Source organism: Cololabis saira, chromosome 9 (assembly GCF_033807715.1).
Source record: "Cololabis saira isolate AMF1-May2022 chromosome 9, fColSai1.1, whole genome shotgun sequence".
Classification (NCBI taxonomy): Eukaryota; Metazoa; Chordata; class Actinopteri; order Beloniformes; family Belonidae; genus Cololabis; species Cololabis saira.
The window spans coordinates 15994228-16282585 of NC_084595.1; the positions used below are offsets into that span (position 1 = coordinate 15994228).

General features: G+C 42.7%; 4 protein-coding genes across 4 annotated transcripts; 2 read left to right on the top strand and 2 right to left on the bottom strand.

Moving 5' to 3' along the window:
- The first annotated feature begins 81914 nt into the window (after positions 1-81914).
- Positions 81915-179884, top strand: srrm4 (serine/arginine repetitive matrix 4). Its single transcript, XM_061730553.1, has 13 exons — positions 81915-82470; positions 145499-145642; positions 157178-157261; positions 157358-157438; positions 157525-157551; positions 157801-157851; positions 161553-161636; positions 164784-164949; positions 168623-168942; positions 170283-170471; positions 170581-170682; positions 170782-170937; positions 173439-179884. Exons 1-13 carry the CDS (start codon positions 82268-82270, stop codon positions 173755-173757), a joined length of 1926 nt encoding a protein of 641 aa, XP_061586537.1. The 5' UTR covers positions 81915-82267; the 3' UTR covers positions 173758-179884.
- A 6024-nt stretch (positions 179885-185908) lies between these two features.
- hspb8 (heat shock protein b8) lies at positions 185909-199638 on the top strand. The gene is made up of 3 exons (XM_061730554.1): positions 185909-186692; positions 191371-191434; positions 198801-199638. The coding sequence occupies exons 1-3, from the start codon at positions 186254-186256 to the stop codon at positions 198973-198975; spliced, it is 678 nt and encodes a 225-aa protein (XP_061586538.1). The 5' UTR covers positions 185909-186253; the 3' UTR covers positions 198976-199638.
- A 4012-nt stretch (positions 199639-203650) lies between these two features.
- Positions 203651-207662, bottom strand: si:dkey-1k23.3 (heat shock protein beta-1). Its single transcript, XM_061729876.1, has 4 exons — positions 207164-207662; positions 206789-206852; positions 206499-206619; positions 203651-204190 (listed from the first exon to the last, which is right to left on the bottom strand). The coding sequence occupies exons 1-4, from the start codon at positions 207510-207512 to the stop codon at positions 203765-203767; spliced, it is 960 nt and encodes a 319-aa protein (XP_061585860.1). The 5' UTR covers positions 207513-207662; the 3' UTR covers positions 203651-203764.
- Positions 207663-275300: 67638 nt separating this feature from the next.
- xbp1 (X-box binding protein 1) lies at positions 275301-279434 on the bottom strand. The gene is given in 6 exon segments (XM_061730555.1): positions 275301-276297; positions 276781-276864; positions 276867-276944; positions 277040-277156; positions 278241-278337; positions 279117-279434. Coding segments are annotated over 6 exon segments (1119 nt in total). The 5' UTR covers positions 279305-279434; the 3' UTR covers positions 275301-275742.
- Positions 279435-288358: the final 8924 nt, after the last annotated feature.

Below are 288358 nucleotides of genomic sequence, written 5' to 3' on the forward strand. Positions count from 1 at the left end.
GTGAAGCCTGGTGAGAAAGATGTCTTCATGGTATTTATTGGTACGAAATGCTGCAAACAGGATGTCATATTTTGGTGAAGGAGTCTACATGTCTTCATAATAGAACAAGATATTAGCCCCCCCCCCCATCAAAATGACAATAAATATCCCAAAAATAAACACATAAATAGACATAAAGGGCACCTCCAAGTTTCTGAATGAAAAGATATACAAGTAAACAGTATATAGGTTAAAACCTGAAATTATTGCACATTATGAGTATCATAAACTTAATACTAAACCAATAACTTAATCTGTGACTTGTGCAGAAAGGGGACCAGAGTCGGGGTTGGACTCTTGCTCACAGATTCTGACCTGGGTTAGATTAAGGTTGCCGTTTACACGCCAGTTTCTTCATCAGAGTGTTGTGAAAGTAGGCAGCAACAGTATAAGGGAGTTTACGTTCACGTTTATTATGCTATGTGCTTGCTGACGTTGCTCTGCAGTGGGTCAACTTAGGCTCTAGAAATGCTTTGAACATTAGGTGATCTCATAGCCTCTAGATACGTTAATTTCCTGCAGTAGCAGAGCCAACAACAACAAGACAGACTCAAAACAACCTATTTTCAGTCTTAATATTTACCTTTTTCACTTAGTTTTTCTGTCCCACATAAAAAAATAAAATCTTCTGTCGGTCATCAAATCTATTTCTCCGCTGTTTTAGGTCTCATTGATATGATATAGTTGTGCTTTAACACTACTTAACCCTTTACACCCAGCAACATGTTCTTAAATGACATGTCCCCCGTCCCCTCGGTGGCTCCGGTGCATTAAATAAGGGCTTTGCCTCTGAATAAGCGCCTGAACGATCATCTGCTGCCTTCATCACCTGGCTATTTTCCCGACAGTGGGAGCAGCACACGCAATAATTTATCAAAAACTAAAGAGAGATTTTGAGAAAGGTTTTGAAGAGTTACGAGCGCTACACCTGTTTGAAAAAACAGCATTCAATGGAAACACCAGCCCTGCACAGCTACCTTTATCACAAATTCAGAGTTTTCCATTTTCTTCTCAGAAAAGGTGTGATGGAAACGCGACTCAAAAGCCTTAGCCTGTATTTTCTGCAGAAATTAAGCTGCTTTCAAGCTGATTCTTGACCCTGTTTTGGCTGTGGTATATTTAAGCACCCCAAGTTTTGTCTCCACCTGCTTTGCTCTTCTCTGACAACCCTTTGCTGGGATGGAAAGATAAGGAGAGAGAGGAAGTTGTGGGTGTAAAACCAGTCAAAAAACTCAATTTTGGTATCTGCTGAAAGCAGGCTCTCCTCACTGGTCCGTGATGATGCTGTGTGCTCTTTACTGATATCTTTAAGGGGTGTAGGTGGTGTGTTCCTCATCACCAGTCATTCATCGTTCAGGAGAGTTTCACTGAAGAAAAAAGGAAAAATTCAAGGTATTTCTCGATAGGGAAAAACCTGCTGCAGCGAGTTTTGAGCACGAGGGAAGGCCAGTAACCTTCTCAGCATTTGTCTAAATTCATGTTCCGCAATGGCAAAGTAAGAAAAACATGTGGGAATGGATTTATAACGGTAAATGAAATCAAGTTGAAAAGTCTAAATATTAATTATCTTGTGTTCATGCTTGGCAATGACATAATTCGAGGTTATTGTAAGGGTGCATTTTCCATTGTGTCCTAATTTCTTTTTTTAAATTTCAAGCTGTGGCCAACGGAGGTCTGTTAAAAGGGAGACTGCTCGTCTCAGGACCTCTCAGGGCCTGAAGGTTGCTCCCGAGATACGAAATTAATTTGAGTCAAAGTGGCAGTACCCCTGTAAACAAAACTTGCACAAGGGGTAGATTATATAATTATCATGGCTGTCCTTGAGAAAATCTCCTTCCATCAAGGTTGGAAATCTGTAGTAAATGTTGATGCAGCGTTCATGAGCCCAGTGCTCTCTATCCATCAGAGTCCCTTCAGAACCACAACATATGAACCCTGAACCGTCTTCTCTTCTGTCGTAGCGTGCATCACTATTTTATTTGTTAGAGCTCAAATGATATCTGGGCCTCTTTCTTTTTTTTGCCTACTGTATATCCAGGTCTAAAAAATAGTTTTGACGGTTCAGCAGTGGTTCCAAAGAGGGGGCCAAACCAGCAAAAGTTTGAGCTGCTAGAAGATCCTTTTAAGTGACATCATCAGGCAGCACCTGTCGCTTTTTCGCTCACCTTTTTACTCTCACTTCAGGGTTGTCTGATACTTACATATATGCAGTACTCGAGTTGTAAAAAAAAATCAGGGGGGATGGTGGATTTTATCATATGGGGACAGATAATTTGTGCTGATTACAAATAATATAATATATTACAAATAATAGCACTGACCAAAACAGTGCAGGAATGACATAGCAGCAGTTAAATGCAGCCTTCTGTAAGTTTTAAATATCCACTGGGCTTACATCAAATACATCAAAACACAAAAATAAAAAACAGTTTTCTGAACTTATCAATATGACTGTCCTTCATAGTAAAATGGTTCACTGCAAAAACTCAAAATAAGAATATTTGTCCTATTTCTAGTTAAAATGTCTCATTTTAGTAAAAAAATCTTATTACACTTAAAACAAGACTCATCACTGGAAAAAACAACAATTTTCACCTGTTTCAAGTAGATTTTCTCTTGAAATAAGTAGAAAAATCTGCCAGGGGAACAATATTTTTTTTGCTTGTAATGAGAAGATAAATCTTGTCCCACTGGCAGATTTTTCTACTTATTTCAAGTGAAAATTTACTTGAAACAGGTGAAAATTGTCAAATAAGTTATTTTTATGGTGTTATTTTTCTGGTGATGACTTTAAATGTTGAAATAGCAGTGACACCACATTCATTGATGAAATGACATAAGGGATGGAAAGGGGGGATAGCAGTTTTACAGGGGGGGATGATTTTGACTGTTTTTATTTCAGGGGGGATGCCATCCCCCCTCATCCCCCCTCAACTCGAGTACTGCATATATGACACAGAAGCTGGAGGATGTAAGAGATATTTTCTCGTTAATTTGCATGCTTATGAAATACAGCATTGAGATTCCCACGTCGCACATAAACGCTTCATATTTTTCCTCACTGAAATTACTAGAAAGGTGTAACAGTGTACATCGTTTCAGAATTTAAATAAATTGTGGAAAGTCGCTGAATTGTGGCTCTATTCTACCATTTTTACCAGGAAATACTTAATTATGCAGATCAACACTGTTGTAAACGAGAGGGAAAGCAGGGATGGTCTCAACTGTCTTTTAGCCCAATTAAACCTCCGAAAGAGTCGGCGCCGATATGCTCGTCAAATGTCGAATTGGGAGAACAATCTACAGGAAATGAAATCCAACTTGAGAGTTTTGTCTGCGGGTTGCCAGAGAAGCAGGTAACTCAAGGAAGAGTGATTATGGATGTAACCTGAAACAATCAGCTGGTGCAGAATGAAATGAAGCAAAGAAGTGGCTGGTTGGGATGACAGATAACAGAAATGAGCATCTACTGGGGATTTGCTTTTGGGAGATGTTATCCTCTCTTACATCTGGGGGGGTGGGGGCGATGGTGGTGCAGGGCTCCTGGGGAGTTTTAAATCTCAATGCCGGAATTTCTTGGTTTCCAGAGCTTTGACTCGCAAATTTGCGAAGGAGCCCTTTGAATGACAACACAGTTGATTCATATCTATCTGTATGTGAATGAGATTCCTAATACTCCACCCAGTCCTGCAACGTTGGTTTATTTTTCTTCCTAAATGGTCCCAGTATACCATCACTGAATCTCCGCTGAAGGAAAAAGGCATTGTTGGAAACTCCTAAATATCACAAAGTCCTAGTTTTTATCTTTCTTAATTGCACTTTTCAGCTCACATGTATTATATTTAATTGCAAAACAACTATATCTTGTAAACATGAGTAAAAAAAGAGATGAAATGATAAGTATGATAAACCTCTTTCTAAGCAGCATCTAGTTGAATTAATGCATACATTTGTATGTAAGGTCTTTAGACAGCAATTTTTGGAGCTAAGAATAACAAAAATATTAAGAGGGTGTTTTGTTGGGCAGGAGTGATGCATATTTTGTTAAGTGAAGAACTAGTTTTAGATACTGAATCAGAATCAGAATCAGAATCAGCTTTATTGGCCAGGTTCGAACATTGTCGGAATTTGACTCCGGTAGTTTCGCTCTCTATGGTATAAGGTGAACAATAAACAAATGAACAATAGACAAATGTGGAATTTCTATGTACAAAAATTATAAACATTTTAAGGTGCAATGTAGACTATTAACCCCTGGGTCCAACCAGACCTGGGTCGCACCAGCCACTGTGAATCACAGCCAGTCCCGTCACTGAGCGTAGTCCTACCAGGTCTCACCAGGTCTCACCAGGTCCTACCAGGTCTATAACAGGTCCTATTAGGCCCTACCAGGTCCTGCCAGATCTTACCAGGTCCTGCAAGGTCCTACCAGGTCCTGCCAGGTCCTACCAGGTCCTACCAGGTCCTACCAGGTCCTACCAGATGCACGTTTCAGAACCATCTCAGACCGTCCGCTCTGCTCCAGTAAAGATACATGTCATTCTGTGTTGATGCTCGACCGCAGCCAAGCCGTGTCAAGTTATACACTTCAGACTGAGCTGGCAGCAAGTCAGACTTGACAATCGTGTCAAAAAGCTGGTGAATTTTCAAAATAAAACACCATGAAAGGGCTCTGACTCAGACGTTGACATCATGTCAACCTTTGGAGGCTGTGGGGGAACAATTCATATTAAAGCTGCAAGCAGCGATAAATGGCAAGGCAAGGCAAGGCAAGGCAAATTTATTTATATAGCACAATTAAACACAAGGTAATTCAAAGTGCTTTACATTGACATTAAAAGCGACAGGACATAATAACAAATAGGTAAGAATAAGAAAAGAAGTTAAATAATAAAAAGCACAAGCTGTTAAAAATAAGGGCAGTAGAATACAGCAGGTAAGTTTAATTTAAGAGTACGCTTGAGTAAACAGTAATGTTTTTAACCCTGATTTAAAGGAGCTGACAGTTGGAGCATGGGCCCATGAGCATGAATGGGCCCTCGCACCCTTGTGCACGTTCAGGCGTGCTGCAGTGGAAGCGCTTGTATGACTTGCATGTAGATTCTTCAGGCCTGGACATTTAGCGGATGACACCAGCCACGACTCTCTATACCAAACCATTCAAAAGTTATTGCAGAAAATCGGAACTATCACATATCGACCAATCAGAAGAAGGGGCAGGGCTAATTTGGACCAATTATGTTCAAGGACTCAAAACCGAGTCCGATGACACCGCCCTCGAGTCTTTATGTGAAACCATTCAAAAGTTATGGCAGAAAGTAGAAACTATCAAATACGGACCAATCAGATGAAGGGTGGGTGCGCTTTTTGGCGTCTGTCGTTGCCACGGTAACGCTTTTGAACGAGAAAAGTAATGCGTGCCGTCGCAGGATGGAGACGCACATTTTGATGTACAGTATAACACACCTGGGTGCACGTTACGGTTCGGGGCCGTAACGACCGAAGACATGGCATAAATTGCGGCAAAATTACACGATTAATTCAAACTGGCCGACTTCCTGTTCGGTTTCGGCCATGGCACCAAGAGACTTTTCTTTAAGTTGCGACATGATACAGGTGTGTACCGAGTTTCGTGCATGTACGTCAAACTGTATTGTGGGGCTTAAGGCAAAAAGTTTTCTAGGGGGCGCTGTTGAGCCATTAGGCCACGCCCAATAATGCAAACCATTAAATATCAAATTTATCGCCAGGCCTGGCTTACGTGCAAAATTTGGTGACTTTTGGGTCACGTTTAGGGGGGCAAAAAGGCCCTCCTTTCGTCGAAAAAAAAAAAAAAATTCCTACAGATACAATAGGCCAGGGCCTTCGCACTGTAAGTGCTCGGGCCCTAATTAGTACAACTGGAGGAACAGTTTTGAAGTCAAATAGTGAATTTTATTCGACATCATTCGTCATTTTCAAATATACAAAGAAAAAAGTATTTAAACGAACAGAAGTGTCTATCATGTGATCCCGGAACCGTTGGATAAAATGATGGAGATGTTTGCATGCATTTACAAATGGTAATTTCACTTGTGCAAATGGCTTGGAGATCAGAAGATGCGTACCGGGGGTGACACTGCTGGCTGATGCTTATCAAGAGTTTTACATTTTACAAGAAGTATAAACATGCAGAACTGCGGGAGGCCCTCCTCTTCTTTACATCTAGTGCTTGCATGTTACCAATCCACTTAAAGTACGAATAATGCAAAGGCTTTCCATTTCTAGCTGTTTCTGTGACTCTCAACCCTCTCATCTTGTTTGTTTTGATCATTTCTGCATTGATTTTAACATTCAGGACAAGCTTTTTGCTCGTCTCTCTCCCAGATGGAGAATCTCATCACCACATCAAGCATGAATGGGCATCCGACATCATGTGAGGGATCGGAGAGGAGGGGCGGAGAGCGGTAATGGAACATTCATCTCGATATGCCAGTGGTGCAATTGCTTCATAAAACGCATAATTTTTCTTCAGTGTCACAAGAAAATGACAGACTGAAGTGTGCAGTCACAGCAGCTGGTGTCAGAAGAGCTTTCTCTATAGAGGTAATTAGGGCCCGAGCACTGACAGTGCAAAGGCCCTATTGTATCTGTAGGAATTTATTTTTTCTTTCTTTCTTCTTGTTTTTCTGACGAAAGGAGGGCCTTTTTGCCCCCCTAAACGTGCCCCAAAAGTCACCAAATTTTGCACACAAGCAAGGCCTGGCGATAAATTTGATATTTCATGGTTTGCATTAATGGGCGTGGCCTAATGGCTCAACAGCGCCCCCTAGAAAACTTCGTGCCTCAAGCCCCACAAAACGGTTTGACGTACATGCACGAAAATCAGTACACACCTGTATCATGTCATCAGCCCCGCCCCTTCTTCTGATATTTCATAGTTCCTATTTTCTGCCATAACTTTTTTGACATAGAAAGTCGTGGGTGGTGTTATTTCTGATATGCTTATGGTCATACCATACCTGAAAAGGGAGGGGGTAATTGATAGAGTGATAAGGTTGTGCTCTCTGAACTGGAGTTTTTTCCAGAATTAAGAAAATACTGTGTTTCCCCACAAGTGAGTAAACAAACGAAAGCCAGTCCCCAACTACTGGATAAAAATGAGAAATGTGTCATGTGATGTCATGCCAAAAAGTTAATTCATGCCCCACACTCCAACCAAAATGTGGTCTAATATAACTGCACAAAGTGAATTGGTCTACCTTCGTGGAAGAAACGAGAAATAGCCAAGTCGCTCCTTATCAATTTTATGTGGTCAATTCAACAACAAATATGTTGCAAATCAAAACCTGAAGTCAAGAAATCAAAGTCTCTGACTGGCATTGAAACCATTTCCTTTCATTTGCACTTTCGTTTTGTTGCGATAATATCCAAAACCATCTCTGTTTCTGAGCTGTGTTTCCCATTTGAGTTTTTAGGGTCCGAGCACTTACAGTGCGAAGGCCCTGGCCTATTGTATCTGTAGGAATTTTCCTTCTTTCTTCTTCTTTTTCTTCTTTCTTTATTTTTCCGACGAAAGGAGGGCCTTTTTGCCCCCCTAAACGTGCCCCAAAAGTCACCATTTAATGGTTTGCATTAATGGGCGTGGCCTAATGGCTCAACAGCGCCCCCTAGAAAACTTCGTGCCTCAAGCCCCACAAAACGGTTTGACGTACATGCACGAAAATCAGTACACACCTGTATCATGTCATCAGCCCCGCCCCTTCTTCTGATTGGTCGATATTTCATAGTTCCTATTTTCTGCCATAACTTTTGAATGGTTTGACATAGAAAGTCGTGGGTGGTGTTATTTCTGATATGCTTATGGGGGGCGGTGGCCATGAGTGACAGGGCCCGTTCATCGCTGCTTGCAGCTTTAATTAAAGTCGTTCCTGCATTCACCGAGGACAAACATGCAGCTCAAACAAACGAACACAAAGGAAAATTATACAAAATTTCCAGAGTTTCTGTCCAATAATTGTGTTTTTGTTTGTTTGTTTTGATGTGTGCATGTTTTTTTCCCCACCAGTTTGCCTGTTGTGCTGCTTTACTGGCTGCTGTGCACAGGATGTCAAATAATGAGAGCGCTTCTAACACAAACCCTGGTGACAGTATTTCTGCTCCAAACTGCACTCCGACTGACTGTACGTGTGTTTGCTGTATAAATGTGTGCAGTCATCCAGGCCCGAGTGGCCATGTGGGGGTTGGGGGGGGTGGGGCTCTGGTCAGCCGTTGATAAGGAATCCCAGCGACGACAACCACATGCCAACTGTAGATAACATTAGAGAACAAAGAGGGGAGGGAGAAAACAGAGGGCTAAGAAAAAAAACGACCCACAGATATTTGTTGCCATGGAGACTCTGTCTCAACAAAAATCAAGGTTACAGCTCACAAGAGGTGACACATTTCCCGTCACTATAACGAGATTAGTTTCAGCAGAGCTTCGTGCATGTTGGACTTGGAGCGTTTCCTCCAACGGAGGACACAAACACTCCCCAAAAGCTCAAAGCATCACACTTGATGCAGAACCAGAGAAAATTCTGTAGACTTCAAATTCCAGATGATTCAAACGTTTATCCTCCTTCTAATGAGCGGCTCTGGTACCAGGGGCAGATGATACGATCCTCTTTCAAGACCAGTTTCATCAAAACAAAAACGTTAAGTGAACCCAATGCAAACAAAAAAAATGAAGCGTGCTGCAGAAAACGGTCACAAACAAAAGCCTGCTATCCCATAAAAGCCTTTCAATCAAGAACCACAACTTTGCAACAACTCACTGAACCAGCAATCAAAAACAAGAGAATTTTTTATTTCTACAAATCAACTCTGAATTCCATCTCATCTTTGATGTTTCACCATCCTTAATCCTATTCCAGCAAAAGTCCCCCTGATTTGTTTGATTACAAGTCTCCATGAGAAATCAAAACAAATGTGTAATCACTAAAACCTTTTTTTTATTCGTTTGAACGTGCAAACGCAGGAGCCATCATTCTGCATAATTCTGATTTGATACGGGCTGAAGTGACGTGGACTTGTTTCTCCTTAGAAGCGTCGATCACCGTAATCTGCCAAGACGTTCCTGAGATGTGGCCGAACTCTTACACGTGGGTGGCCGATAAAAATAAACACAAAACAGCTTCATTTGAATGGAATTAATATAGTTTAGTCAAATAAGTTTTATCTATCTATCTATAAATGTCTACAGTCTAACTAAATATTCCATATAAATAAAAAAAGATTTAGCAGGTAGGGCCATCTATCAAAACTGTTACACAATAAAAAGATAAATCTCAACAAATGTTGAGACATGGAATCCAAAGAGATAAGCCCCCTAAAAGTTGTATTTTCAGTACAACAAAGCAGATTTTAAGACAAACCGTTATTTTGGTTATTTCATCGTCCTTCACGCCGGCGGGTCACACTTCTGCTGTGACATCGCATGTCACTTTTTTAAATTTTGGTACCAGATTTATTAAAATATACCTTGTAGTTGCTGAGAGATACTTATTTTATATCAGGTCTGTAATTTTAGAGCAGGTGGGAACGGGTTTCTACATGTTGGTGCTCAAATGTCTGAGGATTTGAAAGGGCCAACTCAAGGTAGAGTAAATGCCCACATTATATCAATACTAATACTCGCTGCTCCTCACTTCCTTTGGCTCAGTAAGAAACGATCCTGACCAACGGCAAAGAGCTAAACTCACCTGCAGCTTCAGAGCAGATTAAAATAGTCTGGAAATGAATCATTGAGCCCCCGGAGGAGAAAAACACGGGGCATTAATAGCAGTCGAACAATTCTGAGCTGCAAAAAACTCACTTTTTATTATTTTTTAGCAAAGGAATGATTTCAGCTTCAGGTGTAAAAAATAGTGGAACTGATTGTCAAAACATGGGCTTTCGTTTTCTGTATAAAATCCCCAAGACTCTCCCTCTTTATGTATATAATATAATATATATATATATATATATATATATATATATATATATATATATATATATATATATATATATATATATATATATATATATATATATATATATATATATATTATATTATATACATAAAGATGTGTACTTGTTCGCCCTGCTGTTGCATTGAACAAAGCAACTTGTTTTCACAGCCGGGTGACACTTTTGGAGCATCTTCAGTTTTATTTTGAGTGATGAATTTCATCTCTCAGCATCATCTGTAATGCTGATGCTGTATTTGTGAAGCAAAGCTGTTGGCTGTGCCACGTTTCAGTCCGGCACTTGGCAGCAGGACCAGCAGCAGGTAGTAGGGCCATCTATCAAAACTTTTCTGGAACAGTTGGCATTCGCAAGACCACTGACAAAGCACTGAGATACTGAAGCTGCACATGTGGAGAAATGTCCCAGCTCATCGGGAGCTCATCAGATCCGCCTTCATTTCGGTCAGACTTTGCACAAATGACAGGAGAAGGCATCCCATCAAAATTGAGCTGCTGCAGCATACTCTGAAGTTACTAAGAAAAATAGATATCAGCCTCTGAAAGGTGTAGGAAACGACTCCTGGCAGTGATTTCCTTTCTCCCCCGGGTTATTCCCGGCAGCCAGGACATATTAAGATTTGACTTTGGTGATATGGAAGTCCTGTTGGAGGAGTGCAGGAGCCGTATCTCCAGCAGAAGTCACGCTGAAGATATGAATAACTTTCTGTTAAGAAGTGTAAAGATGCTATTCAAAACCCCTGGCAGGCTTTTCCAGTAGTGGAGTGCTGCTTTTCTTGGAATAAGTTGCCAAAAACAAAGGAAATCTCCTTTGTTGCTTGTTTTCTGAAGCAGAGCACACAGTGTAAATCCCTGTTTGGCTTCCAGCAACTGGCAGAAGATCTTTTGTATTTACAGGCTCGAGCTTGTTTTCAGATTTCTTCAACCTCGTCGCAGTGATGCAGAATCAGTTTGTGTCTGGGCTGCAGACCGGAGGACAGAGGGCAGCAGACACAAGTAGGTACAGATGCCTGCCTTGTTTTACTGTGCATATGAGAAATGAAACTCTTTGAACTAGAACTTTGAGATGCTCGGTTTTAACACTCCTTTCAGATGGATAACATAAAAACAAACAAAACTCTCCTTGAAGAACTCACTCTGCACAGCCTTATGTATCTTATTCAACCCAACCTCTGCCATATTTGAAGTAAGTAGCAACTCCTGAAAAAGGAAGCTCACCAGGTAAACACTGAATCTCCAATCATTTATCCTTGATCTTGTAAAAGGTCAGACAAAATCCTTGAAAATAAATGTTAACTATTTTATTTTGAAAGTTAAGTGACATTTTCAACAGCTGGTATTAAATGTGTCATTGATAGCAAATCAATAAAACTAAAGCATGTCACCTTTCCACTTTTGTATTCCCAGGAATATTTATGCGACAGGCTGTGTGGGAAAATGAAATGTGAATAATTTAAAAAAAGGCAAATATCAGCAAATGACTTGGAGGACAAACTGAAATATGAATGCATACAGCATAATCAGAATATGTTCAGGAAGGCAGTTGATCATTTATCAAAAGTTAATGAAGAAGTGGGATTCATTTCTTTACAAAGTCGTTTTAGGAGCTTTATCAGTCACAAATTCAGCTGCAACCTGAAGTTCCCACCAGGCTTCAACTGCAAAAGGGACGTTGCAAGATATTCTCATTTCACTAACGGCGGTATAGCATGAAAAAACCCAACAACACAGCTGATCTATAGTCTTGTATGAGTTACTGAGTCTCCGGAGTCGAGCGGAGGAGCTTCATCGATCCCTTTGTGCCCTCTGACTGATTTTAATGTTGCCACCATTGTCAACTTTGCCCTTCGCGCGGACAAATTGAGCATGGAGGGACTCGACTCTCGTGTTCTCCTCACGATTCAGCAGAGCGATTAGTCTTTAGCGCTTCAGTGATGAAAACACACCCTAACACACACCATCGGCCCGGGACGTGTCACGCCAAAGGAGACGAATCAAGAGGGGATTTTTTCATGCGTGAGGATATAAACATCAACAAATCAGCTCTCGTGATGAATGTCACGTTAATACCTATATATCCTATTTTACCCAGTTACCCCGTTGGCAACCAGGGTGGCCTCCAGACATATGAGGCCCTCTTTGCTGTTTCGCCCCCCTGGTTGTCTATATCTTTGACTGGAGCTGTCAATACAAAATAAAAAAAACACGTGTGGCCAAATTAACATTATTAGAAATAAAGAACAATCTTTTGAGTGAGAAAACTAAAGTGAAGAATAACAGAATCCTTCCCTCGGTGAAGGAAAACCCCTTCATAACATCAACAGCATCAAGAATATGCTCTTTAAAACCAGGGTCTTCAATTCTGGTCCTCTGTTTAAGATGATCATCAGCTCTATGAGACTAACTCACATCTGGTTCAACTGAACGGGTCATTAACACACTGGTGCAGCTGAAACAAGGAAGACCGTGGAGTTCACAGACTTGAAGACCCCTGCTTTAAAGGTTTGGCATATCATTGTGAAAATCAGCAATGAAGAGACACCTTAGTTTGTCGGGCTGTCAGCTACACTAACGGACCGCCATGCCTGGCTGTGGACTGATGACAGAGCTTGGCTAAGCAGCAGGTTGTCGTGCTAACCATGTGTCTGCTAATATTTCTTGGATCGGCTGAAGAGCCGGGGTTGATGTTCTATTTGGAAATGGGGTGATAGGATCAAGAATGAGTACATCAGAGGGACAGCACGTGTTTTGGAGGTAAAGTCAGGCTGAGATGATTTGGACATGTACAATTCAATTCAATTCAATTTTATTTATATAGCGTCTAATACAACAAAAGTTGTCTCTAGACGCTTTCCAGAGACCCATACCCAGAACATGACCCCCGAGCAGTTATTACATAAACAATGGCAAGGAAAGAAAAAACCTTAAGCCAAACAGTGGCAGGGAAGAAACCTTGAGCAGGACCAGTCTCATAAGGGGGGACCCTCCTGCCGAGGGCCAGACTGGGGGGTCAGGGACGGCAACAGCACAGCAGGCAGGCAGGCAGGAAGCAGCAACGGGATGACCGGGGGTGGGGACCGCAGGCCAGCACGCAGCTCCCGAAGCTCCGGCCCAATCAGCAAGTCCCAGGTTGGGGTGCAGGGTTGGGGAAAGGTTGAGAAGGGGCAGGGCCAGGGAGAGGAGTCTTGACAGACAAACCTCTCCCCCGCCTGCCCGGGCCGTTACCCTGCCCCTCTCACTCCCACGCTGCAGGATCCGGTGTTGTGCATTCAGAGATGCTCTTCGCCACCGGCAGAGGATGCTGCAACATGGACAAAAGAGAAAAAAGGGAGGAGAAGGGGGGGCCAGCACAAGAAACTACAGGAGCGACTCTAACACACTAGAGTTTACACTACCTAGAGATTTACCAACACCAGCTAGAGGTCTACTAAAGAGAGGAGGGATGGTGAATTTGTTGAGAAAAGGATGCTGAGGTGGGAACTGTCCTAGAGGAAGACCAAAGAGGAGCTTTATGGATGGAGGACAGGAGCTTGGTTGGTGTGGATAGAGGAGACGGATGACGTGCTGTGGCCACCCCTGAAGGGAGCAGCTGGAAGGAAAAGAAGAAGAAGGTGAAGAGCCAGGGTAGATTATTCACGCTGCCTCGTGGGCGATTGAGCGACCGCGGGTCCCATGAAGCTTCTCCGGTGCTCGTTTCACGCCCCGGCAGCACAAGTTCAAGATGATTTCAGTAGCAACACTTAAAAATTAGGACATTTGGATATGATAGAAATGATGGTAAAGTAAAATCAATTATCATCACATAGGTTAGCATAAGCTTAACCGGAGCCAAAGACCCCAATACAAGCAGCAAATGAGGATGAATGCAGTCATCATCGACAGACTGCAAAATATATCAATCAAAGTAATTAAAATAATTTAAAACCTTTTATAATTACAATTATGTTACTTCGTCCAAAACCTTTTAAAGCCCCTGGAAATGGAAGTGGTCAATAGTGACAATTCTTGAATGCCAAAGTCCATATTTTTGTGAAACTTTAAAAACTGTGTCACCATCCAAATACCTCTGGACGTTATTATCGATCAGTAAATGCTTGAGTGAAATAAATACTGATGAAATAATAAATCGTGCTAAAAGCAAATTCCAAAATTGTCTTTGCTTTTTTAAGCAGCATTCTTTTTGTATGCACTTTTCCATTTGAATTAAACTCTACCACAACTTTGTGAAATTAAATTCAGAATAAAAGAGCCGCTGCCGTCGTCAAAAATAAAGGTCAACTTTAACTAACAGTGCGAGCAGAGAGCTGTGCATATTCACCAGGGTTAAAGCTCTGAAGTATTTGGAATTAGATTCATCATCGTGTTATTTTGATTAAGGGCAAAGAAGCATCTTATCTCTGTTTTTAATTAACTGGAAAGAACATAGAGACTGCACAGCAAAATGAAATGTCTGTGTGTGCGTAACCAAGTGTGATATGTGCTTGTAATAAAATAATGAAGAAGACAATTCATCCTTTCAGTCCACTTATCTTCCACTTTCCCTCATACCCCGTGGCTGTTTACAGTGAACATCCCCTTACTCTTAATGAAGAGGACTATGTTAGGAAATGTGTTTCTCATAATCTGAAGAACCATATCTACAGAATATAACATATAACTGTGGGAATGCTGTGGACATGAATAAAACCTCAGATTAAACATATGTTGCCACAATCTCTAACCATGGATTACGGTTCTGCTGTGTTTGGAAGATGTGAACAAATATTCCCATGAGACCTGGCTCTTTCTCGAGTTCACTGATACTCATTTAAATTTCAATCATTTATTCAGCCCCTATGCATGCTTCAGTCCCATTCGGGATCACTGGAGCATGTGCCGGATAGCACCAGGTGAGAGTTGCGGTACAACCTAGACAGGTCCCAACTGAATCTATTTATTGTAATTCAAATACCACACATTGTCTATACAAATAAATAATACTAATAATGGTGTTTTGTTTTTTAAATCACCCTGATTAGTTTCAGGGGGATTTTATTGTGGCACGTAGCACACAGCATGTGCCTCTTTGGGCTGAGGATTTGCATTTCCATTTAAAAAGGACATGTATACAGTATACTGTATGTATTCAGTGTCTTCGGGTGTCTGAATTGAGGACCAACTTAAATACGCCACCTTGTTTCTGCCCACATATGTTTCTCAGTGTTTCAGGTTCAGACGATAATAAAATTCACGATATTAGCGGAGAGTATCTCAAAAGGAACAAAATACATATTTGTAATGCATTATTTTTCCACCAGGATCATTACACAGTGAGGAAACTGGCACACACCCACAAATGCATGTTATTATATAACCTTTGCTGATGTTAATTTTAGCTTAGTAAGTTTTATTTTAATTGTTTTCATGCTGTCAAAGTAAAATAAACCAAAGTAACGCTGTGGTGGTGGTTTGAGGCTGCTGAGCAGGAAATCCAGTGTAAAGGCTTCTGCAGATTTATATACTGCAGTTTTATATGATCATTACATCTCACACTGTATGACTTGAATCTGCTTAATCTTTGGTAAGAAGTCAAGAGTGATACAGACAGTCTCTACGACGATGAGCCCCCTCATGTCGTTGGCTACCATCTGAGGTGGCAGCATGAAGGTTGCCATCTGCATATGGAGCGGTAAATAAACAAAAAGTGAAAAGGCACCGCTGTTGTCCCCTTTATATGCTCCTAAAATACTTGGAAAGATAGTTGACAAATGAGAAAGTGTGCTTGGTCATGATCCAGGGAAAGTCACTGACTTCCCCAGTCACTTTTGACATCAACATAATGGGTGACTTTAATATTCATATGGATGTTGAAAGCGATAATCTTAAATTAGCTTTTAATTCTCTTCTAGAATTGATGGGTATCTCACAAAAAGTCGACAAACAGATGCACTGTTTTAATCATACCCTGGATCTCGTTCTCACCTACAGTGTTGAAACTGATGATCTGTTGGTGTCACCTGTAAACTCCCTTTTATCCGACCACTATTTAATAACGTCTGAATTCAATATTGTCGAAGTTGAAGCACAAAATAGGAGGTATTATTTTAGCAGATGTTTGTCCGATGAAGCTATTGCTAAATTTAGGGAGGCCATTGCTCATCTTACGATAGTGGAAAATAATGAAGTAGTCGAAGCCAGTGACCTGGGTTCTACGTCTGCAGATGTTGATTTCCTTGCTAGTAAAACTGCTGATTTGTTTCATTCAGCTTTAGATGAAGTTGCTCCTTTTGAAAAGGAGGGTTTCCAACCATAGGAGCTTGACTCCCTGGTATAAGTCAGATATCCGCATGTTGAAACAAAACGTGCGTAAAATGGAAAGGAAGTGGCCCTTATGAGCCTGGTCCCGCTCAAGGTTTCTTCCCTCCTAAAGAGGAGTTCTATTTCGTCCCTTAATGACCGCCAGGCGGTGCTGTAAGCACTGGATTTCTCCGCTTCGCGCATGTCGAGTACAAATAACAACAATGTCACGTCACCCGTGACCCCTGCATGACCCCCGGAAGGGTATATCTTCCGGCGTCAGCAGGTGATCGGTTCCTTGTCTCTTCTCGTGGTCGCGCGTCTGGATTACGGGACGGAAATAGGAGCTTGATCAAGCTTCTTCCTTTCCTCCCTACACCGCCGGCCCTGTGCAGCCTCGTGCCATCAAGGTAGGATTAACGATTTTTTGTCCTCCGAGAGGCTGTGGCCGGCGTGTTGTTTGATTGTGTTGATTTGGTTGTCTTGCTGGCGGCAGTGGCATCTCCGCCCTGCCCCCCAGCATTGCTGTGTTTTTCTTGTTAAGAAAGTTACATTATCGGTGAAGGCAGCATTTTGCTCGCTCTCCCATCTGTTACATTTAATTTTTCCTTGTAGGAATATAACATTATCGGTGAAGGCAGCGTTTCGCTCCCTCTCCCATCTGTTACATTTAAATTTCCCTTGTAGGAATATTACATTATCGGTGAAGGCAGCGTTTCGCTTCCCTCTCCCATCTGTTACATTTAATTTCCTTGTAGGAACGTTACATTATCTGTGAAGGCAGCGTTCGCTTCCCTCTCCCATCTGTTACATTTAATTTCCTTGTAGGAACGTTACATTATCGGTGAAGGCAGCGTTTCGCTTTCCTCTCCCCCTTGTTACGTTCCAGTTGAAGCAATACGAAAACCACAACAACGCAAATCACCTTTGTTGGTGAAGGCAGCGTGTCCGCTCCCCTCTTCCACCTGTTGCATTGTGTTTCTTGTTAAGAAAGCTACATTGTTGGTGAAGGGAGCGTGTCCGCTCCCCTCTCCGACCTGTCTCATTTGTGTTTCCTTGTTAAGGAAGTTACTTTTTTGGTGAAGGCAGCGTGTCCACTCCCCTCTCCCATCGGCATATTTGTGGTGAAGGCAGCATGTCTGCTCCCCTCTCCCACCTGTCTCATTTGTGTTTCCTTGTTAAGGAAGTTACTTTTTTGGTGAAGGCAGCGTGTCCACTCCCCTCTCTTACCTGTCTCATTTGTGTTTCCTTGTTAAGGAAGTTTCCCTTTTGATGAAGGCAGCGTGTCCGCTTCCCTCTCCCACCGGCATATTTGTGGTGAAAGCAGCGTGTCCGCTCCCCTCTCCCACTGGTATATTTGTGGTGAAGGCAGCTTGTCCGCTCCCCTCTCCGACCGGCATATTTGTGGTGAAGGCAGCATGTCCGCTCCCCTCTCCCACCTGTACGTTTGGTTACATTGTTGGTGAAGGCAGCGTGTCCGCTCCCCTCTCCCAGCTTGGTTGCTTGGTCTCTACCGAACCAGTCGCTGTATGGAGCGGTCTTGCACGGGTTGTATGGCCGCCCTGGATCTGGCGGATGGCCATGACCTCTGCGTCTCTTGCCTTGGCCCAGAGCAGCTGGAGCCATCTGCCAGCCTCCCCTCATCCCAGCCAGCGGGGACTTCGCTCTCGGAGGGGGACAGCTTGTTCCCCCGTGGGGAGCGTTATCCGCACTGCCCTGGCGCACTTGGCCTCTAGCGCCTTCCACAGGCACAACCCTTCTCCGGTGGAGTTCAACATTCCACCTTCGTCGGATTTCCTGGGGGAGCTGCACTCATGCTGGAGAGCTGTCACAGCCCTCTCCAGGCCGAAATCAGATAACCGCGCTCTGACAGCGATGGAGGATGCAGAAGTGGCCGGTCTCAGCCACATGCCAGCCGGATCCCAAGTGTCACTGATGGTTATATCTGCAAGGCCTATGACACGGCGGCGTGCATTGGCCGGCTGGGGAACACCCTTTCCCATCTTCTGCTGGCTCTCTCAACCTCCCTGCAGGATGCACAGGTGGATGATTCCACATGTGACATGTGTGAACTATCCCTACAGGCTATCCCTACAGGGAGCTGGGGCGGCTGATGTCCACTCTGGTGCACAAACGCCGTCATGTCTGACTAGCGCAGTCACCTTTGACGGAGACTGCTCGTAGGGTTCTTCGTCAGGCACCAGCGGAACCGGGGGAGCTGTTTGGGGCAACTGCCCTGGAAGCTCTGAACCGCACCGCCCTGACCGATGAGACCAGGCAGCGGATGGCGCACCTTCACAGGAGAGCGCCTGCTTCCAGTACGCCGAGAGGCCCTTCGTCTTCTATGGGGTTCTACTCAAGCTACTGTCTCGTCAGCAAGAAGGACGGGTTGACATCATCCCATCTCGGACCTGAGAGGCCTTGACAGGTACATGAAGGCCCTGCCCGCCCGGATGCTAACCACAGCAGATACTCTGCGTGTGGTCGGTCAGGGGGAGTGGTTTACAACTGTGGACCTACAGGACGCTTGTTTTCACATGCCGATCGCGGCACATTGCCAGCGATTCCTGAGGTTCGCCTACCAGGGACGCCGTTATCAGTTCAGGGTGCTCCCGTTCGGGCTCTTGCTGTCCCCGAAGGTTTTCACCAGGTGCATGGTGGCAACCCTTGCTCCTTTTGTACCTTTGGGCCTGCTGTTGCTATGACCCCTGCGAATGTGGCTGGACAGCCTTCGCCTGGATGCCGAGAGGCACAGGTGCAGGCTGGTCAGGGTGTCGCGGATGGGTGTCCATGCCCTGGCACCCTGGAAAGACAGGGCATTCCTCCTGGGGGGTGTGCCCTTAGGTGCTGTTCCCTCCTGTCGGGAGACTGCCGTCACGGATGCCTCCCTCTCCGGGTGGGGTGCTGTTTGGCGCGGCAGGCCTGCCCAAGGGCAGTGGTCTGCACACGATGTGCACCTCGCACTCGAGTAGTTTTGCCACACCTGTGGGGGAGGCACGTGCTGGTTCGGTCGGACAGTGTGTCCACTGTCTCTCGGATCAACCACCAGGGGGGCACCAGCTCTGCACAGCTGCTGCGGGTGTCCCGGGGCCTTCTAACGTGGGCCGCTCCTCGCCTGCCCGGCTTTCGTGCGATGTACCTGCCAGGGGACAGGAATCAGATGGCGGACTTTCTCTCCCGGCGTAAGACGATTTTGCAGAGGGTCCTCCAGAGGGGTCACAGGCTCCTCTTGGTGGCCCCCTTCTGACCAGGGAAACCATGGTTTCTACTGCTGCGGAGGCTCTGCTGCAGCGCACCATGGCGCCTCCCCAACCGGAGGGACCTTCTGTCCCATCTGGGGGGTCAGGTTTGGCACCCCGACCTCGTCGCCGTCAACTCGGAGTCTGGCCACTGCAGGGCCCGACCCGTTAGTGTCAAGCTGTACTGAACTGTGGACTACCATGGTGCTGTTGTGCACCGCCCATATGCTCATGTGAACTCTGACTTATAAAATGTTTGAACATTTTGTGAATGTGTATATTCAACTTTGAAACTGCTCAGCTGAAAATCGGCTGTAATGTGCCTCCAAAAATGGCCGCCTGGCCATGAACTACAACCCCCAGCATGCCTTGCGTGGGGGGGTGGCGCCTACTAGCGGCGAGCATCCAATCGCAATGAGGCACCGATGACGTCACCGCAGCGCGCGTAGGATCAAAACGCCGTGCTGCTCCTCCATTCTTCCTCTTTTTCCTTCATCAACCAGGGGGTCAACACGTCCTTTTGGCTCCAGGCCAAAGGTCCCATCTCCTTTTCTACCCCCGGCTGGGGGGAGGTGTAAGGCCCGCATCGGACCGGGCCCGCTCCGTTGGACCTGCGGTCGGAGCCGCGGTCCCCGGGGAGGCTCCGGCTTCCACTAAACTCTGTCCTCTTAAGTTTCACAGATCCGAGCTCCCGACGCCCACGCGCTCCTGGCAACCAGATCGGGACACAGCTGCGACTGAACGCTCCTACTGAAGCCCCCCTCCCCGCTCCGAGCCCCTGTCTGCTAACCGCGCAGTGATCGGGACGGACGGCCGGCGTCTCGCCCGGCGTGAGCTCTCCCGGGGCCCGGACGGCCGCGCATCTCGCCCGGCGTGAGCTCTCCCGGGGCCCGGACGGCCGCGCGTCGGCGACCGGCGAGCTGGGAAGCACGGCAGGAGAGACCGGTCCCCCGCCGCGCCTAGGAATGCGTGTGAGCCTCCGTTTGGTCCGGAACCACGGCCCGGCACGAGGCGGCCCTGCCGCTGTCTAATCTGTTTCAGGGGAAGGGACGGCCCAGTCGACAAAACCCGCAGGCACCCGATACGGATCCCAGAGGAGACGTGAGCCCGTGAGCAGCAGATCAGTAGGACTAAGAACGGTTCAGAACTGTGTGAAGTCGTGATCACTGTTTATCAGTAACTTAAGAGCGTTTTCAGAGCTAAATCTGTGTTCAGAGCTGAGATTACATCAGCATCATTATCAAGACTGTTGTCATTAATTTGAAGTCACCACTTTCTGCTAGTCATTCATGTTTTAAAGCGCTGTTTTCTGCCGTAGTCACGTTTAAAACACCGGGAGTAACATCCGGTCTAGATCTGCACGTGGCTTAAAGAGGGTCCGCCATCTCTAAAATACCACAGGAGCCCCCGGCTTCTTTAAACACTGCAGCCACGTTTTAAACCGTACATGTTCGTGATATCATTTTTTTATTGCTTTGATTTCCTTTTTCCATTCCATGCATTTAACTTTCATTTCATTTTTATTGATTGTTGTTTTTCTTAATTAATGGTTTTATAATACTTAAGTTCTGCCATCAGGTTTATTTGGGGTGTTGCGTTTATCATCTTTTGACACCTGTATGTAAATAAATCCTGATTGATTTTTAATGAGTGGTTGTTGTTATTTCATGCAAGATTTGGTCACAAATTGATTTGTTTAAGCAGAACCAGTGCTCGGATCCCACGCCTTCAATTGTTATTCTGTACGTGATAGTAAGATTTGCTGTTCTGCAGGATAATTCAAATCATATGTGACTGATTTTCTGCTGTTTAGTTATCATTTGTCCCCGGAGTAAGGCCCTGGGGTGGTGCCCCTACGAGAATTATTATCATTTTGATAATTCAAATTGATAAATAGTCGACTTTATTAATTATTAATAATTCTTTAATAGAATTATCATTAGCCTTCGATAACTGATCAGCTCAGCTACCTGTGTGGCACAACAGTGCCCATCTCGAATGCCCGTGCGCCTTCCACCCGCCTCTGGTATGAGTGCGAGTGGAGGATATTCTCTGCCTGGTGTGCAGATAGGGCAGAGGACCCTGTGCCTTGCCCCGTGGCCACGATCCTGGAGTTCCTTCAGTTCCTCCTGGATGGTGGTCGTGCTCAGCCCACTTTAAGGGTGTATGCAGCGGCCATTTCGCCGCAACATGCCCGGGTTGAGAATGCCACCGTGGGGTGTAACCGGTTGGTTTCTCTTTCTCTGGGGGGCTCTGAGGCTGTGCCCCCCGAGGGCCCCAGTGTGGGACCTACCCATGGTGCTAGGTACCCTCTCTTCTCCACCTTTTGAGCCCTTGGCCCGGGCGGACCTAAAGTGGCTGTCAATGAAGACAGCTCTTTTCCTCCTTTTAGGGGTTACGTTGTGGCTGAACGTGGCATTCCTGCCCAAGGTCCTGCCACGCACTCATGTTAATTGGCTTATCCAGCTGGCCCGGTTCAACCCCCAGCCAGCGGAGGGTGGGCCCAGCTCTTTGTGCCCCGTACGGGCCCTTGCTGCTTACATTGATGCTATCGCGCCTGTGCGACGATCGGAGCAGCTTTTTATCTGCCATGGTGGCCCTAACCGGGGTCTTGCTGTTTCTACACAGCGCCTGTCCCACTGGGTGGTGGACACCATCGAGCATGCCTACAGGGTCAGTGGCTATCCCTGGCCAATGGGAGTGAGGTGCCACTCGACCAAAAGCGTCTCAGCTTCTTGGGCTACCCTGAAGGGGGAGCCTCTGGAGGACATCTGCACTGCGGCTTCGTGGACATCGCCTGACACGTTCTCCAGATTCTACCGGACCAACGTCGCCACTCCCCAACCATTGGGGCGTGGTTCTGTTCCCAGGTTCTTCAGCCTCTGGTCAGTGAGGTAGGTGACCGGGATTCTTCGTGATGTGGTTAGTATTTGTCATCCAGTACTTACAGCACCGCCTGGCGGTCAGTAGGGACGAAATAGAACGAAAGTTACGACTGTAATTACGGTTCTATGAGTCCTGGATGACCGCCAGGCCTGCCGGTCACTCAGAATCCTTGTGTTCTCGCGAGAAGATTCTAGGAACTGATCACCTGCTGACGCTGGAAGATGTACTCTTCCGTGGGTCATGCAGGGGTCACGGGTGACGTGACATTGTTATTTGTACTCGACATGCGCGAAGCTGAGATATCCAGTGCTCACAGCACTGCCTGGCAGTCATCCGGGACTCATAGAACCGTAGTTACAGTCGTAACTTTTGTTTTTCCTTGCCACTGTTTGGCTTAAGGCTTTTCTCCCACTAGGGGAGTTTTTACCTGCCATTGTTTATGTAATAATTGCTCGGGGGTCATGTTCTGGGTCTCTGGAAAGCGCCTAGAGACAACTTTTGTTGTATTAGACGCTATATAAATAAAATTGAATTGAATTGAACTTTTGCAAAGACGGCACACAGTACACCATGATGCATCTCGCAACTCCACCAATTCTGATTCTTTCTCCCAGTGTCATGAAGCTTAGTTTATTTTATGGTGAAGTTTTATTTTTCTTAATTGGCTGGTCAGTTGTAGGATTTCAGGCAGAAAATCAAATCAAGCAGTCTTGGTCCCAATACCTGTGTGACGATGGCATTGCTCACATGATGTGAGACAGTCAAATTGGACCTGCGATGACGGATATCCACAAATCTTTCACGGTGACATCTTTCCTCTGAGACAACCAAAAGTCGTGCGGTGGGTGCCAACCTTAAAGCAGCACAACGTAACTTTCAGCTTTTCTGAGTTTGGCAGCATCTTTTGGACAAAAGCGGTAGTGCTTTACCAGAAAGAACACTACGTTTACCATGAGCACCAGCACGTACTGCCGGAAAACTCCTGTCCCGTCGCGTGCATTTGTTTTGAGAGAAGACGGGACGCTTTTCTGTTTCACCAAGTGAACAGACGGAACGCAAAAAAAAAGATATTAAACTGCTGGAAAGGAACTGGAATTTACCGGGATACCTTAAACAAGGAAGCCAGGGAGCGGTATATGGAGAAAATAATGATTATTAACGGTCTGGATCCATATGAAATCCCTACTAAAGAATGGAGTGTGGAGTGCAGCGATGCTCTCGTTCAGAAAAATAAATAACAAAAGGCATGAAAAAAATAGAACTAAATAAGATAAGAATAAAGATATAGTAAATTGTAAGGCATATGTATCAGGTATAGATATGGTAAATGGCTTACACTTATATAGTGCTTTCTGGCTGTACTCCTACAGCCCCAAAGCGCTTTACACTGTAGACATTCACCCACACACGTACACATTCACACACCGGTTGTTGGCGGAGCTGCCACACAACAGTGCTGGTCTGACAACCGGGAGCAACTGGGGGGTTCAGTGTCTTGCCCAAGGACACTTTGGTGGACACAGCAGGAACCACGGCTTGAACCACTGACCTTCAGGTTCATGGGCGAACGCTCTACCAACTGAGCCACCTTCCCCCATATATGTAAATATAGATACAAACATATGTACAGGTTGCAAAGAATGTTAATATTGCACTGGAACGGTTAAGAAGTAATTTTTTCTACTTATATTGGAGTATGAAGGGACCCTACACGCCAAACATCCCACTAAATTACTCTTGAACAGCCTCAAAAATAAACCAACTGTTATTTTATCTGCCTGTGTTTGTGCACGGAACCTGTTTCGGAAAGGAGGTTAACGCATTTTGTATGGGCGTGGTTTGGATGATATGTGTGATGTGTGAACGGATAAGTTCGTATTGGCTGGGGCAAAAAGAAAAAAGAAAATCACAGAAAAGAAAAAAAAAACACCTAACACTCACACCTTTCCCCTCACACAATCATCAGGGTGTCACGATCACAAGTCGTGGCTGGTTTGACTGCTTTAACTCTCTACTCAGATCCTATATGTACTCTCCTGATGCTAATGCGACGCCATCAGTCAGACGTCTTCAAAATGTGCGTTATATGATCCACTGTCTGATGAAGGGGAGGAAACATAAAGTAACTCGGGATATGCTGAAGTACACCTACTCTTGACCAGAATTATTTCACAGAGCCAGTCACCACGGAAACAGATAGTATGAGTTGTGAACTATTGTGGTTTCTGCACCCTCTTGTTCGAGGTTAAATAGCCTGGCTTTGTGAAATGGAAAACTGAGTTTCCCTGAGGACAGGTTCAATATGTTTACTTGACATGCATGTTTTATTTTCCAGAAAACATGCCTCCTGAAATGGACCCAAGCAGTTAAACTCAAAATGTTGTCCGTGTTAAAATGTAGCTATGTTAAGTAGTCCAGTCATTATAGGCCAGAATTAGGCTAAACCTAGGACAAATTGCAACAGTAGCAAACTCAACTGATTTTGTATCCTCAATATGTCTTTAGTGAGAGAAAAAAAGTCCCAAGGAATCCCATCATGGGAAATGTGTTTTTTTTCAATGTTTTGTTACCCCTATGACACCTACTTGATTGCTGGCAGGATCACTGACGACACTGTCTTTCAGAGATTGTGACGCGTTCAAATTTTGAGGTAGCTCAAAAGTAAAGATACCATTTGATTCTAGACAACCTCGGGTTTCCAATGAGACCAACCATGTCATGTTACCTCATTGGAAAGGGGGCTACATACCTAATTATTCAAAGTTAAGACGATTTTTTGGGGAGGGAAATATGGCCATCACCATTTTTCAAATGGTCCCTTGGCCTTCTACCTCAATATATGTTAATGGAAATGGGTTACATGGGTACCTACAAGCCTCCCCTATACAGACATACCAAATTTATGTTAAGGCCATGTAGTTTTGTGCAAGAATCATGTAGTGTTTTGCATGCTGTACAAATATGTAATTTCCGCCTATTATAAAAACTGTGTATTTGCCCATTTCTGCACACTGGGAGTCAGGAATGTCATTGCATAAATTGGTATTTCTTGACAGCTGAGACTCTTGTGCATCCAATGAGCCCAGATGTAAGCTATTCATTTGTGCAGCTTTACTGGAAATTTTATGAACCCAAAAATGGTCATCAATATAAACTAATGATAGGAATGTTAATTATTACATTCACTCTCACCACCATCGGAAAAGCTGCAGAGGTATAGATGTGAGGTAACATTAACTCTCAAAAATAAAGATAATAATCAGATGTAGATTTTCCTTTCATTTTAAATGTACTATACACAGGAATTATATACTTTGTTTCACACAGTACTGTATTGCTTTATGGCTGTGGCTGCTTTCCATGCCTGCCTGTGCAGAAGTCAACCAGGCAATGAAAGCACTCACAGGGGTCAACTTTAATACTGGAGAGCAGAACCGAGACATGACCGAAGCAAGGCAAGCCCGTGACTGGAAGGATACACTGAGCGTTCTCGGCATTGCAACTGCAACATCACAAGATCAAGATGGCTGACATGTAAACCATCCCAACAGCTTTGAAATATTTATCCATTTCCTCTAAAGTCAGAGACCCTTGCAGGTAAAAAAATATATATATATATACATCAAGTAACATATAATAAGCATTATAGATGTGAACATTTCAAAGTATTGTTTAATATAAGATTTAGTCAGTTAGCTATTAACCATGCTAGCTAACATTACTGTGATAGTTATTGCAATGTACAGAATAGCTTAAATAATGTTGATGACTGTGTGTACTGAACTGTGTCAGCATCACTCTTGACTCTTGACTCTCTTGACTTGTAGTAAATGTTACATTAACCACTTAAACCCTATATGGGTAACCGGACTCAGGGCTGAATGCTAGTGTTGTTTCTGTTTTCTGTAATTGTGGGGAAAGCTTCCACTGACAATAGCTGATCGACAAGCTCACAATGCATTGTCGCATTGTGCTTGATGGTCTGCTATTGTCAGTGGAAGCTTTCACAATATCAATTAATATCAATCAATTTATTAAACAAATCAATCATGCTAGTAGCCTAATACAATTGTTAAATGTTGCTTTATTGTAATGTTAAAGTTTATTGTTGTTTTTAAATTGTCATTACATTGGTAATTAGCTATTAAATAGCGATAATCACCTTTGATCAGCCACTCCAGTGGAAGGCCCTTGGGATTGTCAACTCCCAACCCAAGGACAGTGAACAGAGACAAATAGTCTTACGTTTGGGTGGCTTCCATGCAGAGATGAGCTTCCTCGGTTGCATCGGACACCTGATGGCCTCATCTGGCCTCCAAGAAGTGCTGGAGTTGATCTACGCTCCAAACGCTGTGATCCACATGATGTCTGGCAAGGCTGTTGCACGAGCGGTTCGTGGACACTCAATCGTTGATGCAGCCTTGAAGGGACTGATGCTGGACGATATGTTCAATGTCCATCTACCAACGAAAACTGGAGTTCCAGACAACAGAGTGGAGGGAGACTCTGCCACATAGATGGATACAAATCCTCAGGTGACTGATGTGAGCAGTGTTACTGACCTAGACAAAGCTATGGAGATCTATGAGCAAGTAATGGATGGGACTATATCTTCTGAAGAGGCCTCTCAGTCTGATGTTCTAGTCAGGATCAAAGACTGCCTTAAGAAGCACATCACGTCCACCAAGATGACCTCCAGAACTTCAGCCCTCTGGTGTCAATACATGGATATGCAAGACATCCTGTGAAAGTACATCTGTGCAGAACGCACCGGAAACTGGTCTTTACATTTGCAGGCTATACAGGACATGCTCCCTTATCTGGCAGCATCAGGACATAACTTGTACACCAAATCTGCCAGACTTTATCTTCAGCAGATGCTCAACCTCAGGACTGAACATCCAGATGTACATCAACACTTCGAAGAAGGGTTCCATGTCATCCGGCGGAGTGATCGCTTGTGGGCAGGTCTCTCAGCTGACCTTGTCATCGAGCAGGTTCTGATGAGAAGTATGAAAACCAGTGGTGGGCTTACCCGGGGGCGAGGGATGACTGAGCAACAACGTCTGCTGTGGCTGCTTTCCATGCCTGCCTGTGCAGAAGTCAACCAGGCAATGGAAGCACTCACAGGGGTCAACTTTAATACTGGAGAGCAGAACCGAGACATGACCGAAGCAAGGCAAGCCTGTGACTGGAAGGATACACTGAGCGTTCTCGCATATCTACGGGAGCGAAATCCCTTTGACAAGGACCCAAGTCTTCGCAATATAGCCACTGGAGAGCATGCCCTTTCCATTGTCAATGTAGATACTGCACAGGCTGTCGGCACATCAATCCTGAGCTCTATGGATGGTCACACACCTGCAGAGTACACTTTCAAGAGGAAAGATCAAGCTGTCACTCTCGGCATGAAGTCATCTGTAAAAATAGATGGAGATCAAATCCAAGTTGATCCGCAGCTCCTCTTCCAGAGACTGGTGATAGTGGCACAGAAGTGTGATGAACTGGAGTCAGCCCTGAAGTATGAGCTCTGTAGCTATCCGCCAGCTCTTTTTGATTCCTCTCTGCTCCTTCGAGAAGCAAAAAAGCCTGCCCTTGCTGATGCCATCAGGAAACACGTTGGGCCAGATGTTCCAGCAGACAATGTGGTTGATGGCAGCCAGTACGTCCTGGATGGGGGAGCACTCCTACAACGTATCCCGTGGTCCATTGGATCCACTTACACATACATATTCCACCAATACACACAGTATGTGGTAAAGAAGTATGGAAAGGCCGTAGTGGTGTTTGATGGATATCGATCTAACAACACAAAGGATATGACACACCAGAGACATTCTAAAGGAAGGATCGGAGCCACAGTGACGTTTACAGCTGATATGACACTTACCATGAAGAAAGACGAGTTCTTGACCAACAGAGAGAACAAGCAGAATTTCATTTTCATGCTAAGTGCAGAGCTACAGAAGGCAAACTGTGAAACCTACCATGCCTCAGGAGATGCTGACCTGCTGATTGTGCAGAAAGCTGTGCAGTGTGCTACCACCAACAAGACCGTGCTCATAGGAGATGACACAGACCTGTTGGTGCTTCTATGCCACCATGCCAGTCTGAAGTCTTGTGATCTATTCTTCTGTTCTGAAACAAGACAGAACACAAAAAAGACCCACATGTGGAACATCAAGGCCACAAAACGACTGCCCGGCCCAGATATATGTAAGCACATCTTGTTCTTACATGCAGTTCTCGGATGTGACACAACATCTCGTCTTCATGGGGTCGGGAAGGGAACCTCCTTAAAAAAATTCAAAGAGAGTGCCCTGTTTCGAGAGCAAGCCAACGTCTTCTTTGACAGTTCATCTTCTAAAGATGATGTAGCAAGGGCAGGAGAGAAAGCCTTGGTGATACTGTACAATGGCAAGCCAGCAGACACCTTGGACTCCCTCCGATACCATCGGTTCTGTGAGAAAGTGACATCAAGCTCCACTCATATTGACCCACAGGCCTTACCACCTACATCAGGGGCAGCAAAATACCACAGCCTGAGAGTGTACCTACAAGTACAGGAATGGAAGGCATCAGCCTCCGGTACATTTGCATTTTTACTGTTCTTGCACTGATCATACCTACATTTAAGTGTGTCAATATAACAATAATCTTGTGTCTCATTCCTGCTCGGACAGTACCAAATACTCATGATGAATGACAAAGTGCATCTTTTCTTACAGACGAACGTAGTCCGACGGACTGGGGTTGGCTCAAGTCTGGCGAGGGATTTGTGCCAGTCAAGACCACCCTACCCCCTGCACCTGAGAAGCTCTTGAGGGTCATAAGATGCAACTGCCAGTCTGACTGCAGCACCCTAAGATGCAGTTGCAAAAGAAACACCATGGAGTGCAGTCCGGCCTGTGGACACTGCAGAGGATCCAGCTGCATGAACTCAAAACAGATGGCCTGTGATGAGGATGAAGATTAGATTGTGTAGTGTTGTATTGTGTAAGTGATTTAATTATTTGACCAGTCTAGCCATTTTTGTACTTTACCTTATTTTTTTCTCTGTCCTTACTAACCGTCTCCTGTTCATCCCTCAGCCTTATCTCCTGCCCTGCCAAGACACCAGAGCCCCCATCTCCATGGACCTATCCCCACGGACATAAACCCTTGAGCCCCATCCTCGTGGACTGAGCTCCACAGAGCCTATCTACTAATATTCCAAGAAGAAAAAAATGTCTTTATCAAATGTTTTGATTAGTTCTGGCGTGTATGCTAATTGGTGCATATCAAATAAGATAATGTGTGATTTGCATGAGTAAACAGAATAATTCAATGAAGTTGTAATTGACTTTTTTCCTTGTCTTTGTGTGTGTAATCAGCCTGTGAGTTTTTATAGTGATATCTAAAAGTAAAATTTTGAACCCCATTCACAACTATGTTATAACAGGCATTTTTCAATATGAATATATATAGGTCGTTTTCAAAACTTTCCCATGATGGGATTCCTTGGGACTTTTTTTCCCTCACTAAGGACATAATGAGGATACAAAATCAGTTGAGTTTGCTACTGTTGCAATTTGTCCTAGGTTTTTTCATATAATGACTGGACTAAAGTGGGAGTGCAGTTGGCTCCCAACAAAGAGCTGGATTACAGTTTATTCACAATACGCCACGGCAGTGACAGAACAAGCAGAGAAATGGCTTCTTCCTGTGCTGGAGCTGTTCGTCAAAATGTTTGCTGAAAAAACTGACATCAACTTTTAAACACAGCATTTTCTTCAATATCTTATTGGAAAGGCCTGTTCTGTTCACCTGTAGAGCATTATGTTGATTTATTACTTTGTGGTGGCAGATGAAAAACTGATTTGTGTCTGATTTTGATAAATAAAGCTTAAAGTATAAAAAAAAAAAAGAAAATCCAAATCCCACTTCAATATGAGATTAGACATCAGAAAATGCACATAGTAGTGAGTCTGATGCTATGTCCAGAAAGTTGGACGTAGCTTAGTGCCCCTTCTCTAATGAGGAATCAACCAGATCTCATCCGGTGGGAATGGAGCAAGTGATCTATTAGTTGTAGCAGATGACTCAGATGTAGGCAGGTAAGGAGAAAATACATTGACGGGAGATGTTGTTGTACAGTTAAAACTTGCTCATAAATATGTGCCCCACAAATTGCTGCAGTCGTGTCTCCAATACATAATAATGAGGGAAAAACCACCTGACCTTTGAGGCTCAATCTCCCACCAGAAATTTTAATGGGACTGTAGCCTTCTTTCCTCCACCCATATCTGCATGGTCATGTGTATAAAGTAAATACTGCACCTATTACACAGGATCCCTCATGGCCCTGCATATCAGCCAATCTTCTCATTTTGGAGAAATACTTTACTCCTGCCAGGAAATAATAGGGATGGCCCCTGTGTTAATTGCATTTCGAGATTCAGAATTTTACAGCAGTTGGAGTCTGAATTAACTTATTTCCAAGAAGCTACTGCGAAGGACTCCTTGTGAATATTAAAAGGAACAGAGTTGTATAATGTGGTACAGAAATGGAATATCATCAGCAATTATAAGACTGGAGGAGGTGATTTTTTTTTTTTTTAGTGGAGGTTTCAGATGAAGGACATAAAGTTTGGTGATAGTACAACAAGGTTAAAACTTAGTTTACAAGTAAAGGTCAAGAAAGTCAATTTACTGTAGATACAAGAAGCCAAAGGAAATATATGCATAATTGAGATAACCAGAGGGAAAGGGAAGACAGAGAACTCATAAAAATAAAAAATCTCAAAATAGTCGATACTAGGAGGCCATGAAGTTTAACTTGAATGTAGAAAGATGAGCAAAAATGATACAAAACAAGAGAGGATGTAGAAAACTAAAAGCAGGAATCCAGATTGACAGGAAAGTCCAGTGGACTCCATTAAACATCAAAGAGGAAATCACAAACTCAATTTCAACATTTGAGTTGTCGTGGTGACACAAAGTGTCGCCTTATCTCTGCCTGTTTTTAAAAAGTGATGCGTTTGTGTAACTGTACCAGCTGAAATGTAGTTGACAAGAATTCCCCATGTAAGCGACGACTGGGCTTCAAAACTATCAGAAAATACTTTTTTTAAACGGCCTTAGTTGATATGCTAACTTTGTTAATCTTCTATCTCATTTTAGAACTATATTTAAAAAGGCCCACCTGGATGTAACACCTTTTTTTTGTTACACCACATACTGTAGGTGCACATGAAACCATCAAAAGTCATTAGGAAGTAAATAGCACTTCAGTAATCCCTGCGTTGCTGTTGAGGTGCTACATCCATCCTGCTCAGCCAACACCAGCGTGGTACAAAATAGGGTGTGTGAGAGTGTTTGTTCTTTTTGTAAGTGGTGTTTAACATATAGGCTTAATAACTTTAGTTGCTTAGCACTCAGCATTTTCAGTGAACTTCCTATGTAAGCTACTATTTAAAGCAGCACAACGTAACTTTCGGCTTTTCTGACTTTTCGGCTTTACCAGAAAGAACACTATGTTTCCCATGAGCACCAGCGCGTACTGCCGGAAAACTCCTGTCCCGTCGCGTGCATTTGTTTTGAGAGAAGACGGGACGCAAAAAAAAAGATGTTAAACTGCTGGAAAGGAACTGGAATTTACCGGGATACCTTAAACAAGGAAGCCAGGGAGCGGTATATGGAGAAAATAATGATTATTAACGGTCTGGATCCATATGAAATCCCTACTAAAGAGGGATTTACTGCCGCAGTTCTGCACAACCCACGTCTTACTACCTTGTTTAGGAGTGTTTGGCAGCTGCTTTGGACTCGCCATATGTTTCAATAAATTAGTATAATAGTACAACATACAGTACATGTTTTGTATTACTCTTACTTTTCTTTTTTTTTGACTGCTTTGAAGAGGCTCCGAGGTGTGAGCAATATTTTTTTTTCCTCGTGAGATTATTTTTTTCCTCTGCAGCTACAAATCAAATAGTAAATATTTTTTCCTCAACAAACTTAATCGCACCGCAGAGAGCTGGCCAACAACTGCGTTTAGCTGGAGAAGTGGGGAATAAAACATGTTTGAATGATCCGACCCCGGTCTGTGAGTGTTTGTTTGTGGTTTAATAAACCCGTGTTTTGATCCGACGCCTGTCTGTGTGCGTGTTTGTTTGTTTACTGAGGAACGTTATGTTTGGTCGGACTCGTTACAGCCGCGATCCAACCGAGCCGACGACTCTTTTAATTTGTTATCTCAGATAATTGGCCGGCCTCCGTGGTTCTGCCTCCAAGCAGGAAAGCGGTGAAAAGTTAAACCATTAGGATCTTTTCCCCACGTCTGTTGTGTGGAGCTGCTGCAGCTACAACGCAGCAATGGGTTACCAGCTTCTGCGGAGCTCTGCGCTCCAAGCCCCGCCCATTTTCGTCTCGACTACGAATGGGGAAGGAGGGGGAAGTGACGTATGCTGTAAAGCAGTCAAAGCCGTAAAAATGTGTAGTTTTTTAGTGTGGCAGGGTTCCTACCATGCTCCTCAAAGTTACATAGTGCCAGTGAAGGTGATACAGACCCCCCCAGACCATGACAGAGGTGTCATTAAACCTGTTGGAAGTTGATGTACCATCACAATGACTCTGGAAATATGATATTAAGGTGGAAAAGTTACATAGTGCCGCTTTAAGAGCTAAAGATAATAATGACTTATGGATGATGTCCACTGTTGGGCTCAACTGTATGAACAGACTGCCACACCCGGCTCTGGGTTGGAATGATCCGGGGCTGAAGGTGGTCCAGCCGGAGTAGCTGCCGGCGGACGTTTTGCTCCTGGGAGCCAAGCCGGGTGGCGACGGGGACGAGGGCCACCAACCCACAGTCCTGCGGGTGCCGGCTGCTACAGATGAGCTACGTAGCCATACTGCGGCTCGTGGTGGATGGCCACGGCTTGCCGGAGCTCAGGGAGTGTTCGTTTTATCTATAAAAAAAGAATAAAGACTGTGAATGAAAGGGGGAATCAAAACAAGCCACGGTAATCAAATACAACTCAACAGGACGGAACTGTTTCATTTATTGTAATAACAAAACCTGACAAAAAGTCGATTGTGGTGAAAGCTTCTTAAGATCAAAGAGAGGTCACCATCATATTTTGATCATGTTCAATACTCGGGTCAATGAATCACATGAACAGGGGTCATGCAAGGCAAACAAGGAAGCGGATCTCATTGGGACAATTGTGAAGAGCATCCACCAAATCAGCAGATGGGATGCTGAAGAATGCTAGAAGGAGGTCAGAGGTGGAATCAAATGAATTTTCAAACTAAACCATCATTTCTACAACGTCTGATAAATCCTTTCAGACCAGTCCTTTCATCTTAAAGACTTTTAATTTCAGTGTGCAGAGTCTCTTCTGAATGCTGGAAGATTAGGTGCAGAGAGTACAAAATAGGTTAAATAAATGATGCTGGTGAGGCAGCTCCTTCAAGAATACATTTAAAAAACCTGGAAATTGATTTTTTTCCCCCCCCACAAGTTTTAAGGGAAAGTTCGTTTTTTTACAAGCTGGACCTTATTTCTGGCATTTTTTATGGTTGTATACTCACCCAGAGGTGTTTGGTGTCATTTGGAGTCCTTCGGAAGATTTTAGGAGTTTTTTGCGAGCCGCTTCTCCATATAACGGTAGCGCATAGGGCACTCGCGGGACACAGACGATGCAGCGTCTAAATAACACATGATTGCCGCGAAACTCTTCATTTCTTTTATGAATCACTAGATCTGCTTCCAGGACCTGTTGTAACATTCTGGCGCTGTCTGTGTAATAAATAAAATAAATAAATCAGTTTGTAAACAAGACCTCTGAACTCATGACGTCATCTCTGTGCGCGCACTCTGTCCTCCGTTCAGTGAGCTCTTCAGCCGTATACTCTGGCTCAAAACGGTAAGGACGTCCATCATATTCAAAGTCGTCGTCCACAACCTCAGAATTTGACAAATATTCAGACATGTTTCAAATAACTATCAGTAAACTAACAGTAGCGAACTCCAGCTGTACACAGAGCTGTGTCTGCGATGCGCGCACAGAGATGACGTCATGCAGTTCAGAGGTCTTGTTTACAAACGTATTTATTTATTTTATTTATTACACAGACAGCGCCACAATGTTACAACAGGTCCTGGAAGCAGATCTAGTGATTCATAAAAGAAATGAAGAGTTTCGCGGCAATCATGTGTTATTTAGACGCTGCATCGTCTGTGTCCCGCGAGTGCCCTATGCGCTACCGTTATATGGAGAAGCGGCTCGCAAAAAAACCCTAATATCTTCCGAAGGACTCCAAATGACACCAAACACCTCTGGGTGAGTATACAACCATAAAAAATGCCAGAAATAAGGTCCAGGTTGTAAAAAAACGAACTTTCCCTTTAAGTAAAACTTTGCCATAGGTTAGCGTTATGTATTAATCACAGCTCCTATCAGTAACTGTTCACAGAGTTTGTTTACAATTTTGTGGGTGGCTTGTAATCTCAGTGAATAATTAGAATCTGCTCTAAATACTAATTCATATTCATGAAAAGTGCAATTTTTTTTGTAACCGATGGTGGGATTATTTTTCAGACTACTTATTTAGGGTTCCTTAACTTAAATATTTATGCAGAATCCTATCAACTCTTACTTTAAGGCCATCCTTACTTTCGTAAGCGTATTTTAGACGTAAAACCATATCAGGCATCAGGTAGGTAAACAGGTGAACCGAAGAATTGAGCTGTGAACATAGCCGGGCTGTTCCAACCCGCAAAGTTGGTCAAACCACCACAATCAGCTATTGTGACAAGGTCCGCCATACGATGCATTTCATACACAAAAACCCCTCAAGCAGACATAAAGAAACCAGCATCTTATTAACCATTTAAACGTGTTTTTAGAGATCAGTGCAGCAAACGATGCATTGATAGTTAGACCTGTAAGAAGTTAGTCAGCGTTCACATGCCAATTTACAGAGCAGCGCTGATGTCAAATTATCTGAGAAAAGAAAATGTTTTTGATTTTAGGGACACACTCTCAAGAAAGCCCTTGTTGCTCTGTTGTAAGTCAGAGAGAACAAACCTGAGTAGTTTCTGCAGCAACATTTTCCCCTCTCTCTTGTTTTTGGATCACAGATAGAATAATGAAGGTTTAGAGCTTGGCTGAGGTATAAAACTCGTCTAACTCTTCAGTATCTAATAGGCGCGTGTGAGTTTGATGTGTCTGCTGTACAGTTGATGTCATAGGCAACGCCAGTCAGCTAATGTCGCCCGTCAGCTGTTTCCTGTAATTGTTGGTGATTACAGAAACGGTTGCTGGTGAGCACAGATCGGGTACCAACATCGTTCACCCTCTGCAGACACACCTGGCTGCTGTCTCCACGAGCCATCAGACCATGACTGGATGAACCCCCCCGGCTCACACATAGTTGGAAGTGTCAGCAAGGATGCCGTCAATTGATTCTGAATGAGGTGATGTCAAGCATTTCCAAATGTGGGTCGGTTCACTGCTTCATTGATTATGGTAGAAATTGAGAAACGTTCAAATTTTGAGCCGTCAACACACCGCAGGATGTGTCAAAGCAGCCGGCTTACTTGTGTAGCTTGCAGGAATAATTTGTATTGGTTATTTATTGGTATGAGGAAAGCATGTCAGGAACACTGCCCATCAGACGTTGCCACAATGCTCCTGTTAGGTTAGTCTGGGGCAGATGATGTTTGGTTTATAGGCCCCCTTAAATCTCCAAAGTCTTTAAAACAAATATATGACATTCAGGCTATCCGTTAATGAGTTACAGATGAAGTGAGGCTTGGTTGTCCTTCATAACCCTAATGGTTGCATTTGATGTGCTTTTGGCGTCTTGTTACTCACAAACGAATGCAGCATCTGAAGCAAATTCACCAGCAGGTTAATGACTTATTTTGTACAGGAGAGCTTGTTCTTACTTATGTATACTTGACACTGTGGCACCATACAGGCCAGAACAATTATTGTAACAAAAATATCTGTTATACCTTCAGTGCACTATGACTATTCTGCTGGATAAACTCCATAATGTCACAGATTTCAGCCAAAATTGATCAAAATATCAGTTTCCCATAAGACTCGGGCAGAAAAATGTGCATGAGAACTTGAAGCTGTAAGAAATAAAATATGATAATTGAGTGGACACACTCCTTTAGGCTAAAATACATCATGTTCCCTTAAAGGAGGTCTTCTGGGGGACCGGGCTGAACAAGATAGAGAAATCCATCTGTGCAAATGTGAAAAGAAAATGACTGAATTATTGAGCCAAAGTAATTTCATAACCCTTATGTATCGGCCAGAAAGAATTGGATCATGTTCTTATTTATTTGTCATTGGGTGGTTTCTTTTCTTTTTTTTTTTTTTGCCAAGAATAAAAAGTGTATTTACTTTGTCTGGCTGAGTTGGAGCCCTGCAGGGAATGTGCTTTCTGCTGTGATCAACATTCGTCTGGATGCTTCAGCTCAAGCACTCAAATGTTGATGCTGTCATCAACCTTTGTGATTCAAAAATGACACACAACTTTGTCTGTAAAAGGCAGCTCACTTGCATCTTTAGATTTCATCCCAATATATTCTCAAATAGCACGACATGCTATCAAACAGCTCTTCGGTCCTCTTGATGATTGCCGTCACTTCAGTCGACTCTGACGCTGCTTTCATCGTGGCTGATCCGCGATGGAGGACAAACAACCTGTTTCTTTTTGTGATCAAGTTTTTTATTGAGCTTTTTACCAACCCCCCCTTCAACAGCATACCAACGATAAATCATATATACATAGTGCAAAAATTATATTCATACGCAATCGTACACTTCTTTACATTGTTGCAGGCATTGTAACTTAGATAACTTGGCTGTTTCCCCACCCCTCTGGCTTGCTGGCTTAGAGAATCTGTGGTATCTAAACATAGGAGAAAAGAGAAAAGAAAAAGAAGGAAAAATAAATCATATCTGTAATATAGGATAAAAAAAACAAACTTTTCTTTCTCATTCAATACAGGGCAGCGGAATGAGGAAGAATTTAAGAGGTCACTACCTCCTTTCATTCCTTAGAATTGAATGTGCATTTAAAAAAGGTTTATTTTATGTACATAGTTCTAACTTTCTCAATTGCCTTAGACAGACCCTCAACATTTTCTGCTTTGGCCCCATTGGAATGTGCAATAGAAAGTTTTAATGTCAAGATGTCATACAGCATGGCAATCCCTGGGAGATATGGAGTAAGTGTGGGGGTTTCCACCTCATTATCAACATTTTCTTTGCGGCTGTCAAGCCTAAAAACAAAAGTCTTCTCTGAGAGAAATTAAGTGATAGATGGGAGTCATTATTTTACAACAAAATCATTGGATTACAAGGTTCCGATTATATCACCCATCCGGGATGCTACTTGAGACCAAAAAAACTCCACATCTGAGCATTGCCACATTGTATGCAAGTAAGTTCCTATTTCTCTAATATTACACAAGGGACAGATGGGAGTAAACAACCTGTTTTTTTTTATTTCTTATATTGGTTTGACTTCAGCTCGAGCTTCAGAGTTGCACGCTAGAACTCCATGTTTGCATCTGGATGACTTTCTCAGAGTTGAAGTGTTTTGGTTAATGTTAGGTGTTTTGCAATAATCAAACTGTGACCCTTCTGTTGTATTGCTTTTTTAAGTGTTTTTGTAACACTTTGTTCAAGCACATGTAATATTTCTTCACTAGTACTTTATTAATCCCCAAATGGAAACTTTACATTGCAGTACATCTGTCAGTCAGTGATACAGTCTAGAACCGCTCACTTAGATGCAAAGTTAAGCGTGCTTGAAACTGGACCAGCTAATTTAAGTGGACTCCTTTTATGTTCCAAAATATATCCATCCACATCTAACAAAAAATCCCGCCCCATTGTTAAGAGAACAGTTCTGGCTTGTTAGCTTTGGACCTTTATGATTGACCACTCCAAAACACCACAACAGCAGTTAACTCTTTGGATCAGTTCAGATCACAATGGCGAGTTGGTGAAAGAGACAGACTCACCCTTTGGTTGGTTTAGTTGTTTCTTCTGGTTATGTTTTTTTTTTTATCTTCTCCTCTTCATTGCTCTGTATTAACTCACTTCAGTATTTACAGGTCAAGGTCTGAGGTGGGAACTGTATTGGATCTGCAGGCCAGTTTCAGTACATTTGAACGTTTACATAAGGGATTAGCTTAACTTCAGCAGCATTATCTGGGTGTCTCAGTCTCAGAGTATGATAAGTTTGGTGTAGTTTGATTTCATTCGAACTAAGATGTTTACATGCCTGTAAAACTCTAATTACAGTCTCACTGATGGAAATTAAAAAAAAAAAAAAGTCCCAGGTAAAAATGGGGAAAGATGGTATGGGTCGATGAAAGTGGTCTTAAAAGCATCCCAAAAGTCCAAAACTGGACCATGGCAATTAAGAGTCCTGTGGGACCCAAGATTAAGATGACAACACTGCAAAACTCTACTTTAATCTTGGTCTACTGAATGATGTCACAATATCCTACATCTCTGAACTGCTCACCAAAAGGCGTATTTTCAGATTCAGGTGGCCTCAAAATTACATAGTTCTTTTATCTCAAAGATCCTGAGTCGCCTGTCACTTTAAATGTCCAAATATATGTCACAATCCATTCCTCTGCTGCCCTGCCAGTAATTTTCCTGTCTCCTCCCCTCTGCTCCACTCTCCCTGCCGGCCGCACCCACAGCAGCAGCCAATTCTGATCGCCTGTGCACTGAGGTGCTCCTCATCTGTATCAAGCCTGGATTTAAGCCTGTCCAGTTCACAGACTCACTGCCAGATTGTTGTCGCTCCCATGCCTGGTTCTCCAGCACTCGTTCCCGGATTGCTTACCTGGTATTGACCCGACTTGCCCCCGGCCATCGCTTCTGTCTCAGCCCCGATAACTCCTCCAGCTTTGTGTCCCCGACCATGAGTTTGCCTGCCTGCTTTCCCTTCCTTGTCTGCCTGTGGCTGGCTGGCACTTGGCTGGTTCCTGCTCCACCAAGAAACCCACCTGATCAGCTTCTCCTCTCCAGCTAACATCCTCCAGGGAACTTATTCAAGCTCTGGATCCAGTTCTCTGCTGCCGTCCTCTGACCTGCTATAAACCTGCCAAATAAAGACTGTTTAACTACAAGAACATGGTTCATTTGTGCTGCGATTGGGTCCAGTCCATACCCGTTACAATTAAAACATCATATAGATGAAATAAAAAGTATTATTTAGAAGCACCTTTTTTTTCCAAGCACTTTAAAGAAAAAAGGATTTAAATTTAATAGATAATGAAGAAAAAATGTTGATAAAACCAGAAACTAAAACCACAACATAGTATTACCAGTTCCAAATGTGACATAAATCAAAAAGAAAAAAATAGTAACTATTTTCTTAGCTACAGTATATAGTTGGAAGATTTATGAAGAAGAAGTACATGAGGCAAAGATTACTGAAGGACCATAAAAATATTAGCTGACCGGATTTAATTTGTGTTGGTTGCTTCAAGTCACATGAAAAAACTGTCCCTCGTGTGGGTTATTGTCAGCCCGTTGTTGAAATAGTCATCCTGTTACGTGAGATGTTTTGGTTAGATGAATCAAAGTGTAAATGATGAGGGAACCGCCTGTGGAGGGTTAGGGTCAGAGTCGAGGTCGAGTTGTTAGTGTCGGGTAGGTGAAGCCCAAGGCTGCTGGTTGTTCCAGCTCAACATAGATGACTTTGATTAGAGTGACCTGGCTGACCGAGAATCTATACCAGCATTACTGAATTAAACTATATATATATGATTTATGACTATGGTTAGCAATTCAACTTGTAAATCCTTCTGTTTAGAACCACACATTGTCCAAATACTATGGAGAAACTACACACTGCAGTATACCGTAAACAGAAAAAGACGTCTCAGAGGGTTTCTTTTCTCTATAAAACACAATATTTGTTAGTTTGCAATTCCATTGTTGCAGAGTTGGGATTTATTCCAGGATATCTCTGAGAAAATAAGTACCACAAAGCAAAAGGGCTGACTCATTAATTTCTATCATGCTGTGCAAGGACAAATGGGTCCAGAGACTGGTACCATAAACTAGGTGTTTGATGAAGAGCAGACTATCCATCATGAGCTCCTGTAATACTGCACTTTCCAGGGTTGACTCATTATTGCTGACTTTAAAGACAAGGTCTCTGGATCCATCAAGTAGTTATATTCAGCATCTTAAGAGAGTCAGGTTACATAAAGGAGGATGGAGTGTCAATGACTTTCAGTGGACACATCCATCCTTCCATCCACCCGGTATCTAAAGAACCTAGCACACTGAGGTAACGATCCAGAAATGCCCCCACTCATGTGTTTATGCAATAAAATGTAAAATTTACACAAATTTACAGCTCTGCTGCAAAACTATCAACATGAAGACGGTGTCTTTTATCTCTCCATGTGGATATTATCATTGAAAACATACAATCAAGGTTGGAACAAACATTCCTGCACGACAGCTAAACTGTAATAGGATATAAATCCTACTCACAACGCAAATTATGTGATATGCAAAGTAACACTCTTAATACACATAATCTATTGGCTATGACTGCTATAACAGCCCTACAGACATACCATACCTGAAAGGGGAGGGGGTAATTGATAGAGTGATAAGGTTGTGCTCTCTGAACTGGAGTTTCCCCACAAGTGAGTAAACAAACGAAAGCCAGTCCCCAACTACTGGATAAAAATGAGAAATGTGTCAAGTGATGTCATGCCAAAAAGTTAATTCATGCCCCACACTCCAACCAAAATGTGGTCTAGTATAACTCCGCGAAGTGAATTGGTCTACCTTCGTGGAAGAAACGAGAAATAGCCAAGTCGCTCCTTGTCAATTTTATGTGGTCAATTCAACAACAAATATGTTGCAAATCAAAACCTGAAGTCAAGAAATCAAAGTCTCTGACTGGCATTGCAACCATTTCCTTTCAGTTGCACTTTCGTTTTGTTGCGATAATATCCAAAACCATCTCTGTTTCTGAGCCGTGTTTCCCATTTGAGTTTTTAGGGCCCGAGCACTTACAGTGCGAAGGCCCTGGCCTATTGTATCTGTAGGAATTTTCCTTCTTTCTTCTTCTTTTTCTTCTTTCTTTATTTTTCCGATGAAAGGAGGGCCTTTTTGCCCCCCTAAACGTGCCCCAAAAGTCACCAAATTTGCACGCAAGCCAGGTCTGGCAAAAAATTTGCTATTTAATGGTTTGCATTAATGGGCGTGGCCTAATGGCTCAACAGCGCCCCCTAGAAAACTTTTTGCCTCAAGCCCGACAATACGGTTTGACGTACATGCACGAAAATCGCTACACAACTGTATCATGTCGCAACTTAAAGAAAAGTCTCTTGGTGCCATGGCCGAAACCGAACAGGAAGTCGGCCATTTTGAACATTTTGAATTAATCGTGTAATTTTGGCGCAATTTATGCCATTCCTTCGGCAGTTATTACTGCCTGAACCGTAACGTGATAAGCGTATCCGTGGCAACGATAGACGCCAAAAAGCGCACCCCCCCTTCATCTGATTGGTCCATATTTGATAGTTCCCCAAAAGTCACCAAATTTTGCACGCAAGCCAGGCCTAGTGATAAATTCATGGATATTTCATGGTTTATATTAATGGGCGTGGCCTAATGGCTCAACAGCGCCCACTAGAAAACATACAAGCGCAAGTCATACAAGCGCTTCCACTGCAGCACGCCTGAACGTGCACAAGGGTGCGAGGGCCCGTTCATCGCTGCTCGCAGTTTAATTTTCTTTTTGCGTTTGCAATGCTGAAATGAGTCAAATCAGCGTTGTGTCAATCTCTTGTGGGCAGGGAGAACAACGTCGAGATCGACAGATAACTTCACTTACTCTACCACCAAAATGTTCATTGAAACAAAAATCACCAGTGGTTTTCTTACCAATCTAAAAGAAATGGAAAAATTCTCTGTCAAAAATGTAATTTCTTTTTTTGTCCATGCGCAGTCTTCAATGAGGAAAAGCACTGCCGATATTTACTCTGGTTTCAATCCTGTTTTATTTACTCTTCTCTTCCAAACACGTTTTTTTCCCTGTACTGGGTGGTTGTGGCAAAGTTCTCTTCCAGAGAGCTTCAGCCATCCTTACTGCTTCTTTTTGCCTATGCAAAACTGGTAAAATGAGGGTGGTACGTACATGACTGACAACATGTCCAAGTACGCCCTCAAACCGTGCGACTTCTCTGTGTCATCATGTATGATTGTTTGTATTAAGGCTGCTATGTTGCTCACTACTGCCACATGTGGCAGAAACTGGTATTACGGGTCTGGGTGGCCCGACTCTTGATGTTCAGCACGCTAACTTGGCAGATATCGCAGCATAATTTTTGTGACATGGCTTCATTTATTACTTCTCATTCTGTTGCTGTTTTTAGATTATTATGGGATGTTTTATCCTATGATCTTACATATTGGTTCTCTAAGGCTTTTCCCAGAACAAATGATTAACATCATCCGTTCAAGCGATTCATACATTTTCACAGATAAAATCTTGTGAGTTTATTTTTTACCTTAACCCTCTGATGCACAACATAAGGACACCCCTTTTAATGCACAACATGGGTCAAAAATGACCCGCATTCATATCCCATGTTATCTCATGCAGGCTGAGTTTTTCTTTCCTGTATCTTTTTAGATCAATGTATTTTAGTATCCAATACTCCACATATTCTTTAGATATCTTGTTTTTGAGTACCATGCATCATTATTTATATGTTTCCAGCCTTATTTTTTTGAATATACTTCATTTTTGTATTACTATATCAAGTTTACACAGATGGATGACCCGTTTATCCAAGTGTGATTTAAAGATAAATGAAGGCATATAATAACAATATTTTTCTTCAAATAACAATTTTAGTTGTGATTTGATCCAAACATTCATAAAAGTAACTTTTGTGTAACTTTTGAAACATGTTTCTCACGTTGGAACACACAAACACATCTGACAATAGATAACTAAAAATAAAATGATGCGTTGACCAAAGTTAAATAAAATAGAACTGATAGTGGTCTGTTCCCTGACGCAATGCCCTGGTCCTTTTGTCATCAAAATGTATGAAGTGATAAGATATCTTCATATCTCCTGAGCCCCATAGTGGGCTTTTACATTGGATTTTGTTGCAGATCTAGAAACAGCTCCCGCAAGGCCACAAAATTCAGACTCAAAATCACTTCCAATAGCATCCTCATCTGGTTCTTCATCCAACATTCTCAGAACCATTTCAGCTGTAAATCTGCAAGCAGTACTCTGGATAAAGTAAATCAAAAGCACAATACTTTCAGTAATGTATATAAACTCAATTCAGTTATCTTTCTGTGTCATCAAGTCATCAAATATTTTCTTAGGTAAAGCAACTTAGTTACTAGAGGCAGTTGTGCTGAGCAGGTGGTGATTAGCAGATGTCCGCAGTCATTATATTCCTAATTTCAAACATGGTCAAAGGTTCCTACCAGGTGCACATGCAGGGGCATCTGCAGGTGCACATGTAGGTGCACATGCAGGTGCAGGTGCATGTGTGCGAAGTTGATGTAGGAATACAAAAGTTGTGAATGTTCACAAAGTAAGAAAAGAAACATAAAAATGATAACTAGTGCTGAATAGAAACCTGTTATTTACTGTATACATGGGATAGTGGATGATAAAATACATGTATTTCAAAGGCAGAGCAAAGCAACACTCAGCCATACATGAAATAACACAGAAAATGAATGTGGGTCATTTTTGACCCATGTTGTGCATTAGAAGTGTAGTGATACAAAAAACGTTTTTATTCAAAAAGTAAGACAACAAATAATAAAATAAGGATGTTATCTGATAAAAAACAAGTTAATTGAGGAATACCTGGAAGACCAAAAGATAAAACTAATCAATTACAAAGATAAAGAACATAAAATCTCTGTCGGGTCACTTTTGACCCATGTTGTGCATCAGAGGGTTAACAGATTTAAATGATGGTAATCGGACATTTACATCATTTTAGCTTAAATATCTCTTGCTTAATTTTTAACGTAGATCACTCCCCATTAACTGTATAATCTTTTTCCATTGCAGAATTTAAGTCTGATTATAGACGATGAACTGAATATGTTATTATTTTCGAACATATTATGAATACATATCCTCAATCCATCACGTCTACATGGCAAACAGATGATGTGGACAAGTTAGACAGTTGTTTTGGAAAACACAACATCACAACATCAGTTTTGTTATTGAACCTTGTGTCTTCTACACCCTCTTACTCCCACTCACGATCCCACTGGTCTGTGATCACTTGTCTTAGAAATGTTTGCTTATTTCCTCCACATGAAACAGGAACAGCGACTGAGAAGAACAAAACATTTCAAAGCTGTTTTGTTCATCACAGCTGGCGGTTTGCTGTGGGGAATCCACAGACTTCTTCTTCTACTACAGGTAATAGAAGCAATTTCCAATGAAGAAACTATACAATCTTGCCCATCACTGATTCAGTATCAAGCTGGAATAGAGAAAGAGAGAGAAAACAACAACAAAAAGAAGGTGCTTTCACTCCTTTAGTCTGTTTTGCTGGAGCTCTTGTGCGAGGTAGCACAATAGCAACCTGTTTTTCTAATCACTTCAACTTGAAATAACGGGCTTTGAATTAAAACGTGTGACTGAAGATCCTTCCTCTCTTCTCTTCTACTACAGCTGGTCCATGTGATGACTTTTAACCTGTCTGGCTGCCTAGCTTTTGGTGATGTTGATTCTAAAGCAGCATTTAGGACCTTTTAGAACAGGGATATTCAATTGGCGGCCCGCGGGCCACATGCGGCCCGCCAGGAGCTTTTATGTGGCCCCTGGTCATATTTCAAAAAAGGGGGTGTTTGTTGAAAAAAGAAAAATTATATGTATTTTTTTTTTTTTTATAATATTTTTATAACTGGCTACTATGGACTAAAATGGTTGTGCTCAATGCTTAATATAATATTCAAATAAGGAAATCTTGGTGGAAAGTGATGCTTTGTCATTATGGCGTGTTTTATTAAAAGTAGGTCAATATCAATTTCATTAAGTTTGCATAATGCATGGTTTCAAAATGAACTTGCATTCAAAATAATATTTCTTTATCTGAATATTATATTTAACATTCACAATTACTAAATCTGGAGACAATTAATACATAATTCATATGTAAACTAGATATATTCAAATGTATAATACAAATGTATTATATTTACATAGTCTTCGTCTTTGAGTGCAAAATACATTTTGAAAACCCCCACATTTTCAAATTGTGCGGCCCTCTCCATACAGTCCTTTTGCAGATGTGGCCCCCGGCCGAATCTAGTTGAATACCCCTGTTTTAGAAGCATCACTGAGTTCACTTGGCTTCCCGTCCCCACTCGGAAAGGCAGGATGAATAGCACATTTCATGTACGTAGCCTTTCAAAGGGCTTAATAAGCTATAATAACTTCATTGTGACCCAGTCATCTTGTACAACAACTACTTATTGATTACGGCATGATGTCCCACATCAATAACGATGAAAATAGCTCCCAAAGCAGAGGTGACTAAGAGAAGACTCAACCCAAAGAGCTCAAAACTGTTTTAATATTTAAACTGTGGTGATCCTGTAAGAACTCTTGGCTTTTGGTTGATTAACATTGTCAAGCAACAGATTTTAGTCACCCATCAAGACTTTTAGGAATTCCTGTATGATTTAAACAGGAGTCAAGTGGCCATGTGTTAATAAAATGAACAGTTTGATGCATATAGTTTGAGCTTAGTCTTGTTCCCTCTGCTGATTCATGTAGTTGCTTATTTTGCCTTTGCTGTCCTAACAGTGTCTGCAGTACCTGACTACATCACAGGCTGCTTCCTTCCCTGCAGGATCCTCACCACTGCGTAATCTTAACATAACACTCCAGTTCTGTGCTGAAACGTCATAAACACAAGTGTTTTAAAAATGTACATTGTGGAGGTGTTTGGAAAGAAAAGTAATCCATACTATATTTCCTTTAGCAGCATTACTTCTCATGTATTGCTTTTTCTTTGAAGAATTGCTTTCACTGACTTTGGTTCAGGAAAATGCTGAAGAAGAAATTAAACTGCAACTGATGGATTAATGTCAGTCCAGTCTCACTCGCAAGTTAAATGACAACTAGAATTTGATGTCTTTTAGACATCAAAAAGAGGATGTAGCAAACCCTTACTTTTTCAATGTGAGGTACATATTCAGCATAGCAATAAAAAGAGACATTGAAATTCTTAAAAATAGACCCCAAAGGGCAACATATATAATGAAAAAGGGGTAGGAACCCAAACAGAACCATGTGGAACACCACATACAAGTGCTGCTGCCCCACAGGAAAAATCCCCCAGGTGGAAGAGAAACTCCTGCCTGACAAATAAGACTGAAACCATTTTAAAGTTGTTTCCTTGATCCCTACATTCCCTATGTGATCCCTTCTTCCGGCAAGCGTATAAAAGGTGCCTGTTAAATCTAACAGAACTAGAACAGCACATTCACCTGAATCAACTATTAAAATCAGATCATTAAAACTGTTCAATGGTGGAGTTTCAGCACTGTGACAAGGTTTAAAAGCAGACTAAAAACTTTTCATATACTGGTTTCTGGTTTCAACAAATCTTGCAGCTGCGTTAAGACTTCTTTCTCAAGGATTATGGATTGGAAAAACAGTTTAGACAGTTTAGTGGCTGAAAATTGGAAAGTAAAGAGGGTTTAAGATTTCTTTTTTTTAAATGAGAAATTGAACAATAGATTGTTTTAAGGGATCAGGGACAGAACCAGAGCTTATCAGTGGTTTTCCAATAGTTTTAAAGACATCTCTTAAGAGACAAGAGGGGATACTATTCCAAAATGATAAGTGGGATGGAGTTGGGAGGAGAGGTGGGAGGATGCCAACGGGAGTGTTGCATTCAGTGCTACATTTTCAATATAGATAGAAGACCAGTTATAGATCACTTGATGTCTCTTTAAACTCAGAATAGAGGCTATAATAGATTTCATTTTATGCCTCCAGAGCTGTAACTGCACAATTTACAACAAAGAACATTATAGCCTTTGTCATCTGCACTTTTGCTTTGTCCTCAGTGGATTCTATTTGGACCATTTGCAAAGTGCCTGAGACAAGAATATGTAAGCACACTGTAATTATCTATCTAGAGAAGAGGCACACTGTTAGCCTTCTATGTCTGTCTTTAGACTTCAACTTGTGTAATTACCCATGCAGATTAACATGAGCAGAACAAGCAGGAGGTCAGACATTGGCACATTGGAACTATTTTGAAAGCTATTGGATATTTGTTTGCCAGCTTGAAGCCTATTTGAACAACTATCCCTCCAATCTGTGACTGGTATAACATGAATCCATCAAGTGCCGGAGTAAAGGAGGATGGAAGGGTTTCAAATACTACAGTATGTGATGAATAGAGCATCACTATCTGAACCTACGTTCCTTCATAAAACAGTCCCGGATGGAAAAGGGTGTTTGGCTTTTACATTGCACACATCTGCAGTTTACGTCAGCTCATATTTGGCAAAAATGCCTGTGAAGTGTCATCAAGAGACGCATGCAAAAAGACACATTTAGCATTTAACTCCAACCAAATTAGGGAATTTTCACATATGTTGGTGTGCAAAAGGTTTCAAAGTATCCTATTTCAGCTTCCTCAGTTCGTGTTCACACGTGTTGTTTTCAACATAGCCCAAACGCCGCACCACCAGTCAGGTGACAACGCTCAGTACTGTGATGAGACAGATTTTGTTGTGCTTAAACCATTATGTTTGGTTTTAAAATGAACCCACGCCTGTTTCATGCATGTGCCAACAAACAGTCAAAAATATGTGATTTAGTGAGATGAATTAACTTTGACGCTCATAACACTATAAAAAATAGACAAAGTTAGATCAAGTTAAAACACCTTTATGAACATTCTGCCGTCACCAACAGAGTTGATCAAAGTACTTCTCATAACCAAAACTCCAAGACTGTTTAAAATATATAGAACATTCGACAACTACAGAGGGTGAAATATGACAGAGTTATTTGGTTTGAAAAGAGGACGCGCAGTAGGTGGAGGCAGATGATTTGCTGTGGCGACCCCTGAAGGGAGCAGCCAGAAGGAAAGATGACTGACAGCAGAGGAATAGAGCTTGGCCTCCATGCAGGTAAAACAATCCCACCTGAAACAAAACCAACAAATATTCATGTTTTTAAACTCTTTTAAGCTGACTGATGTCATTAAAAGAAACATGAACCCGATTATTCCTTGAGGAAGTTTACGTTTCAATCCAGGGCATGAAACAGATGCGTGGTGACCTAGATGACGAATAATCCATCGTTAGTTGTTGGCAGTTAATGTTTCATGGTCAAATGCTCTTAAATGGTCACAATCAAGGTAGTTTAGTATTTGCAAACAGTGAACATTTATGCACTATTCAATAAAGAACTTAAACAGCAGCACAATACTTGCCAGGATGTAACTGCAGTACTGAAGTTGCACATCATTTTGAAATGAAAAAAACCCACCAGATAGGCTGCAGCACTGGTGTGTTTTTTTTTCCATTAAATCAAAGCTACTTCTCTAAAATGTGTGTGGCTCAGTGGTTCATACACTAATAGTGGTTAGAAAAAAGCAGCCTCACTCGTCCTCCATAACATGAAATGCCATTTACTTGTATAACTCCCTTCCAGCGGTGGGTCATCTTGGTCGTGGGTAAAACGGGGCAGGAGAGAGACGGTGCTCCCGTTCCACCCGACGAAACGTTGCTCTGAGCCAAAATAGCACTTCTGTCTGCATGTGTTTGGGGCGACGGCCTCGTCAGCTGACCTGTTTAACTGACATGCTCTGGAGCAGGGATTCTCAACCTGTGGGACAGGACCCAAGAGAAGGTCGCAGACCCGTCTACTGTGGATCGTGACCCTTTGCCGTAATGTAAAGGTAAAAACTCTATGTATTTGTTGGTCTTTTTGGAACAATCTCTTAGTTGTTGCACTTTTTTATTTCATGTATTTGCATGAAAACATCAATTGAGTGTTTTAATGGCTACTACATAAATGTTTTGATCATTAAGTGACTGAATCATCACTAGTCTAGAGCAGTGGTCCCCAACTCTGGTCCTCAGGGACCCCTGGTCTAGAGCAGTGGTTTTCTTTCTTTCTTTCTTTCTTTCTTTCTTTCTTTCTTTCTTTCTTTCTTTCTTTCTTTCTTTCTTTCTTTCTTTCTTTCTTTCTTTCTTTCTTTCTTTCTTTCTTTCTTTCACTGCTGCCTCTCTCCTAAAATAACAATCATTCTAGAAAACCATCATACACACCCACATACACGGCCACATATAAGAAGAACTCTGAGCAGAAACATTGATTTTGTTGTTTTGTTTTTGAACTGCTTTGTTCGTCTGTTTGTAAATGAATAAATAAATAAAACATGCAGGACAGGGGGCGCCGAGGACCAGGGCTGGGGACCGCTGGGTCTGGGAGGGAGAAGTTGATCCATGTTCTGACCAGCTACTGAAAGCGCTTCATGAAGGTAACGTTTTTGATTTCTGTGAAACAGCTGATCCGTACAGGTATCGAGAGTTTGACTGCTGTACGTGCGGTGATCTTTCTGGACCGCACACATCTTTCATGGGTATTAAAAGGCATGCACCGGTTCTTCTAGGTCCTTCAGTTCATCTGGGAGAAACCCAAACGTTCCTCCAGCACTGCCAGTCTAATTTTTTCCGGTTCGTGATGTTTTTGTAGACCAGGGGCCTCATTTAAAATGGACTGCGTAGGATTCATACTAAAAGTGCACGTACGCTCAAAAGCCGAAAATGCCGGGCGCAAAAAAAAATCCGGATCTATAAAACCGCGTGCACGCAGACTTCCACGTAAGGTTCTCTTTATAAATCACAGTCCAGCTGGAAGGCTGCGCACGTGAATCCGCCTGGTGTCCCGCCCTCAACACGCCCACTTTCTACCGAAAATGGAATCATTTTGCATATGAATGAGCCTGCTGAGCATGCGCAGTGGCTTCCTGCAACCTGTTTGGCTTCAGAATGAATGAATGAACGTGTCGAGCCACCGTGCCACTGAATTTCACTGAGATCTGAGATCTAGATGTTGTTGATGAGGAGGAGGACAGGAAAACCACATTATTTTGTGGTCACAGTAAAAGTAGAAAAATAAATAGTATAAAATAAAGCGAGTGAGTGGCAGCACGCCGTTGCTGCGCGGAACGCGTGAGTTCCCCGGTGCAACAGGGGGACACATGTCCCCCGGTCTTTTCAAAATCATGTTTATTTTCCCCTTACTTTTTACAGTTTAAAAACTAACGGTAGGCTCAGCCTTAAATTGCAAATTATCAAGACACTGTATGAAAGCGATACGAGAACGGCCCCGCAGCCCCGCTTAACCCCCCCCCCCCCCCCCCCCCCCGCCCCCTCCCGTCTCCCCTCAGAGCTGCTCAGGGCGGGTTTATGGTTCTGCGTCACCAACGCAGAGCCTACGGCGTAGGTGCGCGTCGCCGCGTACATTACGCCGTAGGCTCTGCGTCGTTTTAACGCGGGGCCATAATTTAGGCACCATACACCCGCACGTAAAGGTTTCACGCGCCCGTAAAACTCATATGAAAACAAATCTGAGTCCCTTTAGGGAAGAAATGAGGGGCTCCGTGGGGCTCCCTAAACGCAGCCCCTCATTTGTTCTGTCCTAAAGCGGTGCAGGAGGTTCCCGGCGTGTCCTGCACCGCGGCTGCAGCTCCAGCAGCACCAGAGTCCTGACTGACAGCTTCACACACAGAGGAACACGATCAGCGCTATATTATTTTATTTTATTATTTTATTATTTTAAGTCTGATATATTTTGTGATATGTGATGACATTATTAAGAGTATGACATGAATCTGGCTTCATTTCACCACCTCAAACCCTGCGTCGCCAGTTCTCCGTGTCTTAAGTAAATTCTTACGGGAGGGTCCTAGTTGCCGTAAAGATAAGCAGATTTTTCGGTTAGTTTTTTCTTTTTAAATCCGAGGATTTGCGTAGAAGGCGGCTTCCGCAACTTTCAGGCGCTTTTTCTGCGCAAGCAAGCTTTATAAATGAGGCCCCAGGCCTTTTGGTATTCCAGCCCAGATAGTACAAGACTTTTCTCTTTGCACTGCTGATAGCACAGATACCTGCAGCCGTCCAGCTAAGCTTTGTCCACAGACACTCTAAGAAAATGAAAAACCACCCTTAATTATGAATAAAATTGCAGCTTTTTTATCATTTAGCTGATGAGGACATAGAAATCTGGCTTTCATAGTGACGAGAGATTACAAAAAAGTGCCTGTTGCCTCGAGTTCATGAATCTATGAAGAGACCTAAATTATAAAAATTACTGCAACAATTAACTCCCCTTTGGGAATTAAAGTATTTTTTAATTTTAATTTAGACTTGGTGCATTTGGGTTTAATATGTTTAATACCTTTATTTTTTTTATTGAGTGCCCCCGCTGCATGACTTCATTCATTACCTTCATTAGTATTTATACTGCTAAGTTTCTTTCGTAATGTGCCAGCTCATCATCTTGTTCTTAATAGCATCCGTCGGTTTTCTTCCGAGTAGCACTGTGACTTTATTTTTTGTGTTTGTAAGTTTATAACAGGGTTTTTGTTTTTACAGTAACTTTCCTCCATCCATGAGCCTGCGTTTTGGTTCCCCCCCACCCAACTGATTTTTTTAAGCACTCAGCTCATCAGCACTCAGCCTTCAAGTTCATATCAATCAAACTTGTCTAGATATAAGTTAGTGAGAAGTGCACCGGCGGCGATGGCGGGCTCTCTCAGAGGGGATGCAAGGCAGTCCAACTCGCACTTTTTCTGTGCATTTATCCAGCATTTCACGCCGCTGCCTGCTGGCCGAACATTATCTCATATCACAGAGTAAAAGTCCAACACAATTTCACGCATTGTAAGTTCTAATTCTGTCATTTCTGCAGAATTATGGACAGAACTCAGAATCTCGTACTAATTATGAGCTGAAATTCAAGTACTACATACATGTTTATAATTATTGAATCTCTACACACGTGTATGTTGTCATAACTTCAAAACGATAGCTGGCTTGTCTTGCTGATATTTCTACGTCTTTTTAAAATGCTCAGCACATTCATATATAGACGGTGTTTGTTTAGGTATTTATGATAGTTGTGTCGTGTACAGATGATTCGCAGAGACGTGCGACCTTTAACCCTGATGTTAACTCTAACACTGGTGACGTTCAGGGGTCTCCAGGGGAATAGCAAGAGTTTAAGTGACTTACTTAAAACCACAACTGTTCTTGTGTTGAGGTGCCATGGCAGCAATCCCATAATAATCTGAAGGATGGTGGACATAGTCACCTGGAAAATAAATGAACATCTTTTTAATTTCAAAGTATCAGGGCATAATATAAATGTAATGTCCAAAATGTAAAGGGAAAAATCCCGACTCACAAGCTTTCAGCTTGTACTTTGACTTCATGCAACATAACCATCTATTCTTAAACTGCCTTCGCTCTTCAAACAGCATGCACTCTCCTTGAAATTGTTTCTTTCAATGCGGCTGTGGTTCGGAAGAATAGCAGTGGCATGCTATTTTTCTATAAAAATAGCACGCCATGACAAGAAATGGTACGTGACTTTCCTGTTGTTGGGTTTACTCACGTTGTGTTACAAATCATTACAGAGAGTGTGAAGTATGTGGGAAGCATCTAGAATAGGCAATTTCTGATATTTAGTCTGCTTCATCTTCAGTCACGTGCGCTATTTGTAACGCCAAGGTCTTAATTAGTGCCAGTCCTTAGTCTACAAGGTACTTAAGACTAAATGCCGTTTTAATGCAAACCATGTGAAAAGTGACTATTAATAAAGCTATCCATCATTGCAAAAAAAACTTAAACCAGCGTAAAAGTACTAAAAGAGAGACGATCTGAACCTGGTCGTTAAAACCTTGCAGCAACTATATTCGTCGTTGCCACTTTTTCAGAGGAGCTGCAGTTCATAATTAATTGCTTAGCAACTGATGGAGTATTAAAGTGGATGTCAGCGGGTCCTCACTTAGTCTGTGTCACCACGCGGCAGAAGAAGAGACGACTTTGCACAACCAGCAGGTAAAGACTTCTTGTCTTTTTGCTCGTAATTCTCTCAACATTTCCCCATGAGCTCTCTGGACTAATCTGTGGCTGCTGTAGCTATAAACCTGCTGATGAATTGACATTATAGAATATTATTTGGGTCACATGGGGATCTTGTGTTCAAGGGCTTGTCGCCTCACACCCAGAATGAAGCAGGGATGAAAAATTAACAAATAAATAAACACCATTATACTGAACTGAATCGGGTTAAATGGAAATATGTTCACCTGGACTGCAGTGAACTTCATTTATATTGATTTTAATGATTTTGCTTCCTGTGTAAAAGCACCTGGATGCAGGTTTGTCTGAGTAATTCCAAACGATTACCCTATCTATGCACTCAGGGGGGAGCGTATTGCATTTTTTTCTGAATACACGTCTTATAAAAAGCTCATTATGAGAAGTTACATTAAAGGAGCATGAGGCAGGATTGAGGCAGGATTTATGAAAAAAATTTGCATACGTTTTAAGTTTTCTAGTAATAATGTCAGATGAAGCGTTCCAAACCAAAACCAATGAGCCCTCTAGCGTATCTTTCCGTTGCTGTGTGCTGCAAAATGAGCTGCAATTCGGGGCCCAAATTTCCCGCGCTGTCCTGCGGATGTGACGTCACATGACGCTGCATGTGCGTTCTCCCCGTTCTCCCGTGCCGGCTTCGCTGTTGGCTGCAGTACCCCCAACGGCCGTCGTGGAGAAGGGTGGCGCTAATGAGTCTCATTTCTTAAAAGGAGCCTCATGGTCCTTTAAATGTAATCAGTATTTTTTAAGCATGGAACCTTGAACGACTAAAACAGACTCTTCATGTAGTTTTCTGGCTGCATTGGTTAATTTTATCAACTGTAAATGTTGCGTACCCAGCGATCCACTCTGCAGAAATTCTGTCCTGGACCACAACCACCAGCCTCGTTAGGAAGGCTAACCCGCACCTCTTCTTCCATCCTCCTGAAGGTTTATGTATGCGCCATCGAAAGCATCCTGACCGGCTGTATTTATAGTTTGGTACAGGGATTGCTCTCTCAGCAGAGGGTGGTCCAAACCCTCACCTGCTTTTCCTGCTCTTGAAGACATCTTGAGGAAGCTCCCCTGCCGGCGTTCATGGCCTGACTTCATCTGGTGGAGGCTCCTCCAAGTATAGCAGGAGGGTTCGCTGAGGAACCAGGACCCCTAGTTAGAGGCAACACTTGTAATACGCTCTGACCAGCCGGTCTCAGACCCCTCGCTACGTAGCGAAGGGTTCTCCAGCATGCCTGAATGTGGATGTCAGACTACCCTGACTGGCCCATCCGTCACTGTCCCTGTGATGGACTGGTTTCATCAGCCCACAGCACTCGGTTCACCTCTGCTGCGACCTCCCAAGGTGCAACGGCGGCATAATCAACCTAAATGCGAAGCACAGCGGAGTGAAGATGTTACAGCGAAGGATCAAACTGGCAGTGTGGCTTCTAGCTAATCCAATCAAAGTAGGAGTTATCCTCACTAACAAGGACTTTATGAACCCCCGGCTACACTGTCAGTCCATTTGTTTGTTTTGTTTAGTATTTCGGTCACATATTGAACTATTGATTATATGCGCAACACTTGTGAGGCAAGCAAGGAGTCGGTCGATCGCAGGATGTGCTGAAACAATTCTACACCTCCGCTATCGGAGCTGTGCTCTGAACTGTCACGGTTTGGTTTTGAGTGGCCACAAAAACGGGACAGAAACAGACTGCAGCGATCAATTAGGTCTGCAGGGAAAATGATCAGGGTCAACTCTCTTCAGGACTCGTGGAGACTGAGAAACAGGACAAAGATCCCACACAACCCAGCACATCCTGCTTCAACACCACAGACATCTGCTCACATAAACAAGGCACAGGAGCAACTTCTCCTCTGTCAGCCTTATCAGTAGCTAATGAATGATCAAATCATCCTCATCATATCTCATTACCACACATGATGCACTTTGGACACACGACGTGTCTACATCATCTGTACATTTCTTATTCAGGCTTTTCCTACTTCAGTATATAAGTGCTTGCTTTTTCATCGTCAGTAAAATGTGCACTTGTTATAACTAAACTGTGTCTTTTAGTGTTTCAGTGCAAAGATTACACCAATAATTAAAAAAAACAAACAATTAAAAGCCAATGAAATTGATTCTGATTTTGTTTTTTAAATGACTTGTTAATAGTGATACTGTATTCATTTAAAATGTCCAACTTGTGTCTAGGAAGTAAAGTAAGCACACACCTTTGAAATAAAAACAAATAATTGAGAGAATCTGCTGCTAAATATTTCTCTTAAAGGGGACCTATTATGAAAAACAGGTTTTTTCTTGTTTTAACATATATAAAGTGGTCTCCCCTCACCCTGCCAGCACAGGGGAGACAAAATACCATGAAATTCTGCAGGGTCTCTGACCCCCGCCTTACAGAGTCCCCCAGTGTCACGTGAGCCATTCTGAATCAGCGCCTATGGTGACGTCACCATAGGCGCTCATTTCCATAGGTTCAGCCTCCGCTGCTGAAACCACGCCCACAACCAGCTCTCTCCGCTGCTGGAGCGGTCCTTCCTTCAGCCAGTCGGACGGCGCCGCGTATCCGGGTTAAATCATCCAGGTTCCCTGGTGGTTTGGGAGCTGGGTCCTTGAGGGTCTGTCCCAGGTCGGACCAGCTTCACCCTCCGAGATTTTCAGCGGGATCTGTCGGTTTGATCACCGGTAACGGCAGATGCGCCGCGGATGCGCCCCGGAGCCGATCTGTGCGCCGGCCGTGGGGTTGCAGCGCCCGTCGCGCAGCATCCGCCGGGCAGATCCGGCTGAAATTCCGCTGGTCGGTCCCCGGGAGTCCCTGCTACCAGTCCAGGCCGGTTCCCGCTGCTCCCGGGCGCCCGGTGTGGCTCCGGGGCCAGCGTTCAGCACCCGCCGGGTAGATCCGGCTTAAATAGTGCATAAATGTTATTTATATACAACTCATATTTTATTTTTTTAACAATAAAGTTTCCATTTGTGAAAATTCAGTGTTGTGATAATTTACAGGCTCGGGCTGCTCTGGCGGAGCGAGGGTTTATTCTCCTCCCCTGCTACACGTCATTCAGGGAGCCAATCAGCACAGAGCCTCATTATCATACCCCCCCCTTCCCTAAAAATGAGGCGCAGAAAAAGAGGTTAGAAGCGGTAAAACTAGTGACAGGGCCCACAGGCTGGATTTTTGATTTATGTAGAAAAAACAAGCTTTAGATTGTTTTTAAGACATTCAAGGCCTGTTTAAAATATACATTAAATGCCATAATAGGTCACCTTTAAAGCAGCAGCTTGGGACTCGGAGGAATCCATAGGCTGTTACCCGTGTGTCTGGATGACCTGAAAGAGAAACCCACGTTCCACTTATGATCAGCTTTGCTTCGTTATAGCAGCCCGGTTTCTTCAAGCATGAGAGAAGACATCATCGTTGAATGTGTCTGTTTGTTCGGCTCCAGGGTGAGAATAAACGGTGCCCAGTGACATCAGAGGAAGATTATTCCACCTAATAGGAATTTCTGCCTGTCATCTTGAAGAAAAATGTAATTTCCTATAATAAGGTACCTTGAGGTTGGTGGAATGAAATGGAGCGTGAAAAAAGGTAAAACTTTGTTTAAACTTTCAGGTGTGAGAGCAGTGTGGTACTGATGATGACGGGAATTGAACCCGTCTACACTTATTTGATGTATTAAAAGGTTTGAATTTTGCCTCTGGATAATGTGGGTGCAAATAATTACACTGGTAATTGTGGTCTGTTTGAGCATAAATAAAACAGATACCGGTGTTCACGGTGCAGAGTACAACAAAGCTGCATCAAGTTGCATTAAAATACATCCTCGATACACAACTGAAGTGTTTCTCCGTGCAGTAAACCACGCTTCGAGAGTGGGGAATTGAAGATCTCTATTTTCAGAATGAATGAATTAATCATGAGAAATACAGCGTTCAAAAGAAAAACAATACATATTCAGTTTCCACTTCTTAATTAATCAGTTTGATCAAAGCAGAATTCCTCACTGGATGACATTTGTTTTCCCCGTTTAACAACGTTTTTGAAGGAACTCTTTGTGGTAATTTTTTAAAAACCCCTCAGCACACTTTATACCTACAAAAAACGACATAGATACAGTATCATAGCATCAAGATCTCATGATTTCAGAGTCAAGTTGTCACTGGTGACCGTTTACACAGTTGTTGACGTGTGTATTCAGGAAACAACAGTTTTTTTTAAGAAGTCAAGAAATATATATTTTAAAAGGATTATAAAAATAGCATTTCTTCACAAACGCATTCCTCATGACTCTGACAATGTCTGTAGCTCCTTATACACTGGGCCATCACGGGTGGGCAGAGTTTCTGTTATGTCTCGGCCAGCTGGGGTTTCCCCTCGGCCCGATCGCACTGCAGAAGCAGAGTCTGCGCAGCGCACAGCCAGAGATCTGCGCGCCCGGCGACGAGCCCGGTGGCGCAGCTGAGCCACAGGAGCGCAGCTGTAGTGCATCAGGTCATTACTGGAAGCTCATATAAGGATCAGAACTGCTGGCAAACCCTTGTGAGTTCGTCTTGTCACTCCTGTATGTGATCAGGGTTTTCTGGATTCTTTGTGGATTTGTGCTGAGGACTTTTCTCTTGGATTACTTTGTGGATTTTTGTTGAGGACTTTTTTCCTGTATTCGTACAGCGAGTTTTCTTTCCCCTGCCATTTAAGGAGGCAGTGTTTATTTGTTTGTGAGAATAAACTACGCCTTTTTTTGGGCTAACCTTGAACCTGTCTGGTGTCGTGCGCTTGGGTCCAAGGACAGTATCCTTAACAGTTTCCAGCATTTTCTTTTCTTTGATGTGTTCATTGTTGCTTTGACTCTGCTTTCATTTGAATGATCATTAATGACATTGTTAATTAAACACTTATCAATCAGGATATTGTGCCTTTGGTTTGCTGCACAAACAGGAGATACTGGTCGTTCTTACAAAGGAGACAAAGGTACTGCGTTATAATACTGACAATAACAAATAACACAATGTTGTATTAAAACAGTTTCTAAATAATTATTTCCTTATTATGAATGCATTAAATAAATGTATGTATTTTTTATGTAGTTCTTTTATTTTTTGTAATTTGTTTTTGTTCGTATGAAACTTTTTTTTTTCCTTTTTTGATTAAGAGAATCTAAAAAAGGTCTCAGAAATGGATGTATCAACTATGGTACATCGGGAATTATAAAGTTAATTTGAAGGAATATTGATTACTGTCACGGTTTTTCGCAGTTTTGGTGTTTAGGTTCCTGTTTTATTTTGAAACTCCGTGTCCTTGTGTTTAAGTTTTGTCTTGACTTCCTTTGTTTCCATCGGCCCTGATTGTGTGCACCTGTGTCTCGTCAAGCCTTCTGTGTACTTGTCTTGTCCTCTCCACCACATCCCTGACAATTACCTTTGGGAATGTCGTATAGCTTTCCTGTTAGAAGTTAAAACCACCCAAAGTAACTTTGGACTCCTGTGCAGTGACATCTTTTTTTTAAAATAAACATTATTTAGAGCAAATTATTTACAATATATGCCACAATAGACAAGTGGACAAATAAAATTAACAAACCTACAAACATCGACTCTAAACATACAATACCAGGGATCATTGTAAACAAAACACCAAATAACTGAGAATGGTGCAAAAAAGTAAAAAATTATATATATAAAATATTATGGAAAGACTTGAAGTTTGGACCACATACTTAATGTCTTAATAGCGTTGTTATTGGGAGAGGTAGATGTGGTTTTCATGTAGAGTTCTATTTCTTTTTTAGAAACACAAAAAGAGGGTCTATTTTTTAACACTTTACATTCATGTATGTAAAACTTAGCCGGCAATATGTTGAGATTAGAAAGAAAAAAGGCATTCTCCGATTCAGTCTGATAGTCCATGAATCCAAATAAAACATTGTACAAAGGCCTCATGAAAATAGTCCAGTATAAGACGACAGATGCCTTGCCATAGTTTCCGAGAGTGTTCACAAGTCCAGATGTGGAAGACAGTCTCTGGATGCACATGACAGAAGGTACAGGAGGAGTGACATCTTTTGTGACACCACTGGATTGCTTCATGACACTATCAGTACGTACACATGCAGCGATTCAACATGGTTGCAGATCTGATCAGATAATGACATGCAGAAGATTGGATCAACTTGTCTGATTACACATGCTGTTCTGAGATCAGACTGAATCAGATTGAATAAGCCACTGTAACCAGAGCATGGCTGACTCCGTGACGCTAGGTGGCGCTGTACCCGAGGTAACCATGGTAACCATTTCAACAAAGAGCCACTTCCGGTTGACCTCCGCTTAACAACAAGGAAAGGAAAAAGTGCATTCTAAGGGCCAATCCCAATTCTCCTTCACTCGCCCTTCTTTTCTCCACTCGCACTCGCCCAGGTGCCTGTCCCATTTCTCCTATTCCCCCTCGTTTTCATCCCTAACCTGATCAGGAAGCTGAGAGCCAAAAGCTGTTTTAATTTCAGCTGTAGCGCTGTTAATATGGCATTTTATTAAGTTTTAATATTTTTTCAGGTATAAAGGTAACCTTAAGATCCGCAACCGGGGCTCAGTTTATCCAAATAACGCCTGTTAAGAAATTTGACCCGATGTTTTCGGAGATGAGAAGAGCCGCCGCCCCCGGGGAGCAGCCTCAGCTCACAGCCCGAGAAAAGACGTGTCCGCCGGGTCAGGCTGCTGCGTCAGCCCCGGGAGAGAAACTCTCTCTGGGACGCTGCTCTGTTGAGAATCACGCCGGCTGAAATAAATCATTTAGGAAGATGTTGGTTTAATAGATGAAATCTAACAGTTGTAGCTACGCCTGTTAAGAAATTTGCTCCGAAATTTAGAGATTTCTGTCTGCCGGCTCCGGAGTTTGGGTCCGCGTTAAATCGACGCAGAGCCTACGGCGTAGGGTACGGCGTATTTTGTTTTTTTTATGCCACAGTTTGCAGATTGATTGTTGATGCGTGGGCTAACGTGTCTGCTGGGATTATTTTGCGAGCTTTTGCAAAAGCGTGCATTTCCGAGGCGCCGCACGGCACGGAACGTGACTCTGACAGCGAGGAATTCGGACTGGCACAGCTGATTTAGCGGAGCTCTTTAATGCAGAAACAGAGGATGAGACTTAATGGGTTTGATTAATGTAAAAACTGAAATAAAGTAGCCTACAATCAAACAAAGTTTTGCTCCCGCTGTATTTTTAAATACGCACACTCCTGTGCTTGTGTGTGTGTGTGTATGTGTGTGTGTGTGTGTGTGTTCTTGTGTGTGTGCCGTTTCGGTCGGTGCGCCGTGTGTGTTTTAAATACAGAAATATGACACAAGACTGAGGCTATGCCTTTTCACACGGCGCCCGTATGGTCGCGAAAAATACAGTATTTATATATGAAATGTCAGAATAGGAAATATTTTGACGACACCCCTGAAGCAGTCACACGACACCCCAGGGAGCTACTACTGAGCAGCGTCGCGTCGTCTCCTTTCACTTCCGGGTGAATCCCCTCCCCCGGCGGAAAACCCCACCCGGGGGAAATTCTCGAGCATGCGCAGACTGTAATATCCATGTCCCCGTACACATGGCATTAACAAGGCGGTTGCGACTGGCTTATCTAGGTGCTGCAAGCGGGTTGATGAATCCGGTTTGATCAGATTGACTTGACTGGCTTAAGGTGTTCACATGCAGTTTAAAAGTCAGTACGATGTGTGCAAATGATCTCCAACCAGCTTGAATCGCTGCATGTGCACGTACTGTATGTCACACATCAACCTTACCGAAACCAGTTCACAGAGCTACCGTGGCTGTTTTGTTGGAGGTGACCAACGCCTAGGTCCCACTGGGAGTGGAAGTGCCACGGTTCCCATCGTCCGTGTCAGATGTTTTGGCCTGTCTAGTCAGTGATAGTGGTCCCACCAGAAGTGCTATGGGAGTGTTTAGAAGAATCCCAGATACGACTGTCATCCCTGCTCAGCTAAAGCATGGAGGCTGTAGCAAAAAGCAGCGCCAATTTACCCAACTTGATGTTAGCAGAGAATCAGACACAAGAACAGCGCTGAGAATATAGTCGATTTTTATATCAAAACTGATTGTTTTCAAATTGTGCCGTGGCCGTGTGAGGCAGCTGCAGATTTAATGTGCACATGGACCAGATTGCTTTGAGCTCTTGACTACTAATTTTTCCGCTTGCTGAGTTAAAGTGCTCCCTTGTTATTGGAGAGTTTCCTACTTGTGGTAATCGTTTTGTGCACTTGTACCAAGCAGGTGCGCCTCGTTGTCACGTTTTGAAAAGTATTCTCATTGTGGTATCAGTGCGTGTGCAATAGCAGTATGGCAGCAGACTGCTTGGATTGCTGTAAAGTTGCAGTTTTATGCATTCGTGGGCTACATTTTAGAAGTAATCAGTCAAGCAGACGGGCCGTCACTGCCCTACATCCCCCACTTAGATGCTAGGAGCTGAGACGCTAAAACATACTTGTCCTGAAAGACGGGAAGGAGAGAAGTGAGCAAAACAAAGAACAACTCATGGCTGCAAGGGACATCAACCCCCACACACACACAGGCTGGTACAAGTGAATAATATAGCCATCCTCCGAGGGAATGAATGCTCTTAAGACCCATTTAAGCATCCTTCAGATAATTATTTTATTGCCTAAATTGTGAAGAACTCAGCCCTGTCCTCATTATATAGGATGCCTTTAGTGTATGGTGTGTGTGTGTGTGTGTGTGTGTGTGTGTGTGTGTGTGTGTGTGTGTGTGTGTGTGTGTGTGTGTGTGTGTGTGTGTGTGTGTGTGTGTGTGTGTGTGTGTGTGTGTGTGTGTGTGTGTGTGTGTGTGTGTGTATAAAGGGAAAATGTCCCAACAAATCATATTTACTAACACACACCTTTCAGAGAGATGGGGGAAACCAACTCATTTAGCACTCAGGTAATCTTTAGTCTCTAAAACTGTCCAACATGCTAAAGTGAGCACAGATTACAGCCCGTTAGCCTAGCTCATCTGATTGGCAGTAAGACTTTTACACATGTTGAGCGTAGTGTTGTTTTTTGGCAGCCTGTTTCAATTTTAGTTTTAGTCTAGTCTTTGGGTCAAGCTATCATTTTAGTTATTATTAGTTTTAGTCAAGTTCATACTCCTTTTAGTCGTGTCAAGTTTCAGTCGACTAAAACTCTGAGCATTTTAGTCTTATTTTAGTCAAAATTGTCCATGACTATTTTAGTCTCGTTTTAGTCAAAGATTGTATTTAGCCAAACCCATTTTACAACTCAAACAAGGTTATCTTATTGTTAGGGCCCGAGCACTTACAGTGCGAAGGCCCTATTGTATCTGTAGGAATTTTTATTCTTTCTTTCTTTCTTTCTTTCTTTCTTTCTTTCTTTCTTTCTTTCTTTCTTTCTTTCTTTCTTTCTTTCTTTCTTTCTTTCTTTCTTTCTTTCTTTCTTTCTTTCTTTCTTTCTTTCTTTCTTTCTTTCTTCTGACGAAAGGAGGGTCTTTTTGCCCCCCTAAACGTGCCCCAAAAAGTCACCAAATTTTGCACGCAAGCCAGGCCCGGCGAAAAATTTGCTATTTAATGGTTTGCATTAATGGGCGTGGCAAAATGGCTCGACAGCCCCTCAAGCCCCACAATACGGTTTGACGTACATGCACGAAAATCGGTACACACCTGTATCATGTCGCAACTTAAAGAAAAGTCTCTTGGTGCCATGGTCGAAACCGAACAGGAAGTCGGCCATTTTGAACATTTTGAATTAATCGTCGTCATTTTGGCGAAATTTATGCCATTTCTTCAGCCGCTTCAGAGCCCGAACCGTAACGTTCGCCCAGGTGTGTTATACATCAAAATGTGCATCTCCATCCTGCAACGACGCACATTACTTTTCTCAGTCAAAAGCGTTACCGTGGCGACGATAGATGCCAAAAAGCGCGCCCCCACTTCATCTGGTTGGTCCATATTTGATAGTTCCTACTTTCTGCCATAACTTTTGAATTGTGTGATATAAAGAGTCATGGGTGGTGTCATCTGACTCGGTATTGAGTACTTGACCTTCATTGGCATGAATTAGCCCCGCCCCTTCTCCTGATTGGTTGATATGTGATAGTTCCTATTTTCTGACATAACTTTTGAATGGTTTGACAAAGAGTCGTGGGTGGGCCCATTCATCGCTGCTTGCAGCTTTAATTAATAAACTTTGTTTTTAATTGATGTGAACCTAGAGCTCTGTGTTAACGGCATCAGCCTCTAACTTGCAGCTGCATCTTCTGGATCTGATTCCCCGCTGCAGCGACTGGGATTGAGGACGTGACGTCACCCAGCAGCAGAACTAAACCAGAGGAAACTACTTAAAAAATTGATATGAAGGATTTTTTTCATCCCGTCTCGTTTTGGTCAACAAAATGAAGACACATTTTAGCAGAGTTTTTATTTTGTAATCTATATTTTAGTCTCGTTTTTATCCATCTACGATATTGCATTATATATTTAATTATAGTTATCGTCACATGACCATTATTTTCATTGCGTCTCGTCTCGTTTTCCTCAGGTGATTAAAGAAATGGGCTCCTTTTTTGCCGCTACACCAGGTGGTGTGGTCACTTACAGATTTAAAGGTTAATAACCTTTATTGTGTGACGTATCACTAGCTATCACCACAAATCATGATGTCAGAGATAAAAGTCACTGAAAAAGGCGGGTGAGAGTTTCAACCACAGCTGTCGGGATGGTCTGCTGTGGGAACAGCTACTGAAGCAGAACTTCACCTTATACTGTTTATACATCACAAGCCTTATTCTCATCACAATTTTCACTCTAATGTTTTTCCCTGATGTCATCCAACCCTAACCCTGACATTAGATTTTAATCTGCATCTCAAACTGATAAAAACAAGTTGTCTTCTTATGCTGCTGGAGTGAGTTATGTTGTCTTTGGTGCTTGAAGTGTAGCGTCATTATTTTAAAAGTTAAAAGTCAAATATATGAAATCAGAAAAGAAACTCATATCTGTAGGAGAGCTGCAGTGGGGCAACATGGTTGACACAAAGATGTAATAAACACACCACTTTACATCAAACAGCTCAGTGATTAGTGATGACTAGCAGCTATTTTTGTACAAAGCAGCAAAACAACTCGTTGCCCGGGCCTATTGCATTCAAATAAGAAACTACTCAGCAAATCTATTTGCCTTTAGATGATTTGTCTTATGGGGCCATCTTTGCTGAGTTTCCTCTCCCATTGAGCTCTTCTGGCATAAGGGCTCGATTAAAATGATTTAGCTTGTGCAGAACAAGGGTGCACTTGAAAGAGAGTGGGTGCACACACACACACACACACACACACACACACACACACATATATATATATGTATATATATATATATATATATATATATATATATATATATATATATATATATATATATATGTATATGTATAACAAAATATATATATGTGTGTGTGTGTGTGTGTGTGTGTGTGTGTGTGTGTGTGTGTGTGTGTGTGTGTGTGTGTGTGTGTGTGTGTGTGTGTGTGTGTGTGTCTGTGTGTCTGTGCACAGACATCCAAGCACATTTGCCCTCCGGTCAAGGGACCCATCAATTAGAATGGGTTCATTCAAGTCACAGTCGTTCTCCTCTTTTGTTTTTCTCCGTCTCTCCATGCACACAAGTGGGATATTACAGACTCTCAGCCCCTCTGAGCACCTCAGATCTGGAACGCTTGCATAAGACCCTATATTGTAGGCATGTTAGTAAAAATAAAAATCCCATCCACATTCAGTCATGGCCTGAGAGTAGATCTTGTTTTATGTCAGGCAACGATGCTACAGAAGTCAGAGGGGTATTTTTGGGAGCGACGCTCGGCAGGATGAAGTCGCATCCATCAGATTGTCTTTGTTTGCTTGTTTCAGTTTTGCTGTACGTATCTGCTGTGTACTTTCCTGGAAACAAAGGCTGCTGTCCTCATCAGCGAGCTACCCTTACCTTGTGCTGTCAGATGTCATCTCTAGAAGATGTTGGGTGCATTACAGCCGTACGCACACCCCACCATTTCATCCACTATTTATAAGATATTTTACCAGTGTGATGTGTCCCAGGAATCTATTATCAGGTTATGTTTATGCGACTTACTCCCTTTTTGCAATGAAGTCCATGTGAAACCTTTCTCAAAAACAATCTAGTTGATCTTTGACTTTAGTTAACGTTAAGTTTGCAGGTCCGGGGAAGTGGACCATTCCCTCCACACACATGAACCCACAATTCAATTTGGCATTGCTTGATACCACCTGATTTAAAGTGAACAGATGGCGACCCCCAGGATGCTTTAAATCGCGGATATGTGCATTTAGAGTCAGACTTTAGTCTAGGTGTGGTCTTGCACACTGTTCCCAGGTCCAAAGATCTTTACCATCAGATCTGCCCGCACCACTGATCATTTGCTTTTCCTCCAAATTGAGCACGAGAGCTTGACTTTAGTTTTATTTTCATTGCGAGCTAATGTCGAATTGTTGTCTTTTCAACTTTAGTAGACTTTGCTTGCTCTGTTTTTATGCTTTTATGTTTGTTTTGTTGGATATAGTTCCTTATTTTATTGTTGATTTGGGGATTTTTTTATTTGCTTTGAACTATACAACACTTCGGTCAACTGAGGTTCTTTATGTACTGTAAAAAAAACCTGATTTGACTCAACATATCAATCCATCCATCCATCCATCCATCCATCCATCCATCCATCCATCTGCTACACCCGTTTAACCCTGTGCAGGGTCATGGGTGTCTGCAGGAGTCTATCCCAGCTCATTACAGGCGAGAGGCGCTGGTACGCTCTTGACAGGTTGCCAGTCTATCACAGGGCCACTATGGCACTCCTTGGCATTGAAAATAAGAGGTCATAATCATTTTCATGAGTGAGAAGGGTGGTGATAAAGCAATGTGTAAAAAAAGCTATTTAAAATGACTAGAAAAGGGGAGAAACAACAAAACGTGCTCTTAATGGCTGAATATGTGCTGGTAATGTTTCTTGCAGACAAAACAATCTTTATCTTACTTTAGTTGAAACTTTCTGTTGCTCGTAAGTCCAGCTGCTTTCACCTTCAAACATTCATAATGGAGCATTGACGCCTGACAATAAGACTACTATATGTGGGTCTCAAGGCTTCAAACTAAAGCCCATCCTTGCAGAAAGCTTTCTTTGTGCTGCATCAAGCGCTGCCCTTCGCAAACAGCCTGTTTTGTAAGTGAGTCCACTGATGGCTTCCTCTTTTCCGCTGTTGGGGTCAGAGCAGCAGCCATATTGATTTTACTTTTTATAAAGACAGCGGCAAAACAGGGCGATCTCTGAATACCAACAGGTCTGACTTGAAAAAAGCATAGCCTCGAGGAATTTCTCTTTTTCCATGTCTTTCATTGCTTTTCTACCTGCCTTGAATTCATTGTTCTCTCTCTGTCTCAGTTTTTTCCACTATCTCAGTCCTCGCTTCTGTTTTTCTTTACCCTTATCTTATGTGCGCGAATAATATCAATTAGGATAAAAAACAAAACAAAACAAAGCAGAATAATGACAATATGATAAATGCACTTCTTGCAAAAGTGAGCTGCATTAAACAGAGTGTTGATCGTGAGAAACTTTCCGCTGTCCAGCTATCGATTTCTCTGACAAGTTGATAAGTAATGCAATTAAATGAGCTACATGCTGAAGAACAGGGATTATTTATTTATGGTTAAAGCTCATTAATTTTTTTAATACAAAACGGTCCTCTGGGCCTTTTTTATGGGATGTGTGCTTCTCTCTATCTCAATTATGTGACTTACTGATGATTTTAGAAACTCTATTAATTATTTTCAAACAGTCCAACTGAGTGTTTGAAGAGAAAATAAGTTAATGTGGATAAAATCCACGCAGTCATATAAGGCCCAGAGTGTGACATAACGGCTGTTGAGTGATTACTGCCCCATCGGCATGGTAAACCGGGCGACTTTCACCAAGACGACCTTTAGGAAACCCAAACATTAAACAAATGCAGACAGTAGTTGTGCATTTGTCCATTATTGAGCTTATCTACTAACTGCACCAAAAGTCATCTCCTTTACATCACTGGATATCAACGCAATAAAATGCTCCTTGCCTCTGAAAAGACTGCATACATATTGTTGCAAGAATATATATGATTATAATTTTAGAATATATTTCTAAATATTTTCTAGGGAGTATATATTTACATATTTAACTTTGATTTTTAGTTTGAATCTTATACGACAGTATTTACTGGTTCACTCCAAATTGTTATTTTATTGGGGTTTGAGTTTGTTATACTTTTGTGATACATGGTTCTTAGGTTTTGCTGTTTTCTGGTCTGGGTTCAGTTTGATGTTGGTGTTCTTGGGTCTGGTCTTATTTTTCTCTCCTCTGACTGTTTCTGTTGCCGTCACTTCCTGTTTTACTTTGAAGGTCTGACTGTCAGCCTGTCTCCCTGATTGTTTGCACCTGTGTCTCGTCAGCCCTCTGAGTAGATCTGGACCAAAGACTGTGGCCGTTTCCGAATTCGCATACTGTACTACAAGTATACACTGATTTGGCCAAAATGTAGTAAGTAGTATGCTGTATGTGAACAGAAGGAAATCTGCAGTGTGCGAAAAATACCCGGATGTTTTACTGATTTGGAAGAAAATCGTCAGCATGCATCAGACCAGTCTACCTCGCCTACTATATCCCAGAATGCAATGCGGCCCGGCCGGGCAGCGCTTTTTTTCTTTTTTTTCTCAAAGCTTTATTGAGAAAACACGGCGACCGGACAGTGATGTGATGTGATGGCAGAAAAGACTAGTTGCACCGTGGAAAGGGAGAAGGAGGAATATAAATGTAAGTAACTTTAATATATAACTTTTTTAATTCAATTTAGTGTAAGCACAACGATTTAAAATTGTGACAAAGCTACGTTGCCCATTTGTAATGAATGTAGAACTTGGCATTTTTGTCCTAATAACGTTAATACAAAGCGATAACGTAACGTTAAGTATGTTAGGTTTCTGTTAGTTATCTTAGCGTGCTTGCTAGGTAAATTAAAGTGATTTAAGTGTTATGACAACGTTATATATCGGTAGTTTGTGGTATTTCCATGAAATAACTACTTGTCATTGCTGTGTTTTGACAGAGAATTTGTTCGGGAGCTGAAATAAATAAGAGATGCAGAGAGAGCGACTCGACAGAGAGCAGAAGAACTTTGTTAATAATAAGATAAAATGAAATTCAATAGACTGATATGTTCACTTTAATACATTTATTAAAATACCTTTCCATCCCAAGTGTCATTTCATCAATGAATGTGGTATTACTGCTATTTCAACATTTAAGTGTTGAGACACTTTGAAATATTTTCAACCAGTTTGAAATACTTTCAACCACTTTGAGATATTTTCAAACACTTTTGCTGGATTTTCAAATACTTTGCTGGATTTTAAGACAGAATGGCCGGTTTTCAGTGCAGCCCCTTCAGAGCTTCCAGCGTGCCTCCAGCCACATGTGTCCGCTCCGGGGGAGCCCCCCTCCCCCGCTCCTTCTGACCGACTGGCAACCGCGGCCTGACATCGGAGGGCCCCCCACGCTCCCCGCTTCACTGCCGGGTCGCGGTGGGGCGGTTCCTCCGGCCTTCGGGCCCGCCGGAGCCCGCTGGTTCAACCAAGCCGCGGCTCCAGCGACCCCCAACCACCCAGAACTGGTGCGTCGGTGAATGGGGGGTCCGGTCGGTCCCCGGTTCCCGGGGGGCCACGTCTCCATCCACGGAGGACGTCTCGCTTCCCCACAATTTTCACCTGTTTCAAATACATTTTCACTTGATTATGTAACCTGGGGAAAAAATGAAACCTAACAGATGTGTAATCTGTTGAAAGAAAAAAAACTATTGTTACAGTGTGAAAAAAACACTTATGGTAAACACTTTTTTTTATTTCATTGAGCATTATTTTAATTTAATTCATAATCACATTCCTTATTTCATTTTGCATTTAAATATTAATTAATTTAATCCCAGAGGTCAGAGTTGATTCAGAGTGGTTCTGTGAAGAAAAGGCAGTGTCATTGGTCCATACCGCGGCAGCTGAATCGCTATTGGTTTAAAGTTGTTATGTCCCGCCCCTAGCGCAGGTTAACGGTACGTGCTGTGAGAGGTGCACAGAGCAGAGACACGGGAGACACGTGTATGGATGAAAAATTGATACTACATTGATATTGTGCTAAACTGTTAAAAGGAGGATGAGTTTGACTCACTAAAAGTCGAGTGAACCTCCGTGAGCGGCCCTGGGAACTTTACCTGTGTTTAAACCTTTTATTTCTCGGTGAGTACTGTGATGCAGCAGCAGAGCTCCGTGAGTTAACATAACCTCGTGGTGGTTTAGCCACTGACCTGGAGCATAAACTCAGTCTTGTGTTACTTTTTTATGTTAAAGGATAAAAAAACGGGAATGTGTGTGTGTCTATAAAGAATATGTGAGCATTTTATTTACATTGTGAGAACAGAGAGTTATCATTTCAGTTATCGTTTCATGGGTTATGAGACTGCTTAATCCTGTATAGTAATGTGCTGAAACATATGAGTGCAAAATGTGAGTATTGTGATAACAAACTCACAAATGATCAACAACAGATTTATTTTGCATTATATTACTTACCTTAATCCAGTGTAAGTGAGGATTTATTGCTGAACTGTGAGTGGTTCCGCAGATCATTTACATATGAGCTTTAAATATCCACTGGGCCTACATCAAGTACATCAAAACACAAAAATAAAAACAGTTTTCTGAACTTATCAATATGCCTCTGTACTTCACAGGATAAGTAAAATGGAGCACTGCAAAAACTCAAAATCTTAACAAGAATATTTGTCTTATTTCTAGTTAAAATGTTTAATTTTATTTAAAAAATCTCATTAGACTTAAAACAAGACTCATCACTGGAAAAAAACAACAATTTTCACCTGTTTCAGGTAGATTTTCACTTAAAATAAGTGGAAAAATCTGCATGTGGAACAAGATTTAGCAGGTTACAATTATAAGCAATACAATCCATTTTACTTATCCTGTGAAGGACAGAGGCATATTGATAAGTTCAGAAAACTGTTTTTTATTGTTGTGTTTTGATGTACTTGATGTAAGCCCAGTGGATATTTAAAGCTTACAGAAGGCTGCATTTAACTGCTGCTATGTCATTCCTGCAGTATTTCTGCAGGTGTTTTGGTCAGTGCTATTATTTGTAATATATTATATTATTTGTAATCAGCACAAATTATCTGTCACCATATGATAAAATCCACCATCTCCCCTGATTTTCTTTTACAACTTGAGTACTGGATATATATATATATATATATATATATATATATATATATATATATATATATATATATATATATATATATATAATGTTCATGTTTTCTTTTTTTAATAGATAGATGAATACAGATCTATCTATCTATCTATCTATCTATCTATCTATCTATCTATCTATCTATCTATCTATCTATCTATCTATCTATCTATCTATCTATCTATCTATCTATCTATCTATCTATCTAGTAAAAACATGAAGCTTCACTTTATATTCAGACAAACTAACGTGACAGATACAACTGTTAGATTTCATCTATTAAACCAACATTTATCTTCCTAAATGGTTTATTTCAGCCAGCGGTAATTCTCCAGAGCTGCAGGTTTCGCATTGCTGCAGGAGCTGCAGCAATGCGCTTCAGCAGGCTGCTCTATCTGAACTCTTGGCTTCAGAACACCTGCAGGGCTCTTAACATTGGTTTTATCGACAATTTTAATCTTTTCTGGAATCGTCCCTCCTTTTACAGACCCGACGGACTTCACCCAAATAGGCTGGGGGGCCGCGTGCTGGCTGCAAACATTCAGCACGCGGTTCTGTCGGCTCCACGGGAGTGACTATTTTCTGGCCACACCCACACTCCCAGCTCTGGCCCGGAGTCTTCCTCTTCATCTGTGGAGCCAGCCGCTCACAGCACTGCCCCCCTCTCCAGCTTCCCCCACAGGTCACAGTCATCATTGCCACCCCCACCAGATAATTCTTCCATAAAACCAGCTACATCTGGCGCCACCCACACACCAGATCCTCAACCAATTCATCCCCTGGTCACCGCCCGTTTTCCCCGTCAGATCCACAGACCCACTGGTTTTAACAGAGACAATCTTGTTTTTATCAACCCGGTACGTTGTGGTCGTGAGCGCACGTCCAACACAGACATTAACTTGGCTGTGTTGAACGTGCGCTCTCTTTTAAACAAAACCTTTATTTTAAATGATCTTATTGTGCATCACAAACTTGATGGTATTCTTTTAACAGAGACATGGCTTGGCACGGACGCTGCATTTTCCCTCATCCAGGCTTCTCCACCAAATTTTATTTTTTTATTTACTACACGGGGTGTTAGAAAGGGAGGCGGCACAGCTTCAATTTTTAAAAACATATTAGCTACAAAGGAGGTCCCTTTTAACAACTACTCCTCATTTGAACACCTTGCCTTTGTTTTTAGCAGTCCTCCTATTCTTTGTTTAACTGTTTATAGACCACCCCATCACTCCACTGTTTTTATCAGTGAATTTTCAGAGCTTTTATCAATCATACATACCACTTACAACAGAATTTTAATAACTGGTGATTTTAATCTACACATTGACAATACCTCCGACCCACTGTCGAGAGAATTTTTAAACCTTTTAAACTGCATGGATTTTACCCAACATGTCACACAGCCGACTCACAACAGAGGACACACCCTGGACCTAGTCATAACCTATGGCCTGTCCACCGGTGTGTCCTCTGTTGTCGATCTGGCTGTGTCTGACCATTACTGCGTGTTTTTTAACGTCACCAGTCTTAATCATCAGGAAGCCTCGATGAGAACGGTGAGGAAACGCTACCTAACTCCTGAAGTGGCTGCAAATTTTATTGAGATTTTACAGAGCACTCCTGCTGATGTTTTACCTGCATCATGTGATTTTATTGTTGATAATTTTAACAGGAAACTAGAATCCACTCTGAACTCAGTTGCTCCACTTTTAACAAAAACCATAAAAACTAAGCCTACACCCCCATGGAGAACTGAGGAAGTCAAAAAATCAAAAAGAAAATGCAGGAGTGCTGAGAGAAGGTGGAGAAAAAGCAAACTTACAATACATTATCAGATATTTCGTGATCAACTCAAATCCTACAATAAAACCGTCAAACAAGCAAGAATTGCCCATTTCTCAAAACTCATTACAGACAATAAAAACAATTCTAAATTTCTTTTCTCCACCTTCGATCTTTTAACAAATGTACATTTTAAGAATTCCTCACAACCACCAACAGACAATCTTTGTGAGGATTTTGCAGACCACTTCAGAAGTAAAATTGACAACATTAGGTCCAGTCTTTTACCACATCAAAATGTCATTTTTAACACATCTGGACAGTTGCTTTTACCCGAGGAAACACTGGAGAGTTTTGCCCTGGTTGATGCGAGGACACTTGGTCGAGTTTTCTCCCAGGTAAACCCAACAACCTGCCTTTTAGATCCCATTCCCACATCACTTTTAAAGACATTTTATGAATTCTTTGAGGAACATATTTTAAATATAGTAAATTACTCTCTTCAGACGGGTGTCTTCCCTGCCGCCTTTAAAATGGCGGTGGTGAAGCCCCTTCTGAAGAAGAGTAATTTAGATCACAGCATTTTTAATAACTACAGACCTGTATCCAACTTACCCTTTTTAAGTAAGATTTTAGAAAAGCTGGTTTTTAACCAAGTAAATTATTTTTTAATAAGAAACAATATTTCAGAGAAATTTCAGTCTGGCTTTAGGATGAACCACAGCACCGAGACAGCCCTTTTAAAGATTTTAAATGACATCAGGTGCAATTTAGATAACCGCAAACTGACAGTCTTGGTTCTACTGGATCTTAGTGCCGCCTTCGATACAGTAGACCATCACATTTTATTAAACAGACTGAAGCACCTGGTGGGCCTCTCTGGTACTGTTTTTAACTGGTTCCGCTCCTATCTCACAGATCGATCTTTCTTTGTAAGTTTGGATACATGTTCCTCCAGAATGCATGAAATTAAGTGTGGGGTCCCCCAAGGGTCAATTTTAGGTCCGCTTCTTTTTAACCTTTACATGCTTCCCTTGGGGGACGTCATCAGGAGACACGGCATCAGCTTCCACAGTTACGCTGACGACACACAGCTGTACATCGCCGTGTCTCCTGATGACACAGGGCCACTTGATGCCCTTTTTAACTGTATTTTAGATATTAAGGTCGCCACGGTAACGCTTTTGACTGAGAAAAGTAATGCGCGTTGTCGCAGGATCGAGATGCACATTTTCATGTATAACACACCTGGGTGCACGTTACAGTTTGGGCCGTATTAACGGCTGAAGACATGGCATAAATTGCGGCAAAATTACACGATTAATTGAAAATGGCCGACTTCCTGTTCGGTTTCGGCCATGGCGCCAAGAGACTTTTCTCTCAGTTGCGACATGATACATGATACAAGTTGCGACATGTATACCGGTTTTCGTGCATGTACGTCAAACCGTATTGTGGGGCTTGAGGCACAAAGTTTTCTAGGGGGCACTGTTGAGCCATTAGGCCACGCCCATTAATGCAAACCATTAAATATCAAATTTTTCGCCAGGCCTGGCTTGCGTGCAAAATCTGGTGACTTTTGGGGCACGTTTAGGGGGGCAAAAAGGCCCTCCTTTCATCGGAAAAATAAAAAAAGAAGAAAAAAAAATTCCTACAGATACAATAGGGCCTTCGCACTGTAAGTGCTCGGGCCCTAATTATTATGCTTTACAGAGGGCTTTGCTTCTGAATAATCATTTGAATCATCATCCGCTGCCTTCATCATCTGACTTCTTTCTCCAACAGTGGTAGCGGTTTTCAATAATTTGTCAATGATTTAAGATTTTCTTGTCCATCTTCTTCAACGTTGGGGATTTTCTTTTTTGTTTTGAAGAGAGGTCTCGCAGGACGAAAAAGAGAGTTACGAAAACTACGATTATTCGAAAAAAAAAAAGTGCAATTGAAAAACAAACCCCCTGGAGCGCTACCTTATTCGCAAATTCCAATTTGATTTTTTGTGCAAAAGTGTGATGGAGACGCGACTCGAGAATGCCATTACAGAATAATTGCTTCTTTTTCATTTAAGATTGCTTTTTTGCTATTTTCTACCTTGGTACCAGAAGTCGACATATTTTGGATGATCCTCGGATAAGAGTTTGTGATTAAAGAATGTTTTTTTGCCCGGCACACAAGACTTGCCACAGCTGAGCATTATTCTGTATTGTCTGTTCTGAAGAGAAGCAGATCTGACGAATCGTCTTCCAGCCCTGGGGTTTGTTTACCTTGGTGGATATTTGTGATTTTATTTGGCAGTTTGTCCTCTTTCTTATGTCCTGTGCAGACAAGCTTCTCCTTCACATAGCCATCCATGACACACTTTTCACTTGCCTTGTTAGGTTACACTGTGCTGAGTCACAGAACGAAAGGTTTCAGTCTCTACGTCTGTTTTAGGGTGGGATGAGACGGGAAGGCCGGACAGGTGGATATATCTGGGATTTTCTACGTACGAAGCGGGAGGAAGTTGCTTTTAGTTACAAAGATAGAACCAGTCTGCTGACATCTGTGATGGGACCAGCTGGCTTGCAGATCTGGGCTTGGACCTGAATTTAACAGCAACATTAAGACAATAGTGAAGTCAGCCTGTTATCATCCCAAGAAAATATCAAGAATTAAAGGACCCGAGTCCTCACTAAGACCAGGAGACCCGAGTCCTCACGAAGACTAAGAGACCCGAGTCCTCACTAAGACCAGGAGAGTGGACCATATAACTCCAGGTCTTAGATCTATGAATGGTCTCAGACCAAAGTACATCTCTGACCTCCTGGTCCATCATGAACCACCCAGAACCCTCAGGTCGTCAGGGTCACGCCCACTTCTGTACCCAGAGTTAGAACCAAACACGGTGAGGTAGTGTTCAGCTTTTATGTTCCTCACCTGTGGAACAAACTCCCAGAATGCATCAGGGCTGCCCAAGTCTTTTTAGTCTCCTCCCTGATGGCGGCAGACTGAAGAGGCTGTGTGATGAAGGGCGGGATAATCTGCAATACAGAGGGCTTTGCAGGTGAGGCGGGTGTTGTAGATGTCCTGGAGGGAGGGTAGAGAGCTACCGGTGATCGTCTCAGCTGCCGTCGCTGCACTGGGGGGTCTTGCTTTTTATTCTGATTCTGATGAAGCTTGTAATAATCTTTCTGCTGCGAGGCTGTTATTCTAAGATCAAATGTGATCTGCTATCCCTGTTTGCTGAGTTTAGAGGACTCAAGAAAAAATGAGCTTTTGAAACTTTGACTTCCTCTACTTTATTGATCATAGATTGGACTGGACACAAACAAAATGTACAAGTTTTATACAGTAATTGAAATTAAAAATGTTTCAGCTATTCAAGATGCTTCTGAAAAAAAAGTAGGGAGTTTTTTCTTAAGTTTGCTGTTCATCAGAATTATCTGCTGATGAGACTATGCATCTGCAAAAATTAGACCTCTAAGTGGAGTCATCTGAAAGTATTTAGTAATCCATCAATCCATGGTTAGATTAACTGCATATAAATAGAGAGCATTTAGTTCTGTAGATACTTTTCCTAGAAATGGACACCCAGCCAAAATGAGTCCAAAGACAACACAATCCCCAGTGACTAAGAATCCAAGTGTAACAGCTAAAGGTTTGAATATGGACTATTCAGCACTAGGTATGGCAGAAAAAGGGCAGAGTTTAGCAACAGTGAAGTGTGGTGGAGGGGGGATCAGGATTTGGGCTTGCTTTGCTGCCTCAGGTCCTGAACCATCACGCTTAAATATCCAACAGGTTCTTGTCAGGGCAGCTGAAGTGATGAAGCAGCCCCAGGAGAACCATGCAGACACAAGAAACGTTAACTGTGGGTTGTCATCTCAAGTACATCGTCCTTGTCTAATATTGTAACGTAGACGGAGATCAAATAACATTTTCCAGCTTGAAGAGCCTGTGAAAAAGAAAAGCGTGAGCTGAGATTTGTGTTGCAATTGCTTCTGAAACACCTCTCAAACTAAAATGTATGTGCAGACTCTGCAATCAGAGCTAAAGAAGCCTTCAGCTAATTGCTCTGTCACAATAAGACTCGCGAGACAGTGCTCATTTGTTTTCTGCTTGATTTTTCCTCCGTCAGTGCTTGTTTGCTTTGCTTCAAAGTTTGCAGCGATGTCCTATTTTTGAAATAATTTACCAACACTATAGTTAAAGAGAGTACACAGAGAGAGAGAGCTCTTCTTATGAATGCTTGGCTGTCACAGAAAGCATCATTTGATTCCACTTGAAGTAATGTTGAGGTGTGTTTGCTGAAAGTAAAAAATGAAGCAAACATGAACAATGCTTTGAAAAGAAGAAGAAAGTGCAGAGTTTTGAAAGAAGGATGGAACTTTGCTTTACAGTTATTGCTAAATAATGCATCAGTAGCACAACTCCACCAAAGAAAATCATTGACTTGCTGGTAAAGAGAAAACGAATGTTACATTTCTGAACAATTTTGCATCTCTTTTTTTTGTTGTTGAAAAGATTAACGACTTGAAGAAGAAAATCCATAGAGATAAATCCGTCTCTTCTAACAACCGCTATTACTGGCAGCTTGAGATCTGAGACTACAAAGCCGTCCAGCCAATAACGTTTTCATGTATTCCCTCAGCTTCTTTGTCAAAGCTCAGCTAATTTTTGGTTACATTTGAATGGAGGCACTTCATGCTTTGTGGCTGTGTATCAGCAGACAAAAAAAAACAAATTGCGTTGAGCTGCTCGGTTGTAAATGGGCTTCAAGTTGTTGATGATGCAGAGCAACTTAATCAATAATGACTGGAGGCTTTGATGGTTTACTGATGAGACGTCTTAAATGCAGAAACACCAGACAACACTTAAAATAAAGATCTAACTGATGTCATTCAGAACTTTAAGGGACTTTTACTATCATTAAGTTTAATTCTGTTTCTTTGCACAAATTAGAGATGTCTTCCTCAACCTTTTAAATCCTTCAGCTGAGTTTTCCAAATAAAACTCAGCTGGAGGAAGTCCAATCAACAGCCCTCCAACGTTTAATTCACCCGCACAAATGAGTGTTTGATATTCCCAACCAAACACGAAACATACTTCGTGTTTGACTGGCCCAGTTTCTCCGTGACCTCGGCTTGATTTGAGAGTACCTCCGCTCCATCTTTATGCAAAGCACACTGATGAGGAAGCCACTTATCACTAAGTGGCTGGCGGTGTTGTACATCAGGGTTTCATGTTATCGGCTAATATATGCATTATTAATCCTGGCCAGGTACAGCGCAGCGTCTTTATGCATACGTATTAGGAGACAGAGATATTCATTCTCACCCTTGCCTGCAACCTCGCATGGCGATGTTCTCAGTGTTCTCCCTGCAGCGTGAGAAAGCTTCTGCTTGTGATATCATGCCCACACTTACAATCAGGGATGAAAGTAGATTTCGTTCTCGCCGGATCAACCATAAACATTTTGTATGTCTTAGCCTAAAGCGTCAAAAGAAATAAATAAAATCATGTATTTTGGAGTGTTGGGGACGATTGGGAACGGTTTCAACAGTTTTAATTTGGATAAAATGATCGTAAAGTGGCAACACTGTTCTCCCAATTGTAATAATCAATAATACTTTGTGGTTGTGGGGGAGTGGCCTAGTGGTTACAGAGGTGGGTTTGGGTCTGGAAGGCCCTGGGATGGCAAGCAAGATGAATCACCTTGGGCCCCAGAGCAAGGCCCTTAACCCTAATTGATCCCCGGGTGCTAGAAAAATGGCAGCCCACTGCTCCTAGTTTAACTAGTGATGTGTTAAAAGCAGAGGACATATTTCGGTGTGTGTTTGTAAAAAAGATGTATACTGACAAATAAGGATTACTACTACTTGTTTGGAGTAACTGAAAGTCATGTGTGCCTGCTAAAGTCCCAAAGGACTGAAAACAAGGGAAGATAACACTAATTTTAAGTCCTGTCATGTAAGATTGTGAAATTGGCTTGGACATTACAGGAACTATTAAAGGTGGAATGGCTTCATGCAAGCGAAACAACTGACATGACCGCTAAATAATTAATAAAAACCTTGGATCAGCTAGTTTCTACTGCAAAACTGTCAACAGTGGTGTTAATGTCATTGGTGTTCCTGGTCCACTGCCAGCTTTTTTCAGAGGTCTTTGGCTGATACTAGTCTGGTTGTTGCTCTGCTTACATCACACGCTTTGTTTCTCTGACTGGTTGCATGCCCATCCAGCAGTTAATAAGGTAGTTTCCTCGGCTTCCCCGTGGTACTGCCTTCCTGTGCAAATTATAGTTGAATCGACAAGAACCAGGCAAATTTTTTAAAAACAGATTATTGACCAGCCAGGTTACCATTGTGCAATTTTACAAGCTGTTTCAAGGTTGTAGGCAAATTTTGCGTGATCCTGTGATGTCAGATGTTTGGGAGGTGGGAGTCGGAACAAGTCTTTATCGCTCCTTACCTTTTATAGCTTTAATATGATCATAAAGTCTTTAGTCTTATCTCATGTGACCTGTACCGTAAACCAGTGGTCCCCAACCCCCCTGGAATGTACGCCTGCAAAACGTTTTACTTCTTCACTTCAACGCCTTGTATGTTTCTCACTGCTGCCACACATGGCAGAAACCGGTATTACGAGACTGAAAGACCAAAGCAAGTAATTTACGACACTAAAGGCTGAATTAAGGTTCTGCGTCACACCAACGCAGAGCACACGCCGCAGCCGTGACGCCGTCGTGAACACTTCGGACTTCTCCGTCACTCCATTTCGTCGCGGTGCAGTACCCCCCGCGGCCACTAGTCAGCGATCTTTTTCTGAATGGTTTATCCGACTTTTTCCGGTCACAGTAAATCAAAGAGATAAGGACAACTATTGTGCAAAAAACAAAAACAAAAAAAAATCACATATAAACGAAGAAAAGAGCCCTGAAAGTTCACTACTGCTTCAAACCGGAAACCGGAAATGCGTTGCTTCCAAGCGAACCAATCACAGCCCTCTCCGTCTGCGTGTGGTCTGCGTCGCCTCGACGCGTAGTTACAATTTTCGGGAGGTGCACGTCAGTGACGGCGCAGGTGACGGCGTTTGGTCTGCGTGGACGAAAACCACACGCCGTAGGCACGGCGTCGTTTTGACGCAGAACCATATTTCAGCCTTAACTCGGTAGATACAGTATGTCAGCAGGCAAATACACAGTCATCATTTTGTGACATGATTGCCCTTATCTCATCTTTTTCTTTTGCTGCTTTTACATTATTTTGGGATATTTCAACCTACAATATTAGACCTTGCTGCTTTTAGGACAGTCTGTCACAGAAACTATGACACAGTAGCAATAACAACCTATTGTACAAATAGTCTGTATATATTACAGCATTTGCAATCTCTCAAGTCTATAAATAGTATAATTTGAGTGTTACAGACTTGGCTTTGATAACTTAATCAAGATGGTTTTATTGTAATAGTAAATAATCCCTTCTATGATTTCCAGAGTTTACCTTTTTACAGAAATCAACATATGATATGTGACATCTCAGACAGGCGGAAGAGAGGCAGGGACGGAGGGTTGGGCAGGAAATCGTTGATCTGCCACTCTGTTGTCTTGAAGCAGACTGGAGAGAAAAAGGGAGGAGGTATCCGATGGCAGGGAAAAGCCCCCAGGGGGGGCGTCTGTGTCAGCCACATGCCCCGGCCGGCCTTAACTGAGCCAGGCTTTTTGTTATGCTGATTTCCTTGGCCTTTTGTCCAAGGGGCTGATGGAGCATGTGTGTGAGAGGAGAGGACAAGAGAGGAAAAAAACAAAAAGAACCACTGACACAACCCACAGTGCAGTCAAGGCTGGATTTCAAATTGTAATATCAATCCTATTTTGGATGTACAGGGAAGTTAATGACAATCACATCCACAAGTTTAGAGATTATGACCTCAACTGAAAATGTTATTCATTTGAAAGAGGGTGAGATTGTGTCGTTATACCACACTGCACACTGGGAAGAGCCACCATATTGGTTGTTTTGTTGAGGATGACCACATGTTGCTCTGTGTGTTTAAACCCCGGTTAGATGCTGCTGTGCAGAACAAAGAGAGGCTCGTAGATGGATAACTTTTCACCATTTCCTGCCTGGTCTGTGTAAACGTAAAAATGTAGAAGTGACGTTACTTCCGCCATGCCTGTTTACCATGTTAAACTTGAGGTGTTCAAATAGTCCCATCGGTAGATTGGCATGGTATGTCATCGCATTAGTGTTCAGTATTGCTCTTTGTTTGCTTCAGTCTCATGTAATTAGGAGAGTTGCAATACGATTGATTTGTTTTGATTTTTGCTGCAATTTCCTTCTTCATACATACAAAGTCAAGCTGACCCAGGCTTTAAAGGCAGAAGCTAAATATGAACACAAATAAAAACATGTTTTTGCCTTTGTACGAGTTACTATGTTGAATGAGTTTGCAGGCACGTAGATATGTAATTCCTCGCCCCCATCCGTAAATGGTACATGTAACGTGGGGACCCGGCAATTTATGTTGTAAGTTTTGTTGACCAGTGGATCTTTGGCCATTAGCATCACAACTGTAGGTGTGCATTTTGTTCAGATTTAATTGTTTTAAGAGGCTGTTATGAGTTTTATCCTGTGTTCTTGAATATTTTGACTGCAGTATGGCAAAAGAAGAGGAAAAACATGTCATGTGTCATGAAAGAAACAGGCAGACACTGATGGGGGGTGCATGTCTGGATGAAAAGGTAACCCAATCAATGGTGAATCAGGATGAAACATGTGTCACGAATACACCCACGGAGAGAGAGAGAGAGTGGGAAAGGATGATAGAGAGGGTGTCCCTCTTCCAGGTGTCCAGCCCCCAGATCTGACGTCACAACCTCCGAGACACAAAACAAGCTGCTCGTAGCTGAGCTCCGTACTTGAATCTCACTCGCACACTGGAGCCAACACACTCTTCATCTCCCGCTCCAACCTGTCCTCAGACACGCCACGACATTTGCTTCGACACCTGCTCAGCCCACAGAGCGTGGGTGCACGACCATCTCCACACCAACACACCAAACTCAACCCGACTGAAAAGTCCTCCATCTGTAGCGAGGGAATGCCCAGTTTTGTGTGAGGCTTGCCTACGGAGAAGCGGAGAGCGCTTTCGGCTCCCATCTCCGACACAGACCCCACAGAGCAGCAGCTGTCACAAAAGAGGAGAGGCGGACAGGGCAACAGAGTCTCCCCCCACCCCTTCTCATTCTCAAGAACAATACTCAGCCTCCAGCTGGAGAGGGTCAGCTTTTGTCCTGCTGCCTATAGCGTTCCCGCTCAAGTGAGGACGGGACAGACAGTGGTGAGAGCAGAGGAGAGCGGAGGTAAAGAAGGAAGGGAAGAGGACGCTGCAGATAAGGTGCTGCGTCCTGCTCTGTTGGATTCAGTACTTGGACAGTTCCCGAGCTGCCGCCCGCACAGGAAGTCCACCTGGTTCATGAGAGCAACAGTCTACTGAGGGAGCTGAGGCGGACCACAAATGCAGCCGCCGTGTGCCCTCCAGCTTGCCCCCTGTGGCCCCTCTCCTCCCCTGGGATCGCAGGACAGCACCGCCAGCCTCCAGCAGCTGGGAGAGAAGCAGCTCTTTGAGAAGTTCTGGAGAGGGACTTTTAAAGCCGTGGCCACCCCGAGACCGGAGAGCGTCATTGTGGCGAGCATCACCTCCGGGAGGAGAGTGCCTGAGTGAGTTCTTCGTGTAATGCCTGTTCGCACAGTGATTTAATTTCTTGTATGAAGGCAGAAGAAAATCAGCAAGTGGTTTTGGGAGGATTTGCTGATGGAGCTACTTCACAATTTTTCTAAATCTACCAAAGCCAGAAGTCACAACATTACTCTTTAAATCACAATAACAACATTATTATGACCTCCTGCTAAAACAATGTGTTGAGGCTTTAATCCCTCTTACTTCTTGTACATAACCTGTATAAAATATCCAAAAAGATATCCAAAAATGCAACATTTGTTCTAACAGATACCCGAACTCTATATTAAACCTGAAAGTGGGGATGTAGATAAGATCTATATCCCTGCCACAGCCCGTTGAATGCTCTTTAAGCATCAGAAAGACCCCTGATGCCTCTTTTCAAAAGTTTGGATCGATCAAAAAGCCTTGACGTGTTTCATCCCACAGAGAAGATCAGTGCACATGCAGGGATCCCTCAAAGAGTCACGAGCCAAACCAACTCTATAATTAATTTATCATCCAGGATACTTCTTTGTTGTGTTTTTTATGCTTTTATGCGTGCATCCACTTGTGACATACATCATGAAAACAGGTGGCCAAGCGAGAACAGCATTCAGATATCTGTCCCCTTTAAAGGTCATGTGACAGCATCTTCCTGCCTCTAATGTCAGACGCGTTGGCTCTGCCTCCTGTGACACGGCTCGGTGCCAGAGTCCCTGTCCAAGGAGCATCATGTTTTCTGTTTCTCCTGACACTTTCATCCCTCAGACCAAAGGTTAGCTGTAGCCCGAGCAGCCTTCAGGGCGGTAAGGATGAATGCTGGATGCCCTTTTCCAGCTTATCCTTTTTCTTTTTTCTTTGTTTTTTGTCACAGCTTCGCTCCAGCCTGCTCTGTCTGCCATCATCTGTTGGCTCTGACAGCTTCATTCATCATTTCAGGAACTTTTCTGGCAGCGTTGGCCATTTGTTAAACGCGACGTCTGTATTCCATAACAGTGCAAAATAAATTGGACAAATGTTCCAAAAATGTAAAAATATCTGATTAACATTACTCACAGAGAGCATACACATATATCGAGTAAATGGTGTATATTGCTTGGATGACCTTTGAATGTTTTAGACACGCACCATCAACTTTCTCTTATGTGAAATTAACTATGTTAATGAGGATTAGAATGGCCCATTTCATCCAACAATCAGGGGACAGACACAGCCAACCAAATAATGTGTCTTTAATAGCTTCTATAGGACCACGATATTCACTCGGCCTGGTTTTATAGAAGTGCATTAGCTTTTTGGATATGGCCATAAAGTAATTTTATTGTACAAATATGAACAAGTATTCCTCTGTGTGCCTTCGCCTTGCAACCAAGCACAGCCTGCCATGGCTGATAGATGAAGGTCTATTTAGGGAAAGTGAACAGAAATGAAATAGATATGAAGTAAACGGACCCAAAGAAAAGGAAATGTAATGCGGCTCGCTGCCATGAAGTGAGCAGCCTTTTGGAAATAGCCGGAGACTCTGGAGCGGGGCCCAGCTGTCTCTTCGGCTTTAGCTTCTCCGGGAGCGAAGCTTTCCTCAAGTGGCTCTGCCCCTCATCGGGCTCCAGTCGGGTGACAGTGACGATGATGGCGGCGTGGCTGGCGAGAGCCAATGTCCCCGGAGAGCATGCATGATGGTGCTAATCCCCCCCGGCCGGGTCTCCCTGCGGTCCAACATTTGTCCCTCACCTCTTCACTGCTCAGGATGGGAAAAAATACAGTGAGAGACTTTTGAGTGATACAGATTGTAAATAACAAGTATAAAAAACAACAAATGAAACAAGGACAAGAGGCGAGATGCTGGAGGAGGCGCAGGCGTCCTGGCTCCTGCCCTGCCTGCTGCATGGCTGATTCTGCCCAGGCAGAGGGCGACCGGGGAATGCTTAGACAATCAGAATGCACGGCCCGAGGCTTGTTCCTCTGCCTCCTTCCATCTAAGAGGAAACATTATTATTCACTGTGGATAACTGAGGGGTGATAAACAATCGCAGTGAGAGCGAGAGGGCATTCTGTATGACAAGCAGAGATGGAACGAGGAGCGGGAACAGAGGGAGCGCCACAGGGAGATGTTTCATGTTCAATCAGTGGAAGTCTTTATTTCTGTTTGCATCATCCTCACCTCTTCTTTGTGTTCTCCTCCTCCCTCTCTGTGTTTTCCTTTTTGGCTCCTGAGATACGATGCTGGAAGGGCCTGATGGTCACTGGGGAGTAATTGGTTGGCTGACTGTCACACAGGGGAAGGGAAGGGGTTCTCTCGAACCCATCACGACTACACAAACTCCTACAAGTTGTAATCTTTCCTTTTTTTTCTTGGTGTTTGTTTTGGATGGGTAGAGGAGGCGGCTGTGTCCTTGCTTAGAGAAAAACAACAGAAACTACTGGCTAGCCGTGTGGCTGTGGACATTTGTGTGCGTTCATGTGCATCTGCATTGGATATGTTTTCCAGTAATTGCAGGGGTTTAAAACGAGGGGTGTTAGCTCGCATGTGTGGCTGCCGCTTTAGTGGGGTCTTGTCCAACTCCGTGGCAGATGGTGAGCGTGAGAGTGTGCAAAATAGGGAGGGAGGGGCTGGAGTCTGTGTATTGGTGTGTGTGCGTAGTGGGGGGTTTCAGGCCTCTTACCTCGGCAGATGCTGGTTTAATGAGGAGGAGGGGGTGGGGGGGTTGAAGGGCCTTGTCCAGTGACAGCACCAGAGGGAATACACAGCAGGCAGGACAAAATAACAGGGACACCTTTGATTTGGAGTATAATGCAGCCCAGGTGCAGCTCAAAACTGCCTGTTATATTTAAATACCGCTGAAACAACTCTTTTATCTGAGTGGCATTCACAGCACACGGCTCCAGCTTCTCAAGTAGGATGATTTCCTCTTTAGTTTGTCGTAAAATAACATGGCCTCTGCATTTTTTTGGACAGACAAGACACTCAAAGATCTGTGCTTTGTCTCACAAGGGTCAAGGCACTGATTTGCCTTGCAGTTAAGAGTCCTAATGCAGTCATGTTCAGAGGTCAGTATTCCTCCTTTTTGTTTTGTGTACAAACATAATAAAAACAATATTATCATAGTTGATCTGATGCCAAGTTCACACTGTGGGATTTCAGACAAAAGATATGCAGTTGTGGGGAGAAAAAAAACCAAAACAAGTATCAGCCATCATAGTGTAGAAAATGGTGATCGTAACCCTAACCCATCTCACATTGAAGCAGGAGCGGAGATGAAAGATGGAACTGTCTTGCAAACAAAGACAGGCCATGACAGATATTAAGCAGCGCCAGAAATCTAACGACTCCGTCTACTGATTTGCTAATTAAAATGAAACTTGAAATGATGTATTGATGCGAGCCATCCTTCAAAGAAAGTGAAACATAAAGGAAACTAAGCTTCACGAGAGACTGAGGAAGAATCAGATGCTGTGGACTTGCCGTAACAGGAGCCACTAGGTGAAGACATTAGAGGTTGTCGCACATGACATTTCTATCTGCAGCCTGGGTCACATCACGGTTTATCACACAATGACGTCCAGCGTTGGTTTCTTCTCCTGAATCATGACCGGAAACACGGTCTACTTCACTGATTTATTTTTAAAGCATTTTGGCTGCTCCTCTGGCTGTTGACGCAAACTACAACTTGCTGATGACGAGCGTACATCATCGTACATGCTACACACCGTTCCTGAAGTCTTAAGCCGCGTTTATACTTGCAGTTCAGAACGCGTACGCGAGACGCAGGATACGCGTGACGTCACGTCTCGCGTATCCTGCGTATCCTGCGTACATTTGACGCGTCGACGTGCACGTTCTCAAAAAGACACTGAACGCGTACGCGACCTGCAGTTCTCGCTCTGGCCGCTAGTATCGCTGTTCCCGGTCTGATCCCAGCTGGCACGACTATGCTGCTCTCCCCTGGAGAAAGTCCCCGTGCATATATTTATGCAATATTTAACTTCCCCCCAGGGTTTCCGTTGTCCGGTAAAATATGCCGAAGTCCGGTATTTTATAATCTCTCCGGTCAAAATACTCACTGGTGCTGCGGGACTAGAGTCCCCGGGAGTACCGCGGATGGCGAGCCCCGGCCGCCGAGCCCCGGACAACCCCCGGCGGCCGAGCCCCGGTGGCCGAGCCCCGGCCGCCGAGCCCCGGTGGCCGAGCCCCGGTGGCCGAGCCCCGGCCGCCTAGCCCCGGCCGCGGAGCCCCGGCGGCCGAGCCCCGGCGGAGGTACGCGCCGAGCCTCGGTGCCTCCCGGAGCCGGGAGGAAGCGGAGCCGGGAGCCGGGAGTCAATTGACGGGACTTATTTTATTTTAAATACTCTGTTTTTCAATAAAAATACTATTGAATGACTTGCAAATGAATGACTTGGAATCATATTAGGAACAATACATTTTTTTACCATGTTAATCTTTCTTATATTGACATCTACTTCTCCATATGAACCTAAAATTAACTGGATTTATTGTTTCGTCATTCTTGTTGAGATGGGTGAGGAGAATGCTGGATAAATTAGTCTGGAAAGACTATCCACTTTTGATAATAAGCAATAATAATAAGATAAGTCCTTTATTACTCCCTCAACGGGGAAACTCACGTAGCAGAAGTACACACACACACACACAGGGAAGGGGGTAAAACAGTAATATAAATAAGTAATACACATTAAAAAAAGAGTAATAATAATAATAATAATGTTATGGTTTTCTTTAGCTTCCTTCTAGGCACCCAGAGCTTAAGAGATCATTATTCATTCACACACATTCTCCCCGGTGGTAGCTCCGTCTGTAGCCGCAGCTGCCCGACAGACTGACGGGAGCGTGGCTGCCATATCGCGCCAAACGGCCCCTCCGACCACCACAAACATTCATACACACTCATACACATTCACACGATGTTATAATCTCCTACATCATCCAATATTGTCCTGTAAAAGTGTTCGTTTTTCTAATCTGCTACCGCTGCTGCTGCTACTACTTCTGCTACTTAATATAAGTAGCTTTTCCAACTGTTGCTCTGCTTACTGCCCCCTATCGGTCACCATCGGTATGACAGGCTCTACTCGGGTGGTACGCGACGTACGCAGTGGAGCATGAACAGACACAAAGCAGGCTACGCAGGCTACGCAGGTTACGTGCGTAGAGTATATCCCGGGCTTTACCCGAGATCTAGCAGATCCAAGTCGTACAGTGCGGCTTGTTTTAATCTTTTAAGACTGAACCAAATAGCAGTGTGAACTTCGTATGAGGCGAATACAACTGCAGTCCAACAGCTTACAACTGGTTTTCACTGTGAAAAAATTTATGTAACAAAAATGAGGGCGAACACTTTACATCATTATGGTAAAAATAGCTTGTAGATCCGCCATTACAGCAATGACTCAAAGTACCAATTTTCTGTTTAACTTTCAGTTTTTCACATCATTGTGCAGAGCTTTTGGCCCGTTTGTCTGAACCTGACTCAATAGGTCCCGCTGTTATCACAGGATGATGATCACGTGTTTAACGCATGTTGGGTATTATAAACCCAAGACGTGTTATTTGTCACCTCGTGCCTGAAGGCGAGTTGGGAGGCGTTATCCGCCTAAAATAACACAAGATGTGTGGACGTGTAGAATGAAATGTGTAACTTTCAAAATGATGATGGATGAACATCCAGATGAGCGTTTTTTGGCCAAATTTAGCTACTTTCAAAGACCCGGTTTGTTATTTTTGTGGCCAGTTGTTCAAACATGGACCATCCTTTGTGGTTCTGCACATACACCGGTTTATCCTTGGCTCACAGATCTCCTCGTCTCCCCAGTTACTCATCTTGCAAATATAGATCCCACCCGTGACCTCATCAACTGTTTCCTTATTTTATTTAGAAAAAAAAATGATGGGTTGTACTCGGGTCACATGATCAACAAATCCCTCCAACGACACGGCACTCAATGTAAAAATGATAGGCGTGTTAAACACAGGGTATCTGCCAATGTAAAAGGGGCTGACGACTGCAAAACAACCTCAAATCATGACCCTTCCACCACCATGCTCAAGAGCGAATATGAGGTGCTTCTGCTGAAATGTTTAGTGTTTTGCGAAACATGATCCGGATCAACACCAAACTCCATTTTGGTGTCGTCTTGTTGCAAAACTCTTTCTCCAGACCAGGAAACATCTGCTTTCATAGAGGTCTGCAGACTTGTGGATGATACCTTCATCTGAAGTTGAATTCGCCTAATACAAAGACCCACTACTGTCTGATGACATTCATTATATTTATACAGACCAAATATAGAGTTATAAAATAAAAGGATGTGCTAACTTTAGCAAACAAGGGTTGATCATTTCTAAGCTCTTAACTTAATAGCATTAAGAAATCCTAACCGCCTAATGAACTGCTGTTGCCAAGAACCTGAAGCTCAGTCTCACTACGGCAAAGTATTGAAGGGCTAGAAAAAGGTTTGATCAGGAGATCAGACGAGTTGGACATTCAAGTTAATCAAAATGCTGGTATTTCAGGGTAAAATTGAAAGCGAGTCCACTTGAAATGTCAGTTATGGGATTTTCAAAGTAGCTTGATGTGGAGAGGATGCTGCTGTGACTAACAGCTTGGACGTACAAGGAAAAAAGAAAACTCTCCTGATTAAATCTGTGAGAGGAGACTGTGTGTTAGAAAGTAGTGAAATTTACTGGATGAATATTCAAAAGTGCAAGCTTGTGGGCAGATGAAAAGTTAAGGAAGAAGCTAATTTAGAAGTATAATAATGTGCATTTCCTGGCAGTTGATAAACATGATAACTTCTAATTTCTTCATTTAGATGGTTTATACAGATAAACTGGAACATGACAGATTGTGTCAGATAAACACTTCAAATAGATCATGCAGCAGTGCTGAGCTCTAAAAATAGAGTGACATCTGAGCCCATTTGTTTTATTTATGAAAGAGATATTGAACTGAGTGTTGGGTAGCACCGTTTTTGACATTACAATTTCTTGGAAGGCTGACATATACACTAATACTGCCACCTGTAATAAGCCAGCGTGAAGCTGACGGACTTATCTGCCTGACAGATTAATTGAATTGCTACTGCAGCTACCTGTAAAGTATGCTGCAACCCACCAATATAAACCTACATGGGGAAAAAAAAAGAGGAAAAAATAATATTGCGAGAGTCAAAAGAAAAGAAACATCAAGCAGCAGCAGCAGTCAGCATACCCCAGAGACGAGGTATCTCAGCCTTTAGCGATAAAGAAAAGATTCCTTCTACGGTGATACATCTGTCTGCTCTTCTGCTTCTTCATCAGTGTACTTTTGCCCCAACTTATCTCACTCTCCTCCCATCGGTATCTCTCTCCGCGCTTCTCTCTGTATCTTTTCAGTATACGCTAACTGGCCTTCGCCTGGTCTCAGAGTGTGTAGGATGTGACAGCCGAGGCATCCTGACAAGAGAGCCAGAGATGATGCCAACTCCCCCAGGCGGGGATTGGACTTATGGCCTAAATGGATTCGTATTTGATATTGATTCCCAAATCCATTTGAGTCCAACCGCTGTCACTGGCTGAACACTTGATGCATGGTTCCTGTGTGATTTTACAGCCCAGTTCATCTTGGATATGAGGAGACAGCGTAGAAAGTTAATTACGGGTGTGGGGTGTCATTAACTTTGATACAAAGAAGCAGTTAGATTTTTACTGGATTCAACTTTGATTGCCAGCGAGGAGTATCGGTGATCACAGGAGAAACTGCCCCTTAGACGCCAGTGGGCCGACATCCAACCAATCAGAAGAACAAAGTGTGAGATGTAGAGCGATTACCAGACTAGTACCCCCAAAGGTCAATGGGAATCGTACTAGACCCATTTCATGGGATAGGATTGCTGCCAACTGAATGGACATGGCTGTCACAGCATTTACCAGTGGATCGGGATCCTTTTGAAGACTTTGTTTCATTCATACAGTTCTATTAATCAAGAAATTACAAGGTGCTCCATAAGGGTAAAAATAGGCATAATGTTCAGAGGCGTATATTAATAGATTACAAAATTAAACCACAAAACTTGCAAGCAGTCTGAGTGTGTAAACGGATAACCGTGTAACGACATTAAAAGTAACCCAGATATTCTGTCATATTGTCAGTAGGAAGCTACGACTTTCGCTGTGATATGCAGTCCACAAATTATTTTGAGTCATGCTTGTTTGGCCGTGATTAGAGTTATGTAACTGTGGACACTTAAACGCAGGCTCAAAATAATGTTGAAGCAGAGTGGCTATTGCTTGAAACCAAATCGTCTTGGCTAATATACAATTAAATGCTTTTCAAGTGAACGCCATATCCCAATATTTATAAGAAAGTTTAATACCATAGACTGACAAGAGAAATGTATGCTAATTTTTTAAACAGGGCCGTTTTGCTTCTAAGAGAGTGTTTATATTGTTTGTATCTTGAATTAATTTATGTACGAATGTGTTGTGTCGTTTGATCAGCCCCAAATGACACTCTCTCTGTATGGATGTTGTGTGATTTCAGCTTCATCCATAATGAAAAGGCAATAAATAGTTCGCTTTTTAGTATGTTAAAACCAAACTCGAGGCCTTATGTAAATATGTGATTCGTGATATGGGAAAAAGGTTCAAATTCTGAAATGGGAAAAATGCAAATCGGAGTTTTAATAGCACAAGAAAAAAAAAGTAAAATTCTTGACATATAGCAACTTACTGTACTGTGACAATTATTCTGAGGACTAATTCTGGAAATTATGTTTCCTGTCTGTTTTCAAATTCAAAAATCCTCTTAAAACGTGCAATGTGATTGTGGTGTCTTTGGGTTTACTGCAGCTGGACCGTTTCTGGGAAATAACAGCCTGCAGTGGCTGTGGCTGTGGCTGTGTTAGAGACTGATCACTGCAGAACAGTTACATGAAGCTGCACATAACTGAGACCACCAGTCTAACAAAACTGTATCCATCCATGGTTTTCTTCGCATTTACCTTTCAAAGCACGACTGTAATAAACCTGAGTCTAACATGTAAACGTTATGCTATGATGCGCTATGATGTGCTATGACTGCACAAGTCACCCAGAGGTTTTTTAAAGAGTCAGTTTAAGTTTTTATTTGGACCCTTGGATGGTGCCATTCTGTCAGGACATAACTTTGTCCAGCCCTGTTTAGTCCAAAAATGGCCAAATGTTCAGAACAGACAGATAATCTTGGACATTGGTTGGAACAAATCTACCTCACCTCAGTCATCGCAAACTAACTATTTTAACTCATGCTAAGCTACTATGCTAACTAGCATCATATTAATGATCAAATCTGTCCATTTATCCTCATTTCTACTGTTGCTACGGAAAAGACACTTGGAATGAATATTGCAGGCGCTGATAAAAGGGCTAGCCGAAGGTCCGATTGAGCTTAACTGAGCCCAAGAATGTGATCAACAAGCTGATGCTTACTGGTTGCTCCCAGAGCTCTTTGGGAGCCATGGGGTCATGCTCACATTCTGTTAATGAGGTAAAGGGGTTCATTTGTTTAGTTTTAGGCAGGAAACAAGATGCTGTGCAGAGCACAGGAATAACAAAAGGAACAACTTCTCTCAACAGACTTCAGCAGCCATGATGAACGCAGGGTTGTAACAATTCTGGAAATAATAATAAACAATATAGTTAAACATCATGATGTTTAAATATATTGAAAATGAAACCACATAGACAAAAGTATGCAAACTGAGCATATACAACAATAATAATCACATAAACAACAACGCTCTATACATTTTGAGAATAAACTGAATCAAATGGTTCACCAGCACCGTCTTCTGGCTTAACAGAATATCCAACAAGCGCTCCCACGTGGCTCACAGTTCTGCTCTCCCCCTGCCCCGCTAACCATTTAACTGCAGTGGTACTCCCTACTGCCAGCCAACGGCACCCACAACCAACACAGAGCGCACTATATTCATGAATCAACATGACAGCACATGTCCGTTACTTATCGATGAGGAAAATATATGAGATGCAATTTAATAAACTGAATACATAACCGAAACAATACTCACTTTCGTCAGCCACAGAACACTCGGAGTGCCACAATAAAGCGCTGCTCTGAATAAACAACTTAGCTTGCATTCTGCTCTGATTTCCAATGTCGCTAACAAAACCAAGTAGTATTGGAGCTGAAACAGGAACTAGTGGAACCCGTGGTTGCTTGGTTGTCTAGCGTCCTAGTGGTCGCCTCAACAGCACTCCAAAGCAGCTGTCACTCAAAAAGCCAATCAAGTTGGTATATATGAGAGGATTAATAATATTTTACCTGATTAGGAGTATTAAACAATTACCTGTTGTACATTCATCATAGTTGTACAATCTAGCTATGGGGAGCAAATCAGTGTTTTGTGCAGGGCAGTAAACGTTTATCTCTTCAGAAACACAGGGATGAATCAGGTTTGACTCAATTTGGAGTCAGCCCCTAGTGGTTTTATCACAGAACTACTGCTACTGCTGTCATTTAGCAGACACTTTTGACTAAAAGCGACTAACATGTTGGTTTGCTATTCCAGGGCTTGAACCTGGGTCCCCCAGACCCAAGCCCACCTCTGTAGCCACTAGACTACCACATCCCAGAACTAACATTTCCTCACTTTCAGAATTACATCAGACCATCAAATCAATCCCAAACCTATAGAGATGATTTAATAGAAGTTTTGTGGAAAAACTTGTTCACATTATCATTAACAGACCTGGAGACCGACAGTGTGCTGAGAGAAAAATGTGAAAGACATTCATTAGCCTGAAGCTCAGAGTGAGAGTAATATATCGACGAGGGTTTAAATGTGTTACTGGTGAATGGCAATGACTTAAAAAAGCTGATTTTTTTTTTCTGGCTTTTACATCTCACTTTGAAAATTCTAAAATGTATTCTCATCACTGTATCTCAAAGTTGCAGACTGTGAGGAATAAGTTAAGCTTTAATGACACACCTATTGATTCTGGCAGATGATTTTCTGCACAGCCTTTGATGGATCTTTAATACACCCTAAGCATGATGGGTACAACAGTCATGCCTGAAGGAAGCTAAACTATGTGAATAGAGAGCTCAAAAGTCCCATTCTATTTAACCATTTATATCCTTTATTTGTTTTCATTCACTCCATGAAATGATATCAAACTTAAATTTTTGTCGTTTGGGTTTATGAGTGAGGGGATGAAACAGCTCTAAGTACATGTGGGTACTGCAGAAATCCAATGAGGCACACGCTTGAAAAGAAGCAACATATGAGCTGTAGATAATTATTGAATTTTTTTTTTCCTTGGATTCTCTTTATCTGCCAGGCAACAGAAGATAAGGGAAATAACATTTTGTTACCACCACCTTGGGACATTACATTGGTAAAAAAAAAGTATGTGAACCTCTTGGAATTTACATTTTTTGCAATCGTTTGCCATTAAATGTGTCTTAAGATGATCTGAGTCACAATTGCAGAGAAACACAACATGCTCCAGCTGATGGCACATAAACAATTACAATTTTTCTGTATTTATTATTAGTATTATCATCATTTTTAATGCACACATTAACTATTCAAAGTGCTGAAACAAGTAAGTGGACCCTCAGGGTTGGTATTTGGCAGCACTGTCTATTTTTACGGGACATTTCACACACAACGGCAGCTCAAAGTGCTTTAAAAAGGCATTAAGATGAGAGAAAGATAAAAGATAAAGGAACGGCAATAAAATCCATATTAAAACTGCAAAAAAAAAATTGAAAATAACAAAAGCAAACGCTTTCAGTCCCTCTGGATCAGACCTCCACAACACTCAGGAGGAATTTTCAACCATTTAAATGGCTCTCAAGGTTTTTCCACTGTATTTCTCTCCTCAGAGGCCTGAATTAACACAACTGGACTTCCTCTTTCTTTGTTCTTGACGATGTTTCGCCGCCCATCTGGTGGATGGCTGTGAGTCTGAACAGAAACTGCTTTCAGGCGCAGGTACCTGCAGACGTACACATGGAGGCAGAGCACAGGGACATGCAGTATGTGGGCACATCATTGCAGTATGTATGGAGCCCAGCACATATTATGGGAGGGTGGGTGGAATTCAGCACGATAATTCCTCCAGAGCTGAACAGCAGCAGCAGCATTTTTGAAGATCAAAGCCGAGAGCTGAGTGTTCACCCTTTCCTTCAAACATCAGCTCAATGCTTCTGTGAAATTTCTCCGCAGGGATCGCAGTTTCCTGACTGCGGTCCACCTCTGCATGTGTGGAAAGTGCTAGTTACCCTTGCCCTCCTCAAGCAAATCCCACATCCTCATTAGTTCAATTCAAAATTGGATATTGTAATTATTGCAGACATTTATTTGCTCAGTTTTTTTTTCACAAAAAAGGCAACAAGCTGATTCTAAGGGCAGGCAATAGACAAATGAAAATCCAATACATAACAAAATGAAGAGTTATTTATCGTTGATTACCCAAAAGGATGGTATTCAGCTGCCCTCTAAAAGACTAAACCGTGATAATGGTGGGTGGTGCACTCCATTTTCGAGGAGCAGTGGCCTCCAGCGATCTATCACTACAGGATCTGAAGCAGTTGCGTGGGACATGCAGTAGCTTAAGGTATTTGGATTGAAGGGAGCATCCTGCAGCTGACTGACTCAGCTCCAGAAGCTGGGGCCTGGCCATGCAGAGATCCTGTGTGAGATAGTTAAGATTTAAACGCGATCCTTAATTCCTTCGGAAGCCAGTATAGTGTTATGAGCACTGGGGTAATGTGTGAGCATATAAGTGACCTTGTTGTTAATCTTACTGCAGCATTCTGGATACCCTGCAAGCATAAATAGTGGATTTGGTGATTAATATGAATAATGCACTGCAGAAGTCAATTTGTGAAGATGGGAAGGCATCAATCAGAATCAGAGAGCTTTATAGCCAGGTACAGTAAAAAAGGCTTTACGCTGCTAGGAATTTGTCATGGTGTCAGGTCCAAACCGAACGAGCTGGGGAGTTGGGCTAGTGTTCAGCAGGCTGACAGCAGTGGCCTGAAGTCCTGGTCCTGGTGGAGTGGAGCTTCTTGCCAGAGGGGAGGGTCTGAAAAAGTCTGCGTCCAGGATGAGAAGGATGAGACGCGTCGACTATGGAGGGATTTTAATTTTTTTATTATGCAAGCAAAGAAAAATTAACTTTCAATCAAAAATCAGATTGAGAACAAAACTATACAAACTGTAATTAATTTCTTTTAAATTGCAAGTAAAACAAAACATATTTAATTGAAATATAAATCCAAAGTTTTGTTTGAAAACTTTAAAGCTTTGTCTGCCATGAACTCTAAACATGTTGCATGTTTCAAGTTTAGATCCCACCCAGGAAATCCAGCACAGAAGCTTGCAAAACTTTTAGATTCGCAAACAATACTTAAACGTTTTTAAACAAAAACTTTGGATTTATATTTCAATTAAATATGTTCTTTTACTTGCAATTTAAAAAAAAAAAAGTATTACAGTTTGTATTGTTTTGTTCTCAATCTGATTCTTGATTGAAAGTTCATTTTTCTTCGCTTGGATAATAAAGAAATAAAAGTCCCTCAACCGCGATCCTGGCAGCACGTCTCCGGGTCTTGGAGATGTCCAGCTCCTGAAGAGATGGGAGGTTGAAGTCGATCCACGTTCTCAGCAGGATTAATGACACGCTGCAGCTTCGCCTGGTCCCTGACCGTGGCAGCACCGGACCAGAATGGGATGGAGGATGTGAGGATGGATTCGATGATGTTCTCCATCATCTTCACAGGGAAATTAAACTTCTTTAGCTGCCGTATGAAGTGCGTCCTCTGCTGAGCTTTCTCTGTGAGGGCGCTGATGTTCTGCTCCCACTTGGGCTCCTGGGTGATGGCGTCGCCCAGGAAGTGGAAAGACCCAACAAAGGTCAGGTTTGTTTCAATGACTGATAATTATCATCATATTTTTAAAGTTGACTAAGTTATAAGGTGTCTCAATTAAATGTTTGTGATATACTGTAGTACAAATACAGTAACACAACTTCCTTTTAGAGTTCATTGCGACAGGTTTGGGGTGTGGATTCCCCGTTTCTGTGGGATGTGGCATTTTCTTCTTTGAAATCGATGTCAACTTTGCACCTTCCCAAGTCTGAGGTAGAGTACTGAGGAAGAGATGTAATGTGTGGAGGAAAATATGGGGAACATGTGCAACAAATGCTGTCAAGCTAAAAAAAATCTTCATATCATGTCTGATTTAAAATACAATTTCTTGTTATTAGTTTGGTGATTCACCAGGTCTGTACAGTTAAGCTGTAAGGTTGCCTATTGCACTTAATGGAGCTGTAAGTGCACACTTAAATATATGCATTCATCTGCGACCCACCGCCGCCTGTGTAATCCTTACTAATCTGAACAAGATCTCCGCATTTTCACACCGCTCGCTTCATTAAATTTCAATCAAGCGCCACTGAGAGACCAAAGTAAAAGTATAATTTGTACCCAATTCATTTTCATCCCCAGGGTGAAATACAGCCTGCTTCCTCAAAGCCCCTGGCATCTGTGAGATATGCAGAACCTCTCCTGACGCAAGACGCTGGGGAAATATAGGGAGCAGACATAAAAAAAAGAAAGCCCATAATTCTGGGACTTCTACTCGTGAACAATGAAGGTCTTCTCAGGGCTGCTGGAGGAGAGGTGAAGCAGAGTCTCCTGTTACTGAACAGACTCTTTCAGAGGACTGGTACTGTATTTATAGTTCTGACATGAAGCACTGAAGGACTGTCGGTCCCCAATTTTAACTGTTAACACACACACATATATTTCAGAAAGTTAAGAGTAGCTTAAGAGATTAATTTGTTTGATGAAAAAGATGCACTAATTATTCTCATAATTGATTGATTCCTAGCCTCGTAAAATCAGTTTTACAAAGCTTTATAGATGTAGATCCTCAGTCTTCCTCAATAAAACTTAAGGGAAGAGACTGATTTTGTTTGCAATGTTGCCGCTCTGATGGCCCGGCTCTGTCCAGTCCATAATTTACAAAATTAGGTCATTTACACAGCTCATATGTTACGTGAGGTACTCATGCAACATATCTTTGGAAAGCAAAGATTCTTGTGATTCCAGCAATATAAACCATTCAAGGATATAATCATAGCAGCTGGTACATATGGACACTACAAACAAACAAACAAAGATTTGCGCAGTTGACGACATAGAAGATGTCCAGTCAAAAATATTCCCACAAAAATGGTCTGGTTATAGTCAGAAAGGTCCAGTAGATCCAATCTGTGGCAGGGTGGAGTAGCTGCAGCCACTCAGGCTGACGGGAGACAGGTGTGTCCCATCAGCCTCTCCACCCTGCCAGCCTTGATAAGGAGGACTGGGAGACTGCAGCTGGGTCGGACTGAGAAGCTGCTGCAGAGAAGCAGAAACTCCTGGTCGTGGTGCTTGTGCGCGTGTGTGCAATAAAAGGGTTCTGCACAAAACTCCGTGTCCTCTCTGTCCTGCCGGTCGGGCCCCCGTAGCACTCGCCGTGCTACACAATCCAGTAAAGTATTTAGTTTGGAAATAAGCCGGATGATCAATGTGTTGCTGGCTGTAACCACGCTGTGCACGTCTCAGCCAAGAGATCTCAAAATGGAGTCTGCACCCCCTCCTTTTGATTGACACCTCATTCGACCATACAGGAGCTTCCCTGTCCCCTCCACCGACTACATAGCGAATCGAGCGCCTGTATGCAAATGAAGCGCATGTCCGGCTTTTGTCATGAAAAAAAATGAGCCAATTGGAGCAATCGTGCTGATGACTGGCACATTGTATAGCCAATGAAATGCTGAAAACAACAATATGCGGCTTGAGGGGGTGGTAATAAAACCCACAGCGGGAAATTCAATTCAGAGTAGTGAAATCACTGCAGCAGATCAAACGTGCGTCTGTGTTTTGACTCTTTGTATGTATTTATATATATTTCACCAATATTGATAGTGGATCTGGATATACAGTATGATAGGATACCTCTAAGTGTCAGCTTTCATTAGAGGCCAAAATTATGACTGTATGTTGAAAGGTTCAAGAGTTATGCCCATGGTTATCCAAGTGTCTTTTTGGCATCTCCAAATGGCCATTTTTGGAAAGGTTTTAAACATAATCTTACAAAAACATGTGTAAAATACAATTTTTTTTGTGGTATTGTTATCAAATTTGAAATTTCACTAGATAAGGCTTCATGCTGTGGTCTCATTGTGTTTTCCAGCTAATAAGTCACAGATTGACTCATCTGCAGACATCTGATTACAAAACAAATTTCAAAACAAAAAAACCTTCTATTTCAGTGTGTTCAAACTTAGATTACTCAATGCTAGTAGCAGTTACAGTGATTCTAACAGTTGGGGGACAAACTTCAGAGGGTTACCTTTCAAAAGAGACTAAAAACATCCATGTACTTCAAACGGTTCAAGAACAGCTTTCAATTTACTTTGGGTATGCCTTGGATAGGCGTTTTAGGCGACTTTTACAGGAGTTGCAACAGGGGCGTGCCTCTTTTTAGTGATATAACAATAAGTTTGAGTTACTCTCTTGTCCACGTGCAAGTGCAGGCGTAACGTCAAACTTAGACGGAGCTGGATTCAGAGATTTATTAATCTGCACCTGCTGCTGCTTTGTTTTGAAACCCCTGACATTTGGAGAAACTCTAGGCGTTTGGCCTCATATTGTAAATTGAATTGCTTGTTTACAGCGTGTGCACGTGGGTATGAATGAGTGTTTAGTCATTTTGTTCAGTTCAGGAAAATCACCAAAACTAAATAAAACAGTTGGAAACGTAAAAGTGGGAATGCTTGTGTTACTGGCGGCGGCCGTCTGAAGGGAGCTGGACGAACCCTCCTGTGATGTCACCCGTGGGTTGGAGGAGCTGGCTCCATCTTAAACATCGAATGAAACCAGTTCACCCTGGACTTTTCCAGGTTGGTCTGGTGGCGCAAGCAGATGCTGCCAAAGCCGCTGAACCCAGAATGAAATGCCATTCGCCAGTGCTCGCCTTCAACCGGCGGCTTTGGGTTTCCCTGGACACCTTCCAGGCCAACTCTGTACGATCAACAGCACAGCCAGAATATTATCCCTGGAATTAGAGAAATTACTTATTAGCTTTTGACTTACAGTTAAAATGTCAGGTTCCCTGAAATGATTAAGCACTAACAAATTGCCTGACAGCTAGTTTTTAAAAACATCGACTACAAAGCAGCCATACTAAACAACCAAATAACTGAACAACTCTAATTATGCATAAAGTTGTGCCCTTCATACAATATTTATCTCATAAGGTAAAAATGCCCTAACCCTGCAATCTTTAAAGACCAAAATTGTACATGTTTTTATTTCTGCAACAATGCTCACTAAAGACTTTCAGTGACTTATTTATCCCTTTATTTCCGATTTAATGAATAAGTCACAAACTGTTAACTGTTAACTGTAACCTCTTTACTGTAGGCAACAGCTAGACAGAAGTTGCTTGAAATACTTCACGAGAAATTCCACTTTGTGCCCTTTTAACTTTTGCACAGCTTTAAAACTTTAATCGAAGCTTTTCGTTGTTTTTTTTTCTCAAGAGCTTGTAAAGAACAAGGTCGAAAGTCATCCAACTGCATGGAAGGCACAGAAACTGCTTCCGACGTTGTTATTTTGCCGTCATGATTTTGCAGCTTTATGTAGATGGCACTTGAATTTTGTGGAGGAGTGCAAGAAGAAGTGTAAAACGAAAAGGAGATTTTCAATAAAGAGAATGGGAATCAATATAACAGCATGGCGAAGCATGAAAGCAATGACTGTGGAAAAAGAGGGGGAGGGAGAGAGGGAGACAAAGATGAGGAGAGGGCACAGGAGGTGATGCTGTGTGAGTGACGCAGCAGCCAAGGTTATTACATTTTACTGAATATTACATTTCTTTCCAAGAATAGAAATCCTCTTGAGTTTTTTGCAAAAGAAATTAAACAATTCTGTATGTAGGCGCATAAAATGCAGCCGTGAATAAACCCATCGTGGACAACGAGAGGGGTGGGGGTCTTTGTCTGCGAGTTGATCCGTTTGAAAAAGTGAGACATGTCACATTCCTTTGATGGATCCATTAACAATGAGCACAGTGAAAGAAAAGGATGACTAATAATGGGATCTTCACAGAGCAGAGATAACCCGGACAAAAAGAGAATCCAACATTTATGAGCCAACTTAAGCGCTCATCTTTTTTGCCGGCAGCAAAAGCGCTGAGAGAAACAAAAGCAGGAGGTGAGTCAAAGATTTGCCTTCTTGCTGTAAACACATGAGAGAGAGAGAGAGAGAGAGAGAGAGAGAGAGAGAGAGAGAGAGAGAGAGAGAGAGAGAGAGAGAGAGAGAGAGAGAGAGAGAGAGAGAGAGAGAGAGAGAGAGAGAGAGAGAGAGAGAGAGAGAGAGAGAGAGAGAGAGAGAGAGAGAGAGAGAGAGAGAGAGAGAGAGAGAGAGAGAGAGAGAGAGAGAGAGAGAGGTGTAAGGAATGACGGATACTGGAAACTTTAGGATGTGCATCCTCTTTTTCTTCTACAATTAAAAAAACTCAAGCCCAATAACGTGATGCTATCAGACCAGCTGGACTTGATGAAGGCTGTTTTACTTTTTCAACAGTTGTTTTTATTATTAAATGAAGTGATTATTCAGATTATTCATGCAGAACTGTAAATCTGGACATTTGATTGAGAAGATATCTGACCATTCTAACTGCTGAATCTCCATATATAAGTCTCCACTATTTATTTGAGACATATTTGCACAGCCAGCATCTGAGCAATGAGAAGCCATGGCTGTTTGGTGGTGCATCTCAAACCTTTACAAAGGCAAGATTGTATAAATAAAAGGACAATTCAACACAACTAAAACTCTTAAACCTGACAAAGTCGTTATTGTTCTCTAACCCAGGTAGTTTGAACGCTATTTTTACTGTCATGACTGTATATGTCTTTAGTTGGCATTTAGTTCATACTCCTGTATATCAAAATGTAATGTGAGAAAATGGGAAATGAAAGTTAAAAGTGTAGTTCAAGGAGCATGACTTTGTTTGAATATTTCTTTAAGTACAGGTGTCACGATCTTGGATTTTGTTTGCGTTTCTTCCTGATCAGCTCTGCTTTGACTGTCAACAGCTGTGTCACACACGCACACACACACACACACACTGTACATACATACATGCAAACCCTTTGGTCTGTTATTCCTTGTTTTACTTTTTTTGTATTTGGTCTCTGGTTTTCCTGCTTCAGCAGCACTTTTTATTTGGCTTTAATCAAAAACCTCCTGCATGGGGGTCAATCCAAATCGCCAAACCTGATGTTTTTTACTTCCTGTTTAGTTTAAATGCTTCCTAGATTTTAGACCATGGTCATTGTAATGATTTTGTGGGTGGCATTTAAAACTGTGTTACTGCTGTCAACATCTTTACATTTTTTTACTTCCAAGCAGCAAAAACAATGTATTTTCTTCATATGTTAATCATTCGGTCCAGGATTTTTATAAACGCCATCCTTTAAAGACAGAATCCTGTCACTGACCAGTTTTTGGGCCATTAAAATTGATGACTAGCTCTGCATAATTCCATTTTTGACATAAAGTTGGGATCCAGTTGGAGCTCTTTAAGCTCCTGATCATAAGAATGGGATTTATTAAGCAAAGCAATTACTTTTAGCCTTTTCTGACTTTTCAGGGGTGGCCACAGCAGATCATTGTGTTTTTGTATTGATTTGCCTTTAGGTCCTGTGTCAGACGCTCTTCCTGACACAGCCCTTCCCATTTATCCGGTCTTGGGACTGGCATGACAAGAAAACTGCCTTGTGGCAGGATTGTAGGAAGGAGTAATGTTAATGTTTCTGCTCCTCTTATTGGCATAAAATACTTATAATCAATGCTATATTATTTCAAAACTGTACAAATTAAGATAAAATGTTAAAAATGGATCCAAAATATATAGATTTGATCATCTTATATCACACTGGAGGGATGATAAACTAAATATAGAGTTTGAAAAGCAAACATGTAGATGTCAACTTTGGTTGGGAAATTATAAGAAAAAAGGAAAAAAAGCCCCCAAATATGTTAATCAGTGATCATCAGCATTTGCAGCCCCACTCCGTGAGCCTCGGTGTAATGATGTAATGTGACAGGTGTTGAATATACAGCGGCCCAAAGAGTCATGCCCATAATAAGATCGGCAGTGCTTTAGGGGTTAGACAAATAGTTATTGCCAGATCTAACTGGAATGTGCCATTAGGTAGCGCAATCATTCATAATGACAGAAGGCTGAAATCTTTCTCACCGTAGAAACGCACGGAGGCAAAGGACTCATTAAATATGCATGTGCTCCCCAGAGCTGGCATATTGGAAAAACTGAAAAATCCTACATTATATGCTGAAACCCATTTATCCTCTTGCAGAAAATTTAACTTGGGGGAAAAAAATGCAGATGCATCTTATTTATCGTTGAAAACACTCAGGCACACAGAGTCAGCGAGCATCAGCTTCAGTATCAGCTTCAGCTCTGCGTTGCAGTTACAGTGAGCCTCGTTGGCTCGTTTTGTTTCCCCAGCTATACTTCTCTTTTTACATGTGGAACCCAGGGGCAGTTATAGTATTCATTATTAAAATGGTAACTTATCAAAGTCAACTCTTCATCGCTTGAATTAAATCATTTTACGGCTGAGTGGCTCCTACCACTCCAGCCTCCTCCTCCATTTTTCATTTTCGCTCCTTGCCCATCCATATTTCAGGAAGATGGTCTGCCATTCATGGGAAATTGCCAGCATTTGCATAACAGATACAAGGGTGAGGGTGCAAACTGCAGCAGTATTGATATCACCGATGCAATCAGAGATGGTGGCTCAGGAATTAATTGGCTCGCTGCATTACTTCCTTCCGTCTACCGTCTCTCACCTCTGCTGTCACTTCTAGACAAGGAATGTCAAATCGTGACAAGCGCTCCCAAAAGTACGACACCTCAAAAAAAGAGAGGTTTATCTTCGGATTTGGTAGTTTATTGAAACTTTCAGGTGGGGTTGAGATAGAAAATAGCGGCTTCTGTGTAGAATCTTTAACGTTTTATTTTGAAATCTGATTTTAGGTCAATTAAAATTAATTCTCCACATCAAGAACTCACTAAATCACTAAATATCCCCCTTTTTCCACCAGAGCACTTGTAATATATTAGTTGAACTGCAGCAATACATAATGTAAATACTTTTGTTTTAAACTATTTAGACATTTACCTGTTCATTTCAGGCGCACGAAAATGAATTTTACAATTTTTTATTTGGGAAAATTACTTTATTATACCTGGAGTTGAAAGGGTTTGCAATTGTACGCAGCCATAGTTTCTCTACAGGAGAGATATGATGAAGATTGGATGTATAATTATGCAAAAGTTAGTAATCACCTCTTTTAATCCTGTGTGTGACTTGAAGTAGTTGTTCCCTAACTTCTTCAGTCTCTGAAATCATTGGGAGGTGTTTTAGTCTCACCTGCAATGAGGTATAGACTATAATAATGTTTCTCACCCATTCTGATGTAGATTTTTCTGGTCAGCATCAGATCAGTGTCTTATTCTATGACTCCATTTGGACCGGGCTTTAGCTGCTCGACAGATGTTCTGGTATGCAGGGGACTTCATGGTAGAATCAATGACTGCAACGCGTCCACCTTCTGGGACTGTCTCCGCTGTCGTCCTTGATGGTGACTATGACATGTCTAAGACATGGTTCTGGACACTTTCATCAAACTTGTCCATGGGACATTGTTCAGGAAGTATTGTGGTTTGTTTAGATTTACTTTTGTGAACATCTCCCAGCAACAACAACAATCCCTACTAGTTTGGCCTTCTTCTAATTGTGGTGACATGAACTGCTCAGCGAGGCCTGAAAGATCTGAAATGCTGCACCTTTCCTCAAATTTCTCGGAGCATAAGATGGTCTCACGTTAGAGTAAATTAGTTGGAAATATCTGTCAGTAGCACGTTCCCCGGATGGCTAACCATTTTCACTCAGGTCCCCCTTTTTGTCGACACACCAGACAAAGGAGCTGAAGTGGTGTATTCCCACAAAATTACATCAAATGTGGTTTTACAAACCACATTTTACAAATCATAACAGTTTTGTAACCCCTAAGCAGTTTTGATGGCAAAGATGACCAAGGAGCCACTGATACTGTATCAAAAGAAACATCATTGTTGCAGAAGAAACGTCTGATCATATGCGTCAATGTCCTTCGAAAAGGATTTCACGGGTCCATGAAAAGTGCTGTGGTGTGCAAAAATAAGGTTTGTATTTTTCTTGAAGTCTTAAATTCCTGTTTGTCAAGTCTTCATGTTTGGGGAGGATGTTCATCGCAGCATATACACCTAATCAGTATGTACAGGCTTGCAGCTATCACTGGATACAGTTAATGACTAATTAGTCATGGGTAAGTGCAAATTTAATGAAAAACGGCTGGAAACGCTCAAGCTTGTGTCATGCTTGAAACCCATTCGGCAATGATTTCGAAGCTTACTGTGGCCTGTGCGAGCAGTTCTTCAAAGAAGAACCAGGGTTGTGCAGTCCCACATGAGAAACACTGAGCCACAATGAAAGCCAAACATCATGTACCTAATATACTGCAGAGCAGCTCATCCCCCACTTCAGCTTAGCTTCCACGGACCACTGCTCCATCATCCATGCCAGCCACAACAGCAATAATCACAGCAACAGAGCTCCAAAGAACATTTGGCTCCACAGCTCCACAGCCAAATGTTGGCTGTGGAGCCACTGAAAGTGGAGGTACTTTGGTGTCTGCATACCTTAGTGAACCACCCTTCATATGGTTCAAACAAAACATGTTCCCTAACTCTGAATTGGTGCCATTGTGGTAATTCATGCTCATGGGCAGCCGGCCTTCTTTCTTTTAACCCTGTGATTAGGGTTGCCACCTTTCAGAAATAGAAATAAGGGACGCCCTGATTTCAGCAGCGCAGGAGCCAAAAAAAGCCCCAAAACTTCTAAACTGAATAAAAATGTGTTTATTTTATATGAAAAAACAAAATGCTTTGATTTAAAGTTTAAAGTGCTTTAATAGCATTGAACTTGCATGACTGTACAGACAGACAACCATACTAGCAACTGAAATATCCTCCTATGCTATGTATGTCCACATCAGCCCAGATGTAATATAGCCTACAGGTGAAGAATATGGTGTAAATGTTAATTTATTTCAATAATTCAACTAGAATATGGTGTAAAAGTTAACGTATTTCAATAATTCAACTAGAATATGGTGTAAAAGTTAATTTATTTCAATAATTCAACAAAATATGGTGTAAAAGTTAATTTATTTCAATAATTCAACTAGAATATGGTGTAAAAGTTAACTTATTTCAATAATTCAACTAGAATATGGTGTAAAAGTTAATGAAAATACGGTACAAATCGTGTCCCGTATTAGTTCAATACGGACGCAACATTTTTTTCTCAAATAAAGGACAATTCCGTATTTTACGGGACGGGTGGCAACCCTACCTGTGATGCCAGACGTATCATGAGACGCGTTTCCACTACTGGGAGTTCCGGGTAGATTTTTCGGGGCTGTTTGCACGTCTTTCCATTACCAGGAACAGCCCTATAATGTGGTTTTCAGGAACCTTTACCGAGCCAAAAAAAATGCCCTGTAGTAGGAGAGGGACGTTTTTCGGCGGGTGGTCTCTGCAGATTAGGTATTCTAAAAGCAGGAAATTGTGACCACAAATCATCTAAGAAATCATTTTGACCTGAGACATTTTGCTACAAATACATTTGATGCAGTACATGAAAAAAACTATGGATAGACTGACGAGTCGGTTCAGGTCTTGCTGTCATATTTCACCAATATAGAGGTCCAGCTGGCCCTGGATAGCTCAGTGGGTTGAGCGGGCGCCATTTGTAGAAGCTATAGTCCTCGTAGCGCACGTTCAAGTCCCTGCAATGTCTTCCACCGCTCTCTCTAACCATTTCCTGTATACCTACTTTCTCAATAAAAGGCCACTAGTGCCACAAAAAATATAGAGGTCTGGCGGGGGGTTTTCTTTTAACCTCAATCGCTACGACCACGGTTTCTGTTTTTGTTTTTTTTAAGTAAATAAAGTAGCATGCATCGTTTACGTGTTTCTTCTTCTCTTCATTCTCCTGCTGGACATTTGTGAATTGCACAAAATGCGAATTACCACCACCTGGTGGTCGGCGGTACTATTTATTCAGTCAAAGGTTCTTGTGTGGCCCTACAATTTCTTGGAAACACATCGGGTGAAGGGGCCGAGGAGACGGTCAGCCCTGTTAAAGGTTCCTGTCCAGCAGATTTACCCTGCTGGTGGAAACACGCCTATATTTGATACAGGAATCTCGGGGACCTCACTACCACTGCATTATAAAAAAGATTTATTTGTAAATTTAAAAAATATATAGTTTTGTACAATACTTGTTAAAAGAAGACAGTTTTCTCAAACATTTCCAGGACCATGCTGACCTTGTTTTATCGTGCTTTTATAGAATCGGTTTTATCTTTCTGTCTTGCTTCATGGTTTGGAAATGCGTCCCTTAAAAACAAAAACTGCTTAAACCAAATTGTGAAATGGTCGAGCAAGCTGATTGGAGAGTCTCAGCTTCAGCCAGAAACCCTGTTTTCTAAACAGTTACAGAGGATAGCTGGCTCCATTTTAAAAGACAACTCCCACCCTCTTAAATGTGAGTTTCAGCTGCTCCCATCAGGTCGGAGGTTCATGGTACCTGCTGGCAAAACGAAACGTTACAGAAATAGCTTTGTACCAGCAGCCATCAGTGCCATGAATAAGTGAGGGAACTGCAACATAACTTTGTATTTATGTTTTGTATTGTTTCCTTTATCTTGTTTTTATGAAAAGGCACATTTTTTATCCTTTTGCTTGGTTTTAATATTTTAGTGGTTTTTTTTTTTCTACTGATGTTTTAACTTATTTTGATTCTTATCTTTGGGCCGTCCTTCTTGTTCTTTGTTCTTTTAGCCAAAGCTGTTGTCACTTTATATTATCCTGTGTTGTTGAGTGTATGGTTTTAGATTGTATGATGAGGCACTCACTGTGAACCAAATTTACCCAAGGGTACAATAATAAATCTATCTATCTATCTATCTATCTATACCAGAAATAAAATAAATAAAATGTATGTAAAAATGACATAATGTCATTTATTCATTTTATTCATTTTTTTTAATAAATGATCAAGAACAAAACTTTTTTTTTCTTAAATTTAAATATATAACGATTCAAATAAAATAATAGTTTCTTCTGTGTATTATTTCATATGTCAGCGTAAATGGGATGATTTTCAAATACAATATTTCTAGCCATGTTAAAGTGTGCTTAACTTCAAAGAAATACAATATTTGTGTTGTACATAAACTCTGTTTACTTTTCTACTTTGAAGAGATAAGTTTTAGAAAATGAGTGAACCTATAAGTGCACCAAGAACCTTAAATATGGATTTTGGACATTTACAAGATTTTGTGATATTTAAATATCAATTTCAACTTTTAATTATATTTATAATTTTCACACTTTGGTGTATCAGTGACAGGATTCTGAGCGGTAGAAAATATTTCCAGGTTAGTCAATATCCGGGTTAAGGAGCGTCAGGGCAGCTTGGTAAGTAGATGTCCGGACCTGCTCACAAACCCATCCTCCGACTGCGCTACTTCCTGGTGTGATGGTTATTCCCAGTGACATTCTAGTAGCCAGCACATCCCACTGAGAACTGATTAAGACAAATAGAGCTGGCAGGTTTGTCGCAGATCACAAACTCAGAGAGACGTGTTACGGAGTACGAATGAAATGTAGAAAGAAATGTCCTGTTCTGCCAGACCAAATAACACTTGTGCAGGGAGAGATTAAATTATTACTTCAACAAACTTGGATGACCCATTTTATACCATGATGGGTTTTTTTTTAAGTAGAGTCTCTTAGCCAGAGCTAAACATATATTGAAAAGAAAAAAAAAAAGAAAAATCACACCAAACACGATTTGTGTGTTTTTACTTTTTCATTTACTTGTCGTCTTCTAATGACTGCAGCCAACGATAATGCCACCGTGCTATCGTATACTTGCAGACTAAAGAAAATTATTTGTGACAGTTATTATCTCTTTACAAGATTGGTGTTCCTGTTGCCTAGATTTCTGGAGATGGCCCATTTCTTTCCATAATTATGTTTGCAGTAATATCCTTGTTAACTGCTCAGTCATTACACATGAATGCCTCCACTGAAAGCTGCTTCTCAGCTCTGGATGTCATGAGTTCAGAAATGCGCTGCAATTACAGTTAAGCAAATGGACTACAGATAAATCCACAAACGTGTTCAGTCTGTTTTTCTCGGGAGTCAATGCCAAATAACAGGACAAAAAGTCTCAGTTTTATTCATTCACCTCAACTAAAAGCCTGCGAAAAACGTCAACAGTTCGTTTGTCAATTCGCCGGTGTAGCGCTGACCTTAACTCAACCCACCACTGCACTTGTATACCTGCGAGCATGACTGAGGTTTGTTTAGGTGCGATAAAATATTTCTTGCTGTGTTAACCATGCAGCTTTTAAAAGTAAGCCGTGCCATGGTGTTCTGATCTCTTATATATTTTCGCGAGCAACAATTCATTAGCCTCGATGAATCACAACCTATTTATGAAGACAAGTGCAAATAAATTCATAACACATCCGTCAGTTTTTACAAAATCATAAGTATGTTTATGTCAAGTCAATGTCTAATTACTGCAGTTTATTTTCAGACTGGTTGATGCCATCCTTAATAGAAGACAGTATTTATGCAGCATAATCTACTAATAATGATAAAACAGCTCGCTTCAGTTGATTATATTACAAGTGCTTTATTCTCCAGTCATGGCCAAACTCTTGATGTGTGGACTAATTCCAGCAGCTGTAATGTTAATGCTGAAAAACCTATAAGTTGCCTTTTGTCAGACACTAATGTGATGACAAGCTTACAAGTACAGTGCTGTATAGATGCATTAGCAGAGCAGCTATGGCGGGGGGGTCCCCTTTAGTGAGGGTCCAGGGCCTCGGGTGCTGGCACATGTCTTCATTCTCAGGAAAAGTCCCATGACAAGAACTTGTGGGAACTACTGCCAAGACTTTAACGCAGCTTTGGACCGGGCACTTCAGCATGCTCCCGGGAAACTGCTGGGTAGGGAGTGGTGTGTGATTGGGTTAGGGTACGAGTAAACTACGGATTGGATTCTGAGTTTTATGGGGAGCCAATGGAGGGAGGCTAAAGGCTGAATTAAGCTTCTGCGTCACACCAACGCAGAGCACACGCCGCAGCCGTGACGCCGTATTGAACCCTTCGGACTTCTCCGTCTCTCCATTTGGTCGCGGTGCAGTACCCCCAGCGGCCGCTAGTTAGCGATCTGTTTCTGAATAGTTTATCCAACTTTTTCCGGTCACAGTAAATCAAAGAGATAAGGACAACTATTGTGCAAAAAAACAAAACAAAAAAAATCACATATAAACGAAGAAAAGAGCCCCGAAAGTTCACTACTGCTTCAAACCGGAAACCGGAAATGCTTCGCTTCCAAGTGAACCAATCACAGCCCTCTCCGTCTGCGTGTGGTCTGCGTCGCCTCGACGCGTAGTTACAATTTTCGGGAGGTGCACGTCAGTGACGGCGCAGGTGACGGCGTGTGGTCTGCGTCGACCCAAACCACACGCCGTAGGCACGGCGCCATTTTGACGCAGAACCATATTTCAGCCTTAACATTGGAGAGACGTGGTCTCTCTTGTTGACTCCTGTCAACACTCACGCTGCTGCATTCTGGATCAGCTGGAGGATATTCTGCAAATTATTTGGACATCCTGCTAATAAAACATTACAGTAATCTAGTCTAGAAGATATACAAACGCCTGAATTAGTTTTTCCGTATCACTCTGGGAGAGGATGTTCCTAATCTTTCGGTATTACGGAGATGTAAAAACGTTGACTTACAAACCTGATTAACATGCTTTTTAAAAGACAAATCCTGATCAAAATAACACCAAGGTTTCCCACAGTAGTATTGAGGATGCGAAATGCACCTGACGGATGTTGTGGCCCGGTGGCCAGGATCGACCCGTGACTTCCACATCCTCAACAACAGCTCGGTGGGGTGCAGGATGGGTGGCTTTAAAGCCTCTTCACAGTTCATAAATGTGTCTATTGACAACAACCCCATCAGGTTACAGTGGTTATCCACTGAAGAGGTGGTTGTTGACCCCCCCATCACCAGCCACCAGACCGCCCGAGAGCGCAGCTGCAACCACACTCATTCCAGCACTTGAGCAGTTCTGAGCCCATCGCATTTACGGCTTCTGCCACAAGCTCCCTCTCACTTTTCCTCCTCTCACCAGTAACTCCAGAGGATGGGGAACCAAATAAGGTGGCTTTCCTGGCCTCCACTTCTGACACGAGTGTCAGTCTTTTCTTTTTTTTTTTAACACTTGCTTCTGTCATTTCTATCACTTGGTTGAGTAGTTTCCCATATTTATCATCATATTTAAATGACTCTACTTGAGGGAGGAGAAGGTGTGGAGTGTTGTGTTCCTGCATGTGCATTAAATTTCACGTTCATTGTGATGTTCAAAGAAAATGTGCGCGGATTCGGGAATATGCAGTTTTGCACATCTGAATTACTTTTTTCTTTTTTAATTTGGAGAGGTTTCTACGATGAAATCCACACTTTTTGTACATGAGGCACTGGTCTGTTCAAAACTGCTAAATACATTTTTGGTCCTGTTAAAATCATTTTAATCCAAAGAACAAGCTATATGAATACAATATATATATATGTGCCACCGTCATAAGGACAGCTGAGTGATGGCACTCTCGATGCTGTGTGTGCATTTTAATTATTACTTTAATTAAATTTATCAGGTAGAGATGGGGGTGATCTGAGGATATTGTAATTACAGGAAACATAATTACCCTGTCTGGTATATGAGCTAGTTTCAGTGGCTTCCTTTCTGTTTCTATAATAGCTGTGAAATTTTTTCTTCTGTCTTTCATTTTTTTGCATCGATGAAAGAATCAGTTATCACACTCTCTCCGATTCGTTTTGCAAATATGAAAGCCTCTCAGATGGCCACGTAATTAAACTGTTATTTTGGGGCATTTAATTTAAACTTGGGCTGGTTGTGCCCTTGCAGGAGAAACCAAATTGCTTTTTCTCAGCTCTCTCTCTGACTGAAGACCGTTTAAGGGAATCTTGTCGCAGCAGCACACCGGATCTGACTCCAACGAGATACTCAGAATTAATGATTTATCTTTTGATCCCACTAGGGAGATATAGGAGTGTCTTTTGTCCTCTTCTAAATGAGTCCCGAGCCTCGTGGAAGACTGCAAAATTATTAAGACCGCGCTAGAAGTTTGGCTGTTTAATTTGACTTTCCTTGCATCCCACTGAAGGGACGTTTCGGCAAAAAATGCTAATATTTCAAATGGAAGAATGGTGAGTATAGCACGGGGGGGTAATGGATGTTCTAGCGGAGCTGGAAGCTTTGGATGTACGGTACAAATGTTTTATAGTCAAAGAGACAGTTGATTTTTCTTACCTGCTCTTGAAGAAAACAGCTTAGAGCTCCAAGTGATTGGCACATTTACTCCTTCTTCAGCAAAGTCCGCTACCATCCCTCTCTTTATCTGCCAACCAGCCCTAACGGCACCTTATCCTGTGGAGAATGGGCCGGGGGTGGGGGGGGGGCAGGAGATTAGGAGCTTATACTGTATTGGAAAGGAAGTATAATCTCACAGACTTCCTATCTTTGCTCCTGAACTTGAGGCAGGAGGACAGTCCTCTATCCTGACTGACAAACTGACTAACTCCTCGACTGACAGCCGCCAAGGTTGGCGTACCTCAAATTGGAAGAATCAAGTTCAAATACCCGTTTAGTAGCTTTCTATTTTATCTCTCTGGTCATCAGCATGGATGACCGCCCGTCCTAGCAGCACTAATCCAGGCCTAAGGCCCCCTCACCCAGTCCCAGATGAATAATATTTCTTGAATATGTGGGATAGCTTTTCAATGATTACATATAATAGAATATAGAATCATTTTTAAAGTTAAAGGGTCATTTGAAGAAACCTGAGATGAAGCTGGAATTTCATTTCAAGTCCATCTCAGGTCCCTTGATAAGAATAATTTAATATCAATTGGGATCTGCTCTTCTTTTACACCTTTTTACAAGTAAAAGAGTAGAGGACCAAACTTTAATCAGTTTTGCAATTTTGTTCTAAGATCTTGTCCTTGTTTTATATTGCAGGCAGGCTTAATTATGCCTTTTTTGTAATAGACCATTTTCAAAGGGCTCTGAATTAGGGCTGTTCGATTAATCGATTTTAAATCGTAATCGCGATTACCGTATGTAATTAGAACGATGAAAATCGTAAAATCGATTTTTCACTTTTTTTTTTTTTTTTACCTTGTCTGCACACATATCAATGATTGATACCATATTAATGATTGATGGAAATACCTCTCAATACCTGCGACAAGTGCCCCATGGGAGAGGCTCTTTAGTGTAGGAGGGGGCGTTGTAAAAGCCACCGGGCATCCCTCAAGCCAGATGCGGTAGACCGGCTCGTGTTCCTTGCAAAAAACTTGCAAATGTGAACAGCAAATGTAATGACTGACATTACACACCTCTACCTCCTTCATGGGTTGCATTATTATTTAGCATGCAAAGACCCAGTTTAGTTTAATTAGAAAATGTCTTGTTTTATTTAATTGGAAATATAACTTAATGTATGTTTGCAAGTGCTGATTTGCTGATTTTTTTTTTTCAGAGATAAAACTTTATATTTTATTATATTTTTTAAAACTTTTTTTCAACTTATTTTACAGAGTTTTGCACTTTATTCATTCATTTTTGGTTTAATAAGAGCAAAGTTTGCACTTAAAGCCCAATAGGGCAAATGTTCAATAAAAAAACTGTGAAAAAAATTGAAATAATTTCTTTGCCTTTTGTCAATTCACAAAATAATCGTAATCGTAATCGAAAATCGGATTTTGAGAGAAAAAAAATCGAGATTTTATTTTTGGGCAAAATCGAACAGCACTACTCTGAATGTTGTTTTGTGACACAAAAGTCAGCTGAGGAACAAAAGAGGAATGTCCCATAGACCAGAAAGTCCCTTCTCTCGGCTTTTCCCTTTAGGGGTCACCACAGCAGGTCATCAAGTCCCTCAGGTTCTTATGTTGGATACGACCCTCCCCATTTATCCAGCCTTGGGACCGTCACTTTGAGGCAACCACTGCAGACCAACCACCACTTAACACCAGCCTCGCTGTTACGAGCCACCACAAATGAATGGAGCCCACAAAATATGGACCGCCACCATGACTTTTACCCTCCCATTTCAAAGCCTCCAGTTTTGCCATCTTGGGGTTTTCACAGCCTGGAGTGAAGTGCAAAAGCAAGCAGGGAGTCTAAGGGGTAAATCCACAAAGAACAGATTGCGCCCCGCAAATAGCGCTGTGAATTGCGCCGCATTTGCGCCCGCAATTTGCCCCGCCTTAAGGTCTTATTCACAAAAGATTTTGCTCTAATGATATACCGGCGCAAACACGCCCATAAAGTTTTGGAGCTGAGTGCAATTGGCCCTTGTCTGAGTCGAGCGGAGCTGTTTCCAGTGTTCTCAATTTCTCCATGATATTTCAGCACACAGATTGGTCCATAATGAAAACTGCAGAAATAAAAAATAAAGCGAGTGAAAATAAAACGCCGTGAGGCGCAAGGGCGCAATTTCCACTGGGAACAGGGGGGACATGGTCCCCCACTTTTCAAACTCAGGCTTTTGTCTCTCTCCCCCCGTTTTTTTTTTTTTACAGTTTAAGAACTAACGGTAGGCTCAGCCTGTAAATCCTCAAGACACTGTGCGAAGAGCCCCGTTCCCTCTCCTCCCTCCTCCCTCAGTGCTGTTCAAGGCTGATTTATGGTTCCGTGTTAAATCGACGCAGAGCATACGGCTAACGTTACGCGGCGACGCGCACCGTACAGTGCGCGTCGCCGCATCTTTCAGGCCCTTTTTGTGCGCAAGCAAGCTTTATAGATGAGGTCCCAGATAAGGATCTGACGGTAATTCATGTTCTGTGTTTTGCTACACACACCTACAGGTCAGCTGTTAAACACACACATTCTAGATTTATATGTTTATATGGTGGAATTGTTTGTAATAAAGCAGCCCCTACTGTATGGATGAATCCTGAGCTCCGTCCTGTTATTTTTATTTTTAAATCTGAGATAAGTCCACAACCCCACTTGATCTGACTGTTTACAGTCATGTCTGACTGTAGATTTCACCCTTAATATCATTCAGTATCACACAGGCTTGAATGATATTGAAGAGAGAGAGAAACAGAGACAGAGCGGGAGTGAGGAGTGAGTTTGCGCGCAGTTAATACACGCTTCGAAAAGACGGTATTTGCTCCACTATTTTTGCGTGTGGCAAATAGCGCTGGCCTTTGTGAATTAGACGGTTTTTGCAATGAGGCTTATTTGCATAGAAAGGGGGCAATTTTGCGCCGAATGTATGAATATTACCTAATTTACATGCATGCAAATGGCACAGGCGCACAATGCCACTATTTGCTTGGCAGCGCAGTTTGTGGTGCAATTCGCCCTTGGCGGGGGCTTTGTGAATTAGACGCTCTCTTTTTGTGTCATTTGCACCGGTTTAGCGGCCGCAAAAGCCGCGCAATCCTTTTGTGGATTTACCCCTAAAGGTTAGATTATACACACACACAAAAATCCTAACCATAATCACTCACTTTTGGAGCCTCAACTGTCCTTTGTTTGGCCCCTCAGCTTGGGCTTTACAGTGAACCCTCCATCACTGTCCATCAAGCAGGGTCGATTTACAGACTGAGCCACAACATGGAAAAGAGTCAAAGTCTCTCCTAAAAGCCCAATCATGACTCTGGTGACTCTTTAATCCATCCATCCATACCGGTTTAATCCTGTGTAGGGTCATGGTGGTCTGCTGGAGTCTATCCCCCCCAGCAGGGGTCCACCAGCTGCACTTGTACAAAACATGGCCGTTGTTGGCGAGGGGCGTTCATGGGCTCGGTTCTGTAACAGAACTTTTCCTGGTGACTTACTGGTTTACATCGGGACCCTGCAACGGAGAGTCAGGCCATCGCCTAAAATGATAAGAGAATTTAAAAATGTTGAGAACAAAGACGAAATGTAATTGGCAAAGTTGAGCTTTCAATATTCAATCCAGGAGTTAAAAGAAAATAACTCTTAAGTCAGTTTTCATGAGTTTTGTATGTTTTTTTTTTTTTTTTTAGTTTGTTTCTATTAAAAACGGCGCAGGATCGCATGTCTTTAAGCCCTGCCTCCTGCAGTTCCCCTGAGAGCTCAGTGTGAGCTCCCTCCTCCGGAGTTACTTTTCCTTCCCCTGTTCCTTCGCTATTATTTCCTCCCTGCAATGTGGTTATATTATTTCTGTGACATTGGGAAGAGATTAAACTTTGGTTTTTCTATAATTCTCATATTTTTATATTTTTATATTCTGGAGGCATCTTAAACAGATGAAGGGCTTTACACTAGATGCCTTTAAGGGATTATTTTTGATCATTTCTTTTTTTAAATGTGCCCTACAAAGTGGAAAACGATATGAAATGTGCATATCTTGACATTATGCTCGTTTCCCTGTGTTATAAAGCTGAGTTCAAACAGTGTTCAGAAAGCTCAGCATGGCGACATGTTTCATATCCTGAAGCGCTCGTAAAAACTGGTTTTCACGCTGAAGCACAAGCCAAACGCAGCACATGTGAGCCGAACGGTAAATTATCAGCTGACCAGCTGCTGAATGATGCCTGTCTGTGACCTTCTCTCTTTTCTGGCATTTCAAAGCTGCTGTTCATTTAAGAACAGATACATCTGAGATACGCCAGTGTTTCCCAGGCAGGGGCAAGGACGACAAAAACGTCAGATTTGAGAAATTCTGTTTATCCTTTTAACACAGTTTAATCACTTCTAATGGCTAGAAAGCTTCACAAACTCCCAACTACGTTTGTTTTGAATGTTGCACTCACATTTGGGTGGCTCATTATAGCTGCATAATACGCACATTTACAGAATATCTTGAGGTATTAATGGAAACTCTGACATGCTTTGATGTAAATACTGCAGGGAGAGAGATACCCGCTCCATTTTCCAATCTGAATTTTTCATAGCAGCTGGTTTTAGGAGTGCGTCGCTCCACTCCACTCCACCCATCATTGTATTTTACATCCATCCTACAGCTTCCAGCCACCATGCAAATATAAATGAGGACACAAGTTAATCTCAATATTTCTCCAAGCAGGCTATTATGATATGAGAGACCATAAAGGATGTACCCTGAAAGCAAAAAGGCAGCGCACGCCAACCCAAACTCATTTTACCTGACACTAAACTAATAGGAAAAATACTTGGGAGCTGTTTTATCATGAAATATTTGCATTTCGCTCGCCTGCAGTTCTGCCACGTGCAGTTTGTACTGAAGCCTTCTTTTTAGCAGTCTAACCTGGCTGAGGTTTTAAAACACTGCAACACAAATAAATGTAGCAGCCAGATGTTAAAGAACATAAACTATTAGTCCGGCTTCATTTAAGTTCAGACACAAAACGTTAAGCAAAGTACGCTTCGCTCAATTCTCTCTTAACTGCTCTGATTTGAATTTGCTCTTAAAGGCATTTATGTTCTTCTGCGCCTCAATTAACTCCCTCTTACTACAAAATAAAACGTCCTCTTTTATTTTGAAGAACCCCTGGTTTCACTTCCCGTTCTTTACCACACCAGATTTATAATCTTCTGGCTTCCTTTTCATTAGTGATGCACATACCTGCCAACATTGGGCTGTGAAAAAGAGGGAGATTTTCTGGGGTAGTGGTTGGAATGCTCCACTCACAACATCCCCACCCTGATATAAACAAGACCACTTTTAAAGAGCTTTAAATCCATAGCTACAATGAAATGTGCTAAAATGTACCTCCCAAAATGATTCTACAGCCTTCTTGGAGCCAAATAAGTTTAGTATTAATAACAATAAAATACAATATTTGTAGAATTTTCCAGGTTCCCTTTGTCACCCAAGGACCTGTTGTAATTGTAGGTGTCAGACTTTGCAGCTTCAATCACTTTCTTGGAGGGAACATACTTGTGGCCAGGGCTGGTATGGTTTATCCTGCAAGAAAGGAGTGCGCAAAGAGTAGAATTATCCATACTCATTGTGTTTCCTGTGAGGATCTTTTCCACCATGCTGAATGAGCTCTCTGAGCTTCATTGCTGTGAGAGATGCAGAGCATCGCCTTCATCAGTGATGCCAGATGTGTAAACCTCTCCTCTTTCCCTAGAAGGCCCCAGAACCTTCAACTCTCTCTTCCTGTGGGAGTTCCTTGCTTGCTATGACTTGATACTCCACCAACTCTTCCCTCAGCTTTTCTTCAAAGCATTTTCTCAAACAAAACAAATTTTCAAATTTTCAAATAACAAAATAACATATTTTAACCATTTTCCAAACAATAAAATAACTGAAAAAAATCTGAAAAATGGTTCAAATATGTTATTTTGTAACTTGAATTTTTTAAAATATGTTTATGTAATGCTTTGCTGATGAGAGAATATATTTCTCTATTTTTATTATTTTTGTGAGGGGGGATATATATTGTTTTTCGGCACTAGCCTACCTTGTTCTCTATAGCTGATATAACATGAATTACTGTGGGATCAATAAAGTTCTTATTTTTGCCATCTGAGAAAATTAAATATATTATATTTGGTGCCTAACTGTTTCCCAAGTATATTAGTGCGTGTGTGAATGAATAAATGAGACGTAAAACGTAAATTTCTTTGTAGAAAGGCGCTTTATGAAAATAAGTCCATTCACTTGTATTAGTTTACAGCGCAGTCTTGCCACATCCAATATGGCGGCGAGTCGGCGACGTTGACGTATTGGCAGCTCCATGGGGCGGAGCTTGGACGTAGCCAGTGCTTTTGGGTTGGGTTGCCAGGTTTGTCAGGAACCCGTTAATATAATACATCCATGCAGGAACCCCGACACGTGAAACACCATTGACTCATTTCACTTTAAAATCGGGAGATAAGCGGGATAAATTACAAATCGGGAGCAGGGCGGGAGAAATGGTTGAAAATCGGGAGACTCCCGCTTAAATCGGGAGTGTTGGCAGGTATGGTGATGCACCGAAATGAAAATTTGTGACCGAAACCGAAACCGAAAATAATAATAAATACTTGGCCGAATACCGAACATGGTTCTTCAGCAGTTTTTCATTTATTTTGCCAATTTTTTCACCATTGCATAAATCAAATACATTTGATTTAGGCTTTTCAACGAAAAAAATCGTTTACAAAATTACAAGGTAGAAAATATTTATTGAACATAAAAAAATGAAAAATTTTTAATTTCCCAGCATTATGTTGTTTTGGTTCCACCTCCTGGTGAATGTTAGGTAAAATTCTTATGGGGTTAGTTTTTGGTTGGCTAACGATTTATTACGGGAGCGGCCAGTCTATTAGGTAAAATCATAGACATAATAAAGAGTCTTACTTAAAATCTTACTTGTGAAAAGTAATCCCCCGATCCCTGTTCTCGATGGTCCGCCAATTGGAACACGAATATGCTGCACAATGTTGTGGCATCTTCAAACTTCTGCTGTTAACTCACTCTGCTGCTACTGTTCTGCTGCTAGGCAACGGAGTAGGATGACCGCCCCAAGATGGCGACCGCATTTCTCGCGCACCAGCAGCCAATGCGGCGTCTACTCTTTATGTCTATGGGTAAAACCAGCCCCCGGGTCTCGCACTCAGAAGGCACGCCGATTTTTTCCAGTGGCCAGCCGCGGTACTGCAACAACAAATCCCATGGGGCCCAGAAAGCTTTTTTCCCATAGACCGCAATAGTAAAAGAGAAGCCTCTAAAACTGTTCACAGGACACCTCCAGCTGTAATCACCGGCAATTACTAATCTTTGTATTCTATATTTTTAAGTCATGGACTTTATATCCGTCAAAAATGTTTTATAACGGCCAGAAAAGTCAAAGAAAAGTCTCTTTCTGGGCGTGACGTCACGGCTGACGTCACAGCCGTGTCCGTGCATTCCACGGATGTATTATATTAATATATTATGTAATTATATTATATTAATACATTAATAATATATGTAATAATATACATTAATTCATATATTATATTAATACATATTATATTACCGGTAATATTCACGTCATTGCCCGGGGCATGATGGGAGGCCCCAGAGCATCATGGGAGGTGACTCAACTGTGCATGCTCTATGGGCCGCACAACGCGGAAGTAAACCTGGAAGTCAGGAACCTTTTCAGCGTATGCGCTGAGTGAGCAAATTGCATTGAAATGAATGGGCGGCCATTTTCGATCTCCCATCCAGATTTTATTAATAGATCCATGGGTAAAATTCTTATGAGGGTTAGTTTTTGGTTGGCCAACGATTTATGTAGTGCGCAACGTTACGGGACGGAGCGGCCACCAGTCTATTTCCTTATTTTACAACGCCGTTATTAATTGTTCGTTTTTTTTCCCCACTTATTCCACCGAACACCGAAAGTGTTTTTTTGCCATTTTCGGCCGAACAATTTCGGTTACCGAACAATCGGTGCATCACTACTTTTCATAGATCATTCCCAAACCTCCCACTTTTGCTTCCACTTCACTTGATCTGTTGAACATTTTATTTTATGTTTGTACTTACTCATTTCTGGTCAGTGCCAAGCGCCAGCCGTCTAACTTCTCGGTTGAGTCTCATGAACTTGAACTAAGATCTGTTGCAGTTCCTCGACTGGCCGCTAGAGGCCGGCTCCAAAAGCCAGTCAATCTCCACTGATCTCAATGGTAAAATGTCTGACTTTATAGCAGAAATAAACATATTTACAGCCTGGTTCAGCAGTCAGTACATTGCACTAAGACAGATGTGACATTAACTTTTGTCCTTGCTATTGAGTCAATGCATGAAACAGCTCTGGAGATATTTTGGCATGGTGATGGGCGTGTTCCCGTCGGCTTCTCGAGCACCACAGCTGCTCCCCGTAAAGAGGTTTCAAAACGGCTCTTCAGAAACCAATGTGACTAAATGCTTCGTCCTTTGATTTTTACAGTGTATGCGCAGTGCTTTGTGTTTGTGTTTTCCATTTATACTCTGAAGTCAGAATTTCCAAGTTCCAAGTTAGCAGTTTCAACTGGAACACTCGCTGAAGTCGGAAATCCAACCTCCTCTATCCTGAGAATCCTACATGGCTGCTACTTGCATCAACATTAATAGTTCTTTCTTGCTCACTTAGTTTACATTAAGCCGAACATGCGCATGCAATGCTGCTTCTTCTTTTTTTAAATCAGTGAGCACTAAACCCTGCACACGGCCGTGTTATGTATGACTTGCCAAAAATGGCTCGTGATGGTTAATTTGAGATTTGGAAAGGTTCATTTTCTGATTTTGTGACTGTAATGAGGTTAAGCCAGTTTGTTGTCATTCCAAGTTCAAGCTTTGAACTTTGGTAACGTAAAATACCTTTTATTTCTGATTCTGTGTGCGTGTTTGATTCTCATCCAATCCTTAGAGTAGCTGACAATTTTCCTGTTTGTCACATCAACCCCAAAACTGAAATTAAAATAATATCAGTACAGCCGCTTAAATCTTTTATACAACCTCATAAGAACACCAAACAAACAACAGCATTATTCTTAATACATCACATATTCATAAATCAATATTTAGCTGCTTTCATAAAGCCAAACCCATACATTATACATCAAATGGAAATAGTTTACAACAATTAAGATAATCCTGGTCACGTAAAGCCTCCTGTTTTGCTCCCAGAGGGACAGAGGTTACAAATGTAAATTAATCCCCTCAGGACCTCGACAGGTTTTGCCTTCCCGCAAATTACAGATAATGGAATAATTCACTTGCCCTTGAGCCCCCCTCGCCGTTCATCCATACAAAACGTCTTATTGGGCTGCCAGTAAATTGAATGAACCTGCTTTCCATAAAAAGGTAATGGACTCCTTTGGCTGGCCCACTAAATAACTGGTATGGAAGCAGGAGGTGAGATGAACTAATTTATTATCAGACTTTGAAGAAGGTGCATACAGAGGGTAAGGTCAGTCTCATTGATCACCATTTCCCCTGTAGGGAAAAATTAATTATGTGTACCAACATGGACTCCGGTCACCTCCAGCCATGTTCAGGAGCAGGGCAGCATCCCTCAAGGGTGCCTGTATCCAGGCCCCGGTTCCTGAAGGATAGATTCAATTTGCAGTTTGTCGCCAAACTGGATTTGCAGATATTTATCTTGATTTAAAGACTTTCTGTAGACTGGTGGAGACATACTGGAGTATTGTTACCGCGCTGGCACATAACATTAAAGGTGGAGACCACATTCCTTCACTCTCTTCATAAAAGTCTGATCCTTCAAACGCAGTGAAAAAGAGGCACGGGGGCTGAAAGGCTTTGAAGGAAACCTCTTATGGTTGAGCTTCTTATTACTTCGGCTTGATGTTTGGTCGTTTTACTCTACAGTAAGCAAGTTTCTGCTAGATTTGTCAAAATGCATGCTATGTGGACGGGGGATTTCATATGTCGTGGAAAACTGCTCTAAACATGTTGGTTAGGCATGCCGAGTCACGATGCCCGAATCAGGATGTCTCGCTGGAACATAAAACCTCCCAATTAACTGAGAGGACAGACGGGTAATAAAGTTTCCATCTGGCGTCTCTCTGTGGCAGCTTTAAGCGAAAAAAAAAAATGCTGTTATTTTACGAAGCAGGATAATTGTGAATGAGCTGATCAAGCTGCAAAGAATGCTCTTCAGAATAGATTCACAGACTGCCATTAATCAAAGAACTGGGATCCATAAATGTTAAGAATGTACAGGTGGCGTCAGCAAATGTCTTGTTTTATCTGAATAAAAGTAGTTGTTTACTTTGTCCTGACTTCTATCTGGATGTTTTTATTTTATTAGCTTATTTTTTCATGATCAAAAGATATTTTGAAACCTTCTTAAGTCCACTGTGCAACATTTCAGGGGTGGTTCATTACAAGAAATGAAATATCAATTTAGCATTTTAATGCTAGAACTCAGCAATAAACTGGACCTCTGAACTTTGTAAATCTTTTTGACTCCTATGATGGAGCTATTTAGATCCGTGGCTGCCTCCGGACGTCCTCCTCGCTGCTTACAAATAACCAGAGCCCAGAAGGCACAAACCAAATATGGGCTCTAAAGGGAGACTTTCATGTTTTCCATAGCTTCTGCAGCCTTTTGAGATGCTTGGAAAGAAAAGGGTGGGGTGGGAGGTCTAAGTTTCAGTGACGGTTTGCAATTTCATCAGGAGGATATCTCTGCATTTGACAAACAGGCCTTTAAGGGCTTAACTACTTTTTAACCCCCTTATCAATTCATACAAACGTGGATCGTGACCCCTGGTGCGTCATTTCCTCTGAAATCCACCACACAATGCTAATTTTTCATGCATGTTTGGTCCAAGTGGCCCACCGGTACAATCGAGAACTTTTAAGACGAGGACATTTCCAAGTAAGCCCAAAAGCAAACACTGAATGTGTTTATGCCAGTGCGAATCTCATCGAAAGGTTTAACATCCTGTTGGGGGGTAATGGTTTAAAAATACCAGGCAAAGTGGCCTACAGTACATGAGGAGAACCCCTGGGAGCTGGTTCAGGCATCTCAAGCAGTGTTTTTGTGCTTGTGTTCCCCCCCACTGCCGGTTTAATCTCGTTTCCAGATCAATTTAAAGCAGCACAAAGGAATGTTTGTGATTTTTATTTTGGTGAGCCCCCCTCACCGGCATGATAGTTAATTCGCTTTTACAATGCTGTTTGGTAATTACTCTTATTTGGTCTCACTTCCTCTTGTGTCTGTACTTTCCTTGGCTCGGCCACTAGCATCGCTGCTGATGCCTGGCACGGTATCCTGCATGGGGACGACCAAGGCAGGATCTTTCAGTTACTTTGGCAGGTTTCTGTTGATAGCAGGAATAGGACGCAGTAAGCAACGGATCATTTAAGATACATGTCTTTTGACTTGTACCTTAAGCTATGATTTTATGTAGCCGGATTAATTTATGTTCATTAGCTCTAACATCTCTGATAAGGCCTGATAAGTGGGATTGATTAGATTAGAGGTCAAAACTCAAGTGTTTTACCATTAAGAAAGAAATTCAGTTTATATACATGATTAAGTGTTAATCATAAATATGTCTAATTTGTCCAAATGGATGTGGAAACCAGTTGTCGAGTTTCTTTGACCAAATGATCGCGATGATGACCGAAGTCACTCACAGCAACTCTTCTGGAAATGTTTGCCGGTTAATCTCAGTCGATGTTCTGTTTGAGGAAACAAACCGAGAGACTATCACTAAAAAAAAAAGACGAATAGCTTCTATTATAGAGGAGCCTTGATACTCCAGTGGAACTTGATTAGCTGTCATCACCATTATGGCTTAATGCGTACACACACACACATACATTAATTATGGCAAAGGTGCTCCTCTTCTTCCTCCTCCTCCTCCTCTCACTCTGACCCTCATCAGTGCTCATCTGCTCTTCTTACTCCACCTGCTCGTCATCTGCTGCCAACGCCGGTGATGTAGGTGACACAGTAGGAGCCCCGAGTTTTTGCACATTTGGTCAAATTTGGTGCCAAATTTAAGTTTTTACTCTCCGCCCCCCGAGTTATTTTGGGTCCATTTAGAAATGAGAGATAAAAAAGAAAAAGTCGATGTGAGAACTCATGGTACACTCAGGGATAACACACACACACACACACACACACACACACACACACACACACACACACACACACACACACACACACACACACACACACACACACACACACACACACACACACACACACACACACACACACACACACACACACACACACACACACACACACACACACACACACACACACACACACACACACACACACACACACACACACACACACACACTATACCAGCCTCCAAACTGTGTCGGCCCACCAGAAAAACATCCTGCTATAACCCGTCTCGTTTTAATTCTCCTAAAAGAAAAACTACAGTTGGAGATAATAATAATATTCCTAAAAGTTAGCTAACAATTATTAAACATTCTCACTTCTGCAGCTCAAGTTTGATGTAACATAAATTAAACAAATTATTTTTCTGTCATCCTAATGCCTCTTCAGTGAACAACTAAACAAATATATATATATATATATATATATATATATATATATATATATATATATTACATACATACATACATACATACATACATACATACATACATACATACACACACACATACACATATATGAATCTAAAATGTTGTATTTCTCTGGTAGAGAATATCAGATGTGAACACCTTAGAGCTGCTCCTCTTTGAAGACAGTTGGGATTATATGCCTGTACCGTATAGATGCCCCCCCACCCCCATGATTGCAGTACATTGTGCACAGACCGCTCTGTTTGTCTTTTACAAGCTAAAACCATTTCTGTCTCAAAATCACGTCTACCTGCTATCTCAAAGGTGGACGGGGGAGGGTCTGCGGGCGATGTGATTGCTGCTCCACGCCGCCTGCACTGCTCGGTTCTTCTATGATTACTTTAGAAGTGAACGGTTGGATGGGTGATGCAAGTCTCCTTCAGAGCTGATATGAGATGTCGCCATCAACACCTCCACCTAAATCTATGTACGAACCCATACATATGATTTTAAGAGTGGGTAGCATGGCGACGAAGGCTCCTAAAACCGCTGTCAGATGTGGAGGCGAGGATATGGTGAGATTAGCGCTACTGACGATGTTTAGCCCTGCTGCTACAACAGCACTGGAGAGACATGAAGGTAAACCACCGATACAGACAGACAATGGAAGAGACAAAAAGAAAAACCTGGTGTTGAGCACATGGAGACGTCACAAGGATTATCCTGAGGAAGTGACACCCCACAATGCAACTGTACTTCCAGCAGCAGCAAAGGTGGGTGGTTGCTTTCGTCAACCAAAATTATGACTAAATATTTACCTTTATCACCTGAAGAAAATGAGACGAGACGCCACGAAAATGCTGGTCATGTGACGATAATGACAATTAAATATATAATGCAATATTGTAGACAAATAAAAACAAGACTAAAATGTAGATTACAAAATAAAAACTCTGGTTTAGTTCTGCTGCTGGGTGACGTCACGTCCTCAATCCCAGTCGTGGCCCGCGGGGAATCAGATCCAGAAGATGCAGCTGCAGGTTAGAGGCTGATGCCGTTAACGCAGAGCTCTAGGTTGATGTCAATTAAAAACAAAGTTAAATAGAGAAAGGGGCCGATGGCCGGCCATGCGGGGATCTTCTCTGGGATTGGAGAAGAAGAAGAACCATCTTTGGATACACTTTGCGACATAGACGTGGAAAAGAAAACCCAATGTGTCGTGGAAAAAGAAAAAGATGGGGAGAAATGTGGAAAAATAAATATGTTGTCAACTCAAATTAGAGCGTCTTCTTTATCTGGAATGAATGTATTCTTGAGTCTATAAGGTAACAATAATATAATAATAAGATAACCTTGTTTGAATTGTAAAATAGGTTTGGCTAATTACAATCTTTGACTAAAACTAGACTAAAATGGTCCTGGACAATTCTGACTAAAATAAGACTAAAATGATCAGACTTTTAGTCGACTGAAACTTGAAACAACTAAAAGGAGTATGAACTTGACTAAAACTAATAAAAACTAAAATGATAGCTGGACCCAAAGACTAGACTAAAACTAAAATTGAAACAGACTGACAAAAACAACACTAGTCCCGGCTCTGATACGCCCCAGAGCGCCGCCATCACAGGACTCAGGGGATTAGTTCACCAAAGCTGGACTCGGCTGCTGGGATGAAACTCAAACACAGAGACTGAAGGTGAAAAGAGGACAGAAACAAAGTCAAACAAGCCTGGGGCTGTGATTCAAGCACGCGAAGAGACGCGGACGGATTCGTTTGGCCAGCGAGCAAATCCACACCGCCGCATTTATAGCATCAAAATTGGAGTGGCATTACTGGCCGCTGGGCCTCCATCTGCCCGCTCGCCGCACCCGGCGGGTGGCGGGCGTGGAGCAGCTGATGAAAACATGCGGACAGATCACGGGGACAGCTCACCTGTTCATGTCTTGCCAAAACCAGTGTGACGAGGTAGAAAACACGCTGACAACTATCTTTAGAACAGGTGAGGCGGACTGGGAAGGTTATTCACGTTGAAAGAGAAGTGTTTGATTTGTATGATCTCTGTCATAGAATGACAAATGGTAGCACCCCTCTTTCAGCCTTGTTTGTTTGTTTGTGTGTGAGTAATGAAGCTCACTTTCAGGCAAGTTCAGCCTCAGACAACAACAAGAGCAAGTTGGAGAAGCAATAGTTTGTGAAACAGGATCCAAAACGGGCCCCATTGAACACCCAAAGAGCCACATCTCAGACCTTTGGAGGACATCCTTGATAGGGATGGGAATCGATAACCGGTCCTTTTTGAGAACCGGTTCCCAGTTGGAATCGTTTGCCTTTTTCGCAAACGATTCCCTTATCGATTCCAGTGGGCGCGAATGACGTCACCAAGCACGTTGCGCAACGTGCGCATTCGCGCCCAGCAGGTAAACACGCGGACAAACCAGCATAAACGCTCGAAAGTTTGGTTACATTTTACCAAAAAGGATGACAACAGGGCGACAATACTTGCAATGTGGACATTTCAACAAAGGGGGGAAACTGTTAGAACTCGGCCGGCTGACTCTGCGCTGGGAGCGCAGAGTCAGCCGGCGTGTGGTAAGGCTGATTTATGGTTCCGCGTTACACCAACGCAGAGCCTATGGCGTAGGTTACGCGGCGGCATGCACCGTACTCCGTAGGCTCTGCGTCAATTTAACGAGGAACCATGATTCATGCTTTAGAAGAGCTGCAGCCACAAAATAATTTTTTGTATTTAGTTAATTTCTACAGAAGAATATTTATTTTAGTATTATTATTTTATTTTAAATACATATTTTATATTACAAATAATTTTGTGGGGACCCCCTGGCACACCCAAGGCTGGCGGCGTCTTAAGATCTCACTTATATTTTTTTGTTCAAAGATATAAAACAAAGTTGATACTAAAATTGTTTGTTCTCCTTTTTTCCAAATGAGAATCGATAAGAGAATCGATAAAGAATCGAATCGTTAAGCAGAATCGAAAATGGAATCGTAATCGGAAAAATCTTATCAATTCCCATCCCTAATCCTTGAGCAGATGAATGCCTCTTCTGTCTGGAAAACTGTGATCCAAACCTGTGCACAGCTGAGATCACAGCAGAGTCAGCTGGACCTGATCTGTGGTGCCATGTTTGGTGGAAACCAGCAGAAACGCTTGATGGCAGGTGTCAGGTACAGGTGGTGAAGTGAGAGGGACACATCTGCAGGACCTGCACATCTGTCACTGATTCAGCTACGAACTCATCCGTATACGTGAGGCCGTCCGTCCGACAGCTAAAGCCCGGTCAGAGCTGGGTCGTGCAGCAAGGCCAGGAGAGGAGAGTTTATTTGTGTAGCACATTTCATCCACAAGATCATTTACAGGTCTCTACACAGAAACGCTGTTAAAGACTGGATTAGAAAGGAAAGAGTTTAAAAGCAGAATAAATAATCAAAGACAGATAGATGAGGACAATGATCAGAGACGCATAATCTACATCCAAGTGGTTGAAAAATCACAGGAAGAAGAATAAGAGGAAGATTTCAAACTAATCAAAATGCTGTGGTGGGAATTTACAGGGATGTGCACAAACCACTGGTCAAAAACACATCAAAACAACAACAAAACCCTTCTGCAAATTCTGCAAATAAGAACACGAGGAAGAGATTACTTCAAGCTGTTGCTGATGAAGGTGGATCTACGCCTCACAGGGGTACTTAGGATTGCCCACTGTTGGATAAAAATTTGTGAAACTAGTTCCATGCTGCTGTTTATCTGTTTTTTAGCCAATACAGAGAAAAACAAAGGACCACCCGAGTCACATGACTGCATTAGCTGCCTCGGATCCAGGACACTATAACATGGGTTTTAAACGGCAGTTTTTGAAACCTCGGCTGTGTCCTGCTTTGTTGAATCCATTCCTAATTAAGGAACAAATCTTGAAAAATGTGATCACAAGTGGGGCTTTTTGAATAATTGACATGGATTTTTCTTATGCATACTTAAATAAACCCACAGCTCCGAATGAGGCCAGAGAAAGACAACAGGAAGCAGGAAGCTGCACACGACGGGAGTGTGCTCTTCAATGCGGAGCCCATTGTCTAATTAACAACATGTATCTAGATCTTGTCAGGCGTCTCCCATTTCCACGCTGGAGGTTTGATTGGCCCACTGAGCTTCACGCTGCCTGCCAGGTCCGGCTGCAAACACGATGTGTTTACTGACTCAAAATAAGGTGAAATCCCCCGTGCTCATTAATGCAGAAATGGGGCCGTGAATGCCGAAGCGCCGGCCCCGGCCTGCGTCGGCCCCTGGCCTGCGTGCCCACGGCGGCCGTTGCGTTCGGGCAGGTATCTGGACAAACACGAGGAATGATTCCCACTGAGCTGCATGGAAACGTGATGGGAGATAATTGGAGGCTGGAATAGGGAAAGGCAGCTCCGACGGTCCTGACCGCAGAGAGACGTGGCTGCTGGTCTGTCAGAGCTGATTTTAAATTAGCCTCAGTGTCGTGCAAAAAAGTTATTTACAGTTTATTTTTTTGCAGCAGCCGAAAAGGGGAAAAGTGCTCGTTTTAATTGGCTGACGCCGTTTCAGCCAGATGGCAGTTTTATTTTCTGTCTGTTCGCTCAATTAATTGGGAGAGGTGTACCACAAACGATGGCACCGTTTGTTTTGTATCTGGAATAAAAAGGAAAAATCTGCTTGGCGTTTAAAACGCAGCGGCTGAAACGCCTCATCCTGATGATATCTGTCAGCTGGGGGGGGGGCAGTGAGGGCCTCTCCGTGGCAATGACCTGCAGACCAATACCCTTGGTCCAAGTCTTTGCCTTCTTCTCTGGTTTAAAGTCTGCAGGAAGACTTTCTACCTTTCTAATTGGTGTTGATGGCTGCGCTCAGTACTGGGGTTGAGGGGGGATGAGGGGGGATGGCATCCCCCCTGAAATAAAAATGGTCAAAATCATCCCCCCTGTAAAACTGCCATCCCCCCTTTCCATCCCTTATGTCATTTCATCAATGAATGTGGTTTTACTGCTATTTCAACATTTAGAGTCATCACCAGAAAAATACCTTATTTGACAATTTTCACCTGTTTCAAGTAAATTTTCAATTGAAATAAGTAGAAAAATCTGCCAGTGGGACAAGATTTATCTTCTCATTACAAGCAATAACATCTTGTTCCACTGGCAGATTTTTCTACTTATTTCAAGTGAAAATCTACTTGAAACAGGTGAAAATTGTTGTTTTTTCCAGTGATGAGTCTTGTTTTAAGTGTAATGAGATTTTTTTTAATTTTTTTTACTAAAATGAGACATTTTAACTAGAAATAAGACAAATATTCTTGTTAAGATTTGGAGTTTTTGCAGTGATCCATTTTACTTATCCTGTGAAGGACAGAATCATATTGATAAGTTCAGAAAACTTTTTTATTGTTGTGTTTGGATGTATTTGATGTAAGCCCAGTGGATATTTAAAGTTTACTGAAGGCTGCATTTAACTGCTGCTATGTCATTCCTGCAGTATTTCTGCAGGTGTTTTGGTCACTGCTATTATTTGTAATATATTATATTATTTGTAATCAGCACAAATTATCTGTCCCCATATGATAAAATCCACCATCCCCCCTGATTTTTTTTTACAACTCGAGTACTGGCTGCGCTAATTAAAGCAGGCTTGTGTGATGATGACTGCTAGCCGTCCTCCACGTACATCAGCCTCCGCGGGAGGCTCCTCAGTGATGCCCTTCACACAGGAAGAAGTGCGATGTGGAAGTGTGTGGTTCACATGCTGCTAATTAAACCCAACTCTGCCTAATGCCTTCTCTCCGCCTCTCTACAAAGAACCCTGTAATCACATCTAACTCAATTTGGGAGCAAGTAATCGATGTACACGTGAGATTTATGATGCGTGACAGGAGGAAAACTCTACGAGTTCAGGTGTTAACGTTCTGTCGTCTGCGGACTGCGTGATGCCACTTATTTCTCTTCTAAATGTTTCTGGAAAAGCGTTAATTTAAACTAGAAATGGCAAAATAATGAGGATGACAGGGACGCTGATGACAGCGTGATAATGAAGGCGCCACCACTGTTGACATTCATGTTTAGTCGCGGTGTATTCAGTTGTCAGGGGGACTTGTTTTTATTGTTTTTTTTCCATGTATCTTATTTGAGGGGATTTTCAAATTCCTATCTGGTGTTTCTGACACCCAGATGCCGCTGATATCTCTCTCGGGTTCGTGGTCATGCATCACACTGGAATAAACTCCATTTAACATTCTGCTTCTCGGGCCAAAGGGGCTTGTGAGAGAAATAAAACATAAGCAGCAGCTGCGGGGAATGTTTCCAGCTCCCACCCGGAGCCTCTAATTCGCATGTGCCGCAGTCGTATTCATACATTTCCCTCGTCAACATCCAATGAGCCTTTTCCAATAACCCCCCCCCCGCTCAGCAGCGGCGTGTCACACAAAGATGACTTTTCCCTCGCCGCTCGGCCTGTAGCTGCTCCCGTAATGAATGCCGGTGAAAGCCTGAGCGCTCTTGGAGGCTGTGATGTGACTCGTGGAGGACGGGCCAACAGGAAGCGCTGCCAACGACATCCAGCAGGTTTCAGAATCAAGTGAAGCCTTCAGGCAGCAGATTGCTGGCTACAACCATGAATCTATTTCCCAGGAGGCCTCATTTTCCAGTTGATGTTTGCAGAACCTATTTATATAATTTTAGACAGAAACATCCAGTTATATTTTAATTCTCCTTCAAAGTGAAGCTAAAGAAATCAGCAGCGGGGAGGATAGTGCGGCCCTGTGTGTACTGATGTCCTTATGTTGCTGCCTTGCCTTGATGCCTTGTTATTGTTCAGTATTTTAAAGACGCTATACTAAATATGGCAGCTTTAAAAAAGAAGAAGAAAAAAAACCCGTCTAAAACCGGGTGTCATAGTTTCCATGGAAACATTAGAGTTTTTTAAAAACTCTACAAATGAATCTTAAAACATCCCAGGAAACATATTTTCTCATCTCAGGGATGAAATACTTTACAATTAATATTACCAATTTTATTCAGACCCGAGAGTCACGGAGGATACCAGCGGTATTAATGAGACGGCTGCTCTCTGTGGACCGACACCCAAAAATAATATTTCTGTTTTGAAAAAACATCCTTTATGGTGTCAGGTAAAGGCATTAAATCCTGAGACAAAAAAAAGTTTGATAAAACGTTTAGCGGCTTATATCTGTCAACATCAACAAATGATTTAACCCTAAGCGATGCTTTTATTCCTCAAACAGTCATGTTAAAACCAAAGGATCTTGCCACCAAGGAGACGCTGTTACTGGATTCAAGGAGGATTATATTGTTAGCAAGCATCGGCCAAACTAAACTACTACAGCCCCCCTTCAAAGAGGCCTAATATTCCTTAAATCTAGTCAAAACTGTTCCCATTTGCCTGAAGGGTAAGAGAAATGTTCTTGGCTAGAATCTTTAGCTACCAAAAAAAGTCTTAAAATAATCCTCTCATTTGATAGAAACAAGGTTTTTGTTAGCTTGTGTCCAGACTGCTATAAAACCATCATCTCTAGAGGAAGAAATGTCGTGAATGATTGTGATCAGATGTCCCTCAAATGTTGGGTGAAGAAAGTAAACCGAAAGACTCCCGGCCAATTGTCCCAGTGGCTGCAGGAACATTTATGCTGCATTAAGAGGAGACGACTCAAAGTACCGGGCCCGCTGTGAAGACGAGACGAGATAGTCCAAACACTTTACACGTAAATGTGTCGGGGAGCAGACTAGTGTTGTTTTTGTCAGCCTGTTTCAATGTTAGTTTTAGTCTAGTCTTTGAGTCAAGCTATCATTTTAGTTTTTATTAGTTTTAGTTGACTAAAAGTCTGAGCATTTTAGTCAAACCCATTTTACAATTCAAACAAGGTTATCTTATTTATTATATTATTGTTACCTTATAGACTCAAGAATACATTCATTCCAGATACAGAAGACGCTCTAATTTGAGTTTACAACATATTTATTTTTCCACATTTCTCCCCATCTTTTTCTTTTTCCACAACACATTCAGTTTTCTTTTCCACGTCTATGCGGGAAAGTGTATCCAAAGATGGTCTCTTCTTCTTCTCCCAGCCCCAGAGAAGATCCCCGCATGGCCGGCCATCGGTGCCTTTCTCTATTTAACTTTGTTTTTAATTGACGTGAACCTAGAGCTCTGCGTTAACGGCATCAGCCTCTAACATGCAGCTGCATCTTCTGGATCTGATTCCACGCGGGCCGCGACTGGGATTGAGGACGTGACGTCACCCAGCAGCAGAACTAAACCAGAGGAAACTACTTAAAAAATGGAGATTAAGGATCTCTGTTAGAACATTTCGTCTCATTTTGGTAAACGAAAATGAAGACACATTTTAGCAGAGTTTTTATTTTGTAATCTACATTTCAGTATCGTTTTTATTGGTCTACGATATTGCATTATATATTTAATTATCTTTATCGTCACATGACCCATTATTTTCGTAGTGTCTCATCTCATTTTCCCCAGGAGATAAAGGTTCGTTGACGACGATATTTAGTCATAATTTTCGTTGACGAAAGCAACTTTAGAGCAGAGAGAGCAGAGGACAAATGCCAGGATTTACCAAGATCCAGAGTCACCGTAACAGAAACATCATTGCGGGAAGAACGACACATTGTTCGGGTCGGTCTACATTTAAAAAGATGAGAATTTCAGGACTTATCGGGCTCAAATTGTGAAAGAGTCAAGAATCTTGAGGCGTCTCGTTCTTGTTTGGGCTTGTCATGAAAATGAAAATGATGTTGAGACCTTAGTCCCAATTATAATCTTCGGGATGTGCTGGACCCCCTTACATGCATCCAAGCAGGGCCGCCGCAAGGGGTGTGCGAACCGTGCGACTGCATGGGCCTCGCGCTATGGGCCGTTTTTGCTTTTTTTTCAAATTTGTTTTAGTTTTTTCCCTTATAAATATCAACAGTCACGTTCCATTACAGACCTAAATGTTTACTAGTCTGTGCATATCAATAAATATATGTGCAATGATGCGCGTGTCTGTTGTTCAACACAACTGCCACAACAGACCAAGCGCATTGACACAAGGTGCTCTGATCCAGATGGGTGGAGTTGGAACAAACTGTCACACAATGTCGAGACGAGACAGAATCAGGAAATTTCCATCAGGGGATGAAAAAAGAAAAAAAAAAATAAAGAAAATGGAAGAGTTTAATGCCTCTCTGAAAGGCTTGTTTGATAAATTTGTTACAAAAATCACCGATCCGACCGGGTCTCAAGCAGCCGTGGGGCCCCGCATCGAAGCAAGAGATGATGATGAGGCAGGGGAAGGTATCCAGTATTTTGCTAATTGGAGAGTTAAAATTGCGCATATAGACACCCGATCCAACCCGAAAAACCCCAAAAATTTTGCAGGCGCTCGCTACGCTCACGCGCGAGGGCCCCCCCCAGCAATTTCGCACAGGGCCTCGCAAATCTCCCAGGCGGCTCTGCATCCAAGCATTGATGGAATTAAACTTTTAAAATGACGCCATGAAGACATGCATCAAGCCTTAATCTCTCTCTGAAATGTTCAGGGTTGGAGACCGAGTCCTGAAATCAGACATTTCCACCTGAATTTATCCCACATCAATCTTACTCTCTCTTTATTCCTTCTTTTTTGTTTACTGTGTGTTCGTGTGTGTGTGTGTGTGTGAGAAACGTGGTCACGTTTGGGATGAGGCCTCATGGAGTTGTCTGTATTATAATGTGTTGACATTTGATTGGAGCCTCGACTTCAAGCAGTTTTCCTGCTGGTCTAAAGCAGCGAGTCGTCTAGACTGTTGTAAGCTGTAATTATCCCCTTAAGCGAAGAAATTAACTTCAGCCCTACGCAGCTTCCCTCACTTCAGCTGTGAATGCACAATTTCTATTAAAAACTGACATAATCGGAGCTTTCTAATCAACGTGAGTAACCTTTCCTTGGACGAGCAGCTCTAAAGCAAACACCGGCCGGAGGCGGAGGTATGAGCCCATCGACTCGTTTGTTCTCTTCCTGCGTGATTGCTGAGTGCAGGCTGCTCTAATTTGATTGATGTGTGCTTCGCCTAACGGTGGACTTGGTCGTAATTACTCTTTGTGCTGACCGCGATAAGGAAATTAATCAAGCCATTATGTTGTTCCCATTTTATCATCAGGACACAATAATTGAATAAACCAACTTCACTTGTCTTCAAAGTCACTGCAGTTGGCGGCTCTCTCTTCCACCGGACGGGGGTGAAGGACTCGCCGTGGCTGGTGGCGAGGCGGGGACGTTCAGCTGATTTTGATCTCGGAGATGATTTAGTCGTTCTGATTGGAGCAGATCAAGGCGTGTGTTTCCACTTCATCCTTGTGGGATGTCCGTCCACAATATTCGTCTTTAATTTGCAGCAGAACGTATTTCATGTACAGACTGTGGTGTTTCCACAGACCGCTGAAGTCAGGGACTCATGCTAGTATTTCTGATGCAGAGATTTCAAAATAAAGGCAAAATCCTTAGCTTCTGGGTTCTCGGTTCATTCGATCGTACTGGAACTTTTATTTTCTTGTAAACAAGGTACAAAGTCAGCTGACGCTGCACAAAAGTGAACGTCCTTTTCCTGCCTCCAGTCAGCTGTGAAAACGCTTATTATGATGACTTATTCATCCAGTAAACCATTCAATTCTTAAAAAAAGAGCATATGTTGCTCATGTTTGTATGGCAGTCTATGGAAAAAACAACTTTGTAATAAAAAGCACAAGTTAGATTTCATCTTTTATTTTGAAAGCACATTTCCTGGCTGTGTGACTTATCCTGTTTGCCTCGGTGTGATTGTCAACAGCTGTGTCTCCTTGAATAGTTGTAAGTGTTTATTGTCCTGTCTCTTGTTCTGTTTGACTTAGTTGTTTCTCCGTCCTGAGTAATTGATCGGCGGGTTGGCAGTTACTGGTTTTGGTTTAGGATTTCTTTTATTGGCAGTACTTTTGTTAATGATTAAAGGACTTATTAATAAAGGCTTATTTTTTGGTTGAATGCTGAACTGAAATTGATCAAAATCAACATCAAAACTGCTCTTGGTTCCATGGTCACAGTCTAAGCTCCTGATCTATACCAACGTATGGAGGATGATGGAGGAAGTAAAGGACATGTTCCAGGAGCCACCGGTGCTTCCTGTCTGGAGTTGAACACATTTATAGCTTTGGTGCTTGGTTCTATCATGTTACCCTCTCGTAAGGACTCTCAATTACACAAATAATTTATTCCAGCAGGCACAATGTCACTGGAAATCGTATTTTTGGAGAGAAGCGTTGCCCGTGGAAAGGGAACTTCTTATTATGGGCATGCCAAGTAGTGGCATGACCATATTGCAATCGTCCAGAATGGCCCAAAGGGCAATGTTGCTAGCATTTTGCTAACAAGCTAAAGTCGCAAAAGTCCCACTGCGCACCAGCGGGTGTACAGCATAACCCTGCTCTGATGTGGGAAAAAAAAATCCCCCAAAAATAAAACACGGCCGGAAAAACCTGAAAAATGAAGGCGATATATTAGTATACAGAAAAGGTTTCCCTTTTCTTACTTATTATTATTATTCCGCCATCGTGCTTTGACGGGCATTACTTTTCTCAGTCAAAAGTGTTACTGTGGCAACGCTAGATGCCAAAAAGCAAAAAAAGGCAACAAATTTGGATGCTTATTGGCCGAACTTTATCACAGAGACATCGTTCAAACTTTCAAACACTCGGCCCGATTGGCAATAAAGGACCCTACAACCTCATTATGCTAATTATTACAGTTTTTGCGATATTTACCTTTCTTTTTTTTTAATTTCCATTTGACTTTGGACACTTGTTTCTAGGCAACAGGTTATCGTAGAGACATCGTAAAAATGTTCCCAGACTCGGCACGCTGTGGACTTCAACATATTCAAATTTCATGAAGCTGTGATTTAAGGAAATTTTATGTCAAAATCCATGCCAAATGGCACCATTCATTCAGATGGGGTTTTTTACCATGGTGAAAAAAAAACCTATCCGTTTAACGTAGCCTGAACCGGAACGTGCACCAATGCATAGCATACATCAACACATGTGGATACATCATGCCTTGAAGAGCAATACTTTTCTCAGTCAAAAGCGTTACCATGGCAACGCTAGATGCCAAGAAGCGGAAAAAAAGGTGAAAATTCAGACGCTTATTGGTTGGCCGAACTTTATCGTAGAGACTTCATTCAAATGTTCTCAGACTCGGTTCGCTTCAGGCCAAAAGATCTTTCAACCTCATTATGACAATTATTATAGTTTTTGAGATATTAAACTTTCAATAAAAAAAAGTCCATTTGACTTTGGACGCTTGTTGCTAGGCAACAGGTTATCGTACGGACATGATTCAAATGTTTCAAAATTCGCCTCGCTGTGGACTACAACATATTCAAATTTCATGCAGCTGTGATTTACATAAATTTTAAGTCAAAATGCCTGCCAAATGGCCCCATCCCAACCCTAAACTACTTCTTGGCCATTATTAATCACCCTAAGCCACATAACCCCGAAGCAGGGGGTGTGGTTTATTGACAACCTTAAACCACACCCCCTGCGGTGAGCATAGGAATTAATGCAATGAATACAACAATAAACACCTCAAACTGACATAGAACCACCCCGAACACAACCACTACAGCCCCAAATCAAAGCAGCAAGAGGGGACGAATGGGCAGTAAGGCATGCCCATATCAAAATTTCCTGAAATGTTCTAGTTTAGGTTATTCTCTTTAGTGTAAGACAAATGTAGCAGTTAAATATGATGGAGGGGACATGCAAACTCCTTACGATGCTTTCAGGGAAGTAGCAACAGAAACAAAGTAGTCATGTGTTGATGTTAACTTGGTGTGCCTGCTGTTTGGACCGGTCCTTCCGCAGCGTCTCCTGTTGAGATTTCTCAAGTTCTGATGGCAGCTCTAATGATCAAGTGGTCGGCTATCTCACGTCCACGCGCTTACTTGAGCATGTGTTTGTGTTCCTGCGGCCGAACGACAGCCTCAGAGTCCCTCGAGGTTTCATGAATATCACTCCCACTGTGTGCTAAAAGTTTTGGAAAGGTCTTGAGCGTCCTGAGACGCAGCCGTGTGAGGGATGCCTTTCATTCACTTTGTGTGGGTCTAATTACCGGCTTGTGTAATTTGAGCGGTGATGAAGTTGTTCTCAACTTCAGTCTGAAATGTCGATAAACACTCGAAGTGTAATTTAAAGCCAAGGGACTCGGGACCGCCCTGTTGGGGTTTTAATTGTGGTGGTTCATCATCCCTCTGCCTGATAATTATCTCAACCATCATCACTCCTTACAGTAACGATGATCAATTGTTCCTGGTCGATCTGACGGAGATAATGAAAAGTGTATTAGCCTCCCTGAACCTTCCTGGGTGGGGGGGGGGGGGCACTGGGGAACTCTTAAATCATCAGTTGTCACTTACGCAACGTTTTCTTGAATTCAGGAGAGGATGAAGCTCCTGCAAGTCCCCCATCAGTCTGCCTCGCGAGCCAGTAACTGAAGCCAGCGGCTAATTTTGGCAGCATGGCAACCCCTAACCTGAATAATCGGGGTGTATAAGCTGTTGGGCTGACTCCCACTCCAGTGAAAATCTTTTTTTTTTTTACATAATTCATGTTTAAGTAAAGCTTACCCGTCTTAATGTTGATATTTACACGGCTACAGGCATCAACGCAGCAAACATGTGCTCGACATTTTAATTCAGGCTAAAATCTGGTACAGAAACCTTTAAAAGCTTTGAGGCTGCAGGATAATCAAGTTACCTTAACCCCCACTGTTTACTTGGAGACCTGAAGTGGGGTCTCATCCATCCAGCGTCAGATGTTCTTTTCTTGTTTTCGCTTCAGCCTCAGCTGTATTGATCCTTCCAGGTACGCTCCCTCGCTTGTTTGCCAGAGTTTATTTCCCCGCTCTCTCGGGCATGGCTCTTCTCGACTCACTAACTCGTCAGGGATGGCATGGCAACCGGTCTGATACAGGTTTCGACCAGAATGGATTTTTGACTCTTGGTTTCTGCAGCGTATCGAGGTTTCATACGCTTCGCTTTGTTTTTACAATTTAGAGAAAAAACAGCCTTAAGATCAATACAACATCTTTTAGGAAGCACAAATGAAAACACTCTGGACCGATTTGTGATAAATTCATTAATAGGCCTTTTTTTTTTTAAACACCATTTCATTTATTTGTATAAAAATCATTTTATGAACCAAAACAATGATATTAATATGGGTAATCCTAATGTGCTGTTCCATCGGACCTAAGAGGGGGAGCTGGCAGATCCTGCTAATCCTCGGATGGTTCGATGGAGGTTGGGAGGAAAATAAAGGGGCATCAGGTTGTTAAAAAAAAACTGGTTAATTAGCAGCGAGAGAGAATGTATGGCTATTATGGCATCTTGACATCACATGGCAGTTGTGAAACATCCGAGGACAAGTGTAAATTAGGAAGATGTACTTGATGCTTTTGCTAAATTAGAAACCCAACAGCAACAGTGAGAGCTGCTATCTCGACCAGCTCCTGCATCGCCACCTGCTGATGCCAATAATTGGCCGGCGTATTTACTCCAAACCGACTGAATGAGGCTGCTGCATGCTTCTAGAAAGCATTTCAGATATTTGGACTTTGAGCTTTGCAACTTAAAGGGGACCTATTATGACATCTAATACTTATTTTAAACAGGCCTTGAATGTCTTAAAAACAAGCTTTTGATTGTTTTTGCTAAATAAATTAGAAATTCAGCCTCTGAGCCATGTCTTTATCATCCCATTCTCTAACCTCATTATCTATGCAGGATTCTGAGTGGGCGGGGCTATGATAATGAGGCACTGTGCTGATTGGCTGCTTGAATGACGCGATACACCGCAACGAAAAAATGGCGGGAACTCCGGCCGGCAGAGTTGGTTGTGCGCGTGGTTTCACGCATCGGAGGCCAACCTATGTAAATCGCATTTTCGTTACGTAACGAAAGGGAGCAGAATCTGAACGGCTCGTAGAAGCCACATCACACTGGATGGCTCATCCGGGCGGCTGTACAGACACTGCAGAATTTGGTTGCTTTCCTCCTTCTCTGAGTTGGCAGGCTGAGGGGAGACCACTTTATATATGTTAAAGCAAGAAAAAACGTGTTTTTCATAATAGGTCCCCAATCTGTGTGACACACTGAGGAAAAGGGTCAAACCCAAAACTGGACAAGGTTAACCATAGTTTCTCATATTCATTAAGGAAAACACTGGTGACAGTTGTGTTCTGGTACATTCATGCAGACGGGGAGAAAACAACAACCCCCCCCCCCCCCTTGCCGTTACAGAAGCATACCCCCTTTCAGATTTAAAAAACAAAACTGTTCATCTCCAAAAACATTTCCGTCAGAGGAAGTGCGCTTGTTGTGAGGTGAAGAAGATCACATCCTCGCTTGGCTGCTGCATGTTTTACACCATCTGCTATTACCAGCGTCATCAGCGTGTGATAGGATGAGGAACCCCCTGCTCGGAGGAGACGCCCTCCTTTCACGACAAAGGCTGGAACAAATGCTCGTGGCAGTATTCTGACAGCGCTGCGCTAAAGCGTTCATGTACAGGGTGACACATCTTATGGGAGAAGAAGAGGTCATAAAGTTGGAGAGTGAGAAGCCTCCGAGCGGGGATTTCAGCGCTCCTGAGCAGTTTGACGTCTCTCTATTACCTGCTTCATGATTAAAAAGTTCCAGACTGGGTTTTGATGGATTAGTCTTTACATAATTCTCGGTCATCAAGCACTGCTTTTAAATCCACTGAAATATTTTTGCATTCTATTAAAGTCTGGTCCTCGACTGACCCTCCAAATGGCTTCGGCATTTCGAGAACAAAAGAGAGTGCAGATGTACCGTGTGTGAAGAGGGAGAAGGTGCAGCTTGACGGGTACAAACGGCCTTCGATGAATCCAGGGGCCGCCAGCCCGGAAATGTTTGACCATAAATTTCAGGGGCCAGATCCAGAGAGCACGCGATTGCAGCAGTGAAATTGATTTTATTTAGAAGTCATCAACAAACGCTCCCGGAGTGAGGGCGAATAACCGCGAAGTAGAAAAGAAGTTAAACTGAGGTGAATAAATGAAGCGTGCTGTGAAGCATTTCTCCGTTATGGATTTCTTCAGGGACACCAAGCGGGGCCTTCTCAGCAAATGTGTTCAGCCTTCTCTTATCCTGCGCGGACTTACCTGTGTGTCTTGTTTAAGTCTTCACAGAAGCTGACGTATCTGTATTTCCCCTGGGGGGGGAACATCAATGTTTTGAGTACCCAAAAACCTCATACAAAATGTAACCTACATAAAATGGGAGTGGGATTATCGTAAGAGAAGGGAATTCAACGGGAAACTTAAGAAGAAATGAAATGGTATAATGAAGTCTGTAACTGTAAAAGATGACCGTAAGTCCACGGAGGCGTTGGAGTTTGTGGTTTTTATTGGCTGATATTGAGTGGAAATGTGCAGGATGATTTGTTCCCGGCCGTCTTCATATTCCACCACTTTCTTCAGGAAAAGCTGTGTTGTCAGATAAAACAGAACTTATCTGAAGTTGGCCTTGTTGAAGATGCTTCACTGGGAGCCGGCTGTGCCGTTGCATAGTGTAATCAAATTTACTGATAATTTTTTTATTTCCAGGCCAGGATGACAGGATGATGTATACTTTTGACTTTTTTGTTTAATTACAAACTGCCAACTTCAAACAACATTTTGCACTTTGCAGTTTCTCCAGAGTTGACTAATAACAGTTATATATATTGTACCTTATTCCCACCCACGAGTGACATAAGGGGGGAAAAGCTATTATTGAGTGAGAATACACAACATATAAATCAAGCTGTTTGTTAGAGAGGTACTGAGTTTCTGTTTGCTCATCAGTGCAGCATCTTAGGCTATGAGGACGCTGCACCCGTCTCTTGTGAAGAGAGAGTTGAGCTGAAAGCTGAGGCTCCCTGTTTACTGATCGATCTACAGCCCTGCCACCGTCAATGGTCACAAATTGTGGGGAGTAAAAGCACGAGATCAGTTACAAATGGCTGAAATAACTGACCTCTGTGGGGTTGCTGGACCTCCCCTCACAGAGAGGGTGAGAGGTGCAGTCGTCTGAGCCGGGCCTGGAGTAGAGTCGCCTCCCCGTCACATCGATCTGACTAGGATAACTGCTGCATTCCTTCCTTAAGGCATGTCCAACTAGCGAGGGAGGGCACCGAAAATGGGGGGTAAAGGAGATGGATTCTAGGAGCCCAATGGTAATGAAATGATAAAACAGAAAAATTAATTACATTAAGTTATTAACCAACATATAATCCCAAATGTTTTATTTTCAATGTCCTGTTAACAATTTATTTGTTTTGGAAACATCAACCCCTGGAGCCCCTCTTTTGGACACATTTCATGAGACAAGGATGCCTAATAAATAGCAAGTGATGTATAAAACAGCATCAAACAATGACCGAGTTAACGACTCAATCCTTCAATAACATCTTACATCACGTAACTTTAAAACATCAAGCGCTGGGATGGCAATGGGCTCGGTTCTTCTCCTGGACTGCATGTGTGGGACCTCAAACCTCATAACATTATAATTCATCTTAATGATAATAATAATAATAATAATATAACCTCATAATATTGTCTTTGTGGTATCGCAGATGCCAAGAGCAAATCTTTTGAATATTTCACAAAATCCACTGACTGTGTTTTACTCTAAGTACTTATCATTATGTCCGTTGGCATGAAAAACACTCAACATTTAAGACAATCTCCTGCAAAGACACAATGCACTGATTGTAACTGTTGTTGTAGAACCATGCGAAAAAACATCTGCTTATATTGTATTGCAGCAAGTAAGTTAAATATTTTTTTAAAACATAGAGAATAACATCACCACCATGACCGGAGGAGAAGAACCAACCGCTGTGCTACGTTCTTGGAACATGAGGATGATGTGGTTGGTTGCAATTTACAATTAAAGCCACTAGATGTCCCCATGTCCTCTCCACGGGAGCTTTTTGTTCTCTGGGCTTAGTTTTCATGACTTTATGAAATATCTATCGACTGGTGACCTGTTCAGGTGTCTTTCACAAAGTCCGCTGGCGATGGTGGATGATGGATCTGTATCATTATTCTGAGAAAGTACTCTGGAATATAAGAGAGAGCAGCACATCTTCACATCTGAGCCCCTAGAGGAAAAAAAACATGTTGTTCGCTTGATAAATGTGTGAAAAAAGGTATCATGCGCTAACTGATTAGATTTATACTGAAGAACTGAATTAATTATTTGAATGAAATTCACAGCATGCGTTCAAATATCCATTTAACCGAAGCAAATTGTCTGATTATCTTACACATCTTTAACAACAGAGAGGAGTCCCGGCAGACATTTATTTAGCCTGGCATTTACACGAGGAGGAATTTGTCCAATCACTACTTTATTTAAAGGTTGCCTTCCCATCAGCCTCCTTGATCAGACTAATCATCCGTCTGGTGGCTGGCTTTGTCTCCCCCCTGAGACCTTTCACACTCGTGGGCATGTCGGCGCACTCAGTCTGCCGTTTTACATTATTAGATCCCTCTCAAGGGGCACTTCCCCCTCCGCCGAGACACCACCAAAACTGAAGCTGAGGAAGATGGAAGGTGACAGCTCCTGCCTGCTCAAAGTGGACAAGACCGTGTTGATGGACTAATCTCTGGCTCTGATTATCGTCTCATTACAATCGGACAGGAGCCACTGGGTGGAGAGCCGGGTGTAATTATGCCCGAGTCTCCCACGACTCAAACAGATAATAAGAGGGGTTAAGGAGGCACGCCCGCATAAAATCGATCGGTTTAATAAGTCATCTGCAGATGGAGAATTTTGGGGAGGTTCAGGTGAAGTGGTTGACTTGCTACAGTAAATGCCTGACTGAAAAGAAAACTTTGCCTCCCTTTTTATAATTACAGATTCTTTCTTTTTTTTTTTCTTAAAAGATTCAGCTCATTAAATGACAGCAGACAAAACTAGAGCAGCGTATCATGAGAAAGTTCATGTGTTAGCCCCTTGTATGAAGACGAAGGGACGGCAGCTGGCTTAATTGTTGTCAAGGAGGACCTGCACATGAAGTCCAGTGAACTTGCAGTTCTTCAAAATGACCACTAGGGGCTAATTTCAAAACTGAGTCGATCTCCGTTGATTGTACAAACATGCTGTCGGACTTTAAAACCAAGATTTACCTGTGAAAAACTGCATGTTTACCTTATCAGGTAAAATTATTATGCCATAAATGTATGCATTATTAGAAGTGTGTGTTTTTCTTTTCTTTTCTTTGACTCCCAGCTAGGGCTGGCCGATATGACCTCAAATCAATATCACGATAAATTGGGCAATTTTACCTCCATAACGATAAATATATATTAATTTTCAGATCAGCTGATTGGACGGTATCTCCAGACAACTGCTCTGAGTTGAGAGCTCAGTGTAGCGAACCCCAGCCAGACAATGGTGAAACGTACTGATGTTTCTCAAAAGAACTTTATTTATGTTCAACCGTCATCCTTATTGTTTGAACACACCGTGAAAGGCCTTGAAACAGCCTCAGAAAACACCTTTGGAAAACACTGTAAAAGCTAGATAAGACAGATAAATAAATGCAATGAGCTCTTACAAACAAATAAAACCTGTATGACTGTTAGCTTTGTGGTCATTTTAAACACGTTACCTTGTTCCCAATTCCAGCTAGGCGCTTAATAAACAGTAGATTAGCCTTTAGCAGCAGAACACAGTCCGTTTTCCGTACCGCACGTGCTCTGCTTCAGCGCTGCGTTCAATTGACCTACTTTTCAGATGCGCGATTGTTACTTCCGGCGAAGAGTACCAAAATAAAAGCATGTAACATAAAATCCGGTAAAACAAATAAAAGCATACAGGAGCGGTTACCTCATTAAGGGAACATATTTAAGAGTTACTTACACTCAGCGCATAGTAGCGTGCCGTGACTCGTTTGTAAGATGGGTTGTTGTACACTCTGCGCTGAAGTTAATTTCTCAGCATAAGAAATGCCATGTGTGGCATGATGAATGACCGCTTAAAATCCTCGTTTCAGATGTCATTTCCGTTGTCGTTACTGAAAAGAAAACAAGTAAAATCACCTCATGACCTGATAAAAAAAGCTTGTGGCAACTGAGTTGATTTTTTTTTTATTCATCTGATTGCTTTTTTCCTTTTTTTGTTAATATTTAAAAATCCAAAGCTTACATATAGCAACATTGACAAATATATGTGTGTTTTTTTTATTTTAATTATTCATGAAAAACTGAGTGAATTCCTGACCTGCATCTGCTCAGCGTCAGATGGTAAACATCATTTACTCAAATGTCAAAACAGCTGAAGCATGTAGATAAAAAACATTTCCATTGGCACGTTGATTTGAATGGTAAATGTCTGACCTCCAGCTTCCCTGGAGAACAGCTGGCGGGACCAAATGGAGGGGAATAAAAGACAGACCCCGCAGACCGGAGGGAATAGGGCTAACCAAGCATGTTAAATCCCTCCCTCATTATTTTACACGATAGAAGCGTCAGCGGTGCAGACGACCAGAAAAACATCAAATCTTGAACTTTTGCTAAAGAGTGCAAACAAACTAAATCATTTGTCCTTCACAGTTCTGAAACAACGACGACGACAACCCCCCAGCTGGTCAAGAATGAAAGGAAAGCTGTGGAAACACAAGTGGACACCACGAACAGAAACGGAAGTGGGCGTAAACACCACCACCACCACCACCATCGCCACCGCAGAAGCAGGAGGTGAGCTGGTCTTTACTCTCTCAGACATTCAAAGCCTTCCAGAGGGTCTCGTGAGCTCACAGTGAAGCAGGAGGAGTGTTGATCTGAGTGACACGTTTCTCATGATGAATGGTGACGGTTTGCTTTTGGAGATGCTTCTGTAGATCTCTGTGCTGATGATAAAGCCTTTCAACGGCACAGCAGCATCCCCTTAGGGGGTGACTCTCAGCGAGAGAAACGGAGCTAATCTCTATATTCTGCCGCATGGAAAGTAAACAGTCTTATCGGGTCGGGCCCGCTGGAGAAACACAACGATGTTGGGAGAATTTCCATACTCTGTCATTCAAAGCTGCACTTTCTGGACCTGAAAGCCTCCTCCTCATACCAAGAACAGTCTTCAACTACTCAGGAATGAGACAAATCACACCACGTATTTATCTTGTGGATAAAACTCAATTAATGTGAAGCCGTCCCAACCTTGTCCGTTGCACGGCAGGGGAGCGTCTGCAGCATCCGCAGTTGCATCTGAATCGTAAGGGAGGATCATAAACGTAAAATCGACTGAAGGTTACCCTGCAGCTGCTTGCTTTTGTTTCAGAACGTTATCCTGAGCACGGAAACATGCAGACACGGACGCTCCTGGTAATCATTTGTCTAGAATAGACAAAGAAACTGAGAGGGATCTTTAAAACTGGGAGTACAACTGTATTATTGCAGATTTATTGCAAATACAGGCCATCAAAGACCACATTGTTTTTATTTCTTGTTTTATCACCTTGTTTTAGTATATTTGTTATATTCTCTAAATGTCACAGCTTCAGCTTTCGTTCACTGCAGCTCTGCAGCATATGCTTTTCAGCTGGAAGTGGCGCGGCTTGCCTCGACGTCTTGAGAGAGCTGTGATACGCTGTGTGAAACCTCCTTTTCAGTGTGATTTGGTTCAATTCTGAAGGATAATGTAGGCACATTTTCATATTGGTGCTTTCCAGGACGAAGCTGCGTTTGGACTCAAAGCAAAGCGAGCGTGTGAGCATGTGTGGGAGTGCTGCTTCTGTGGTTTACAGCCAGCCAACACCTCTGATTGACTGCTCCACTGTGAATTATCTAGACCTCTCAGATGGTCTGGAACATGTCTGCCTATTGCCCACAGAAGAGAAACAACCATTTTTTTAAAGATTATGTTGTGGCTCTAGTGGCCCTTATTGAAGTTGCAGACAGGAAGGGGGTAGAGAGAGAGAATGGGAGTGATATGCGGCAAAGGTGCGCAGGCCGGGATTCAAACCTGCGACCGCTGCAGGAAGACTGTAGCCTTAATATATGAGCCGCTTGTTTAACCCACTGTGCGCCCCGAGTGGCCCGAGAAACAACTTTTCAGGCACTGCGTATTTGGGACCAACTCCCAGCACAAACGGAGGCGAAGAGCTCATTTGAAAATCTGTGCATTGCTGCCGTTTGTCTGGCTGAAACATGACACATCGTTCAGCTTTTTCCTTCAGGGGTCGCCAGATACGATCATCAGTTTCCTTCTCGCCCTGTCTTCTTCATGTCGCCCCGTCACATCAACCTTCTTTGACAAAACTCAAGAAACCTCGGCTTTGGTCCTCCCTTTACCCTCGTTCTACCAGGGTCTTCACCATCCTCGTGTTGATCGTCTCAGTCCAGCCTCTCTCTTTTCCAAGGCATCTAATGGTGGACCCTCTGGTGTCTGTTTCTTAATCCACAGAAAATCTTACCACCTGCAACTGTCCCCTCCAGCTCTGCTTCTTGTCTCCAAGGAGTTCGTAGGACAAACACAGAGTTCAGTTTTCATCTACCTCCTTGTATAAGTGCATGCGCTTGTGAATCACCTGGGGAAAGATGGTCGTTCCTTCTGCTGTCCTATCATCTTGAAAGAGGAATTTGTGATTGACTCACTTAAGACTGAGTTACCAAGTCCCGTTGCTGCCAATGTGGATGTCCCGATCAGGGTTTTTTGACCCGATCCGATTCCGAGTCATTTCATTTTGAGTATCTGACGATACCGAGTCCCAATCCAATACTTTCGTAACACATTGAAAAAATTAACAAAGGCAAAATAAACAGATCAAGGTTGTCCCCTATTTTTATTTTATTCACCTTTTTTTATCATTTAGCACTTGAACAGCAGTTCTCTTCGAGATTGAACAATCAAGTAATAATTGTGCAACTATTAACTAGTAAAAATAATGCAAATTTAAACATAAATTTGCATTAAATAAAAAAAACCCAGCTCAACTTAAAATACCCAGCAGGCATGTAAAAAAATAAGCAAATAAAAGTGCAACAGTATCATAAAGTAAGGCCAGTAATGTGCTTTTTAGCCTCCACTCTTACTTCTTACTGTCCTTTTCTGGCCTAAAGAATAACATTTTTGTGTTTGAAGTGACCTACAATCTTCCTCGCGGTAGCCAGGTTGTTGATATTCACAGTTTTTGACTAAACGTGGTACTATAAATCTGTTCAGACTTCTCCCCCATGAGTACCACAATTGTGCAAGATACAAGATACTGAATTAACTTTTATTTATTTATTTTAATACAAAAGATTCTTTAGGTGATTAAACACTTGAGATGGCTCTTCTTTCCGTTTACTTTCCCTAAGAAGCGCCGGCTGGGAATGACGTTTGTTCTTTGTTTTGTTTTTTATGTCCTGCCGAGCAGAAGTACAAAAATCCAACATAAGCTGTACCACAAAATCAATCTGCTGTTTGTTGGCTTAAATGGATGAGTTCTTAAAAGTAGATCTTGCCAAAGTAAAATAAGTGACTTGCACTTAAATAACATTAATTTACATTGAATCAATTGAAACGTCTTATTACATGCATGCAAGTCCAGACTGCTCCCTGTCTCCTGTGGTGTTCCGCAAGGGTCGGTCCTCGGCCCCATCCTCTTCATTATTTACATGCTCCCCCTTGGTCGTGTCATCAGCAGACATAAGATGTCCTTCCACTGTTATGCTGACGACACGCAGCTTTACATAAAAACTGCCCCAAGCCCCTCTGCAGCCATTTTATGTCTCTCCGCCATGTCTTGGGGAGATATAGATATGGATGAGCAACAACTTTCTCCAGCTAAACAGTAGCAAAACCGAAGCCCTCCTTGTTGGCACTCCACACCAGGTTCAGTCATCCTCCATAACTCACCTCACCTTCGATGGTCAGGTCATACCCCTCTCCTCCACAGTCACTAATCTGGGAGTTAGGTTTGATCCTCACCTGACCTTTAATGACCATATAATATAAAACACCTGTGCAAAATCTCCTTTTATCATCTCAAAAACATCTCCAAACTCTGCCCCACTTTAACCCTGTCAGATGCAGAGAAGCTCGTCCATGCATTCATCTCTTCTAGACTGGACTACTGCAACTCACTCTTCACTGGGATCACTGGCAAGAACATCCGGAAACTGCAATACATTCAGAACAGCGCTGCCAGGATCCTGATGAGAGTCCGGAAATATGAGCACATAACACCCGTTCTCCACTCACTCCACTGGCTTCCTGTCCCAACCCAGATTGAATACAAAGTCCTACTCCTCACCCCTAAATGCATAAATGGACATGCATCTCCGTACCTACAAGAACTCATTACTCCCCAAACCTCTACCCGCACCCTCAGATCTACAAACTGCTCGCTCCTCCAGGTTTCCAACACGCTCCGCAACAATCTCCGCATCATGGGCGACCGGGCCTTTTGCTCAGTAGTGCCCTGCTTATGGAACAGTCTCCCTGACCATCTAAGGGCGGCACAGACACTGGACTCTTTTAAGATTGGCCTAAAAACCTTTTTATTCAGGAAGGTGTTTTTGAGTTGAGATTTTATGACTTATTATTGTTAGTTTTAACTATGTACTGGCTCTGTGGCACTCTGAGATTCTTGGATGAAGAGTGCCTAACAAATAGAATGCATTATTATTATTATTACATGAAAACCTGAACTTAGTCACATCGCAAGGCTGTGAGGAACAGTCCCTGGCACCCTGTGGGTTTTTTGAATAAAGACATCTATGGGATGTAGTCACATCCAAGGACAAAGCGAGGAAGATGCTGGAGCCTGGATTCAGTGTTGCCTCTGTTCTCATCAAATGTCCCCGAATCCTGCTTTCATTCCTCATTGTTTCACTAATCAAAAATCCCACTGTGGCTGGAAATTGATTGCTCTCTCATTTTCCCTTTTAATTCCCTCCACATCATCAAAATAAACCATTTCTGCTGGCAAGAGAAAATGCAAATGCTCTCTCCGAGGCCAGAATGCTGGAGGTACTAATGAGTGACAAAGCATTCTCATTATCAGGAGAGGGTACTTGGGTTGGTCTCTCTAATCAGCCCTAATGGATTTCAGCTCCTAATGCTCCCAAAATGTGCAGAGCGGGGCCGTTTATTATCGCCGGACACCGTCCTGCATCCAGCGAATCAGGGTCTCCAGAGCGTTGCGGCTGCATATATCAAGCGTGTTCCTGTCTGTATCGCAGTCCCCCGTCCACATGACCTCTGGCTTCTGCAACAAGGAAGACCCTTTCTTTGAATTTAACTTATAAATGGCACCAATTATTCTCCAGCGAACATGAAAGGGATTCAAAATCTGTTGTACACAACTTATACTTGAAGGCATGTCGTCTGTTTTGACCACAGCAAAGTCAAGAAGAACGGCATTTTAATGTTATTTCAATGAGAGTCTTTTTTTATTTAAATTTTTTTTCACAGCACTGTTTTTTTTTCATATGACTGAAAGGTATTTGGTTTCAGAGGTGAATGTTGCTTCATGCAAATGCAAATTCTTGCATTTGAATATACAGTACGTACAGCAGTAAACAACCCCCACTACTTCAGTCTCGCTTTCGCTTGAGCGCGACTGCTGTCGGTGTATTTGTCATCACGCCGGCGACTCGGGTGGAGCAACAGAGGAAGTGAAGACAGCTCACCCAGAGCGGCCGTCTGCACGTCTGCGATGGCGTGACCTCAGCAGCCCAGGCGTAGTCCTGACGGTGTAGATTGCTTCGAGCGACTATGTGGTGATGTCAGGGTCCTGCTGAATAAGGATGAATACGTAAGTGCAGGGTAGACTTTCAATCAAAACCATACATTTGGCTTGCTTTTATGTTGCAGCGTGGTTTGATTTGCTCTGAAATTTTACTTGGAAGATGTAAAATAATTGAGCAGTTTAATTTGAATTTGTCTTAATTCAGCACAACTTTTCTTATTCAGGTTTATACAAAGTTTCCTTAAACTTGCATTGACTTTACATTGAATTCCCAAATAAAAGATAATTTTCCACATTGCATTTGGGTAAAAAAAGGACCAGTTTGATGCTTAAAAAATAGAGATGGCAGGACTACATAAAAAGTGCTAGTTTGGGATAAGTATTTTGAAAATAATTGTAAAACACTCATCAGAAATTTTAAAAAAGTGTAATAATTCCTTCAGAAAACATCTTTCCTTGAGCCGCTTGATGCCACACTTCACTTACATGTAGATGTGGAGTACCGACTTCACTGAGTATTTCATATGCACACGCTGCGCCGACAGGAAAAGATGGAAAAAACATTTACCACAGTAACTATTTGTTATCCGTTTAAAAGTATAAATGTGCTATTCATGAAAAACCAAAAGCATTTACAGGTCACAACATAGTCAAAGTCCCAAAATAGTCTCGCTCATAGGGCCCGATTTACTAAGATCCTAAATAAAGAGTACTAAATTGCGTGTGCACTGAAAAGGTTTGCACGTGCTGTTGTTGTGTGTTTTGCGGGTGATCAACTAAGATTGCGTGCGCAATTGATAACAGGTGCAAACCGCAGTATTTAAATGAGGTGTTGCGCGTCTTACGGTTTGCGGCGCAAACTTTGCGCCATGGAGAGTGGATGGAAAGCAGGATATAGTCGCAAGCGCAAAATGAAATTTGACACGTTGGAGTTAGAAATATTAGTGGAAGAGGAAAATAAACACATTCATGAACTACAGCAAAGAAATTTAAACATTACCAAAAGAAACGCAATATCGGAGAAAATCTGCGATAGAATAAATGCAGTTATAAGACAAAAAGAACGGCAGATGAGGTTAAAACAGAGTCGGCGGCAGAACAGATCTAATTGGGGGGCACATAATAACCAGCGATGTAAATGCTTAATATGAGTTTGCCATCAACGATCACAGCAAACCAGTTTCAATTACACAACATACTGCAAAATCTCTTTTTAATACACACACACACAAGTGTATTGTGCACCCAAACTGCAAAAAAACAAAAAACAACGACGTACAGGCCACGTCTCTCCCTCCCTCCCTCGCCCTCTCCATCTCTCTCTCATACAACGCATACACATAAAAATGTGAACGGTGAATCTCCAAATTTAATTTGACGAAATTAGACAGACCCAAACATTCCACATTTGCGTAATAATAAACACCAAGGCTGGCGCCATGAAGTCAATTAAATGCATGTCTCACCTTTAGAAGAGTTGCACATCTTAATTTTCCTATTTCACCATAGATCACACTTTGGGAAGCCTTCTTTATATTTTAGTGTTATTTCCGCGTAGATATGAATGAATGAATGAATGAATGAATTGTTTATTTCGGTTACATTACATTATTTGCAATTCAAACTGTGTGTGTGTGTGTGTGTGTGTAAATGACAAAACACTTTCATACAAGTTTACACTCATCAGTTTCACACAAAAAATAATAATAAACTCTGTAACCGAAAAAGGAATAGGCTGAAGCCAAAGCTTATATTTGCCTACCCTGTACTTTCCAACAGAAAACCCAGATTATCTGCAATATGAAAAGAAACAAAAAGAGAAATTTCCCTTTAAATTGTTCTGCTTAACCAAATTATACTCCAATCATTTAGCATTGTAATCCTTAATTATTTTACTTTTCAATATTTTTTTAAAATTCAACAGAGATTTACACAGTTTCACTTCATCACTAAGTTGATTCCATAATTTGACTCCCAAAAATGAAACACGTCTATATTTAACATTAGTCCTCACACGACATCTTTCAAAGACCCACAGCCTTCTTAAATTATAATTTGTTTCTCTTAATTTAAAGAATAAGAGTGAGTTTGATGCTCCTTAACAAGTTTTGTCCGCGGATCAACATCAACCCAGCTCCCCCAACCCCTTGCTCCCTGATTGGCTGATTTATGGTTCCGCGTCACACCAACGCAGAACCGACGGCGTAGGTTACGCGGCGACGCACACTGCACCGCGACCCCACGCCGTCGGCTACGCCGTCGATTTAACGCGGAACCATAATTCAGGCGAAGCTGCAGTCTGTCTGCGCTGATCACTGACACACCGCAGCAGCAGCAGATTAGCACCTTCCTTTCGAACGTATTAAATACAGACGCAATCACAATACGCGCAATTACTTTCAGGCTTGGTAAATCTCATTGCGTGTGGTAAATTACCCTATTTGCATCTTCCCCTCCCAGTATTTAGGATTTCTGCCGGGTACGCCCCATATTGATTATTCATCAGGGCAAAAGTACTAAATGAATTGCGTGTGCTATTTAGCGCATTTCAGAGACGCAGTCGTCTTTGCACGCTGTTAGTAGATCAGCTGGCACTTTGGTTTGCGGGTGCTGTCAAGTTTGCACACGTTTTTACGCACGCAAACCTTTAGTAAATCAGGCCCATAGAGTTTCAGGCTTGGATGCACCCACCCATCCATCCATTCATCCATCCATTCATCCACCCATCCATCCATCCACCCATCCATCCATCCACCCACCCACCCATCCATCCATCCATTCATCCATCCATTCATCCACCCATCCATCCATCCATCCATCCATCCATCCATCCATCCATCCATCCATCCATCCATCCACCCATCCATCCAGGAGCTCCACCCGCCTAATGCAGTTCAGGGTAACTAGGCAACCAGGTCTACGTTTATAACTTTATAACTTCATTGTGTCTGTTCACAAACCTTTTGCATATCTTAGAATGGTGAATTCCTTTTGTCTGCATACTTTAACTAGTGTAGATTTTAATATATTCTTTTTTTTACACTTAATTAAATCTGCATTGACGTTGTACGTTGAGGTCAAAATACCCGAACCAAACATTTATCCATCCATAGTCTACAGAGGCTTAACCTTACTGAGGGTGCCGGTCCCCGCTCTCTTCGGGTGAAAGCCCCAAATATGTGTAAATAAATAAAACTTCTACAAGCTCTATTGAGCCTATTATAATTATAAACTTTTCCCTTTCTTGCTCAGTGTGCTTGCTCACGCTTTTCTTGTGCTTCTGCACTTGAAAGGCCAACCCTGCGAGCCTCCGGCGCTTTGACAGTCTCCGTCTTCTCCTCCAGATAAGTCATTTTCAGGCAGATGAAGAAGCAGACCTCTGGACTGTCATCAGTCTGCCCGGCAGACGAAATCTGACACTTTCCTTTTCCACACATGATGATGAAGTCCTGCCTAAAGTAAGATGGAGCAGTAAAGATGGATAATGGGAACATTTCCTGCCCGACTGAAGGAGTGCGTCCCTGCACCTGAACGTGTGCGCAGGCTTTTTGTGTGGATGAAATATGAGGGGATGAAAACAGATCAAAATCTCCTGCATCTGCTAGTGGCGTCCTCGCAGAGCAGAGCTTCACGAGGAGTCTGAGCCCAGATAAAACCTGCCTTTTATGGAGGAAGTGTACCTTTTTAATTGAGCACCACCGACTGTTACCTTTCTACCACTGCGCTGCGTGCACCACTGACTGCCTTTGCTCATAAAATCAGCTTTTGATCGTCTGCTGCAAATCCCTGTGGCGCATTATCCCTGTGAAATGAAGGATACAATAATAATCTCCGAGTATAAATATAAGAATCACATGTTTAGCTGATTGAGGCAGCAGGAGCAGCGACATTGTTCGTTCTAACTCTTAAATGTGAGATCTCGTCTGCCCTGAGACCTCTGAGTCAAGCTACGCCGCTGTTGATCTGTTGATTGGACTTGGTCATCCTGCTGATGGATCATCTCAGCACGGACATTTCTGCTGATCATCTTAGTGGTGATTGTTGTTGAGTCCAGATGAGTCATGTGGATTATTGTCTGGAAATATTATGCATTCACTCTCTCTCCGTCTCCCTCCCTCTCACTCTCAAGCAGACATGCTAACATTCATATTTTTATTAATGTTTGACATAATTTCACAATCATCAAACACACAGAAGAAAAAAACTACTTTTTCTACGACTTTCTCGTTGCCTTATCTCCTTTTCGTATAAGTTTTCAGATTTTCATGTATCATACTACAGCAGCTAATTATACAGGGCCTTTATTAATGCATGCTTTATTGTTCTGATTATTAGCAGCAATCACAAGTGTGAATGTGGCTGAATTTGTGGTAATTAGCTCTCTTGTTATAAGAGTTTTGCACACAGAAATTCACGTTCTTGCTCAAAGTTTATGTTTCATTAGTCAACGTCCTAAAATATCCATAAGAATACCCGTAAGAGAAGGTCCAGGGGCAAATAACGATGATTAAGAGACACAGAGAAATAACACCCACTCAGCCTCATTGAGGTTGATTTTGGCGTGTATGGTGGTTGCCTTTATAATAATAACAATAATACTGATGATAATAATAATAATAAAGCTCCAACAGTCCACCAAATGCTTCTTCTAAACGTATTTCAATAGCAGACACAGACAGGAATATTTAGTGGGAACTTACATTAAAATCTGAGCTTTCTGTGCATCCATCCATCCATGCACGCCGGCTCATTCTTGTTCAAGGTCTTGGAGTTTGGGTGGGTGTGTGTGTGGGGGGGAAGGGGTGGGGGGAGGGTGGGGGGGGGTTCATAGTAACCCTCAGAGATTGCGTTGTTGAGGCCTTTTTAATTTTCTCAGTTTGTCAAAGATGAGCACAGGATGGTTTCTGGCCATCGGGCAAAACATCTACAGGAACCATCAAAAAAAGACCACTTGCCCTTGATTCAAGTCTTTAATAAAAGTCTAACCAATAACGAGTAACCAATAACGTGCAATAATAATAATAACAATAGCAACTGCTGAAAATACCAGTTACAACATCAGTTACATGCTGCAACAAGCACCGTTGGCAATAATCATGTCTCCCTCACTCTGCTGCACCTCTCACTTTTTGTATTTTTGTATAATTTTTTGTATAACTTGTTTTGTATAATTGTATATAGGTTATTTTATTCAAAGCTGTCTTTCTTTCTCTACATCAAACTGCTGCACCTTAAATGTTTATTGTATATACGTCAACAAATACCAAATTTGTTTATTTTTTGTTTATTTACTGCCTAAAGAGCGAAATTACCTGAGTCAAATTCCTTGTTGGACAATGTTCGAACCTGGCCAATAAAGATGATTCTGATTCTAATTGTGCCAACAGATCAACTGAAATCGTGTAGACAGTTTCAATCAGCAGTGGGCTGAGTGGACAGCACTGAAGGATACTGGTCCGTCTCATGGCAGACGTGTTGCTGTGGGGGAGTCTACGTGTTCTCCCCGCGCTCGCATTGGTTGTACCCCTCAAAGTGCCTTCACCCATAGTGAGCCGGGACAGACTCCAGCAGACCCTGGACTGTAATAAGTGGGAACAGATAATGATGGCTCAGATGAATAGTGGAGACTGTTTTTTACAAAAACAAGCAGAAAAGACAAAGTACACAAGTAAATATGGAGTAGGATAACTTCCAAAAAGATGTGTCCATGTTATAACTATTCGTATTCGTAATAATAAACATTTGTATGTAAATAAAAAAGTTGTACCCAAAATTCTGCTGTCACACACATGAGTCTGATAAATTATTAGGGTTAGGATTGTTTTTATTGTGTTTTTTTTGCCATCTGAGAAAATTAAATATATTATATTTAGTGCCTAACTATTTCCCAAGTATATTAGTTCATGTGTGAATGAATAAATGAGACGTAAAACGTAAATTTCTTTGTAGAAACATGGACACATCTTTTTGGAAGTTATCTTACTCCATAAGTAAAGGAATGGATTTGCTCATGGGGGGGGTAGCAGAGATCTGGGTTACAGGGAGTTGAAAAAATCTGTTGTCATGAAATTGCAGCTGCGTACTCAGACTGTAGTCGTTGATGTTGCGTGGAATTCCCTCCTTCATGACACCGTCCTGACGCTTTCGCCTGTGGCTGCAGGTATTTCACTTCATCGTCCTCCGACATATCACTAAGTCGCGAGTAACAGACTCGTGAACATAGTTTCCTCAGTCACAGAAATAAAAGAGAGACAATAAAACTTGACATGTGTAAGTCTGCTTTCACAATAAAAGACGTTATTCAGTATTGACCTCAGATGACCTAAAAAATAGTTAAAAAAAAAAAAAACAGTAAAAAGGTAAATAAGGACCTCCAACCAATCACCTGACTCCAAAAGAGACATGTTTTTTTTCGGTTCCCGTCCGTTTTCTCTGAGCAACAGATTTAAAGCGGGTTTAAAGATTCCAAGTAAATCAAATCTCGGAGTTCAAACATTTGGATTGGGTGAGACGACGTGTGGGTTCAGAGCTGATCCTTCTGACCCATCTGTGCTTACAGGACCTCCTATGATGAGGTCATCTCCCCTCGGCCCAAGCGGAAGAAGAAGAAGAGGAAGTCTGAGCGAAAGAGGAAAAGAAAGAGGTGAGAGCATCGTTCCTCCCTTCTCCCGTCGTGCCTGAGCAGAGGTGTACAGGTGATTGTTCAAACTCACATTCATGCTTCATTTCCCTGCGTCAGATCTCCTTCCCGCAGCCTGTCACCACTGAGGAAGAGGAAAAAGAAGAAGAAGAAGAGCTCCAAGAAGAGCAAGCGGCATAGGTATTCCTCATGTATGACCACGCTAACAGAAACATGGCTTTATATTTATTTTTTGCTGATCAAAATCATCTCTTTCCACTTTCCAGGTATACCTCCAGAAAAGCAAAACACAGGTACTGTATATAATAACTTGTGTTCATTTCTAAAGGTTGAAATTTTTCACATGAAAAAAGACATAAAAAAATAAATAAGTCTTACAGCGGGGTTATAAATGCACCGTAACAATTGGTACTTGCTTACTGTAAGATTATTGGATTTCCACCTTAAAAGTCAAGTCTCTCCGTGAGAAGCACCCCGTCTGTGTAGGCTTTGTGGGTATTAACATCCCCGGCTCACGACTCTGCTCTCTTTCATCCCTCCAGCTCCTCCAGTTTGAAACACAAGAGGAAGGATGAACGCAAGCGCAAGAAAAGGTCAGTGTGTGACTGTTGCATCAGAGCGTTTGTCTCTGCGTTTGTCTCTGCAGCTTCCTCCTCCGACCGTGAGACCCTCCAACCTCGTCCCAACGCTCTCTGGCAAGGAAGAGAGCGGACTGATGTAAAAATACCATAATTTCATTCATTTCATTTTATTCTTTATTTCATTCAAAAAAAATAAAACAATTCAATACAAATACAAATGCTCTTAAATTGTGAATGAAAAGGGAGCAGAAAGAAGAAGAATCTTATCTGATCTGCCCCTTTTTCCAAGAAATAACTTCACAAATAACATTAATTAAAAATAAAAAAAAACAACAACGAAGTGAAATAAAAAAACTAAAAAAAATGTAATTACCGCCGTCTATGGGTATTTCAATCAAACTTAAACTAACATATTTCATTATATTTACTTAACATACAGGCTTTAATTGTTCTTTTGAATGTAATGTTTGATTTGGATTCTTTGTTTTCCTTATTCAGATTGTTCCATAAACTGATTCCTTTCACAGAAACACAACGTTCCATCAATTTTGTCCTGCATCTTGTTCTTTTAAAATCTCTGTTTCTTTTAAGTTATACTTGCTTTCTCTTTTTTCAAATCTTTTCTGAATGTTGATTGGTAAAGTTTTTTTATGAGCTTTAAACATAATTTGCAGAATGCTATAGTCTACTAGTTCATGAAATTTCAACAATTTTAACTGAAGGAATAATCACGCATAGCCACAGTGGAAACGTACTTTTTACTTATTAGGTTTTGAGCAAACAATGTTGGAAAACCTTGCAAAGAGAAAATGAGAAGGTGAAAGAGGATAAGAGGAACCAGTTTCCTGTTTATATCTCAACATCGCCTTTTGCAAGCGTGGAGCCAAGTTCAGCAGCTGCTTAATTAACTAAATATGTATAGAGATGTAGATAATTTGATGATTTCAAGGAGCCGCTTGCAGATTACAACAGGGTCTCCACCTCGATGGTGTTTGAAGTTGAAAGAGATTTTTCTGAAGGGATAAAAATGTAAATCCTGTGGAAACTGCTTACTGTATCAGATCATAGATGGAAGCAGCCTCTGAACTGTGTGTGTCGGTGGAGCGACTCAACAGAGGAGAGCCGTAAAGTCACTAGTGATTAGTAACGTCCCATGTGATCTACATTTAAAGATGTCATGTTCTACAGCTGAGACGACAACGTTTCATCACCTCACAATATAAGTAGGAAAGAGAAAAAAATAGGTTGATCGAATTCTGATCCCCATTTCAGTCACTCAGGTTCCTCATTGAAGAGGTTCAAATACTTTCTTTTATTACATAACACTTCAGGATTAAAGGTGTGAGTGTGGAGCAGAGTGGCAGCGAGCTGGGTGGGAAGGAGACGTCAGAGTGAGAGACAAGAACCTCCTGCTCCTTCTACAGATGCAAAAACGCACTCGTCGGAAAGTAAAAAGATCTGTGTTTCAAGAAAATGTGACTATTTTGGTGGTTTTAAGAAAATCTTTCGTACCCCATGGCAAAGATATTTTTGCTTAATAGGATAATTTTGATCACATTTATGGAATATGATTCTATTAGTTACTTTTATCGGCGGCCCTATATTTTTTAAGTTAAAAAGACTTAACAGGACTTTACATTCTTTATAACGTATGTGTGTCTATATATATATATATATATATATATATATATATATATATATATATATATATATATATATATATATATATATATATATATATGCATGGTATATCTGTAAACATAAACATGATTGCCTTCATTTTCATTAACTTACCGTATTCAAATAGAATTCATAATTAATCAATTCTTGTTAACTTGTAGTCAGTCAGTAGTCAAAACTTTATTTTTTATTTTCTCCAAATTTGCCATGAATAAGCAAGTACAGAAGGTTTTATAGATAAATAATATTTTAGCTCATCCCTCATTATTGTTCCGCTGTGAGTGATACAGAGAGCAGAAGAAAGTTAAATATGCTTAGCATGTTTTTTTTCTCAGACTTGGTCTCAAATAGTTCAAAAATGACCCTCTAATACGTGATTAGACTCTCCAGGACTCACTACTCAAAGCTGCAGGTGGTCGGTCGGCGTGCATTTAGCGTAATATCCAGTGTATTGTGCAGTAAACCATCAGAGAGCTCTCTTTTTTCTTTTTTGAGTTTTTTGATTTGCACCAGGCATTTGGGGAGAACAGTAATGAGAAGCTAAACATTACAAATGTGTGACTGTAGTCTGTAGACGTGTGTGAGAGACGCTGGTGAACCTCGGTCGTACTTCAGAGGCGCCACAATGGCTCATAGAAGTGCAAAAACCCGTATTTCTCTGCTTTCTGGTCTCCTTTTCCAGTCAGCTGGTCTCCTTCAGGGGTTTCCAGTGTAATTCTTCCAACTTCATCCAACCCTATCCTCTTTTGCCAAATCCTCCTGGAAACCACTGGATCCAACTTTGTTTACTTTTCATATAGTCTTATGAGCAGCAAAGTTTATCACACGAGTTAAATAAATTACATATTTTTCACTGAAAAAAGCATTTTCAATATGCTCTTCTTAGTTGGCACATGCAGGCAGCAACCTTAGGTTAATTTTAAAACTAGATAGTATTGCAACAAAGGGGGTGCTTGTTAAGTCATTAAAGGGTTATTAATAATTGTCTGATGAAAGTTATTAATATCATGAATAAATCAGAACGGGGCACCACCTAACTTATCAGGAAATAATAACTAAACAGCCCAATCAGTTGTAAATTAACTGTTCTATGCGTGACCAGGGGCGGCGGGGGTTGCTGCCTTTAGGCGGGCCTGGACTGCTGTGCATCAGCGGGAAGCCCTGCTGGGTTTTGGGGTCCATGCCCAATGAGGGTTTTATTCCTTGTCACCTAAATATCATAAATGGAGCAAAGCCTGCTGGGATTTTGAGTTATTATGGAGATTTCTTTGTTTCAAAATATGTGGTCAAGCCGTAAAATTGATCTAAATAAAATGGTTTAAGTTGTTATAATACTCTTTCAAAAATAGATAAATTAATCAACGATTAAAAATAGTTGTTGGTTGCAGCCCTTTAGTCACTTTAAACCAAAAAGCACACGTTAGTAAAACAAAACGATGATTGTTAAGGTTGGTTGGTTGAGCGTCTGTACCTCCTACAACTGTTCCCAGACGTGCACTGATGGTTTATTACTGATGTTTTTAATCGCTTCAGAGAACTCGAGACTGTGTTAACAATATCTTCAATATTTACTTGCTGTGACAGTTTTTGTATCGTGCACTTTTCAGCCAGGTTCTAATAACCTGCAGTTGTCTTTTGCTTTATAAAATGCAGACAAGATTAACAAGTGGTAAGAAATGTTGATCTCAAACGCCCAGTCTTTTTTTCCTACATTTATAGTATTTTTATTGTGTATGTATGTATGTATGTATGTATGTATGTATGTATGTATGTATGTATGTATGTATGTATGTATGTATGTATGTATGTATGTATGTATGTATGTATGTATGTATGTATGTATGTATGTATGTATGTATGTATGTATGTATGTATGTATGTATGTATGTATGTATGTATGTATGTATGTATGTATGTATGTATGTATGTATGTATGTATGTATGTATGTATGTATGTATATATGTATGTAAGTGATCATAAAGTTCTCAGCTCCTTATCCACTTGTGTCGTTTTCTCCCATGCTCCCCTCCAGTTCGCGGACTCACTCGCATCGGCGACGACGCTATCGCTCGTCAGAGTCGGATGCATCCTCTTACCAATCCTCCACAGAGGACAGGTAGGGGCATTTCCTTTCCCCCCCACCCCTCCCCCAATTTATCTTATCGGCCCAAGGCGTCAGTCGACTTCTTGGTCACAGCGCGGCAATGACAGATAACGCAGAGGTGACTTCCTCAACCTCAGGCACAACATCAGCCCTTATCACAGCCTCACAGGAAATGGCCACAAGTGCAGTCCCCACCAATCAATGTACTCAGTTATGATGACAGATAATAAAATATTGCCTGTCAGATAATGTGAAGGATGTTTTGACAGCTCTTCGCTGCTGGTGAAATAACTCTGTACATGTGGTAATCATTTGATCTCATCAGAGTTGAATTTTACAAAAATGCATTAAGAGTCAGGAGAAAACCCTAAAAATAGCATATTTAAACCATGTTTTTACGTCTCTGTTTATAACAGCTGGTTCCAGGTGGTGGAGTGTGTGGAGATGTGTGTTTCTTTGGTAGTCAGTAGCCACTTTCACCCTCTTATCTCCATCTCCACTCTCCAGCTGTGCATTCAAAGTGACCTCATGATGGCTCAGTGAGTGCGCTCCAACTTTCCACCGTCTTAAGACGATCTCCTCGCTTTACACCGCACTCATTAATCAGCAACAGCGTCCCAGTGTCTCTGGTGGCAAAAAAACGCCAATAAAAATAGTCCGTCTCACATTGTTGCCATAGGATACCGACCTCCTTCTCCGCATCGCTGCTGGAGTTCGCAAAGTTAAAGCACTGGGAGGAGAAAGAGACCCGGCCTGCCATCAGCTGGTGGAGGTCTCCAAAGTCAAGTGACAAAATTCATTATAAAATTCATAATAGCCAATTTATTTCCCTCTTCTTTTCTTTTTTTGGCAGTATCTTTCCCTTGCTTACCTTACCAGCCACTCAGACCTGAACGGCTGTACAATCAGATGCCAGTCGAAACATCACTCGCCAACCTAATGACGGACTACTTTAATCCTCTGTGTAGCGTTTGTGTTCATTATCGTGCTTGCGTTAAGCCTTTAACACTGTTTAGCTCTGTTTCTACCTCCCAAGGTGGACCAGAGCAGCAGTGGAACGGATTGGCCCAGCTCAGCAGGGCAGAAGCTGCAGAGGTGGAACTGGGTGTGTGAATGAGGCAGTTCCAGCTATAAGATACAAGTACAGCAGGATGTCATGCTGAATGAAAGAAAAGATAGGATAACTGAGTAATTCTGTAATACCACAGTACCCTGATCTGAAACACTCACTGAATGACATACTTTCAGACTGAGGTGGCGTTACACACAAGTGCTGTTCATGCTTGGTATTGACATCCATCCCAAGTGATCCAATCACAAGTAGACATCCTGAAGTATAAGTCTAAACACAGGATGCATTTGATGACACACTGAGATCTGATCCCTCCAACCACAGTCAGAGGTGGCCCAGGCTACATGTGACCACGTTCCCTTAAGGCCCTGACACACCAAGCCGACTGTCGGCCGTCGGGCCGTCGATGAGCGTCGGTGCGCGTCTGTCGGCCTAGTTTCCCCGGTGTGTCCCGCACGTCGCCACAGGTCGGCCGCCCGTCGGCAGCTTTTCAGCCGATTCGACATGTCGAATCGGCGTCGGCCGTCGGTCAAACAGCTCACTCTGTGATTGGCTGTTCAGGTAGCGAATCAGTGCAGTCCTTGAGCCTGTCGCTGTTGTATCCATGATTTCACCCATGTAGTGCGGTTTCTTCTTATTTTTCGCCTCCGCCTCCTCTTTTCTTCTTCAACAAGCTGAAGGCCGAGGGCTGACAATGTCAGTGCCGATTCTTTATTCTTACGCATCGTGGTAGCGAGAGTGGTGTGGAAATGTGGTGTGAATATGAAGCCTATTTGTTTTGTTTACGGTTTCCCAGAGCTTCCGGTTTTCCCTTGTTTTTGAGTGAATACAGACTACCGCTGCCTGCTGGTATGGAGGGGAATTACCTCTCACGCATGCGCAGAACGTACGTGCTAGTTGGCCGTTGGGTGTCGCCTTTGCGGTGTGTCCAAGTGCTTCTTTTTGAGCCCGACCCAGCCCGACACAGGCGACGGGAGGCGACACAGCAGTCGGCCGACAGCGGGTGACGTCGGGTTGGTGTGTCCTCGGCTTTAGCGGCGTATACGCAACCGGACCCGGGACACACTGAAGGATTGCTGGTCTGATAGATCAGACCAGATCCAGGTCTGAAAACGACCCACAGGACTTCCCGATCCAAGGGGCGGGACCAACAGTTGCCTATCAAACGGCCTTTGCACGACCAGTCAGAGGAATGAACACGGTTACATATTCAGAAAGACAAAAATGAGTCCGTGGGAGAGTGAGTTGTGCAGAAGAGTAATTTAAACTTTTGCTGTAGCTGTCGGCTAAAAAGAAAATACATCTACCTTGGAAAAGAATGATTTGAATGCTGTCCTCTGTTCAATGTTCAAGGACAAAGTCTGGATCTTTAACTGTCGATACCAAAGTTGATTCTCGTTGTAGCTAACCTTCAGCTGCAGCCATCTACACACTTTACCACCTGCATGACCTCGCCACAGAGTCATTATCTCGTTAAGTCTGCCCAGAGACTCTCTTTACAAGGATAGAATGATTTGATTGGCTTTCCCTGACTTTTGGGTGCAGATAACGAGCTCCAGTGGATGATTGCTAGATGTACCTTCAATGCATTTACATTTGCTAGCAGCACATCTAGAGTTTTAGTTTAAAGGGCTGTGTATGTAGTATGATGTACGATGCCTCAACAGGAGTGAGATCTGATCACAAGTTGTCACACATTACTCCCGGTGCACTGGATCCACTTGTGATGGGATCACTCAGACTGGACGTCAACACCATTTTTAAAATAAGAGATGATGACAGTTCACTTCAGTTTAATCGGAAATCAAAAAAGCAATCAGATGAAAATAGTCAAAAATTGAATTACCGTTAATGTGAGTAAATCACATGAAGGCTGAGAAAAATACAGGACAGATGTCCAAGTCCTCCTGAGTGAATCTTTCCCTGTGTTTTACTCTCAAGATGCCATTTCTCTACACTCATTTTCAGAAGAATAAAAAAAACAGCAAGTGAATTCAGACGCTTCGCTAACGTTAACTGTGTCTGAGCTGTCAGGGAACACCAGCTTTTATTTCATGATAAAACGTTAATGGATGATTTCCCTGCAGACATCATCTACAAAAGTCTGTGGTTCATCAGTCTTTTGGAGACCTGGCTGCCGTTGGAGAGGAGACCAGAACGGAGCTGCACCACGCCGGCACCAAGTGGAGACGTACAACCAAATCAATGCGTAAATCGACCCAAAAATATCCCTCCGTCCTCTCAGCAAGCACAGTAAGTGGTGTTTCCTCTCTCGCGATGCTGCCAGTGGTCCGCTGTCTCAGTTATGGCCATGTTAAACAACGTATTGTAAGACGTTGTGTTTGACAAGTTATTATTTTCTTTGATTGTTATCAAAAACCCAAGCTGTTGATTTTGCGAGGACAGCTATCATCTCACTCGTGAATATTCATGCAACAAAAGTACTGAACATGGCCAGAATCTGAGCTCGGTCCACGATTGTTTATGTTGCAGGGGTTTTATCAGTTCATGCTTTTACATTTTAAAAACGACCTTCACGCATGCACATGTTGAGTAAAACTTGCAGAAATTAAACCTTGATGAATTAACATGCTGAAACAAGAAACCAATTGTTTCATTAGCTTTTTTTTTTCTAAAGAAAAGCTATTAAGACTGACATGAAAATAAATTGTTGAGAGGGGATAATCAAATATTTTATGTTTATTAATGTCTGAAATCACAGTCTGCAAGAAGCAAGCAGCTCTTTGTTGTCTTTTTGAATAAAAAACACTTCCGCTGTTCGTGCATCAGGCTTTGAAATGCAGCTCAAATCGCTGCATCGTCTCCTGCATGTTTAGTAAAGAATTAAGAGTCATTGTGGCTCTTGTCTGAACCATTTCCTCGGATAATGTGAATTGGGAGGCTAATAATAATCAAAAGACTAAGGCTGGTGTAAAGTTATCTTTAATGATATCTGTCATGTTATTCATTAAACAAAACAAGAGATTTTAGCCGACCTTCACCACTAACTAACATAACAAAACATTCTCTCAAGCAATGATAATCAAGTTTGTCCCAGTGTGGGTTTTAACGTTTTGAGGACTTTAAAACCTAACTTTCTTCATTGGCAGCCGAGCAGTCTACTCGTGTTTCTTTTTAGCTGCAGTCCTCCGATCTCGCTCAGCCACCCTAGACAGTTTAAACATCCACTTATTTTATTTTCTGTTGAATTGGATAGACCGACTTCAGTGCTTTAAGAATAAACTGCAATTTATTTTCCTTTTTTTTCTTGTCTCTGACTTCCTTGAGGAGTTTGGATGGACATGATACAGAACTGAGTTAAGAAAGAAACTCATGCCGTAGAAGCATTAAAGTCCCTCCCCTGTCTGCTGTGTCTGCTCTATGTTGAAGTGGCCATATTATGCTTTTCTTGGTTTTCTGTGTCCACAGTCATGCGATGATTATCATCTTAAATTTTAGGTCTGACCAGAGGCTCAAAAAAATGAGATAAACATGCAGTATGTTGTAATATTCCTGCGAACAAAATATTTGGTTTTCGGAGTGCTAAAAAGAGATTTTTCATGCCATTTTTAAAAGCAGACGTTTACATCTGCGCAGCAAGGATCCAGTCTGTTTTCCAGCCATGTAGATTTGCTCGTACCTCATCTGCTAGTACCTTTTGGTTGTGAGGGAATGCATGTACAATGACTGAAGTTTTAAAGTTGCAGAATTAAAAAAAGTTCAGCGTTATAGTTGTTGGCTTACTCAGTCAGAACTACGCAACACATCTACGTCTATTAACACGGGGGTAGACAAAAAAAATGTGTGTGTATATATATATATTTGACATGTTTGAAGGCAGTCCGATTTAAAATACAGTATTGAAAAGGTATTGATCTGTTAGCTCCACCCATCAGAAACTCCAGATGTTAGTCCAATCACACACCTGCTGACCCTAATCTGCCTGTTTTTTGTGTTTTTTTGTTTTGTTTTGTTTTGTTTTGTTTTGGACCCTCTCCTTTATGGTTAAAAAATGATGACCATTTTTTATGTTGAGCATTAATGTCTGGAGGTAAGCAGGGATTAACAGTAATGACTGAAAAAGAGCACAATATGGCCACTTTAATCTTCTAGTAGATGGTTTTATACATACAGCGTCAGAATCCACTGCAAGCAGAGATGAGATGCTTTTAAACGGTGCCATTTTCATGGCTTTATTAAAACCCCCCACCCCAACCACCTTTTTTTATTTATTTTTTTTTTTAATTTCTCAAAGCCAATGCAGCTATGTCCATAGACTTATTGTCTCCGGCTTGTTGGGGCATAAAATATATTTAATTTCTCCCAAGCAATCATTAATTTATGCTAATTTCAGAGAGGAATGCTTTTAATTACACACCACAGGGTTTTAATTGAAATTCAATAGATAAATCCATATTTTGAATCATGACAGCCATTCAGTTTCCCAAAGCCTCTCTGAGAGAGAGAGCTCCCAGCCTCACTGTTCCAGAATAACGCAGCTTTTATTTATTACGGTGCTACGTGGTTGGTAAAAGCATACAATGTGAATGTTAATGATGCAGGAATATGTTTAATGTTTCTGTAAAAGGTAAGTGGGGAGAAAAAAATAGTATAAAACTGCATATAATAGACAAAAGTGTGGTGGAGTATAAAATATTTAAGCCCTTTCTGGAAATATACGTGATTTTCTTTGTGGGGATACAAGAACATCTTAGGCAGCAGCCATTACTTCAAAAAGTTAGAGGTTAAAGACCATTTCAGTGATTATTGAGATTTCAGCGGTATCGGATCCATAGAGTGATGGACACCTTCTTCTCCAACTCTGTAATCCACGCAAAATAAGCTTATTCCCAAAATATTGGTGTATCCCTTTTAAAGAACTTCTTTGTCTTAAAATTGTGAAAGTTTTTTTTAACCTTCGTGTGAACAAATGTGACAATTAAAGAGGATGGAAGAGGATTTGTTTGAATGTCCCTCCTGGTTGTTGTTGACTGAACGCTACGTAACAGTAAACCTTCTGCAGGGCAGACTTTAGCTCATTACTCAATATAATTTGTGTTTTTTTCTTTCGTTGAGCCGATGTTTTGCATTAGAAGTAAATCTAAATCATGTAGCTGTAGTGTTTTCGGTCCCAAAGAAAAAAAAAACAAACAAACTCAAAAACCACGGATGGAAAGTATATTTAAAAAGTCTAAAGTCTAACTAGCTCTGGGTTTGAAGAGAGGGTTATTGTCTTTTTCATGCACTTAACGACTCTAATGATGCACTTATGTTGCCCGCTCTTCCCTTTTTTTTACACCTTACCTACTTAAGGAGGAAATCTTGATTGGTAAGTCGCTGCTATCCGCAGATTTAGGGATTTACTTGTAGGTCCACGCAGGGTGGTTTTATATTCTTGCAGGAGACAGAGCACAGTGATCTGTCCTATTCTCAGGGCTTTCTTAGTTAGACTGATGGGATTTCTCTTTGTCTGCAGTCCTTTTCATTTCTAAATAATACCCATTGTGTGATGTTTGTCCAATGTTCTTTAGGTGAGGCTTTTCAGTGGGGGCTATTGTTTACTCTTCTTCTCTTCACTCCAGTTAGAGCTGTTAGAGCTTTAGACACCTAGATTTCTTTTCTTCTTCTACAGTTTTTTTGTTCCTTTCACAGAATTGTTTTAGTTTTAAACCTCACCACTTGATTTACTGTTATTTATTTTTTTCAGTTTAGCTGAATTCAGACTTTCTTTCAAGGTTAATCGCATGCTTCAGATTTGCATGATGTCTATCTTTCAAAGCTTTCTGTCCCAAGAAAAAGAACATACATTTCTTCACAGAGTTTTCAGGGGAATAATGTGCCGTTTGTGTTAGTGCATAAAAGCCAGGAGCTGGGTCTGCTCGACGCTGGCCAGGTTGTAAACTGCAGCCTGCTTGTCTCTTTGCAGGTTTTGCGGTCCAAGTCTGGACGAGAGCTTTCACGTGGAAGTGGATATCAGGATGTATCAGGTCACAGTGAAGGTGCCCGTGATTACGATTCTGGTAATGACACGTCTTCGCCTCCATCCAGCAAAACCGGTGCTTCCCGGGCGAGTGCTGTTGAGTATAAGAGAGGCCGCTCTCGGCGGCCGGCCTCACCAGAGAAGCTGAGGTTCGCCGACAGAGACAGTGCCTCTGATTCAGGGAACTCTGCGACCAGCTACGCCTCCTCGTGCAGACCAGACGGGGACGACAGCCTTTCCACGACGCTTCTTGCTGGAAACAACAGGTACATTCATAAACACATGATCGGAAGGAGGCTTCTTTATTTTGAAAAGTTTTATCTTGTCTTACAAACCCTTCTGAAATATTGGTCTTGGAAGAGGAGAATACAAGAGATCCTTTACACCTCTAAGGAGCACTATAAAATATGAATAATGGAAAATTATGCATTTGTATCAATAGCCCATATTCTATTCACAATAAAACGTATCAGATCTAAAGCGTGAGTGGTGCTCCAAATAAATACTAACTGAGTTAACTGGCGACAGGTCAGTGAGATGATTAATTAGTAAAGTGTTTGAGTTAGTGTTTGAAAGGGCGAAGCAAAGACGAGCAGAAGTTCACCAATCTGTGAAAAAAATGCATCTACAACTTGTGAAATAATTTCAGTCTAATGTAACTTGCGGAAAATTGTGAAGACGTTGACGGTATCATCACCTACGGTACATAAATAACATCTTCAACTGAGTCACAGAATCTAAAGAAATCTCTGTGTGTGGGACATACCAAGATCCGATGGAAGACCAGCTGGATGACTGTGATCTTCAGCCCCTCTTACCCCTTTTCCACCAAACCGGTTCCAGAGCTGGTTCTGGGCCAGTGCTGGTGCTGATTCATAACTCGTTCAACTTTAGAAGCAGCTGAGAACCGGTTTGCTTTTCCATAGCTCGGGTGCAAAGGGTCACGTCATTATGTCGCTGCAAACGTCAGTTGGTTGCGTTTGCATTGGCGCGAAAGTTAAAGCAACAACAACGTTATAGACTTGGTCCGCGTAGCGCCCTCCGTGGAACACATCTCTAAAAGACATTTTGTCTCCTCCTCAGACCACTGCTGCTTTGCTGCATCCATATTCATTTGCTTATTTGAAAATGTTGCCGTCTTGCAATCTTGCTATTGCCGTTGGTCTTAATAACTCCGCCCCCCACCGCTTACGTAAGCAGTTCTTTCCTCTAGCCCAGCAAAGAGTTGGTGCTACCTTGGAACCGCTTTTTCTGGCCCGGAGCTGGTTCTTTGTCAGTGGAAACAGAAAGCTCGGTTCCAAACTCAATCTGCCCAAACTACATTAAAAGAGTATTTGTAGCAGAAGATTCTGGGTGCTGAACCGACCCATCTGCAGTACAGACCTTTCAACAGCTGGAAACGTTTGGTGCATTATACGTTATACATTTCATGTGTATGAGTAAAATACAAGTTTGAGATTTGCTAATTATTTAATTCTGTATTTATGTCCATTTTAAACAGTGAGACAACTTTTAAAAATGATAGAAAATAAGAACAGGCAACCTTGCAACCTCTTCGGCTTTATCTCTCGGAGCGGTGAAACATCTTAATGTGTTTTCCTTGCAGAGAGCAGATAACCAAGGGGTGTCAGTCAGAAGCTGTGAGCTCCCCGAAGACTGCCAGCTGTGAACAGAGGCGGAGCGGGTCAGCGCGAAGGCGGATGAAAGCCCGGTCATCCAGCAGCCGGAGCAGATCCTCAGGGAGTTCCAGATACTCAGGACGCTACTCTCGAAGCTCCTCGCTGTCGTCCTGGAGGTATATGCCCGCGACTAATGCTGCATGCGCTATATGCTCAAAATCCTCTTATGTATCCTCTTATGCATCTTAAACTTTGCATGCTTCCGATGGTTGTGTGTTACTGCAGCTCGTTGTCACGCTCTCCGAGTAATTCATCAGAATTGAGGCGAAGAGGGAGCACGGCCAGTTTCAGCTCCAGAGGAAGCTACTCCAGAAGCAGCGTCGACAGGTGAACATAACAACAGAAACTGTTAACCGTCCCTGATTAGTGATGTCATAAGAACCAACATGTTAATTAAACGTTGGCGGTTTTACGATGATTCCCTAGGCCGCGAGAGAAGAAGAGGCCGGCTGGCTCCAGAAAGGCAGATGCGAAGAACTCACACAAGGCCAGCAGAAAGAGAGGAAGACGTAAATCCTACTCCCCAATGAAGAAGAGGAGGAAGGACTCGCCGAGCCATCTGGAAGCACGCCGCATCACAAGGTGCAGCTCGTTTCTTTGGTCACATACGCCACTTTAACAATGGTGGTCGGTGGGCCCCAGTGTGCGGTCTCGCGGGCCGTGCATCTGGAGAACCATCTGCTGCTTGCTGACAGTAACTGAGACGAAGAACAGATATAAACGCTGCTAGAGGCAGTTTACTGATTTACTATTGGCCGTTGCTCTCAGCCCAGAAGTGAGAGGCATATTAACTGGTTTTCACAGTGTTTTGAGTGATGATAACAGAATACACGCTTTAGATTCTTTAGCTTTAGTAAAACAACATTCAAAGAGAGCTGGGTGACGTTCAGGACAGATCATGACATCATCCTCACAAGCAGGACGGGCTCGATACTTGAGCTGGGTATCGATTAGAATTTCCAACATCAATTTGATTCAATTCACAAGGCCCCGATTGCGATTATATTTGCAATTATATTCGATTCGATTTTCGATTCGGGTAAGGATATTTCAGAGACAGTATCAATTTTAGTTGAATATGGAAGATATTCTCAGAGAACTAATGATGTAAATTGTAGAAACTAACTCTAACTTGGTACTTTATCAAAAATATGAATGTTTACATCAACAATTGAGCCCAAAGCAGTTATGGTTAGAGTTAGGGTTGGGGTTGTCCAGTTAGGGTTAGGGTTGGGGATGTCCAGTTAGGGTTAGGGTTGGGGATGTCCAGTTAGGGTTAGGGTTGGGGATGTCCAGTTAGGGTTAGGGTTATCCAGTTAGGGTTAGGGTTGGGGTTGTCCAGTTAGAGTTAGGGTTGTCCAGTTAGGGTTAGGGTTGTCCAGTTAGGGTTAGGGTTGGGGTTGTCCAGTTAGAGTTAGGGTTGGGGTTGTCCAGTTAGGGTTAGGGTTGTCCAGTTAGGGTTAGGGTTGGGGTTGTCCAGTTAGAGTTAGGGTTGGGGTTGTCCAGTTAGGGTTAGGGTTGTCCAGTTAGGGTTAGGGTTGGGGTTGTCCAGTTAGAGTTAGGGTTGTCCAGTTAGGGTTAGGGTTGGGGTTGTCCAGTTAGGGTTAGGGTTGGGGTTGTCCAGTTAGAGTTAGGGTTGGGGTTGTCCAGTTAGGGTTAGGGTTGTCCAGTTAGGGTTAGGGTTGGGGTTGTCCAGTTAGGGTTAGGGTTGGGGATGTCCAGTTAGGGTTAGGGTTGTCCAGTTAGGGTTAAGGTTGGGGTTGTCCAGTTAGAGTTAGGGTTGGGGTTGTCCAGTTAGGGTTAGGGTTGGGGTTGTCCAGTTAGAGTTAGGGTTGGGGTTGTCCAGTTAGGGTTAGGGTTGTCCATTTAGGGTTAGGGTTGTCCAGTTCGGTGCTGGCTGTTGGGCTGGTGTTTTTTGCATCCAAAATGCATCCAAACATCTGCTTTCAGCTTTCTTGGTGGTGCCTTCAGTGCTCTCACCATGATGTCGAACAACGTTATTTACCTAGTCACGAGATCTTGTGAGATCACTGGTCACGCGAGGCTACCTGGCTTTAAACTGCAGGCTGCATTACACACGGTAGAAAAGACATTAAAGGGGACCTATTATGGCATTTAATGTATATTTTTAACAGGCCTTGTCTTAAAAACAATCAAAAGCTTGTTTTTTTCTACATAAATGAGAAATTCCGCCTCTGGGCCATGTCTTTATTTTTACCGCTTCTAACCTCCTTCTCTATGAGGAATTCTGAGGGGAGGCTATGACAATGAGGCTCTGCGCTGATTGGCTGTCTGAATGACGTGTAGCAGGGGAGGCACAAAGCCTCGCTCTGGGTTAGAAGAGCAGCCGGCTGCGTACACTATTAAACCGTGTCCCATTCGATGCGAGCGGTTCTGCGTTAAATCGATGCGTACCCTACGCCGTAGGCCAGGGGTGTCCAAAGTCAGTCCTCGAGGGCAGGTGTCCTGCATGTTTTAGATGTCTCCTTGCTTCAACACACCTGATTCAAATTAACGGTCGTCACCAGCTTGCCATCAAGGTCTGGACAACTCTGTTGGTGACACAGCTACTTTTATCACGGTGTGCTGAAGCAGGGAAACATCTAAAACCTGCAGGACACCGGCCCTCGAGGACCGACTTTGGACACCCCTGCGTTGGTGTAACGCGGAACCATAAATCAGCCTTTAGTTACCTGAAGGGGGGAACGGGTCACCTCGTCTTCACACTAATTCACACAGGAAGATTTAATTGAATTCTAAACAGGTACACCACAGTTATTTACTCCGATTCCTCATCATTTCATTTCTTATGTTACAAGACAAAAGAATCATGTTAACTGTAAAGAAATCACAACACTGAATGTTCACAAATGGCAACTTTATTGTTAAAAAAAATAAAATAACATAAGTTGTATATAAATAACATTTATGCAGCCTTGTGCATGTCTTCTGAAGGTGTCGTTGAACAGCTTCAGGTGCATTGCTTGGAAGATCTGAAACCAGACAGAAAAAAATGTATTACTAATAGAGCTCCGGTGTTACCTAATCTTTTTTTCTGCTGCTTTTCTCTTGGATCTCCACAGCGCCAGGAAGCGACCCATTCCTTACTTACGACCCAGCCCCGATTCCAGCAGTCGTTCCACCAGCGTGTCCTCCTGGAGCAGCCTCTTCACACGCAGCCGCAGTCGCAGCCCGATCTACAGCTTTAGCCGGAGCAGGACCCGGACCCGGAGCCGGAGCCAGAGCCGCAGCCGGACCCGGAGCCGCAGCCGGACCCGGAGCCACACCTATTCCTCCTACAGGAGTTACAGTCGTAGCTCATCGTGGAACTCGATATTTGGGACCCGTGGTCACAACCGGAGCCCTGGTTCATTGAAAAAACGCAAAAAACACCGGCATTAGTGTCTCTTAAAGGGTCTCGAGGGACCGGCAGAGTCGGCACAGGCTATTGGAGCGTTCAGATGTTTGCGTCTTCATCCGACATGTTGACGTTTGAGCAGAAATGTCCCAACAGGGGTCCACCCAGTCTTTTTTTGCCCACACAGACCCCAGCAAAAGAGACATTTGTTTTTTTGGTTTGTTTTTTTCTGGTATTGCTTCCTTTTTGCTTCACCACTCCCAACAGTCTGCTCATCTCTTCTTGGGGAGTCTGCACATACAAGGAAACCATTCTGTATTTATTCAACTGACATTCCCATATGTGTTAAATTATCCTTGTAAATGTTTTGAAAACTCTTTTACAATCACAATTTGATGATTTATTGAGGTGTATACATGTGGCTGAATAATAAGTCGAGGAAGGATTAGAGAAAACATAATTTGCTTTCTCGTTTTACCTGAAAAAGGCCAGAATCACCCAGATGTTAAAGCAAAGGCCGAGGCACTGAGGCATCGTTTGATCCTGGTGTTTACGGACAGCTTTACCGTGATGGTTATCAGACATATGGAGGAGGTTTACTACTCTAATCTCAGCACTTCACAAGCTGGAGAACAAAGGACGTTCCCTTTGAGAAGGTGCCCCGGTGCCGAGTAAACTGACTGTCAGCTCAAATGCCAAATGAATTTATCGTCTGATCAAGTGGAAACAATTGAAATGTCAGTCCAAGTTTCACAACACTGAGCGATGTGAGCAATACTTTCCGGGTGTACGAGCTGGTGTTTCTGTTAACAGCTCATAAGGTAAAAATATGAGTTTCTGTTTTGGGGAAACAAGATTCGTTGAGATGGGTTTTTCACTTTTTATCTGTAAATTATCCTTGAAATGTTTGTTGTTACGCACTGTATGAATAAGTAATTATTTTTTTTGTTGATGGTTGTTTTGTTTTTTATTTTTTAATATGACCCTAAAATCAGGCCAGAATGAAAAAAATGTGTTTTTATTTTGCTGGAAAATGCTGAAAATGGCTAAAAGGAAACTGGTCATTTCTGGCCACAACACCAGGGGTGACAGTAGGTCCAGACCACAATGCATTGTTTTAAAGAGTCTGTTGGTTTTATTTTGGCTCAGTTCCAGTAATGCCTCATTTCCATTTGCGCTCATCCAGAAGTCCGTTTATCCTCACAAGACCTGCTGTTGTATCTGACGCACTGCAAAACTCCTCATTTGGGTGTTTTTTGTTATTTTTGTTTAACTTCAACTGTGGTGGATTTTGTAGAGAATGTAAACCCCGTGCTTGTTAGCACAATGTAGATAATTAGCAGGCATTTGGATTAAAGAAAACATATTACAGTTGTCGGGAAACTGTGTCAGCTACGAGTGTAGGCTCTTGTAAAAGTAGTTTATCTCTCATTGCAGCAATGAGTTGGCGGGAGAAGCGCCAGCTCGTGTGCGCTTCTCATTAGCAACAGATTAGCATCTGCAAACAACTGTACTTCCATGTGCTGATAACAACGGGCCAGCGGACGGAGAGGAGGCATTGCTAAGAAAAAGAGAGCTTTCCCCCTCCAAAAGCCCTCAAAACCAGTCACTTAAAACACATTAACGCTAACGTTATATCTGCTGCTAAGCTGGTGCAGATGCTACTACCCATGAAGTTGGTTTCCAGCTGGAGATTCGACCGCTATTTATTCACAATGAATCTCAAAAATGACCCCAAAATAATAATACATAATTCAAGAATCTCTAAGATCCAAAAGCGTTTCATATTAATAATAATAATAATGACTTGGATTTATATAGCGCCCTTCAAGGCACCCAGAGCGCTTCACAGAGATCATTATTCATTCATACACATTCTCACTGGTGGTAAGCTACGTTTTGTAGCCACAGCTGCCCTGGGGCAGACTGATGGAAGCGTGGCTGCCATATCGCGCCAAACGGCCCCTCCGACCACCAAACATTCATACACATTCATATTTGCCTCTTTTAGTACTATACCTAATTGGGCTAAAGTTAATAGTCACTGGTTCATGTGGTTTGGAAGCCACTAAAATAACACTTTTTTAAATCTAAAATATTAATATAAAATCAAAGAAGTCCTTGGATGCTATAAAAAGAGGCGAGTCCTGTTCGTACTAAAAATGAATCTTGTGCTTGGAGGAACTGGGTCGAGTGGTTTGGAAGATTTTGAATAAAAACAAAATAAAAACCAAAGATATCACCCTCTACTCGCTCTGTAGCTCAAGTGGTGAGCATGCTCTGCAATGTTGTACGTGTACCAGGTGTACCAGGTGTACCTCCGAACGCGGCAGCGACTGTTTAGTCCACAGTTACGCTGCAGGGGAGTCGACGTAGGGGAACGATGAAGCCAATTCATCAGACTTTCAGACACTACCAGTGTTATTTCTGTCAGTATTTCTGCCGCAGTTATGAAACCTAACGCATCGCTGCAGGCTGATATATTGACCATCACCTGTGCACTATGAGTCATGATGCATCAAGGATACACTGAGGGCACTATATAGGATAGGCTATAACCTTTCTCACTACAGTGCTGGTGATTCTTGAGACAGCCATAGATCCAGGAAAAAAAAGAAGCATGTCAAATATTCAACTGGAAACTCACTTCCTGCTGGTCCTGCTTCTCCAAAACGCTAATTCAAAGCCAGCCACGATAGCACTTTGAACAACGAAGCACATCTGCTAATTTTATACAATCGACAGCACAATATCTCATCATTAACTGCTTCTAAATTGTTCTAAATTACCTCTGAATCGTCCGTGCCGTGACCTTTATATTACAGGAAGTTCAAATGAGCGCTGGTTTCTGTCACTGCAGCCGACCTGACTGATACGCTGTTCTGTGCAGCCGTCACAGAGATCCTCTCCCATTCACAGCCACTTAGCACGGAGGGTACAGAACCGATTGCAACGGATCGAGGGGGGGGCATTGTGATGAGGACTTATACAGGATTGTCAAAGGGTCACTATTCAAAACAAGTGAGCTGGCTGCAGAATCTCTAATCTCTCACCAGCCTTCCTACTCTATTCTTCTGATTGTTTATATGCCTATCCAGCAGTGTCCAGAGCCAGTTTTCTCTGTGTCCATTTGGCAGCTCATTAATGTTGAATCCAGAGGTTTGGCACCCAAATCTCCTGAGTGAGCTCGGATTTTTATTCTCTCATTTGCGTGAAACGGAGGCATACGGCTGCAGGAGGAGACTAAATCTACTCCCCCTCAAGACTGAAACTGAACTCATAGATTCATATCTTTCCATCGTGGAGCACCACCAAAATTCTGACTCACTGAACCAAACCGAATTGAACGAGAACTTTATTATTCCTCAAATATGTATTAATGTTGCAGCATAAATTATTGGAGAAAATCTGCTATGCACAAAAAGATAAAACATCAACAGATAAAGGAGCATATGGTCGTTTTAAAGAATTATATGACATTTATAAATATAGTATGGTATAATTATACAATAAAACACCTATCATGTGTCTCTAATTATAAATGCTAATTATTTTCCTTGTTCCTCTCAGAAGTAGTCAGTCTCTCTATGCAACACTGTAAGTTCACATTTTTTATGAAATTGTAAATACGTTTGTGGTTAAATATTCTTTGACGTCAGCTTCTCTGTGACACGTGAGCAGAAGCTGTGGAGAAGAGCAAACCCCAAACTCTCAGAAAAGATCCCTTCAATGTGGCCTTTCGTTTACCTTCCTTAATAAAGTGCAAACACTGAACCCTTCTGGGAAATGCACCTATTTACCTTCTCATCTATAATTGCCAGTCAGCTGCTCGGGGGGTGTTTGGTCAGTTTCCCAGGAGTGGGGTGGGGGATTATCTGTATCAAAATACCTTTGTTTGGACAGACAGAAAGTAATGAAATGTGGTTTTCACTGAGCGTTTGAAAATGTACCGCCCGGTTCTTTAATACTGATTATCTTTTTTCATATCTGTGGTAATCAGCACAGTGTCCCTCTGTAATCACTACGCTGGACCAGCAGTGGCCGCTGAGCCGGCTGGAGGCTGGACAGATGCATTCTCACCACATTTAACTATTTTCATTAATACAGAATGAAGTGATTTTCAAATCTCATACGTTCATATTCAATTTAGAATACAACATAGAAGACTATGACTGTGTCATAAACTCCACTACATCATTTTGCCAAATATTCAGAGTATCTGAAGAAATCTCTGTGCGCAGATAACAGGTCAAGAATCACTACTGGTTGTCCTGTAATGGAAATCAGTCTGTGGGTCCAGAAATGTCTCTACGAGTGCTGACTAAAGCGATAGTAGGCGAAGAAGAGGCTGAAGCAATGCTTGCATGACTCTCAAAGTGGAAAACTGGCCTACGCAGCGAAATCCCTGCGAAATCCCCGAAATCCCCTCTCTCAGACACTGAGAGAGTTAAAATTCAACAAGAATAGTTTGTTTACATGTGTGTACCCTTTTGAGCTTTATTTTAACAATTTTAAAACAGTGAATTATCTAACACCTTACCACATGTATGATGTTTGTACGACCAAGGGGCTCACAATTCGTCCAGGTAGCTAAGCGCCAGTTCCTTAACGGCTGAAGTACTACTGGTGTTTGCATGTGGATTATTTCCCCACAAATCCAGTTAAACTATATCTTTGCAACCAAATATTTCTCTAAAACTGTTAGCGTGTGGTCAGTTTAAAACAGCGGGCATTGGAAAACAAGTTACAACCAAAATATACTATAACGCTTAATGACATTTACTCTGAAAAGGTTAATAGTTTTAAAGTAATACTGATAACACTTACTCTGGCTCTGATTCGCTGTGTCCACCAGACTAAGAGGAGTCCTGAGCGAGCTTCATGTTTATTATCGGTCCTCGGTTCAAAAGCCAGCATCTCTGACTGGATGGAGGTGCAGAATGGCTCCAGAATATGAAGCCGATGCATCCGGAGAGGAAACATCAATGTTGAGAGGCACATAATGGTTTAAAAGCAAAAGACTAGTATCGTTAAACAACACAGTGCCAAACCACATACTACATCTAATACAAAAGCACAACTGTGTAGCGGAAACCTTAGCTAAGCCGGTCCAGAGCTTTCATGAAATACCATACATTTGCTGCAGACGTGAGAGGGAAAACATTCCTCTTAGATAAATTAATTCTAGCAACTGTTCCCAGATGTAAATGTAACGTTTTTCATATGTGCTGCAACCATCAAGGTCAAAAAACACTGTATTTTCTTCAGATGACAACATATCCTTGGTTTCAGTGTTTGGTATGTTGTCTTCTGTTCTGCTGTGAATAAAAGATGGGTTTCTGAGATTTGCTAATTATTTCAAATCCATTTTACAGCACCACAGTTTACTTTGGATGGTGATAACGTGCATGAATACTCAATACTTAAGAGAATTTATGAATGAGTGTACATGCAGAAAAAAGAGCATGTCTCCGGAGAGGAATATCCGGCTCTGAAACTCGTGCGTGAACACAACCCTGTAGAAGAAAAACAGACTTCAGAAGGGAGCTTAGTTTAACTCTGGAAACCAGAGGTTCTTTGCACGAAGCAAAACCCAACAACCCAAATGTATCTCAAGTACAAACTTTTTAAGCAGTGACTTTTAATGGTTCTGCTTTCGTGACCTTTACATGGGACTGGTTTGTTACGTCAAAACATCCCAGAATCATCTCAGAGAAAATAAGTGCATTTCCCCCCAAAATGTCAGACTCTTCTTTTAAAGTTAATTTGGAGGCTCCAACTCCAAACTGGCTTTTGCGTGTGATTAAGAGTCATATTTCTCCATGATTGCAGATCCATCATCCTGTCTGTGCTACAGCTCCGGGCCTGAAGGACCGCTCTCTATGCACTCAACACTCTCAGCTTATTTCCCTGAATGTCAACTAAATTGGACAAATGAGGGGAATATGTCGCTGGAAGAGGGAAGAACTTGGCACAAAAAGTCGTCTTTAAAGCAGGAACTGGTGGTGACTGGTGTCGTCCGGTGCTGCCTGTTTGCCAGAGGGAGATTTGTGTGGTCGTGTTGATGGACTGTACATGAGCACAACGGGCAATGAAGCCTCTCCCCGTCTGATGCAGCAGAGTTGACATCAGTTCATGTTTAAAAAAAAAGATTGTAATTAAGATATGTAATTACTGTGGTTTAAATATGCATCTGCATTGTATAAATTATACGAATGGTGCAATTATTTGACTGCTAAATGTCTTTGGAGCCCTGTTGGATGTTAATACGTTGTGGAAAAAATGCATCGACCAATGAAAGCTAAAAAAGAAAAAAAAAACAATTTAGAGGTGTCTGATCATGATTTTGGGTATCTTTAAAATCACTATACAAAATACAGTATTAGTTGATAAATTATACATCTTTTTTTATCCACTTTGCACTGTGAACAAACAGTTATGTGCCAAAGTTTTATTTACTTCTTTATTTTGTCTAAGATGCAATAAAATTATCAAATAGTGGGTCTTAGTATTAGGCAAATTCAGGCAAAATATAACTTTGATCACTGTACTATTATGTATTTAACAACATTTAAATCAACATTTTGGGTTGCCGACCCCTGCCCTAGAGCAACTATTATGGCACTTTTCCACTAGTACCTACTCAGCGCGCCTCTAGTCGCCCCGCCCCCGACTTGCGCTTCTCCACTACGGGTCGAGGCCAGTAGAGGCTGGCCGAGTAGATACTTTCTCTGTACCTATTCTGCCGAGGTTCTAATGGCGCTTAGAACAGATCTACCAGGCGCTCGATCACTTCTCAGCCGCTCGCGGCTCTCAGCTGATTTATCATCAGCGCCGACACAAACAAAAATTTTAAAAAAGCGTCACTGCTTGAAGCTTCTTTCACTCTCATTTTTTAACTTGATATCGAACACAAGCCACAGACCCAGCAGCACATCTATCATCTCCTCCAGGTTCTAAATCTTTAGTGTTGTCTTCTTCGTTTAGATCACACAATCAAATACGTCACAGCAGCTTCGCTCCAACCATGGGCGTCAGTTTGATTTCAGAAGTGCTGGGGACATTTACCATAAACCTGAGTAAGGTTTGAAAAGTGCTGGGTACGAGCTAGGCCCATTACTTCCGAATTGAGGTTTCATGATAAATAATAGGCATTGCATTAGATGATGCTTATTGACACAATATTGTCCCCATATTAAAAGCCATCTGCGCGGTATTCAGTGGCAGAGCGTGGGTTTCAGCACAGAGGGGGCGGAGCATTCTCAATGGGCCCTTATGATAATTATTTTACTATTCAACAACTTAAAGATAACGGACACCTCATCATACCCAGCAAACAACACAAATGCTCACGTTTACTGAGCCAAGCAAGCCTAGGTGCCTCAGAAAGCCACAAACCAGTTCACACACACACACACACACGCAGCCTGACAGCCGTCAATCTGAGAGCATCGCTGTCCTTGGTGCTGGTGTGACAGTGACTCACAGAGTCTGAGCCGAACCATCTTTAATATAACTTAAAACATAAAATCTATTCAGATAGAATATAGACACAATTGTCTATAAGGCCATTAATGAGATCTATAAATAGAAAATAGACACGGCGGTCTAAACACAACAAAACGCATAGCCTATTAAAAATGTATTAACTGCACACAATATGCATTCAAATAGAAAATAGACTCGGCGGTATATTACAGTTGACAACAACACAAGATACATTAAGGTGGTCAAGGCAATAACAACATTCTGATCATTATTTATGTGCTCACCGATCGCTGTCTCTGCGCTTGTTGCCGCTGCACCAATTCACAGACTCCATACTCCATACTATTCCAAGTAACGTGGAAAACAATGTAACGGTTCAGAACTATGTACATGCTGTGTGGTCTTCTTAAAGTTTTACCCTCCTCTCCTTCATGGCAGCGAACTTGCCAACAACTTTCTCCTTATCGATGTCAATGTCCCGCTCAACACTCAGCAAAGTGAGGTTCTACAGCCTGGCCTCATTCATGCACGAACGTAAACAGGTTTTTATGAGCTTCAGGCGGCTGAAACTTCTTTCTGCACTACAGCTAACACTAGCCTCCTCATCAGCCACCGGCGCCGTTGCAAAATATGAGGTGAGCGGCGGACAGGAAGCAACTAGCCTCTCCTTTCTCTCTTTTACCTTTCTTTTTAACGATCCAGACTGGTGCTTTTTCTTCTCCATTTTTCCTCTTTCAAAGTTCCGTCCAAAATGCCGCAGTCGCACATACAAGACGAGTTAGTTCCAATGTAAAAAAACGAAACAAGTTAAGTTCCAGCCAATCAGGTTGGCTCACAGCCCTGATGCGTTCAGGACAGTTGTAAAGTAAGAATTAACCTACACTGGCCGCACAATGCACATTTTATCGTTATTATAACCTACAAATTTTACAATTATATATGAACGTATCACACAAAACGGGGCCCTCTCATTGGTGGGGACAAATCTGCTCGTCAGACAAAGTGGTAGGGACGCGTCCCCACCGTCCCCGGCGGAAATGACGCGCCTGGCTCCAACCCTCCTACTTCTCACCTGGGTGTTGAAAAACAAACGAGGACGAGGTGAGTGGAGGCGAGACGAGGCGTGCCGAGTCGGGGCGCGCTGAGTAGGTACTAGTGGATAAGCGCCATTACATAAACAATGGCAAGTAAAAACTCCCGTTTAGGAGGGCAGAAACCTGGACCAGGACCTGGATAGTAAGGGGGGACCCTCCTGCCGGGGCCAGCTGGGCAGAGCAGGAAAAGGGAGATAGGAAAGTGAGAATGACAAACAGAGAGAGGAGATGCACATATATATTGTTAAAGGTAAAAAATACTAAATATATTAGTATTAAGCTGCTATTAGCTGGAGAACTAAGAGTACTAAGTATATATTACTAATACATGGTTAGTTGATGTACTACAGAGACGAGGGGGGGACTACAGGGCAGTATTGGCCCTTTTGCACTAGTCCTTACTCGGCCCGACTCGGCTCGTCACGCCTCTACCCGCCTCTACCCGCCTCTACCCGTTTTGTCCCCGTTTGTTTTTCCACAGCCAGGTGAGAAGTGGGCAGGTTGGGGTGAAGCTGCTGTGACGTACTCGATTGCGCAACCGCTTTTTTCATGTCGGCGCTGATCAGAAATCAGCTGGAGCCGCAAGCGGCTGAGAGTAAAACAGCCCGTCTACATCCCTTTTTTAATTCTCTCGTCTGCCACCAGGTTTATGAACATCTGCACCTCAGAGTTGGATCACCAAACAGACGTTTTGCGCTTTATAATAAAATTGCTGCGAGCCGCGGGTCGCTCTCGCGCTGACTCCCGCTTCCTGATTCAAACGTCTGACGGCCCCGCCCCCCGACCAATCAGTGGCGCGGAGGGTGGTGACGTCAGAAATAGTCCCGGCTCAGCCCGCTATAGAACCTCGCCAGAATGGTTACAGAAAAAGTATCGGCTTGGAGCGGCTCTACCCGTCTCAGCCCCGAGTGCAAAAGCGCAAGACGGGTCCGTGACGGGTAGAAGCGAGCTGAGGCGGGACTAGTGCGAAAGGGCCATATGCAGCTCCTGAAGCTCTCTGGCCTGCAAACGGGGGGGGGGGGGGGGGGCAGACTACAAGAACAATGATAGTTATGAGATACTTCTGATTCTGATAAAACTTTATTGCCAAGTCAGACATAGTCAGACAAGAAAACTTGACTCCGGTTAACACCGCCGGCACCATTTGTTTCTACGGATGCCATTTCTTGGAGGAAGGATGACACTGGGATGGAGGAGGGAAAAAGGGCATCTTCACACTGTGTATTAAATACACAGTGTCAAGGTGCAAAAAACACCTCAGCACAGAAAAGCAACATACAAACAGCAAAACAACATCACAAACTTGCATGGGTATGGGGGGTGGGCAAGGGGGGTAGTGTCAGCCTCCTTAACCCAAACTGGAAGTTGTTTCCATAGTAACGGTTCCTGATAGCCGAAGACCCGTCCTCCAGATCTACAGTTGGATCTTCTAGGAACTACGAGTAAACCTGCCCTCTGAGAACGGAGAGCTCTATTAGGAACATAAGGTACTATCAGGTCTTGCAAATATTGTAGAGCTAGGCAGTTTTGGACTTTATAAGCAGGTAATAGAATTTTGAATTGGATAGTAAATTTTAAAGGGAGCCAATGGAGTGAGGCTAACACGGGATGGACGTGGCCTCTCTTGCTGATTCCTGTCAGCACTTATCCTGCTGCATTTTGGATCAGCTGGAGGATTTTCTGAGAATTACTTGGACATGCTGCTAATAAAATATTACAGTAATCTAGTCTTGAAGATCCAAATGTGACTTAGTTTTTCAGCATCACTCTGGGAGAGGATGTTCCTAGTCTTTGTGATATTATGGAGATGGAAAAACGCTGTTTTAAAAACCGGATTAATATGCTGTTTAAACAAAATTAGTGGACATCCAGTCCTTGGTGTCCCTAAGACATGCCTGAAGTTTGCCTAGTGGTTCTGTTTCATCTGGCTTCATAGACAAATACAGCTGTGTATCATCAGAATAACAAATTAACATTAATGCCGTGGTTCTGGATTATACTTCCCAAGGGCTGCATGTATATACTGAATAAGATTGGCCCCAGCACTGAACCCTGCGGAACACCATAGCAGACCCTCCTCTGTTCTAAAGAAACCTTGTGTACAACCTGGAATCTGTCAGATCGATATGATTTAAACCAACCTAGAGCTGTCCCTTTAATACCAACAACATGCTCTAACCTGTGCAGTAAGATGCTGATCTACAGTGTCAAAAGCAGCACTGAGGTCCAGTAGAACCAGTATGGACACTAATCCCTTATCTGAGGTCCAGTAGAACCAGTATGGACACTAATCCCGTATCTGCGGCCATAAGAAGTTAATTCGAGACCCGAAACATTTCTATACAAATGTTTACATGACTGGCTTGTAATTACCTTTTCCTGAATTTTAGATACAAATGGAAGGTTGGAAATTGGTCTATAATTAGCTAAAATGTCTGGGTGAAGAGAGGGTTTTTTGAGTAAAAGTTTAATTACTGCAACTTTAAAAACCTTCAATACACAATCTGAAATTAGGGCTAAATTGGTCCGGTACAATATTGTCGTACCAATAAGAGAGAAAACATTTTTTACAGTTAGCTGGTTTGAAGCCTTCAAGTAGCCTATGGGTTTACACAATACCAAAAGGGAAAGACACAATCTGGAAAGAGTTTAATGTTTTACAGTGAGAATGATTGTTTACAAGTGGAAATTATACAAGAGAGGCTCCCAAAATCTCAAGAGTGGGCATCCCTGCGCATTCACCCCACAACCAGACCATGCAATGCTAAGAAAATTTAATAAATATTAAAAAAGCAAGAGGTTTTCTCCGAACATACAGGCTTTACTGAGCATGTTAAATGTTAAATGCCCATGGACGCCCAACTAAGAAACACCGAACAACTGGGGTTTGTTTTGAAGGGTTGGCAGGAGAAAGCCTCTTTGGATGAAAACGATAACTGAGGCACGGATGATTTTTGAAGAGTTGAATGCAAACAAACCAACACGTTTTTACTGTTTTTGCACAAAACAAAGGTTATAGAGGGTGTATTAACTTTTGCACATGAATGTAATGTAAAATCACTATTTTCCTCACAGAGCCATGTCTACCAGCATGAACTCTGCTCTGCACAATAATAATAATACATCACCTGGAAACCGATCTCTTCCCCCTGAAAACAACATTCCCTCGCGAACTGCTCTTGCTGAAGTTTCCCTGCATCCCCATCCTCCAGCAGCAGACAGACACGCACTGATACTTCACTGTAAACAGATGCCATCTTCACAAACCTGACTTCTTGACTTGTTAGGCTGTTTGTTTAATCTGTGTTGTGACATCAGCGCTTTAAACGCGAAGCTCTGAGTTATCTTCTATTAAAAAGCCCGTGCGTCATGGGGAGGCGGGTCTGCAGGTCTGCAGGTCATGTGGACTCGTGTGTAACTTAGTTTGGGAAGTGGTGGGCTGGTCCCGGTCAGCTGTTGCGCCCCGCTGCAAAAAATGTCCCGACCACCAACTCTTTTAATCTTAAATAACTGCTGTTTTTGTGTTTTAATTCAAATGCAGAACTCCGGGGAGCTAATTTGGTTCAGCCGAGGATACCGGTTTTCGTCCAATGACAGGTTTTAAGGATTCAGCACTAGTCCTGAAACTGGTATTTTTTGCAGTGTGACGGCTCTCTCGGTCCTCCCAGCACTTTCCCGTCAGTTACAGCTACGAGGTAGTTCAGTATAAAAACAGCTGCCAGGGAAAATAAGTTCAAATCACAGAAGTTTTAGATTCTCGAAGTTTACTTTAGAGTTTTCTTGAAAGGATCAACAGACCTCACTGCGTAACGGTGATGCGCCTCATCCAAAAACTTTACCACACTTAGTGTAGTCTAAGATTCTTTTTTTTCTGTTTGTCTGTTGTTGTTTTTTAATCATAATTTGTATTTTTTGAGGATCAACACATTTTTGCATATCTCGTTTAACATTTGTGGAGATGGCAGAGGGAGACTTTTACACGATGGGGAACCGGCAGCGGTTTCCTCGAGATCCGTTTGGAGAGTCGCCGTTCAGGGACCAGTCTCCCTTCAGGGAGCAGCTGTCGTCCCGGTTTATGGAGGACGACTTCGGGATGCCGCCTTTCCCCGACGATCTGGGGATGGACTGGCCCGGGTGGGCTCGGCCGGGCCGGCTGAGCACGCGTCTCAGCACGTCGCCCTTCGGCGGCGGCGGCGGCTTGCGCCCCGGCTTCGCCCCCACGGGGCGTCAGTCCGCCGGAGGCCCCGCGCTGTACAGCAGCAGGTTCGGGGAGCCCGGCTCCCGCAGCCCGCCCACCAGCACCGGGGGCGAGCCCTGGAAGGTGTGCGTGAACGTCCACAGCTTCAAACCGGAGGAGCTGAACGTAAAGACGAGGGACGGATTTGTGGAGGTGTCGGGTGAGTTTGCAGAAACGAGATCAATGTGACCTCGACGTGACATTAAAGCCTAAATTATGGTTCCGCGTTAAATCGACGCAGAGCCTACGCCGTACCCTACGGCGTAGGCTCTGCGTTGATGTAACGTGGAACCATAAATCAGCCTTAAAAAGGTGTTTTTTGGGAATGCAGGCCTTTTATAGGCAAAAGGTGTATTTTTTTTTATTTAACATTTTCAAACAGTACAATGATAACAAAACTTCACATTATGCAAATTCACGTTGAATTATAACATATAAAGAGTACAACTCAAATAAAAAACAAAACAAAAAGCACAACACATTATAACCAGCCAGGGGGGGATGAAATTATAACATATATACATATAACATATAATAAAGCCAAAACATTTACATACATTTATGGTTTTGATTGCTTTTGAATTAGTAGAAAACTTAATAGAGTCCAGATACTGTTTTAATTCACAATGAAAAGTAAAAAAAGAGGTTTTTTTGCGTAAGAATTTGGATTTGTGCATGTGGAATTTTGCGAGGAAGGCAAACGGTGTATTGTGTATGGTATTTGTGACGGCGGTGACGTCATTGCTTATTGATTGGAGGTCAAAGAGCGATTTGTGTTTATTATTGTGTTTATTAATCATCTTTCAATTTAAGTGGAAAACATTGTAACATTTTATTTAATTTTGTTTATAGAGCCCACCCTCTCCAGAGTGGGGCTTCAAAGTGGATAAAATGGATTAACATATTAAAGTAATAAGTACATTGAATAGAATGTAAATAACCAGAGCCAGAAATAGAATAAGATGATTTATTACTTCTGGAAAAAAAAAAAAAGTGGTGGTATGTTGAAACGCTGAGGTAAAACTTAATTCTGATAACATCAGGCCCAAACTCTCAGGAAGTTTCCAGAACAAAGCTGTGAGCATAATTGTCCTAACGTGGCTCTCAAAGGTCTCAGCCGTGCAACATGGTCTTGACGTTAATGCGTTTCATTATGGGAGTGGGGGACAGGTTCAGGGGACTGGGACCCGCAAGTTGGCAGGCAGATCCTAAAGCTTAGACACCTGTTTCAGATTCTTGGAAAATCGCTTCCCTGGCCACTCATGAGCTCGATTTAGATTTGAGGCTAGAACATGTTTACAGTGGAGCTGCTTGCTGCCGCAGAGAAACCTCTGGAAGTGGCTCCAGGCCCCTCTGCACGTTTCGTGTGTGTTTGTGTCCCTGATAACATGAGGAAGTTGTGGAAACCGCTTCCTCCCCCTGACGTTTTGATGGATTCCAGGGATGCCCGTCGCTGTAGGGGGCAGAGAGGACAGCAGACGAGCCCCCCCATCCCCCTCCGGCCGGCTCTGAGTTTTTTATAAACACATTGTTGGTATGCCAGTTGGGTCACTCAGTCAGCTCCATGTTGGGCCTTTCTGCCCGGCTGCCGCAGTGACTCAACCCGGTCTAAAAGTGTGACGAGGAACGCAATAAAACCTTGTTAACGGCATCTGAGCAAATTTTGAACACAGAAACGTGTTAAAAGCTTATTGAAAGTGGGTAAAAATTATCTGAAGGGCGCTAATTGCGGAGCGCAGATGCACTCTGGTCTTCGATGGGTGTTTTGTGATGCAGGATTGGGCTCTGTCTGAAGTGAAGTGGAACACCTGTTTCTCTGAGGCATGTGTCGCTGCTGCATAACTCCGAGCAAGCGTGCAGTTTATAGCATTAACACAAACCAGCTGAAACACAAGGACCGGCTAAAAGCAGGGTTCGGGATGCTGAAGCATCGGTCCTAGGGACATGCATTTAACTGCTCGCTTGCCGTCACAAACGTGCAATTACAGAATTAATACAAGATTGTTATCAAAGAGGAAGTCTGCAGTGGAAGACTGTATTGATAGTTTCCTTTCTTATCCAAACATTATTATCCATAACAACAGATCTTTTGGCGAGAGACGACAGTTTAGTACCACAAACATTCTGGTTTCCACTTCAGGTACTTTTGGCTATGCGCTATGAGCTTTGGTTGCACACGGGGGAACAACCTGGGAAAGAGCAAAACAGCCGGGGTGCATTGCCAATATATAATCTTTATTATACAGTATTGCTATTCAATTAAACAATCACTGGCCCACAGGTCAGAAACCTATTAGCTACTAGGAATGGGCGATATTTTACCGTTCACGATAAACCGTCAAAAAAATTCCCCACGGTAAGAATTTGTCATCTCACGGTAAAAACGATAAATTCCCGTTGATGACGTTTTTGTGTAAAGTTGATTTATGTTTCTGCGTTAAATCGACGCACAACGTACGTGAAGGAAGGAAGGAAGGAAGGAAGGAAGGAAGGAAGGAAGGAAGGAAGGAAGGAAGGAAGGAAGGAAGGAAGGAAGGAAGGAAGGAAGGAAGGAAGGAAGGAAGGAAGGAAGGAAGGAAGGAAATGAGCCAGAAAGAAAGAAAGAAAGAAAGAAAGAAAGAAAGAAAGAAAGAAAGAAAGAAAGAAAGAAAGAAAGAAAGAAAGAAAGAAAGAAAGAAAGAAAGAAAGAAAGAAAGAAAGAAAGAAAGAAAGAAAGAAAGAAAGAAAGAAAGAAAGAAAGAAATTAGCCAGTAAGAAAGAAAGAAATTAGCCAAAAAAAATGAGAAAGAAAGAAAGAAAGAAAGAAAGAAAGAAAGAAAGAAAGAAAGAAAGAAAGAAAGAAAGAAAGAAATTAGCCAAAAAGAAAGAAAGAAAGAAAGAAAGAAATTAGCCAAAAAGAAAGAAAGAAAGAAAGAAAGAAAGAAAGAAAGAAAGAAAGAAAGAAAGAAAGAAAGAAAGAAAGAAAGAAAGAAAGAAAGAAAGAAAGAAAGAAAGAAAGAAAGAAAGAAAGAAAGAAAGATTTATAGTTAAAAAGATGGAGTTGAATTGGTATTTTTTTATCGTTATCGGGATAAATGCCAGAAATTATCGGGATAAATTTTGTAGTCCATACCGCCCATCCCTATTAGCTACACATCTGCTATCCACCCTGGAAGCCCTAAACCTTTTCCTTTGTCCAATCCTTTCGCTCACATTCAGTCATTTGGCTGAAGCCTTGATCATATTGGAATTATTGAATTTTCAGAAGTAGTTTGACTCGGGTCCCATCCACATCCACACAGGAAGCAAGACCTTCAAGTCATTTTAAGCACCGCTGTTGGGGACACAAGTGCACTAACGGACCAGTAAAGGGACAACTTGTGTAGCTATTATGTGTGCCGCACATTAGACGATGAACCATTTGGGCTGCACCAGCAAACCGGGTAGATCCCACCCATCGTCCGTAGGGGTGAACGCGGGTGGGACCACCATTCTAGCCGAGTTAAAGTGACCCTGTTCCATCTATTTCACTCTAAATGGTGCATGAATCAGAAAGAAATGTCTTATTAGTGTTTTAAATCCATCCATTTTCTATACCATGGAGGTCTGCTGGAGCCTATCCCAGCTGAGAGGCAGGGGTTACACCCTTGACAGGTCGCCAGTCTATCACAGGGCCACATATAAACAAATAACCAGGCACACTCGCACCTACGGGCAATTTAGACTTATCAATTAACCTAACATGCAAACTCCACACAGAAAGACCCCCGCTGGGCCAGGGGGTTGAACCGGGAACTTTATTGCTGTGGCCGCCAAGCCCCCGTGCTGCCCTATTGTTTTAAATACACAATGAAATGATCACATTTAGAAACTTCCACACAGATATATTTTATAAGTCGCAACAGTCGCCCCCTGCTGGTGACCACATGATATAATGGCTTACAGTACTTTAGCTGTGTGTGTGTGTGTGTGTGTGTGTGTGTGTGTGTGTGTGTGTGTGTGTGTGTGTGTGTGTGTGTGTGTGTGTGTGTGTGTGTGTGTGTGTGTGTGTGTGTGTGTGTGTGTGTGTTAGTCAGCATGTTCTGTGGCCCGTGAGAGAGCTGATGTGAACACCGTCACCTCGAACAGAGTGAAAGTCTGGCTCTCATCTCCTCCGCAGCCCTGTGCGTTCGTAGCAGAACGCCTGACAGTTACATTTGGACGCCACCCTTTTTTCCTTTTTTTCCATTACACACAGTAGAAGGAATCTGGAATCTGGAATCTGGTATCAATATGTCAAAGGAGCCTTGAAAACAAGGGGAGACGGCGTCTCCGACCAGCCCTTCGTTGCCCAGGAAACGTGTCCCGGGACCAGTTCTACGTCTGAGGTCACGCTGGTATCTTCACAGTAATGTCATGACCTCACCAGCGATCATAACTCACTGCTCTGCAGAGCGTCAGCCTCGATCTCCGCAGCCCAGCACTTTCGGCGGACGCAGACGTCACCAGGGGGGTGTAAGGTAGCACATAGTCAAACCTGGTGGGCGCAAAGGGGTCAAGGGGCGGGACTGGCCACGCCGCCGTCCGCCGTGATGACATTTAGCGGCCTGGGAGCAGCTGCTGGCTAGCTGGACGGACGAGGCTGGTCATAAAACAGCGAGGGAATAGGTGGATTGTTCAGGACGAGATGTTCTTTTGCATGTTCGGATCTGAGTGTCTCTGCAGAACAATCGTCCCTGGAAACGCTTCACGGTGGTGAAAACATTCCTCAAACATTGCAGGGATTGAGCAACGCAGGCGACGTGTGCAAAGCCGAGTCATATCAACTTGTTCTTGTTGTTCTCCACTTTCTAACTAATCTTTTCTTTTTCAACATGCAGGAAAGCACGAAGAGAAACAGGAGGAAGGAGGCATTGTGACGAAGAATTTCACAAAGAAGATTCAGTGAGTACATCAGTGAGCGCTCATGGGCCAGAGGGGGGGCTGCTCCTAATGGCACTTTTCCACTAGTACCTACTCAGCCCGGCTCGGCTCTACTCCCCTCGGTTTGGTGCTTTCCCACTAGGGGTCTACCCGTGCCAAGTAGATACTTTTCTGTAACTACTCTGCCGAGGTTCTAAGCGGGCTGAATCGTATCTGACATCATCACACTACACACCACCGATTGGTCGGGGGGTTGGAGTCAGACGTCTGAGTCAGGATGTGACATCAGAGAAAGAGCGACTCTGACTTGTTCATTTTATTCGACCAGCAACGGCAGCACAAAAGTCTGTTTCATGATCCAACTCTGAGGTGCAGATGTTCATAAACCTGGTGGCTGAGGAGAGAATTAAAAAGGGATCTAGACGAGGCGATAAGGAACGACCAGATCCACCAGGAGCTCTGTCACTTCATAGCTGCTCGCGGCTCCCAATGGACTTTTCAGCAGCGCCGAGACGAACTAAAAAAAATGACATAGTGTCGCCGCTTGAAGCTTCTCTCACTCTCGTTTTTAACTTGATATCGAACACAAGTCACAGACCCAGCAGCACATCTATCATCTCCTCCAGGTTCTACATCTTTAGTGTTGTTGTCTTTTTCGTTTAGATCACACAATCAAATACGTCACAGCAGCTTCGCTCCAACCTCCTACTTCTGCTCCAGGTGCTGGATTGTTATGGAAAAGAACCGGGCCGAGTTGAGTCAAGCCAAGCTGATATCAGTAGAGCTTAGTAGGTACTACTAAGTAGGTACAGCGGTGCTCGGTTGTTTGTGGTATGACAACGGCGCGTCAGAAGCGCAGCCCGCCGAGCGCCAACACTGTTTTCCCTGATTAGATGCGTTATTTTCATGCCGTATGTTTGTTTTTTAATTTATTCATTAACAAGAATAAAAGCTTTGAGAGAAGGACGATACTGTGCGGATACCTGTCATGAGGCTTTTACCTCGGCAGGAAAGAAACAGATTCATATCAGATTAGACGTAATTCTTTAGTGTCTGTGAGGTGAAATATGACTTTTTGATTGAAACTTTCATCAGCGAGCAGCAGCAAGGAGAGATGTGTTACACGACTCAGAATCAAAGAGAACTTTGATCCAATTTATTATCAGTTACAACATTTCCTTCAGCAAACGCTGTTCTCTCAGTCTGCCTTTTATATCAAATCTATTTCCAGTCATTTTCAGATATGAGATGTGTTGATATTCAATTTGCTGAAGTTACATCGTCCCGACATTTAGAAGACTGTCACGTTCGTAACCCTGACGCTGCTGTGATGAAGAGAGCTGCGGCACACGTGCACGACGTTAGCCATCAAAGAGCCTGTGAAGTGCCAGACGGGTCTGGCACCTTTAGTCAGGATGTTATCTTCGGATTCCCTGCTGAAGCTCTGGTCTCCTGCGTCTTTACTTGTGTTTGTACTTTATGGTGAGTTTCTTCTGTTATTACGCTGCTTCAGATGTTGGCAGATGATTTCTGTTGATATTTGCTAAACTACTCTCTATTGCTCTTTATGAGTAACCATGACAACGGAAAAGTGGCTCACTTTGGTCCTTGAGCTGTATGAAGCCAAACTAAAACTTAAAGTGAGCTTAATGGGAGATGTCAGGGATGCAGCGCAGGAACAAAGCAGAGGTTGTCATGGGGACACCGAGGTCGCCGTCAAATAAAATGGACGAGCTCGAACTAAGGCTGGGCGATATGGACCAAAAGTCATATCTCGATATTTTCTAGCTAAATGGCGATACTCAATATATATCTCGATATTTTTTCTGTGCCTTAATTGGGGTTTCCCCCAAAGCATTATAGCATAGCATCTCTGTTAGCTTCATTTTTTTCTGAGGCAAACCCTTAAAAAAACAGTCAGTTTTAATACAAAGCCTCGTGCCAAATGTCACACAGGTACCTTTATTAACAGAGGTCTGCACAATATCAAAATGTATAAAACAAATGAAATGAAAATAAACTGCCTGCATATATAGAATAAAAATGCTTCTTGAATAAAATAAAACAAATATCCCTTTCCTGCATAACAATTAAATTGCTCTTTTCCACTAGTACCTACTCAGTCCGACTCGCCTCGTGACGGCTCGTCACTCCTCGTCGCGGCTCCACCCATTCTGTCCTCGTTGGTTTTTCCACAGCCAGGGGAGAAGTGGGCAGGTTGGGGTGAAGCTGCTTGACGTACTCGATTGCGCAACCCCTTTGTTTGTGTCGGCGCTGATCAGAAAATCAGCTGAGAGTAAAACAGAGCTCCTGGTAGATCTGATCTTTCCTTATCGCCCGTCTACATCCCTTTTTTAATTCTCTCGTCAGCCACCAGGTTTATGAACATCTGCACCTCAGAGTTGGATCACCAAACAGACGTTTGCGCTGTATAATAAAATCACCGCGAGCCGCGAGTCGCTCTCGCGCTGATTCCCGCTTCCTGATTCAAACGTCTGACGGCCACGCCCCCCGACCAATCAATGGCCTGTAGTGTGATGACGTCACATCCAGGGCCGGCTCAGCCCGGTTAGAACCTCGTTACAGAAAAAGTATCTGCTTGGCACGGCTCTACCCGCCTCGGCCCGTAGTGGAAAAGCGCAAGACGGGGGCGTGGCGGGTAGAAGCGAGCTGAGTAGGTACTAGTGCAGGGGTGGCCAACCCTGGTCCTGGAGAGCCACACTCCTGCATGTTTTAGATGCTACCCTGCTTCAACACACCATGATACAAGTACCTGTGTCATCAACAGAATTGTGCAGACCTTGATGACAAGCTAATTAGGACCATTAATTAGAATCAGGTGTGCTGAAGCAGGGTAACATCTAAAACATGCAGGAGCGTGACTCTAGTGGAAAAAGGCCAATAGAGATGTGAAACTGATTAGAGCAGATCTGCTGGGCTGCATCTTCAGTGTAGCTCTGCTCACCTCCAGTCTGTTCTGGAGACGTACGGGTCGGACTCGCTGGCAGAGCTGGAAGTACTGGTGTCAGGAAGAAAACCCCAGGCTTCAAAATAAAAGCACGAGTTCCAGGAGGATTCCTTCCTGCCAGCAACAGCGTCCTCCTCGACATCTGACCAACGAGACGCTTTTCTGAAGATGGAGGAGGATAGATGTCCGGCGGCAGCCTCGGTTCAGAGGAACAGATGAAGTTTGGGTCTCGAGAAGTTTGCCCCTGATCGTACTTTTACTGAGGACAGAGGTTTGCGTGACATGCTTGTCTCTGCTACTCAGAACATTTAATTGGACAATGGGAAGACTTCAGACGGCGGCTGATCACTGGTGTGAGATGGCCTCTGACAGGCGCACCAGTCCACTTCTGCTGATTTCCTGTTGGCTAATTAGCAAGCCGGCCACCCGTAGTCCCACGCTGCTGATTTACAAAGCAGTCTAATTGGAAAGCTATCAGATGATGTCTCCTGAGGTAATCAACACCTAAAGTCTGAGACAGGCTGGATGTGGGGGGGGGTCCAGCTGTGCAGATTCAGCTGCACACTGACTCTTCCTGTGTGCAGGATCTGCAAATATGATTCAGTTGTCACTTTTTAAAAAGGAAAAAAGGTGATTTTTATAAATAAGACATAGCAATCTCACCTGTGACTTGCGAAAAGGAATGCAATGGATGAAAATTATCAGACCAAATATGTGAAGGATGGGACCAGTTGAGAAATATTGATTTAAAAATGCTCGCTGGTCAAGTTATAACGGTGAGGTGGCAAATGTCAAAATACCCAGCTGCAAATAGAAGTTCAGGACTAAAAACTTTCCTGCCACTTGATACCTCTGTTTATTTAGCCGGGACACGTACGAACCGTTCCACAAAAAGAGTCTGAAGCCTCAAATAGAAAATGTTGTAAGAGTGTACTTTAGGTCACAAAGTGACCAGGGAGCAGCTTTGTCCAGAGGAAGAGCCGTCCGTCCGTCTTCCAGTCTCCAAAAAACAGGAACTTATATCAGCTATTGAGCACAAAATGTTGGGTGCTGAGAGCAAAGATGATGCTCAAACCTGAAGTCACGTGACTCAGCTGCAGCACGGCTACAACACTTATCAGTCAGTCTGTGGAAGAGGGAGATAATGACGCTGGGCCGAGTGTGTGGGAAGAACCGCGGCGGTTGTGCAGTACGTTGTACATGCTTTGCTCTTCTTGCATCCCCGTGCTTCAGAATCTCTGCAGGAGAAACGAGCGTCGGACAGTTTTCTGTGCAGAAATCGATGCCCGAGGTCGACCGAGCGGCTGCCAGAGGTGAATAAACTCCACCAGCGTAGCGGATAAGCTTTCTGCTCGAGGTTCACGTAGCGGCCGGTTCTGACTCACGGACTCTGTCAGAAAACTTTGTTTTGCAGAAAATAGTTGTTGTTTTTTTAAAGACTCTCCTTAAAAAAGATTCAAGATGAATATTCTGACTTTAATTACTCATTTTTTACTTTAATAGTAACTGAGTTGATATTATGTCATTTAAAAAAAAAATCAAACACAGCACAAACGGTTCCCACGCTGAGGTCTTGCATCCTGGCGTTTACGTGGACGTAAGCATACATTTACTGAATAAATATTAGTGGGTCCGTCACATTTATCTCTCAGAAAAAGCTGTGCACACGGCTCAGGCTTCTGGCCAAGCCGCCAATCAGAAGAAATGTTATCTTTAGCTGTTTCAGTCCTATTTTAGCTGTTATGTGGAGGTTAAACTCGCAGCTCCAGCTACTGAGCCTAGTTCTAGGTGGTTCATGCATGTGACGTCTTTCTCCACAAATAAGCCTGACCCGCCACCGGCCTGGCTTCCAGGAGGTTTGTGAGTCCACGCTGTATTTCACAGCGGAGCTCTAATTAAACGGAGGGAAGATCAGCAGCCTCGTACGGCCCGGTGTTTACATCAACTCCCAAAAACACTTGGCTGCTCGCGCGGAGAAACCAACAACGCCCATATTTCAGTGGGATGAAGTCCCGGTGCACTGCAGCCGTTTCCGTTATATCTTCCTGCTATCCCTCTTCTCCGCGTAGGATGCAAATGTCCATAATTGGAGCCAGCCTTAAGTTTTGAAAGGGTTTTATGCAGTGACTCATACAGGATAACACCTTGGGTTGATGAGTTTTTACAGGAAAACCACCAACAACAGCGTTCCTACTCCACTGCGCATCATCTTGGATGTGCTCTGTTGATTCTAGTCTGAAAGTTGCTCTGCATCCTTGGTCCCTTTGATCGGTTGAACTTCTGTCCAGTGATGTCCGGAGGGAGACAGGAACCTCTAACGGCGGCCGGCCGTCTCCTCGTCCCCTTCAGCTGGCGTGTCTCCTTGACACTAACGCGACACAGGAACCTCTGACCAAAACAATGGCACAGCTGACCACCAGGTGGCGGTAATGCACACTTTTTGCTGTTCGCAAGCGTCCAGCAGCATTAAACGAGACAAAGAAGAAGAAAAAAGCTAAGAAGAAACAAGTAAACAACGGATGTTATTTGCATTTTTTTTTTCCAAACATACACTGCGGTTGTAGCTATTGTGATTAAAAGAACCCCCTGTCAGACCTCTATATTGGTGTAATATGGTAACAAGACCTGAACGACTCGTCGGTCTATCCATCGTTTTTTTTTTTTACGTTGATGTTCACGTAAGAGAGCTGTATGTAATTTACACATCCCCGATCAGCAGAGACCCCCCACCAGAAGGTTCCTGCTGGCCAACCTAGGTACCTATCTTACCCCTTTTCCACCAAACTGGTTCCAGTGCTGGTGCTGGTCCACGACTCGTTCAACATGCGAACCAGCTGAGAACGGGTTTGCTTTTCCATAGCTCGGGTGCTAAGGGGAGCCACGTCATTACGTTGGTGCAAACGTCAGTTACGTCGCTGCGTTTGGATTGGCGCGAAAGTTGAAGCAACAACAACATATTTGCTCTTATACGGACTTGGTCCGTGTAGCACCTCTGTGGACCATATCACTAAAAGACAGGTTGTCTCCTCCTCAGACCCATGATGCTTTGCTGCATCCAGATTAATTCATCGCTTATTTGAAAATGTCTTCATTTCGCACTCTTGCTATTGTTGTTGGTCTTAATAACTCTGACCCCTCCGCTTACGTAAGCGGTTCTTTCCTCTAGCCCAGGGGTCGGCAACCCACGGCTCTAGAGCAGTGTTTCTCAATCCTGGTCCTCGAGTACCACTGTCCTGCATGTTTTAGATGTTACCCTGCTTCAGCACACCGTGATACAAGTACCTGTGTCATCAACAGAACTGTGCAGACCTTGGTGACAAGCTAATTAGGACCTTTAATTAGAATCAGGTGTGTTGGTGCAGGGAAACATCTAAAACATGCAGGACAGGGAACACGAGGACCAGGATTGAGAAGCACTGCTCTAGAGCCACATGCAGCTCTTCAGCGACGCCCTAGTGGCTCCTGGAGCTTTTTCAAACATGTTTGACCTTTTTTTTTTCTTTTTTCTCTTTTTTTCTTATTTTTTTCTTTTTTTTTTTCCTTTTCTTCTTCTTTTTCTTCCTTTTTCCTTTCCTTTTTAATCTCGACATTTCTACTTTTTTCTCGAAATTTCAACTTTTTTCTCGACATTTCGACTTTTTTCTCAAAGTGCATAATGAAAAAAAAATCTCCTCCCAGTTATAACTAATATAGAAACATGCAGCATGTGTTGCCTTCATTCTAAGCCTGTACAAGACTTTTCATTTTTTGCGGCTCCAGACATATTTGTTTTTTGTGTTTTTGGTCCAATATGGCTCTTTCAACATTTTGGGTTGCCGACCCCTGCTCTAGCCCAACAAAGAGTTGGTGCTATCTTGGAACTGGTTTTTCAGGCCCGGAGCCAGTTCTTTGTCAGTGGAAACAGAAAGCCCGGTTCCAAACGTAGCACTGGCCCAGAAACAGCCCTGGAACCGGTTTGGTGGAAAAGGGATATGTGTATACCGGGCCGGTTTTCACCCCGTAAAGGTTCCTGAAGGCCACTTTTACCGGGCCGTTCCTAATAATGGAGACACGCACAAACGGCCGGCCCCCAAAAAATCGACCCGGAACTCGCTGGTGGAAAACGCGCCTCTTGTTCCCACCCCTGGAGGTCAAAGTAAAATCCAGAGGAACCATGCTGATTATTGGTGTTGAAGAGTAAAAGAATCAGGGTGGTTTTTGTTTCTGAAAACTAATAGTGACTTTCGCTTCGTCATCCAGATGGAAGATTGTTGTTGTGAGTCGGGGCTAAGTTTGGCATGACCTCAGTGTAGGAGCTGAACCGTTTCTCCAGGCTGCTCCTCCTCCCTGCTCGCCTTATTTCTTGCCTACCACGTGTTTTCAAACATTAAACTGTTCTGTGTTATTCCCTCTCACGTTTCCTCTCCTCCGTTTCATCAGGATCCCCACGGACGTGGATGCCCTGACGGTCTTCGCCTCCTTGTCCCCCGAGGGTGTCCTCATCATCGAGGCCAGACAGACGCCGCCGTACTGCCTCGTTAGCGGCGAAGGCTCTCAGGGAGGCGAAATGCAGGAGCTGGAGCTTCCTAAACCGCAAGAGGCCGCCGCCGTCTAAACCAACATCTCCCGCCGAACGCATCAACCGGAAAAATCAGTTATGAATTTGATGTCGAATGTTGTTTGAGACCTGAGATTAATCTGTAAAATGCACCACGTCACGAGAGGGAAGTTCTGTTGATGTCCATATTTTTTTTTTTTTTATACAGAAAAGCCTCGTCCTCCCACGAACAGATGCACCAGTTCACTAAATTGTATTTCACTATTTCACCTAAATATTCTGAATTATTTGACATTTTTGTCAATAAAACTTGTAAAAGGCATTATCACAGTTTTCCCAGAATCCACGGCGTGGCTTGGTTGGGTTGTTGTATTGGTATGTTTTGCTTCATTGGAATAAAAATGCTAAAATAAAGTCATACGCTTTCAAAAGGGACACGAGAACCTGATGGTTTTAGGTATGAAGTTTCACTATGGTACTAATCACCGTTCTGAATAGTTGCTGTCTTACACTGAGTTCTCTTTTAAGTTATATTGTAATATTCTGTGTGAATCAGCTTAATCAGGACTCTTACTTCACTACTTGTCTATCTTCCCAAAGTGTCTCTTACTATTATAGTCTATTACTAGTTTACTTTAGTTTTTGTAAGTGTAAAATGATATGACTATAATGATGGCACTGACTTTCTTTCATAATAAAGATTTTTTTTTTAAATTTAAATGTGTCGTGAGCTGCTTTTAATGTCTTCTGCTTGGAATTTGAGAGCAACGCTGATGTCTTGGACCGTCATCCATTGAGCTGGGTCCTTGATCCAGACGAATGGATCGCCGCCAGCTCGTCATCAAGGTCCTTCAATGACCCGTGCACGGACTTCTCCCTTGCATCTTCAACATGCCTTCATACTTTCTTAGTCTATACAGATCTTTACAGTTTTTTTTTTCTTTTTTGCTTCTTTTTTTTCCCTTTTTCTTCTCTTTTTTTTCTTCCTTTTTCCTTTCCTTTTTAATCTCGACATTTCGACTTTTTTCTCAAAATTTTGACTTTTTTCTCGACATTTCGACTTTTTTCTCGAGATTGTACTTCAACATTAATCTCGAAATTTTGACTTTTTTCTCGACATTTCAACTTTTTTCTCAACATTTCGACTTTTTTCATGAAATTTTGACTTTTTTCCTTGACATTTTGACTTTTTCTCAACATTTCGACTTTTTTCTTGACATTTCGAGTTTTTTCTCAAGATTGTACTTCAACATTTATCGTGACATTTCGACTTTTTTCTTGAAATTTTGACTTTTTTCTCTGAATTTCGACTTTTTTCTTGATATTTCGACTTTTTTCTCGAAGTGCATAATGAAAATAAAAATCTCCCCCCAGTTCTAACTAATATAGATACATGCAGCATGTGTTGCCTTCATTCAAAGTCTTATACAAGACTTTTCATTTTTTTCGGCTCCAGACATATTAGTTTTTTGTGTTTTTGGTCCAATATGGCTCTTTCAACATTTTGGGTTGCCGACCCCTGGTTTAGGCCGATCCAGAACATTGGTGGCGGTAAAGCATCTCCTTGGTATATTCTGCACTTGATGGCTTAGAGTTGGAATCTAGAGTTGTCTCTGCTTTCGTTGGTCCAGGCAGGTTGGTTTAGATTATTTTGTAGTGTTTGACAACTGTCCTGTGGATCAGTGGTTGGTGCTTGCCCCCTCTGGTCCTTCCAGTTTCCTTGTGGGCGGCGCTCATATGTGGACCATCTCAGCCACCGTGATGCCTGTTAGGAGCTGCCATGTTGGGACGAGGCAGGTTACCAGGGGTTAGTTGGGATGGGATTACCCCATTCTGTTTTGACTTCTTCCAGCAGGTCTGGGTTGAAGTCCAGGACAGAAGCTGCAGAGTATTTGAAGAGCATGTGTTTGATGTGAACCTCGACTTCAGCTGCCTTACCTGGGTTGGTTAATCTGAGGATGAGAAGGTCAGTCTAGTTCAGTTTCAGCCAGTTTAAGATATTAACATGCATGATATAATGACAGATTGAGTCCCACTAATGCAGTGATTATTTTGTATTGAATTTTATCAAACATATTTTGTAAAGTTTGAAAATGGCCCCCACTTATCCATCGCTCTTTGCAAAAACCCAATTTTCACAACCACTCGTAGAAGCGCTCAGTGCTTCTTGATGTTTGTTTTTTTAAGGTACTCTTTGTCGTATGCAGCAGTTTCTACGAGAGTCTCAAGTTGGAGCCTGAATCATTAACAGTTTCTGACTCTGAGGCAATTAGATTCAATTCAATGTTATTCATATAGCGTCTATTACAATACAAGATGCCTCAAGAGACCCAGGACATGACCCTGAGCAATTATTACATTAACAATGGCAGGTAAAAACTCCCCTAGTGGGAGAAAAACCTTAAGCCGAACAGTGGCAAGGAAAACTCCCCGATTTATACTTCTAATTCCTGCAGAAGCATTATTATTAAGAATGATAATAATACATACGTGTTACGGCTGTTGCCATGTTCTCCCCTTGAGAGTGTGAGTGCGCGTGTGTGTGTGTGCGTGTGTGCGTGTGTGCGCGTGTGTGTGTGTGTGTGTGCGTGTGTGTGTGTGTGTGTGTGTGTGTGTGTGTGTGTGTGTGTGTGTGTGTGTGTGTGTGCGTTTGCAGGTTCCGTGCAGCAGGACCTGATTGCTAATGCAGTCCACATGAGCTGGCTGATTGCTGGTGGGTGGAGTCATCAGCAAATCCACCAATCAGGAGGAGGGACTCCTGGATATAAGGAGCCAGCTACACAAGAACTCAGGGGGCTTGTTTTGTTATTGTTTGTTAACTAGCACTTGTTTCGGTTATAGATACTTTACCATTATTAACGCATTACTTTTGCAAATAAATAACTTTCTACTACCCTGAAAACATCAGTTATATATGTTACTTCCCTTTTCCCTGAGCCGGTCAGAACCTGAGTGGAGGCTTGTCCGGGAACCACACAGGGCCTCATATTACTCAAAGGCTATAAACTACCGTTTTCAACCACTTTTCTAGGTACCCAAAGACACATAAGTCATATGATTTTGAGTATGTATTTGTGTATTCTGTCTGTTTGTATTCTAAATCCTCCTGCAAAGATACACATTTTCTACTTTCATAAATGTGTTTATTTATATTTTATTTCAAATGCAAGCATTTATTTATTTAATTTATATATATATATCTCATATAAAATATTCACTGTTCTGTATATTTCCTTACATCCTAATTTTAAAATGTACCTGCTATTTATTTAATTATTAACTCAGGGTTTTTTCTATTTACTTGTTTAGTATTTTAGTTGTTATCTCTGTTCCTGCTCTATTTGTATTATTATAGGTACTTGTCTACATGTGGTTTGTTTATATCAGTGTGATTCTACATTTTAATTGTGTCTGTTGTGTGTATGAGGGTGAGTGGGGTTTGTGTGAGCGGGGGGGCTGGGGGGGGGGGGTTGAATTTTTAAAGCACTTTGTGCTACATATATGTATGAAAAGTGCTTTATAAATACAGTTTGATTGACTGTGATGATGGTTAAAGCTGAGATGGGGTTTTTTTTTAACTGTTTCACAAGCTGTATGAAAAGTGCTGTACCAATAAAGAATGAGTGATTGGTAGGAGAGGCAGATTGTTAAATTGTGTGCTTTTATTTCATGTACATATTATCTGAATGTCCACTGATAAAGGTTTTTTTCTTTTGCCGATGCTGGTTATTAAACACTGATTATATCACTTTCTGTACTTACTGTTTATAACCCACACACATGTTTGTGTATAAAAGCTTATGTGGGTCCTTCCTGAAGTGAATGCAAAAACTCACTCGAGGCTGAATTGTGTGTTTATAAATACTTTTATACGTGCCAACTCATTATGAAATTATTAATCACAATGTTCCAGACTCAACAATATAGTTTTGTATTTTAAGTATTATATTTTCATTTTCTTGCCAAAGACATATATGTCCTGCCTCTTTTCAGTTCATGTCTTTGTACTGACTGATGGAAGAAAAAAAAAAAGAAAGTCCAGCCAGCTTCTCAGTGTGTCTTAACATCTGTGTCTTTCCCCGAGAACGTTGCCACTGACGGGCCCGGTTCCAGGGATCCGGAGGGCCCGTGGTGTTATTGTTGGGAAACAGAGACAATTGGACGGCAGCTTAGTGGAGGGCTTACGTTGGACGAGATTGCTGCTGCCGCTGCTGCGAGCCGGCCGCAGGACTGGCTGAGGCGGGCCTGGCAGAGCTGCTGAAAGTCAGTGTTAAAATTGGGGCAATTCCACTGCATGTTGAGCAAAATTATGTAATCTTCTCTGTGGATTGGAATCGACAGGGATAATCACCGAGAAACAAAAGTGAAAAAGTTTCCAGAACGGAGCTGCAATCTGGAAATGACAACGAGCTGCCATGCTCCGGCTTTGCAAAGACTTTATGTGATTTTTTTTCTTTTTTAGTAAACTTACATGGACTGCTGTATTTAGATATGTGTAAACTCCAGTTATGCTGTTGCCATGGCAACTGCAAAAAAGGTACATTACCCGTTTCATAGCATTCAAAGTAATTTAACACCAACATAGCTTCTGCAACAGCTTGATAATAAAGCACCTGTTTAATTGTGCAGTCACGTCATTTTAAAGCTGAATTGTGGATTTGATTTGATTTTCAATAGGATTTTTCATAACATTGTGAGGGTAGAAAACAATGTAGACACAAAACGCCAACACTTTTGAGACACTAGTGCTTTATTGGAGCTCCAAAGCCAGCATGGTCACGCGTGTTTTAGCCACCGGGTCGGATGCGTTTGGGAAGCCAAGCAATGCAGGGTCACGTGCTTCTGTTCACTGGATGTGCACTTGCTTCACGTCGGCGGCCTCTGGCTCCGGGCTCTGGACGTCGCTCGGCGGACTCTCACCCAGCTCCGGCTGCTCAGGCTGGACGAGCTCCTGGGCCACCTCCACCGTTACAGGGATCTCTACCTCCACGGCTTGTTCTGTCTGTTCCAGCTGCTCGGATGTTTCCATTATTTCGTGGCTTTCCAGAGTTTCTTGCAGCACGGGAGATTGCTGCAGACTCTCTGTGCTTTCCTCATCTGCAGGCGCTGAAGGATCAGCCTCTCCAGCCGGCTGGTCCCGGGCCTCCATGCCCTCGTGTTCCAGCTCGGCGCTGGTGCCGGCAGCTTGGTCCTGATCCTCCCGAACCTCCGACTGGGACTCCTCCTGCTGGTTTTCTTTCACTTCCTGATCTCCAGCAGCCTCAACCTCCACCTGAATTTGAATACAGAAGAGTTTTCTTACCTTTTACGTCTTCACCAAAGATTAGATGAAGATTGAACATAATACAACAAGCAGTTCAGAGTACATCCTAACTGATTAGGTTTCATGCAATAATTTTATGTTTTGGAAAACTTTGTACACGTATCTTTAGATGAAAACATACATTTTGTTAAATCGGTAAGTTGGGCAGAATTAGGAGTCCCATGTTTCCCGTGAATGGGGTGAAAAGGGGCCCAAAATATTAAATGTGGACACGAAGCAGGAACTACATATTTGGGTATGGGACAAAAATGGGCCAAGTTAAAGTCGCACTACTCATACATGACAGGATCAAAGAGTGAATGTCAAAGTACTTCAAAGCCCTAGGCCGGTGTACGCCTGGTAACTGACTACGTTCACACTGCAGGCCTTAATGCTCAATTCCGATTTTTTTCCCATATCCGATTTTTTCGTGTGGCTGTTCACATTATCTTTTAAAATGTGTCCTATATCAGACTCGAGTGTGAACGCATCGCGGCCCTGAACTGACCCGCATGCACAGAGGAACAATAACAAAGACGTCACACGCAGCACGCCGTCATACGGCGGTAAACATGAAGGCAACAGAAGTGAGCGTACATGGGTATATTTTGTATATATCATGTATATGTATTATGTCTTGACCTTTTCCGATCGCTTCCGAGTGACTCCCACCCCTGCCAGCGCAGTATTATGACAACGGCCGCTCCCAAGTCACGTCAAAGTTGCATTAATTCCGACCTGGCTGTTCACACTGAGGTCGCATTGCAAAACATCAGACCTGTATCCGATTTAGAACCACATATGGAAGCGACTTGAATCTGATTTGAAAAGGTCAGATTCCATGTGACTTGTGCTGTTCACACTGTCATAAACAAATCAGATCTGAGTCACATATGAGCAAAAAATCGGATTTGGGTCACTTGAGAACTGCAGTGTGAATGTAGTCTAACAGCCAGCTCTGTTTGTTCCATCCATTTGCTCAAATTACAAAAAAACTGGGGTCCGAGTGGATTCCTCAGAGAGCATCCCATTAGGTCCCATTAGGTCGGGCCGCGCTCTTCCTGTCAGCCTGTCACATGATCTGGCCAGAGGTTGTTCCATTAAACTCAGGTTTACTCCCTTTCCAAGCTGCTCATGTTGTGTTGATTCTTTTTTTTTTTTAAAGCAGCTGCAGATTATTCATCTTTAAATTATTGTGGGTTTGGTGAGATGGTCTTTTGATTATTTATCTTTGTAACCATATTTTATTTATGTTATTGTATCTGCTGAAATGTTTTTGTTTTTATCCTGTTTATATTTTTCTATATTCCTATTTTTTTCTTTCCCCCTGCTGCTGTAATGATGGACATGTCCCCATAGTGGGACTAATAAAGAAATCTTATCTAATCTAATTTCTGTGCTCTCAGATGAACTCCCATCCTATTTATCCACATACTTGACACGGAACCAGTCTGATCATCAGCCTCCGGTCCCTGGATTACATCTCATTTGCCCCTCAGTCCGTACTGAACTTGGCAAAAAGGCGTTTTCCGATGCTGCGCCTGGAACCTGGAACAGGCTCCAACAGAAGCTGAAGCTCTCCACATTTATGTTGCTAGAGGACTTCAAATTACTCCTGGAAGACTGGTGAGACAGTGAGTGGGGGTCTGCACGTGTTCTGTATTGAACTAGTTCCTTTTTTCCTTAATTTTATTACTATTAATTATCTTATGTTTGTCTCTTGTACGTTCAGTTAGTCTGTAACTTTGTGTTTTGCTGCTGCCGACCTGAAACAGGGTCTCAATGAGATTTTACCTGTATAAATAAAGGATGAAATTTTTTTTTTAATTATTATTAAAACCTTGCCTTTCTGTACGGAAGAGCATTAGGGCCAGGCAGGAGAAAAATAAAAATAATATTTTGGAGGAAGATTTTTTTTTCATTGTGCACTTCGAAATGTTGAGAATAAAGTTGAAGTACAATTTTGGGAAAAAAGTCGAAATGTTGAGAAAAAAGTCGAAATGTTGAGAAAAAAGTCGAAATGTCCAGAATAAAGTTGACGTACAATTTCGAGAAAATAGTCGAAATGTTGAGAAAAAAGTTGAAATGTCGAGAATAAAGTTGAAGTACAATTAAACATCTGTTTCCAGTCTTTAGACCCGTCCAGCGACTCGGCTGCTCACGCGTCACATGTTGTGTGTTTATTTATCTTTTCCACTAAGTTTTAGCAAGAAACCAAATAAGCATGTTAGCCAAGTAAAACAGTCCCGATGGAAACGACGCCCCTAGCGGTGATCACCTTCACTGGAATGATGACGGCGGCGGGAAACGCGGCTTCGGGAACTGGGGCCTCCACAGTCAGGATTCCGTCCGCCGACAGCGTGGACACGATTTTGGTGACGTCCACTTCAGCTGGGAGCCTGAGTTAGACACAGCTCGGGTTTACAGTGCAGCTGGATGCAGCACAAACACCACAACACACGTATTTGTCATCTTTTCTGGATCCGGTCCAAATCAAACTCTCAGCCTCCCATCGTTGGCTGTGGACTGATGTTTACCAAGACCTAATCTGGTGTCGTCTTTGCCTACCTGTACTTCTTTGTGAAACATCTGGCGACAGATCCGTGCTCGTCCAGCCTCTCCTCGTGTTTCCCTGCGGGCGGATCGTGGGTTGTGAGTGAATCAAGAAACAGAGAAAACACTCTCAAATATTAGATTCTGCCTCACAGACGTGATTTTCTGTCCCCAAAGCGTGTTTAAACAGCTTCCTAATCGTTTAACGTTCAGCTTTTCATCCAGCAGTGTTCAGTTTAATGGGCTTTACTCTTCTAACTGTAAGAAGTGTGTTTAGTTATCTCTGCTCCTCTGAGATGAAAGTACAACAAGACTGTTAATATTTCATCAAGATCGTGCGTAATCGTATTTAACAAGGCTAATGGGAACTTAAAATGAGCAGAGTTGTACCTCCGACTTCCAGGAATCCATCTCTGACGCTGACTGAGACCTCTGAGGTGGAAAACTGGGCCACGTCCAGGCTGACCCTCCACTTGCTGATCTTCTGGCCCGGCTGAGCCATGGACTCAGAGATGTAGGGCACGAACAGCGGAGTGGGAATGTAGCCCAGCCACGAGCAGAAACTCCTCTGGAGCCGGTCCACATCCATCCAGCGGGGGTCCCCCGCCTCCAGGAAAGGCGGCAGGCCGAGCTCCCGACTCACGGGCCGACCGGGCTGCCACCACTTCCTCAGCGGGTACCAGGCGGTGGCCCTGTCGTAGTCCCCACACGGCATCTCTGCGGCGGCCTGCTCGCTCATATTCCTGGACAGAGTATCTCTCACGGAGTCCTGGGGACCTGGGGGAAGCGCTAGGAGCTGAAATCGTCTGAATAAACAAGTGGATGATTAAAGAAATCCACGTAAAGCTAAGTGTGCTGGGAGGTGAGTCTCCGAGGGGCTTTTATATAGCGCTCCTGTCTGATTCAGCGCTGAGGCAGCACTCCAGCCGAGCCCAGGAGACGTGGGGTGATGGGTGTGGGCCGGAGGCCGTCACCTCTCGCCGGCCCGAAGACATCAGCAGGCTAATTAGAGATATTTATAACTTTTAAAGGCACGATGGGAAATAGCAAGAGGCTGGCCCGGGCTGGTTTGTGTTTGAGCCGTTGCATCTGTTACCAGAGGACCATTCTTCTCACATCCCAGTGAACTCTGTCCTGTCAGCATCGTTCACCGGAGGACGGCGAGGCCGAGGTTTAGCTGGATCACGAAGAGGCTTAACAGGATGCACGACGCAAGGGTCGGCCGATGCCACCCCACTGTCCTTTACCCTTTTCTGCAGAATTATTTCTGTTTTATCAAGAGGGACACGTTTGGAAGTGCTTCATTATGGGATCTCTGAGCCTGTTTAAGCCCCAAAACAGATGAAACCGATGCCTCTGGCACTCTTCGTGACGTCTGACCCCCAGATCCTATCCTCAGGACGATGCTGTATGAGAAACGGGTTGCAGCCTTTATCACACCGCAAAAAAAAGGTTTTGTTCAAACTTTTGCTGGTTTTAACGAAATTTTGCCAAGAAATTACTCTTTATTCCACTGGCAGAGATATTTTTTGCCTGATATAAGACTGTTTGACTGGATTTAGCAACATTAGGCTTATTTCTAGAGGGGCTGTTTTTGCAGTGTAAAGATTATCCGAAGATGTTCCATCGTGCTGATAAAATTAACTGTGCAGGGAAAAGTGTGAATTTAGCAACTGGGACAAAATAAAAGGAAGTTTCTTCTCCATCAATTGTGCTCTAGCAGATTTTTCCTCCTGCAAGTCTGGAGCAAAGGCATCGATACAGTATCTGAATATGATCATTGCTGCTAGTCTATCTTACTTGAAAGTGCACAAATTGGAAATTAAGAATACAAAATATGCCTAATGCCAGTTTTTCAAAAATTATATCTACAGTATGGTTCCAGTATGTACTGTAACCGCAAAAAGCTTTTGTATACAACCATTTGAGGGGGATTTTTTGCATCCACATGTCATATGAACCAAAAGATGAACGTTTCTGTTGGCTCTGCCTCGCATGAGCCGGATTTTTTTTTATTTGATTTTTGCATTTAGGGACAATGTACATTAATGAACATTTTAAAAATGTAAATGCACCCAATTGTAGCCGAAAGGTACTTTTGCACATGTAAATATTATCCGGTTTTTTTTGTGTTTACTATTTTTTTTCTCTTGTACATACTCTTTTTCTACTTTTTATATTGCTCTTTTTTATTATTTAGCTATTTATTGGTTATTCTATTTTAAATTTCTTGTATGAACCGTTGAGCGTGTGTGTGTTTGGCTGCTGCACGACTGAATTTCTCCACTGGGAGATCAATAAAGTCTTCTATTCTATTCTATTCTATTCTATACACACACACACACACACACACACACACACACACACACACACACACACACACACACACACACACACACACACACACACACACACACACACACACACACACACTCTATCCGATCCACTACCAGTGACTTGCTCTCATTACCCCTCAGCAACACAGGGATGTATATACATCCCCCAACCAAACAAGGCCAGTATTCATATCCACAAACAATACATTTCTCACCAACAACAAGCATATAGACCATGCACTACAGGTAAATCAGGGACTAGTGTCGACAAATTTGGCTGTCGATTAGCCATTTCTTTAGATTTTTCTTAAATTAGCTACCGTATTTTCTGGACTATAAGCCGCTACTTTTTTCATAGGTTTTGAATCATGCGGCTTATACAAAGGTGCAGCTATTCTGTGGATTTTTCTTCCACCGCTCGGGCGCTCTAACCGGAATTAGAATAAAAACTAAGACAAAATAAATGCAAATAAGAATACGCTACTTCTTCTTTAGCAGATAGAAGTAGGTAGAAGCAGATTTCAAAAAGATAAATAGATAAATAAATGCTGGTTATTTTCTCTTGGTTCTGTCCAGTTTTAATCAGCAAAGTTGCTGCCGTGTTAAAAGACACTGTTAGGAAAGGATGTATTTAGGTACAAACATGTACATCATTTACAGCTCAAAATGGTTCTGTACATGTAGTAAATGTCTAATCTAACAACATAAATATTTGCGGCTTGCATATCTTTTTTTTTTAATAGAGCGGATGCGGCTTATATACGGGTGCGGCTTGTATATCTTTTTTTATTGTTTTTTTAAAAATAGAGCGGATGCGGCTTATATACTGGTGCGGCTTATAGTCCAGAAAATACGGTATATTAGATGGACTCTCTTATGTTTTGAGGGATTGTATTCCCCTCATTAGCTGCCCTGTAGGTAAAAACTGATTGACCAAATACAGTTTTCTTGAATGGGATCTCACAATCACATCTAGCAGCCCCTCTGGTGACACTTGTTGCGGGTGATCTAAATGTTATAAGGCTACAGAGTGGCGGCGGAGCTAAGCTGTGACGGATTTTGTATATGAGGCAGCAGTTTTTGAAAATTACAAGATTGTTCCAGCTCAGAAGCCTATATTTATTGAGGATTGTGCAATGATGGAAGGATCTTGATTTTTTATCCAGGATTTTGAGAGCTTGTTTGTATAGGGATATGACCGGATTTAGAGTGGTGGAGTTTGCAGTGGCCCAGGTGGGTAAACAATAATTAATATGAGATATTATGAGAGAAAACATGAACATTATTGCAGCTTCTGTAGTCATATGATTTCAGAGGTGCCTGAAATTTGCAAGTGTGAATTTGAGAATGTTGCTCACTTTAACATGATGTTTAAAAGTGAGATTACTGTCTAACATAATGCTGAGATATTTGTATTCATTTACAGTTTGGATTCTCTGTCCAGAAATAAAAGGTTATGTGGTTCTGTTCTGTGTATGATTTGTTTGTTTTAGCAAAAAACATAGCAACAGTTTTAGAGGAGTTCAGTTGTAAATAACAGTTATTCAACCAGTTTGTAATGTTTACCATGACCTTTGTAAACTGAGCAGCAGCCTCAGAATGGTCTTTACCCTTTACAAAAATCCCGGTATCATCAGCATACATAATGACCTCACATCCTTGGCACACTGATGGTAGATCGTTTATGTACAGACTGAAAAGGATTGGACCCAGGATTGAACCTTGGGGAACACCTGTGACAAGATCTTTGAAAGTAGATTTTATATTTTGTATTTGAACCCACTGAGATCGGTTAGTGAGATTTGAACCAGTTGGAAGTACACTGAGAAAAATTAAATTGGCCAAATTTATACTGGAGGATATTATGATTAACAGTGTCAAGGGCTTTTGGAAGATCTAAAAAAATTGCGCCAACGACACCCCCTCTGTCCATTAGAGACTTAATCCCTTCAATAAAATAGACGGTTGCCGTTTCTGTTGAGTGGTGGTCCCTAAAGCCATGTTGCATGGGATGTAGGAGCTGACTAGAGTTGAGATTAGAAATTAGTTGGTTTGCCACAAATTTTTCAATAACCTTGGACATGACAGGAAGTATGCTTATTGGTCTATAATTTGATACTAAGTGAGGGTCAGCACTCTTAAAAATGGGGACAACAGCTGCAGGCTTCCAGTATTCAGGGAAACCCCCCCGAGTAAATGAAATATTCACAATGTGAGTTATAGGTTTAAACAATAAACAGGCCAGATCCTTGATCACAGCAGAGTCCATCTCATACATGTCCTTTGACCATTTGCGAATGAATTACCTTTGCTACTTGAGTTTCAGACACCCTTTCTAGATTGAAGATGGGCACAGCAGGATTTGGTGCCTGACACTATACTGCTGGTGTAAGGGAAAACTGTTGGCAATGATAGCTACAGATTCCACAAAATAATTATTTAAGGCTACACCTGTCGCCTTATTTGTTAGAGTATCATTAATCCTCAGTTCAATCTGTTTTCTAGCATTATTTTGTCCAGTTAATTTCTTTATTTGCTGGCATATACTTTTGGAGTTTCCCTTATTATTTTCAATAATTTCAAGAAAGTAGTTTGCCTTGGCTTTCCTAAGTTCTCTTGTCACTTTGTTTCTTAATTATGTAAATTTGTGCCTATCAGTTGTCAGTTTGGACTTCAATGATATTTTTAGGGTCTGATCTTTCATCATTTGAAAAATAGTTGCATTTATCCATGGAAGAGAGGCCCTTTTATTTTTATTTCTAAACTTCTTGGAAAAATCTTTAATGGGTTTATATAATGTATCAGTAAAGTACTGGCTAGTGTAGTCCAAATTATCTGATTTCATCAGGTTATCCCACTTAATACTCTGCACAGCACACTGCACATTTTTAAAATCTTCCTTTTTATTCTTTGGTATCTTCATCATGGAGTCTTACTCCGAACAGAGATAGAACATTTCTTTCCATTCACTTTTCTAGCCATTAGGATCATATTATGATCAGACAGCCCAGTTACAGTATAAGGTTATAAGATTTGATTATTCTGTCCGGCATGTTGCTTAAAATTAAATCAATCTGTGTGCTAGAGGAATTTGTAATTCTGGTTGGTCCATCAATTATTTGTGTTAAATTAAAGCTGTCAGTTACTTGTTTAAGTTGCTTTCTTGAAGACTTGTCTTCCCAATTCACATTCACATCTCCGAATCACAGTGGTGCTCCTGTTGATGTTTTCGGATACATATCCGCGTTTTAGGTCACCAATCTCTTCACTCGTTTCACATGTGGAAAACGGGCCGGGACACTGGTGTATATCCCCGGACATCAGAAGACAGATGGCAATTATGAAAGCTTCGATGTACATGCAACCAAAGAGGCTTTAACTTCAACAACCATCACTGACGTCTGTATCTTCTCCAAGTAAAATTCATGGTTGATGAACTTCAGGCGGTATTCTTGGAACGACCTTTGTTTTAGCAATTATGATAAACATCACTTAAAGCCGTGATAATGTTTTTTTCATGTTAAAATATCCGTTTCAATATCAATTGAAGGAATATTTTAAGGAAGAGCTGTTTTCCTTACCAACCAGAGTAACTTTATACTCATACTTCATACTGCAGGTCTTAATGCTCACTTTTGATATTTTTGCCATGATCTGAATTTATTTTTGGCAGCTGTTCACATTAGTATTTTAGATGCGTCTTATGTCAGACTTCATTGTTAACAGCCTCCTGATCTGAAGTGACCCGCATGCGCAGTAACAGGAAGTGGCATCAAACCCAACACGTCAGGTGTACGCAAGTAAACAGGGAAGTAGGAGCAGGGAGCCTGGGTGATTTCTCTTTAAAGTTTCCCTGCATGGAAGACCATCAAATTCATACACAAATGATAATGAGAAGAAGAGCAATGGCTTCACCATCAGTCCAGAGATGAGTGTGATGGCGGGTCGGAACCAGGATTGGTGGACATGACAGGACTGCAATTTCATCCAAAAAACATAAATCAAGCCAGCAAAGAATTGTGACCTTAATCCCATAACTGTGATGGACGAGGTGTTAAGGTCAGTTTTTCCTGCAGTCTGAACTAAGAGGCTCGAATAATGAAACGGGGGAGGGCAAGAGAGTAACGGAGCAGGAGAGCAAACAAGAGTAAATGTTGGACAGCTATGTAAGTGACCTAACGTCCACTCCTGCAGGAGGTTTACAGCTGTGCTAATCATCCCACTGCTCAGTTCCCACAACACGCACATGCACACGCACGTGCACAAGGGATTTCGAGGGAAACCTGAAGCCTATTCATGTTTGGACTGAAAGAAGTCAGCTTGTAGAACATTGCGTCTTCTTCTGCTGATAAATAATTGTGTCAAATCTGCAAGTTTTACAAAAAAAGAAAATGTCAGAACATGAAATTACTTATTTACTTGTTAAGACAAGTGCTCCGGTTCAGCCCGGTGGCATCTCTGCTCTGTCTGCACATCACCATATCCCTGATGTGACTGGCTGATCTTCAGACGGGACTAGGACGTCTACAACACAACGGTCTCAACTACAGTGTGACTCTATCAGCATGGCTAACGACGCGTAGCTTGAGATGTGGGGAAAAACTTGTTGTTGTTGTTTTCCTGCAGTGGCTGCAGACTGCTGAGCATGTGGGAGGTGGCGGTGTGATCTGTTTTACTTTAAAGGAGACCTATTATGGCATCTAATACCTTTTTTAAACAGGCCTTCAATGTCTTAAAAACAAGCTTTTGATTTTTTTTCTAAATAAATTAGAAATTCACCCTTTAAACCATGTCTTTATCATCCCATTCTCTAACCTCATTATCTATGCGGGATTCTGAGTGGGCGGGGCTATGATAATGAGGCACTGTGCTGATTGGCTGTCTGAATGACGCGATACACCGCAACGAAAAAATGGCGGAAGCTCCGGCAGGCGGAGTTGTTGTTGTTCCGGCCAGAGTGAGTTGTGGGCGTGGTTTCACGCATCGGAGGCCAACCTATGTAAATCGCTCCTGTCGTTACGTAACGACGGGAGCAGAATCTGAACGGCTCGTAGAAGCCACATCACACTGGATGGCTCATCCGGGCGGCTGTAGACACGGCAGAATTTGGTTATTTCCTCCTTCTCTGAGTTGGCAGGCTGAGGGGAGACCACTTTATATATGTTAAAGCAAGAAAAAACGTAGGTCTCCTTTAACTCAGCTCCTGCTCCTCAGATCGGTGAATATCTCCCCACTGCCGGGCGAAAGGGCGTGTTTCTGCTTGGGTCTGATACATGACAAGCACACGCGTAAGAACAGAACCAGACATGTATGAGTCCAGTATAAAAACAGCTAGATGATGAGGGAGCCGAATGAGGGAGGATGAAGCGAAAGAGAGACAAAGGTTTGCGACAAGAAGAACACAACGAAAGCCAAAACTTGGGAGGGAAAGGGTTTTTTTTTGGTTTGGTTGTTTGTTTGTTTTGTTGTTTTTTTTGGGGGGGGGGCTTTTCTCATCACCTCACTTTCTCTTCTGAGTCAATAACAAGCCCCTCTCCTCACTCCAATCGTTGAGTTAGGATCATAACCACAAATCAAAGTCTGGCCTGACAAGTTTTCTCAGGATGACGACGTGCAGATGGACGACTTGATGGATGAACAACAATGTAGATGTTAGCGCTTACCTGCAGGGTGGTGGGGAGGAGAATGGTGTCACTCAAAACCTTGGGCTCCAACCTGTTGCCAGGCAACAAAAGAGACAGGGTTCGTGGCAGGTGAAGAATTAGTCCAACCAGGATTCTCTCTTACACCTGAACTCCACTTTCTGAATATTTCATGTCAAATTTGTGTTAAAGGGTATCAGCAGGGTGAAATTTGTTGACACGTGATGCTTGTGGCATTCACAGGTTCAAATGCATTTCTTAATCTAATCTCATTTCTATAGTTTCCCAAAGAATATTGTTCCAGAAACATTATTTGTCAGTGACAACGTGACAAAAAAAAACAGGACTCGCAGATGTTTTGAAAAGATGGGATGTCTCATCTCAAGCTCGTTGATGACAAATGGAGCGAGACGACAAGCTACTGCAGTCTCCAGAATCACCTCCATCCTCCTTATCTGGAGCCACTGAGGGTAGATGGGTTCGTAAACCAGTGATATAATCAAGAAAAGAGGAACAATTGGCGTTAGTCTTAATTCTTTTCAACCTGAAATTAGAAATTAGAAAACTTAATTTAAATAAGATGTCATCATCTCGTGTTGGTTATTGGTGTCGGAGTCGAAGAAACAGCTTTTCGCACAGCTTTACAATATCTTTTTTATTTTGCCTTTATTTAACCAGGTCGGTCCCGTTGAGACACAATTGTCAAAGGGGTGGTTCTTAGAGGTTTGGTACAAGAACCAAGTCCCCAATGAAATACTTTTAAGTTTGTTCTTCGAGGGTGAGCAGCGCTTAGTAACCCACAAACAAAACAGGGGTGCAGCAACAAACATTTATTGCGCAAAGACTGTTATAAAATCAGGGGTGGGGAAAATGTCACTAAAAATGGGAGAACTGTTTCTTAAAATGGCCAATCCTTAAAAGGTTCAAAAATGAACAGTCACAGTCATTCCGTTCCGGGCTCACTGTCCTCTAGCGCCCCCTCTGGAAGCATCAGCAGTCAGGCCCACGCCAACAGGGATCCCCGGTCCGAGTCCGCCGGGGGCTCCCCAACCACCTGGGCCCCCGTGGGCTTCTGTCCATCAGTCCATCCTCCTCAGTCCATTATCTGCCCATTCTCCGTCCATCCACTCTGCAGCTCGAATGGATCTCCCTTGAATATCTAGGGGGAATGGAACCCTCCCCTGGTCCACCATTGGTCTAGGGGGGCCAGCCTGCAGTGGTTCATTAGCCACTGCAGCTGTCAGTCAGGATTCAGTTCCTGCCTTGATAGTGTTCAGCTATCAACTCAAAAACACAGAAAAAGTTACGTTTCAAACAATAACTAAACAAAGCAACAAAAACATGCATGTAAATAAAATGTTTAACACAATAACATAATAAACAAACAATTAAACACAGCCTGGCACTGAGCATGACACAATGACCTCTTTTTCAAGGGAAGCCTGGCCAAGACAGCAGCATAAAAGAAATTACAATTGCAGACACACAAGTCACACAACAAAAACAACAATTACAAGGCATAGAAATCACAACACACAGATAAAATACATTTCAAGGAGGAAGCAACAGGGCTAAGGCTCTGGATTCACATTAAAAACAGAAACAAATACGATATGAAGCTGCTCCAATTTCTCTAACACAAGTTTTCAGAGCTCCAAGATTGATGAGCTCCTTTAGCTTTAGAGTTTTTTGCAGTGCATTCCAGGCAACAGGTGCGTGAATGTGAGGCCCCGCTTTCAGGGTCTGTATTCATACTGAAAATCAAGATCAAGCGAGCTTTGGCCCTTTGCTCCATCTTCACCTAGTTTTCTCCACCGATAGCGGCTCTGGCATCCTGGGACTGTAGGTTGCATAAACAGAACTGGACAAACCCTCTGTGATGTCACTTAAACGTTTCTGAAGAGTTGTTTTGAAGCCATTTTCATCTTGAGCCAGTGGTGGATGGCATGTTTACAGGAACCAGCTTCCTCCAACCCAGGTTACACCAGAAATGGGATGTATGTTGTCAGAGTAACCAAATTACCACAAGTTCTTTATTTTAGCCTTAGATAGTGAGCTGATACATGTTTGAATTATTACATAAGATTGGAGAGAAGATGACAGCAATGTGCTGAAGTGATACTGAAGTGTTCAGCCACTGAAAAAACGGTTTCCTCTGGTGATGGAAGCAATGAGAGGCAAATTAAGCCTTAGCTTGTGAGAATGAGCTGCCATTTGTCCCGAAAGCCCTCACAATCTCATATCATCACTGCTGTATTTACCAGCAGCCATAGATGGCTGGATTTCATCCGAGGGCTAGTTCCTCCTGTGAAAATGCCAACCTTTCTTCATCGCACCTACATGAATAATTCAGCACTGTGAGCTCTATCACAGGCTGTCAGAAATGTCAGCCGGTTGGAAGTACCCTTGGCTGGCCCCGGAGGGCGTTGTCTCTGCACCCTGGGGTTAGGGGCTACCACACAAACACACACCAAATGCCACAGCTTTGTCAGTGCCAGGACTCCCCGGCCCGCTGGACACAGAAGTGCTTAAAATTCAGCAAACACACACAGACCGATCTTTTGCAGGTTTTCCTTTTTTTTCTTTTCTTATCACACATGAAGGAGGCCCCAACAAAGACAGAATGTTTATATTACTATCAGACAAAAGGAGAGACATCTAGGTAATTGCAGAAATAGTATCTACACGTTTTACAGGGTAAAGAAAGCAGAATGGGGAAAGTTCCAAGTGCATCATGGGAGGTCCCCCAGCAGTCTAGGGTCTACTGGGAACTGGTTACATAAGAGAATAGCCTGAAAATAAATGGCTCCATCTAGAGACGTGTCATTGCTGCAGCTCCGAAAACACCATCTATCCACATATACAGTACACATCTATAGTAATTAATATAGATATAGATATATAGTGTTTTCGGAGTCGGATCATTGACAAGTGTCTCCATTACCAGTAACGGCCCTGCAAAAATGGCCTCCAGAAACCTTTACAGAGCCATAGACGCCCCTGTAGTCGGACAGATACTCATTACTCAGCTTAGAGGGACTGCCTGGCAGAGGGGGTCTCTGCTGATCCGGATTTATAAATGACGTTCAGCCCGCTCACAAGAACATGAATCATGTGAACCAGTTCAAACAGAAACATTTTGCTGCCTGCAAGTAAATTTGATGAACATGGAGATTAGAAGAAAAATATGATAGATTGGACCAATGAGTCCATTCAGGCCTTGTTGGTTACACCAATGTACAGTAGGTACTGCTGAGGGTTTTCTGGATATCAATAAAAGTTTTTACAAATATAAAAATAACCTTATGGAAACACATGTGGAGCAACAACTACTGGCTCGAGTACAGAAATCTGCGGAACATCATGACCAGGGTGTCAAGAAGACTCCTTGTTCATGTGAGCAAATATTTAGGATAAATAAGACTTAAAGGAGCTTGAGGCTCCTTTTAAGAAATGAGACTCTCTAGCGCCACCCTTCACGACGGCCGTTGGGGGTACTGCAGCCAACAGTGAAGCCGGCACGGGAGAACGGGGAGAACGTGCATGCAGCGTCATGTGACGTCACATCCGCAGCCCAGCGCGGGAAATTCGGGACCGAATTGCAGCACATTTTGCAGCACACAGCCTGTTGAAGGCAAAGGAGAGATACACTAGAGGAAACATTATTTTGGGTTTGGAACGCTTCATCTGACATTATTACTAGAAAACTTAAAATGTATACAGATTTTTTTCATAAATCTTGCCACAATCCGGCCTCAAACTCCTTTAAACCAGACTAATGCAGTTTATTTAATCCAAATAACATGTTCAGGCCTCTGCATCCACCAGACATGACGCAAAGGTGCAAAGAAAATGCCCTGTTGTTACCATTATCCTCATGTCAAAGTAGGAATATGACATGTGGGCAGCATTTGGCCTGTAGAACATGTGCTATTACCCAAGCCTGGCCAAGAGCGTGAGCTTTGGGGCATGTCTAATTCACATACTGTAGCCCCTGTCAGTTCTGTAAATGGGCTATAAATGCTCAACAGGAGCAGCAAGCTGGGCAGCGCAGTGGTCGAGACAGTCCAGAAGAAGGCAGCGGTGATCAGTCCTAACAAATAGCAGCATCAAGGAGAGGGAACACAAGAAAAAATAACAAGGGATGAAGGAGAAGGTAGAGAGTAGGTGGAACATTAAGGCAGCAGAGGTAACTGGGGCACAAAAGGCTATCACACCTTGGGCCACTCGGTGGTGCAGTGGGTTAAGCAAGCGGCTCATATACTGAGGCTACAGTCCTCCTGCAGCGGTCACTGGTTCGAATCCCGGCCTGCCCACCTTTGCTGCATGTCATCCCCATCCTCTCTCTCTACCCCCTTCCTTTCTGCAACTTGAATATAGGGCAACTAGAGCCACAAAAAATCTTTAAAAAAAAAAAGGCTATAGCACCTAAAGGAGATCAATTTAAGCCTTAGGCCAGCAGAATAAAGAGACAATATCTCTGACCAGAAGAGCACAGTCCTAGGAACTATTCCTAGGAACAGCTAAGATGCTCCAGACTGGTAGAAAGCTTCAGCAGGAAGTGGTCCACGTGGCTTATATATGTAATGAGCCCAGCCCGCATGGTTAAGGTGTTGTTGAACCCTTGGTGAAACAACAGCATTAACTGCAAATTGTGTAAAAAAATAAGTCTCAGGTCTCAGTCTCTGTTGTATTTATTTTCAGGGTAAATTAAAAGGCAGCGAGTAATGTATTAATGATTAACAGCCTCACCGTGCCTCACCGTGCCTCCTTCCCTCTGTGGAATCTGAGGGGTCGCTGTGAATGCAGCGGCCAGGTATCTGCACCCGTCTACGAGTCGATGATGATAAAGGAGTCCAAGAGGCGTTATCTTCAACGGGAGTTCAGGGAGAATCCTGCAAATGTGAAAAGACAATGGCTACGTTTACATGCAGTCAAAATTCGGGTTACGGTCAATATTCTGGTTACTGAAACATCTGTTTACATGCGTGAGCAAACAGGGTTATCCCCGTATACATGGTAATTGTAATCATTTGGGATATCTCGATCAAACCAGCGACACACGGAGATGACGCAATTCCCGTCATTTCCGCTTCTTCTTCTTGTATCCAAATCCAAAACAACAACAATTAAAGCTGCAAGCAGCGATAAACGGGCCCTCGCACCCTTGTTCAATTCAGGCATGCTGCAGTGGAAGCGCTTGTATGACTTGCATGTAGATTCTTCAGGCCTGGACATTTAGCGGATGACACCACCCACGACTCTCTGCAGTATATCAAACAGTTTAAAAGTTATGGCAGAAAGTAGAAACTATCAGATATTGACCAATCAGATGAAGGGTTGCTAATTTGCAGCAATTATGTTCAAAGACTCAAAACTGAGTCCGATGACACCACCCACGAGTCTTTATGTCAAACCATTCAAAAGTAAATGCAGATGAAGGGCGGGCACGCTTTTTGGCATCTATCGTCGCCACGGTAACGCTTTTGACTGAGAAAAGTAATGCGCGTCGTTGCAGGATGGAGACGCACGTTTTGATGTATAACACATCTGGGTGCACGTTAGGGCCGCATTAACTGTCGAAGGAATGGCATAAATTGCGCCAAAATTACACGATTAATTCAAAATGGCCGACTTCCTTTTCGGTTTCAGCCATGGCGCCAAGAGACTTTTCTTTAAGTTGCGACATGATCCAGGTGTGTACCGATTTTCGTGCATGTACGTCAAATCGTAGTGTGGGGCTTGAGGCACAAAGTTTTCAAGGGGGCGCTGTTGAGCCATTTTGCCACGCCCATTAATGCAAACAATGAAATAAAAAATTTTTGCCAGGCCTGGGTTGGCTCAAAAGAAAGAAAGAAAGAAAGAAAGAAAGAAAGAAAGAAAGAAAGAAAGAAAGAAAGAAAGAAAGAAAGAAAGAAAGAAAGAAAGAAAGAAAGAAAGAAAGAAAGAAAGAAAGAAAGAAAGAAAGAAAGAGAGAATTCCTACAGATACAATAGGGCCTTCGCACTGTAAGTGCTCGGGCCCTAATAACAGCAGCACGGCGGATAATAAACAGCCCAGTAGAAGTTGCCTTCTTTTGCGCTTTGGTGCTGGTACTGGTTAGAAAAGGGTTATTGACTGCATGTAAACGTAGTCTACGTGTCACTAAAATATGTTAAACGGTCAATACCAGCATAGAGGGTGATCTAAGATTAATTTATACCATCTTAAACCAAACGTATTGTAGTAGCTTGTGGTAATCATGAAATTAAAATTGTCCATATCAACAAAATTCATGACCAACTGTTCAGTAAAGGTCCTCAATAAACAGTCGGTCGGTTTAGCTTGGCACCTCCAATGTGAGGATTGTGTCCACGTACTGAAACTGCACACAATTACCATGATTAAAAGTTGTTATATCGTGCTCACGAACTAAGACTGGTGATCAACTATTACTTTTATTGGAACATATCTTTTGCAAACTACAAATTAAAAGAGGGATGCTGGGTGTTTGGACAGACTGGTGAGGAGGACTGGATCTGTGGTGGGCACAGAGCTGGACCCTGGAGAAGACTCTGTCCATCCTGGACAACACAAGACATCCTCCACACCAGACGCTGATCAGACAGAGGAGCATGTTGCTCCACAAACAGACACAGGAACTCTTTTGTCCCCCCTGGCCATAAGACTGTACAGCTCCTCACTGGGGGGCCAGGGACGGTCATGATCAACCCACACTCAGATCCCCATCAGAACTGTTTCCACATTGCACAACATCATATTTATTTATTTACTTATTTATTTATTTATTTATTTATTTATTTATTTATTTATTTATTTATTTATTTATTTATTTATTTATTATTTTTAATCTACACTTCACAATTTCTTTGAGGCGCTGCACTATTATGTTATTATGTTACTGACCAAGTTTTTCTGTTTGTCGTTGATACTAACCTGCTTTTTTGGGCATCTATGTAGCTGCTGAATACTTTGAATTTCCCTCGGGATGAATAAAGTATCTAATCTATCTAATCTATCTCTATCCATCTAATGTAATCTAATCTAATCTATCTAAATTCAGAATTTATGGCTCAGAATTATTCCTGTAGCCAGTTGCATCGAGGCCCCATCAGACAGATGGAATCTCGTCGCCTGAGAAATGAAGCCACGTTTCTGAAACCAGCGTTCATCTTGAAGGCCAGTGAAAAGCAGATGTGGTTAAATAAAATGTTGTCGTTTGTATTTAATCCAGTTACAAACGCTCCTAAATGTCACAGCTCTTTCTGAACATGGCCAGACTCCAGATGACCCTGACGAGAAAGAATCTGGGCTTAACTCTTTAAAGCCGCAGCATCTCAAAAAGGTCAGGAGCAGATGTTTCAGGGTGTGAAAATGCCACGTCTGTCACATTTCACTGTGAGGCCACTCCACGAGCAGTCCTCCCTCTGTTCAACCCCAGCCACGCACCGGGGCTTCTTTTTCGCCGCGTTCCTCCTCTTTCTCATCCCCTCGTCCCCACACACGTTTACTGATGGATGAGCTCATTAGCTGCAAATCCCTTTTCAGTCAAAGCGAGACCTCATGTCTGGCTTTCTGGCACTCCGGCATCCATTGTTAAAAGCGATGTACATGGACATGTGAAGCTGAAGAACAGTGAAGAAAAGAAAAAAAAAGAACAAGCGCTTTCGGTTCTAAGGTTTACATATCTGAACTTAATGAATCAGCACCTGGTCAAATCTGGGTCTTAAAACCAGGAAACACAACCTCAGGGGACTACACGTCAGATATTAGATTGCGTCTTATGCAACAATAACTATAAATATAATAATAGTGATCAAAAGGATCATTATTATTCATTATTTTTCCGTCTGATGTCATCGGTGTCTCACCTGCTAGCAACGCTACTTTTTTCAAAAGTGCTTTAGTCCATAGATCATTTATTCAAATGCAGCCCCTTATGTTTTGCAACGTAGCCACTAAAGCAGGGTCCTCAGGGGCTGCTGTCCTGCATGTCTGTGGTGTTTCCCTGCTTCAGCACACTCTGATACACACGACTGTGTCGCCACCAGACTTGTGCAGACCCTGATGACATGCTGATGAGGACCGTTCATTTGAATCAGGAGGTCAGATTTAGTTAAACGTTAGTAAACCCAACCTCAGGTGAGCATCAACATGTGACATACTCGACTGTATGATTATTTAGGCCCAGATGAGCTGCTGTAGCTGGGGACCTTGCACCTCTGCCACAGCCCTGAACGTATCTGTAAGCTGAGTTGACGTGGGCCGCAGCAAATGTGATCGGTCTGGTTGATAGCAGTGCATTTCTATCTACACATTTCCTGCTCCGACGACTTCTTGAACTCAAGTGGGATGAAAACATTGTCTGGAAAAAGTAACTGTTAACATTTATCTGGTCCGAGGAGCCATCCTAATTATTTTCATCATGACACTAAATAATTAGTCTGGTTCCTCTGGAATTGACTTTTATTATCCAGGGGACAGAGTTAAAGGAGCATGAGGCAGGATTGGGGCAGGATTTATGAAATAAATTTGTATACGTTTTAAGTTTTCTAGTAATAATGTCAGATGAAGCGTTCCGAATCAAAAAGAATGAGCCCTCTAGCGTATCTCTATGTTGCCTTGAACAGGCTGTGCTGCAAAATGTGCTGCAATTGTGGGGCCGAATTTCCCGGGCTGTCCGGTGGATGTGACGTCACATGACGCTGCATGCGCGTTCTCCCCGTTCTCCCGTGCCGGCTTCGCTGTTGGCTGCAGTACCCCCGACGGCCGTCGTGGAGAAGGGTGCTGGCGAAGGGTGCTGCGACATAATGAGTCTCATTTCTTAAAAGGAGCCTCATGCTCCTTTAACAGATACAGAAGAAACTGCCTGGGTGCTACTGGACAGGCAACCAGAGGAACAAACCATTTGACGTAGGCAGAGTGACAGCCAGACTAAAGACATCCGCAATAGTCTGTTGTGCAGTCAGAACACTTGTTGCTGGACCGAGGCGTCAAGGGCGGTCGTCTTGAATAGTGTCTTTTGGATGCTTGTGCATGATTCATTGCAGAAGGCTCAGCTCTCCACCCGGTTGTTATTGGTTCCGTACATACTGTACCGGTGACAATAGCTGAGAATGGGCGGGATGCTACCAGCTTCATTGCTGTGTTGCCATGGCAACATAAAGGAAGTAAACAAAAAAAAAGCTCAGCACTGCAGAAAAGACTCCACATCTACAGGTGGTGTAGTGTAATATAGTGTATTTGTAGTTAAAAACAAATATAAAAAGCAAGTTTGTGGCCACAGGCACCGTTTTTATGAGGGAGCATAAATGAAGCTTTGCTCTCGTGGAAATTAAGAGAGGAGAAACTGCATCCAGGTGCTGTAGTCAAACCTGTGGTGGTCAGTTAATCAAATCCACCTGATTACCTGATCAGCTGCTCTATAAAAGCCAAATTAATGGCAGCTCGCTCCTCTGTAGTACTCAGGCGTACGCATTAACCCTTTAAAGCCTGAATGGGATATATTACACAGAAAAAATCATATGTTTGCTATTTTAAGTGTTTATTATATATTGAAATTAAAAACACCCCCACTTCTGTTTTCAATAGTGTCTGAACATCTGTTTTGTATCATAATGAATACATTTACACTTCTTTATATTTCTATATCTGGAGGTGGTGCAGATGTGTCAGGTATCCATGTATCAAACACAAATGCTGTTGGGAGGTTTGGCCGTGTCATGTGTGCGTGCAGGAAACTAGCGCCCAGCACAACCGTAACTGAAAGACAACATTGTTTTGTTTGTTTTGTTTTAACAGCACCGTAGAGGCCTGAATGAAAGCCGCAGATAAATTCAATAGCAGATCAGAAGATGAGATGACTTTGTTTTCTTTCCTTGCTGATTACAGTGCGTGAGTGCTATTTCTCCACCCACGGAGACAGTGGACCGGAAAATGGTCAAATCAATTCAGGAAATACATATCTGAGCGGCCAAATCGTTTTCAAGTCATTCTAGATCATTTGACTCGCATCTGGTTGAGATAACAACGTTTCCACAAATATAATTGATAAGCCCTTCCATTCGAATGTGTCACTTTTGATACAGACCACGTCTCTCTCTTCACTGGTGAGACAGCCTGCTCCGGCATCGGAGCCAGCCTCACAATAACAATGATGAATGCAGTATCCACAGGAACAAACCAGCCATTTGACACTTCATCCTCTTTGATGCATTATCAGCTAATATCCAATGGATTCATGGCTGGCTGTTCGGAATCTCGTGATTCAGTGTGACTGGCCTCTACGGGGACCTCCCATGAGCATAGGTGACCGCAATCATTTCACAAATGGTAATGTCTAACTTCAAATGTGCCTTGTTAGGGCGTGGAGGCTTTGGGGAATCAGAGACAGGATCCGTGTTACTGATTAGAAAAATTGACTTCAAAACTATCTCTAAGATCCTCTCCAAATCAAATAACTCTTAAGTTATTTCAGAGTAAACGGGCACCTGTGTGTGCATTTCCCATCGTTTGACTGCAAGTCCGAGACATCTTTTTTCATCTGAGTGAGAAATTGTCATTTTGCGACACACTTGATGTCCTTGAGCTTACTGCATGTTGAAAGGACACGAAGTGATGGGTCTGGGTGAGACTCATCTGTGAAGGCTGTGGAAAGTGTGGAGTAAACTGATGCCGGAGAGATGGAAGCCCTGCCATGAAATGAAAAAGATGACAGACACAGACAGATATAAAAATATCACCACAGAGAAGGGTATTAGCAGTTCAAGGGAGGAAAACGGAGCGACCATTGAGACTCTCTCCTATTAGCTGCCAGATGGGATGGGATACATCAGATATCCGGTCGCAAAAAGAGATCAGCCGAGAGGAAAAAAGACTGTTAGTTCCTTCAGAAGATTTCTTTTTTGGGGAGGGAGGGTGGGGGGATATACTGGTAGAGATCTTTGAAGTTAATCCTGATTCAAAACATCAAAATGACTTGGTGATGTGTTTACAGGGGTTGGGAGAGTCGGCTGACGCAATCCATTCTGGAGTCTCCCCATTTCCTTTATACTCGCAAACTGCTGAAGTCTTGCTGATTCTGGATGATAATAATTGAAATACCGTTGCTATGTGCGTTTGTGCAACATTAATGGTTGCTAGTTTGATTTTTCCACTAATTAAAGTCTTTCACAAGCTTTGCTTTGTCACCATGTTATCTCGTCTCAACTCTCCTCACGGTCCATCTGTTCCCTCGTTCTGCTGCAACCTCCAGATCTGGACTCTGTGACTACATCCAGTCCACAATTTTGAGGACCATTCGGTTCGTTGGGATTTAAAAGGCATTTGTAATATTTCATAGTGTTGAGGTCTAGAGAAGGAGTTTGGACGTGTCCCTCGGGGACTCCTGTGGGGTGGCTTTACCGGACCCCTTTGTACAGACTGTCCGGTCCCAGTACATCCAGAGTTTGGTCCACATTGTCTTCAGTCAGTGAAATTAGTTTCTGGTGAGGGTTGGAGTCCGCGAAAGCTGATGATTCTGTTCAAAAATTTTACGGTCAGAATTTCTAGGTGTAATCAGAGAATGGAGGTGGTCTGGTTTCAATGATGCCAGAATTGTGTCTCTGCTTTTTGCAGATCATGTGGTCTGTATCAAAAGTGGCCTGGAAATGCCAACTGAGGGACCAATGAATTAGCTTACCCTATCCTTAAGCAGCAAACAATGGATGGATGGATAGAGGTTGGGACCTTGGCCATTCAGTGTATATTTCTGGTGTGCTTGGGATCAGTGACTGTTTTGATGAGCTGTTGCCAGGACCAGTCAATTAGTCATGAGGGAAAGGAGTTGAACTGTAACGGATAATGACGGGATTGATCAGATGTTGCTGGGCATGGGCAGGAGCTTTCTACTTCTTCTTTTTCCTCTGTCAAGAGGGCTGGTGAAGGAAACAAACACACACACACACACACACACACACACAAACCCTCTGTTGCAAGATTTAAATGCATAAATATGTGGCTTTTAGGTTTTTCCAAACTTGGTATTAACCATTAATATGCAGACAAAGTAGTAATGGCTACTTCAGCATCAGACGCAGCTGATTGGCGGCCGATGGCTGATTACTGCCCACTGTCCTCACCTGAGTGCAGTGAGGGGAGTTAATTTGGGGTGGCAGTAGCTCAGGTGGTAGAGCGGGTCGTCCAATGATCAGAAGGTCGGAGGTTCGAATCCCGCTCTATCCCAGTTGCTGTCGTAGTGTCCTTGGGCAAGACACCTTACCCACCTTGCCCCGTGTGAATGTGTATGAATGTGTATGAATGTTGGTGGTGGTCGGAGGGGCCGTTTGGCGCGGAATGGCAGCCACGCTTCTGTCAGTCTGCCCCAGGGCAGCTGTGGCTACAAATGTAGCTTACCACCACCAGTGAGAATGTGTATGAATGAATAATGATCTAAGTGTAGCACTTTGAGATTCATTGAATGGAAAGTGCGTTACAAGTTAAATCCATTATTATTATTATTATTATTATTAATTGGCTAGCCGACAGGTTGTGTTGCCACAGGTTATTTTGAAGGATCAGTGTTGCAGAAATTAAGCCAATCAAAGCTTCCCTGCTCGCTACTCTTCACAAATTTAGACATTTTTAGACATCTCTATTCATTGCGCTACATATTGTGGGAACAATTTTATATACTTTCTTTTTTTTGTGGTGATGGTGGGGGGCTGTTTTTTTTTTACTTAGCTATATCATTGTGCATTAAAAGGACATCATTAGGATTTCTGCTAAAGTCTCTGTCCTTGGATCCTGCCTCCTTTCTATAGTGAGTGGCCAGACTCAGATAAATCTAGGTGGCATTGTTGAACACTGTTCAAATATGCTTGGCCACAGTTGCATGATCCAGTTTTGGCCAGGCTTAGCTGTTGGGCAGATGGCCTCACTTATGACTCTTAGGATATTTCTGTATACCCTACAAAGAAGTTCATGGTCAAATTAATAATTTAAAGATGCCAGGACACAATGGCAGCAAAACAAACCCAATTATCCTCCTTCCACCACTGTGCTTGACAGTTTTGTGCTGAAAACCTGGGTTTGGGCTAAATGTGACACTTCGCATGACAGCCAGTAATTTCCACTTTGATGGTCAGTTTAAGACATTGCTTCTAGAGAGAAGGGTATTCTCCTAGCAACACTTCCAAACAAGCCATGATTGTTCAGTCTTTTCCTAATTATATGTTCATGACCCCATTTGACCTTGGCTGAACATTGACTGTCCACTTGCAAATCATTTCTATTACGGATGAGAGAGATGAGGGAAGATGAGTGGCTTCCCAAATAGACGGCAGCAAAGTTGCTTGACCAAGATCATGATGTTTTTCCTCCTCTGCACTCTGTTTACACAATCCTGAAAACTCCAGACCAGCTAAACGAAAAAAAAGGTTTGCTTACATGGAGTTATGATCAGACTGATCACTCACTGTCATATCTTTGCAGATCCTGCCACGCCTTTTCTGCTCTGCAGTGTACTTCCACTCACCTGTTTGGTCTCCGCCCATCTCATCATCTGGTTCCCATGAAGCTCATCAGTCACTCCTGTTATACTGTGTCTGGGCTGAGAACGCTGGATCCTTGCCAGATTGTCTAGTTCCTTCCCCTAACTTTCCAGCGTTTATTCATCCTGTCTGTTTCCCAGTAAACGATCTGCCTTTGCCCCTCTTGTCTGCCTCTGCTGCCTGCTCACGTGGATTACCGACCTCTGCCTGTTTTCATGGACTTGAATAAACCCTTTTGAACTGTTCTCTGTCCAATATGTCCAGGGTTTTTTTTTTTTCAATAATTTTTCCATTTCTATTTAACTGAAAATGTCTAACATCATTCGAGCCCACGCAGCTCTGAGATGATGGCAGAAAAATTAGCCTGCTTGTAACTTGTAAATGAAGACAAATAAACATGCACACCAGCGTTTTTTTCTTGCTGAGCTGAATTCACTTGACCCCCGTACCATTAATTTACAAGCAGAGGAGGAAAAAAAGACAAAGTAAACAGCAAAAACAACTGCTGGTGTTTGGCCACGGCCCACATCTCCATCGCCAGCAGATATTTTAATATCCTTTTCCATTACATTCATGCAAACGCATTAAACCAAGACATTAGGCCAGAAAAATTACTTCCCTAAGCACAAATAAAGGCTGAAATAAGGAAAAAGGAGAAAAGAGTGATAATCAAAGTGTGGAATACAAATCGGTTCATTAACTATTCCGTTTATTTCAGGGGGAAATCAACAAGTGATGGATGGATAGGAAATGAACTTTTATCAAATCAACCATGTCATTATTTGTATTCAGGGTCCCAGGGATCTGCTGCAGGGCAAAAGGAAGGGGTACACCCTGGGCAGGTTACTGGTCCATTGCTGGGCATCAAATCAAGCTGGGAGGCTGGTAACTGTGAGAAGACCAACCTCCTCCTGAGTCCTCTCATGGTGTATCTCCATCATGATGACGGGATGACTCGCTCTCTAACGGGTCATAGACACCAGCTTCTGCTGACACCATACCCAGTAAGCACTAGCAGGCAGCTTTATGGTTTCTGACTGTATAAGTTCCTAACAATTCTCGTCGGGGAACCTTTCTTTTTTCTTTTTTTTTTCCTTTCTTTCTTTTCTCAAGTCCACAGTCCCATACACCACGCACTTTATACCTCTACTCTGCACTTTATAGCTGTGACACCAGCACTTTACATAGACACTTGCACTTTACATTAGTCTGCTGCTATAACTTATAACTATAACTTATAACTATAACTTATGAATGTAAAAATACTATGAAATGTGTTATGTGGTTGGTTGTATTACTGTTGTATTGGTTATATTATTGTACTATTGTATCTTTTTTTTAACTGAACACTGTATTGCTCTTAAATTTGCCTGTTTTTATATCATAGTCAGGGGGGACTGCCAATGGGAATTAGCCAATAGGCTACATTTGGGTGCATCTGCCTTTATTTTGTAAACGCATAATGATGTGCACTGTCCCTCCTTACCAAATAAATAAATTGAAATTGAAATTGAAATTCCTGGTCATGAAGAAAAAGCCCCACATTTGAGGCCCCATAAAACTAATCCACGTTTAGGCTGAAGTGAGCCTCTTGTGTTTCTCGTAGGTTTCATTCTTATTAAGAAATAAAGCAACGAGCAGCATGAAAAAACATATCAAAGCAACCAATAAGATCATTTCATTGACTATTTTTTATTAAATATTTTGGTACTTTAGGGCATGAACTCTCCGTTTTCTGCGTCTATAGCTAATAGATTACGCAACATCGGTAGTTGATCTGCATGGACTTAACATAAGAGGAGGAGACTTAAGGATTTCTTGGTCAATTCCTGCATTGACTAGAGTGGAATGACATTTTTGGAATCTTACCAGAAGCTTAAAACGGCTATGTACTTTTGCTTACATGGATTACCCAAAGGGTAACCATTAATTGTCATTTTGCTCCAAATTCATACTCTGTTCTCACTCAACTGCTAAATTTTTGTCCCTAACTAAAGTTTACACTCCTTACCCTGACCTGGGCTTGTTCCAACTCTTGAATGTCCCTTTGACCTTTCACCTTTCTACTTGGCGTCCACTTCTGTGGAGGTTTAACAACATTTATGTGAGCTGGATCACAGCCTTTGTTGACCTTGAATTTGCTCCGTTTGAATCTCTGATTCCAGTAACTAAGACAAATGTCATGTTTACCCCCCTGACGCTCCACTCCAGCCCAGGATAAGAATCCGCGTCAGCATCCTGTACACCAAACGCCTTTTCTTAACCTCTTTCGTCCACATGAAGGCAGAACCACTCACGGGAAATGATTGAGAGGCATAGAGCCGAGACGGTACCTTGAGCAGACTCCTCGTGAAGTCACCTCAACACCTGTGTCGCTGTGGTGTCTTTTTAATTTCCCACCGCAGCATTAATTCAAAGGTAATTATACGTTCTGTATGTGGGAAAACAAGCTAACAAAATGTGAGGAAAGGTTACGGTTGGGAGCGAAACCAGCGTAATTAAGTCATTAATCCAGGCAGACATGGCACATTTCCCCAATAATGCTCCAGTTAGGTGTGCTAGGGTGTGCTCTGATTCGGGTGATTTACGGTGTGTATGCTCGGGAGGGATTATTTCCGCGACATTCGCCGACTTCTGACTATCAGTCATTGACTTTTGTGGAGATTACAGAGATTTATAGTGATTCAATGTGTCTGCTGGCGTTGGTGTGTGATGTTCTTTATTTATCTGTCAACATATGTCATAATTAAAGCACGGAAATGACAGCCTGTGTTTATGATTCTCCTTTGCATCTCTCTGTTTTTCCAGGCAGCAGCGATTAAGGAGAGCCCAAGCTGCTACCACCTCCTTAAAAATGAGGAAGAGGAGGGGCGGGATGAGGAAGATGAGGGGTTAGAAGACGCTGATCATGCAAGCTATTTTCTTTACTTTATTTTTTTCCCCTCAAAGGGAGCTAAAACCCAGCTGATGTGAAAATCAGCTCAAATATTTGAGAAGTTTAAACCTTTATGTTAAACATCAGTTAAAAAAAGAGTCTGCAAATCCTGCAGATTGAACGAGAGGCATCCTCCTGCTTGTTAAAAGACTCTTGAGTTCAGAGTCGTCTCCCAGCGGGAGACGGTGCTAGAGGTGAAACAGTCTTAATGAGCACACGTTTGTACATCGTTTTAGTGAAACTGGGGGAGAACCTCGTCCAGTCTGAATAGTGATGGTTCAGCGGCGTCCTTGTGCCTTGTCCTCCATCCTGTTACCACCACGCAGAGCCCACGCTACCCTCGGCTATATTTCACCTGAAGGAGTTTGTGCGGGATGTTGTTGTCGTGTGCAGACCGCTGCAATCTGAAGCTTTCTGTTTAAAGGCCTTTGAAAATCGAGGGTCTCCGTTCTTTAAACATTAGACCTACTTAGGCATTTATTTATTGTTAAAATCATTTAAATTGACATGGCATGCTATACCATGGTTTTGGATTTATCTAAAATGGTCACAATGATCAATTCTTACCTTAGACATTCTAAAAACATCGTTATTATTATTAATCCGATCGATATTGAAGTTTTAAAAGCCATGTATACACCTTACACCATACACCATACTGGAAAATAATGTGCAATATCATTCACTGCAACATGCAATTATGTAAATATCCATCTGTAAATATCCGTCTGTTGTTTTTTATATACCAGTATTTCTTATTATTTATTTTTCTTCTTATTCTTATTATTGTATATACCAGTTTACTGTTTATAGTGTGTCATACTCTGATATTATTACTGTGTTATTACTATTTCTATTGATGCCTCTTGTTTTGCACTATCCCTTTTGCTGCTGTAAACTGCAAATTTCCCCTCTGTGGGACTATTAAAGGATTATCTTATTTTATCTTATCTTAGCCAAACTGAAGTTTTTAAAATCCTGATAATTCATCTTAATCAGAGTTATTCATGCATGTATACCAACCCACGCTTAGCCGAGCTACTGACCGCCCCGGGACTCCCCCTTCTGGAAGTGACAACACCACAAAAGTCAGAATATCAACACAGTAGGAGAAGAAGAAGACGAACAACAAAGAAGGAACCAGAAGAACGCAAAGTGCGTGTGGCGCCACCTAGCGTCGCAGAGTCGAATGCACCTCGCTCAATAATTGATTGTCTTCTCGTGCATGTATACCTGGATTTCTCTGAACCTCCAGTTTAATCCTGAGCTACATTGTTGCCAATAGCTGGATTTAGATGTGTATGTGTAATCTGAAGCTTTCTGTTTAAATGCCTTTGAAAATCGAGGGTCTCCTTTTATTTATTGTTTAAATCATTTAAATTGGACATGGCATGCTATACCATGCTTTTGGATGTATATAAAATGTTCACAATGATCAATTCTTACCTTTGACATCCTGAAAAGCATGATCATGATGTCACCGGCTCAGTCAGCGGGAAACGTAGATGTAAAGTTGGTGTGGCTTGTAGTCATTGCTATTCAAGAGCGCAGGAGGGATTTACCATTACTCTCTGTAAAATAAACCACTGCAGTAATTGTACATCGTACGGTCATGCAAAACGGTTCATTTTAAAAGCAAAAGTCTTCACAAGCTTAACGAGGACAGAGTGATCAGTTTCTGCTGAAAGCCACTCAGTGTAATAACGGAACTTTTATATTTCCCTTAAACGTTACGAAAATCATCCGTAACATTAAAGATAAGAGAGAGACTGTGGCAGAAAATGACTGCTTTGAGGAAGAAAGGCTCCAGACAGCCCATCACTTCTGTTCAGAGAAACCAGGAAATGGGCTGCTGGGCAGAACAAGCAACAACCAAAAGCTTGACCCAGAAAGACCTGGGGCCTCATCTATAAAGCTTGCTTGCGCAGAAAAAGCGCCTGAAAGTTGCGGAAGCCACCTTCTACGCAAAGCCGCGGATCTAAAAAGAAAAAACTAACCGAAAAATCAGCGTATCTTTACGGCAACCCAGACCCTCCCGTAAGACTGTACTTAAGACACGGGGAACTGGCGACGCAGACTGTGAGGTGGTGAAATGAAGCCAGATACATGTCATACTCTTAATAATGTCATCACATATCATTCACAACATATATCAGACTTATAATAAAATAGTGCTGATAACGGAGCAGGTGGCGGGGGGGGGGGGGAGGCCGCTCCGAACCCACTACTCCACGCCGAAGAGGAAAAAAGAAAGTGTTCTGATTAAAATAAGGAAAGTTGGACTATATAACAATTGCGTTCATAAGGATAAAGTTTTAAAAAAAATAAAAATTAAAGAAATAGTCTCTTCTCCCCGTGTGTGTCTGCCTGTCATGCACGGGTACGTGCGCTCATGTTGTTTACTTTTAAGCCGGAATTATGGTTCTGTGTCACACCAACGCAGAGCCTACGCCGTAGGGTCCGGCGTAGGTGCGCGTCGCCGCGTACCCTACGCCGTAGGCTCTGCGTTGGTATAACGCAGAACCATAAAACAGCCTAGAGCAGTTCTGAGGGGAGACGGGAGGGAGGAGGGGGAGCGGGGGCCGCCGTCCCGAGTGTATTGATGATTTGCTGAGCCTGCCGTTAGTTTTTAAACTGTAAAAAGTGGGGGGGACAAATACATCATTTTGAAAAGTGGGGGTGACATGTCCCCCCTGCCCCAAGTGGAAATTGCGTCGTGCGATCGTGGCACTAAAGGGGCAGCAACGACGTGCTGCCACTCACTCGCTTTATTTTATACTATTTATATACTTTTCCTACTTTTACTGTGACCACCAAATAATCTCGTTTCACTGTCCTCTCTCCACATCATCCACAACATCTAGATCTCAGATCTCAGCGAAATTCAGTGGCACGGTGGCTCGACACGTTCATTCATTCTGACGCATTCATCCGGATTCATCCCTAACAGGCTGCAGGAAGCCACTGCGCATGCTCTGTAGGCTCATCCATATGGATTTATGGGCGTGTTGAGGGCGGGATATGGGGCGGAGTCAGCTGCGCAGCTTTCCAGGTGGACTGTGATTCATAAAGGGAACATTGCGTGGAAGTCTGCGTGCACGCGGTTTTATAGATCCGGATTTTTTTTTGCGCCCGCCATTTTCGGCTTTTGGGCGTACGTGCACTTTTAGTATGAATCCTAGGCAGTCCATTTTAAATGAGGCCCCTGGCAACTAAGGTTAACGAGAAGCCTCAAGTTAAGGCCGACTAAGGGTGCAGCAGGACAATACCCAACAACCAGCTCGTGGGCAACACTGAAAGAACAACTGGCCTGAAGCTGCACGGCAAGGATACTGGTTTACCTCTGGAGGCAAAACCCAAGAAGAAATGGGTCCCCGACCCTTCAACCTCATCTATGACCTCTAACCCATCCCTGCCCATTCGTGGACTGAGCTCACCTGTGTCCTGTCTGAGGACCAGGTGCATTACAGGCTGCGTACTAACGAGTCACCTGAAACACTCTTTTGACCACATGAACACATGATTGAACGCATTTTTAAGCATCATAAACTTGAGGTTCAGTGAATTCATGTAGATCAGCTGTGTTGACAAAACGGCCACTGACAATTGAAATTTGCTAATTCTTTTTGTCCAACAAAAAATGTTTAGTTTTTTTTAATTACCTGACGTGTTTCGGCGATTCCTTTCACCTTCATCAGAGTCACAAGATGGTGTGTGTGAGCCGTCATTTATCAGCTGATGTTAAGCTAATTTAAATTGTAAATCCGTATACAATATCAACTTTATTGAGCCACTGACAATATCGTGCTCATGATCGGGGATGGGCCGGTATGTCCTGCAATACCACGCTACACCACTGGGGGCACTGGGGGCTGATGAATTAACTTTCTTGTGATAGCAGAAGTGGCTTTATGAACCGTCAACAAATAAACCAATTTAAAAAAAACACATAAGACTCCACTTTCTCATTTAAGGGATGTTTTTCTTTATCGTATTAAAATATTAACAATCTTTCGGGAGGTCAAAAAGCCATCACAAAACCACTCCAGATGAGACACAAAAGGCTGGAAATAAATGTTTCCTCTTCATACAAAGAGGCTACTTGGAGGTTTTTATGGGTTTTTCAGAAGAATCACCTTCCACATCACACGGAGGGAGAGAATTAGAAATGTAATAACATTTTATTGCAAGAAAGTGCTGCTCTCATTCTATCTTCCTCTGTCAGTCGGACCCTATTTGTTTGATTTGTGTCGAGCAGATGCGTTACTACACCTCAGCAAACAAGGCAAAACAAACGGGTGTACTCCTGAATATTTAATGCAGAGCATCTGACGATGACATGGTTTCTCTCTTATTGCTTTCATGCGGCAGACTCCTTTGATGCTGCAAGAAGCAGAGATAACCTTTTGTGAAATTCATGTCGAAAATCATTTCTCTGACAAATCCGCCTTGTTAGACACCCGGCGTTGGCTGACAATAAACACAAGCAGGTTCTGTGTTCACAGAAGCGAGGTTTTGTGGTTTCTGCTTTTGTAAGTGTGATACTTTGATCTGGCGTTGAGGTGGGGGTGGCAACGCTGCCCTCCATCCGCAAGTACGAGATCTTCAGATCAGCAGGGCTGCTTATGTCCCACATAATGTCGAGTCAAGTGTGGGAACGATACGAGGGCCCTTGAGGTGGAGGTGGAGGCCTCGCAACAGGCTCTCTGCACTCGTGGACTTCAGCGTGTGAGGTGGTGTTGCAGAAGTGAGATAAACTGCATGTGAAGGTCAAAATAAAAATGGGGCAATAAATCTCCTGCACTCTCAGACGTTGCACGAAGGAGTTCTGCTCCCTCTTTTATAACATTTTCTTGTACAAGTAATTCCTATCACACATTTTTACACTTAAAGCATTAGTTTTATCCTAATAACTTATTTATCACGGTGTGTAGATGCAGTCCGTTTATCATTTTACCTCGTAACAACTCCACAGTAATGTTGTTCTTTGAATCGCTCCATAAATAAATAAATCAATAGCATAAAGGGACAGGTTTAGGGCCAATAACAGAAGATGTTTCAATTTATGCCCATCTTATAAATAATTAAATAGCCTTTCATCTTATCAAGGGTATCAGTCTACAATCATACATCATATTAAAATGTTTACGGTCGGCACATGGAGATAAGCATTTTCCATACCAGTCATTATCTTCATCATCTATCATATTCTCCTCTACTGGGAACCTTATGAAAACATTGACTTCTCAGCTTCAGGGCGGATCAAAATCAACAAATGTTGATATAAAACCCCTCCGACTAGGATCCTGGATGGCAAAGACGTTCTGTTCGAGCATGTCCGAGCAGCTGGTGGGTTACACCGGAAGATTAGCACGTCTTTGCATCATCGTAGTCCACCTGGTTTCCTGGTTTTATCTGAATATCATCTGCAGAGTAGAGAAGGTTCATGCCATCCTGCCTAATAGCAGTACCCAAGTACAGAACCCTGTGGGACACCATGACCAACTTTGATGATAATTACCTCAGTAACCTCAAGATAACTATTCTAGTTTTGTTTCGTACATATTAGCTTGTGATATTCATAATTCATGCTGATCAAATTTGTTCGTCCACTCTGATTTTACACTTTGCTTTGGCCCAAATTTCCCGCGCTGTCCTGCGGATGTGACGTCAAATGACACTGCATGGGCGTTCTCCCTGTTCTCCCGTGCCGGCTTCACTGTTGGCTGCAGTACCCCCGACGGCCGTCGTGGCGAAGGGTGGCGCTAATGAGTCTCATTTCTTAAAGGAGCCTCATGCTCCTTTAACAATAACAGATATTATACTCTCATTACTCTTAATTAACAGCACACGTGTTAAGTTCACTGAAAATGCTTAACAATGAGTACCTAAAGTGATGGTAGCTTTTAGTTTCACACCAGAGACTGCAGTGTAGCTGTCACTCAAAAAAAGAAAAGAAAAAAACATTTTGCTAATTAAATGTGACTTCCTACATTGTGCCTATTTAAAAGATCACTCCCAGTGCAATACAACTAGCTAATTAGACCATAACTGCTTTTTATACCGGGATGTTACGAGAGATTGTATAAAAGTTGTTTATTTTAAGATGAGGTTCAACTGTCTCATTTTTTGAGCAAGCCCCTAGTGGTCATTAAGGGAAATGCAGGTATTACCATTCCACCTTGTTGTCTGATTAACGAGCTGGATGGAGCTCCTTGATGTCAGCTATGATGAAGACATCCAATAAAAATCTTAATATTCACCAGCTGGTCGATAGAAAAGTAAAGTCTTCCTTTTTAATAACAGATGAAGTATAAGCCCAATGAAAATGGTTTCAGAGCCACTCTAGAATAAACATTCTCCTATGGAAACACGTTTTCTTCTTTATGAAATGACTTATTTTGACACTTCGTGAGTCAGTCAGTCTTTAGAACGTTTTCTGGATGTAGATTAGTCAATATATCTTGAGTTATTTATCCACTCTGTTTTGTTTTTGACAGACTTCCATCTCAAGCGGTCTGATCGTCCAGTCATGAAAGCAATAAAAGTGGCGTAAATTCAATGAGTGGTGCCATTTCCTTTTAAAAAGTCCTGATTTATGTTGTCAGAAATATCCAGAAACATTTCCCTGCCAGTTATAGATCTCATCTTGTGGTTGATATATGTTTGTGGATGCAGGAATGCGCCATGTTTTGATATTTCTCTGTATGTTGGTCCACGGGGACAAATCTTCACTCTGCTACCTGAAATTCCTAAACCCAATCCCCAGCTCGGCACACGTTTCCTCCGGCGCTGTTTTACAGCGGTTGCCAGAATATGGCCTTGTTTTCTGGTGGGAGCTGAGGAAAGTAACAACCCTGTTTGTACGTTGTTTCCTGACACCGTAACAGATCCTAATCTCCTAAAATGTAAAAATCCTAAAACAGCCTCGACGCGTGACAAACAAACACCTTCGTTGATAATGAAACAGGTTCGCAGTGACTGGGGGAAGGGACGTTTGTGCACAGGCAGGATTCACTGTTTGATGTGTCGGGGATGTTGCTGGGAACTGATGTGGCCTTGAAGCTCTGCGCTGTAAAACCGTCAGCGTGATGGACGGCCTGACTGGCTGCAGGAGACACGGGAACCAAACTTACAGAGAGACGGCATGTTTTCCACCTACGACACCAACATCAGCCTGTGTTGAAGGGCTGTGTGTCTGGTGTGGGCGTTTTCATTCTCTTGTTTCATCCTCAAATGAAGACTTGAATACTAATGAAGGATATCTGCTCCAGTTGGTTCTGCAGTGGCGGGCTGTGGCCACCAGAGGGAGCTCCTCACTATGACGACATGTAACAAACAGAGCTGTTTCATGAAGCACGACGGGACGGCACATAGATTCATTGCATTTTGACAGAAGCTGCAGATTTTTAGACCATTATATGATCCGGTTGTGCGTTTCTGTTACAATATTTTCACTATTTAATCAGTCATTTACTTATGATCACATGATGACCGAATTAAACCACAGCCTCAGCTCCACATGCACATGTCGTGAGCAAAAGTTAGCACCTCATATGAAATACTATGTGTCAGTGTGTAATAGGGTTGCCACCCGTCCCGTAAAATACGGAATTGTCCTTTATTTGAGAAAAAAATGTTGCGTCCCGTATTGAACTAATACGGGACACGATTTGTACCGTATTTTCATTAACTTTTACACCATATTCTAGTTGAATTATTGAAATAAATGAACCTTTACACCATATTCTAGTTGAATTATTGAAATAAATTAACTTTTACACCATATTCTAGTTGAATTGTTGAAACAAATTAACTTTTACACCATATTCTAGTTGAATTATTGAAATAAGTTAACTTTTACACCATATTCTAGTTGAATTATTGAAATAAATTAACCTGTAGGCTATATTATACATCTGGGCTGATGTGGACATACATAGCATAGGAGGATATTTCAGTTGCTAGTAGTATGGTTGTCTGTCTGTACAGTCATGCAAGTTCAATGCTATTAAAGCACTTTAAACTTTAAATCAAAGCATTTAGTTTTTTCATATAAAGTAAACACATTTTTATTCAGTTTAGAAGTTTTGGGGCTTTTTTTTTGGCTCCTGCGCTGCTGAAATCAGGGCGTCCCTTATTTCTATTTCTGAAAGGTGGCAACCCTAGTGTGTAATAACATGATAAAAACATAATTTCATCCCAGCAGGTCTTGGTATTAACTTTTTTTCACTGTTGGCTGTTCTGTGTTCGGGGGGGGGGGGGGTATTTTCCTCGCGTTATCACGCAGAGGTCCTGGTGTGCTCTGGATAACCGTCTTGTTGCAGGACCAACCTCGACCACACCCCCGTCTGCCTCTCTTCAGAGAAAAACCTCAACCTCAGTCGTTATATTCCAAGATTTAAAAAAATAAATAAAACTCCACCAACTTTTGCCACGTATCTGTGCTGCTGTCTCCATAGCGACCTCGGTGAGCTGAGGCTGCAGCAATGAAGCAGACGACATCTCCCGCATTTCCTCCGTTAGAGCACTGAAATGCTTCCAGCCCATGACAAGAAGAAATACTGCGTTCATTAACATATTCATTACATTTATTTTATGCACTTAATGGACACGATTGGTTAAGAATATTGCTTTTGTGGTTGTGGATGTCCTGCACATCCCGGTCACATCTAGTTTAATATTGTACATTTGCTTTACTCTTATTCTTAGAAGTTCAGCTCGTGTAAAATCATTTAACCATATGACGGGGGAAAATTCGTTCAGATAGTCTTTTACATAAACATTAAATAGACTTTTGCCTCTTTTAGCCGAATTGCTCCGTCCTGAAGTGTGGGAAGAAATTAAATTTAGCTAAAGCTCGTCTTATTTTACCATTTCAACGTAAGTTCTGGTAAATTATCAATATTCCTGCCGTTGACGCTGAAATTGAATTTCGTCTGTAAGAGATAAACACACAAATGTGATTCTGGGTATGTTCAGGTTATTGATATTGGTCCGGGCCTCCTACAAGGTTCTCCAGAATCCTTCCACAGTCCAAACATAACAGAAAAAAGAGGAAAAAAGACGTGTTGAATCCAGGTATTTTTCATTCTTTGAGTTTTTTTTCTTTCAGACTCGAATCAGAAACAGTAACGGATATTTTGTTGGAATAACAGGAGACATGAATAATAATAATAATAATAATAATAATAATAATAATAATAATAATAATAACTTGCATTTATATAGCGCCTTTCAAGGAACCCAAGGTCGCTTTACAGATCATAGGCCTTTTTCAAGGCATGCCTTGAAAAAGGACAACCAAGGAAGAACAATCAAAACAAAACACCATCGGGACAAAACGACAGGGACGACATGAAAACCGCGGTTTTCTGTTCTAAAGACAAAACAGAAAGAGGGAAAGAGAAGTCACGCTGATGTGTCTTGTTTGTGTGAACACAAGACACATCAGTGAGAAAACGGATTTCAGTGAGTCGCAAGTGACGAGTCGTTGACGGCAACTTTTCTGGTAGGAAATTTCCACGTCAGGAACGTTATTTCCAGAGTTTCAAAGTTCTGCTGCACGTGTGCACATACAGAGAACTGAAATGGCCTTTCTCTTAAACCTGCCCCAAAAAAAGAATACGAAATCTGAAAAATACACATGCTTGAAATACAATAGAAAGTATGAGAATATAAAAAGCAGAAGTCAAGCGAAACCGCTCCCGTGTTTCCTCTCATCTCTGTTACTGGTGAGACCCGGTACAGACGTGTCGTCCTCAAACTTGATGGAGAGGTTGTAGCTGTCCGGCGGTGTGCAGGGGGAAGAGTAGGGGGCTCAGCACGCATCCTTGGGGAGCCCCCGTGTTCAGAATGATCCTGCTACACCCCGGTTCTGCCTGTGCTTCCCCCATCGGGACGTCCAGTAGCCAGTTGCACAGCGAGGCGTTGAGGCGCTTCAGGGAGATGCTCAATATGTCTGTGAAGAAAATCCACGAGTTCCCCAGCGCGGTCTCTCAGCCGGGTTTGTTTTCAGAACCCAGAGCTCTGCATGCGTAGTTGCTGCTGAGGACAGTGGCAGCGCCTGGACGTGGTCTTCTCTGCAGGATTGCTATCGTTTGCCTCCTCTATGACATTTAGCTGGACTCCTGTTTCCTCCCAGTTCACATGTATGTAAAGTTGCTTTCGTCAACGAAAATTATGACTAAATATCGTCTTACAATGAATCTTTATCACCTGAGGAAAACGAGACGAGACATAATGAAAATGCTGGTCATGTGACGATAACGACAATTAAATATATAATGCAATATCGTAGACGAATAAAAAGGAGATTAAGATGTAGATTACAAAATAAAAACTCTGCTAAAATGTGTCTTAATTTTCGTTGACCAAAACGAGACGAGACGAAATGTTCTAACAAAGATCCTTAATATCCATGTTTTCAGTAGTTTCCTCTGGTTTAGTTCTGCTGCTGGTGACGTCACGTCCTCAATCCCAGTCGCTGCAGCGGGGAATCAGATCCAGAAGATGCAGCTGCAGGTTAGAGGCTGATGCTGTTAACGCAGAGCTCTAGGTTCACGTCAATTAAAAACTAAGTTAAATAGAGAAAAGGGCCGATGGCCGGCCACGCGGGGATCTTCTCTGGGGCTGGGAGAAGAAGAAGAGACCATCTTTGGATACACTTTCCTACATAGACGTGGAAAAGAAAACCCAATGTGTCGTCGAAAAAGTTGGGTTAGGGTTAGCTCAACTTAAGCAGTATCATCTACTAGTCCGTCCAGGTTTTCCCAGCACTGAGCAGAAAAGATCATCGTTTCTGAAGCCTGTTTATCTCCGTGCGGGGGAGCAGCCATGTTGCTCAGGAAGTCGACCAGAACGTGCCCACCGCATGTCAATCAAAGTTAGCTTTGGCTATCAGCTCCTTCGTGTGGGATGCAGAAATATCTCCAGAGCTGCAAAATCCAAGATAACAGTCGACACTGGGTTCATAAAAGCAGCCGGTGCGTGACAGCGTGATGATTATGGATGAAGAAGTGATAATGGCCATTGGCTGAGCCGACTGTCAATCACCCATATAAGAAGTGAAGTTGCTGCTTTATAGACATTTTCATGACAAACTTCCTCCCCATCAGAGCGGTCACGGTTGTGGAATCAAACGATTTAGACCTAAATCCCAGTTTTTATTTTTTTGTTTATTACGCTTATTTTTCAGTCAAAATGTCAAAGCACTTTGTATTTCATGTACCTGGATAAAAGGTGCTATATAAATAAAATTTGATTGATTGATTGATAAATGGCTTTAAAGTTGTACATTTAAGTCGAGGACCTGCAACCAGCCGTAGTTCTGCATGAGCCTCAACCAGACATTAGATGGTTGGCGCTGGGAGTGCTCGCACCTCTAACCCAGTATCTGCTGGGATGCAGATAAAGCTGTGGTAGAAAATGGAGAAAATGTGAGTTTTTAAATTGTAATTAAAACCCCTGCATTTATTTTCGATAGTATCCACATTTTCAAGGTTTCATAGCTTTAGAATTCTCTCCGTATGGTGGTATTTTCAAAGTACCTTGCACAACACTTAATTGATTGGAGCTTTGTAGCACTGTTTGACACAGCCGTCAGCAACCGGCCGCACCGACTGCACGCAGACCGATGAGTAACTCCCGTGAAAGCCTTTCTGTTCGTACGCGCCTGAAGAGACCCGAGATGAAGGGTGGTGGTGACGGGGAGCCGCAGGCGCGGGACCGACTGTGCTGGGTGAATTATGAAGTCCGAGGCTCCGGAGGGGGTCCTGGCTTAGCAAGGAGATTACATTTTTCCATCTTAGTGCTGCCCACGGGCTCCTGTGATATTGAACCACCACAGGCGGTCCAGAGCAAGGAAACGGAGACGGAGAGTGCAGGAGAAGCAGCCGGGATGCTGTTTGCTCTGCTTCCTCGTCCTGTTGTAGTTCTTTAAAGGCAGCTCTTTTTACAAACTTGTCCCTTTACCGGACTTTTTACCCTGATATTCATCTGTGATTAAAATGTATTCTCTTCCTTTTCACTCGTTCTGCTGTCGTCCTTATTTTCCATTGGTCCTGAGGGTAATAATACCCGAGACAGGCAATCTTCTGGTTTTAATGCTGCAGCTACCCGGAGGTCTGGACCGGGAGGACAGACCAAATCATAAAGTTTAAAAGCATCTCTGCATTCTTCCCTACAGGAATAAATACTCTGCACCGCCGTAGGAGCTGAATAATTAAAGAAAATGTTATGAATGAATGAAAAAGACGGAGGGAAAGGGAGCAAATAGTCCAACCCGGTTAGAAATAAAAGTATTACGTTTTATGACCCAGCTGAGATTCTACAGTGAAAGAAGACAAAAGGATGAAATGAAGCACTACATTATCGGACATTTACAACACTGCTGGACCCTCCGCCGGCCCGGCTGGTTCGACGTCGGCCTTTAATCGAACCGGTTTGTTTCTTCCTTTTTCTCTCAGTGAGTTACGGTTTTGATTAGCCGGGGAAACTCTGCAGCCCAGTTTCAAGCCGGGGTGAGTTGCATTATTCCAGCAGAGTAATGAATACGCCACAACAGCTTTCCTCCTTTAAAAGAACAAACACACACAAAAACAGGCTGAGTCATGTTTACAATGAAGACGCTCAAAGGAGAGAAACCTGCTGAGAGGAAATGGGAGAACTTTGTTGTAAACATTTACTCCTCACAGTTTAGTCCCGGTAACTTATCTATGTCACCACAGCAGGAGCCTGTTTTCATAGTTCATCTCCGCTGACTGCAAATATAAAACCTCTAGGTGACAGAAGAAATACACGTATTTATACCCTGGTTCAAAAAACCGTGTTGGTCTATTGTTTAGTTTCACATCCATGACAGCTGGGGGGGCTTTACAAACAGCAATAGATGTATTTCTAATATGAGCCGGTGTTCTGCCATTCCATGCTCCCTGCCAGAAAATGCTACTTTGTGGTTCTGCGCATGGGCAAAGTCGATTTTCAAAGTTATATTGCGACGCCAATCATTTCTTGCACGATGTAAAAAGGATAATATGGGATGTCGAGTATTTGATCCTTCAAAATACACTACCAATGACATGAATTGCATTACACTTTGTGAAAATTATACGATAAAGAGAGAAAAAAAAACAATTATATTGCTTTATTTGATATTCATTCGGCTATTCACCTTTATTTAACCAGGCAGGTAATTAATAACACATTCTTATTTACAATGACGGCCTGGCAAGAGACAAGGACCACTTGGGGGACAGGACGTGGTTTAGGGAGTAAAACACAATAAAATTGTAGCTCTACAGGTAGCAGGTAGCATTTTTTGGCAAAGCAGCAAAAAATGGCAGAACACCGGAACCTTTTGATTGACAGCTGGCTCATCATCACTTCCTCATAAGTCTTCGCCGAAATCATCGGCAGGTTGTACCAGTCCAGCGTTGGCTTATCGCTTATTTCCCTGAAACATCATCTGAAACATGATGTTCTGCTGTAAAAGTTGGTAGCCGCAGCTAACCTTGACTGACGTACATTGGGCACTTTCCAGTCGGCTTCCCGGGCAACGTGGCACTGTGAGAGGCTTCGAGACCGCCGCCCAGAATAACACCAGCTCGCTGCCTCGTGATAAGATTAACAACACAACAACATAGGAATGATACTCTCCTGGGTCTTTATTAACGGCTTAAAAGCAACACTCAGAAGCACTAAGCTGGGAAAAGTGACGATGACTAGTCAGCTAAGATCCTGCCTCCTAATTAAGCATAAATTGACTACTTTTAAGTAATTGTACCTGATGTGGTAAAAAAGAAATGCGTCCCCTGGAGAAACACTTACAGTAAATATGTTTATTTCTGCTGCAGTGTTGGACGTTTTAACAAGGGTGTGCATGGAGACAGACTCTCTTTTGCAGCCGGCTTCCGGTGCTTTTGCTCGTACTAATGTGGTTATGTCAGAATTCTATTTAAAGAAAATCTGATCGTGTGCAAAAATTGGAAGGAGGAACTGATTTGATCGAAATTCACCAGAAGCATTTATTGTCCAGAATACTTGATATCAAGCGTCTGACACTGATTGATCAGCAAATGAAATATGAAAGCAAAAAAGACGATGACTGCACAACTAAACATTTATAATACAGATGGCGGGGGCAGGGTTTAGACTTTGCCGGTCCATGGTTGGCTGGTTCTGGCGTCTTTTGTCCAATCTGGTGCCTAAATAATATTCAGACATAAATATTGTATTTGACATGAATTCATAAAACTATGCTGATCAATAACAAAATAAACCAAAGACAAACGATGACATAAAAAGTTAGAAATGGCATGGAAAGGTACATTTTTCCACTCTGATGGCTCCGACCTGGAAGCTGCAATGCTGTAAAACCTAAAATGTCCTTTTCCTGATTACCTGACACTGAGGACGTCTCTACTTTCACCCACAATGACCCTGTAAATGCCTGGTGTTGCTGTTGTCAGTGTTGCTGGAGTGCCCCCCCCCCTTCGGTAATTAGGCTGATGGGAGAGTCACACATAGTTATGGACTCGGTGTCCTCTGACAGGCAAAAGCAGGAGGGACACGAGGGAGCGGGCATGGCAAGGAGAGACATTCCTCTCGCGCTCATGTCATCGGTGGTTTAGAAAATGGTCTTCCCGAAGGGTGTGGGGGGGTCACATGGTGTCTCCTGCGTGTGTGGATTATTACTGCAGATGTGGAGCTCAGATACTCCCTAAAGAAGCTTGAGATTATTCGGTTTGATGCTGGCGATGGTGGAATGCTTGTGCTTTTTTATCTTGTGATTAATAAGGACACAGATTACTCCTCCCATCTTTGGAGAAGATGATGATGGAGGAGGAGGAGGAGGAGGAGGAGGAGGAGGACGAGGAGGAGGAGGAGGAGGAGGAGAGACTGATGAACTGTCAGGGCAGAGTAAGAGTGAAAGTGACAGACGGAGGAGACCACATCACAGGGATGAAACTGAGACAGCAGTTGCCACGGTAACGCCGATCATCATCTGAGTGCTGTATTTACCACGTCGTGCAGGCCTTCACAATAAAAGCGTACTGTTTAGGTTCAAGATAAATACCGTTTCAAATAGTATCTCTGAGTGAAGCTGCAATGATTCATTCAGTGATGCGTGAAGACAGGAAGGTCAAAATCATCCAGCAGCGGTTTCCCACCTTGACCGCTACACCCTGAGACTCTGCAAACCCCTTCACAATACTGAAATATCACAGTTCACAGCAAAGTTGCACGAAAAAGTTGCAAGAAATATAACATTTCTCACTGCCAGCTCTGAGGAGGAAACGGCAGCAGCGGAGAGCTCGGAGCGTAAATAACCGAAATGGAATATTTTAGTATTCTAGCCTGGATACGAAGCCACTTGAGGGTTCTAATGGTGCAGGTGTTTTCTTCAGTACAACACAGGTGAGAGAATGGATCAGGAATCCTCGGTGCCACGGAGAGTTGTAGGGGAAATATAAAAAAAGGAAAGGAAAACCAAAGTTGCTGCCAGCAGCTGTTGGTTGTTTGTAGCCCCTCCCTCTCACTTCAGGTTCCCCTTACTCATGGAGACTTCACCGGAGCCGCCCAACAGGCCCAGATATTCCACATCCTAGATATCTGATAGCATCTGTCAAGAATCTTTGAGTTGTTCACACATAGTGACTGAGGGCTGATGAGTGACCCCTGGTGGCTCGCGGAGACACCTGGTGGCTCGCAAGTCTGTGCAGCTCGCATGCCATTAACTCCTTCCATTTCATCTGGTCCTTTCGTACTCGGATGTTGGAATTTCCAATTTCCAAGTCAGAAGTTTCAACTGGAACACCTGCTGAAGTACGAGTTCCAACTCTTCCCAACCTCCCCATTGGACCCCAGAACTTTTGTTTTGTCTTCATTTTGAATCGTAAAGATGGAGAGGCAGAAGAGAAAGCTACCAGGGGGGGGGGGGGGCTTGCCTGTAATATGTCTGAATACTCCCCATCTTTTTCTTTTTTGACGACACATTTGGTTTTCTTTTGCATGTCTATGTAGGAAAGTGTATCCAAAGATCACCGGGCTGAGCAGAGCATCTCCTCAGAAAGTAGGTAGTTGCGGCCCTGTGCTAGCACAATGAAGTTAGTAACTTCAAGTTACTATAGAAACCCGAAGAGTCAGAGAGCCGATATCTTAAAATAAATCACTAATGAAACAACTGGATGACTAAATGGTATCTGGACGTACATAATGTCGGGGGGTCTGGAGTCTTGACTTCTGGCAAGCCCACCCCCTGGCTGTGATTGGAGGAGCTGCAACGGGAGCGGCGGAAACTTGTGAACTGCATTGTGGGCTGCAGGTACCCACATGCTGGGTCACATGATATTATCAGACATTAGTCGCAATTCAAGAAAATACAGTAATTCCTGGTTTTTGGCGGGGGTTACGTCCCAAAAAGAACCCGTGATAGGTGAAATCTGTGAAGTAGTAACCTTTATTTTTGTACAATTATTATACAAGGCTTCAAATTGCAGAGATCAGCACCCCCCCCACCAATCCCCACCACAACCCAATTAATTGGATCTGAACGGGAGAATCGGTGCAGAAAGTTTTGTCGAATTTATGGGTTTTGGAGAAAATTTGCAAACTTAAATTTGGCAAACTGTACATGTACAGTACATATTAAACCGTAACGTTATTGACACACAAGACGTGAAGAAGCAGGGAGACTGTTTAGCCAATCAGAATGCAGAACACAATGCAAATCCGTGAAGCAGTGAGACGTGAACCGCGTTATAGCGATGGATTACTGTATTGGAAAAAAAAACTCACCCATGCTAATTTAAAGTTATAGATTCTACCAGATGCCAGAATGTCAGACTCCAACACGACTGTTAGTCAGTTCAGATAATAATACTGATAACTGGTAATACTGCTGGGGAGAGTAGAGCTGCTAACCAAGGCTACCAACGACACAGGCTAGTCCCGCATTCGGAAATGTTTCATTTTCTAACTTTGCAACTAGAACCCAATGAACTCGGATGTGAGTTAAGTCAGACCGGCGTTGATCACGTTGTTTTATGTTTGAATTCAAGTCCTGCTTTCAGACCTCTGGGGTAAATAAACGCTGCATAAACGCCATGATACTGGACCTGGACCAGAAGTCCCTGGAGCTCTTGCGATCTCCCACTGGGATAGAGGCCTTCTGCCTTTTAATGTAATATTATCCGTGGAGGTTACTAATAACTCGCACGTAATTATCTCCCCCTGTCATGGTCAAACAATGCAGGGAGAGAAACGTATGGATGAAGGCGACTGCTCCGCTTTACACACCAGACGGATCCACGTTGGCGCGCTAATTAGCCCGGAGGCTTCCTACCAGGGAGCAGGTTTGCTTCTCCCTGCAATGCTGTCTACAGCGAACTCCTCCGGGCTTCACCGCGCTGTATAATTAGTCCTCTGATTTCACTTCCACCAACGCCCCCCCGACCCCCTGCAAATTACAGGTCTCATATCAGCACCTTGTGATGAAAGGCTGTGCAGCTCGCCATCACTTCCTGAGTCGACATCAACATTGTTGCTTCCTCAGTTTTCCCTCATACTTACATTTGTTTTTCTTCTCCTCCCTACCTCCACTTTGCGCTCTAATCACAAAAAGACCCCCCCCCCCCCCCCCCCAGAAGAAATCAGAGGATTAATTCAGCGTCATTGGTTAAAAGCAATTAACCGGCAGTCTCGGCTAATCCCCAGAGTTACGCCTCAAATCCAGAAATTGGCCGCTGGAGACGTGCAGCTCTGCCCACGTTACGTTGTTTTGCCTGATGAATAAAGTTGACAGAAACACTTATTTGAGAAGAGAAAAAAGGAGATTTTCCAAACTCTCTGATGAAAAAGGGGAATTGTAAAACTTCTATAATTGGAAGGTTTATCTTTACATTTGAATGGCTGTTAACTGTTGTTTTTTTTTTGTTTCTTTTTAGCAGAGCCGATAGTTAATCCTCCACATTCATTTGGCATAATTAAAATAAGAACTCCATTTATTCAACTTTAAGCCTGCCAATTTGTAAAAGTTATTGGCTATTACAAATTTGGCTTCAGGTTTTTGCAGCTATTCCTCCTGAGAAATCAGGCCGTACATTTTAATAAGCGCCCCATATCCCTGATTTTCCACACTGTGATTAATTTTGTCACAGCTCATAGAGAAGTTGAATCATTTAGGCTGGTATTTAACATTTTAATAAATGCTTTATATTCCAGCAAAGATTTATTGCAGCATCTCTGCATATGGCTTTCATGTGTAAAATAGCACAGACTTCCACTTTAGAGGATTAAACTTCTGGAGCATCTTGATTGTGTAGTAACCAGCTGTGGACACCAGAGGGTGCAACAGCACTACACATAAAAACACCTCACCTAGGAGCTGATGGTCCATTCATGGACAAATTTAATATATTTCCTCAAACTCTTGCACTAAACGATTACACCTTTCCCCCTGTGTGCTTTTCAGAGGGATGCAGGGTTGTTTTTCACTCACTGCCTCTGCATTTTAGCTTAGTTTTTGCCTTGTGTTGTTTTCCACCTCAGGATGCTTTTATCTTAAATGCAGGAAGTAGCATGATGGAGTCAAGGAAACAGCAAAGGAAGACTAGAGGAGGGACAACAAAACAGAGGTAACTGCGTGGTGATCTAATGTAACATCCTGACTCACGATGGCCGGCCCGCTGCTTCATTCAATCCTGCTTCATTCCTGCAAAGCACTTTAATCACAATTAGAAAATTAAAGCTGGAGTGAATTATTGATTTAATGACCCCCCTCCTCCTCCACCGCAAATATCTAGGTCTCAGCAGGCTGTCAGTCGTTCCCCATATAGTTAGAAAAGGTCTTGTCAGAAGACACATCCTGTCATGGAAAAAGAATCAGGTTTGTGCAGACAGCAGAAACCTGAAAACCATCGCCGTGACTATCTTAAAGGGACTCGATGTAGTAATGCCACTCTAGACCAGATGGGGGCTGGACAACAAAGTGCACAGTAACCTGTGTGAATGTGGACAAAGCTGCTACGTCCAGCCTGCTGAGCCGACACAATCCAAAAGGCGTCAAAACATTTCTGTCAATCCGTCAAAAGAAAAGTACATTTACTCATTACTCATTTACTCAGTACAAAAGACGGTTTTGATTTCCACAGTAAGAGTTCACATTACTATAAAAGGGTCGGGGGGGTGGGGTTTTTTTTTTGCACCACATCAGGTTAAAGTATTTAAAACCATAAATGTAATTAGGGGTGAGGCTTTTGGAGGGATAGCAGTTTTTGTTGAGACTTGGCCCTTAACATTTTTGGTTCAGTTTTACATCCTGTTACAACTGTAAATTAAGAGCTGGGACCAGGATCAGTCTTATTTTAAACATAATGTTTGTTTTGCAATCAGTTGTAACAACAGATTACGGTCTGAGCTAGCCTCAAAGAGTCCGGGGCAAAGGCCACCGACTTCATCAGGTCTCGTGAGACAAAGTGGTTCCATCTTTACGCTAAACTTGGGACCAAGAAGGGTTTGTTTTCTTTGGCATAAGACTCATCGTATCGTACCTCTTCAACCTCCAGCAGGTCCAATCCGAGGAAAAGGAACGGTCAAACCGGGGGGTGGTCATGTGGTTTGATGTTATGTGGTCAGCTGCAGGGTGATGACCACATCAGAGTGAGGAGACAGTTGGAGTGATGCAGCCAGTGAATCAGCGTGCGACATGCGGCACAAGATAATGATTTCATAAAGTTCATTTTGTCTCTGGATTACAATTAGTTCTTTTTTTCAGACAAATGGGTTTTTTTGTCAACATGTCAATTAAAAAAAAAAAAACTAAATTATTTTTCTGGAAAAAAAGAACTAACAAAATAATTGACGAAATCATCAGTTTGAATCCGAGATAAAAAAAAAAGTGCTTTTAAAACAGATGAACCTTGTTTCGTTCCCAGCCCACCGTCATCTGGACTCTCGTTCTTTAATCCCCCGAAATTAACTTCAGTGAAATCTACAAAGGACCAGTCAGAGCTTCTGTGACCACAAATGATGGCCCGGGCTGGCCCCCTCGGGGGGCGATAGCCTGTAATTAGTGGCTCTATTTTTAGCCCGGCCCCCTCCTCGTTTGGCCCGTTCGGGGTTTTAAAGCCTGTGATCTGCGAGGCGTTTTCAGGAGTCGTTGTAAAGCGTGCACGGAGCACGCTGTCCATGAGAAACCAAAGGGCACGTTGTAAAAACGTTATCTAGGACGTTTCATCAGCGCCTTCCACTACCTGTTTACACAAACTGCTGCGATCCCATGATTACAAGCTCTCAGCGACTGATTACATTTGCTTCTCTCAGCAAGTTGGGCTCTCACTAATCATAAACCTGGGCAACAATGTTCGGCTTGAAAATTCACTTCAAATAGACGTCTTAGGTTGAACTGTACATCCTGATCCTACAGATATTAAATGTTGACGTAAGTCAGCAGCCACCTGCATCCCTGCAGGACAGGTTAGTTACAGTTGCAAGCAGCACAGCCGGTCTGAGCGGCAAGCCGGGTCCGTTCCTGGATAATGATATTAGATTATCCGTTCAAACGAGTGCAGAGTTCAGAGATGACTAACCCAACCCAAGAAGTCCTTCCCCTGACAGGTTTTACTTGTTGTAACTGCCATCTTCGCTGGTTTGTTATCACTAGAGCCTCAAACGAATTCTTTAAGCAGCATGCTGAACCCGTTGCGCATTTTGGACTTGAAAGACGGCGATGCGACCGCACCTACAACACCTGAAAACATCCACAATGTTCTGTTACAACAAACTGTTTTGTTTTGACAGCCATTAGAGCTCTTTATAGTGTTTTTATGCATCTTATATAACCGCTTCTTAACTGAAGAGCATCCGGCCGCAGCAGCTCGGCCGAAGACCTCGCGCTAGAACAATGACCCGACTTTGAGGTGATCCAGTACCTGCTCTGAGTCTCATGAGGGCAGGCGCCACAGGAAACTCGGATCTGTTCGATCGGCCCGAGAGAAAGTTCCCGTCTGTGATGAGGCCCAACAGGTTGAGGAGGTCAGAACATCTCACATGAACCCTGAGCTTCCACAGGTGCACTTGTCCACCTGGTGGGCTGTTTTACTACCAACTGATAAGTGAAAAAAACAGCTGCAAACTACACACGTGCACATGCCAAGTGATAACAAACTCATTTTCTACAAGCATAACAAGTATCACAGCCAAGCAGACCTTCCACTACTAAGAAAGGTTTCTAATAGGTAACTTTTTTGCTCTAAAGTTTACTTTTCTACACTGATGACAAAACGTATTGTCCTGCTGATGTCTGTGGGTCACGGTGACTCTGGTTCTGTTTAGTTGCAGCGGTTTTGGGGGTAAAGTGCAGAACTGCATGACATCCTGCACGCTTCTGTTTTTCAGATCATTTGTGCACACTATTAAAATGTCGGTAGCTTTCACAAATGTGCTTTGGAGTGAAATGTGTAAATAAACCCCATTGTCGCAGCAACAGAAAAAAGCTTGTAGAGATGCTGACCAACAGCAGGAGGAAGTAAAACCTTCTCTGTCCCCACATAAGCTGGTGGTCTGATGGCACAGCGAGACGAAAGCCGCTGCTCCAAAACCAACGTAAAAAAAGCCAGATTACAGTTTACACAGATGCTGAAAAATATGTAAAGTTTCTGAGATGTATCCTGTGACATGATGGTACTAAAGTCCTGCGGCCCAACCATGAGGTACGGCGGTGGCAGTGCCATGGTGCGGGCCCGCTTTGCTCCACAATGGAAAAATATCACAAATATACTATACATATAGATAGATATATGTATACAACCCTAAACTGGACCATTTCTGTCAGGAGGACTGGGACACAATCCAGCAAGGTGTGGGAAGAAGGTTCTGGAGGGGTATCTGAAGTGTTTAAACAACTTGACTTGTGATTTTTTTCTTCTTCTATATTTTAGTTGCTTCTGATGGCAGATATATGTAAGAGACTCGGGAAGTAACGACAAAAGGAAAGACAAGAAGACTGGGTAAGAGATGAGCAAAAGTAGGTCCCAGACGGATGGATACTTACACTTCTATGTTTGAAAAAGGTTAACAAAACTCTCATTTAAACTTTACTGTCAGACATGAAGGAAAAGGGAGTTTATCTCCTTCTAAATGTGCCGGTGCGTGTGCGTATCATGTCGTCGCAGCTGTATTTGGGCGTTCGCGATTCTCCGTCAGATTCAGATTCAGACGACTTTATTAATCCCTTTGGGAGGTTCCCTCCATCTCAATCACTCAGCACTGTCATATACAAAATCAAACACCCCCAAAAACCAAACACCCATATGAAGATAAAAAGATAAAAAATAAAGATAAAAATAGAAATAGAAATAAAAAAATAAAAAAAAAAAACATTTTTTTTTTCAAATAATAAAAATAAAAATAAACTGCATTAACTGCCTACATTCCTAAAGTTTCTAATCCTGTGATTTATCTCGTCACAGACTTCCACCCACTCAATGTCATCTTTACACCGAGGCTTCATGCTGCTACTATCCCCATATTAATGCAAAGTTTAAGCCAATTTGCATATACATTTGATACATAAGTCAAGCGTTTGATCTTAGATCAGAACAGTGGTCTCCAGAGGTCTCAGTAATCTCCACCCACTTGTCACATGACTGAGTCCAACCATCCTCCACATCACGGGACCCATAATCCCTCAGCGGCAGAACCAGTGCTCTCCAGCCCGGTGAACACATTATGGAGCCTGGAACGTGTCTGTGAGGGTGAAGTGGCGGTTTTATCTCGGCAGACGGAGACGAGACTCGTGTGTGAGGACAAGCATCTCACTGAATGAGCTGAAACCACTAACTGTGGACACGGTGGACGCCGCTGCTATTTATATCAACAAAACCATAAAACATACGTCTCCTGAACACTGAATAATAAAAACGTACAATGTTGGGTTCAGCAGATCACCAGATTAGCTGTAACTGTCTCCGAGGCCTGGATTAGGTTTATGTTGTAACGAGAATCCTCCTGATCCCCGAGTCCCAACCAGGTCAGTGAGTGTAAACCAACACCACGCTGTAACAACCTCGCTGTTCAAGAGGGATTCTTGGTCTTGGTTTCAGAAGGAGCCTCTAATCTCCTCCCTCCCACCAAACCATCAGTCTGGGATCAGCCTCATTCCCAGAGCAGACGCTGTGCCCTCCGGACACGTCTTTACTGGCCGGGTACGAGGACCCGACACGTCCCTCCCAGACTTCAGAGCTGCTCTACTGTCAGGAGGCTGGTTAGTTAATGGCCCTGGCAGACCGTACAGATGGTTTCCTGGTTCAGGAGGTCAAGAGGTCAAGCGGGGCAGGAAGACGGGGGATACGGGCGATCTTCCTTCACTCCCGGCACAGCTCAATCCAGCAGAACCAGTTTCTGTGGCTTCCTGGCTCAGCAGGAGGACACCTGGACGACTGGCAGATGTCCAGAATCTGTCCAGAACATGTTTGGGCACGGCTGGTGTCCGGGATGGTGTAAATAATGAAAAGGAAGCATATTTGGTGATCAGAGGTGTCAAAAGTATTCACATTCATTACTCAGCTAGAAGTATAGATACTAGAGTTTAAAAATACTCCTGTAGAAGTTGAAGTATCAATTCAAGTTTTTTACTCAAGTAAAAGTATAAAAGTACTGGTTTCAAAACTACTTAAAGTATAAAAGTAAAAGTAACGAAGGAGGAAAAAAGCCATTAAGGACAAAAGCCATTGAAAATGAATGCATCTTAGTATAATGCAAATATATTAAAGAACCATATATGTGTACTATTGAGCATTAACATGTGTTTCAGAGAGCAGAAGATATGATGAATAGTTGACTATAAGTATTGTAATGGTGCAAAAAGTCAAACTTCAGAGGCTTGTTATCATTTATCCTAACCTTTATTGGAATGTACATCCAAGTTTAGTTGCAGGAATCTGAGGGAACGGATGTAAGAACAAAACTGGACAAGAACATCTGAAACAACCACAACCAAATTCACTCTATCCGGATGGAGCAATTTAACTGGATAGTTTTTTTTTAAAGGCCGAAATGAAATAGAGTAATGAGGCTGTTTTTAAAATGTAAGGAGTAAAAAGTACAGATAATTGCGTGAAAATGTAAAGAGTAAAAGTAAAAAGTCGTCTGAAAAATAATTACTCCAGTGAAGTATAGATAACCAAAATTTCTACTTAAGTAAGGTAACGAAGTATTTGTACTTGGTTACTTGACAACTCTGTTGGTGATTTATTATCTAAATCTGGTTATACTTACTAATTATTTCTGAGCGCTCTGAGCTTTTTTAGCAGGACTCATGCTAACTAACCGGTTTAATTCTTACAAACAAGCGCATATGATGCCGAATGTGCAACACACACAAAAGCCACATGTTCCTGTTTCAGGAGCACTTCCCCTGGAAAGTCCGACCCGCCTTTGAGTTTTGACAAATGCATTTGAGAACTGGTAATATCACACAAATGTCACACAAATAACCCTGCCTGTTTGTGTGAATTACTGCAGCTTATTTAAAAACAAAAGAGGAACAAAGTGTGTTAACGGTGCTTTTATCAAGTTTTTGGTGAAACTAATAGTGGCAACACTAAGTACCCCCTGGATTCAATAGCTTGTAGATGGTCCTTCGGCAGTAACATCCTGAAGTAGTTTGGCCCACTGTTCTTTAAAACTTTGCTTTAGTCCTCTGAGCATTTATTCAAACACAGATATCTTAACCCTTGTACTGTCTTTGGGTAAAAATTACCTAATTCTCCTATCCTTCTTTCCTCCTGCTCCCTCCTTCCTTCTTCCCTTCCTCTTTTATCCCTTCCTTCCTTCCTTACTCCCTTCTTTTCTCCCTTCCTACCTTCTGTCCTTCTTTTCTCCCTTCCTTCCTTCTTTCCTTCTTTTCTCCCTTCCTTCCTTCTTTCCTTGTTTTCTCCCTTTCTTACTTCCTTCTTTTTTTCCCTTCCTCCCTTCTTTCCTTGTTTCCTTCCTTCCTTCCTTCCTTCCTTCCTTCCTTCCTTCCTTCCTTCCTTCCTTCCTTCCTTCCTTCCTTCCTTCCTTCCTTCCTTCCTTCCTTCATTCCTGCCTTCCTTCCTTCCTTCCTTCCTTCCTTCCTTCCTGCCTTCCTTCCTTCCTTCCTGCCTCCCTTCCTTCCTTCTTTCTTTCCTTCTTTTTTTTCTTCCTTCCTCCCTTCTTTCCTCCCTTCTTCCCTTCCTCCGTCCTTGACCCGAAGACCGCACAAGGGTTAATGTTGCACCGCAGCATCTCAATCACGTTCTGTGACTGGTCCAAAACCTTATTAACCTTATTAAAGAGTGGAGCTCCGACGAGGAGCTCCATTCTTTGATAGGGGATTTCATATGGACCCAACCCGTTAATAATCATTATTTTCTCCATATACCGCTCCCTGGCTTCCTTGTTTAAAGGGGACCTATTATGAAAAACAGGTTTTTTCTTGTTTTAACATATATAAAGTGGTCTCCCCTCACCCTGCCAGCACAGGGGAGACAAAATACCATGGAATTCTGCAGGGTCTGCTCCCCCCCCTGACTGAGTCTTCCAGTGTCACGTGACCTTTTTTTGAGCCATTCTGAATCTGCGCCTATGGTGACGTCACCATAGGCGCTCATTTCCATAGGTTCAGCCTCCGCTGCTGAAACCACGCCCACAACCAGCTCTCTACGGAGCTGGAGCGGTGCTTCCTTCAGCCAGTCGGACGCGGCGCCGCGGCGGAGCGGATCCGGGTTAAATCATCCAGGTTCCCGGGTGGTTTGGGAGCTGGGTCTTCGGAGGTCCGTCCCCGGCTGGACCAGCTTCACTCTCCGAGATTTTCAGCCAAATCTGTCGGTTTGATCACCGGTAACGGGCGATGCGCCGCGGATGCGCTCCGGAGCCGATCCGTGCGCCATGCGCCCGCCGTGGGGATGCGGCGCCCGTCGCGGAGCATCCGCCGGGCAGATCCGGCTGAAATTCCACTGGTCGGTCCCCGGGAGTCCCTGCTACCAGACCAGGCGGGTTCCTGCGCTCCCGGCCGGTCGGAACCGGTCAGATTTCCCGGTTAAAGCCGCGGTGATTGGCGATGCGCCCCGGAGCCATGCTGGGCGCCCGGCGTGGCTCCGGGGCCAGCGTTCAGCATCCGCCGGGCAGATCCGGCTGAAATAGTGCATAAATGTTATTTATATACAACTCATATTTTATTTTTTTAACAATAAAGTTGCCATTTGTGAAAATTCAGTGTTGTGATAATTTACAGGCTCGGGCTGCTCTGGCGGAGCAGGTTTATGCTCCTCCCCTGCTACACGTCATTCAGGGAGCCAATCAGCACAGAGCCTCATTATCATACCCCCCCCCTTCCCTAAAAATGAGGCGCAGAAAAACAGGTTAGAAGCGGTAAAACTAGTGACAGGGCCCACAGGCTGGATTTATGATTTATGTAGAAAAAACAAGCTTTAGATTGTTTTTAAGACATTCAAGGCCTGTTTAAAATATACATTAAATGCCATAATAGGTGTCCTTTAAGGTATCCCGGTAAATTCCAGTTCATTTACAGCAGTTTAACATCTTTTTTTGCGTTCCATCTGTTCAATTGGTGAAACAGCAAAGCAGTTTTGAAAGTCTGTCCCGTCTTCATTCGCTATCAACACAACTGCAAGCGACGGGACAGGAGTTTTCCGGCAGTACGCGCTGTTGCTCATGGGAAACGTAGTGTTCTTTATAATAATAATAATAATAATAATACATTTTATTTGAAGGCGCCTTTCTGAACACTCAAGGTCGCCGTACAATAGTTAAAAACAGTGTAACACAATAATAAAAGCTAGGGGGTAAACAAATACTCAGAATAAAAAAAACCACAACAACGACACAACGACACAGTGCAAGTGGGGTCAGAGGTAGAAGGCAGTTCTGAACAGGTGGGTTTTCAGTTTGGATTTGAAGTGAGGGAGTGAGGTGGTGTTCCTGAGATCCGGTGGTAGGCTGTTCCAGAGACGGGGAGCAGAGCGGCTGAATGCTCTGCTCCCCATGGTGGCAAGACGGGCAGGTGGAACAGTCAGGTGGATGGAGGAGGAGGATCTGAGGGTGCGTGAGGGCGTGGCGACGTGGAGGAGGTCCGACAGGTAGGGAGGGGCAAGGTTGTGGATTGACTTGAACGTTAGGAGAAGGATTTTGAAGTCGATTCTGTGTTTTATTGGAAGCCAGTGGAGCTGTTGTAGGACAGGGGTGATGTGGTTGATGGATGGGGTCCTTGAGATGATGCGGGCAGCTGAATTCTGGACTAACTGGAGTTTGTGGAGGAATTTGTGAATGACACCGGAGAGGAGAGAGTTACAGTAATCAAGGCGAGAAGTGACGAGGCTATGCACAAGAATAGAAGTGGTGTGGGGGGTGAGGGAGGGGCAGAGGCGGTTGATGTTGCGCAGGTGGAAATAAGCGGACCGGGTAATGTTGTTGATATGAGAATGAAAAGATAGGGTACTGTCGAGGATGACACCCAGACTCTTGACCTGTGGGGAGGGGGAAACAGTGGAGTTGTCAATGAGTATAGGGAAACTGTCGGTTTTGGATAGTGTTGATTTAGAACCAATGAGGAGGACCTCGGTTTTGTCACTGTTTAGTTTGAGGAAGTTGGAAGAGAACCAGGATTTGATATCGGTTAGGCAGTCAGCGAGGGACGAAGGTGGGAGGGTGGAGGTGGGCTTACTGGAGAGGTAGAGCTGGGTGTCATCCGCGTAGCAGTGAAAGCTGATGTTGTACTTACGGAAGATGTTGCCGAGGGGGAGAAGATAGATGATGAAAAGGAGGGGCCCCAGGACAGAGCCCTGGGGCACACCTGAAGTGACAGGGGAAGGCTGGGATGTGAAAGATTTAAGTTGAATGAACTGAGTGAGTCTTTCTGGTAAAGCACTAATGCTTTTGTCCAAAAGATGCCGCCAAACTCAATAAAACCTGAAAGTTACGTTGTGCTGCTTTAAATGAACCAGGTTGAACCAAACTTTAGTTATCGGATAGACGGCTTCATATTTGCCTCAGGAATATTTTTGCATTCAGAACAATACTGCAAAGTCTCCCCCACGTCGACATAGTCCATAGACCAGCAGATGTAGAGGTGGGTGTTGCCAAGGACCTCATGATACGATACACATCATGATATTTGAGACACGAAACGATATTGCGATATCCACATTTTGCGATGTTAAACATAGTTCACTGAAAACTGTAAAAGGCATTATGCATCTTAAAATCCGAGTGGCACGTACATCAGATTATGGTGATAATTCATGGGACAAACTGAATCAAAACAATGTTATTCAAATAATCCATGCTGTTTTATTGTAAGTATACAAGCTAAAGTTAAGCTAAACATATTTGCATATGTTTTTCATATTATTTACATAATATAAAATGAACATTGACAATATTATTTCAGCCCATGTATACAATGAAGTCGGACTGGATTTACAACCTGTCTGAAACATGATTTTTTTTTTTTTAATATACATTAAAATTAGGGGTGTCAAATTAACACGTTAATTGCGATTAATTAATTACAGGCATGTTTAGGCACAAATAAATAAATGACTTTATAAAGCCACTTTTTTTGTTGTTGTATATCAATCTTTTGAACTGCCACAATAATGTAATGAATTTAAAACAAAACACCTCAAATTGAGGTCTTTGCTCAGCAATTTTTTAGGTGAGATTAAAAAAGAGAATAATTCGATTAATTAATTAATCTCTCAATTTTTTTAATCGCCTGACAGCACTAATTAAAATTTTAAATATTGAATCTGCCAGCAAAGTATCGTGATATATTGCCATATATTAGATATATGCCATATATTAGATATTTTTGCCCACTTCTAAGCAAATGTCGCATTTATGAAGGTCGACACAGCTGTTGACGATCAGTTCCTTAAGGGCTGATGTTTCTCAGCTCCTCGCTGCGACCTACCTACCTAATCCTCTGCAAGCAATACAGGGGTACTTGGTATTACCCAATTTATTTTATTTATTATTATGTATTTTTTGTCCCTTGTTTTACTAGTTTATATATCTGTCTGTTTGTGTGTGTGTGTGTGTGTGTGTGTGTGCGTGCGTGCGTGCGTGCGTGCGTGCGTGTGTGTGTGTGTGTGTGTGTGTGTGTGTTATCAGTGCATTGACCTTGACAGCCCTCTTTCTTTTGAAGAAAACTGGTGTGAAATGCAGAACAACGAGCTTCACATATCTGTGTTTGCATCATGCTGTTTGAATTATTTCAACCCAGAACGTGATGTCTTCAGTTCTGACCTGAGAAGAGCTTCCAGTAAGTTGTTGTCCACCGTCCCTTTATAGGAGATAAGAGGGGAAATCCCGCCCCCTCCTCTTCCGAGGAACGAGGGCAGAAATCCAGACTCAGTGAAGTCAACCCACTCCCACAGCTTCCCTCAGCTCACTCTGTTCCAAGGCCTGTACCCCAGGGCGTGATGGGGAGGATAAAAAGGGAGGAGGAACAGAAACTACAAGAAGAAATGTAGCTACAGGGGACAGAATTTAAAATAATCACAAACAAGAACATATAATTGAGTTTGAAGTTAAAAAAGCTGTTTATTTACAAAGGAGTTAAGGTTGACATTCCTTTCAGTCCCAGGATGCCTTTGGCCTCAAAGTGAAGATTTAAGACCCAATCCAACACAGACGATCCTCTTATTTTCATGGAAAACTGTTTTCTTTGGCTCTGGAAGGAGATCTGTGAGCTGAGAAAATAACCTCATGTTATGATGTCAGCAGTTTTCCAGAGTTTGGATGTCAAGTTTACAGCAGGAACCTCAGTGGGTCCATTTACAAACCAGGGCCGAGCAGTGCATCTTGAAAAATCATTTGGTTGGAATTAGTGTTGTTTTGGTCAGCCTGTTTTAATTTTAGTTTTAGTCTAGTCTTTGGGTCAAGCCATCATTTTAGTTTTCATTAGTTTTAGTCATATTCATTCTCCTTTTAGTCGTGTCAAGTTTCAGTCTGAGCATTTTAGTCTTATTTTAGTCAGAATTGTCCAGGACCATTTTAGTCTAGTTTTAGTCAAAGATTGTATTTAGCCAAACCCATTTTACAATTCAAACAAGGTTATCTAATTTGAGTTTACAACATATTTATTTTTCCGCATTTCTCCCCATCTTCCACATCTATGTAGGAAAATGTATCCAAAGATCGTCGGGCTGAGCAGAGCATCTTGAAAAATGATTTGGTTGGAATATGGTTCTTTTGTTACCCGTATACCTTCACCTTGACACAGTGAGATTTCAGCGGTCGTGTTCCAGACTGTTTATAAATGTTATACGTCACCAGAACGTGTGGGCAGAAACGCCTGCGTCTGATGTGAAGCTGACTTGTTCATGGCAACAAAATGTGACCATGTTCGTTCGTTTGGTGTTTAAGCAAAAGAAAGAAACCCACTAAATAAGACTTTTTAAAGTGCACTTGTTGTGGCGTCACATCAAAAGCTGGACCTGACCGGCAGTCTGCACATGTTTGCATCTGTGAGTTTGGCTGCATGTGTGTTAGTCGGGAAGAGTTGTGCAACGGAAAACTGGAACTTGATGTTATTGTGCAAAAACAAAAAAGACGTTGTGTTGTTATGAAATGAAGGTTGAATTAGAGCGTTAGATGTTGTGAAATACCGGTCTGGTGGTTCGTTCTGCGGCTTCGCTTCTGCTGCATGACCTTTGACCTCCACTGCTGCTTCTCACATTTATTGTAAGATATTAGCAGCGTGAACCTCTCAATGTATAGCTCCTCTATAAGCTCCCACTATTTCTATTTTTTATTTTATTTTCCTGCAGCTGCATGCTCGCCCTCGTAGCCCTTTGTCCTACTGATAAAGTCCCGGCAGCAGCTCTTTGCTCTCACTTATCGCTGCTCAAACAGTTAAGGACATGGACACTGCTCTCACACACACACACACACATACACACACGGTCGAACCCATTGCTTTTTCCAGCAATCAACTGGGACAGAAGCTTGTAATTCAACATGCTTCTATGTCACTGTGACAAATGTTTAGTTCAGAGTGACTTGTCAGCGTGTCCTCACGCTCTGAACATCTTTGAAGCGTCCGCCTGAGGTAAAACGGGACTATGGCCCTCCGTGGGTAGAGTTAACTGTCTCCATTGTCATAAACAAGCAATTATTATGAGCTGAATTATTGCTCTAAGCCCTGTCAAGTATTGCTTTTAAGTTCAAGATGAAAAGATAACTAAGAGTAAATGCATCTGCGAACTGTCTGTAGGGGAAGAAGTGTATTTAGTGTATGAAGTTTATTTAGCTATGAAGGCTGTGGATTATCTAACATCTAACCATGACTGCACGGGACGTTTACTTGATGATGGGACCGACCAGAAAAGCTCAGCAGCAGGTTCAGAGGAACCTTGACGCCACCTCTGGGACACTTCCTGCTCATCTTGGCTTCCTTGAACCGTGGTTCAGTGGGTAACGCTCGCCGTCGTCCCACGGAGAAGCCTGCGGACCAATCGTGGGCCATCCAGGGGCGGTGCAGGGGTCCCAGCCCAGGGGGGGGTGAAGCATTCTAGATGGGCCCTTGTGGCTTAAACATCCCCGTTAAAACATAATCGCTAAAAAAAACAAAAAAAAGCCACAGATCAGCCCCTCTGACACACAACCACAACACGCAGGCGACACGGTCAGAACGATTCAAATGAGGTTTCAGCAGCATAGATTTTGCCAGTCATTATGTCAAACCTAATTATAAGCCTAATGCAGACTTTTAGATATAGGTATCAAACTGGAGATAAAAATCAAATGACATCCAGTGATGTCGGATTCAATACAGCCGAGTAGCACAATTCAGACACACGTGTTCAACCTACACGACAACAGTTTACAATGTGCGACGACATGTATTTAACACAATGACTAAGCAGACACGGCGGTCAAACAGCAACAAACAATATAGGAAAGGCCATATATTCAGCATTATGACAGTGTTATCAGAAATAATTAATACTATGACAGCTTACCAATGCAGAAAACCATGACAAAAAATATTTCCATCCAAGGGGGGGAAAAGTACACACTGAACAATCCAAAATGCAAAAAACTTTATTTAAGGCTACACTTCTGATGCGGCACTGGCTAAAAGTAAACAGACAACATGCGCACGCACGTACCCGTTCATGACAGGCAGACACACAAGGGTAGAAGGGACTATTTCTTTCATTTTTATTTTCTAAACAACTTTAACGCAAGTGTTATATAGTCCAACCTTCCTTATTTTATTCAGCACACGTTTTTTTTCCCCATTCTGCATGGGCCCCCACACAGCAGTGGTCCCGGGGCCGCCCCCTCTGCCCCCCCGCCTGCTCCGCTAGTGGGGCCATCGTGCAGTCATCCGTCGGTCCTGGAACCATCGACGCATGTGATTCCATCCCAGAACTGTGGCACTATCTTCAAATCCTCATGAACATGTGAAGGAACATTTACACTTCTGCCACTCAGATTAAGTCTAATGTAAAAAAAGAGGGAGTTGGATCTCATTTACGACCTGTTTCTAAATTACATTTGCACATAAATCTCCGTCACTGAAAACCTACTCTGGGTTCCCAGGGAGGCCCCTAATGATGATGAAATTAATTTCAATATCCTGTTAACAATAACTTTATTATTTATGTGAAATGGTTCAGTCCACCTGGATCAGGTAGCACCGGCAGTTTGTCGCAGACAGTATTCCGACTGCTCAGTTCCTCCCCTACTGTACATGTCAACTGTCATGTTGTTCTTCTTTCACAAATATGGTAATAATAGTCAAAAATACCATTAAAATGCATAATTATAAGTAAAATATCACAAAATAATGTCTCCCCTGAGTTGGGGGCCCTGTGAAGATTCTTTTCATGGGGCCCAAAATCCCTAGCGGCGCCCCTGCTTGTTCGTGATTGGCATCGTCTATCGCATTACTGGTCGAATCATTAATTAGCATCAGCCCGGCAATGTGTGTTACGTTGGAAAAGCTGACTTATGTGACTAGAGGTAAAGCACAAGAATTCGAAGAAATATGGACACCTTTAATGGATTTTCTCAAGCAACAATAGAATATATATATCTGTAAAACAAGTGTGACAATTTTAGTTTGTTTGTGAGGCTATTGAGTGTGACATTTTTTTTTTTTTTTTAGTTTTTTTTTCCATTAAAATTTTTTATTTATTTTTTTTTTAAATCTTTTTCTGTCTTGTTTTGTTTTTGTCTGTATGGACACAGCAGGACCTGCTTGCATTTTGTTGGACAATTAATATGATGCTTGCTGATTGCTTTGGGTTTTTTTTGTACATTTATATTGAAATGTAATAAAAATATTGTTAAAAAAAAGAAAAAATTAGCATCAGCCCCCACTTCGGTACCCATCCCTGTGTGGTGGTTCCTGTCATCCTCATCCTTTGCCCCTCTGCTTGAACCCCCCGCCGCCTCCGGATGTGCAGCATCTTCAATGGTGTCAAACGTACACGTACAGATGACGAGCACGTTGCGAGTGGAAACTCTGCAGAACGAAGACGAGGTTAATAATAACAGCACAACATGAATGCAGACTGTTTACCATATGAAGTCGTCCACACGGCAATCAGCCGTCAACATTATCTGACAGACACAACCCTCACTGGAGAGGCGGCTCGCCTCGCGGCAGCCTGACGTCTGTTCTCAGTGTTCTGCCAACAGTCTTAGTCATGTTTAGAAATGTGTCACTGCATTACGCAGAAAGCTCAAATAGTGTTGGAAGGATTCATGTGAGGGCAGAGCTGCTGATCTGAGAGCCGCGAAGCCGCTCGCTGAGGGAGTGTTTGATATTACAACAGACACTGAACAAGCTGTGACTGTTTTCTGAGTGTTTATTGTCTCAGGTGGTCCCAGCGAAATCGTCTGTAAGCAGGAGTTCCCGGGCTGTCTGTGTGTGCTCTGTGAGCTTGTTCAAACAGACTGTTCCTGGCGAGCTCCAGCCGAAGACCGAGCGTTTAACCTGGAGGGAAGCTGTGAAAAGTTTGCAGTCATTTATGGCGTTTTTCCAGTAGTTCGGCTCGACTCAACTCGGCCAAGTTTCTTTTCCATAACAATTCAGCACCTGGAGCAGAAGTAGAGGGTTGGAGCGAAGCTGCTGTGACGTATTTGATTGTGTGATTTAAACGAAGAAGACAACAACACTAAAGATGTAGAACATGGAGGAGATGATATATGTGCTGCTGGGTCTGTGACTTGTGTTCGATATCAAGTAAAAAAATTACAGTGAGAGAAGCTTCGAAGCGCAATGCTTTTTTTTTGTTTGTTTGTCTCGGCGCTGCTGGAAAGTCAGCTGGAGCCGCGAGCTGCTATGAAGTGATAGAGCTCCTGGTGGATCTTGTCGTTCCTTATCGCCCGTCTACATCACTTTTTAATTCTCTCCTCAGCCACCAGGTTTATGAACATCTGCACCTCAGAGTTGGACCACAGAGCAGACTTTTGCACTGCCGTGAGTCGCTCTTTCGCTGATTTCCGCCTCCTGACTCAGACGTCTGACTCCCAACCCAATCAGTAGCCTGTAGTGTGATGACGTCAGATACAGCCCGACTCAGCCGCTTAGAACCTCAGCAGAATAGTTACAGAAAAATATTCTACTCGGCACGCTAGACCCCTAATGGAAAAGCGCAAAACTGAGGCGAGTCAGGCTGAGTAGCTACTACGGACCAAATGAAATATGTGAATAATAATGCCCACCAATCTGGCTGCTGTTTGCCATGGTGTTTTTGGCACTGGGTTTTTTCAGGTTTCAAAAGGCTATATGTTAAATTTTAAGAATAAAACCTTGACTTTTTGTGATTTGTTTGGGTTGTAACACTGGGAATAATAGGCTACCAATGTCATCATCAGATGATGGAAGACGGACAGTTGGCAGTTGTCATGTGTGTCCAAACGAACAAAAGCGTACACAGCGAGCTTGCCTGACTGTCCCCCCCAGCACGTCTGTCCACCATGGGGTCTAGAGCTTTCAGCCAATCTACCTCTCGTCTCTGGAACTCCCTCCCCCCTCACATCAGGAATATTGACTGTTTCAGTTTTTAAGTCAGATCTCAAAACCTACTTCTTCAGACAGGCATTTGAATCATAATGTCTGTTGTTCTGCTGCAAACTCTGCTGTCTTCTGTTGTTTTAATTACATTTTCTATGTTTTGATTGTTGTACGACGACCTTGAGTGTCATGAAAGGCGCCTTTCAAATAAAATCTATTATTATTATGAATGAAATCAATCATTTTCCATTTGAAGCCCCATAAAGATCAGTGCTGTGGGTTTGGGCGACTGACGGAGATCCAGAGGAGTAAAGGAATAAACAGGTCCTCTTTCAGCCGACAGGCCGACTCCTTCAGACTTGCCACATGTACAGGAAGCGTAACCGTGGCGACGAGGTCTTGCGTAATGTGTGACGCCAGTTCTCGCACAGCGTGCGTTGGCCTGAGCCTGTTAAATTAAACATCTTTCCAGGAAGCCTTGGAGGACCTGCTGTCAGCCTCCGTGCACTTCATTTATTCCACCGGGCTGACGTGAGGTCTGGCTCTTTATGTTTTTCCTCTCAAAGCAAAACCTGAACATCTGCTCTCCACATCAGGAACGTCCCAACTTAAGTTTAAAAGAAATGTGTGCATTTATTGTTGAGGGTCTAGTCGATTGTGTTGTGTAGCGTCTAGATGGAGCACCAGGCCACACGACAAAAGTGATGAAGCGCCTCGGAGATCACGGGCTTTCAAAATTTGGACCTGCAGCCAGGAAACTTCCCGGATCGTATTTCCATCGGGAATCTGCAGTCAGTCCTGAAAAACCAGGTGGAGAAGCAGAAAATCACTCATTTTGGTCAACTCGGGTTCCTAATTCTGCAGGAATTAATCTCAATCAGTCAGGATTCGGCCCGAAACCTGACGTCCGGCGAGCCAGAGCAGACTGCAGAAGTTTAAAGACGAATGCTCAACTGGAAACATGAACTGTTTAAATAAATCTGAAGCAGGTGCCAATAAATACCTTGGAAATGCTCGTAAATATTCTCACATATACCATAATATACATGATCTATGAATACTCACATGACAAACGCATACCTGTCAAGTTTTGGATTTAAAAATAAGAGAAATTTTCCACCGCCGTCCCACCAGTCCAACCAAGGTTACATTTTAACAGCTTTACAAGAAATCTATAATAACAACCTGTCAACCACTTACAAGCTACCATCATGTGCTCATAGCCTGATAGTTCTATCTTTGTAGCCAATGAAATGCTGTCATTTGTAGTAATTCCTATAAAAGAGCCTAAATTAAAACACAAAGGGGAATTAAAGCATATTTATTTATTTTAAATTTGTTCAGTTTATATATACATTGATTGTCTTCAAGTGAAACATTTACATTTTCTTTTCATTTGTCATTTTCACTCATGTGGCTCTCTGGTTCTTCTTAAAATCTCAGTTACTCATCTTTAGGAACTCGTAACTGAGCCCCGTCCTGCTCCTCTTTTTCCCATTTTTAGAGATATTTACATGAAGTCTTTGCTTTTTTTGGCACAAATGCATTCACTCTGGTTATATCCATCCATCTCTCTGATTTGTTGTTCCCAGTTTGTTCCCGTTGTCGCCACTAACCTCGCGATAACTGCCTGCCAGGCTGCAGCAGGTGGCAGTTCTCTCAAAGCTAGTGACAATTCAGTTTGGAGAGGTACAATAATGCTTTTTAAAAATTATTATATTGTAAAACGGGAAATTTACGGGAAAATACTAATACGGGAGGACGGTTGGGAAGACTGGTAAAATACGGTAGTTTCCCGGCCAAAATGGGAGACTTGACGGGTATGGACAAATGTCATCTCAAGGCATTTCACCAAGACCTTCCAAATAAGTACAATTAATACAAAGCCAATAAAATGTATTTTTCCAATACAATCCCTCACCCTGAGCAAGCACCGGGCGACTGTGGGGGGGAGGGACAGCTCTGGCAGAGCCAGCATCCTGGGAGCTCCACCGACAGTCGAGGCCTGGAAACGGACGTTTCAGCGCACCTGAGAGGAACCTGTAGGTTCTACCTCCCACTCGACTTATAGAAACTCTGGGAACTGCACGCAAGCGCTCTTCTTGGTAAACATGGAACTATGAGCTCTTTTAGATGCGATGAAGCTTGGTCAATAAAAGCTTTTATATGTGAGGAGGAAGATTTAGATTCTATTCTGGGTTTTACAGGGAGAGAAGCTAAAACTGGGGAGATGTGATCTCTGCTGCTGGTCCTCAGCAGAACCCTGGCTGCAGCATGCAGGACAACCCAACAATAAAGAATTACAATAGTCCAGAAGTTACAAAGCTGGATCAGTGTTTTTGCATCTGTCCGAGACAGGATGTTACTAATTTTAGCGATTATTACGAAAGTGAAAAAGGGCGGTCCGAGAAGCCTGTTTCAGATGTGAAACAAAAGACAGATTCTGTTAAAAAAAAACTCCCAGGTTCCGAGCTGTCGCACCCGAGGCCGAGGCAACACCATTTAAAGTAACATAGCTAGATGATATCTCCCTGAAGCAACATTTACATCACTGCCACAACATTGGACTCACATACTTGAGCCCTGATCTGCTCAGAAATGTGCTCACAGCCCGTGCATACGGCCAGGGCTGCTCCTCAGCTGACGACAGCGTTTATTTGTGCCCTACCTGAAGATGAAGAACAGGAAATGTTTTCAAATCATCTTCTCCGAAATTAGAAATACGTGATACCAGAGGTGTCAAAAGTATTCACATTCATTACTCAGGTAGAAGTATAGATATTAGAGTTTAAAAATACTCTTGTAGAAGTTGAAGTATCATCTCAAGTTTTTTACTCGAGTAAAAGTATAAAAGTACTGGTTTCAAAACTACTTAAAGTATAAAAGTAAAAGTAATGTAAGGGGGGAAAAAGCCATTAAGGAAAAAAGCCATTGAAATGAATGCATCTTAGTATAATGCAAATATATTAAAGAACCATATATGTGTACTATTGAGCATTAACATGTGTTTCAGAGAGCAGCAGATATGATGACTAGTTGCCTATAAGTATTGTAATGGTGCAAAAAGTCAAACTTCAGAGGCATGTTATCATTTATCCTAACCTTTATTGGAATGTACATCCAAGTTTAGTTGCAGGAATCTGAGGGAACGGATGTAAGAACAAAACTGGACAAGAACATCTGAAACAACCACAACCAAATTCACTCTATCCGGATGGAGCAATTTAACTGGATAGTTTTTTTTAAAGGCCGAAATGAAATATTTGTACTTCGTTACTTGACACCTCTGCATGATACACACTACGGCACAGCCTCAGTCTTAGTAGGAGCTGCATTCTCCTGACTTCCAGGGACACCTGACCCCCCCGAGCAGCCCTCGCCCCCGCCTCAGAGGGTTTCAGCTCAGTGGTGTGGACCGCGCAGGCATCAAATCCTTGTTGCCAGCGGCGACCACTGACGCTGAGCGTGAGCCCGTCTGCGAGCTCATGCTGGCGCACGTGCGTCATCGGCCATTGCACAAGTCAGCATCCGGGTCTGAACAAGGACACTGTTTTTTTAATCATGTTTCCATCCACACACAGGGGCGCCATGACGACCATGATCAGCGAGGCCACACGAGAAGCAGATGACCGGAAGACTGAGGTCGGATTATTGTCACCGCCGTCATCTGGGTCATCCGTGTTGTTGATGACATGACCTCACATGTTGTTGTCCTGTAAAAGTACTAGGACGTGGCCACGCAGCACAAAGAGGCCGAGGTTTCACTCCTCTGCCTCGCTACATCGGTCACTTGAGCAGCCTTTTCATCCCGTTACACGAGGATGAAACTGATCCACCAGCCAGCAGCAGCCGAAGGTCGTAGCAAAGCACTGGGGCTGAAGAAGCTCTGTATTTAGCGGCGCGTATGTATCTCCATCCATTCGCTGTGAAGGATGTGCATCCTTGTAAAGGTTATTTTCAATCCAGAGGCCGTGTAAAAATAGCTGTAACTTGAGCCCAACTGATGCAAATCTTTTGCCTGCATTTATCCTGCTACAGCATGCGAGCTACGCCGAAAAGCCTTTCTAGAAACGTATTTATATACTGTATATACAGTACAGAAGTTTGCACACAATTCCCCATTTGTTTGAGTGAGAAGGAAACTTTTGGTCTGTACTGTATACATGCTCGTGCTCCAATATATGTAACAAAAAAATAAATATAAAATTCCAGTGAAATTAACAGAAGTAGGGAGAATGACACATAAACAAGTGAATAAATAAAATATGAGAGAAAAAAAAGTAAATGAAAAAATGAATAAGTAAAATGTAAATACAGTATTTATCTTTAAAAAAACTTGTCGTATATAACGGTGGATGTTATACTTTGTTTGGTGTCAGTTTAAGGGATACTGTACTCTTAAACTCAAGTAAGAAACTTTTAGGGCTTGGTCACCAAGGTGCATTCTGGGACGCGGCGGCCGTTTTGGCAGTGAGTGAGTGTAAACAAACAGTGTAGTAGCAGCGTAGTAGCACCAAGTGAACAGACGGAACGCAAAAAAAAGATGTTAAAATGCCGGAAAGGAACTGTAATTTACCAGGATACTCAAGGAACAAGGAAGCCAGGGACCAGTATATGGAGAAAATAATGATTATTAACGGTTTGGATCCATATGAAATCCCTACTAAAGAGTGGAGCTCCTCGTCGGAGCTCCACTCTTTAGTAGGGATTTACTGCCACAATTCTGCACAACCGACGTCTTCGGCTACCTTGTTTAGGAGTGTTTGGCAGCTGCTTTGGTAGATGTTTGACTCGCCATGTGTTTCAATAAATTTGTATAATAGTACAACATACAGTACATGTTTTGTATTACTCTTACTTTTTTCTTTTCTTTTTTTTGACCGGTGTATTATGCAGAAGAGGCTCTGAGGCATGAGCAATATTTTTGTTTTTCTCGTGGGATAATTTTTTTCCTCTGCAGCTACAAATAGAGTTCATATTTTTTCCTCAACAAACCAGTTTTATCTGAAGATTGGGGAATAAAACCCGTGTGAATGATCCGACCCCGGTCTGTGTGAGTGTTTGTTTGTGGGATACAGTGGAAGGTTATGTTTGGTCGTCCTACAGCCGCGATCCAAGTGAGCCGACAACTCTTTTACTGTTATCTCAGATACTTGGCCTCCGTGGTTCTGCCTCCGAGCAGGATAGCGGTGAAAAGTTAAACCATTAGCTATCTTTTCCCCACGTCTGTTATGTGTGGAGCTGCTGCAGCTACAACAAACCAACATCGAACACGATATATAAAAAACACACAACACATTAAAAAATATGAGTAAAAAGTGGTAGCACTGGTCTGGAAGAGTTACAAACATGTGCAATAGTCACAGATTAATGTTGGGAGTGTATTTTGACCAAAACATGTCATAGATATTTGATTAAAACCTCTAGTAAAGAAAAGGGTTCAAATGTTCCTCTTTTAAGCTGTAAATGTTTCTTCTCATTCGCTGCAGAAGTGTAGTTGCAAAATGAAACACAAACAAACGGCTGTGTGCTTCTTGGCGCCTCCCACTTTGAAACTGAGATGATGAAATGGTTAACGTCGTAATACAAAGACAGGAATGTCGAGATCGTAAAACGATTTCTGTGTCCTGCGAGTGAAAAGAGCGGCAGGTATGTTGGCACCTGGACCGTGTGACCCGACAGAAATCCGGAAAAACACGCTGCGTGCAGTTATTTAGACTTTCTGACTGTTACAGGATCAGGAACACGCCCATGGAGCTGGAGAACAGGGTCAACAAGCCTCTACTCATAATGTGTCCTAAATACCAGAGCTGTGCCCCCCCCCTTTGTTCCCCAGCTTGTGATCGACCTCTGAACCTCTGAATGAAGAGGACTGACGGAGCATTGAAGCAATTTGCAGGCCCTATTTGGATCAGGTGACTGAACGCCCTTCACTCAGCGTGTGTAACCCCCAGCCAGCAGCATTTACCCCCCCCTCCTCCTCACATGAGGCATCATAGGCACCAAGAACTCCCTTGACCTCTTGTTTGTGCTACACATGATTGGTGTGGTCTCTGTTTGATCAGCTGGTCCCCGCCGTTGTCCTGCAGCTGAATTAAGATGCTTCTAACTGAAGTTCCGAGGTTTATTAACATTAAACGCACATTTTTCGTGCAGATTGAGAGTCCCAACTGCAAACCCGCGTCTACGTTGACGCGGCAGCTGCCGCTGCAGGTTCAGCAATCCTCTCCACAAGACTGCTGAGCGCAGGAACCCGAGACGGGGCCGCAAGCTTTATCCAAATCCGTGCAGAAGTGACAACAGTGTCATGTTGGCGTGACGAGTACGGCTCTAATTTAAGCACGAACTTTGACATCCAGAACGACGTCGGTTTGCGCGCCGGTGCAGAGGTGCTTTAGGAGGCAACTTCAGGAAACAACCGATTGCTGGATAAACATAGAAAGTAATAATCCAAGTATTCACGGGTACACCGAGCTGAGTGGGGGGGGGGTTTGTGCAGAGGCTCTGACACCGAATACCGAAGATGCAACAACGTGGAAACTACGGTCCAGAAGTGATCAAATGGTTTGTCTCCCAAACTGTGGACATGTATGACATTTGATCAGCTGATCTGCTTTAAAATCAGCTCTTCGCCACTTAAAGAAACTTTCACAGCGGTCGTTCCCTTTTCTCTCTTCCTCTTGTTCTAACTTTGTTTTTTACATTTCTCGTGATGCTCGCTGAGCTCCGATAGCCATCGTCAGCCATCGGTGCTGATGAGCCACAGAGCTGTAAAGCGATACCGAGCAGGGATGCGAGTCCAAGATGTAGCCGTCCCATATTACTTCAGAAGAACGTGGGATTATAAAGTGCTGGAAAGTGTTGACATGATCAGACTTAGTTCAGGCTCAGCGGGACGCTGGTTCCTGCAAGCTGAGCTGGAGAGTCACAGATACTCGGGTTCCTATATACTTATACTAGATGATGGTGGTGGTGGTACTGAATGGAGCTAATAAGGGGAAGCCATAGCCATGTTTAACCGATCCGCTCAGCTTCAAGTGCATGAAACAAACGGCTGCTCGTGATCACATACAGGCGTTGAAAGAAAGACCTTTAAAATGCCTCCTTTTACCTCTGAACTCAACAGGCCAGAACTGTACACTGCAGCCCAGAGTTGACCAATAGTTGTGTTTGACATTCAAAACAGGGTCATTTACTCGTAACCAGGTTCCTTTCTGAGTCGAAAGACGACAAATTGCGTTTTGGATTGACACAGTTGGAATAAGACGAGACTAAAGACTTAAACATGTTTGATTTAGTTAGTTTAGTTTAGTAGAAAAGACCCTTGAGGACTTTATCTACCTCTGCCAGATTGCTTGTTCGGTTGCACTAATGTTCCCCGAATGATCTGTAAATAAATACATGAATAAATAGTTAAAAAGTTAAGTCCCACAGCGTTTCCCCTGTTGTCCTTGGAGATTCTGGTGCCGGTTGATGGATTTTATAAACTATGGAGTGGTAGTGGGACATTTTGGGGCCATTTAAGATCCCGTACATCTGAGATTAATGAGCATAACAATCATTTATCGCTGCCCGGACAGGAACTTTGGCAGAAACCTTGAATTGGCAGAAATTCCTCAACAGGAAGAGATAAGAGAAGTGAAGAGCGGGGTGTTCGGCGCCACCGCCTCGCCGACAGAAACTACAGCGCTACCAGCCTCTGTGTCGCCTGGAAACTTCTCCATACGGGAGTCTTTTATTTTATTAATCTATTTCTCATGCAGAATTGTCTGAATTCTCTTTAACAGAACATAAAAAAATACAAACAAATCGAATCGAAATTGAAACATAAATGCTCTCGTATCCTGAAGCGAACCTACGTCCTGGGGTTGAAACCTCCGGCAGATACTTCTCAGTTTCAGCTCGGCAGCTGTGAGGTCTCGCTTCAGCTTTGCTGTGGTCGGATTGATGCGACGGAAATTCGGAGCCCGTCACCGCACTTCGCAGGTAGCCGACTCACATCTGTGTCAGAGGCCCGTGCGGCTTTCTTTAACCTCCCACGACGTGGAGGTCCGTTCCCGAGCCTTTCTAAGTAATTTCACCAAATTGAAATTAGCTCCTGTTAGAAAGAAGGGAGGACTTCCCACATGCTGCCTGGTTGTGGCTGTGCCGAAGTCGAGAACCTGATCTAATCATCATCCGGGACTTCAGGGGCTTTTATTCAGCCGGGGGTCGTAATCATAACAGTGACTTCAGAAAGGGACAAGTGTCTCCTCTACCGTCCAGAATTACTCATGAGAATAAAAGTCCTCTTCCTCTCACCAAAACGACCTATTTTTGCTCGGTTCTGCTCCCACGTGCATCAGGACTGTTATACAACAATCCTCCAGAGAAGCAGGTTTTACTGCACAAGAGTCAGAAATGCACTTCACACTAAGATTAGAGCAATATGACTCGAAGGTTTAACGAATAACTAGATAAACCCGTCCTGGAACCAGCACCGACCCACCTGGAGCCCCTGACAGAGGAATGCCAAACACTCGGCACTCTCACTGTAATTTGCGTGACTGAAATGTTTTTATGATAACAGTTCGGTGACGGGTTGTAAATCTCAGACGGCAAAATCAAGAACTTTCAGCTAAACAGCTCAAGTATGCAGTCGGACCCCTTAAAACATGTTATGTCTGCAGGTGTCTTACAACCAAAACCGTTTCAGACCCACTTTCAGCTTGTGATGGTTGAATAATCAATATTTGACTAGTTCTGGTGGGGGGGGGGCTGTACCTGAATCTAGACTCACGATGCCATAAACCCCAGAAAGGGACCAATATCTCATGAAAGACTTTGGCATTAGACATTTTAGTTTGCAGCATTTGGGTTACTGACCCTCACCCTCACACATCCACATCAGTGGGTCTCTCGCTGCACAGCCATCCCTCCCACAAAGATCCAATTATATCAGTGTTGTGTTTATTCAGTGGAGGTGATCCTGTAAAGCGTATTTATAGTAAATCAAGCCCTTTAATAGGCCGGTGGGGGGGGGCGTCCTCGTCCCTCTGTAGACGCGATTGAAGCAGGAAACAAGGTGCGATGCAAAAGTTTTTTAATGCAGTAATTATACTACCAGGAGAGCAGTCAAGAATTAGAAGACGTTTACATGCTTACATTTGACTCGAAAGCATAATACACAAATAAATAAAGTGTAATATTAAAGCGATGGGTCCCCCTTCCCCCCCAGAGAAAAACATTTGTACAAATACTGGAATCCACCCACATCCCAGCCAGAACGGAGCAGCCCGCTCGCCGGCGACCATAACCTGCGTAATGAAGTTACGCCGAGACGAAGCCGTGATTCCCTCCGTCTGCCCCACGGGGGGGCAGCGTCAGCAGCGGTACGGCCCTGCTGATTCTGCACTACGGCCCGGCCCATGAACGGCCCGGTTCAGAGGCGCTCTGGCTGGCGGTGGGGGGTTACAGGTGAAGCTACACATTAGCTCTGATGTGTATTTACAGGATGTTGGGCTGGATTCAGACGCTGATGAGCTGGGGGAAGAGTTCGTTGGCGAACATGTCGTCCCAGGAGCCGGCGGAGCACAGGGGGGACGACATGTCGCTGAAAGGGGAGGGAGACCCTTCGTATCCAGAGTCGCTGTAGGTGTCGGCCAGGCAGGCCTCCTTGGCGCCGAGGGCGGGGTCGGAGACTCCGGGGAAGAGGTCATCCATGGGGCCGCTGCAGGCGGGGATGACCACTTCCTCGGGTTCGTCTTTGATGCAGACGGTCTCCTCCTCCACCAGCACCACCTCGGCGGCCTGCTGCGTCTTCTCGTCCGCGCTGCTCTCCGAGTCGCTGCACTGCACGCTGCTCTCCTCCTCCACGGGCTTCGTGTAGATGTGGTCGAAGTGGATCAGTTCATTAAGGGTCTCCAGCTTAACTGGTGGGGGCCCCAGAGCTGCAGGTGCGGCGGCAGGTACTGGGTCCCCCCCTCCAGCCAGCAGCACCTGCGACTCCTGGCAGGCCTGCTCGCAAGACTTGAGGAACAGCTCCGGGTCAAGGATGTCCAGAAAGCCCAATAGCAAATCAGACTGGGGGGGGAGAGGAGAAGCTGGTCAGTCCAGTAAGATACACTGCAGTTGTTCATTACTACATGGTAGGGCTGTGCGATTAATTGATTTTAAATCTAAATCAGATTTATTAATCAAGACGATGTTAAAAAAAGGAGAAAAAAAAAAATCGGAAAATCGATTTTCCTTTTTTGCAGCTGGCTGCATTACAGCATCTTTGTTTGGTCAAGAAAATTGTAAATGTTGTCACTTTACTAAACTCAAGGAAGATTTACAGTATCTTTCAATTGCACTTAATTCCCAATAGGGAAATTTGTTTGCTATTTTTCTTTAAAAATAAAGATAATATATTTGAAACAATTTATTCCATCGTCTTTTGTAGTTTTACCAAAAAAAAAAAAAAATCGAAAATCGGGTTTTCAGAGAGAAAAAAAAAAAATTGGGATTTTATTTTTGTCCAAAATTGCCCAGCCCTACTACATGGTATTCTTCATTATTATTTACCTCATTGTCTGTAACATCAGGGTCATCTGTATCCACTGAGAAGTCTTCAGATTTGGGGGGTGCTGGGCCTGCACCTGCTGCGGAGGCACACGTAGCCTGAGTGCTGCGGACTCAGAAGACCCGATCCCCAAATTTGCTTCGTTCCCAGTAGACAGCGTCTGAACCTTTTTTGGGGGGGAGGAGAAAATAAATATAAGAACATTTATGTGTGAGAATCCCTGCAGCCCGGGTGACCTATGAACTCAGCACGAGGTCCTACCTCCGGTTTCGAGTCAAGGGTGTCCAACCCAAGTCTCTGTCTCAGTTCCTCGTTTTCTGTCAACAGGCCGTTGGTTTTTGCCAGAAGCAGCCGGTTTTCAATGTGAAGTTTCTGGTTCTGGGAGAGAAGAAGAAGAAAAAAGGAAAAGAAGTTAGTGAAACTTGCCGTTTGAGGAGTGAAGGGTGAACAAGTCAGAACCAGAAGTGAAACCAGGGAAGAAAAAGAAATCATGCAAAACCAAAACATTGAAATGCTAGATTTGTATAATTTATTTCTGTTTTGAGATCTGGTACTGATTTCTGAGAATGCATGACTGCAGTGTACATGACTGGGTGGGATGGAGGTAACGATGCTTTCGTCAACAAAAATGACCAAATATCGTCAACGAACCTTTATCACCTGAGGAAAACGAGACGAGACGCAACAAAAATGCTGGTCATGTGACGATAACAATAATTAAACTTATAATGCAATATTGTAGACGAATAAAAACCAGACTAAAATCTAGATTACAAAATAAAAACTCTGCTTAAATGTGGCTTCATTTTCGTTGAACAAAATGAGATGAAATGTTATAACAAAGATCCTTAATGTCCATTTTTTTTAAGTAGTTTCCTCGTTGTTTACGTCACTTCCTCAATCCGAGGTCACAAAAAACAGGAAAAAAAATAGACGTCAATTAAAAACAGAGTTAAATAGAGAAAGGGACCGATGGACGGCCATGTGGGGATCTTCTCTGGGGGTGGGAGAAAAAGAAGAGACCATCTTTGGATACACTTTCCTACATAGACGTGGAAAAGAAAACCCAATGTGTCGTGGAAAAAGAAAAAGATGGGGAGAAATGTGGAAAAATAAATATGTTGTAAACTCAATCTAGAGTCTTCTGTATCTGGAATGAATGTATTCTTGAGTCTATAAGGTAACAATAATATAATAATAAGATAACCTTGTTTGAATTGTAAAACGGGTTTGGCTAAATACAATCTTTGACTAAAACTAGACTAAAATGGTCCTGGACAATTCTGACTAAAAGACTAAAATGCTCAGACTTTTAGTCGACTGAAACTTGACGACTAAAAGGAGTATGAATATGACTAAAACTAATAAAAATTAAAATAGTTTGACCCAAAGAATAGACTAAAACTAAAATTGAAACAAGCTGACAAAAACACTAGATCCAGGAGAAAATCCAAACATCTACCTCCAGCTCCAACTCTATGACCTGCTGTTCCAGCTCCCCCATCTTGGCCTTTTTTCTGTCTCTGGCGGTTTGAGCTGCAACTCTATTCTTGAGTTTCCTGGAAAAAAAAACAGAAGACAGAGAGAGAAAAAGATTAAAAAAAAAAAAAAAAGAACGGCCTTAACTTCTTTTCCATGATGCTGACTCTAGTCATCCACCGTCATTGACTCTGATGCGCGGTCTTGCGCAATCACCGGCCATGTTCCTGCCACGCAGGCAGATCCAGGACCGGCCCTGCCTGCAGCAGCAGCACCGGTGTTCTGCCCATTTCTGCTACCTGCCGAGAAATGCTTCTTTGCGGTTCTGCGCATGTGCACAGTTGATTTTAATTTAAGTTTGCATCATTTCTTGTACGATGTAAAATGAATAATATGGGATGTTGAGTATTTGATCGTTCAAAATACACTACCCATGACATGAATAGCATTACACTTTGTGAACATACAATAAAGAGGGGAAAAAAACAATTATATGGCTTTATTTGATATTCATTCAGTCATTGGCCTTTATTTACGCAGGCAGGTCATTAAGAACATTCTTATTTACAATGACGGCCACTTGGGGGGGAAAGGAAGTGGGCTAGGGAGTAAAACACAGTAAAATTGTAGCTCTACAAAAGGTAGAAAACCATTAGGGAGCATTTTTTTGCAAAGCAGCAAAAAATGTCAGAACACCGGCCCTGATAGGGGCTGATAGGGGTTTTTACAGCGTCCAAAGTACAAAGGTGATGCAGTTATCTGCACTAGGGTCTGTTTTTTTGACCCAGTTTCAAATACTGGCGTCATCAATCTTAAGATATTTGGTTTTTATTTTACTGATATCGTCCGCGGAACCGACCTGCGCAGGGCTTTTTCCTCCGGACTCAAGTGCGTGAGCCGCTGCCGCTTCCGCACCGGCGGCCCCGTGGACGTGTTGGAGTCCGAGTCCGACGACGCCTGGCTCGCCGCCGACGACGGCAGCAGCGGGGCGACGCCCTGCTGGCCGGAGATGAGCAGCAGCTTGTGCGGAGCCGCGACCACCACCATGTCTGTCCCGATTAAGGTCCGAGAGGGACGCGCGTCCAGCGGTGAGAGGATGATGAGCGGCGGCCTGGAGCTGTCTCTGTGCGGGCACGGTGACGGAGCTCCGTCAGCTGCTGGTTTACAGCCGGGCTGCGGGAGCGAGCTTTTCTACCGTCGTGGGCGCAGCTCATTGGCCCGCTGGAATGTGACGTAGACAGACCCCGACCGCGTGATTGGTCAGATCGGCTGATGTAATTTTGCATTTTGCATTTTAAAGTTTCACTCTTTAAAGAAAAATTACATGAATTCCCCTCACAAAAATAAGAAAAATAGAGAAACATATTTTCTCATCAACAAAGCATATTTTACATTTTTATACATTACATTACATTTTATTGTTATTGTTATTTTATTGTCTGAAAAATGGTTCAAATATGTTATTTTGTTATTCGAATTTTTTTTAATTTGTTAAGATAAAATAAGATAATCCTTTATTAGTCCCACAGCGGGGAAATTCGCAGTGTACAGCAGCAAAGGGGATAGTGCAAAACAAGAGGCATCAATAGAAATAATAATAATACAGTAATAATATCAGAGTATGACACACTATAAACAGTACTGGTATAATAATAATAATAATAATAATAATAATAATAATAATAATAATAATAATAATAATAATAATAATAATAAGAAATAATAATAAGAAATAATAAGAAATACTGGTATATAAAATAACAGACGGATATTTACAGATGGATATTTACATAATTGCACATTATTTTCTAGTATGTACATTTATTGTCAGATTGTTTGTGGTCTACTGTGAGCAGTGCTGGTTATGTTGTTTTGTTGATGAAAAAATATGTCTATTTTTGTGAGGGGGGATATATATTGTTTTTCGGCACTACCTTGTTCTCTATAGCTGATATAACATGAATTACTCCTATGTGGGATCAATAAAGTTCTTATTTTTGCCGGCTGATAAAATTAAATATATTATATTTGGTGCCTAACTGTTACCCAAGTATATTAGTGCGTGTGTGAATGAATAAATGAGACGTAAAATGTAAATTTCTTTGTAGAAAGGCGCTTTATGAAAATAAGTCCACTTACTTGTATTAGTTTGACCTGAATTATGGTTCCGCGTTACACCAACGCAGACCTACGGCGTAGGCTCTGCGTTGGTGTAACGCAGAACCATAAGTCAGCCTTTAAAGTAAAATCCCCTAAAGTTCTCCGTCCTCTTGTTTGTTTGTTTTTACATTTACAAATGTCACAGACTGTCGAACTTGAATTGCTGGCGTCTATTAATAATTAACAGCTATTTCATCAACGCATCACAGTCCACAGGAATTAGAGTAAGTAGGATCTGATATGAACAACATAAATAAAGCTACCGGTGATTAAAGTACGTTTTTTTGATTACAGGAAGAAAATATCATCTTCATCCTTTATTTTAGCCCTACTTACTGGTTTGATGTCCTCTTTGGGGCATTAGATTAGATTAGATAGTGGGGAAATTCACTTTGAGCAGCAGCAGTACACACAAGACACACATGCAGAGAAAAAGGCTAAAAAAGTAAAAAAATATATAATTAAAAAATATAAACAGTATATAATTTAATTCAATTACATTTTATTTATATAGCGTCTATTACAACAGAAGTTGTCTCTAGGCGCTTTCCAGAGACCCAGAACATGACCCTCGAGCAATTATTACATAAACATAACATAAATAGTATATTTTATATATATTTTATATATTTCTATATACAGGAGAAGAAAAATAGTGCAGTATGAGATAAAATACAGTGCAAAAAAGAGGTAGGATATTGCACATTTTGTTATTACTGTCCGTTGTCCGTTTACTACTGTGAGCAGGCCTGGTTGTACAGTCTGGTAGCAGCGGGGAGGAAGGAAGGACCGGGCATGTTGTTATCAGTGTTTTTTTTACAAGGTGCGGTTTAATTTCCTCATTTTTCTCTCTTCTTTGAAGGAAGTTCATCACACAGATACAACAAGTCCTACAACTGATTCCCTTAAAAGCTCATTTCCCACTTCCTGTAAAGCGCTGACCTACTGACTGTCGGTGAACCTGGTTTAAACTGAATGTTTACATCTGTCAGGGAAAAGAAAGTAACTAAAGCATTTCAGAACCTCTTTGTCGTTGGCATGTGCTGTTTTGCAAAAGAGATGTTGATGTATTTAATAAAAATGCATTTCAATGCATTTACTAAATTAAGATCAAATATCAAGTTAGGATCCCTACAAAGTGGAAAACCACAACTGACTGTTTCTACATGTGTGTAAAAATGCAAAGGACATCCGATAGTACTGAAAGTACTGTTCTTACTCATGCTTCAGTGAGGAAGAATCTCAGAAGACAAAAGTTATTTGTTTACAACATAAAAGCAGCGGATGTGGCGGCCGTAAGCCTAGATAACGCAGCAGCTTCTCAACTTCTTGGTGGTGAACAGGAGGTGAAGTGCTGAATTATCACGTACTACATCCTGCACCATTCCTCAGCTGACTTTCTGAATTGTATCAACAAAAAAAAAAGACGTTGTGTAAAGATGAAAGCTCTGAACAAATGAAACAGGTTCACAAGTACGCTGTCGTACTGGAGCTCCTGTTTGCCTTCAAACAGGAATTCCCATTTTTACGGCATCTGGCCACGGTTAGCATTTACAGCCCGTTGCTCTTTGCCCCCGCGGCCCGTCATCTCAGCACCAGCAAGAGCAAACAACGGTGTGTTTGCAGAGCTTTACTGGCACTACTGAGTCAACTTCCAAGAAAGTGAGAGACTTGGTCAAATAAAGACAACAACCCGGCGAACATTTCTACGTAGGTGTCCATCTGAGATAAAAATAGGACCCCAATGGGCACATTTCATGTTGGCCAAGTGGACTCGAAGTGGGTTTCTTAACAGCTATAATTGATCCTTTCTTCATTGTGAAATAGCTCTGATATCTTCACTATTCTAAGCTACTTCCACCGGTACGAAGCGTACCGAACCAATCACAACAGGACAGGGGGCGGGTCTGATGCAGTGACTCAGAAAGGATGGAGGCCCAGTTCAAAGCCTTGGATCAGCAGGTTTTTACTGCAAAGCTGACAACAGTAATTCACCAGCATCCCTTAGTCTTGAGACCAGTCTCATACTCGGATTCTCTGGTTGGTTGTATGCCAACACGATGACGTCTAGATTTATTCAAAAAGGATTTTCAGCATTAGTTTTTACGGTTGTTCCTTCTTGCATCTATTGGTAAGGCTGCAGTACCAATGGATGTAAGAAGGAACAACCGTAAAAACCCATCCATCCATCCATCCATCCATCCATCCATCCATCCATCCATCCATCCATCCATCTTCTTCCGCTTATCCGTTCCCGGGTTGCGGGGGCAGCAGCCTCAGCAGAGATGCCCAGACTTCCTTCACCCCAGACACTTCCTCCAGCTCTTCCGAGGGGAGTCCAAGACGTTCCCAGGCCAGCCGAGAGACATAGTCTCTCCAGCGTGTCCTGGATGTTCCCCGGGGTCTCCTCCCGTTGGGACATGCCTGGAACACCTCCCTAGGGAGGCGTCCAGGAGGATCCGGTACAGATGCCCAAGCCACCTCAGCTGACTCCTCTCAATGTGAAGGAGCAGCGGCTCGACTCCGAGCTCCTCCCGGGTGACCGAACTCCTAACCCTATCTCTAAGGGAGCGTCCAGCCACCCTGCGGAGGAAACTCATCTCGGCCGCTTGTATCCCCAATCTTGTCCTTTCGGTCACTACCCAAAGTTCATGACCATAGGTGAGGGTAGGTGCGTAGATTGACCGGTAAATCGAGAGCTTCGCCTTTCGACTCAGGTCCTTCTTCACCACAACGGTCCGGTACATCGCCCGCATAACTGCGGACGCTGCGCCGATCCGTCTGTCAATCTCACGCTCTATCGTTCCCTCACTCATGAACAAGACCCTGAGATACTGAAAAAAACTGATAATGAAAACATAAAAATTGATATTGAATAAATCTAGACATCATTGTGTTGGCATACAACCAACAAGAGACAACCAGAGCAAGTCAACGTTGGATCCAGAGGAACCAGTCCCCCTATCTGGCCAGGCTAGGTCCCACTTTACCACATAAGCAAACCCACGGGGTACTCACCAGCATCAGGCTGGTACAAGCGGACCGTCCCAGCTGGGACTCATTTGGGTCTTATAGGGGCCACAAATGTTTGCCTGGAGGATGCCCTTTACTCAGTTTACATGGGAAAAGGGGGGGAGTGTCATAAATGTCATATTTACGTGTTTGTGTCTTAAGAAATATACACTAAGATGCAAATAAAAAGACACACTATCTGTCTTCCTGCCATAAGATGCAGTTAACACACGGTTATTTCTGTCGTGGAAAGTTAGTTGGGGTTATTCCCATCATGAGTGACACAAGTGTCACATTCGCCATGAGGGGAAGTGACCAGCTATATTTATGTTGTGGTCAAGCCGTGTTAAGGCTGCAGTGGTATGGAGGCGTGACAACCTGAGAAAATACCAGAAATGTCTGGCATTTTTCTCCCCGTTTATCTCATTTCAGGTCTTCTATTTCTGTTGGCTGCGGCAGCAACCAGGCTCGGAGATAAAGTGTCCGTTAGCAGTTAGGCAGCGTTTACAATGGTTATGCTACATGTTTGAAATGCAAATCAGGTCCCCAGTGTTTCCCGTCAACCCGGGCAGAAAGCCCCAGTGGGCTCATCCCATTGTTTCAGCCTATCCAAGGCAGAGTTTTAAGCACTTAATGACAATCCTCTTAACAGGCCGACATGATTTACTCACATGGGTGTAACTACGTGATGTAAGCACAGAGAATATTGTCTGAGACAGGGAGATTTAAAGCTCTTCAAATGTGAAGCTCTGTGCTTCAGGCAAGTGTGTGTTGGTTCAAAACAATGTAAAATGCACTTGAAGGACGCTGGAGGAGGATTTTACACTTCAAGGTTTTACCAGACACAGCTTCTGACGTTTAGAAACTTCAAGTTCCAACGAACAAAACCACACATACAGAAACTCGGTAGAGTTCCTGTTTGCTGTTTGGTTTCTTCCTCATAGAGTCTGAGAAGCGTCCATCTCTCGTAGCTCCGGACAAACACTTAAATGAATCTAACTAACAGCCTAGGCGGCTTACTGGTAGGTAAACGTGCACGAGTGCTCGACGCAGCAGGGTCAGAAGCCCACTAAAGCTACAGTTCAAGGTTCATCTTTTATTTTTTTATAGTGGTATACAGGTGATCAAAACACAAAATAATACAAAACAGGTATCAATACAAGTGTGCAAATATTGAACATTTACATTATAAAACTCCTGAAAGACGAGAGTGTGAAGCTTTTTTTAAGACAATCGTGGCATTGATGAAGCAGGAGTAGAAGTGCTGAGCCTTTCTCATCCGCAGCAGGATTTGCTTTGGTGTGACAGCAGCTTTCAGCTGGAAATAAGTCGATATCATAACTGGATATGTGCATAATAAAGTAAATATTAGTTCTTAACGCGCTGAAAGTTTTACAGTAACAAAGCTGTTAATTTACTCTTACAAACTCAAAGGTTACATCTATTTGAGCCTGGGTTTCTGGGAAACTCCTGAAGCGTGCAGAAGACACCGCGGCCATCGGAGTTCCCGGAGTGGTTACCAGTTTACATGTTGTTACGTGGAAGCAGAATGACAACAAAAATGCTTGATTTGACTGGAGGCGGTGTACTGGTGCTATTGGAACCACCTGGAGCTGGACCGGACTTCAGGAGGAAACCCCCACCACTCCCTCCCCTCACCATCCTCAACAACACTCAACACATGCACATCTAAATCCAGCTATTGGAAACAATCTAGCTAAGGATAAAGAGGAGTTTCAGAGAAATCCAAGTATACATGTACAAGAAAACCATCGATTATGGAGTGATGTGGTTCGACTCTCCGACGCTAGGTGGCGCCTCACGCACTTTCGCGTTCTTCCAGTACAATTAGTAAACAAGCATGAAGGACGACAACATGGGAAAAATGGACACTAACGATCCAGCAGCTCTGTAAATGTCATTCATAATAAGCTGATCATGTTGCAGGTGAGATGCAGCAAAGTATCCCTCTTCTTCTTCTAGTACCGTGTTGTTGTGATGCTGTGACTGTCGTTATTCCTGCTCCTGCAGTGTCGTCACTTCCGGAGGGGGGGGTCTCTGGGCGGTCAGTAGCTCGGCTAAGCGTGGGTTGGTGTACATGCTGGAATAACTCGGATTAGGACGAACTATCTGGCACTAAAAGCTCGATCTCAAGATCTTCAGTCCGGTTCGACTACAACCCGGCTAAGGTGTAAACACGACTTTTAAAACTTCGATATAGGTCGGATTAAGGAAAGATTTCGACTTTCTCTTAGTGCATGTAAACGAGTGTCTGCTGTGGACACGTTCAGGTTTCTGGGATCCACAGCTTCCCCGAATCTGAGGTGACTGTAAATGTGGCTCTGTCTCGTATACAGTGTACCGGTACATATTTTATCTTTATGTATTTATTTATATTCTTTTTTTTTTTTAATTGAACCTCGAGAGGCAAAGTCTGCTGAATCAAAGTGCTCCTGTGTGTGTGTATATACAGTATATATATATATATATATATATATGTATGTGTATATATGATAATAATTTTTTGCCGTGTTGTTGTGGTAGTTCTGGCAAAATAGGAAACAAAACAAAAAAAACGTAACATTTTTTTACTTAATAAGTAAAGAAGATAACTGATCCATCCCGATTCGGAGGATGTTAATGGATCGGAGCAGAGTCATGCTCCATTCAGAGATCTTGGAAGCTGGAAGTCAGATCAGGAAGGACGTCACACCCAAACTCACGCGTTCCGGTTGCAAAGGCATCAAAAACCATGGACGCTTGCAAGTCAGCGTCACGTTAGGCTGCTCAGAGGAGCATGTACTCGTGGCACTTTCAGAGCGATATTTAGCAAGCTTTGCTCGCTTGAGCTGCCACCGTTCCTCCGGTCAGCTGGTCCCCGCCGACTGCTCGGGGGACATTCCTGCACCGGCCTGCAGGCCCGGCTCTGCTGGAGAGGGCAACAAGTGTGGCTTTCCCACAAATGAAAATGCCATTGATAAGCTATGCAGAGGATCAATGTTTCTTAAACCGGCTGTGATCCGAAGTGCACTGATGACTTAGCACGTGAAGGTTTATCATTTACATGTGGCTCGTATTGGGCTGGAAAAGGTCTTTAGCATTCTGCTGTTTCGTCCTCTCGTCTTGGGATCGATAACGTATGTGTCTGACTTTTATCAATTAGCGTTTCTACGCTGTAGTCGCTACACATAACAGCATTTTATAAATTTCACTGCATTCAGGTCACATTTGGTGGCGTTAGCCTTCGTTTGAGAGCGCCTGGCCGCGACCGGCGAGGCTGGAGTTATTTATTTATTTATTGTATTTCTTTCAACGACTGAAGTGCAACAGACATGTTGCACCTGAATGCACCTGGTGCGCTACTTCAACAAGCGCGACTTCCTCATGTTATGCTAGGAGAAGTCTTAATACCACTAGGTGACATTTATGAAGCTGCTCGGAAGCAGCGTTGCCGGGAGACGGTCGGCTCGGCATTTACACATGCTGATTGCTGTTTGCAGCAGCTTCTATAAATGCCAAGCGTCTAGACCGAGTTGTGGAGTGGCGGGGGGCGCCGGTGGACGATGACCTAACTGGCTTCACCGTGCTGCTTCAACTTCATTTTCATTTAATTCCCAGACTTTTATTTCGTCCTCCTACTCAGACTTTGTGCTTTCGTGGTCCTGGCCTGACCACAAGCTGGTTGCTTGGCTAATGAAACAGCGAGAACTGGATTACACACAAGTTTAATGAGAATACATTTGGTTTCAGGTTCAGTGAAATTGAAGAAACATCATCTGGGAGAAGGAGCCGTCACTGACATCCTCCCACAGCTCGGTATTATGGGAGGAAAACAAATGTGAATTAGTTTCTCTGGTCTGAAGGATCCTTTTCTAATTTATCCCGACATGGAGAAACAGTGGAGTTACTTGAAGCGACCGTTGCGAAACCGTCCCTAGTGTCAACACTACCTGACTGGCATCAACGGCTGCCCTAAATCATTGCTTACACAACCTGGATTCAGCTAATCTTCCTCTGTGCCTCCTGGGGGGGTGGGGTGGGGGGCTGTGTATGCAGCTAAACTCATGTAAAGTCTGCTTTGTCTACTCGGTTCAGCCAGCACATAAACACTGGACGTGAACACAAACAGAGATACACACCCAGGTTCAGAGGTGGGGATCCTCCCTGGAGCTCAGCGCCGGAGTCTGTGATTAAGGCGGGCGGCGCCTCAAACCCACAAGTTAAAACGAGAGGATCCCACAAAGCATCTCAGGGTGTACGAGGCACTTTTATTCCTTCCAGATGAGGACATAAGTGAGATGTCAAACATGAGTTTAGAGCTACACCCTACTCAGACTGTGGCGTGGGCCGAGGACGTATAATCTTCTATGGAAGCACATCACGCTAGTTGGTGTCCCTCAGGAACTTTTACGTTCAATTCTTTTTACATTTGTTGTGTTCGTTTCTGTGTGGCTAGTGGTAGTATTTCTATGTTTGTACCACATGCGTGTTGTGGACAAGTTGCACAATTTCCTCACAACTGAATTAACCTGCAGTTAAAACAGCAGCTAGTTAGCACTCAACACACAGCCTGGCGTTGTGCCCCACCTGAGTCTTTCAGCAAGATAAAAGCTGATCTGGGATTAAATGTTATTTCATTTGCGTGTTATGTTTCTTTGTAAATGAGTTATTTCAACTCAAACGGAGCTTTGAAGCGGGTACCAACACATCTCTGCTGTTGCAAGAATCCTTCTGATTATCCCCTGAGAGACTTTTGTGTTGTTTCTCTCGTCCAGCCGTCCCTGGACGGTCTGACGGTCTCCGCCGTTGGACCTGAGGACACGTTGAAGAAACTTACATATCATCAGCTTAGTTTACAAAAAAAGAAATGATTAGAGTTCAAGAACAAACAGCATGTTTCCCAGCATTCTCTGCTCATTACAGTCCAAA

Coding starts and splice junctions, on each gene's coding strand:
- si:dkey-1k23.3 (XM_061729876.1), bottom strand. CDS start 207,512: ATGAGCGAGCAGGCCGCCGCAGAGATGCCGTGTGGGGACTACGACAGG. Junction 206,853..207,163: donor TGGATTCCTGGAAGTCGGAG/GTACAACTCTGC, acceptor ATCCGCCCGCAG/GGAAACACGAGGAGAGGCTG. Junction 206,620..206,788: donor TGTTTCACAAAGAAGTACAG/GTAGGCAAAGAC, acceptor TGTCTAACTCAG/GCTCCCAGCTGAAGTGGACG.
- srrm4 (XM_061730553.1), top strand. CDS start 82,268: ATGCAGCCGCCGTGTGCCCTCCAGCTTGCCCCCTGTGGCCCCTCTCCT. Junction 157,852..161,552: donor GAACGCAAGCGCAAGAAAAG/GTCAGTGTGTGA, acceptor GCTCCCCTCCAG/TTCGCGGACTCACTCGCATC. Junction 170,938..173,438: donor GAAGCACGCCGCATCACAAG/GTGCAGCTCGTT, acceptor GGATCTCCACAG/CGCCAGGAAGCGACCCATTC.
- hspb8 (XM_061730554.1), top strand. CDS start 186,254: ATGGCAGAGGGAGACTTTTACACGATGGGGAACCGGCAGCGGTTTCCT. Junction 186,693..191,370: donor CGGATTTGTGGAGGTGTCGG/GTGAGTTTGCAG, acceptor TTCAACATGCAG/GAAAGCACGAAGAGAAACAG. Junction 191,435..198,800: donor AATTTCACAAAGAAGATTCA/GTGAGTACATCA, acceptor CCGTTTCATCAG/GATCCCCACGGACGTGGATG.